The 288,358-nt window shown below is 41.0% G+C and overlaps 2 protein-coding genes and 1 non-coding gene across 4 annotated transcripts; 1 reads left to right on the forward strand and 2 right to left on the reverse strand.

Annotated features, from left to right (window-relative positions):
* Positions 1-741: 741 nt before the first annotated feature.
* LOC124544677 (proton-coupled folate transporter-like) lies at positions 742-166,227 on the reverse strand. 2 transcript variants are annotated; one of them, XM_047123301.1, is made up of 11 exons: positions 166,073-166,227; positions 165,084-165,261; positions 119,926-120,234; positions 110,028-110,202; positions 92,157-92,331; positions 72,465-72,633; positions 46,760-46,861; positions 46,539-46,676; positions 46,136-46,219; positions 40,752-40,908; positions 742-913 (listed from the first exon to the last, which is right to left on the reverse strand). In XM_047123301.1, exons 2-11 carry the CDS (start codon positions 165,259-165,261, stop codon positions 856-858), a joined length of 1,545 nt encoding a protein of 514 aa, XP_046979257.1. In that variant the 5' UTR covers positions 166,073-166,227; the 3' UTR covers positions 742-855. The 2 variants fall into 2 exon arrangements, with proteins under 2 accessions (XP_046979257.1, XP_046979258.1); XM_047123302.1 differs by lacking the exon at positions 119,926-120,234.
* Positions 41,323-41,397, forward strand: Trnat-cgu. Its single transcript has one exon. It is a non-coding gene; the product is annotated as a tRNA-Thr (tRNA).
* Positions 166,228-207,076: 40,849 nt separating the features above from the next.
* On the reverse strand, positions 207,077-221,969 carry LOC124545297 (cuticle protein 19-like). The gene is made up of 3 exons (XM_047124193.1): positions 221,911-221,969; positions 213,440-213,538; positions 207,077-207,383 (listed from the first exon to the last, which is right to left on the reverse strand). The coding sequence occupies exons 1-3, from the start codon at positions 221,926-221,928 to the stop codon at positions 207,141-207,143; spliced, it is 360 nt and encodes a 119-aa protein (XP_046980149.1). The 5' UTR covers positions 221,929-221,969; the 3' UTR covers positions 207,077-207,140.
* Between the last annotated feature and the right edge of the window lie 66,389 nt (positions 221,970-288,358).

Consider the following 288,358-nt stretch of genomic DNA (forward strand, 5'->3'; position numbering starts at 1 on the left):
AGTGGATGATGAAGAGCTTATAAATTGTACAATAAACAGAAAATGATGAAGCTGAAGAAAGTAATTAAGAAATTCACTAATAATGTAGTATATGGAGGAAGCTCTGCTGATGGTTACTAGAGGTATCACATGGAAAATTTGATTCTTACCAGTGAATGGCTTCCAAGTCTACATTTATAGTAACCTAATACAGTTACTGGTTTTTTGTGAACAGAGGATATCAATAAGATAGGTCTTTCAATAATTTCTGATAGTTTTTTTCTGTAGATTTTTTTTGAAGTGCACTTTGTGTAAAATGGTAGGTTTCCTAATTATATGTTAGTTGTGAAAACAATACAGGAAGCAACTCCTTAGGCGAACAGAGTTCAAGTGGGGCATGCACTGGAGTCTTATTTTTGTACTTCAGTAATAGTTTACTATTAGCACTGCATTACTAACAGGAATTTTCAATATTAGAATTAAAAATATTGTGCAATTTACAGAAAGTGTTACTTTAAGGGATATTCTTAATCTAGTTATGAATATACCAAACTCCAAATTTCCTACTTCCTTCCTCCTAGGAAACATAACTAAAGATGTATTGTTGAATAAAGATTTGTATTAAATGATTTACAACAGTAATAAAGTGTTTTAAAACATAATATGTCTGGAATAATACCACCCATATTGTTTGAGAAGATGTAAATAACCAAGTAACTGTAGTAATTCAGTATGTTTGTTTGAAGTAATCCCAAACAAATGTTTAAAAAATATTATTTTGTTTTTATTAGAAGATAAGTAGCATAAAGGCTACATAACATGCAAAGCATGTAATACACAAAAAGTTCATTCAGAAAACTCATTTTGTACCAATCATCAGGTTGGAATGGGTCCATAATCACTGCTGGGATGATTCTGGAAATGCAGAACTACCCTGGAAAAGGAGATAATCATTTTTTTAGTAAATGTATGAAACCTTTTATAAGATCCGTTAATGATAAATTTTGTTCTCACTTTGTCTGTGTAAAAGTTATGCCCAGAAAATTGAAAGCAAAAAAAATCTATAAGAATATTCTGTACAAGTCACCATGTACCAGGAAAACGGAATATTATTAATTCAAATTACATATAAAAACAAAGATGAGGTGACTTACCGAACAAAAACGCTGGCAGGTCGATAGACACACAAACAAACACAAACATACACACAAAATTCAAGCTTTCACAACAAATTGTTGCCTCATCAGGAAAGAGGGAAGGAGAGGGGAAGACAAAAGGAAGTGGGTTTTAAAGGAGAGGGTAAGGAGTCATTCCAATCCCGGGAGCGGAAAGACTTACCTTAGGGGGAAAAAAGGACAGGTATACACTCGCACACACGCACATATCCATCCACACATACAGACACAAGCAGAAATATGTCTGCTTGTGTCTGTATGTGTGGATGGATATGTGCGTGTGTGCGAGTGTATACCTGTCCTTTTTTCCCCCTAAGGTAAGTCTTTCCGCTCCCGGGATTGGAATGACTCCTTACCCTCTCCTTTAAAACCCACTTCCTTTTGTCTTCCCCTCTCCTTCCCTCTTTCCTGATGAGGCAACAATTTGTTGCGAAAGCTTGAATTTTGTGTGTATGTTTGTGTTTGTTTGTGTGTCTATCGACCTGCCAGCGTTTTTGTTCGGTAAGTCACCTCATCTTTGTTTTTATATATAATTTTTCCCACGTGGAATGTTTCCTTCCATTATATTAATTCAAATTACAGTTATATAATGCAGTAAGCATAGGACATAGGCATGGTACGATGGGTAAAAGAGATTTCATCTGTTACTGACACAGAAACTTCTTGTCAATGTGAACTACTTGCTATAATTGAGAAATACCAATTAGTGTCTAAAAACAATCAGTCGCATAACTGAAACTTTGTGGCAGATGGAGACTGTATGCAAGACCAGTACTTGAATCCTACGGGCTTCAAGCCTCAGTCTGGCACACAATTTTAATGTGCCAGGAAGTTTCATATCAGCACACTCTTCTGCTGAGTGACAATTCATTCTGGTATCATCTAATTTTCTGTAATAATTGTGGTTGTTAATGGGGTCCTGTCATTATCCAATATGCTTCCTATGTTTACAGAGTTACAGAATGAAACATGAATGAGGTCAAATATTTCATGTACAGAACCACACATTGAGCAATAATCACAGTACTCTTCCTCTGTTTCTATATTACAATGTGGAATTAAAAGTTAGAGCGCATAATATTGAGAAATGTGAAAGGAGCTTTGAACATTATTGTCCACCTGCAGCAGCCAGGATGAAAGAGCTATAAATCTGCACCACAGGTCAACATTTTACTAACTATACTGTCCATTATGGCACTTATCATAGGGGAAGGAATCTGGGAAGCAACTGCTTTAACGTGCTTGCATTTCATTTTATTTATTTTTGTGTCAGCTCATTTTAAATAACAGGTAAAAAGAATCGGAATATCAAATACAAATAGCAGTTAATGCCTAAGTTAAATAACAAGAATTTGAAAACCAAATACAAGTTATAAATACAAGAAACTCTTTAAATGTGTTGAAACTTAATAAAGTGCAGTTATTCCACCTGCAGTAGTTCTACTCCTGTTAAATAACTAACTTTTCCCCTATTAACTTCAGGCTGTGTCCTATTTATACATGTAATGTATACAGCTTGTGTTCCTAAAACTGCTGAAATAATGCTTGTACAATATTTCACAGAATTTCATTATGTATGTCATAGTTTGCAGTCTCCTGACATATTTGGTTTTGCCTAAAAGCTTGTTAATTGGGTAAAATTGAAATTGTTACAACATTAAGTAATCAGCAAATTAATGTGAGCTAATCAGTAGCTATGAGAGGATTGATACTGCTCATTAGAAAGCCATGATTTTGATTTTTCCAGTAACTAGTTTCATTTTTCAAAAAATTACTAACTTAAATAATATTTGTAATTAAAGTTTTGCCACACTGCAAGATCCTTTTCAGATGAACCCTTAAACTAGTTTGATTCCATGATTTGACTTTATATTTTTGCTGCCCTAATTTTTTAATTCAAAAGTCTATCTGGTTATCTAATTAAGTCACTAATTAAGAATTTAAATAAACTGGAAAAAATTATAAACAAGGAAATTTTACATGTAAGTTGATAGCAGACTGTGTAGGTAAATGCCTTAAACTTTAGTACTTTTCTTATCTTCTAATACATGGTTAATTATTAGGGGAATCAGTAGGATGATTGTTGTTGTTGTGGTCTTCAGTCCTGAGACTGCTTTGATGCAGCTCTCCATGCTACTCTATCCTGTGCAAGCTCCTTTGTCTCCCAGTACCTACTGCAACCTACATCCTTCTGAATCTGCTTGGTGTATTAATCTCTTGGTCTCCCTCTACGTATTTATCTTCCACGCTGCCTTCCAATACTAAATTGGTGATCCCTTCATGCCTCAGAACATGTCCTACCAACTGATCCCTTCTTCTAGTCAAGTTGTGCCACAAACTTCTCTTCTTCCCAATCCTATTCAGTATCTCCTCATTAGTTATGTGATCTACTCATCTAATTTTCAGCATTCTTCTGTAGCATCACATTTCGAAAGCTTCTATTCTCTTCTTGTCTAAACTATTTATCATCCATGCTCGACTCTTATAATTGCCATCTGGTTTCTGTACAAATTGTAAATAGTCTTTTGCTCCCTGTATTTTACCCCTGCCACCTTCAGAATTTGAAAGAGAGTATTCCAATCAACATTGTCAAAAGCTTTCTCTAAGTCTACAAATGCTAGAAATGTAGGTTTGCCTTTCCTTAATCTAGCTTCTAAGATAAGTCATAGGGTCAGTATTGTCTCACGTGTTCCAATATTTTTACGGAATCCAAACTGATCTTCCCCGAGGTCGGCTTCTACTAGTTTTTACATTCGTCTGTAAAGAATTCACGTTAGTATTTTGCAGCTGTGACTTATTAAACTGATAGTTCGGTAATTTTCACATCTGTCAACACCTGCTTTCTTTGGGATTGGAATTATTACATTCTTCTTGAAGTCTGAGGGTATTTCACCTGTCTCATACACCTTGCTCACCAGATGGTAGAGTTTTGTCAGGACTGGCTCTCCCAAGGCTGTCAGTAGTTCTAAGGGAATGTTGTCTACTCCTGGGGCCTTGTTTCGACTCAGGTCTTTTAGTGCTCTGTCAAACTCTTCACGCAGAATTGTATCTCCCATTTCATCTTCATCTACATCCTCTTCCATTTCCATAATATTGTCCTCAAGTACATCGCCCTTGTATAGACCCTCTATATACTCCTTCCACCTTTCTGCTTTCCCTTCTTTGATTAGAACTGGGTTTCCATCTGAGCTCTTGATACTCATACAAGTGGTTGTCTTTTCTCCAAAGGTCTCTTTAATTTTCCTGTAGGCAGTATCTATCTTACCCCCAGTGATATCAGCCTCTACATCCTTACATTTGTCCTCTAGCCATCCCTGCACTTCCTGTTGATCTCATTTTTGAGACGTTTGTATTCCTTTTTTCCTGCTTCATTTACTGCATTTTTATATTTTCTCCTTTCATCAATTAAATTCAATATTTCTTCTGTTACCCAAGGATTTCTACTAGTCCTCATCTTTTTACCTACTTGATCCTCTGCTGCCTTCACTACTTCATCCCTCAAAGCTACCCATTCTTCTTCTACTGTATTTCTTCCCCCATTCCTGTCAATTGTTCCCTTATGCTCTCCCTGAAACTCTGTACAACCTCTGGTTTAGTCAGTTTATCCAGGTCCCATCTCCTTAAATTCCCACCTTTTTGCAGTTTCTTCAGTTTTAATCTACAGTTCATAACTAATAGATTGTGGTCAGAGTCCACATCTGCCCCTGGAAATGTCTTACAATTTAAAACCTGGTTCCTAAATCTCTGTCTTATCATTATATAATCTATCTGAAACCCGTTAGTATCTCCAGGCTTCTTCCATGTACACAACCTTCTTTTATGATTCTTGAACCAAGTGTTAGCTATGAATAAGTTGTGCTCTGTGCAAAATTCTACCAGGCGGCTTCCTCTTTCATTTCTTACCCCCAATCCATAGTCACTTACTACGTTTCCTTCTCTCCCTTTGCCTACTACCGAATTCCAGTCACCTGTGACTATTAAATTTTCGTCTCCCTTCACTATCTTTTTTTTCATCATACATTTCTTCAATTTCTTCGTCATCGGCAGAGCTAGTTGGCATATAAACTTGTACTTCTGTAATAGGCATGGGCTTCATGTCTATCTTGGCCACAATAATGCGTTCACTGTGCTGTTTGTAGTAGCTTACCTGCACTCCTATTTTTTTAATCATTACTAAACCAACTCCTGCATTACCCCTATTTGATTTTGTATTTATAACCCTGTATTCACCTGACCAAAGGTCTTTTTCCTCCTGCCACCGAACTTCACTAATTCCCACTATATCTAACTTTAACCTATCCATTTCCCTTTTTAAATTTTCTAACCTACCTGCCTGATTAAGGGATCTGACATTCCACACTCCGACCCGTAGAATGCCAGTTTTCTTTCTCCTGATAACGACGTCCTCTTGATTAGTCTCCGCCCGGAGATCCGAATGGGGGACTATTTTACCTCCAGAATATTTTACCCAAGAGGACGCCATCATCATTTAACCATACAGTAAAGCTGCATGCCTTTGGGAAAAATTACGGCTGTAGTTTCCCCTTGCTTTCAACCGTTTGCAGTACCAGCACAGCAAGGCCGTTTTGGTTAGTGTTACAAGGCCAGATCAGTCAATCATCCTGACTGTTGCCCCTGCAACTACTGAAAAGGCTGCTGCCCCTCTTCAGGAACCACACGTTTGTCTGGCTTCTCAACAGATATCCCTCCGTTGTGGTTGCACCTACGGTACGGCTATATGTATCACTGAGGCACGCAAGCCTCCCCACCAACGGCAAGGTCCATGGTTCATGGGGGGGGGGGAGTAAACATCCACTTTTTACAGTACACAGTTCATAAAACTATAGTCACTTATGTGTAGTTCTTAGAGTGAATCATGAACACTTTGAATGTAGGCTCGACTGTTACGCACACTTTGACAAAGAGATATTAATTCAGTGCTAGCTTTGCTACATATTGTTATCGAGAGGAGTGACACAAAGATGTTACTGGCGGCAGGCTTTAATATGGAGATGCTGACTGGACGATAGCTGAGTGTGCATTGACTTTAAGGAAATAAGTTTACAAAGGTGTAACATAAACTGTGTCTATGTGGAATACTAGTTAAACTCGGCTATTACATTTATTTTTTAATGAGAACAAGGTCAAATTTTGAAGCAGTAGGATGATATTGCTTCAAAATTTGACCTTGTTCTCATTACAAAATAAATGTAATAGCCGAGTTTAACTATTATTCCTACACATGTCTATAAATAGTTGTGCAAACCCTTGATGCAGTCAGCCTGAGAACAGCATTCAATGTAATAAAAGCACATAGACACAGATTAGTTACACCTTTGTAAACTTATTTCATTAAAGTCAATGCACATTCAGCTATCCTCCAGTCAGCCTCCCCATATTAAAGCCTGCCACCAGTAACATCTTTGTGTCACTCTTCTTCATAACAATATGTAGCAAAGCTAACACTGAATTAATATCTCTTTGTCAAAGTGTGTGTAACAGTCAAGCCTACATTTAATGTGTTCATGATTCACTCTAAGAACTACACATAAGTGACTATAGTTTTACGAAGTGTGTACTGTAAAAAGTGGATGTTTACAAAATAAGTTGCCACTGATAGTTATCCCTAAGTGTACATGCTAACCTGGTTTATATCAAATATTAATACTTTTAAACTGGTCATCACCCAAATGTGGTTTAACAGAAATAGTTGGGCCAGTAAGTCAAATTTAAATCTAAGATGCGGCTGCAGTTACTGAACTGTGAGATCACAATCTAGTTTTTCAGGTATGAGACTTCAATTCTATGAGTGTCACCAAGAAACTTTAATCTGCACTACATTAGTACACTTACAGTGTCTCATAAGTATTCTTCAAAATAATGACCATGGTGTATGTGATAAATTTCTTGGGTATGTCCCTTCCCGTAATGTCATTGGTATTTTGTTTTCTCCACTGAAGGTGGGTCTCAGAAGTATTTTCTTTATAAATTATTAATTCCGATGGACCCATAAAAAGAAATCAAATGAATGAAGATCTGGCAGTCTAGTCGACCAATCTACCTGGCCAATTCATTGTTCAAGAAAGTAATTGGCGAGGTGGCGTTGCAGTGTGTTGCAGTAATACACTGATCAGTGAGAACATTATGACCACCTACCTAGCAGCTGGTATGTGCACCTTTGGCACAGTTAACAGTGGTGACACATCGTAGCATGGAAGCAGTGCGGCCTTGGAGGGAGTTGGCAACACATCTGCACACACAAGTCACCTAATTCCCGTAAATTATGGGGAGAAGCATTGATGAGCTCTGACACCACATTCACTCACATCCCAAATGTGTTTGATTGGGTTCAGATCTGGTGAGTTGGGGGGGCCAGCACATCAATTGGATCCCACCACTGTGTTTCTCGAACCATTCCATCACACTCCTTTTTCTTGTGACACAGGGCATTATCTTGTTAAAAAATGCCACTGCTGTCGGAAAACATGATCATCAAGAATGGGTGTACATGGTCTGCAACCATTGTATGATACTTCTTGACAATCATGGTGCCTTGCACAAGCTCCACTGGACCCATGCAGGCCCTTGTGTATGTTCCCTAGACATAATGGAAGTGCCATCAGCTTGCCTTCATCCTGCAGTACAGGTGCCAAGGTGCTGTTCCCTTGAAGATGACAGCTTTGCACCCTCCCATTGGCATGATGAAGAAGGTATCGGAATTCATAGACCATGCAATGTTCTGTCACTGTGCTGATGTTCAATACCGATGGTCATGTGCCCATTTCAGTCATAGTTGCCAATGCCATGCTGTTAACAATGGCATATGGCTGGGTTGCCAGCTGCGGAGGCCAATCATTAGGAGTGTTGGGCACACTGCATGTTCAGACACACTTGTATTCTGCTCAGCAGTAAAATCTGTTTTAGTTCTGCCACAGTTCCTATTTTACCAGTCTGACCAGCCTATGACATCTGTCATCCGTAATGATGGGTGACTGGCTAACTTTATGATGTCTGGACATGGTTTTACCTTGGATTTGCCACTGTTGAAGACACACACCACAGCACTTCTTGAACACCCAACAAGTTCTGCAGTTTCCGAAATGCTGGTGCTCAGTGTCCGGTACAATATGCCTCAGTCAAACTCAGATAGATCATCTGCCTTCCCCATTCTACAAACAGACTGCACACTCACTAATACTATATGCAATGTGTGTATGTCTGACTAGCAATGATTGATAATCAGATGACACTGCTATCGTCTCGATGGGTTTATATTGATAGTAGGTCAGTGGTCATAATGTTCTGGCTGGTCAGTGTATGCTAGAACTCCATCTTGTGTGTGCAGTCTCTGACAAAAAAAGTCCTGGTTGTTACAGTTGTTAAGTTCAAGTGATTGATAATGTGACAATAAACTTGACCTTATTCATAGCTGTAAATTTGAAAATATGGCTAGCAACAGAGTAGCTTGTGGCACATTATAAAGAGAAAGTTCTCTTCTGCTCAAGCTGTACGTTGCTGTATTTGTTAGTGATCTAAAGAGCTAAAGACACATAGTATAAATATAGAGTAGATGTTTGAGGGCACTCATTGCATAATTTATTTATACCACATTTTGTCTGTATGCTAAAAACATGTGTCTAGTGGAGCAATCTTATGATTTATTTTGGTTTCTGATCCTAGAGGAGTATCACATGGATCAATCAATGCACAGCCACTGAGGATGAATTGAGCAGCCCCACAGACCTCTAACAGATGCCTGTGTGTACTTAAATGGAATTCATATCTGTTGCATCCAAAAGATTCAGAGAAATGACTCTTCTTGTGGTCTTTGACTTGACTGGTTATCATGATCTGGCAGGTATTATGACAAACTGGCAAATTTTTACTGTATGAACTGCTATTGGTACTTGTCTTATTAGAAATAAATCCTTTTATTGTTAAACACAGGGTGTATACACGGACAAGAAAAGAAAAATTCCTGGATTTTTCCCGGTTAAAATTACATTTTCACCCCAGGTGAAAATACACTTTTTTTGTGTTAAGTGACAGTATACTTTTCCTTGGAACTGTAAAACTTATCAATCCTTTTAACAGTTATGGTTTTATACATCAGCATAGGACTTCCCTGCCCTTTGTTTTTAAACCAAACTCAGTTAAAAAATTTTTTTGGAAAGATCTTTGATGTGCAGCAACATGTACGCTGCATACAGCCAGTCAGAGATCATGTCACGTGCTCTCGCCAGCCAATCGCAGTGGATATTCAGAGCATAGGGCACATGATGTAGTCAGCCAATAGCAATATCACTGTTAAGTAGTGCGTACACGCAAATAGGAAAAGTTAATGGTTTAAATTAATATACATAGTGTTGCTACAAGTAAAGCAAAGCTTTCACATATAATATTGGTCTCAAAGATTAATAAGGGGCAAGAGAAGCTAAGCTTTCACATACAATGTTGACCTTTTTTTTGTATGAGTCACACTTTAAGGTACATCACACAAATGTGCTAGTAACATTTTTAATAAAGACATAAATGTCTGATCTTCTGGGTTCGAAATTTTTCTAAATGGCCATCCTCAAAGAGTTGATTTTTAAATGAGAGTCAAAAGCTCTGTGATTTAAGAAATTCATTGCACATTCTCACACATAGTTCATCTTGCATAAAAGGATGTTTACTTTGAAAGTAATGCTTTTCAAACAACCATTCGCAATATTTTCCTGCGACCTGTTAGAAATGGGTTCATTTCAGTAGTTTCCAGAAGAAATGGGTTCATTTCAGTAGTTGCCAGAGAGTGCCAGATAATGGGCATCACCGCACTTGTGCAGCTATGATGATGCAGGAAGCCCTTATGTTCGTAGGTGTAAAACATTAAAAGATCTTACATTATGCCATAAAAGAAGCAAGACATCAGAGGATACCCCAAGAACATGGGAATTTTGTGAACCATACTAAAATGCATACTTCGGCTTTAAGTGCACATTCATATGTCCATATTCGGTTGTAAATTTTCTTGGAGTACCAGTACTGTATTATCTCATGTTTGGTTCTTTGTTGTGGCATAATGCCATATGTGCTAGAAGATGAAAACATGCACTTTTGAAATACAGTGAACAGTTGAAACTAGCCAATAGTGTGGAATTAAGCACTTCGTTTCAAATAAATTGATTGCCTCAGTGGAAAGGATTAATAAACATGAAATTTCTTTAACAAACTGACAAAAAAAAAAAACTTCATTGTTCTGCAAGGTGGAAATAAAATAAAATCTAAAACTAATAACATATTTTAGTCTTCTGTGCTCATGTCAATGTATTTTAATTCAGTTGGTAGCTCCTGGGCACAGAAATCCATTTTGTTTTCATTTGACGTGAGAGCAATAAACGAAGAGGAAACAGCAAACTCATTAAACGTAAATGCGGGTCATGTTGAGATTATCCACCTCCCCATGATAACTCAGACTGTTTTGTGCATCTATAAATGTAGCAGGTTTCTCCAGTGTGGGAACCACTAGCCTTGCCTGAGCCAGGCAGTTCTGGCATGTAGAGCCATAGCAATAGCATGTAATATCAATGTGGCAACTATCACCAGACCATAATGGAGAGGTTTTCCATTATAGTGGGCTCTGATGGATTCAGAGACATACAAGCTGAGCTTCAGTTCATCAACAGCCTTCTTGCCAACATTCAGTGGATGTCCAGATTGTCCCTTTATCTTCAGAACCAGCTCTTGAAGGGTATCAGCGGCTACCAAGACACTACTTGCACAAAGTGGGTCAGTACTACCCAATTCTGTGGGCTGAAAATTGCAGGCCTGTTTATTCTGGACTAATGTTGATTCCTTTCCCTGCCATCCATTCACATAAAAAAAGGGATATTTAGTACAGGCACTTTGCTGGCAATGAAGCATACATGACACTTGATTTACAAATGGCTTGTGTTGTTACATATCACTCCACAGTAGCGAAATGTATCCCTACAACTTCTTACCAATGAATGATGTGAGTAAAAACCATACAGTAAGTTACTGTAGAGGAGGACACAGATATAGTGTGAATCTATCACTTTGTTTGCATTTGGAGAATAATGCTGAGGTATGATGTCTGTCTTCAAAATGGGACAGCAATCACAGTAACTTTGTGAAAGGAAGTACCTGCTAGGATGTGAATATAGAACTTTCTAGTATTGCTGACCTACTATGAAAAAGCTACAAGATCTCAAATAATATATGTTTGACAATAGTTGTGGTGTTGATTCAGACAAATGAAATGTTTGTGAAATGTCGTTTGTTCTATGTAAAGACTTTACATTCAATGATGTATATGGTTATTGTCAATACTGCATAGGTTTCAGTAATGTGAAATGAGTGAGCATGTCATCCAAAAGTAATTATAATGTGGTGTTAAGTTTTTCTAACAGCAATTATGAAGCTGTCAGTGAAGAAGTTGATCATAGATTTTCAAGAGGGCAGGGTCTGAAAATTATTTAATTGGATATGATTCTTCAATTTCTCCAGGTGTATTTTACGACGAAATAAATCTTGAGTGAACAGCCTGGTATGAGTGTGCACAGGTCACAATATTTAGGCAATCGACCACGTTGCCTTCATCAGGTCATCAGCGCATCTGACGATGGCAAAGTGGTCGATTGCCAAAATATTGTGTCCTATGCACACATACCAGGCTGTTCACCCGAGATTTATTTCATCATTTAATTGGACAGATAAAAAATCTACTCACCAAGTGGTGGCAAAACACACACATAAAAGACGGCTGTAATTGGTAAGCTTTTGGAGCCAATGGCTCATTCTTCAGGCAGAAGGGTTGAAGGGGAAGGAAGAGGGCTCAAGGAAAACGACTGGAGAGGTCTATGAAAAGGGATAGATTTCAGGAAAGTTACCCGGAACTATGGGTCAGGGGAGACTTAGCATGTGGGACGAGAAGGCAAGACTGAAGTTCTGGGTGATTTCCTAAAATGTACCCCTTTTTGTAAACCTTTCCAGTCATTTTCCTTCACCCTTCTTCCTTCCCCTTCAACCCTTCTGCCTGAAGAAGGGGCCACTGGCTCCAAAAGCTTGCCAATTCCAACGGTTTTTTATGTGTGTGTTCTGCCACCACTTAGTAAGTAGATTTTTTATCTATCTAATAAAATAAGATTCACAAATTTGCTGCACAAGAATTTGCAGAGGTACTTAAACAAATTTCATACTCTACAGTAAGACTTAATACTTTAGAACAAAGTAAAGATGGAGAGATGAAAGAGCACTCTGAAGTTCTGCTTTCACAATAAAGAAATGTCTAAGTGATTTAACTGAGAGAGGGAGAGAGTGATAGAGAGAGAGAATTCTGGTCCAACCTGCTGGAGATGGTGGTCTTGTGTGCGTGAGTTGTGCTTGCTTGTGTGATTGAATGTGTGTGTATTTCTCTTTCTTTCTTTTTATGAAGGCTATGGCCAAAAGTTAACATGAAAGTGCCTTTTAATTGTGCCTGTCTGCAACTTAATGTGCCCTCTTTGTGGTTCTTAGCAACCTATCCTTTCCTTACATTGTAGATACTCCAACCTGGAGTTTCCATTGTTTGATTTAAACAAACCAGGACTTCATTCAAAAGCAATTAAAGCCCTAGTGCTGAGTTTTCCTAATAGCAATTATGAAGCAGTCAGTAAACAAGTCTATCACACCATTCAAGAGGGTTCAGTCCAAAAATATGAACACTGTAATAAAGCATCTCTATGGATTAACGCATCCAGTGAAGTGAAACCCCACGTGTTTCACAGCTTTTGTTCATATGTACAGAATGGACGAAAGGTGCTGATACACAGGTGTTACTGTGTATCACACAGCCTTTAATCTTGTTTCAGGAGAATCTCCACTCCTCCTTTTTATATTCAATCAAAAATTCATTCATCAAGTCGGCATTTAACTACTAAATGAAACTGAAAAATCTGCCTATTATTCCTAATTAAAAGAGAGTCCCAGGAGCAGTACAATAGCTTCTTAATTGTCCTTCTGAGAAAAAAAGAACCGTCTGTCACAATTTATAATTTACAAATTAACTCCGCCTCTTCTGTGGTTCCACCAAAAGGAACAATTCTGTGGATTTGGGTCCCACTAACTCCCTGGAGTCAGAATTAAACACAGAAATAACTAACATCTGAAGAGTTGTTTCCCAATGCAGAAGCCTACTTCTCAGAATTATGTTGCTGTCACAAGTGGCACATCGAAGAGAGCTTAACCAAGGGGCTGAAAGCAGTTGGCACATGAATTGGCCATCTCTTGTCAATGGGAATTACCCGCAAAGGTCCCCAAGTTTCCTTAAATGTCTGTTCTCCAGGAAGTGATGTGGCACCGCCTTGTAACTAGTGACCGGATGTAGATGTAGCCTTGCAATGCATCCAGTGAACTACTGCTGCTGCCTGGCAAGAAACTTGTTGGTCCATAGCTCTCATGCGCATCCTGGTGGTCTGGGAACATCCTCAAAAATCCAGCATGGCTGCTATGGACTGCACGAGCATTGCTTTCTGTAACTCACATGTCGTAGCCAATGATGCATGTTGCAAAAATCACATTTATTTTGATAGACTGAGAAAATATATGTTCTCTTCATCTGTATACATGCATGATTGTTCCACTTTCTAACAAGTTCATTTCTATAAGTCTGGGATCAAGTAATTTAGATTTTACTATCATTATGCACAAATCCCTAATCCAATCATTTAGCAGAGTATGTTTGAGCAGTTTAGTAAAAACTGTTCAAAGTGATATGAAATGTGTCATGAGCTTGTTCATCTGCATAATACTTTGCAATACTATAGACACCCAGGATAATATCATCAAAAAATTATTGTAGTTTGTGGACAGGATAATCCGTACCGAAAACCAGGTTTTTATACATTTTTTAAACAAGTAACACCAGTGTTACAAAAGAAACAATCATCTGGACGGTGACATAGAACACATTTTCTTCATATCATCTGCGGCATCTGGCATCTCTGGCTTACATAGATCAGCCAGTTTATTTCCCAAGAATGCGAAGCATATTTTCTTTAGCAAATCTTGATGCTTCTCAGTTATTTGCCCAAATAGCTGTGAACATTTCACACGGCTTCCATGTTAGGGGAAGTGTGATGGCCTCTTACTGAATCTGACTAGTGGATTAACATTGAGGCACAGGCACGAAGTGCTGGCCAGCCTGGATGTGGGTTTTAGGTGGTTTCGTACATTCGTCTAGCCGAATATTGGGCTGATCCCTGGGTACTGCCTCATTTACATGATTTGCAAAAATTTCAAAACCATTCGCACACTTTCGCATGTGATAACAGTAGATGTACACAGACAAGGATACACAAATTCCAACTAAAGTGAATTGGGGTGGTGGCGACAAGAATGACATCTGGCCTTCCTCTACCACTAATGTCACCAAATCCAGATTAACATGCTGACTCTGTGGAGAGTGAACATATGGGCTAGGGCCAGGAGAAAATAGAAAAATCATTATGTTTCTTAATTACAAACTCATCACAAATGTAGCAAAAACTGTCAGGGCAATTCTTACTGCTGTAATCAGTCACTGTGCTAAACACATGCACTACAAGGTAGTAAAGTGAGGCTATATTGTTACAAAGCAAATAGCTACAACTAAAGAAGAAGACCCAAAGAGCTTGTCATAATAGTTAAAACATACACTAATGAGCCAAAACATTATGGTAGGTTTCAGGAGGCATGTGGCACAATACGTCTACTAACAGGTCATGATTTCTCCTACATCACAGGCCAATGGCTCATCGGTGCAGAGCTGGCGCCCAAGAAAATCCCAGATGTGTTCCACTGGGCTCAATTCATGTGAATTTGGTGGTCAAGACATCAATGTGAGTTCATTATAATGCTCCTCAAACCACTGTTTATACCTAAAAAAATAAAGGGTTGTATCCGTTCTATAAAAATTTAAAAATCTGGGCCCCAGTAACAGATGATGTTGATGTATCAACATGGGAACATGTAGAGATCATCTACTGCAGATCCCCCTGTCCAACAAAGTGGACAAGATAGTGTGCTCCAAAGCACTTGTGCTGCACCAACATTAAACTCTACTGCAGGCTGTTGCCTAACCTGCTTTGTGGAGCAGGCAAATCTCCAAGCCCCATGTTCTATGATGAGGTGTGGAGTCCTACATCTTGTTATGTATTCATGGTTTCACCATCCTTCAAGCATTTTCCATAGATGGTCAGAACAACTGCACATGAATAGCCAACCAGCTTCACCACTTCTGAGATGTCTGATCCAAGCTGCTGGGTCATAACAATCCATCCTTTCTCAATTTGAGGAAACTTTAAGTGGCAGATAGACACATTGTGAAAAGATTGCTAGTTACTTTTTAGGTATCCTTAATTACTGCAGAAACTTAAAGAAGAAAAGGGAAATATAAATCAAATGCACAATACAGCTGCTACAAAAAGACAAATATATTTTAGAATAGCAACAAAAGACAGAGATATGCTACACAGCATACAGATTAATATAAAAATTCCACTTCAACACTTACCCTAAATGTTTATATTGCTGAGTACTTTACTTAACACATTTCAATTATGATTTAAAATATTCAATCCAGACACATGGCACTGGTTTGGTGAGAATATCTGCAGCTTCCTGCTGCCCAGAGCATGCTTGATGGTTAGCTGACCTTCATGAATTTTCTCATGAATGTAGTGAAGGTGAACATCAATAATCTTTGACCTCTTGTGAAATTCAGGATTTTTCCCGGATCAATGGCATTTTCAATATCAACAAGAAGAACAGGAACACTCTGCAGGGGTGAAATTTCTTCATAGAGCTTGGATGGCCATTTTCCTTCACTTGCATCTTCACTGGCATTCACATATTCTGACTCAGGTGTTGAATGTGATAAGCACTGTTGCATTTACTGACCTAGGTAATCATTCCTCCACAAAATCTCACACTCGCTCTGCTATCATGCATCACATTTCTGGATCACTGGCACAGTCAGCATCAATACATACAGTGTAATTCAGGAAGAATGCCACATAATTTGTGAGGTGTACTAAATGTGAAAATAAACCAAAGAAGTTCTTTGAACATGTGTCTGATCTTCAATCATTATGGAATTGGAGTAGACTGAAGACTACACACATCCAAGAATGGATATGAAAACAAGTGTGAAAATTATTTACCAAATTGCCTTGCAGGCACTGTGATGGACAGAATAATGGTGGGACAGATGGCTGATCCACCTTACAAGTGTGTGTGGGTTCTCCAATGGATGGCAGCACTGTGATGTTACATCAAGGCAACAGCTGCAAACATACCTAGAGTAAAATTGTAGGTTGGACCAGTGAGTAGCTGTGTGGCCATGTGAGTGTCATGTCTGTGTGTTGTTTAATTGAGAAAGTCCGTAGTATACATGAATACCAACATGCAGCATATGTTCACCCATGCACAATATACAGACACGTTTTTTGTGTATGGATACTGTAAGGGCAGTGTCTGTGCAGCTGTGACAGAATACCAGAGATGTTTCCCTGAGTGATGAACTCCTGGGCTGGGGTATTTTCCGGGGTTTTCCAAACATTACATGAATCCAGAACACTACCCTTTTCTCAACTGACTGGACAACCTCACATTCTGATGTTATGTGTATACTGGATAGTATTCCAGATTCATGTAATGTTTGAAAAATTTTGGGAAATGCTCTGGCAGATGGGGTCCATCAATCAGGGAGACATCTCTGGTATTCTGTCACAGCCACAAGGGTGCTGCCATTACAGTACTGTACACAAACAACATGTCTGCATATTGTGCGAACTTGCAAAATTACATAACATTCATGTACAACAAACAAATGCCCTCATGGCTGCTCACTGATCCATCCCACAACTGCACACTGGGTATGCTTGCAGCTATTGCCTCAGTGCGACATCACAGTGCTGCCATCTATTTTAGAACCCCCAAACTTCTTGTAGGATGGATCAGCCATCTGTCCCGCCATTATTCTGTCCATCACAGTGTCTATGCAGTATTTTCCCACCATTATTCTGTCCACCACAGCGTCTACACAACATTTCAGTAAGTAATATTCACACTTGTCTTCATAATCTTTCATGGATATGTGTAGTCTTCAACCCACTCCAGTTCCATAACAATAAAAAATCAGATACTGTTTGATTGAAGTTGACACTGGACTTGTCTCTGTCCATAAACCATTGAAGAATGTCTATAGAATAACTTTTTTGATTAACCTCTGCTCAAACGCACCTCGACCAGTTCACTACCTGGTGCAACCAGTGGCTGCTTTGCATCAACCCTTCCAAGACCCAGGCAGGTTGTACCATCTGCTACTTCTGGCTCCACGATTTTTACCTACCTTTATGTTCGTCCTACCCAACTCACTCCTGCCCTGAAATACCTTGGCCTCACCCTCGACTGCCACATCACCTGGACTCCCCATATCCTTACGATCCAACACAAAGCCCACAATAGACCATGCCTCCTGAAACTCCTGCCCAGCCAGACATGGGGACTGCATCCTTCCACCATCCTTCACACCAACAAATGCTTGATCAGCCCCATCCTTTGTTATGACAGCATTGCCTGAATTTCCACCTGATTCTATAAAGCCCTCGTATGCCATGCACTCTGTCTCGCCTTCCGTACCTCCCCCGTCCCCCCACCCACACCCCCAACATTTGAGGCTTTAATGAAACAAATTGGTCACATGTGTATCATTTAAAGTATTTTCCATCGCTGGCCACTACTTTCTCCCATCTTTTGGGCAGTGTATAAATCACATGTTCAAAAATTGTTCATCTTTTGAAGTGATCCATGAATTGATCCAATTTGTGACTTCTTCATGAGATCGGAAGTGTTCATCAGCCAGGCCATGCGCCATTCATCTAAACAGGTGATAGTCAGAGGGAGCAATGTCTGGAGAATTCAGCGGGTGGGATAGGACTTCACATTTTAATGTTTCCAAGTACGTTTTGAACTCTTTTGCAATGTGGGGTAAGTGTTGTCGTGCTGCAAAATCACTATATCGTGCCTCTCGCTGTATTACGGACAATTGTCTTTTAATGCTCTGCTCAAATGCATTAATTGTGTTTGATAACAAGCACCTATGATTGTTTCACTTGGTTGTAACACCTCATGGTACACAATGCCGAGCTGGTCCCACCAAATGCAGAGCGTGATCTTGGAGCCGTGAATATTTGGTTTGGCCATCGACGTGGAAGCATGACCAGGATATCCCCATGATTTTTTGCATTTTGGGTTATTGTAATGAACCCATTTTTCGTCCCCGGTCACAATGCAGTGCAGAAATCCCTTCCGTTTTTGCCTCTGAAGCAATTGTTTAGAAACACACAAACACCTTTATCAGTAAACTCTTCCGGGCTAAGTTGCCATGGTCGATCTGTAGAACTTCTTCTCCCTGACGTTTCGTTCTCAACTACGGAGAACATCTTCTGAGGTGAGTCGACGACTGGCTGCTAGGAGCTGGGGCCGCCGCTTATATAGAGATCGTAGGGGGCGCCACCACACGTCACGTGGCGTCGATGTGCAGCTATCTCTGGCTATCGTCTGTTCTCTCGATTGCAGGCAATCGATTGTCACGTGATTGATGCAACGTCGACCGCCATATCTTATCCAATTTTAATCCTTCTTCTTTACGATTAAAATTGTATTGATGTTTGTGGATTTCAATTGCCTCTCTATACATACGTGTATAATAGTGCGACTTCCTCGCTAGCACGCTTGTTTCACCAAATTTTATTTCATGATCTCCATCCTTAAAAACATGTTCCGCTACTGCCGATTTGTCGATATGTCCCAAGCGACAGTTTCTTTTGTGCTCCGTCAACCGTGTATTGATGCTTCTTTTTGTAGTTCCTATGTAAACTCTGCCACAACTACACGGAATTTTATATACCCCGGGGGTGGCTAGGGGGTGATGAGCATCTTTTGTTGATCTTAGGCATTCACTAATTTTCTTAGTAGATCTAAAAATGGTCTCTACCTGAAACTTGGCTAGTACTTTTCCAATGCGATCCATGATATTATGGATGAACGGAAGAAATACTTTTCCAGCTGATGGTTGTTGCTGTCGCCTATTTTTAGGCATTTTTCTATTTGGGTGAAGTGCTCGGTTAATCTCGTTTTTCGAATAACCATTTTTCGCAAAGGCCATTCGTAAATGATTTAGTTCTTCTTGTAAGTAGCCTGGTTCACAAATATTATTGGCCCTATCCACTAGTGTTTTTATGACCCCCCTTTTTTGGCTAGGGTGGTGGTTTGAGTTCTTATGGAGGTAGCGATCAGTATGTGTACCTTTCCTGTAGACCTTATGGCCTAAGGTCCCATCCGTCCGTTTGATAACTGATACATCCAAGAAGTTAAGTTGTCCATTCTTCTCCTTCTCCATAGTAAATTTAATCTTTGGGTTGATGCTATTTAAGTGTACCAGAAAATCATTCAAGTCTTCTTCCTCATGATTCCATATTACAAAGGTATCATCCACATACCGGTATCGGTATCCACATACCGGTATCCACATACCGGTATCCACATACCGGTCACTTGGGACATATCGACAAATTGGCAGTAGTGGAACATGTTTTTAAGGATGGAGATCATGAAATAAAATTTGGTGAAACAAGCGTGCTAGCGAGGAAGTCGCACTATTATACACGTATGTATAGAGAGGCAATTGAAATTCACAAACATCAATACAATTTTAATCGTAAAGAAGAAGGATTAAAATTGGATAAGATATGGTGGTCGACGTTGCATCAATCACGTGACAATCGATTGCCTGCAATCGAGAGAACAGATGATAGCCAGAGATAGCTGCACATCGATGCCACGTGACGTGTGGTGGCGCCCCCTACGATCTCTATATAAGCGGCGGCCCCAGCTCCTAGCAGCCAGTCATCGACTCACCTCAGAAGATGTTCTCCGTAGTTGAGAACGAAATGTCAGGGAGAAGAAGTTCTACAGATCGACCACGGCAACTTAGCCCGGAAGAGTTTACTGATAAAGACGCCGGCCGTGAAAGCCTACATGGAATGACACACAAACACCGTTCAATGTCTCTTGGTTTCAGCTCACAAGGGACCCAAGTTCCTTCTTTCTGAATCATGCCCATAGCCTTGAGATGTTTTGAAATGGCTTTCTGTGTCACTCCCACTAATCATGCCAATTCTTCTTGAGTTTGACGTGAGTCTTCACTCAGCAATGTCTCCAATTCTGCATCTTTGAAAACATTCTCTCTTCCACCACTATGTCGGTCTATGATGTTAAAATCACCATTCTTGAAGCATTGAAACCACTCATGACACATTCTTTCACTAATAGCATCCTTACCATAAGTACTTGAGAGCATTTTATGAGACTCTGCCACTGTTTTCTTCATATTGAACAAAACGGTAACACATCCAGCAAATGACGAGAATTAGGCTTGTAAACTGACATTTTCAATCAAGAACAACTTTATGATGCAGACACAAATCGACTAATGTTTGAATGAGGTTATGTTGACCAAGGTCCAAGCTAACTGTTTGACATCTGCTATCTGTTTCTTTCGACCGATACTTACCACTGTTGTCACCTATCGGCAAACATTGGAAGCAAAGTTGTACACCTTGTATCTACATCTACATCTACATCCATACTCCGCAAGCCACCTGACGGTGTGTGGCGGAGGGTACCTTTAGTACCTCTATCAGTTCTCCCTTCTATTCCAGTCTCGTATTGTTAGTGGAAAGAAGGATTGTTGGTATGCTTCTGTGTGGGCTCTAATCTCTCTGATTTTATCCTCATGGTCTTTTCGTGAGATATACGTAGGAGGGAGCAATATACTGCTTTACTCCTCAGTGAAGATATGTTCTCAAAACTTTAACAAAAGCCCGTACCGAGATACTGAGCGTCTCTCCTGCAGAGTCTTCCACTGGAGTTTATCTATCATCTCCGTAACGCTTTCGCAATCACTAAATGACCCTGTAATGAAGCACGCTGCTCTCCGTTGGATCTTCTCTATCTCTTCTATCAACCCTATCTGGTATGGATCCCACACTGCTGAGCAGTATTCAAGCAGTGGGCGAACAAGCATACTGTAACCTACTTCCTTTGTTTTCGGATTGCATTTCCTTAGGATTCTTCCAATGAATCTCAGTCTGGCATCTGCTTTACCAACGATCAACGTTATATGATCATTCCATTTTAAATCACTCCTAATGCATACTCCCAGATAATTTACGGAATTAACTGCTTCCAGTTGCTGAGCTGCTATTTTGTAGCTAAATGATAAGGGATCTATCTTTCTATGTATTCGCAGCACATTCCACTTGTCTACATCGACATTCAATTGCCATTCCCTGCACCACGCGTCAATTCACTGCAGATCCTCCTGCATTTCAGTACAATTTTCCATTGTTACAACCTCTCGATACACCACAGCATCATCTGCAAAAAGCCTCAGTGAACTTCCGATGTCATCCACGAGGTCATTTATGTATATTGTGAATAGCAATGGTCCTATGACACTCCCCTGCGGCACACCTGAAATCACTCTTACTTCGGAAGACTTCTCTCCATTGAGAATGACATGCTGCATTCTGTTATCAAGAAACTCCTCAATCCAATCACACAATTGGTCTGATAGTCCATATGCTCTTACTTTGTTCATTAAACGACTCTGGGGAACTGTATCGAATGCCTTGCGGAAGTCAAGAAACACGGCATCTTCCTGTGAACCCGTGTCTATGGCCCTCTGAGTCTCGTGGGTGAATTGCGCGAGCTGGGTTTCACACAACTGTCTTTTTTGAAATCCATGCTGATTCCTACAGAGTAGATTTCTAGTCACCAGAAAAGTCATTATACTCGAACACAATACGTGTTCCAATATTCTACAAGTGATCGACGTTAGAGATATAGGTCTATAGTTCTGCACATCTGTTCGACGGCCCTTCTTGAAAACGGGGATGACCTGTGCCCTTTTCCAATCCTTTGGAATGCTACGCTCTTCTAGAGACCTACGGTACACTGCTGCAAGAAGGGGGGCAAGTTCTTTCGCGTACTCTGTGTAAAATCGAACTGGTATCCCATCAGGTCCAGCGGCCTTTCCTCTTTTGAGTGATTTTAATTGTTTCTCTATCCCTCTTTCATCTATTTCAATATCTACCATTTTGTCATCTGTGTGACAATCTAGAGAAGGAACTACAGTGCAGTCGACCTCTGTGAAACAGCTCTGGAAAAAGACATTTAGTATTCCGGCCTTTAGTCTGTCATCCTCTGTTTCAGTACCATTTTGGTCAAAGAGTGTCTGGACATTTTGTTTTGATCCACCTACCGCTTTGACATAAGACAAAAATTTCTTAGGATTTTCTGCCAAGTCAGTACATAGAACTTTACATTCGAATTCATTGAACGCCTCTCGCATAGCCCTCCTCACACTACATTTCGCTTCGTGTAATTTTTGTTTGTCTGCAAGGCTTTGGCTATGTTTATGTTTGCTGTGTAGTTCCCTTTGCTTCCGCAGCAGTTTTCTAACTTGGTTGTTGTACCACAGTGGCTCTTTTCCACCTCTTATGATCTTGCTTGGCACATACTCATCTAACGCATATTGTACAATGGTTTTAATCTTTGTCCACTGATCCTCAACACTATCTGTACTTGAGACAAAACTTTTGTGTTGAGCCGTCAGGTACTCTGTAATCTGCTTTTTGTCACTTTTGCTAAACAGAAAAATCTTCCTACCTTTTTTAATATTTCTATTTACGGCTGAAATCATCGATGCAAAAACTGCTTTATGATCGCTGATTCCCTGTTCTGCATTAACTGTTTCAAATAGTTCAGGTCTGTTTGTCACCAGAAGGTCTAATATGTTATCGCCACGAGTCGGTTCTCTGTTTAACTGCTCAAGGTAGTTTTCAGATAAAGCACTTAAAAAAATTTCACTGGATTCTGTGCCCCTGCCACCCGTTATGAACGTTTGAGTCTCCCAGTCTATATCCGGCAAATTAAAATCTCCACCCAGAACTATAACATGGTGGGGAAATCTACTCGAAATATTTTCCAAATTATCCTTCAGGTGCTCAGCCACAACAGCTGCTGAGCCAGGGGGCCTATAGAGACATCCAATTACCATGTCTGATCCTGCTTTAACCATGAACTTCACGCAAATTATTTCACATTTCGGTTCTCCGTCAATTTCCTTCGATACTATTGCACTTCTTATCACTATAAACAGCCTCCCCCTTCACTGTCCAGCCTGTCTCTGCAGTATACATTCCAATCTGTGTTTAGGATTTCATTACTGTTTACGTCTGGTTTCAGCCAACGTTCTGTTCCTAGTACTATATGGGCATTGTGACCGTTTATTAATGAGAGCAGTTCTGGGACCTTTCTATAGACGCTCCTGTAGTTTACTATTAGCACATTAATATTGTTATTCCCTGTTGCATTTTGCCTACTCCTACCTTTCCGCATCTCACGAGGCGTCTTGCCGGGCCTAGGGAGGGAATTCTCTAACCTAAAAAACCCACATGTGCACTCCACACCTACTCCGCTACCCTTGTAGCCGCTTCCGGCATGTAGTGCACGCCTGACCTATTAAGGGGGACCCTACATTTCTCCACCCAATAGCAGAGGTCGAGAAATTTGCACCCCTGATCCCCGCAGAATCGTCTGAGCCTCTGGTTTAAGCCTTCTACTCGGCTCCAAACCAGAGGACCGTGATCAGTTCTGGGAACAATACTACAAATAGTTAGCTCAGATTCCACCCCGTGAGTGAGGCTTTCTGCCTTCACCAATTCCGCCAACCGCCCGTACGAACTGAGGATGACCGCTGAACCCAGATGGCAGGAGTCATTGGTGCTGACATGAGCAACAATTTGCACTCGGGTGCACCCAGTGCTCTCTATCGCCGCCGGCAGGGCCTCCTCCACATCTCGGATGAGCCCCCCGGCAAGCAGACAGAGTGAACACTGGCCTTCTTCCCCAACCTTTCCGCTATTTCCCTAAGGGGCTCCATCACCTGCCTAACGTTGGAACTCCCAATAACTAATAAACCCCTCCCCCCCGTATGCCTGCTCGGACCTTGCTGAAGGGCTGAAGGAGCGGCCACATGTCCACTCACAGGCAGAGCGGGCGATGCCACACGGCCAGCCTCCACATTGACCCTCTGCCTCGAGCGCCGCGAACGCTGCTGAACCCACCACTCCCCTTGGGGAGAGGGTGGCCCAACCGCACCCGGTACCCGCGAAGATGTCTCGACAGCAGGGACAGTGGGTGAGGCATGTATGTAGCAGATGACATAGAAAAGAGACTCCGTTACCCTTTCAGAGTACACGGAACACTATCCATATGGCATAGCTTCCATTGTCCATTGGCCAAAGCTTCAAAATAGATAGCCCCTTTTCCTACTGCTTTCATAGTAAAGTCATTGCCCCAGCATATGTGCAATGGTTTTGCAAACTTAGTACATGATGTATACCACTCGCTTTTCTTAGCCAAGTGATTCATCACTCCAAAATCAGCAATCCATGAGTCCTCATCCAATTCTGCGCTCATTACTTCAGCAATTGAAGTATGATTGGGTAGTCCACTTTTATTTATTTATTTTTGAGTCATCAGTCTTCTGACTGGTTTGATGGAGCCCACTTCGAATTCCTCACCTGTGCCAACTTCTTCATATCACAGTAGCACTTGCAACCTATGTGCTCAATTATTTACTGTATGTAACCCAATCTCTGTCTTCCTCTACAGTTTTTGTCCTCTACAGCTCCCTCTAGTACCATGGAAGTCTTAACAGACGCTGTATCACTCTGTCCCTTCTCCTTGTCAGTGTTTTCCACATATTTCTTTCCTCTCCAGTTCTGTGCAGAACCTCCTCATTCTTTCCTCTATCAGTCCACCTAATTTCCAACATTCATCTGTAGCACCACATCTCAAATGCTTCAGTTCATTCATCATTGGTTATTTTGCTGCCTAGGTAGCAGAATTTCGTAACTTCCTCTACTTCATGAGTGTCAACCCCAAAGTTAAGTTTCTCGCTGTCCTCATTTCTGCTACTTCTCATTACTTTCATTTTTCTCAGTCCATATTCTGTACTCATTAGACTGTTCATTCCATTTAGCAGATCATTTTCACTCAGGACAGCAGTAGCATAAGCGAATCGTATCATTGATATCTTTTCATCTTGAACTTTAATTCCACTCCTGAAAACTTTCCTTTACTTCCATCATTGCTTCTTTAATATACAGATTGAACCCTTTTTAAACCCAGCATTTCGTTCCTGGCCATTCACTCTTATTATTACCTCTTAGCTCTTGTACATATTGTATATTACCCATCTCTCCCTATAGCTTATCCCTATTGTTCTCAGAATTTCGAACATGTTGCACCATTTTACACTGCTGAATGCTTTTTTCCAGGTTGACAAATCCTATGACTGTGTTTTGATTTTCTTTAGTCTTGCTTCCATTATCAACCACAATGCCAGAATTGCCTCTCTGGTGCCTTTACCTTTCCTAAACCCAAACTGATCGATATCAACACATCCTCAATTTCCTTTTCCATTCTTCCATATATTATTTTTGTCAGCAACTTGGATGCATGAGCTGTTAAGCTGATCGTGAAATAATTCTTGCACTTTTCAGCTCTTTCAGTCTTCATGATTGTGAGGATTATACTTTTCTGAAAGTCAGATGGTATGCCATCAGACTCATACACTCTACACACCAATGTGAATAGTCACTCTGTTGCCATTTCCACCAACGATTTTAGAAATTCTGATGGAATGTTGTCTATTCCTTCTGTCTTAATTGATATAAGTCCTCCAAAACTTTCTTAAATTTTGATTCTAATACTGTATCCCATATCTCTTCTAAATCAACTCCTGTTTCTTCTTCTATCACATCAGACAAATTTTCCCCTCATAGAGGCCTTCGATATACTCTTTCCAACTAACCACTGTTTCCTCAGCATATAACAGTGGAAGTCCCGTTGTGCTCTTAATGTTATCACCTTTGCTTTTAATTTTACTGAAGGTTGTTTTGACTTCCCTATATGCTGAATCACATTTTTCATGCAGCCATTTCATCTTAGCTTCCTTGCACTTCCTGTTTATTTCATTCCTCAGTGACTTGTATTTCTGTATTCTTAAATTTTGCTGAACATTTTTACTTCCTTCTTTCATTGATCATCTGAAATATTTCTACTGTTACACATGGTTTCTTCATAGTTATCTTCTTTGTACCTATGTTTTTCTATTCAACTTCTGTGATCACCATTTTTAGAGATGTTCACTGCTCTTCAACTGTTCTGCTTACTGAAGTTTTCATTACTCTTATATCTGTAGCTGTAGAGAACTCCAAGCATATCTCATCATTCATTAGTACATCCGTATCCCACTTCTTTGTGTATTGATTCTTCCTGACTAATCTCTTAAACTTCAGCCTACTCTTCATCACTACCACATTCTGATCTGAGTCTGTATCTGCTCCTGGGTATGCCTTACAATCCAGTATCTGATTTCGGAATCTCTGTCTGACCACAATGTAATCTAACTGGAATTTTCGCATATCACCTGGCCTTTTCCAAGTATTCTTCCTCCTCTTGTGATTCTTGAATAGAGTATTTGTTATTACTAGCTGCAATTTATTACTGAACTAAGTTAATCTTTTTCCTCTCTCATTCCTTGTCCCAAGCCCTTATTCTCCTGTAACCTTTTCTTCTACTCCTTCTCCTACAATTGCATTCCAGTCCCCCATGACTACTAGATTTTCATCTCCCCTTATGTACTGTATTAGCTTTTCAGTGTCCTCGTATACTTTCTCTATCTTTTCATCTTCAGCTTGCAATGTTGGCATGTATATCTGAACTATCATTGTCGGAGTTGGTTTTCTCTAGATTCTGATAGCAACAACCCTACCATTGAACTGTTCACAGAAACACACTCTCTGCCCCACCTTCCTATTCGTAAAAAATCCTACTACCGTTATACCATTTCCTGCTGCTATTGATATTACCCTAAACTCATCTGACCAGAAATCATTGTCTTCTTTCCATCTCACTTCACTGACACCCACCATATTAGGACTGAGCCTTTATGTTTCCCTTCTCAGATTTTCTAGCTTCCTTAACATGTTCAAGCTTCTGACATTCCATGCCTCCAATTGTAGAATGTTATCCTTCCATTGGTTTTTCAATCTTTTTCTCATGGTCACCTCCCCCTTGGCAGTCCTCTCCCAGAGATCCAAAGGGGGGCTATTCCGGAATCTTTTGCCAATGGACAGATCATCATGACTCTTCTTTTCAATTACAGGCCAGATGTCCTCTGGATACATATCATGTGTCTTTAATGCAGCTGTTTCCATTGCCTTCTGCATACTCATGCCATTGATAATTGATGATTCAGTTACAGACAGTTTTTGTTTGTGTTTGACATGTTGACATATTATTTTTAATATGGCCAAAATCCAATGCAACTGAACATTTCAGCTTCTTTTTGCTAGTCAACTTCTTGCATTTATTGGATGAAGTAACATTCGTGCCAGTGGTGCCATCTGCATTCTTTGTTTCTTTCATGTTTGCCTTCGTAACAACTGTGCAACTAACTTGTCTCATTTCCGCCTCTGAAAAGCACGACAACTTTCATAAGATGTTAACATGTCCATTAAATGTTTTAGTAGCTGTTGTTCTTCAAGTCTTGCCCATTGTGTTTGTCAAAGATTTTCGTGACTGACAGGCAGTGTGTCAACTAGCCACACCATTAATGATGATTAAGAACCAAGTTTTCAAAATGAGTGAGATGTGTCACCATGTCATTGCCTGAACTCGCATGAAAATTGAAGAATGTACAGTGTGCTTTGTTCTCTCAGGTCAGACACATCATGTAGGTTATTCCACATCTCGTGCACACTCTCACATGCAACCAACAATGTCATGACTGTTGCTGTGACAGTTCTGATAACGATCTGACTCACTGTGTGATCGATTTTGTCCCATGTTTTTAGCACACCATTGAATGCATCTATTTGTGCAGATGTTGCATCCACTGACAAAGCCAGTGGTTTTCCTATGTTGGTAACACACACTTCATGTTCACTGTCTGATGCAAATAATAAATTTTGTACTGCAAACTTCCATATGGTCCAATTTTCAGACCCACACAGTTTCTCAATACCACAGAAATCCATTCCTACTCAGTTCACATATATAGCTGCAAAAATTCCATATGGATACACGAAGCAATTGTTCATTGTATGCGATATGAACCAAGTGTATTGCACAACACATGCTAAAGCCATTCTCATAAAAATAATGATCCAGGAATAACAAACACATTCTTCAGCCATAAATAGATCCACAAATACACCTGGTCAGCTAGAGGCCCTGCCACAATTATCAACTACATAATTGCCAATAAGGAAACTTGTTCATTAGTGCAAGATTTGGGGGTCTTCAGAGGTCCTGATGTCTCTTCAGATCATTTCTTGCTAGTTTCAAAAATAAAGTTATTTAAAAGATGACAGTATTATGAAAAGGATAGTTGCTATTCAACATATAACTGGGACACATATAGACACAACAAAAAGGCTGTCAAGCAATGCTTTCAGCCAGACATGCCTTCATCAGAAGTGGACAACACGCATGCACGCATGCATGCGCACACACACACACACACACACACACACACACACACACACACACAAAACCACAGTTTGGTCTTGGCAGCCAGAGACTGTGGTCATGTGTGTGTGAGTTGCGTATGAAGTGTGTGTGTGTGTGTGTGTGTGTGTGTGTGTGTGTGTGCGCACGCATGTGAGTTGTCTAATTCTGATGAAGGCTGACTGGCCAAAAGCTTTGTTTGACAGTCTGTTTTTGTGCCTATCTGCAACTCAGCATCTCCACTATATGGTGAGCAGCAACTATCCTTTTCATAATACTGTCATTATTCTGTTGTGGATTTTCCATTGTTTGACTGCTTAAAAGACCGGAGATATCTTCCAAACGAAAACAAAACAATGCTGAACCAACATTTAAAGTATATTTACTTCAAGAAGAGAGTATCCAATTACTATATCATAAAAGGTTTGAAAAATATATTAGTTTAAATATAAAAGCAGATAACATCAAGCAGAAACAGAATAAGGTAAAGGAGGTTCTCACCACAAGGAAGAAAAACTTTTTCAAAAGGAACCAGTGATACTGGAACAATGAAACAAGTAGCCTAATTGAAGATAAGAAACATGCCTACTTAAACATGCTGAATTCTGTGGACAATTGAGATCAGAGACTAGATTATAAAAGGAATTCAGTTTTAGTGAAAAGGAAAGTCAGGCAAGTTAAAAACCTTAGTTGGGAAAATATTTCGCAGATACTGAACATGATGTAACAGGAAGACATGACAAAGCATATAAAGTAATGAAACATTTAAACAAAGAAGATAAGGACAATCTGCAGATAAACACTGTACCTGAATATATTTGGTTACAATGCCATAAAACACTCTGGATGGATATGCAAGATATACAGGTGGTTCTGTCTGAACCAGATAGAAACACAGACTTAATAATGTTGGAGGTACTACAGGATGCAATAACATCTACCAGGAACAGGAAGACTACAGGGCATGACAAAATCAATATAGAAATGATAAAATACCCACCAAATATCGCAAAAATAAGAACACTCAATTTTATGAATAACTACTGGCAAAGTGGTTATATACCTGAAGAGTGAAACGTAATCCAGATATGCACAATTTATAACAAAGGAAGTGGGTATGAATGTCAGAACTACAGTGGTATTAACCTTCTGAATTAATGTTGTAAATTGTATGCTACAATAAAAAACGACTATCATGAATCACTGAAATTGTATTATCTGAAGCCCAACATGGGTTTTCGAAATATCAGATCATGCTCGGACTGTATCTTCTCCATGGCACAACTAATAGAAAAACATCAAGATTCAGATTACTAACTTTGCTTGCCTTTATTGACTATGAAAAGGCATTTGATATACAAACCAAAACAAACTCTAGGAAGTTAAAGAAACAGAGAGATTCCATCTCATTTTATGATGCTGTACAAGATTTATATATGAATAACAAAGTACAAATAAAAATAACAGGCCGCAGACATAATATGACTGAAATAAACAAAAAGGTTAGACATTCGTGTCCCCTCTCATCCACTCTTTTTAATACGTGTGTTGATGATGTAACCAGAACTTGGTTACAGACAATACAACATTTTAAAATTAATGATATGGATGTTTCCTCAGAGTCTTTCATGGTGGCATGTCTGGGTAAAATCTTCTTGGTTTTCAAACCACGTCTTTTTTTTTTTTTACTCCTGATGACAATGGTGGAGATAGCCATCAAAAGCTCAAGAATTTTATTCAAATTGATGCGGCTTGAAAACTGAGAATATTTTATTCAGATGTGGATTTTAATACACCTTTTTCTGATAATACTTGGAATGAAAATGACTTAAAAGAAGCTGTATTTAATTGAAGTACAGTAGCCAGATAATAAAATCTGAATGTCTCAATCACAAAGACTACATCTGTAGCATTTTAGGCTTTACATATAATATTGGTCACTAAAAATTTTTGCTGTTTTTTCTGAGAGTGGTGTTAGCAGGACCCTAAGAGCACCAGCTTAAATTGCAACAGCTGAATATTTCTGACAAGCACGATTACAAATTTCACAGTTGTACCCTGAACATTTTGTGGGTTAGCTGATAGAATACATGTTTCGCCGAGAACTTCGATTTTTCCATAGTAAAGCCAATTATATGTGAAACTGCTCAAGATCCCACTTGGCACTTTTTTAAAGGATAATTATACTTTTTCCCATTATTACTGAATAATTTGGAATCTATGAAAGAACTGCAACAAATATGAAAAACTAACCCTGAAACTTGGTCTTTCATAATGCTTGTTACCTTTTTAAGACATAACATAGCACAAATGTACCAGTAAAATTTTAAATAATGGCATAAATGGCTGATCTTCTGAGCCTGAAATTTTTCTAAGTAGCTGGTCCTCAGTGTTGAGTTTTGAATGAGAGTAACACTTCTCAATTTAAGAAATACATCACACATTCTCAATTGTAACATAATTCATCTTGCACAAAAGGAAACTTTGAAAGCAAATGCTTCTCAAACTACCATTCAAAATATTTTTCCATGATTTGTTAAAAGTGTAAACAGTTGTGACGTCACTTTCACTGAAACAAGGCCCACAAGAAAGGCACATCAGAAGGAATTTGTTGTTACCAAGTGTTGCATAGTCTTTAACAAATTCCGCTGTCAGCAAATGCTTGGGTGTGCACTGTGTTTTGTTATTGTAAGTAGTGCATTTTCTTTTTAACTAAATTTTACTTTGATGTTATTCTCTCATTTAGGGCCGCACAGGGTAGCTACACAGTCTCAGGTGTCTTGCCACGGTTCATGCGGCTTCCCCCCTCGGAGGTTCGAGTCCTCCCTTGCACATGGGTGTGTGTGTTGTCCTTAGTGTAAGTTAGTTTAAATTAGATTAAGCAGTGTGAAAGCCTAGGGACTGATGACCTAAGCAGTTTGATCTGAAAGGAACTTACCACAAATTTCCAAAATTTCTCATTTAGGTTTTACTGCTGCAGTATTGTTCTGCAGCTGAGGACTAAAGTGAAGTTCTTTGTTAGAGTATCAATTCTTACCACTCAAAATTACAAAAATTTAACTGAAAACTAAAACAATCAAAAATTCCTGAAATTCTAAAAAATTCCCGTGTTTTTCCTGGATTTCTCTCAGATGAAAAATTCCGGTTTTTTTCTCACATTTCCTGGTTGTCCAGGGGTGTATACACCCTGTTAAAACAATTAAATATATAGGTTGTGGTATTAAATCAGGGCAAACAATGAAATACAAAATAAGTTAGACCTATTTAACTATTTCTGTGGAACTTTACGCAGAAATTGGGAAAGAAAGTCCACAGAGATACTATACTAAAGTTTTACATGGTTATTTCTGTACCAGCACTGTTTTATGGATGCAGTAACAGTACTCCTACGAACACACAGAAGAAAAGAGAATAGAAGCAAGTGAAATGAATTTCCTTAGAGATGTGGCTGGATACACTTCGGTGGATAAAAAGTGAAATAATGACATCTGAGCTGGCTAGAATATGCTAAACATAACTTATATAACAAAAAATGGCAGTTAAGATGGAAAGAACATGTAGCCATAAGCCAGATGCAAGAATTAGATTAGATTATATTATATTAGATTTACTTTCATTCAAATTGATCCGTAGTGAGGAGGTCCTCCAGGATGTAGAACATGTCAGAAAAACAATACATGACAAATATTTACAACTCAAACAAATAAGCTAATGTACCATTCCACAGGTCCCAAGTGGCATGGTCGTCATTTTATAACGAACGCTATATGAAAGTATTTCACAAATACTAATGCACTGAATTTAAAATAAAATAGTTTTTATTTATTTATAAGGTAATAAACGTGTAATACATCTACTAAATACTTATTTACAATGAACACATTACTCCACTGAACTGGTGCAGAAGTTAGATTTTACTTTTACACACACACACACACACACACACACACACACACACACACACACACACACACACACACACACTTATTTTCAATGAACACATTACTGCACTGAAATTGTGCATAAGTTATATATGATGTGACTTACCAAACAAAAGCACTGGCAGGTCGAAAGACACACAAACAAACACAAACATACACACAAAAGTCAAGCTTTCGCAACAAACTGTTGCCTCATTAGGAAAGAGGGAAGGAGAGGGAAAGACAAAAGGATGTGGGTTTTAAGGGAGAGGGTAAGGAGTCATTCCAATCCTGGGAGTGGAAAGACTTACCTTAGGGGGAAAAAAGGACAGGTATACACTCGCACACATGCACATATCCATCCACACGTACAGACACAAGCAGACATATTTAAAGACAAAGAGTTTGGGCAGAGATGTCAGTCGAGGCAGAAGTGCAGGGGCAAAGATGTTGTTGAATGACAGGTGAGGTATGAGTGGCGGCAACTTGAAATTAGCGGAGATTGAGGCCTGGTGGAAACGGGAAGAGAGGATATATTGAAGAGCAAGTTCCCATCTCCGGAGTTCGGATAGGTTGGTGTTAGTGGGAAGTATCCAGATAACCCAGATGGTGTAACACTGTGCCAAGATGTGCTGGCCGTGCACCAAGGCATGTTTAGCCACAGGGTGATCCTCATTACCAACAAACACTGTCTGCCTGAGTCCATTCATGCGAATGGACAGTTTGTTGCTGGTCATTCCCACATAGAATGCGTCACAGTGTGGGCAGGTCAGTTGGTAGATCACGTGGGTGCTTTCACACGTGGCTCTGCCTTTGATCGTGTACACCTTCCGGGTTACAGGACTGGAGTAGGTGGTGGTGGGAGGGTGCATGGGACAGGTTTTACACCGGGGGAGGTTACAAGGATAGGAGCCAGAGGGTAGGGTAGGTGGTTTGGGGATTTCATAGGGATGAACTAAGAGGTTACGAAGGTTAGGTGGATGGCGGAAAGACACTCTTGGTGGAGTGGGGAGGATTTCATGAAGGATGGATCTCATTTCAGGGCAGGATTTGAGGAAGTCGTATCCCTGCTGGAGAGCCACATTCAGAATCTGATCCAGTCCCGGAAAGTATCCTGTCACAAGTGGGGCACTTTTGTGGTTCTTCTGTGGGAGGTTCTGGGTTTGAGAGGATGAGGAAGTGGCTCTGGTTATTTGCTTCTGTACCAGGTCGGAAGGGTAGTTGCGGGATGCGAAAGCTGTTGTCAGGTTGTTGGTGTAATGCTTCATGGATTCCGGACTGGAGCAGATTCGTTTGCCACGAAGACCTAGGCTGTAGGGAAGGGACCGTTTGATGTGGAATGGGTGGCAGCTGTCGTAATGGAGGTACTGTTGCTTGTTGGTGGGTTTGATGTGGACGGACGTGTGAAGCTGGCCATTGGACAGGTGGAGGTCAACATCAAGGAAAGTGGCATGGGATTTGGAGTAGGACCAGGTGAATCTGATGGAACCAAAGGAGTTGAGGTTGGAGAGGAAATTCTGGAGTTCTTCTTCACTGTGAGTCCAGATCATGAAGATGTCATCAATAAATCTGTACCAAACTTTGGGTTGGCAGGCCTGGGTAACCAAGAAGGCTTCCTCTAAGCAACCCATGAATAGGTTGACGTACGAAGGGGCCATCCTGGTACCAATGGCTGTTCCCTTTAATTGTTGGTATGTCTGGCCTTCAAAAGTGAAGAAGTTGTGGGTCAGGATGAAGCTGGCTAAGGTAATGAGGATAGAGGTTTTAGGTAGGGTGGCAGGTGATCGGCGTGAAGGGAAGTGTTCCATCGCAGCGAGGCCCTGGATGTGCAGGATATTTGTGTATAAGGAAGTGGCATCAATGGTTACAAGGATGGTTTCTGGGGGTAATGGATTGGGCAAGGATTCCAGGCGTTTGAGAAAGTGGTTGGTGTCTTTGATGAAGGATGGGAGACTGCATGTAATGGGTTGAAGGTGTTGATCTACGTAGGCAGAGATACGTTCCGTGGGGGCTTGGTAACCAGCTACAATGGGGCGGCCGGGATGATTGGGTTTGTGAATTTTAGGAAGAAGGTAGAAGGTAGGGGTGCGGGGTGTCAGTGGCATCAGGAGGTTGATGGAGTCAGGTGAAAGGTTTTGTAGGGGGCCTAAGGTTCTGAGGATTCCTTGAAGCTCTGCCTGGACATCAGGAATGGGATTACCTTGGCAAACTTTGTATGTGGTGTTGTCTGAAAGCTGACGCAGTCCCTCAGCCACATACTCCCGACGATCAAGTACCACGGTCATGGAACCCTTGTCCGCCAGAAGAATGACGATGTACCAGTCAGCTTTCAGATCACGGATAGCCTGGGCTTCAGCAGTGGTGTTGTTGGGAGTAGGATTAAGGTTTTTTAAGAAGGATTGAGAGGCAAGGCTGGAAGTCAGAAATTCCTGGAAGGATTGGAGAGGGTGGTTTTGAGGAAGAGGAGGTGGGTCCCGCTGTGACGGAGGACGGAACTGTTCCAGGTAGGGTTCAATTTGGATAGTGTCTTGGGGAGTTGGATCATTAGGGGTAGGATTAGGATCATTTTTCCCTGTCTACCAACCCAAGTTCACCACAGGATCAACTTAACCAACACTTTTTCGCCTTTTTTCATACCAGATCTCCAGTTACTTTCTAGTTCACCCTTATCTCTCCCCATATATTTTTATCTTTCATTTTCATTTCAACCTCATGTTACACTTTCCACCTTCTAATACCATGTCACCCTCACAACACCCCCACAATGACCCCATTAAGTTTTATTTACATTCCCTCCGCAAACATGCCTTCACCCTCGCCAGATTACGCTCGCATATTTTATTTTCTCAGGCTTGTCTGACATTTGGCATAACCCCCAAAGGCCTCATACTTAAAGTTCCCATCTCTGGCTGCAACCCTTCTTTCCATCAGTCCCTATACCAGTTCCAAACTGAACAATCCATTGCCCTCACCCACCAAATCCTTCACCTACACATCAACTCAGCCAGTGAACACACCCGTCAACTCCTATCCTTAATAAAAGTCCTCAATCTTTCCTCTCCCACATCCACACTGGCTATTCAGAGCATCGTCCTACAGGCCAACCGCAAATTAGAACAGCATGCCACCCTTCACCTCAAAAAACTATCCAATGTCCTGGTTTCCCACCTCCGGAAAGGCAACTCACTCACCCTTCACAACCTTTCCAGCAAACCTCAACCACCTCTCATTGCACACAAACCCAGTCTCTCCCATCTACTCAGTCTCCCACTTCCAGCTCCACTACCTCCAAAACCTCAAAATTCCAATCAACACAATCTGGCACCACAACACCCTAATTCAGTAGTTAACCTTTCCTCCAAACCTCACTCCCAATTCGAAAACTCTGTCCTATCCAAAGGCCTCACCTTCAGCCCCACTCCCAGATTCAACCAAACAGCCCTCGTCAAAGATTTACTGTCCTACACTCGTACTCTCTGCTGGAAGTATCACTTTGCCATGAGGAAAAATGATCCTAATCCTACCCCTAATGATCCAACTCCCCAAGACACTATCCAAATTGAACCCTACCTGGAACAGTTCCATCCTCCGTCACAGCGGGACCCACCTCCTCTTCCTCAAAACCACCCTCTCCAATCCTTCCAGGAATTTCTGACTTCCAGCCTTGCCTCTCAATCCTTCTTAAAAAACCTTAATCCTACTCCCAACATCACCACTGCTGAAGCCCAGGCTATCCGTGATCTGAAGGCTGACCGGTCCATCGTCATTCTTCTGGCGGACAAGGGTTCCACGACCGTGGTACTTGATCGTCGGGAGTATGTGGCTGAGGGACTGCGTCAGCTTTCAGACAACACCACATACAAAGTTTGCCAAGGTAATCCCATTCCTGATGTCCAGGTGGAGCTTCAAGGAATCCTCAGAACCTTAGGCCCCCTACAAAACCTTTCACCTGACTCCATCAACCTCCTGACGCCACTGACACCCCGCACCCCTACCTTCTACCTTCTTCCTAAAATTCACAAACCCAATCATCCCGGCCTCCCCATTGTAGCTGGTTACCAAGCCCCCACGGAACGTATCTCTGCCTACGTAGATCAACACCTTCAACCCATTACATGCAGTCTCCCATCCTTCATCAAAGACACCAACCACTTTCTCAAACGCCTGGAATCCTTACCCAATCCGTTACCCCCAGAAACCATCCTTGTAACCATTGATGCCACTTCCTTATACACAAATATCCCGCACATCCAGAGCCTCGCTGCGATGGAACACTTCCTTTCACACCGGTATCACCTGCCACCCTACCTAAAACCTCTTTCCTCATTACCTTAGCCAGCTTCATCCTGACCCACAACTTCTACCTCCAAAACCTCAAAATTCCAATCAACACAATCTGGCACCACAACACCCTAATTCAGTAGTTAACCTTTCCTCCAAACCTCACTCCCAATTCGAAACCTCTGTCCTATCCAAAGGCCTCACCTTCAGCCCCACTCCCAGATTCAACCAAACAGCCCTCGTCAAAGATTTTCTGTCCTACACTCGTACTCTCTGCTGGAAGTATCACTTTGCCATGAGGAAAAATGATCCTAATCCTACCCCTAATGATCCAACTCCCCAAGACACTATCCAAATTGAACCCTACCTGGAACAGTTCCGTCCTCCGTCACAGCGGGACCCACCTCCTCTTCCTCAAAACCACCCTCTCCAAACCTTCCAGGAATTTCTGACTTCCAGCCTTGCCTCTCAATCCTTCTTAAAAAACCTTAATCCTACTCCCAACATCACCACTGCTGAAGCCCAGGCTATCCGTGATCTGAAGGCTGACCGGTCCATCGTCATTCTTCTGGCGGACAAGGGTTCCACGACCGTGGTACTTGATCGTCGGGAGTATGTGGCTGAGGGACTGCGTCAGCTTTCAGACAACACCACATACAAAGTTTGCCAAGGTAATCCCATTCCTGATGTCCAGGTGGAGCTTCAAGGAATCCTCAGAACCTTAGGCCCCCTACAAAACCTTTCACCTGACTCCATCAACCTCCTGACGCCACTGACACCCCGCACCCCTACCTTCTACCTTCTTCCTAAAATTCACAAACCCAATCATCCCGGCCGCCCCATTGTAGCTGGTTACCAAGCCCCCACGGAACGTATCTCTGCCTACGTAGATCAACACCTTCAACCCATTACATGCAGTCTCCCATCCTTCATCAAAGACACCAACCACTTTCTCAAACGCCTGGAATCCTTACCCAATCCGTTACCCCCAGAAACCATCCTTGTAACCATTGATGCCACTTCCTTATACACAAATATCCCGCACATCCAGAGCCTCGCTGCGATGGAACACTTCCTTTCACACCGATATCACCTGCCACCCTACCTAAAACCTCTTTCCTCATTACCTTAGCCAGCTTCATCCTGACCCACAACTTCTTCACTTTTGAAGGCCAGACATACCAACAATTAAAGGGAACAGCCATTGGTACCAGGATGGCCCCTTCGTACGTCAACCTATTCATGGGTCGCTTAGAGGAAGCCTTCTTGGTTACCCGGGCCTGCCAACCCAAAGTTTGGTACAGATTTATTGATGACATCTTCATGATCTGGACTCACAGTGAAGAAGAACTCCAGAATTTCCTCTCCAACCTCAACTCCTTTGGTTCCATCAGATTCACCTGGTCCTACTCCAAATCCCATGCCACTTTCCTTGATGTTGACCTCCACCTGTCCAATGGCCAGCTTCACACGTCCATCCACATCAAACCCACCAACAAGCAACAGTACCTCCATTACGACAGCTGCCACCCATTCCACATCAAACGGTCCCTTCCCTACAGCCTAGGTCTTCGTGGCAAACGAATCTGCTCCAGTCCAGAATCCCTGAAGCATTACACCAACAACCTGACAACAGCTTTCGCATCCCGCAACTACCCTTCCGACCTGGTACAGAAGCAAATAACCAGAGCCACTTCCTCATCCTCTCAAACCCAGAACCTCCCACAGAAGAACCACAAAAGTGCCCCACTTGTGACAGGATACTTTCCGGGACTGGATCAGATTCTGAATGTGGCTCTCCAGCAGGGATACGACTTCCTCAAATCCTGCCCTGAAATGAGATCCATCCTTCATGAAATCCTCCCCACTCCACCAAGAGTGTCTTTCCGCCATCCACCTAACCTTCGTAACCTCTTAGTTCATCCCTATGAAATCCCCAAACCACCTTCCCTACCCTCTGGCTCCCACCCTTGTAACCTCCCCCGGTGTAAAACCTGTCCCATGCACCCTCCCACCACCACCTACTCCAGTCCTGTAACCCGGAAGGTGTACACGATCAAAGGCAGAGCCATGTGTGAAAGCACCCACGTGATCTACCAACTGACCTGCCTACACTGTGACGCATTCTATGTGGGAACGACCAGCAACAAACTGTCCATTCGCATGAGTGGACACAGGCAGACAGTGTTTGTTGGTAATGAGGATCACCCTGTGGCTAAACATGCCTTGGTGCACAGCCAGCACATCTTGGCACAGTGTTACACCGGCCGGGTTATCTGGATACTTCCCACTAACACCAACCTATCCGAACTCCGGAGATGGGAACTTGCTCTTCAATATATCCTCTCTTCCCGTTATCCACCAGGCCTCAATCTCCGCTAATTTCAAGTTGCCGCCACTCATACCTCACCTGTCATTCAACAACATCTTTGCCTCTGCACTTCCGCCTCGACTGACATCTCTGCCCAAACTCTTTGTCTTTAAAAATGTCTGCTTGTGTCTGTATATGTGTGGATGGATATGTGTGTGTGTGCGAGTGTATACCCGTCCTTTTTTCCCCCTAAGGTAAGTCTTTCCGCTCCCGGGATTGGAATGACTCCTTACCCTCTCCCTTCAAACCCACATCCTTTTGTCTTTCCCTCTCCTTCCTTCTTTCCTGATGAGGCAACAGTTTGTTGTGAAAGCTTGAATTTTGTGTGTATGTTTGTGTGTCTGTCGACCTGCCAGCACTTTCATTTGGTAAGTCACATCATCTTTGTTTTTAGACACACACACACACAAATCAGTTGGTCCTACAGAAATTCATCAATGGAATAGAAGAAGTTGGCCACTAATAAATCCTTTAGGCTTCTCTTAAACTGAATTTCATTGGTTGTTAAGCTTTTTATGGCTGCTGCCAAGTTATTGAAAATGTGTGTTCCTGAATAATGCACACCTTTTTGTACAAGACTAAGTGACTTTAAATCCTTGTGAAGATTATTCTTATTTCTAGTATTTATTCCATGAAATGAGCTGTTGGTTTGAAAAAGTGATATATTTTTAATGACAAATTTCACTAAGGAACAAATATATTGGAAAGCAGTAGTTAGTATCCCTAGTTCTCTAAACAGGCTTCTGCAGGATGTTCTCGAGTTCACACCACATATAACACTTACTGCACGTTTTTGTGCCCGGAAAACAATGTAAACCAAGAGGCAAAAGACCTTTCGGAAGACCAATGATGAGAGGGCTTGACCAGTTTTGAAGGAGACAGAACAGACCAAAATTACCAATTCTTGATGTAGATGATGATATACTTTCCTTAGCACGCCACATGCCCAAAACATGACCAGGTTGCAGTGAATCTCACAGTAGGCAGAGCTCTTAATATTTTGGCTTATTAGTGAATACCAATATGTGGAGTAACTGCCATTAAAATTTCAGTTTCATATTATTAATTCAAAATGTATATGAAATACATGTAATCAGAATCACTAAAAAGAATTTTAAATTCTAAGTGTTAATTGTAAACAAAATTAATTTCAATCTGCCACAGTCAAAAACTTTTCCCTTTATTGTTTTTCCTTAATCAAAATGAACTTGTATCACTGGTGTCCTAAAAAATGTCATTGTTCTTGTTCTTATTTGATGAGTCATTATGGCTTTTTATATTAATTATTGAATACCTACTGAAGTCAATACATGTTGTCAATATAGGTTGGCCTATATGTGGTCATATACATACCTCATAAGGACAGTAGACACCGAATAAATCACAGCTGAGATAAGGAAGAAGGCACTTGGGAAGGTGGCAATGGTCCCACTGTAAATTTGACTATATATGGTAGCTGCTAATAAAGGTGTTAATGCCTCTGCAGCTGCTGTCATTGAGAAAATTTTCCCTGTAAAAAAGAAAAGAAGAAAAATCATAGAAGTGTTAAAGGACATTTCAAACATAAAGAGTAGTGAAACTTCCTGGCAGATTAAAACTGTGTGCCCGACCGAGACTCGAACTCGGGACCTTTGCCTTTCGCGGGCAAGTGCTCTACCAACTGAGCTACCGAAGCACGACTCACGCCCGGTACTCACAGCTTTACTTCTGCCAGTACCTCGTCTCCTACCTTCCAAACTTTACAGAAGCTCTCCTGCGAACCTTGCAGAACTAGCACTCCTGAAAGAAAGGATATTGTGGAGACATGGCTTAGCCACAGCCTGGGGGATGTTTCCAGAATGAGATTTTCACTCTGCAGCAGAGTGTGGAAGGTAGGAGATGAGGTACTGGCAGAAGTATAGCTGTGAGTACCGGGCGTGAGTCGTGCTTCGGTAGCTCAGTTGGTAGAGCACTTGCCCGCGTAAGGCAAAGGTCCCGAGTTCGAGTCTCGGTCGGGCACACAGTTTTAATCTGCCAGGAAGTTTCATATCAGCGCACACTCCGCTGCAGAGTGAAAATCTCATTCTGGATAAAGAGTAGTATTTCCATTTAATATTAGGTGGAGTAAACTAAAGGTAAAGTTAACATAGAATTTCTTTGTTAAGAAGAAATTTCTGTCTGTAACTATGTGAGATATATGAGACAAGCAAAATTCCATCAGACGTTATGAATAATGTAATACCTCCTATTCCAAAAAAACTCATAGAAGCTGAGCATGGAGAAGTTTGGTTTGGGTTATGGAGAGATGTAGGGTTCTTCACGGCTGTATTGACTCTATGACTTATCTTAAAAAATGAGTTGGCGAAAGGCAAACTTACGTTTATAGAAATTTTGAATCTGAAGAAAGGTTTTTGACTGTGTTGACTGGAATACACTCTTTGCAATTCTGAAGGTAACAGGGCTTACACTCTTTGAAATTTGGAAGGTACCATGGCTGAAACATGAGGAGTGAAATGTTATCTACAACTTATTCAAAAACCAGCACACTGTAATTTTAGTCAAAGGACATGAAAGGGAGGCAGTGGTTGAGAAAGGAGTGAGACAGGTTTGTAGCCTGTTCCCAATATTATTCACTCTGTTTACTGATCAAGCAGTCAAGAAATTTGGAAATGTAGTTCAGGGAGAAAAACTAAAAAATTTTAGGTTTGTCTAAGACACACTGAGAGATGAAAAAGAACTCAGAAGATAAGCTGAACATAAGCTGAACAGAATGGATAATGTCTTGAAAAGAAGTTATAAGTTTAACAACAACATTAGTAAAACAATAGCAAGGGAATGTTCTCAAATTAAATCAGATGATATTAATAGAAATAGATTACTGAATTAATTAAAAGCAATCGACGAGTTTTATTATTTGTGCAGAAAAATAGTGGACACTGTCCAGAGTAGAGAGGTATAAAAAATCAACAGAAAGAAAATTGTTTCCACGAAAGAGAAATTTGTTAACACAGAATATAATTTTAGGTGTCAATATGTTTATTCTGATAATGTACCGAGAGTGTAGTCTTGTCTGCAGGTGAAACAAGGATGATAAACAGTTCAGACAAGAGAACAGTAGCTTATGGAATGTGATGTTATAGAAGGGAGTAGATTGGGTAACTAATGAAGAGTTATTATACCACATTAAGTCAAACTGGAGAGAAAATCAATGTATGGCACAACTTGACTGAAAGAAGAAATAAGTTTATAGAAAACATGGTAGATCAAGAAATTTTCTGTTTGGTAATAGAGGGAAGAGTGAGGGTTAAGAATCATAGAGGAGACCTAGGCTTGACTACAGTAAGTAGGTTCAAATAGATGTAGGCTGAAGTCATTATGCAGAGATGAAGAGGGAGGGTTGCACAGGGCAGACTAGATTGGAGAGCTGCATTAAAGCAGTTTGGGCTGTAGACCACCACCACCACCAACAACAACAACAACAACAACAACAGAACAACAACATATTGACCTACAGATCTGATATAATTAAATTTTTCTTGAGACTCATGATCTTGTGGTTAATGTTGCTGATCACGTCATGGGGCCCCAGCTTTAATTTACAGCCAGCTTGAGGATTTTTCCAGCTCGATATGTGTATGTTGTCCTCATCATTATCAACATGCAAGTTGTCAAAGTTGTGTCTTGCTCAGTCTGTATAAGTTTGGTGTCATTCTGCTTTTGATTGGATTTGGGTTAACAATCTAAGAAAGCTCTTTGAAAGTGTACATAGACAAAGAAAAGAGCTTGAAACTGTATATTCTGATTTTTATCTATGATGTTGTTAAAATATGTATTAAATAAATTGTAGAAGGTCAAATAAACAATGATTTATGACTGAAGAATGTACTCCAACCTGTGTCATTCAAGATCACCGGACTTATAAATGATATTACACAAAAATACCAAATGTAGACAATGTTGCTGCTTTACAAAGTAAAGTGAACTTTTTAACTATTGTCTGATGCTACTTCTCTTGCACCTACAAATGCATTGCTGTGAAACAGTTGTAGTGCTGAAGTAATGTTTATTAAATTTAAGTTTTAGAAGACATATTAATGAGAGAATTGTGTCGTATGGTCTAGATGTAAAGTGTGTGCGTCAAAACTAGGTCATGGACTGAGTACCAATTGGAGCACAAAGTTTTTAGCCTGTCTTTTAACTTAGCATGTACCTCTCAATGACATGGAGATTTCTCAGAAATAAGATGCAATTCCGACTCCTCTTTAAAGTTTACTTTCTCTTTGTCAGTTGGATAACTTAAGTAAATGAGACATGCAACTTGCTGATGTGATGTCCAATTGGAAGATCCGCAACAGCCTATTGAACTACATGAAATCATTATTACCAGAATCAATTCATATTACATTCTTCTATACATATTGTAAATTAAAACCCACACTGCATTTTTCTGTCTGTATGTGTAGGCTAATATCAGAAACTACCCATGAGAAGCCAGTGTGGGTCATTAGTGTGTGTGTGTGTGTGTGTGTGTGTGTGTGAGAGAGAGAGAGAGAGAGAGAGAGAGAGAGAGAGAGAGAGAGAGAGAGAGAGAGATCCACATGTAGGGTGTTAGGGGTATAAGTGCATATATTTCTACTGATGACTGTGGACAATGTACTGAACAACATTACGACAGTATTTACATCATTTGCAGACTAATACTTACGGCTATTATGAGTAGTATGTTTTTAGGCTGGTTAGTATCTCCAAGTTTGTGTGGTACAAGCAGGCCATTAATGTGGATGCATGGATGCTAAACAGATAGTCTGTAGTCACAGGCATAGTTGATTTCACAGTGGAGTTACGATGGTGCAGAAAGCATCAGGTAGTAAATTATGTGACATGTTTTTGCAAAGACTGTCGTACAGAAATTTGATGAATACTTTTCATTGATGCCTATTGTCAGCATGAACTGGTATTAACTGCAAAACCCTGCACCCTTAAAACAAATGTCAAAGTAAATAGACTAGCTTCACGAGCCCCAATACTGTGTAGATAATGCTGTAAAATTTCTTAGGTTTCGGTACTCATGCCCCAAGGAAAGAACTTGAGATCTCATGAGGTTTACCTTCTTGTGAATAAATACAGCATACTGCAAGTCTGAAAACAAAACAATATGAAGGCACATAAACCTGATCTAAGCATCAATCAATAACAAAACAGTGCAAAACCAGGTCACAGTATATATGTAATTTTGATGGAGAATTGTATGGTAGCATGTTTAGTCATTGATATCAAATTTCCCAACAATTTATCACATTAAAAGATACCAGAAATGACACATTTGAAGAGAATTGTAATGTGATTTATTCCAAGAAGTCCCTTCCGTACAGCCTAGCCACCCGTGGTCGTCAATCCGCAGTGGTGAGCAGTCCCTCTCTAAATATACCAAGGATCTCACTGAAGCCTTCACTGACCGTAATTATCCTCCCATCCTTGTACAAAAACAAATCTCCCGTGCCTTATCTTACCAGTCTCCCACCACCTCCCAAAGTCCCACAGTCCGGCCACAATGGAGCATTCCCCTCATAACTCAGTACCATCTGGGACTAGAGCAACTGAATTACATTCTCCGCCAGGGTTTCGATTACCTCTCGTCATGCCCCAGAATGAGAAATGTCGTACCCACTATACTTCCCACCCTTCCTACCATGGTATTCCGCCATCCACTAAACCTACACAATATACTTGTCCATCCTTACACAACCCCTGCTTTCAATCCCTTACCTCATGGCTCATACCTCTGTAATAGACCTAGAAGCAAGACCTGTCTCATAGATCCTCCTACCACCACCTACTCCAGTCCGGTCACTAACATCACCTATCCCATCAAAGGCAGGGCTACCTGTGAAACCAGTCACGTGATTTACAAGCTACGCTGCAACCACTGTGCTGCATTCTATGTAGGCAAGACAACCAACAAGCTGACTGTCTGCATGAACGGCCACTGACAAACTGTGGCTAAAAAACAAGTGGACCACCCTGTAGCTGAACACACTGCTAAACATGATACCCCTCATCTCAGTGACTGCTTCACAGCCTGTGCCATATGGATCCTTCCCACCAACACCAGCTTTTCTGAATTGCGCAGGTGGGAACTTTCCCTGCAGATACATCCTATGTTCCCGTAACCCTCCTGGCCTCAATCTTCGTTAGCCACTGTCCACACCCATCCAGCCCCCTCCCTGATCCCATTCCAGCACTAATCAGCCGTCATTTCACCACCACATCCAGTATTTTAATTTCTTTTTATTTTTATTTCTCTCCTTTCCTCTACTTACCCCATCCCCCCCTCCGCACCTACTCTCCTACCCTCCATCTAAACTGCAACACTACACTGTCTGCCACTCCCACCATACTATCCCTCCCCCTCCCCACCCCAGCCTCCTCCTCACCCCCACCCAGTCGCCCCTCCCATCATGCACTGGTGCTGCTGCTCGCAGTGTAGGTTCAGCCCTCTGAGACTGCAGATGTGTGTGCAAGTTGCACTTGCGTGAATGTGTGTGTGAGTGCGTGTGTGTATGTGTGTCTACTGCTGACAAAGGCCTTAATGGCCGAAAGCTATGATTATGTGAATCTTTTTATTGTGCCTATCGTGACTCAGCATCTCCGCTATATGGTGAGTAGCACCTTTCCTTCTCTCATATTGTTACATTCCGTCCTGGATTTTCCATTGTTTGATTTAATGAACAACATGTGTTTGACAGTCTCTCACTTACCAATATCTTTCCCAGGGACCACCTTAGCAATAATTGTGCGGTTAAGAGGTCCTGAGACTCCAGAAAACAATCCTACAGCACAGCCTGAAACAAAATATTTCCTTCTTATATAGAAATTTAAATTGCTGCAGTTGAGGTATTTGTATAGGCATTGTGATTGGGAGACCATAAATAACATAACTTTGCATAAAGATGTTGGGAAATAGTTTTACACAATGAAATAATTAACCAAAGTACATACAAAATTAATGCAACAGAAAAATTCCACCCTTCCAAGCCTTGGTAGTGAACTAATATTTTCTACTCTAAGGCAGTACATCTGTTATTTTTATGGAAACTATTACTTCTCCTTGTTAGGCTAATACAACTTTTCAGCTAAGTACAATTAAACAAAAATACTCACCTAAGTACAGGATTCCAACATTTGGTGCTGCAGCAGATATTAATGACCCTAAAATTTTTGTTATGTAGCAAATTGCAGACACAGCTGTATCTGATAAGCCTACAATTTTACTAGATATATGCAGTCCACTAATCATTGCTGAAAGTAAGTTTGAAATTTATTAGGTAACTACAAGAAATGTAATTGACCACTTCATTTTCTTCTTAAATTTGAATACTTACCAATAACTCTTGCAAGTATTACAACACTGGTAAACAGTGAGAATTCCTGAATATCCCATCCAAATTTCTTGTTTGTGAAGAGGAAGTAGACAATATTTTCCCCTGCAACATATTTTCATGACCAATACATTATCTGTTATAACTTCAAGTTGAACAAATATATTTCAAGGAAGATGCAATACATGAAAGTCACAGATCAAATAAACAGAGTAAGACGTGTGTACACTTTAACAGTCAAATCATAACTGAGTCCAAGTCTAGCGGGTGCTGGCTGGCTGGCTGCTTAGGTGATGCTGCTGCTGCATGGCTGGCAGACAGCGCCGCATGTAGAGGATGCGCATAACTGTGCGGCGGCACTTTGAAAGACTGGCGAGTCACAACATTATCTACTTTTCCTATGAAGACTTAGTAATTGTTATGGTAGGGAAGCAGTAATAAGCAGTATATTCTTTTGTTTTTTATGCATAGTAAGTCATGCGCACTCAACACCAATTAAAGGACAAAAACAGCTTACATGCTCTAACAGCAGAAGAAATTTATTCCAATCCAAGAAATAACTATTAAACCATCCACAATCCTAGGTTAAACTATTAATTAGCAAAACCAATCTCAAAGAAATGAAAAGAGCAGAACAGGTAAGAACCAAGTTTTGTACAATCATTGATTTTTTTTCACATGAAACTTATTACCATTTTTTTTGCTGTAGTAAATGTATTCCTCTTCTTGTTGCAAGCTGTGCTCATAATAGATCCAGTTTTAAAGTAAATTAGCTTGTACTGGATCCTTTCAGTAAAAACCAATGCTGATCTTTGTTTTGAATTTATGTTAATGAATATAAACAATATATGCAGCTGTTGCTCCAGAATGAAAATAGTCATGTTTATAATTACACTGTTTGTAAAGTGACACATTCTGTGCTAACCAAACAGTTGGGGGATTCCACTTGCTGAAGCTGTAAGTGGGCTGAAAAATTTGTTATTTCTTTACTAACAGGTTGTTATCAATATTGCGACACCAACCTTGGATCTGCGATATTTGCGAACTGGGGGAAAAACTTGATAATGGCATCTCCCCCTTCAAGTGTTAGAGAGAGAAAGTCAAAAATTTAAAAAAAAATCAATTTTTCAATAATATGTTCATTTTGTAGCGCACATCTTTCTAAAGAGTTTGATTAGGTTAGATTAGATTTACTTTCATTCCAATTGATCCGTAGTGAGGAGGTCTTACAGGATGTGGAACATCCATAAAACATATGTTTTACATAAAACATATGTTTGAAGAAATGTAAGACATGTTATTCGGTCTTACGTGTGCCAAACAGCAGTGTCACACCCTTTCACACAGTGTTCTTCTATCACACGTCACTGTATTTCACTCTGCAGGATTCAAATGTGTATATTTGGTAATGGAAGCCATCAAACCTGTATTCAGGACAGTGAAAAGTAAAATGACTGTGGTACCTCTCCTGCTCCCGGGCACCCAGTTTGAAATCCTATGATTATTTGTAACTGTGAGAATAAGAACTCTTCAGAAAATTAGCACTATTTATTGCCTATTAGCTAATAACTTTCTGTTTTGTGTGACGTAAAATTAAATATAGCAAACATAAAACCAGTAAAGACAAGAGACAAATCTTGGGTAGCAGAATTTTTTTCTATCTAATCTTGCTACAGCTTTACACAGCATGCTTTCCTTTTTGGAAAAGAATCTATCACCTCCTCAAAGTTCATAAACGTTTTGCTACATGACAAATCAAAATGTCATTGTCTAATACTGAAAAAACTGTTAATATGAATAATACCCAAGACTGATGTGGTTTCTTGATTTGATTATGTCTATTTTGTCACTGCCCACTGGAAAAAGTGAAATAGGCCTTTCTAATATTGCAGCAATTGTAACACATATAAAATAAGTGATACTGTTTTGGTACTAATGGTCATTTTTATAACAACGGGATATAAGTCACAAGGTACCAATATCAAATGCATATGAGGCCTACTACAAGCAAAAAGTTTTATGTTAGGAAATAGTTTCATATTTGATTCATACACTCTAGTTTCTCAAGCAAGAGATCGAAAAGTAGTAATACAAAATTTTTATTAGAAATCATCATATTCCTCCATATAATTTTGTGATGCCTCTGTTTCTTCTCCTTCCTCATTCCAGAATCACTGCTTTAGTTATCCCACATTTGTTCTCCAGTTAGATGTTATTACGTGTTCATACAACACATTTTCCAGGCTATTCCAAGAATAGAACTTAAGTGGCTGGTAGCCAGGGACTGTACAACTGGCCTTTACCAGTGTAGCAATCTGGTAAAAATTTCTGTCAAAATTTCATTTTCTTGGATACAACGAGAAGATAATATGTAATCTTTCTTACCTGTTATTCCTGTTAGTCATTTATTTCCACCCTGGTAGTCTAAACCTATGGATTTCACTAATAATTATGGCAATACTAATCATTCATACACCCATTCAATCACATAAACAAACAGTGATTGGCATTCACTCATTCGGGTTTTTCTGCTCAGCTTGTATAGCCCCATCCCCTTCTGTCTGCAGGAAAGTTTATTTCTAGACGCAATTGGGATTCCCATGGCAGAGACATCATGTACACTACACACGCATTCAAAAATCAACTTATGTTTTGTTCAGAAATCAACTAAGAGTGTATTCAAAAATGTTCAAAAACCAACAGGCATGCATTTCAAAATAATATGAATAATCTCAATATAATGGAAGGAAACATTCCACGTGGGAAAAATTATATATAAAAACAAAGATGAGGTGACTTACCAAACAAAAGCGCTGGCAGGTCGATAGACACACAAATAAACACAAACATACACACAAAATTCAAGCTTTCGCAACAAACTGATGAGGCAACAGTTTGTTGCGAAAGCTTGAATTTTGTGTGTATGTTTGTGTTTATTTGTGTGTCTATCGACCTGCCAGCACTTTTGTTCGGTAAGTCACCTCATCTTTGTTTTTATATATAATATGAATAATCGATAGACCAATGTGTGCTGGACACTAGGCACTTTGTGAAACAAGGTTTTTTGCTTTGGTGCCCCCTGAAATTGCCGACCGGCGCAGATACCCCAGTTTGCCCCCCCCCCCCCCCACCCCCACCCCCACCCCATTAGATCTGCACCTGTATGACACAAATCTCGTCATGGCCATGGGAGTGTGCATATAAGTGGGTGTGACCTATTTCTGAAAAAGAGCAGTGCTCAAAAGCTAGTGTGAATGTTGTTTTCTGCTATGAGTTATTGTGCTCCATGTATTGATCCACTATAGGGGAATGGTTGCCTTTGTTTTATTTTACATACTGTGACACATCTGACATTCTTCTGGTAACATTTTGTGGCTACTGATATCATATTCCCATTTCTCATTGCTGTCTCTCCTACAACCCAATAATTGGTTTACACTAAAGTCCAGGTCAAACAATAGCTGGATACCCAAGCTAGACTTCTCTTTCTTGTAGTGGGTAGCTGGAGGCCATGATTTCCCACAGAGACAACAGCAGTCAAGTGTCGGAAATGTCAGAAGAAACTTAAAAACAAATTATCTGATGAAAGAATAAATACTTTTGTGGGATACACACCACACAGAATATAAAAATGTGCTGAGAAAAGTGGCAAAGTAGAAGGAAATACGTCTAAATCAAACAAGTATTAATTTATTCCATACTAGCTGTTCCCAGCCATGTGCTGCTGTGGCTCAGTCTGGTTAAATGGAAAAGAAATAAATGAGAAAGCACATGTTTCTAATCTGCATGGGATTGTATCTACATGGTAATCTCCTACTCCTCCATATCTCTGTCCTTCTCTCTCTCTCTCTCTCTCTTTGTCCCCGTGCTCCTCCTTTCTCCTCCCTCTGTCCATCACCTTTTCCCCTCTTTCTCCGTTTGTCTTCTCCTCTCTCTCCCTCTCTTCCTGTCCCCTGTCCCTCTTTCTCTGCCCCTCATGTCCTTGCCCCTTTCTATGCCCAACCTCCCCCCCCCCTTCTCCATATCCTCCTGCTCCTCTCTCTATTGATCCCCTCCCTTCCACTTTCTATGTCAATTTCTTCCCACCTGTCTGTCCATCTCCTCTTCCCACCTTTCTCTGACCTCTGAGATTGTGGCTTATATATTGTTATTGCAAATTCAGATTATGTAGTAGTAGTCTAATCATATGCCAATAAGCAATAAATACAGCTTTCTCGTTTGCTAACAACACTTCACTACTACACATTTTATACACTTCCTTATATATTAAAAATATATAGGTTTTAGTTGTCCAAAAGTTTAGCATATGGTAGACACATATTATTGGTGCTATTTAAATGCAATAAAATGTCAAAATTTTGAAGCAACTATTGAAGAACTTTTGAAGACAAAAGATTTTGAACAAACAAACATTTACATTTTCATTTATACAGGTATTCATGAATAAAGACATACTTGAGTATAGTATACCTGTGCATACTATCATATGCATATTGCATAAATATGACAAAATTGCTATGATAATGTGACTGCACAAACTCAGAGTTAACACTGTACATCATGTTGTTTTTACCCTCCACGCTGCCCTCCAATACTAAATTGGTGAACCCTCGATGTCTCAGAACATGTCCTACCAACCGATCCCTTCTTCTAGTCAAGTTGTGCCACAAGCTCCTCTTCTCACCAATTCTATTCAATACCTCCTCATTAGTTATGTGATATACCCATCTAATCTTCAACATTCTTCTGTAGCACCACATTTTGAAAGCTTCTATTCTCTTCTTGTCTAAACTATTTATTGTCCACGTTTCACTTCCATACATGGCTACACTCCATACAAATATTTTCAGAAACGGCTTCCTGACATTTAAATCTATAGTCGATGTTAACAAATTTTTCTTCTTCAGAAACGCTTTCCTTCCCATTACCAGTTTACATTTTATACCCTCTCTACTTCGACCATCATCAATTATTTTGCTCCCCAAATAGCAAAACTCATTTACTACTTTAAGTGTCTCATTACCTAATCTAATTCCCTCAGCATCACCCGACTTAATTCGACTACATTCCATTATCCTCGTTTTGCTTTTGTTGATGTTCATCTGATATCCTCCTTTCAAGACACTTTCCATTCCGTTCAACAGCTCTTCCAAGTCCTTTGCTGTCTCTGACAGAATTACAATGTCATCAGCGAACCTCAACGTTTGTATTTCTTCTCCGTGGACTTTAATACCTACTCCGAATTTTTCTTTTGTTTCCTTTCCTGCTTGCTCAATATACAGATTGAATAACATCGGGGACAGGCTACAACCCTGTCTCACTCCCTTCCCAACCACTGCTTCCCTTTCATACCCCTCGACTCTTATAACTGCCATCTGGTTTCTGTACAAATTGTAAATAGCCTTTCGCTCCCTGTATTTTACCCATGCCACCTTCCGAATTTGAAAGAGAGTATTCCAATCAACATTGTCAAATGCTTTCTCTAAGTCTAGAAATGCTAGAAATGTAGGTTTGTTTTTCCTTAATCTTTCTTCTAAGATAAGTCGTAGGGTCAGTATTGCCTCACGTGTTCCAACATTTCTATGGAATCCAAACTGATCTTCTCTGAGGTCGGCTTCTACAAGTTTTTCCATTTGTCTGTAAGGAATACAGCCGTGGCTTATTAAACTGATAGTTCGGTAATTTTCACATCTGTCAACACCTGCTTTCTGAGGGTATTTCGCCTGTCTCATACATCTTGCTCACCAGATGGTAGAGTTTTGTTAGGACTGGCTCTCCCAAAGCTGTCAGTAGTTCTAATGGAATGTTGTCTACTCCAGGGACCTGGTTTCGACTCAGGTCTTTCAGTGCTCTGTGAAACTCTTCACGCAGTATTGTATCTCCCATTTCATCTTCATCTACATCCTCTTCCATTTCCATAATATTGTACTCAAGTACATCGCCCTTGTATAGACCCTCTATATACTCCTTCCACCTTTCTGCTTTCGCTTCTTTGCTTAGAACTGGGTTTCCATCAAAGCTCTTGATATTCATGCAAGTGGTTCTCCTTTCTCCAAAGGTCTCTTTAATTTTCCTGTAGGCATAGTTACTCACATTCAGAGGCTAGATCTGTAAATAGTAATATAACAATATCGTTCTGGAGCATCATTTAGTAACAGAACAGCAGAAAATGTGACACCCCTAGAACAGTGGGAAGGTTATTTGATCCCTAGTAGTATTTGCATTAAAAATCCATTTGTTGTTGTGATCTTGAGTCCTGAGACTGGTTTGATGCAGCTCTCCATGCTACTCTATCCTGTGCAGGCTCGTTCATCTCCCAGTACCTACTGCAACCTACATCCTTCTGAATCTGCTTAGTGTATCTATCTCTTGGTCTCCCTCTATGATTTTTACCCTCCACACTGCCCTCCAATGCTAAATTTGTGATTCTTGACGCCTCAGAACATGTCCTACCAACCGATACCTTCTTCTAGTCAAGTTGTGCCACAAACTTCTCTTCTCCCCAATCCTATTCAATACCTCCTCATTAGTTTCGTGATCTACCCACCTAATCTTCAACATTCTTCTGTAGCACCACATTTCAAAAGCTTCTATTCTCTTCTTGTCCAAACTATTTATCGTCCACGTTTCACTTCCATACATGGCTACACTCCATACAAATACTTTCAGAAATGACTTCCTGACATTTAAATCTATACTCGATGTTAACAAATTTTTCTTCTTCAGAAACGCTTTCCTTGCCATTGCCAGTCTACATTTTATATCCTCTCTACTTCGACCATCATCATTTATTTTACTCCCCAAATAGCAAAACTCCTTTACTACTTTAAGTGTCTCATTTCTTAATCTAATTCCCTCAGCATCACCCGACTTAATTCGACTACATTCCATTATCCATACTATGGTTAAAGTAAGACCTTTATTTCTTCCATTAATTTCAGTGTCGTGTGACCATTGCAATTAAAACCTTAACACAAAGTTCTAACAGTTTGAGACTAATGTTTTGGACACAATATTTTGCTTTGCTGCCCAGAAATATGACATATTTCTGAAGTCCCTAACATTTCTTCATTTCTGTCATTCATATGTTTCTAAATACTGAAATCACACTTTGAGCAGATTATTGGTATTTTTCATACGCACTTTCAACATGGCTTTTTTGCATTCCTCACAGATATAAGTGGTCTCATTAACCTTGCTCATTCCAATTTAGCACATCTTTTGCTTTTTTATTTGTCTGGTCCTACAGCCACTTCTTCATTCAATTAGTTTGCTTGCCCCTGTCCCATTCTTTGTTCTAGATATACTATATGAAATTTCCATGAAACAGAGGAAATTCACAAACTGTGGTACACTACTGTCAAAAGTAGAAATGAAGAAAAGTTATTACGTTTCATGGAAAATGTTAAAAACAAAATTTTTTATTGCTGAAATAAAAGTTGACAGGCATCCTTCAACTGCTTTTATTGTTCTAGTACTAATAAAATTCTTTAATGTCTAATTATTTTCACATTACATCTTTTGACTACTGAAAAATGAATGCTTTCCTCTTCTGATTATTTGATTGTAGATGAACCAAGTGTTTACTGATGCCACATTTAGAATATTGGAAAAGACACAGACCAACCATTTATTGCAAACACCTTTCATTGAATATTTATGAATCATTTGATGAATGATATCACACTTTGTCATGTTATAGATGGTAACAGCTTTTGGTTTCTTTTTTCCTTCTGCACTCACTGCTGCTTTGAAACATGTGCTGGAAATAACGAAATTCTTATTCTTTTTGCCTTCGTACACTATCAGAGAGCATTCTGTCTTATCAGTCCCTTTCAAGATAATGGTAGAACGTAAGCTAATACTGTTCTTCTTCATGCAGTTGGGGATTTCTCAATGAATCTCGTTCATCAGCCCCTCTAAAACAATGTTTCCTTCTGTCTGAGTTTCTCTGCAAGCTGAAAGGATGTGAAGAAGTTGTCTGTTGTCATTTTTTCCCCCTTATTAAGAAATGGCTCCAAATGCTGGTTGTCTTGATGGCCTTCCTCCTTACCAAGGAAGGCACTGCAAATGTACTTCCATTCCATGTCTGCAGCTCTCCAAAACTTGAGCCTAGATTTGTCAGGTTTGTTTGACATAAACTGGGTAAACCAGCACCTCACTTTACTTTAAAATTAGCTGCTCATCAAGTGTAATATTTTCGCCAGGTTGGTAACAGTTGAAGCAGTTTTGCACAAATTTGTTCCATATTTCAAAAACAATAGTGATATTGTCAGCAGGGTTGCACTGAGCTCGAGATGATTGTCATCGAATCTGAGAAGTTCACAGAATTTGTTTCTTGTTGTTTCATCTCTATTAATCTTAGGCTCCCAAGAAAGTGACCAAAGGCCATCCAAGAAAACCCCTTCAGAACAAAAAGCACCTCTGGCTTACATGATATCAGTCACTGTCTCCAGTTCCTTCAACAATATGCTCCAACACTGTTTTTTATTTTGGCCCGGCATTTGATTCTGTGTATGTGTGTGTGTGTGTGTGTGTGTGTGTGTGTGTGTGTGTGTGTATGTGTGTGTGTGTTTTATGATAGACAGCATCAGTTCTTCAAAAATAAGTTGGACAGCACTGATGATGGAGTCATATGCTGTAGATTCCCCTCTCTCCTTCAGGAAGTTCAAAGCAGCCTTCTTCCAGGCAACAATTTGCTAGCTGCCTTCCATTCTGTTCCATCTCTGGTTGCCATCTTCACTGTTTTAGTAGTTGTATCCTGAGACTGTTGTGGAAAGAGTGGTGATGGGACATCACCTACTGATATTAACTCCTCAGTTTTGCTACTTTCATCACCTGTTAACTATGGCACGAAATCAGCATCTGAATCTGGGTCACCTTCTCATTAAGTATCCAAGTTCTCCAGAATATTCAAAATCTCTTTGTTAGTAAGATCATAAACTCCATCTGAACATACCTTCAAAGGCCCAATGATACCAACTGACCACTGTGTTATCCATGGCCCAAAGGCACTATAGGATGTGGATACGGAGGGGCATGGAGTCAGCACACTATTCTCCAGGCTGTTGTCAGTTTTCATGGCCTGGAGCTCCTACTTCTCAATCAAGTAGCTCCTCAATTGGCTTCACAGGGACTGAGTGAACTCCACTTGTCAACAATGCATGGCAAACACAAACTGTAACCCATACAATTGCTTAGCCACACCTGATGGTGCTTCATTTTGGTGATCTGACAGGAACTGGTGTATCCACCATGGCAAGGCGACTGGCAGTAAGACCATGCTGATGCAAAATACTTGGAAACACCTACTACAGGGCAAAAAACACTGTTTAAATGATGAGATGAGTAACAACAGCAGTATATGGAACATTACTGAAATGTTACTTTACAATGTCAAGGACAATATATCAAGAAACGTTTGATGCAGCAGTTTGTTGAGCAAAGCAAAATGTAACACAAGTACTTTTGTAATTATAATAACAGAAATATACCAAAAAGGAATTATACCAAGTGTCAACTGACTGCTGCCTTTGCTCTACAGATACTTCATGAAATCAAGAAAATTAAGCACATTCCAGTACATTATTGTCAAAAGTGACAAAATTTTAGTAAAAAAAAAATGTTAAAAACTGAATGTATTATTACAAAAATATAAGTTATAAGGTGTCTTCTGACCTGTGTCACTGTTCAGCTGTCTATTCAGAAAGTAGGGAATGTTTTGGTCTGACACTGCTAGGTGCGCGCCGAACGCATATGTTTTGGTATGTCTGTGCTCGGCAGCCCAGTCGGCATCCATCCATGACAGTGAGAACATCTCTGTGCATCTGGTTTTTTTGATATTCGAATTTGAAATGCACGCTGCAATCGAAAATCCTGCCAATTGTGAGGTGCGGTCTGTGATACGGTTTTTGTTGGTGAAAAACCTAAAACCCACAGAAATTTGTCATGAACTGTGTAAAGTGTACAGAAACAACGTAATGAGTGAATATTCCATCTGGAAATTCGGTTTAAAAATGGCTGAACCAATGTTCACGATGAAGAGAAGAGTGGGCACTCGAGCTCTGTGACTGACAATCTTGTCGCTGAAGTGATATTTTCCCTCATCCGCCCTACAGCCCCGATCTTGCAACAAGCGACTTCCACTTGTTTCCCAAAATGAAGAACTGGCTTGCAATGCAGCACTTTGATGATGACGTGGAACTCCAGGCGGGCATGACTCACTGGCTGAAGTCTAAGGCAGCAGAATTTTATGATGAAGGCCTTTCAAAGCTTGTCCACTGCTATGATTAGTGCCTCAGTGTGTTTGGTGCCTATGTGGAAAAGTGGTATATCAGTCGCTCTTTCAGATGTATATAATAAAATATATTTCTTGTACTCAGTTTTTTTCTAATGGCAAAACGTTCCCTACTTTCTGAATAGCCCTTGTAATATTGAGACATCTAATATTTTCTCTTTACATATTTTGACTACATGATTAATGAAATACAACTCAACTAAGTCAAGATTTTGGTTCAATAAGCATGTGTAATGTTTCAAATTATTCATGAGGCAGACAAAAATAACTGAAAAAACTGTCTTCACAAGACTTCAAAAATTCTTCACAGATTCATTTGGAAATACAATACAATGTTGCAATCAAATACACGTGTTTCTATGTACATACTAGAGTGCCATATAGTATATAAATTTTGCGTACATTATACACAAAATAAATAAAAATGTAATAAATATAACATGTATTTACATATCATATGGTGCTCCAGTAGGTATACAAAAACATGCTTATTAGAATGAAGTGTAGTGCCACAATTTCAAAGGAATCAGTCGAGAACAATCAGAGATTTCAGATTTTGAACAAATAAACATGAGACTTTTGCTAAAGATGTATCCCCTTTGTCTAAATAAATAAAAATCTATATAATGGAAGGAAACATTCCACGTGGGAAAAATTATATATAAAAACAAAGATGAGGTGACTTACCGAACAAAAGCGCTGGCAGGTCGATAGACACACAAACAAACACAAACATACACACAAAATTCAAGCTTTCGCAACAAACTGTTGCCTCATTAGGAAAGAGGGAAGGAGAGGGGAAGACGAAAGGAAGTGGGTTTTAAGGGAGAGGGTAAGGAGTCATTCCAATCCCGGGAGCGGAAAGACTTACCTTAGGGGGAAAAAAGGACAGGTATACACTCGCACACACGCACATATCCATCCACACATACAGACACAAGCAGACATATTTAAAGACTTACCTTAGGGGGAAAAAAGGACAGGTATACACTCGCACACACGCACATATCCATCCACACATACAGACACAAGCAGACATATTTAAAGACCCTAAGGTAAGTCTTTCCGCTCCCGGGATTGGAATGACTCCTTACCCTCTCCCTTAAAACCCACTTCCTTTCGTCTTCCCCTCTCCTTCCCTCTTTCCTGATGAGGCAACAGTTTGTTGCGAAAGCTTGAATTTTGTGTGTATGTTTGTGTTTGTTTGTGTGTCTATCGACCTGCCAGCGCTTTTGTTCGGTAAGTCACCTCATCTTTGTTTTTATATATAAATAAAAATCTAAATATTTGTCTGCACAAAATCATAAATCTCTGAAAGTTCTTCACCGATTTCTTAAATGTCCAAAAGGTCTTCACCTATTCCTTTCAAATTTTGACACAACATTGCATTTGAATACACATGTTTCTTATATACCTACAGGTGTGCTGTATGGTATATGAATATATACACAATATACATAAAATCATAGTTTTAACTGTCTGCATCAGAGAGAACAAAATTGCACATTTTTACAGCAGAGCATTTTCTTATTCACAGTCAGTTTTCACAGAAAAACTGTACACTGTTGTTGACAAACGTATATAGTCTATGTCTGTCTGAATGTTCAATAGAGTATCATGACACTGAAACATTTCCAGCAAAAATATCTAAAAAAGTTCATGACTGATCTACGTCAAATTTTAAATTATATGTATACCGTAATTTAGAGTAAATCAGTAAAGAACTTTTAGAGATTTTTGCTAACAATGTTCACTATTATGATACACTACTGAACACTCACACAGGCCCAGACTATATATTTTTTTAAACAACAGTATACAGGTTTTCTGTGAGAACCAAATGTGAGAAAGAAAATGCTCTGATGTAAAAGTGTGTGGATTTGTTGCTTTTGTTGCAGCCAGTGTTAACTATGATAGCCATGCATTTAAACCATTAGACAAATTATTTCTCCCATATATATCCTTTCTCATTATACACATTCTTCAACATAAATTGTATACACAAAAATGTGCTGTTTCGTTTTCTACCCCATAGATAGTTACTACAGAAAACAAGAAAGTTGTATTTCCAGATTATCAGCTTATGATTAGGCAGTAGTACAGCATCTGAATTTTCAATAGCAACAAACAAGTCTTAAGGTGTGAAGACTGGGTGGGAGGCGAGGAAACGGATACAGGGGTGGGAGGATTGGACATAGAGAGTAGGAAGGAGATGGACAGATAGAGGGCGCAGGAGGAGATGGAGAGAAAAAGTGAGGAGAAGATGGACAGAGAGATGGGGGAGGAGGTGATGGAGAAAGAGAGGGGGAGGAGTAGATGGACAGAGACAGAGGGCACAAGAAGATTAGAACATACATCCCACTTCCATACATATTAGAAATGCGTGGTTTCTCGTTTCTTTCTTTGTCATTTAATCAGACTAAACTACAGCAATGTATGGTAGCGTACAGCTAGTAATAATAATAATTGATTACGTAATGATGTAATAAGTTGTAGTTATATTAAACAATGGAAACTACAGGTTGGAATGTCAACAATATATGGAAAATGATGGATTGCTACACACCATAAAGATGACTTGTTGAGGCGCAGACAGGTACCATGAAAAGACTGTTACATATTTAGCTTCTGGCCAGAGCCTCCTTCGGAAAAGAAAACACACACACATTCCTTCACAAAAGCACACACACCTCACACACCCTACCATATCCATCAGCTTTGTCATGTGTGCATGAAGTGTGCTTGCTTGTATGACTGAATGTGTGCGTGTGTTTTCTTTTGCAAAGAAGGCTTTGAGCTAAAACTAAATGTGTAACAGTCTGCAACTCAATGTGATATCTTTACAGTGAGCAGCAATATATAATTTTCATTCACTATTTGTAATTATATTAAGATTCACAAAATTTTGGGGGGACAGACATTCTGGTGTGCAATATTGAGCATATGCCTGTCTTGATGTATCTGAGTAATAAAAGATTGCGGCAGAACACTGCTCTATGGAATTTGTGTCCAACAGATACTCACACTCCAAATCCTACCTACTGCAATACCATTACTAGTAAGATCTACTTTAGCCCACCTGGTTAGCTGAGCAGTCTAACGCACGGTTTTTCGGATTGGAAATGAGCGTCTGGTCCCCGGCACGAATCCGCCCATTGGACTTGTGTCGAGGTCCGGTGAGCCAGCCAGTCTATGGATGGTTTTTAGGTGGTTTTCCATCTGCCTTGGAAAATGCGGTCTGTTTCCCCTTATTCTGCCTCAGCTACACTATGTTGGCAATTGCTGCATAAACAAGTTCTCCACATATGCGTACACCACCATAACTCTACCACGCAAACATAGGGGTTAGGCCAGTATTACACCATCAAATTTCTTTGTCCAATACCTTTGTCAAAGAAATTTGATGGTGTAATAGGGAACTTTGTCAAATGTTGTCAAATATTTGATCAAATCTAGGGCCTCGCTGTAGATTTGATAAAAGAAGTTGCTTGTCTTCTGTTCAGTGCAATGTGACATGTTACCACGTGGAGCGCTAGCATCGCTGCTGCGTTCTGTCATCTGTAGTGTTTTTATAAGCATTGCCGGTAAATACAACTGGTGTGTACCAACAACTACAAAATTAATAGAGATGTATGAAGCTGATGAGGTGCTTTACATCATGAGTCACCCTGAATACAAAAATATATTAAAAAGATTGGAGACCTGACCTGACCTAACCTAACTCTCTCCTGTAGCATGGAATTGGAGTGTTACAGTGAGCCTGTCTTCTGCAGACATAGCAGTTATTAAGTGAGTATTATGCTTTGTGATATGAGGATACACTTCACTGAGCAAATACAGAAATGTATGCTCATCCATTCTTAAGTAATTGATGTCCTCCACAATAAGCTCACGTAACAAGTTTTGTTGAATGCTTTTATCGTGTCGTTGAGAAACCCACGGCTTCCCCCAGGTATGTTTCCTTTATTCCCCCTGCTTCTCTTCCGCACGTGCACACAGTGCAGTTGTGGTACTTGCAACTCCTGCGGTTCATAACAAGTTGTTGTCACCCACCTTGAACTATGATGAAAAATATGATGACAGTGTAATACCCCTTCTAATGCTACGTCAAAGATCTTTGTCAAATATATTTTACAGAATATTGGATCACATCTTTGATCAAATCTTTGACAAAGAAATTTGATAGTGTAATACCGGCCTTACACTTGTCTAGTGTGCCACACAATAATCCTGAAAGAGTGGTTTCAGTGTAGGGCAGTGGAGGGGTGCAGTGGAATGCGTTAGTTGTCGTGGGGTTGTGGACCACTGTGGCTGCGGCAGGCCTCTCTGGTGTTTCTACGCCCCCGGTTAATATACAATGCAATACAAGATCTACTTTAAGAGGGATAACGACACCTATGAGGTAATCCACATTATACCACAGTTGACATGTTAACCACTGACTACTAATCTGGCAGTGAACACAGAATATGTGTCTCGGTAATATACAATACCTTATGGCAGAAGAAGCTCTGTTTCACAAATTTGCAATAGATTCTTCATTCCATCACCAATACCTGAGAACTTTGAAGGCCAGAGCTTGGTTTCTGCCACTCACATTGGCCTCAATTCAGATAAATTACTCTTGTCAGTATTGTCCTCTGTTTCATTTATCTGCCTCCACCCTATTATGTCAGTTATCAATTCCCATATATTAATTTTTATTTTATACCAGTTACTTGTTTTACAGCTTACCATTTGGATATACTTGCTCCTGCAATACATTCTTCTTTCATTTTTATCTACTGTATGCTACCCTCACTTGTCTCACTAAGGTTTTACTTTTGGTTTATGTCTATCTTACCTTGGATGTGTTGACTGTCTTATGTGTCTGTTATAAAATTTTAAAGTTTTGAAACTTATCAGTTATGTGCAGTTCATTGTTGAATTTTCTCTTGTATTACTCTGTTTCACTTCTCTCAATGTGAATTCATGATTGATCTCCTATGAAACTCTTTTCATGAATAACACGCAACATCTTTCTTCAAGTTTCTGAACTAGTAATGTTTGGCCTAGTTCAGATGTAACTTTGCACAGAATCATTTCCTTTCACCCTTACCTCCCTTTTGGCAGATGAATGACTCTTTATGTCATCTTCTGTTTGTGCTGATTGCAATGTTGCTATCCATACTGTTGACATGTATTTTTAGCCACAGAGGTTACTATCTGTTTCGTTTTAAGGTAAAGAACACACACCATTCCTGTTGTTAGAGATGCATTTAGGTAGCAAAAGGGGCTTGTTCTCCAAACCATCAGGTTAGGGGTCATAATTGCTGACACTTTCACTTAAGAACTGGGGACTGAATTCCATATGAACATCATCCAGAGGCAGAACATCTCAGTATTTGGGCTACGAAGGAAAGAGTGAGTATTGCACATGAAATTAGTATACATTAAATAAATTCGTAATTGTGAATAAGGCCTACCATCAGCTGTAGAATGGAATGACGACAACAGAAACCTGTGCCAGAAGGACTCAAACCCAGATTTCCCACTTATCATGAGCCATTGCATTACCATTTATCTATCCGTGTACAACTCACAGCCAGACCCAAACTTCTGTATGTCGTCAAATTCCCGTACAGGTAAGACATCGTACTTGAAAGTCACTTGCCCAGTATCGGCGAAGAAATACAATATTGTAGTGCCTGTGTTATTCTGGTTATGATGCAAAGTTCCTTTGGACGTGCATCATTTAATGTATTTCATAACATGCATGCATGTACAAAGGAACTTTGCATAATAATCAGAATAACACTGGTACTGAAGTATTGCATTTCTCTGCTGATACCGGGCAAGTGATTTTCAAGTACAATGTATGACCTGTAGGGGAATACACACAATAGATGTATGAGTACAGGTCATAGATGCATGGTTGATGACATATGGAAGTTTGAGTCTGGCCGTGAGTTGTGCACAGATAGCCAAGTGGTATGGCAACCGCTCATAATAAGCAGGAAATCTGGGTATGAGTCCCTGTCATTTAGATAACACATTCTGCTGTAATAAAAGTATTGAAGGGTATCCCTGATTTTTTTTGTGAATGAAGCCTGACACAACCCACATCAACACCATATCCCCTGGCCACTTGTTACTGTGAAGTAACAAGTGGCCAAGAATGAGTCTAGACTGAGACCAGGAACCAACAGTGTCATTTAAAGAGTAAACTAACTTTCAGATATTTTTTTTGAAGTCTACAATTTTACATTTCTGAACATTTAAAGCAAGTCTCCAATCTTTGGACCACTTTGGAATCTCATCAAGATCTGACTGAATATTTATGCAGCACCTTTCAGACAGTACTTCAATATAGATAACTGCACCCTCTGCAAAAAGTCTGAGCCCACTATTAATATTGCCTGCAAGGTCAATAATATACAACATGAACAGTGAGTGTTCCAACACGCTAATATGGGGCACACCCAAAGTTACTTCTACATCTGACAATGACTCTCCATCCAATGTAACATATTGCATCCTCCCTATCAAAAAATCCTCAGTCTATTCAGAAATTTTGCTTGATACCCCATATGATCATACTTTTGACAGTAAGTGTTGATGTGATAATGAGTCAAATGCTTTTTGAAGTCAAGAAATACGGCATGTGGCTAACACCTTAATATAAAGCTTTCGGTATGTTATGTGAGGAAAGTGCAAGTAGGGTTTCGCACAAACAATGTTTTCAGAATCCATGCTAGTATACATGGAGCTCATTCAGATGAGATACCTCATTATTATGAAATTCTACAACAAATCAATGTCAGGGATACTGGATGGTAATTTTGTGGATCACTTCTACACTCCTGGAAATTGAAATAAGAACACCATAAATTCATTGTCCCAGGAAGGGGAAACTTTATTGACACATTCCTGGGATCAGATACATCACATGATCACACTGACAGAACCATAGGCACATAGACACAGGCAACAGAGCATGCACAATGTCGGCACTAGTACAGTGTATATCCACATTTCGCAGCAGTGCAGGCTGCTATTCTCCCATGGAGACGATCGTAGAGATGCTGGATGTAGTCCTGTGGAACGGCTTGCCATGCCATTTCCACCTGGCGCCTCAGTTGGACCAGCGTTCGTGCTGGACGTGCAGACCGCGTGAGACGACGCTTCATCCAGTCCCAAACATGCTCAATGGGGGACAGATCCGGAGATCTTGCTGGCCAGGGTAGTTGACTTACACCTTCTAGAGCACGTTGGGTGGCACGGGATACATGCGGACGTGCATTGTCCTGTTGGAACAGCAAGTTCCCTTGCCGGTCTAGGAATGGTAGAACGATGGGTTCGATGACGGTTTGGATGTACCGTGCAGTATTCAGTGTCCCCTCGACGATCACCAATGGTGTACGGCCAGTGTAGGAGATCGCTGCCCACACCATGATGCCGGGTGTTGGCCCTGTGTGCCTCGGTCGTATGCAGTCCTGATTGTGGCGCTCACCTGCACGGCGCCAAACACGCATACGACCATCATTGGCACCAAGGCAGAAGCGACTCTCATCGCTGAAGACGACACGTCTCCATTCGTCCCTCCATTCACGCCTGGCGCGACACCACTGGAGGCGGGCTGCACGATGTTGGGGCGTGAGCGGAAGACGGCCTAACGGTGTGCGGGACCGTAGCCCAGCTTCATGGAGACGGTTGCGAATGGTCCTCGCCGATACCCCAGGAGCAACCGTGTCCCTAATTTGCTGGGAAGTGGCGGTGGGGTCCCCTACGGCACTGCGTAGGATCCTACGGTCTTGGCGTGCGTCCGTGCGTCGCTGCAGTCCGGTCCCAGGTCGACGGGCACGTGCACCTTCCGCCGACCACTGGCGACAACATCGATGTACTGTGGAGACCTCACGCCCCACGTGTTGAGCAATTCGGCGGTACGTCCACCCGGCCTCCCGCATGCCCACTATACGCCCTCGCTCAAAGTCCGTCAACTGCACATAGGGTTCACGTTCACGCTGTCGCGGCATGCTACCAGTGTTAAAGACTGCGATGGAGCTCCGTATGCCACAGCAAACTGGCTGACACTGACGGCGGCGGTGCACAAATGCTGCGCAGCTAGCGCCATTCGACGGCCAACACCACGGTTCCTGGTGTGTCCGCTGTGCCGTGCGTGTGATCATTGCTTGTACAGCCCTCTCGCAGTGTCCGGAGCAAGTATGGTGGGTCTGACAGACCGGTGTCAATGTGTTCTTTTTTCCATTTCCATGAGTGTACTACCCTTCTTATGAACAGGTACCTGTTCTTTCTTTCAACTGCAGGGAACAGTTTTTTGTTTAAGGGATCTATGATAGTTTATAGTTAGAAGATGGACTATATCAGCCACAAATTCAGTATAGATTCTGACAAGCATTCCATCAGGCCAAGGAACTTTGTTCAATTTTAATGATTTCAGCTGTTTCTTAACGCCACTGACACTAACACTTCTTTCACTCATCTTTTCAGTGGTATGAGGATTAAATTGGGGCAATTTCCTGGGTTTTCTTTTGTAAAAGAACATCTAAAAATGGAATTAAATATTTCAGGTTTTGCTTTGCTGCTCTCAGTTTCAGTTCTTGTCTCATTCATGTGTGAATTGACTGTAACCTCAGTGGTGCCTCTAACAGCTTCTATGTACGACCAAAATGTCTTTGTCTTTGTGAAAGACCATTTGACTCTTTTCTTATATGGTATTCATTGAAAGCTTCAAGCATTGCTCTCTTGACAGCCAAACATGTTTCATTTGGCACCCTATATCTGTAATCCTATTTTTTTGCACCTATTATGCAATAGTCTCTGTTTGTTTAGAAGTTTCTTCACAGTGACTATACACAATGGAGGGTCCCATTGGAGTAGTGTGGTAAGGAGGAGCTGGTACAGAAGAAAAAAGAGTAAAAATAAAACCATAATGGGTACAAAAAAAAGACAAAGAAATGCAAGAAGCAGAAACAACAGCGGGCTATATATCGGTAACTTAAAGAGAACCACCACAACTGCTACAGTAGTGAAATACCTTAACAAGAAAGGAATACTGGGACAACTAGAGTGTGAAGAACTGCACACACTGGGTGACAAAAAAGCTTTCAAAGTAGGCATCTCATTTGAAAATCTACAAATCACATAAGAACCAAAATTCTGGCCTCAAAACATAAAAGTACATCGATTTCGTTTCCCAAGACAATCAATGGAAGAGGGAGCAGAGCTCAACTAAAACTAGGAAGAAAACCAGAGGAGCAAGAAGTAAAAGCAGTCTTGTGGAATACAGAAGGAATAAAAAGTGCTCTTAACCTAACACCAACAGACATTCTGCAAAACTCAGATCTTGCAATTCTAGCAGAAACCTTCCTGATAGACAACTGGCAATATAAAGATTTCTACAATTATCACTTAATGACAAAGAAGGGAGAAAGAGGATGACCCATGCCCACCAAAAAAATCATAAAACAAGAAAATAGTATGCTAGTAGAAGTATAAATATAATTGCAGCCTATTTTAAACTGCACACAAATGCTGTAGAAATAATTGACAAAATAGTCACACTCATGAAACAATGTGACAGCAAACCACCATTATTGCAGGTGATCTCAACTGCAGAACAGACACAGAGAACTATACAACAAGACTAGTCATTGAAACCCTAGAAGAAGATGGTTTCACCCTACTGAATGATAGACAGATACCTACATATATATGCCACAATGGGAAAAGCACCAATGATATCACATTAACAAGAGGAGAAATAAAAGGAAGTATTCAACCAATATGGCATGACTCCATCACTCCTATAAGAAAGCACATTCCAATGAAGGTAAAAATAAATAATGTCATGTCACCGCCAGCAAGAAAGACCCACCAAAGTACACAAAGAAAAATACACTCCTGGAAATGGAAAAAAGAACACATTGACACCGGTGTGTCAGACCCACCATACTTGCTCCGGACACTGCGAGAGGGCTGTACAAGCAATGATCACACGCACGGCACAGCGGACACACCAGGAACCGCGGTGTTGGCCGTCGAATGGCGCTAGCTGTGCAGCATTTGTGCACCGCCGCCGTCAGTGTCAGCCAGTTTGCCGTGGCATACGGAGCTCCATCGCAGTCTTTAACACTGGTAGCATGCCGCGACAGCGTGAACGTGAACCGTATGTGCAGTTGACGGACTTTGAGCGAGGGCGTATAGTGGGCATGCGGGAGGCGGGGTGGACATACCGCCGAATTGCTCAACACGTGGGGCGTGAGGTCTCCACAGTACATCGATGTTGTCGCCAGTGGTCGGCGGAAGGTGCACGTGCCCGTCGACCTGGGACCGGACCGCAGCGACGCACGGATGCACGCCAAGACCGTAGGATCCTACACAGTGCCGTAGGGGACCGCACCGCCACTTCCCAGCAAATTAGGGACACTGTTGCTCCTGGGGTATCGGCGAGGAACATTCGCAACCGTCTCCATGAAGCTGGGCTACGGTCCCGCACACCATTAGGCCGTCTTCCGCTCACGCCCCAACATCGTGCAGCCCGCCTCCAGTGGTGTCGCGACAGGCGTGAATGGAGGGACGAATGGAGACGTGTCGTCTTCAGTGATGAGAGTCGCTTCTGCCTTGGTGCCAATGATGGTCGTATGCGTGTTTGGTGCCGTGCAGGTGAGCGCCACAATCAGGACTGCATACGACCAAGGCACACAGGGCCAACACCCGGCATCATGGTGTGGGGAGCGATCTCCTACACTGGCCGTACACCACTGGTGATCGTCGAGGGGACACTGAATACTGCACGGTACATCCAAACCCTCATCGAACCCATCGTTCTACCATTCCTAGACCGGCAAGGGAACTTGCTGTTCCAACAGGACAATGCACGTCCGCATGTATCCCGTGCCACCCAACGTGCTCTAGAAGGTGTAAGTCAACTACCCTGGCCAGCAAGATCTCCGGATCTGTCCCCCATTGAGCATGTATGGGACTGGATGAAGCGTCATCTCACGCGGTCTGCACGTCCAGCACGAACGCTGGTCCAACTGAGGCGCCAGGTGGAAATGGCATGGCAAGCCGTTCCACAGGACTACATCCAGCATCTCTACGATCGTCTCCATGGGAGAATAGCAGCCTGCATTGCTGCGAAAGGTGGATATACACTGTACTAGTGCCGACATTGTGCATGCTCTGTTGCCTGTGTCTATGTGCCTGTGGTTCTGTCAGTGTGATCATGTGATGTATCTGACCCCAGGAATGTGTCAATAAAGTTTCCCCTTCCTGGGACAATGAATTCACGGTGTTCTTATTTCAATTTCCAGGAGTGTAGATAAAGAAAAATTAACAAACCAGCAAGAACAAATAACACAAATATAAACTTTAATAGAGGAAGGAGACCTTGAAAAAGCAACAGAAAAAATAGAAGATCTCCTAAAAAATTCTGTGATACAAACAAACCCAAAAATAAGGATGGCAAAAAGATGGTTCGATGCTGAATGCTACAGTAAAAGGAGCACTGTTCTAAGAATGCTCCACAGATAAAGAAACCAGCAAAATGAGGAAACATACAAACTGTATGCAGAAGAGAGGAGAATCTACAAAAAACTAATAGAAGAGAAGAAAAAAGAATACATAGAAAGAGAGGCAAAAAGAGAAGTGGATGAAGCAGAGAAAGACCCATACACAGCAGCAAGACCAAGACAACTGGCTTATACACCAAATATAGACATGAAGGAATGGGAAGACCACTTCAATAAGATACTGAAAAAATGAGGAATCAAAACACCCCCAAAGAAAGAGAAACAACATAAAACTAAGGAAAAAGACAATGTATGGGAACCTCTAAATGAGGAAGATGTAAAAGAAGTAATAAAAGCACTGAAGAACAAGAAAGCGGCAGGACCCAATAATATATATAATGAAGATGCAAAAGAGGCCCTCCAACACATATGGATCAAACTATTCAACAAATGCTGGGAACTTAGAAGAATTCTGACCTAATGGAGACACTCGACAATAAAAGTTCTCTACAAACATAGAGGAGACCCAATGGACCCAAACAAGTACAGAGGCATAGCTCTGGAAAATACTCAATTCAAGATGTTTTCAAAGATAATTACACAAAAAATCAAAGCTGTGTGGACAGTCATCTCCCAGAACAACAAATGGGCTTCAGATCTGAAAGATCAACACTTACGGCAGTCAGGCTTCTTCTAAACAACATTGATGAAGTGCTACAAAAGAAACAAATGTTCTACACAGTGTTCATAGACTTTACCAAAGCCTTTGACCTACTGGAAAGAGATCTCATAGTCCGAAAACTGGAAAACACAACAGGAGAAGATAGCGTATGGGCAAGAATAATTAAGTCAATACTCAAATACAACTTAATTACAATATCAGACAACCTCTCTTTTTCAGACCTCATTCTGCAATCAAACAGAGTCTTACAGGGTGACCCAGTGCCCCTTTGCTGTACATTCTTGCCACTGAAGAAGTACTGGGAATTGGAGGAAATGAATAAGGTGTACACGCATATGCATATGCTGACGACATAGCCGTAGGTTCAACAGATATATGGAAGCTGCAGAAAATCATTGAGAAAATAGACAAATGGCACAGTGAACACAAACTACACATAAACATAACAAAGACAGAAATGATGATTTTCAGAAAACGAGGTAAAACACCCAAGAATGAGGAAATCAACATCAGAGGACAAAAAATAAAAATCTCATCAGAATTTAAATACCTAGGGGTGACATTGCAACCAACAGCCAAATGCTTCACAAAACATACAACAGAATGTGCAGCCCAAGCAATAATAGCAATACAGGACATCAAAAACATCCGCCTACTCAGTCTAGAAATGACCATGAAATTATTCAACACAAAAATCTTGCCAATCCTGGCCTATAGGATGGAGGTTATATGGGACCACATGACAGAAAAAAATCTAGAAACACTAGAAAAGGTTAAATTGACTTATCTAAAAAGAGCACTAGGTCTCTCAAAGACAACAAGATCTAGACTAGTGTACCTGCTAGCAAGAGAGACATTCCTAATTGAAGACATCAAATTTTGATATATGTTGCCACACACCAGAGCTTCCAGAAATCAACTGAAGATCATGGAGGACAAACGAGAAAAAAATGGCTGGAGTTCTATGGCACTGAAGCAATGACAAACCACTCATGGACAGCACCAAACTTCAAACTGCAACATGTTGTACCTAGATTTTCTATTCACGGCTTTCATCATCTAATTTGCAAAAACAAAACTTATCACAACCCAACCACAACATGTGTATGTGAACTGTGTAATCACATAGAACTGTGCAGTAAAAGAGTGAAATCGATAAATGAATATGCAAAAATGTAAAATGTAAATATAAATGCAAAATGTTAAGCAAAGTAACCATAAATGGCTATTTGGCTGCAATTTTATTAAATATGAAAAATTATGAACTGTTCCACTGGGTACATATGTATCCAGTGCATTGTCAACTATTCTTCTGAACTTGAGCCATAGTACCTCTACATGCTCCTGCCTTCTGCTGAAAATTTAAAGTTCCTCATTGAGATGTGTCACTACTGCATTTTTATCCAGTTTACCGAACGTATATATCTTCCTACTTGTTATGACTGTCCTTTGGACTTTGGTAATCATTGTTGCCACAAACATTCATGATCACTGACATGAGTTTCGACTCTGACATCTTCAGAGAAGTCAAGTCTATTCGTTTCCATTATGTCCAATACATTTCCATTGTCAGAGGGGTTCCAAACTAGCTGTTCTAGATAGTTTTCAGAGAAGGCATGATTCTTAGGGTATCTTGCACATTAAAAAGCTATAATTTTTCCAGTTAATTGTTGGATGATTAAAGTCTCCACCAATGATTACAGATAATTTTGCAATCAGAACACTGAACGCAATATCTTTCAGATAGCCCCACAGCCAGAAGTCACATGGATTAAGATCAGGTGATCGGGATGGCCAGGCTGTAGGGAAATGCCACTTCAGTAGCTGCTCAACTGGGTTTGCAATGTGTGGAGGTGCACCATCTTGCATAAAAATGATCCCATCCACATATCTACGCTATTGGAGAGCTGAAATAACGTGGTTGCGCAAAATTCATTCTTAGCACTTACTAGTGACGGTAAAGGTAACAGGACTGGGAGCACATGTTTCTTCGAAAAAATATGGCTCTATGATAAATGATGCCATAAACCCGCAGCACACAGTGACCTTTTCAGGATGAAGTGGTACTGGTTGATTTTATGTTGCCCATATTTGGCAATTCTGTGTATATCCAGTCACGTGGAAGTGGGCTGCATCTGTCCATAAAATCTTCCACAGGCAATCGTTGTCCACTTTCATGCAAGCAAGAAATTCTGAAGGAAAGGTCTCTCCTGCTGGCAGGTCAACAGGAAGCAACTCGTGCACATGGATAATTTTGAATGGAAAGAAAGAAGAATGTTTTGTAGGATTTTGTGCATGGTGCTCACAGGTATGTCCAATGTTCCGGGAATTCTCCATGCACTATACGTTTGCACACCACCACTCATCTCCTCCTGCATAGCTGTGACCACTGCTTCCACTGACGTTGAATCAATTCGTTTCCTCCCTCTACCAGGTTGCACACCAAAAGAATCCATCTTTTTGAATCTCCAAATGATTTTCTTCAGATCCACGGCAGTCATCGGACCAACGCCTTTTTTCAAACCCTCCAGCGTCCAGAAAGTCTGCAGAGTGACATGTGCACAGTCATCATTCTTGTAATACAGCTTTACAAGCAGAGCACAATCCTGGATTAAGACAGTCATGGCAAACGTTGCAGAGGTGAAAGGAGGAAAGGACATGTGTCTGGCATATTCATACCAACTTCAATGGGTCGTACACATGACAGGTGTTTTCATTTACGCATTCTGACACATACAACACCATCTATTGATCAATTTTCACACTATTTTTTTTCTTCTGTCATATGTTTTCCCCCTTCTCCATTGCAATTTGACACCATTGTGACCAACAGTGTTTTGAAAGTTTAACTTTAATTATAATTATAATTAAGTTTAACTTTAATTATAATCTCCCTGTACTTTGAATATTGGTTGTTTTGTTTGGAACATACAATTCTCAAACATGGTCCTCCATCATTAAACCTTGAGAACAATTTGTGATATGCTAAACTCAAAAGTATGTCTGTTTAGTAAAACTACAACATTAAGTAAAACTGTATTGAAAGAAAAACTATAATGGCTAATAATACTATAACAAGATCTTCTAAAACCACAAGTAATGAATGGGTACAATGTACTTCCCAGTAAGGTATTAATTTCCGTAATGTACTTAACTGCCCATTGCAAATATGATTAAATAGGCATGATGCTTTTATAGACATAAAAAGTAACACACCTTCTATAGAAACATCAGTTACAACAAGTGCAGCAATTATCAAAAAAATTATAATACGTCCATTGTTTGGCCTCCATCTGAAGCAAGTATACATCATGTCTTTCACCATTCCACACTGAAAGAGTTCCCCAAAACAGCAGAAATGTGGACAGCTTTGTGTATTCCTGGCCTGTAAAATCACAGAGAAGGTATTATTTTTTTCAAATTTTCCATATCTTAATGTCTCACAAGCAGAACAACAGGAAACAAGAAGACAACACTAGATGAATTTAGTGTCACAATTAAGAGCCAAGGAAAATGAGAGTTAAAATAGTCATGTCACATGTTCAATAAATAAGTTGCTAATGGATACACATATTAAACAAATAAAAGTATACATTTGAAAAATCACTTTCTGTCTCTTCATGGCCTCCTTGTACATTAAATCATTTGTCTCTTCATTTCATATGCCCTTGAAACACACAGAGATCTCCTCTTGTACAGTTTCACTGTCTTGCAATAACATGCATTCAAAATATTAGATGGATTTTGATTTTACTCATGATGGATACGAGATTGTTGTTGTTAAACTCAATGTTAAAATGTAGGCTCAACCACCATTCTGTGAGATACATTCCAATATTAGTGGCGTTATCTCACTGGCACTTATTGGCAATCATTTCAGAATTTAACTGATTTATGAACTTCTCTTTGGAGGCACCTGTGGCATAAGTCCTCACAGTTCACCAATACATCTAAGAGCTACAAGTTAACTGACTCTAGTCAAGACAACCATTTCTCATAGTAGCTGAACGTCCACTGTGACAGAATTTCATCCCTAAACTTTTTCAGGAGGAGCTTGCTCTCCTCCTTACTTCCAGCTAATGACAAATAGCACTTTACTACTCCATGCTTTGATTTACCACAAAGGATGTGATCTCAGCTAAACAGTATAGGAACCATGTGAGAGAGATGAGCAAAAATGTTGCACAAAGAGGGAGGGGAGAATGAGAGGGATGGGGGGGAGGGGGGGCAAATGACCTCATAAAAGTATGACTGTGGTGTGGAGAAACAGATCCTGAAACAAATCCAACAGTGTCCAGTAAGAGCATATCTTGCTGCTCATGCAGACTTCCTGATGATGAATGAAAATTGTGTTGTTTTTATGTTAAATTTAGATTTAAATTTCCTATTTAATATTTTTACCTGTGTTCTGCTTTCTCTCTTTCTGAAAAAGTATAGCTGTAATAGCTACATGATAAATAAATAATTATTTGGATTGTTAGGAAGTTGTTCACATGAGATATGTTGTATAATTGGATCATACAAATGGAAGTTGCTGTATTATTAGCAGTACAAGGAAAAGCATGGTCATTCAAGATCAATATCCCTGTAGTGAAAGGGTCTGATCATTTCCAACAAACAATCTTAAAGAGTTTCCTGGTAATGTTAAAGTACAAGATGGTATTAGAACATGTTCTAAAGGCTGGAACGCTGTGAGCTGGATGCCTTTTTTGAGTCTCATATGACTGAACATCATATTCATCAGAACGGTCTTTAATTCCGCAGGATGCGCAAATGTATTGGTATGTTTAACATCACTCATGTCCAGTGAGCACACATGCCGTGGAAGAATTGTTGATGTAGCTAGCTACTCAAGTGAATTTCTTTAACAGGTGAATATAAGGCTATCCAGTGATAATCATATCCTCTGTCTCTGTTAACTTACTCATCTGTACCAGTAGACTCCAACTGCCTTGACTGTTTACTGTTTGCATTGTGACACAAATTACGAATGAGTAGCTTCCACTACTCTCAGGAATAATGGAACTTTGTTTAATACTGGGCTAACTAAGCATGTACATAATGTACTAGAAGTGCTTGGACTTTATCAGGAACTATCTCATGTTAATTTCTGTTTTGGCCCATATAAAGTTCCACCAAGAGATATTACTGTTTGGTTTCACAGATTAACAGACAATTTAAATGTTTTGTTACAGAAGTTTATTTATCTTCAGTAAATGCTGTTGGACTTTAGAAAGGGTTTCACTCTGGCAATGAGATGGTTGTGGTTTTGATTTACCAAGTCCTGCTTTGGATGCTAAATTGAGCTGTGGCAGTAGCAGCTAGACAAGCATCAGGAACTCACACATTTAACTACACAATAGTTCAATGCGGATTCAGTCACAGGCACTTTCAGCCATCCCAGAACATCAGTCATTTAACAAGGCTCAAGAAGACTTGAGAAAAATATAAAAGATACCTTGCATTGCATGACCGGCTGTGTCCTGATCACCAAAAATGCCTTTTTTGCTATCTGCAAATCCACAGTTATATTACTTGGTTCATAATTAACTCCACTGTCTGGCCCATCTGTATTACTGTTGTCTGAATTATACTCTTTATCAAATATTCTCTTTATCACCAGATTATATTGTCAACAGAATGCATGTGGTAGTGGCAAGGCTTGAATTGTTATTGCCTTGGATTGTGGAGTATCAGAGGCTGAGATGAAAATGTAAAACCCCATGTGAGTGGAGTAAATTACACATGGATAGCCTATGTGATGTAGTCATTCATTTATCCCCTGATAAGGACGTCTGCATACAAACCTTCAGACTGTCTGACCCCTCTCTGCCAGAAGGGCAGTAAATTGCAAGTTAATTTGTAGTACCGCAAACAGCTTATCAAACTTTCTCAGCAGACTTTGATATTTTACATGTCGTCCAGAGCCGTAATGGTACAGCACAGTGAGTTGCTGTTAAAGAGTCTCTAATGGTAAATAAATTCCATACAGCAGCAGTTACCTGGTCACGTTCTCTGGAATCCTGGGCTACTACCAGGCATCAACTGGAGTGATACACTTTATTTCCAAGTTGCCCAGATTGTTTTTCCTTGCATCACAGACACAAATGTACAAATTATGAGGATGAGTGTCATAAGTGTTTGCACAGATGTGACATTGCAGAAGTATGCCACAGCATGGCAGCATCAATCCCAGACAGTTCAAATTAATAACATTTCAGACAGTGATCAGGTGCTAGTATTGCATAAAATTTTGTTACATGCAGCAGAGCTAGACATTCCAGTGACTTTTTTGTTGAATACTGGTGCATCAGCTTCAATCATAAACCTGTATATGTACTTTAGTAATGATGTTCCCTCGCTCAGTGAAGTGCAATCAAAGCTGTGGACATACAGCCATATTACTTAGGTTATGTGCAACTGATGCCCATTACAATAAGGCGTTTCTGGCAGATCTTTCAATCAAGAACATTTGACTTTGATGCATATTTCGCCACTGGATTTGCATTACACCATGAAGTGCACTCAGCTGGTCATTGATACCCTGTGTTGTCATTGATATACTTTGTACAAAATTTGCACCACTATTTGAAACATTTATGGTGAAAGCAATTGAATTTCAGGTCCACATTGTCTTAAGGCAAATATGAGACTTTTTAAAGCTTACCTGATTCTGTTGGCCATTAAAGGTAAGTTGAGACTGAACTAGATAGACTAGAATGACAAGAAGTTCTCTCCCCATTTTCTATAGTCATTGGCATTCACTGTTAATGGTGGCTAGGAGACCTTGAGGGCTCTCTATGTTACTGTGGACACTTTAAGGAAACTATTAATACTCATGCAGACACTGATCTTATCCTTTGCCTCATCCAAATGAGCTTTCTTCTAAGATTTCATGAAGAATATTTTTGTCTTTTCAGAATCTGATCTAGTAAAGGTTTAGTGCCAGCTGCCTGTTGATGAGGGCTTATGGAAGATTTCAATCTTGAACATATCATTCAGCCTGTATCAATACAGGGCTGTTCAAAAAGAAGGAATAGATTTCAAACATTTATTGCTTCCAAACTAAAAAAGATAGAAACACAATTCCATCATTCTTGAAAAGAGAAAAGTTCAAATTTGTATGCATTCAGTGTGAGTACCATGTGTTACACAACAAACATCAAAATGGTGGCTCATTTCCTCCCACAAATGAAGCAGCTGGTCTCTCATTATTGAGTTCATTGTTTCAACAATGTGATATCACAGACTTTCCAGACTGTCAAGCATAGAGGGGTTAAAAATGCAATCTTTTATGTAATCCCAAAGATGAAAGTCACAATGTGTGAGGTCTGGAAACCTGGGAGGCCACTGGTGATGAAGTTCTTCTTCTCATCCTCCTCTTCCAATCCAACGTCCTGGAATGGTGTCATCCAGGTAACACCAGAATGCTTAGAGAAATGACGTGGGGCACAATCTGGAATGAAGATGAAGTCATCTGAATCATCCTCAAGTTGAGGAAATAACCAGTTTGAAGCATGACTAGATAGGTTAGTCCTGTCACAGTTTCCTCCATGAAGAAGAACACAACAGTATCAATGTGGCTGTGATTGGAACATCTTCCCAGACTGCTCAAATTTTAAACTGTTGTCTATCCAGGAATATTGGAATTATGGTGCTACCTTTTATAATTTGGAAGATATAAATGTTTGAAATCTGTTCCTTATTTTTGAATATCCCTGTATAACAGCTTGCCTTTTTGGGTGATTAGGTTCTCACTACATTCCCTTTCTTTTTTTTTTTTTTTTTTTGAACAAATTATTGCAGAGATGTATAAATTGTCTCAACAATGTCTTGATCACTGGTCACACAACAGAAGAACATTTGCGCAATCCACATCTTGTTCCTGTGGCCCTTGCACAGAGAAGCTTTACGTGCAACTTTTTCAAATGTGCCTTCTTTCAACTGTGGCCACTTATGTAGATTGTAGCCCAAGTGAAGAGGGCCTATGGAACACAAATGAACATGTAGAGGCTATTCCAGTGTGCTTGTGCCTAAATCTGTTAAGGATCTTAAGCATTTATAGAATAAGTGGAATACAATGTGTGATTTATTCACCAGCCGGACTTCACAGCCCAATTGAAAAATTGTCTCAATAAAAAATGGAGTCTCTTTTCAATGATCCAAAAAGCCCAATAGTGAAATACTACATGATTTATTCACCAGCTGGACTTTGCAGCCCAACTAACAAACTGTCTCAGTAAAAATGGAGTCCAGTTTCAATGGTCCAAAGAGTGTCACTGTGATTTGCAGAAGTTAAAATTGGCCCTCCAATCAGCACCTTGCCTTATGGCTTGACAGCCCTCCCTGCCATTGATGTAGGCACAGATGAATACCCACATGGTTTTGGCTCTCTCCCATGTTAATGGACAGTACACTTACTCTAGCTCATGACATTATTAATCAGATCATAAACGAAGTGTTGGCTATCATTTTTGGTATCCTCAAATTTGTCATTTTTTAATAATATTTCACTTTTTCTATAAATACTTCTTGTAGATTCTTAGTGGATTTAGGCACAAGAACATTCTGAATAGCCTCTACATTTTTTTGGTGTCACTCAGTTTACAACCTAAACAAGTGGCCACAGTTGAAAGAATTCATATCCAACCATAAACTTCTGTTGTCATTATCTGGCCCTAAGGCAAAATTGCCAGAGCTTGTGGAACATTGCCTTTATCAATTGGCTCTCTATTTCACAAATTTTCAATGTTTCATTCACTATCATCATTCTAATGGCATGTTCTTTCTTAGCTTCAAGCAGGCCATGATCCAAAATTTGACCCCAAGGAGACAGCTTAATTTCAGTTAGATAAGTACCCTCCCAATTCCTGTGACAGCCTGGAGGTGCAACCCGCTGCTCCAACGGGTCTTGGGTCTTGAAATATGTCCAGTAACATGGCCTAACAAGTTCTCAGATAACCTCCAGGCATTCATCACCCCCCCCCCTCTCCCCTCCAAGAGCACCAGGTTTTGCAATGTGTGGTGCTGCTAGTGATAGTGCTGTACGGTGACACCATGTACTCAGCGATGTTATGTGCTGCAGTTCATGCATTGACCCCAGTGAGGGATTGCAACAATGAGGCAACTGGAAAGCCACTGTATCTACCGGCCTTATATGGGCAACAATGTTGTATGGGTAGTGCAACAGTATACTGTCTGCCAGACATATCAACTGGCCTTACCAAATTCATGCTGATTTCATGGGATGTTTAATGGGATCCTAGTGTTTAACTGTTGTGAACTCCTTTCACTTCCCATATTTCAGCTGTCTCCACCAGACAACATGGTGGGAGCCTTCTAGTGGATATTTGCAATAGGAGGGGCGCTCTCCTGCAGGTGACCTACAATGGTTCCCAATTCACGTTGGCTCATTTGCACCCACAATGGAATTAAACATCTTACCCCATACTCTTTCCATTCAGCCTCAAACAGACGGGCAGAATGGCTTGTATACAATTTCAAAGTAATTATGTTTGAAACTGTTGCCTATGGCTAGCATCCTTGACTAGTTATCAAACAGTCCTGTGTCCTGGGTTTGAAGCTCACCACTGCTTAAATTTTGAATAAAAATCATCAGCAGTGGCAGCCAAAGATTTCCTGCATAAGAAGTCACTGTTGTTCTGCCAATGGCTCTGTCAAAGAGGGCAGAGGAGTGGACAGAGGTTCAGGGCAGTCCCTTACCCTTGGGGTGGAAAACTGCCCCTAAAAGGTGGAAGAATCTGAAATGATCAATGGCATGAGGATGCAGAAGGCTATGAAAACCATTGCATTAGAGCCACATAATGTGCATCCACAGGACATGTGGCCTCTAATTGAAAAAGTATCTTGATGATCTCTCCACTGGCAAAAGATTCCAGACTTGTCCCCCATTCAGATCTGCTGGAGAGGCTGTCAAGGGGGAAATGACCATCAGAAAAAGACTGAATAACCAATGAAAGGGTATCATTCTATGAATCAGAGCATGGAATGCTTTAAGCATGGTAGGGAAGCTAGAAAATCTGAAGAGGGAAATGCTAAGGGTCACTCTAGATATAGTGGGGGTCAGTGAAGTGAAATAGAATGAAGACCAGGATGATTGATCAAATAAGTATAGGGTAACAGCAGCAGAAAATGTTGTAATGGGACTAGGATATGTTACGAATAGGAAGGTACAGTATATAGTGAGTTACTGTGAACATTTCAGTAATACAGTTGGTGTTATCAGAATCGACAACAAATCAAAACCAACAACAATAGTTCAGGCATACATGCTGACATCAGAGGGAGAGGATGAAGAGATAAGGAAAGTGTATGAGGATTCTGAATGGATAATTCAATATGTAAAGGGAGATCAAAATCTAATAGTCCTGGGGGACTGGATTGCAGTTGTAGGGGAAAGAATAGAAGAAAGGATTATTATAGAACATGGGGAAGGCAGTAGAAATGAGAGAAAGACTAATTTCTGCAATAAATTTAAGCTAGTAATGGCAAATACTCTGGTTAAGAATAACAAGAGGAGGTGGTACACTTCAAAAAGCCAGGAGATACGAGGAGATTTGAGTTATATTACACTAGGGTTAGGCAGAGATTCCGAAATCAGATATTGGGTTGTAAGGCATACTCATGAGCAAATATAAACTCAGATCACAATTTAGTAATGATGAAGAGTGGACTGAAGTTTAAAGAGACAAGTCAGCAAGAATCAATGTGCAAAGGACTGGGATACATAAGTTTAAGGAATGAAGAGATATGCTGGAAGTTCTCTGAGTCTGTTGATACTGTGATAGTGAGTAGCTCAGCAGGCAGTTCCAGTTGAATATCTCCAAAAAGAACAATCACAAAAGTTGGTAACAGAAGAAATACTTCAGCTGCTCGATGAAAGAAAGAAGTACAAAAAAGTTTAGGAAAACTGAAGAATACAGAAATACAAGTCACTTAGGAAATAAATAAAAGTATGTGCATGGAAGCTAAGATAAAATGCCTGCATAAAAATGTGAAGAAATCAAAAAAGAAATGATAGTTGAAAGGACTGACTCAGCATACAGAAAAGTTAAAACAACATATGGTGAAATTAAAAGCAAGGGCAGTAACATTAAAAGTGCAATGGGAATTCCACTGATATATGCAGAGGAGAGGGTGGATAAGTGGAAAAAGAGCACTGAAGACCTCTATGAAGGGGGGACTTGCCTGATGATTTGATAGAAGAAGAAACAGGAGTAAAAAGGGAAGAGATAGCACATACAGTATTAGAACCAGAACTTGAAAGAGATTTGGATGACTTAAAATCAAATAAGGCAGAATGGGTAGATAACATTCCAGCAGACTTTATGAAGTCATTGGGGAAAGTGGCTACAAAAGGACTATTCACATTGATGTGTAGAATGTGTGAGACAGGTGATATACCATCAGACTTTTGGAACAACATGATGCACATAATTCCAAAGACAGAAAGATCTGACAAGTGCAAGAATTACTGCACAGTCAGCTTAACAGCTCATGCATCCAAGTTGCTGACAAGAATAATATACAGCAGAATTGGAAAAAAACAGAATCTGTTAGATGAGCATCAGTTTGGCTTCAGAAAAGGTAAAGGTGCCAGAAAGGCAGTTCTGATACTGTGGCTGATAATTGAGGCAAGCCTGAAGAAAAATGTTCCATGTGTAATGGATTAAGAACAGAACATAGGCAGCAAAGATTAAACAAGTGAGAAAGTCATAATATTGGATTTATTATTACCCACCACTTACACAATTTGTTTGATATGAGCACCGAAGATGCCAACAAGATGTTGCATCCATAAAATCACATGATCAATAGTTGCTCTGAGTAACTAGTTCTTGTTTACTGGTCTTCAGATCAGGTAGGGGAGTGAATGTGTCCCTGATAAATGCATTCTTTTAGATATTCCCATAGCCAAAAGTCACACGGATTCAAATCAGGTGATCTTGCAGGCCATGCATCTGGGAAACCTCTGGAGGTAACATGTTTGTGGAAGGTTGCATTAAGCAGATCTTTCACTGGGTGACCCTCATGAGATGTTGCTCCATCTTGCATGAAAGCAGTAGTTTCCACACAGCTGTGCTCCTCCAAAGCAGGAATCATGTGTTGCACAAGGAGGTCTCAATAACATGCAGACATTACAGAACATCTGACGGGCCTTCTGGGTATATTCTCTTCAAAGAAGGATGGACTGAGAATAAAGGTGCATGTAATCCACACCACACAGACACAAATGGTGAGTGCAATGGCTGTTTGTGCACAAAATGTGGTTTAATAGTACCCCAGATGCAGCAGTTCTGTGTACTCATTACATCCTTCAGAGTAAAATGTGCCTCGTCTCTCCATAAAATATTGCCTAGCCACACGTCATCTTTGATCCATCCCAGAAGCCGAAGAGCACTTTCTAAACATTGCTGTGAATAATGTGGTTTTAGTTGCTACACTGTCTGGAACTTGTACAAGTACCAGCATAAAATAGACTGCAAAGCTTTCCATAATGCACATCATCATGAAACTCCACTACATGGGTCATGGGATGCATGGTCATTTACAGCAACAGCAACTTTGTTAATAACTTCGACTGGTATAGGATGCCTTCCTCTTCCAGGTGCCATACTAAGCTAGCACATTTTCAAATTTCATCATCATCATCTTCCATAAACCATTTAATATCACTGGGCATCTTCTCAGACCATTAAGTCAGCAGTAATCTCTTAATGCAGTATCGTAACTGTTGCTGTTCACATAACACAGTTTTGCTAACAATGAATGATCTCTCTCTCCATAGCCATACTGTTCACTCACATTATGGCTGATCAAATGTCCATCAGGCAAACAGTAAACAGAGCCAGATTTGCACCTAGCTGTCACAACTGGAACTAATTTGTTTTCCAGCATAAACTGGTCCCAAAAAAATGTACAGGCATATCCATGAAGTTTCACTGCTGTACGATAATTACAACCCGCAATAGATCTCTGTGAGTAGTTGCAGTTTAATTATAACTGGTCAGTACTGTCTGTGTGCAATATGGCAAATTACATTCATCTTGAGGGACAGAAGAAGTAAAGTATTACTTGAGGCAGAACTCCGAGTCTGTGTGCACTGTTTGATTTTATTGAGTTATATGTTATACTGATTAGTCAGTTGGTGATCATAATAAGAGGTGAGATGTTGATTAGTCAATTGGTGATCACAATACATAGTGTGTTTTCAAATACTCTCCATAATTCACAATGGGGATATTGACTGATCAGCCAGAACATTATGATCACTGACGCACTATCGATACGATAGCAGTGTTACCTGGTGAGGAACGACTACTAGTCAGACACATGCATGGTGCACATATTATCAGTGAGTGTGTGCCTGTGTGTAGACTGTGGAAGGCCTGTGATTTATCTGAGTTTGACCAAGAGCAGATTGTGATGGCCCAGAAACTTGGCATGAGCATTTTGGAAAAAGCTCGACTTGTTGGGTGTTCAAAGAGTGCTATGGCGAGTGTCTTCAACACAAGTCGAAGCCAAGGTGAAACCACATCCACATATCATGGGATTGGGCAGCCACACCTCATTACAGATATTGGAGATCTTAGGCTGGCAGACTGGTAAAACATGACATGTGGTGAACTGTGGCAAAGCTAACATCAGACTTTAATGCTGGGCAGAGTACAAGTGTGTCTGAACACACAGTGCACTGAACACTTGTATTGATGGGCCTCAACAGCCAATGAACCAGGCATGCATCTTCCAGGGGGGACAGCTACCAACATATGCACTATGGGATGGAGACAAGTTGGCAGCATCTCCATTACGCTCCGGGCAACATTCACATGGCCCTCCATGGGTCAAGAGGAGCTTGTGCAAGGAACCATGCATGTGCCAATGTTAATATCATGACACTGACAACTATAACTGAAATGGGTGCGTGACCATCTGCACTGGATACTGGCACAGTGGCAAAGCATTGCAAGGTCTGATGAATCCTGATACCTTCTTCATCATGCTGATGGGAGAGAGCAAATCCGACGTCTTCCAGGGGAATAGCTCCTGATACCTCTACTGTGGGACAGAGACAAACTGGCAGCCACTCCATTATGCTCTGGGGAACATTTACATGCACACCCATGGGTCCAGTGGAGCTCATACAAGGTACCATGATGGCCAAGGCATATCATATATTGGTTGTAGATCACATACACCCCTTCACGATGATCATGTTTCCTGATGGCAGCGGCTTTTTTCAACAAGATAATGTGCTGTCTTACAAGCCCAGGTGTGTGATGGAATGTTTTGAGGAACACAGTGACAACTTCCAATTGATATGCTGGGCCCCCAACTCACCAGATCTGAACCCACTCGAACAAATCTGGTATGTGATCGAACATGGTGTCAGAGCTCATCACCACCCCCTCCCCAGAATTTTCGGGAATTAGGTGACTTGTGTGTGCATATGCAGTGCCGTATCTCCAGCAATCTACCGAGGTCTCATTGGTTCCATGTTATGAGGCAGTGGTGCTGTTATCCGTGCTGAAGGTGGACATTAGGTAGGTGGTCATAATGTTCTGGGTGATCAGAGCATATCATGTACTAGCATGTGGCAATAGCCTGTCTGATAATAGTATAAATGTCAAAATTGTCCAATAATACATTATTTAATGAAGAGGCAGCCTTACTGCAAGTGACTACATTTTAAAATGCAGGAATTAACTAAAATTTGGGCCAACAGAGGTGAGCATTGCAAATATTTCCAACATATTTAACTATATACATGTGGGTATAGTCTGACAGATCTATTGCAGTGCTTTCCATCTGAACAATTACAGCACTCCAGCATGGCAGCAGTACCACGATGTATCACAGTGTAGGGTGCACGGTACAGTTACTTGGAGTTGTCATAAGCACAGCTGAGGTGTTCTGCAAGGGCCAGGTGAGAGGCAGACACATGTCAATACCAGATTTTGGTGCAACTGGCCCTTCCAACATACTCGTTATGTGAGTACATGTGATGCCAGTATTTGATGTGTGTTACTTATCTTATGATATCATTTAAGATATAAAGAAGAATTAATGATACATTATTTTAAAGAATATGGTACGCTACACTTTTTGAAACCAAATATTTATTAGTACCATGTAAATATACAGTGTTTCTATTAGGGTCAAGAATAAGGTAGCAGAAAAATCTTGGAAATCAACCTAGGCTAATACATACAGGTAGGGGTGTCAGATAAAAAAGATTGCTGAGACATATCTTCTGATGCTCCTACCTTTGTCAGCAACATCATATGGTAATGAGAAAATAAATTTTATTACAATTTTATGAACAATCTCTTTCATTAATGAAAGATGTCAGCTACATGTTACAACATTGTGGCACCTGCTAGGTTACTATCATACACACTACACATTATTTACAGAATATACATTTTATATAATTTGTTAGGTTACTTTCAACCTACTAATGTTTTCATATTTAAAATTGTTCTTAGAATGACATGCCACTTTATCTGTCAGTAATAACTTTTCATCATTGCTAATAATTTAGGCAAATCATGTAATAACACGAATTATATTTTTATTAGTTATTATAAACCAACAAGTAGTTGCAGGAAATTCAGCCTGTGAGTAAATAAGGACCAGCTTGAACCAGACAAGGGACTCAGTTTTCAGCTATGCCAGAAGTGGGAGCTGCATTATTCTGCATGGCATTTTGGATACACATTTCTGTTGTGACTCAGAGTTATTCACAATCATGCTCTCAGTGTTTATGAAAATGTCACAGTTGTGTCACTCTACATGATGATTTCAAGAATTGTGGATGCTGGTTGCATGTTAAGTCCCTTTACATAATCAAACTTATTTGTCAAATTCACATTTATCTATCCATGTACTTGTCAAACAAGTTTGTTCCCAATCCAACAAGTTTGTCAATTTAACCTCATTTCTGAAGTGGACACTGTTCATGTACACTGTATTTTGACACTAGTAATATGGCACCAAATGCAGATAAAGCATTTCAAGCATTCTCTCTGGCACTGTGTTTAAAGAAGGAGCAAACAAGACACTGATCCAGTGAATGGCTTCAAATGAGAGACAAATAGAGCTGTGAAACACTGTCACAGGAAATAATTATGCCAGCTTTCCCTGAATGGAAAGTAAAACTTTTAATAACTTCTTTAGAGTTACTTTGCTCTCAAGTTGAGAAAGAAGTTACAAATATACAAAAATGTATTCTTTTTGCTCGGTCCTCTAATGACAGGTTATTGAAATATGACAGTGTGGGTGTATATGGCCTAAACCATCCATGGAAGAACCTGAGGGCTTCAATTTCGTAAAAATTTTATTGAAGCATCACTTGTACATTGTGCATACAATACTGATTTTCTTCCTAACCTTTTCCTGCATAATATATGGCTGGGAAAGATGTGACAAATCTACCATTTTGGTAACTGCTAGTGCTATTTTGTTTTTATTGTTCATCATAATTTCTGTTGATGCACAGAAACTCATGATACAGTGAGATAAATTGTAATAAAACTTTTCACTAAACATATATGATGAAACATCAATACAAGCAATGTCGCCATTTTGTCAAATTTCCTGTCACTCAAAATGTTTCTCAAACATGGTCCATATTTGATAAACGTGTCAAACAGCACCATAAACATCCAGATCTTTGAGAAACTTATCAAAGTTTGACAACTTGTTTGATCATGTATGGGCATCTTTAGAAGTTTTCATGAGTTAGCCGCAGCAAACTCTACAATGAATCAATATCTAATCCCGAAGTTGTGGTGAACTCATTCAACAATTTCTTTACAAGCATAGCTGAAAAACTGGTCCAAAATAATCCTAACACAAATTACCAACCAGCAAACCAAAAATATCACACATGTGCAGAGTCAATTTTCATTACCAAAGTCACTGAAAATGATGTTGCAAAAGCCCTCAGAGAGTTAAAAAATTCATATTCAGCTGGAATTGATGGTATCCCAGCAGCTGTAATCAAAAATTGTGAACACACAATTGCTGAACCATTAACTCACCTCTGTGACTGTTCTTTACAGGCAGGTATCTTCCCTGAAGCTCTGAAACTTTCTAAAGTAATTCATGTCTTCAAAAAAGGTGATAATAAAGATATGAATAACTACAGGCCTATCTCAATCTCATCCTGCTTTTCTAAAGTTTTTGAAAAAATAATGTCCAAAAAAATGATGGACTTCATTGAAAAAAAAAGATTTACTAAGTTTAGCTCAACATGGGTTCAGAAGCAACAAATCTACTGAAACTACAGTATATGATTGCATAAATATGCTTTTAGAACTGTTAGATAGAAAACAACCCATAACAGCCATATTTCTGGATCTGTCAAAGGCTTTTGACACTGTTGACCACAAAATATTACTGGAAAAATTAGAACGCTACGGTATCAGAGGAACTGAAAACAACTGGATTGCTACATTCCTTGCCCGCATCTCGTGGTCGTGCGGTAGTGTTCTCGCTTCCCACGCCTGGGTTCCCGGGTTCGATTCCCGGCGGGGTCAGGGATTTTCTCTGCCTCGTGATGGCTGGGTGTTGTGTGATGTCCGTAGGTTAGTTAGGTTTAAGAAGTTCTAAGTTCTAGGGGACTGATGACCATAGATGTTAAGTCCCATAGTGCTCAGAGCCATTTGAACCATTTTTTGCTACATTCCTAACCAATCGGATGCAGAGAGTCAGCATGAAATATACTAATAGACAAAGCAACTCAATAACCGAAATACTATCTAGTAATAAAACTGTAAAGCAGGGTGTTCCACAGGGCTCTGTATTGGGACCCCTACTTTTCCTCCTGTATATTAATGACTTGAGCCTGAATGTTGATGCACACAAAACAATAATATTTGCTGATGACACAACTGTACTCCTCAAAGGGGAGAATACAGAGGCTGTGCAAAAAGCTGTGAACTTGGCTATGGATCAACTCAGCAACTGGGCAAAAATCAACAGATTAACTATCAACACCAGAAAGACAGCTTCCATGAACTTCCACACAACACAAAATGCAAATTCCTCTCAGCCATCTGTCACTATAAATAACCAGTCAATAGATACCAACACTGTTTTCAAATTCCTAGGTCTGTGGGTTCAAGATAACCTGAAATGGAATACACATACAGGAAAGGTAAATACCAGGATCTGTACTGGCTGTTATGCATTGAGTGTACTGAAAACATGTGCTAGCCTGAAAACATTAACCAGTGCCTACTACGCTTATATACAAGCCCACCTAAAATATGGTGTAATATTCTGGGGAAATGCTCCAACTGCTCTGAGCACATTCAGAATCCAGAAGAGAGCAATGAGGATTATTACTGGGAGCAAACCCAGAGACTCCTGCAAACCCATCTTCAGAAAGTTGGAAATCCTTACACTGCCTTGCCTCTACATTCTTGAGACTCTAAAATTCTTCAGAAAACACATAGTGCCAACTGATCCCAGAGTCGTAAAAAATAATGAAATACATGAACACAACACCAGGAAAAACACAAACCTGCATGTTATACGTACAAACACTCAACAGTGTAAAAAGGGAGTTTTCCACATGGACCTGCAACTGTTCAACAATCTTCCCACTGGTATTAAGTCCATCGAAGACAACATAAAATTTAGCAAAGCCGTGAAGTCATATTTGTTGTGTCACTGTTTTTACTCTGTAAATGAATACTTAGAACAGTAACCTTACTGTTTGTGTTAAATTGAAAACATTGAGCAATATAATACATTAGGATACTATAGGCTTATGTTAATATATGTTAACAATGTTAAATGATATTTTCTGACATCTGCAACACACTGTGTACCATCAGATCACACGGAATAAATAAATTAATAAATAAATTTGCATTTATTTGTGACTTGACAAACAGTTACGTTTTGTATTTATTTGTGGCTAGTGCTTCACTCTGGACTTGTAATTCTTTGAGTGTGCTACAATTGGGATCTGTGTTTATTTCATGGTGCAACAAACAGTTAGGAAATATATTTATTCTTTGGGTCCAGAACATTGATTTATTTGGGCCATCAGTGCTCAAAACTTAGAAATTTCACAGCATTATCTACACTGTATGGAGGCTCATGAAGCTTTAACATTTGTTTTAAGCTCAATTGGTGCACCATTTTGCTGTTAACACCAGTTCCTGCACACAGTAGGCATCGGTGAAGAGCGTTAATGAAACCTCATTAAATAAGCTTTTAGTTTAAGTACAGACAATAGCATAAACTGTAGTTTGGTTGCAATTCATTTCAGGTATATATTAGAGGAATATTTTGTTGTTATCAACTAGGCACATTCAGCAGTATAAACTAAACTAAACTCTGTCTGAACAGGCCTTGGAAGGCCCAATGGCACCAACCGACTGCTGTGTCACCCTCAGCCATAGGCGTCACTGGATGTGGATATAGAGGGGCATGTGGTCAGCACACCACTCTCCCAGCCATTATGTCAGTTTACGAGACCAGAGCCCCTACTTTTCAATCAAGTAGATCCTCAGTTTGTCTCACAAGGGCTCAGTGCACCCCGCTTGCCAACAACGCTTGTCAGACTGGATGGTCACCCATCCAAGTGCTAGCCTAGCCCAACAGTGCTCAACTTTGCTGATCTGATGGGAACCGGTGTTACCACTGTGGCAAGGCTGCTGGCCGTTCAGCAGTATACTCTTATTAAAATTACTCTGTGACTGATATATTGTGGTTGTCAGGAGCAGTGTTGCCAAGGTGCAGGCATCCATGCTTCACAAGCTGCTGCATGTACCTACAAAACAGGCAATACAGTGAGCATATGATGCACAAGAAAGAACAATGATTAGCTGGTGGCTGGACCCTACCACTTGACTTGCTGAAATGTCAGTTACAAAGTAATTTTAATTGGAATATAGTACTAGTACTGTATTGCCACAGTGATAACACAGTTATTGTGGTTGTAAAATTAGTATCACCAAATCGTTGTTTTTATTCAGTGCACATAATATGAGGTATTACCCTGAACTGATGTGGCAAAAGGTCTGAGAATGTTTTATGCTTCACTGCAAAGATTTATGTCTACTGAAAGGGTGACTGTTATTCGACAATCAACCTTATTTCTATGAATTACCCATAAACCAGCAGTGACACACAAACAAATAGTTTGAAGTGGAAATAAATATAATGCAAATAGGCCAGAAATGCTGTAGGCTACAGCATTCTTCCTCAGGTTTGACTACTCTCTGTTTCCATTAACAACTGCTTTTGAGATCTCTCAAATGCAAAACTTGGATGAGAAATTTTATTTCATCGTATATATCTTTTTTTAACACTTTCAGTGTAGATTTTCATTAGGAAAGGCAAGGATTAATTTCAACAAAAGTGACTACCGAGATCAAAATGTGATGTGCCTGTGAGATAGTTACATTTAACACAAATAAACACTTGTCAAAAACTGAAACTACACAACATGCAAGACTGTAGAAACCTCTACTCTATTACAAAAGTTCCAAAACTATGTGCATGACTCATTCATTCATCACACTTTGAAGATCCCATAACGAAGGAATACTCTCTAGGATGTGGAATGAGTCAAGATAAGTGAACCATATTAAAAAGTTTTATTAATTATCATTGAACTACCACGGGACTACACCGTTTGTGATTGCTCAAGCAAAATCTACCACTAAAATTAAGAGAAAATCTGTTAGATTGAAAAATGTTGCCACTTCATCAGTTGAATTAAACAACTTTTGTTTCTCCCCTAGGGCTAGTTTAATCTCTACATCACTAAACAGTTATTTGATACAGAACATAAGTCAAGGTTGTGCCATTAGAAGAGAAGCCCGTTAACATAAAAATGCGAGACATGGATCTAAAAAGAATCTTCAGTCCCTGAATATACACGGCCCAGTCATATTAATATGACAACCATCTATGTTTGAGGTCAAATTGTGATAACCACTAACAGACAGCAGGGGGCAATGTAAGCAGTGGAGGGTGTATAAAGTGTGTTGGGGGTACATGGGAAACAGTCAGCCATTGTAATAATCCAGAAATGGAATGATTTATATGACATCCAAAAGTACATGACTGCTGGCTTTCAGGCCAAGCATGGAAGCATTTCCAAAATGATTAAGTTTATAAAGTCTTTGCATGGTGTCATAATAAAAGTATACTGTGCATAGCAAGATGGCACTATCCAAAACTGGCAAAGAGGCAACTATGGTGCACCACAGTCAATAGATGACAACAGCAAATGATGGCTATGGAGCTGTATACAGGTATGTAGACATGCAACTTTTGAGCAACTGACAGCCCAGATGAACCACAATGCTACTATAAGTGTCTCCTCAATGACTCTTCAGCGAATTTTGTTGCATATAGGTCTCCACAGCAGGTATCTGGCTCATGCACCCATGCTGACTGCTGTTTATCAGTGACAAAAGCTGAAATTTGCATGCCAGTACCACAACTAGATGTTCACTGAGTGGTGAGCCAGTGTTATCATCTGGGGAGTGTTATGGTGGCACAATGGATCAACACAAGTATGCATCTATGCTTGGGGACCATCTCCATCCCTACGTGCAGTTTGTTTTTCCTCAGCACAATGGCCATCTACCAACAGTGCAGTGCAATGTGTCACACAGCCCTCAGTGCATATGTGTGGTTCAAAGAGCACCAGGATGAGTTTAGCAAAGTCCCCTGGCCACCAAACTCTGCTGCAGATTTAAGCCCCATCAAGAATCTGTGTGACCACCTTGATTGGGCTGCTTGTGCCATGGATCCACAGTGAGAAACCTAGTGCAGCTGGCCACAGCACTAGAGTTGACATGGCTCCACATCAGTGTTGGTACCTTCCAGAATCTCATTACCTCTCTTCCTGCACATCTCATAGCTGTCCACACTGAAAAATGTGATTGTTCAGACTTTTTGACAGGTAGTCACCAGTGTGACTGGGCAGTGTAAATAATCATACAATTTGTGTAGGAGTGGAGAATATATTTTAATTTTGTTTTGAATTCATACAGAATCTAAATGTATCACTTTACATCAGATGAAATGTTTTTAACACCTTCCAATCAGAAAATAGAACCTTGCTATGAGCTCTAGACAAGGAAGCTAAACAGACACTGAAATTATTTTGATGTGTTGTATTGAAAGTGTGTAAACCATAGTTCACATGAAATGGATTCTTGTGTAAATCATAGTTCAGAAGAAATGGATTCTTGCTGTTAGCAACAAACACAATTAAGGAATAAATATTGTATAAAGTAAGTGTTATAGTTCCAAGACTATTTAAGAAACCTCTGCAGGATCTGCTGACATCTACTTTTACACAACTCTTACTTCTTGGTTTTGATGAAGAAATACTTTGCTTACTTTTGATATAATTCCATAAAAGACAATTTCATAAAGAAACAGAGAGTGAACATTGAGCTGTAAAATATATGCCAGCTCTGACTTTCTCATTGATAAAAGAAGAGACACTTCTAAGGGCAAAATATGCTAAGATAAACTTATTAATCAGTTTATTTATGTATGGACTCTACATTGTCATCCAGTTCTACCTGAATTAATTATACACATACTGTTCTTACTGAAGATTTTCTGGCATTGAGCACTATTCAGCTGTAGAATGAGTTATTATTTAAATTCTGATATCACTATTTTCACTGAATTACATATTGTTTTAGGTTATAATGTGGAGGAATAATAAATTATGGCAAAGAATACTACAGATCTCTCTCCCCCCCTCTCTCAATATAAACAGCCTTCTTTAAGTAATTCATTAAGTAAGTTTAAAATAGTATTAACAGCTTGTATGTGTTAACAAATGTGATTTAACTGATTAAACTACATATGAAGTACTTCGTTTTGACTCACCATTGGTTTGAGAATAGATTCTTGAACAAAACATAGTACATATAAGAAGGATGTAATGCAGATCACAGCTGAAGTCATGTAAACACCAATGTACCCTGATGCATCAAAAAGTGGTGTGACCCCAGCATTACCAAAGAGTAGGCTCATATATATACAAGCATCAAGCATACCAAGCCTGTAAACAGAAAAGCTGTTCATATTCACAATACATCTGAGAACTAATGTATTATTAACTTGCACAAAGCCTTTCCATTTCTGTACTGATTTGTAAAACAAATTTGCAATATTTTGTTGTAAACTTAGATTTGTCATTGTCTGTGTTCAGGACTTTAGAATGGATGCCCTGATGTAAGAAATGTCATACTATGAAAGATTCTATTGAAGTGCTTTGCCAGTGCCTTCCTATTATCATTTATTCAGAATAAATGTATTGAAGGTGAATATCTAGGCATTGACTGTTTTAGGTATAGAGATATTACCCGTTAGTGACATAAAATTTTTGCCAGTCCGGGACTCAAACCCAGATTTCTTGCCTATCATGACTAATCATCTTAATCATCATTGCACACCTCCCAGACTGACCCAAACTTCCACATGTCATCTACATCACTACATCTCTCTACCATAGTTTGGGACTGCTCATGACAGGCAGGAAGTCTGGCTTCAAGTACCAATCTGGTACAAATTTTCATAAGCTACTAATAGGTAGAGTATCTGTGCTTAACACAGCTGATGCCTAGACATCTGCAAATTTATTTTGAATTAATTTAGGATAGCTATGAATTATCATTACTGTCTGTTTGTCCAGACATACAAATAAATGTTATCAGCATTATGAAAGGGATAGTTGCTTCTCACTATGGTGGTAAATATTGTCATTCAGTTTTTTCACTCCAAATTAGTGACTCTGTATCCAGTACATTTAATTGTAGTTGTAGAAGACTGCAAAGTATTAGTCTAAGACAAGATGGAATGTCCCCACAGATGAGAAAATCAAAATTGTAGTGGTCAACCACTGAAGCAGTCACAACAAAGTCCCAAAGCTTGAAACTTTCCTAAAAAGCAATGAGACTCATATAACATTAAGTACAGAAAGCTGGTTAAAATCCAGATGGCAGATCAGTGAATTTTTTGAGCAAATCTAAGTAGATGGGTAGATCACATAACTAATGAGGAGGCATTGAAAAGAATCAGGGAGAAGAGGAGTTTGTGGCACAACTTGACAAGAAGAAGGGACAGGTTGGTAGGACATGTTCTGAGGCATCAAGGGATCACAAATTTAGCATTGGAGGGCAGTGTGGAGGGTAAAACTCATAGTGGGAGACCAAAAGATGAATACACTAAGCAGATTCAGAAGGATGTAGGTTGCAGTAAGTACTGGGAGATGAAGAAGCTTGCACAGGATAGAGTAGCATGGAGAGCTGCATCAAACCAGTCTCAGGACTGAAGACAACAACAACTAAGTTTGTATTGAAATAATAAGCCAACAGAAAATGGAGCTTATATATTTGTCAAAGTAGACAGGAAACTCAAATCCAAAAAGACAGAAATTGAAGCTGCATCTACATCTACATCTACATCCATACTCCGCAAGCCACCTGACGGTGTGTGGCAGAGGGTACCTTGAGTACCTCTATCGGTTCTCCCTTCTATTCCAGTCTCGTATTGCTCATGGAAAGAAGGATTGTCAGTATGCCTCTGTGTGGGCTCTAATCTCTCTGATTTTATCCTCATGGTCTCTTCGCGAGATATACGTAGGAGGGAGCAATATACTGCTTGACTCTTCGGTGAAGGTATGTTCTCGAAACTTTGACAAAAGCGCGCACCAAGCTACTGAGCGTCTCTCCTGCAGAGTCTTCCACTGGAGTTTATCTGTCATCTCCGTAACGCTTTCGCGATTACTAAATGATCCTGTAACAAAGCGCGCTGCTCTCCGTTGGATCTTCTCTATCTCTTCTATCAACCCTATCTGGTACGGATCCCACACTGCTGAGCAGTATTCAAGCAGTGGGCGAAACAAGCGTACTGTAACCTACTTCCTTTGTTTACGGATTGCATTTCCTTAGGATTATTCCAATGAATCTCAGTCTGGCATCTGCTTTACCGACGATCAACATTATATGATCATTCCATTTTAAATCACTCCTAATGCGTACTCCCAGATAATTTATGGTATTAACTGCTTCCAGTTGCTGACCTGCTATTTTGTAGCTAAATGATAAAGGATCTATCTTTCTGTGTATTTGCAGCACATTACACTTGTCTACATTGAGATTCAATTGCCATTCCCTGCACCATGCGTCAATTCGCTGCAGATCCTCCTGCATTTCAATACAATTTTTCCATTGTTACAACCTCTCGATACACCACAGCATCATCTGCAAAGAGCCTCAGTGAACTTCCGATGTCATCCACAAGGTCATTTATGTATATTGTGAATAGCAACGGTCCTATGACACTCCCCTGCGGCACACCTGAAATCACTCTTACTTCGGAAGGCTTCTCTCCATTGAGAATGACATGCTGCGTCCTGTTATCTAGGAACTCCTCAATCCAATCACATAATTGGTCTGATAGTCCATATGCTCTTACTTTGTTCATTAAACGACTGTGGGGAACTGTATCGAACGCCTTGCGGAAGTCAAGAAACACGGCATCTACCTGTGAACCCGTGTCTATGGCCCTCTGAGTCTCGTGGATGAATAGCGCGAGCTGGGTTTCACATGACCGTCTTTTTCGAAACCCATGCTGATTCCTACAGAGTAGATTTCTAGTCTCCAGAAAAGTCATTATACTCGAACACAATACGTGTTCCAAAATTCTACAACTGATCGACGTTAGAGATATAGGTCTATAGTTCTGCACATCTGCTCGACGTCCCTTCTTGAAAACGGGGATGACCTGTGCCCTTTTCCAATCCTTTGGAACGCTACGCTCTTCTAGAGACCTACGGTACACCGCTGCAAGAAGGGGGGCAAGTTCCTTCGCGTACTCTGTGTAAAATTGAACTGGTATCCCATCAGGTCCAGAGGCCTTTCCTCTTTTGAGCGATTTTAATTGTTTCTCTATCCCTCTGTGGTCTATTTTGATATCTACCATTTTGTCATCTGTGTGACAATCTAGAGAAGGAACTACAGTGCAGTCTTCCTCTGTGAAACAACTTTGGAAAAAGACATTTAGTATTTCGGCCTTTAGTCTGTCATCCTCTGTTTCAATACCATTTTGGTCACAGAGTGTCTGGACATTTTGTTTTGATCCACCTACCACTTTGACATAAGACCAAAATTTCTTAGGATTTTCTGACAAGTCAGTACATAGAACTTTACTTTCGAATTCATTGAACACCTCTCGCATAGCCCCCTCACACTACATTTCGCTTCGCGTAATTTTTGTTCGTCTGCAAGGCTTTGGCTATGTTTATGTTTGCTGTGAAGTCCCTTTGCTTCTGCAGCAGTTTTCTAACTCGGTTGTTGTACCACGGTGGCTCTTTTCCATCTCTTACAATTTTGCTTGGCACATACTCATCTAACGCATTATGTACGATAGTTTTGAACTTTGTCCACTGATCCTCAACACTATCTGTACTTGAGACAAAACTTTTGTGTTGAGCCAACAGGTACTCTGAAATCTGCTTTTTGTCACTTTTTCTAAACAGAAAAATCTTCCTACTCTTTTTAATATTCCTACTTACGGCTGAAATCATCGATGCTTTATGATCGCTGATTCCCTGTTCTGCGTTAACTTTTTCAAATAGTTCAGGTCTGTTTGTCACCAGAAGGTCTAATATGTTATCGCCATGAGTCGGTTCTCTGTTTAACTGCTCAAGGTAGTTTTCAGATAAAGCACTTTAAAAAAATGCATGTGAGGTTTCTGAGCAAAACACACTATCAAGGGTGTATATAAGCTTATAACTTGGTCCTTCCAATGATCAACAGACTCATCCCAAGATGTAACTGGAAACTTTAGAGAAACCACCAGCTTACTAATCATAATTCCATCACTGAAGGAAAGATTTAGATAGTTTATTAAGTGCTCGGCAAGACAAAGCAACCTCTGAAACAATATTAAATGCTTCCTCTGAAATCTACTTAAAGAAAGCAATTCAGATACCCACTCATGACAGGAATACATTTGATCTAATAGCAATAAATAGACCTAATTACTTTGAGGATTCTCATACTGAAATGATAACAAAAGTAAAAAGGATAAGTTAACTAAAACATGTTGAAGGTGGATCAAGTCACAGAGTGTCATATCTCAGAGAGGTAGTAGTAGCCTTTTTCCCTGGCTAGGAGCACTACAGGGACTGTGGCTCACGTTTAGAATAATAGTTGATTAAGTACACAGGAGGTACCCTCCATGGCATACAGACAGTACAAAGAAACTTTTAAGAAAACAGTGACTAATGCATATTAAATGTAAACCAAAGCACAGGGCTGTAGATAGAGTAATTCTGAGGCAAACATATTTGGCTACCAAATGAGCAATAAATGAAGCTTTCAATGACTACTTTAGCAGAATCTTACTGAAAGATCTCTCACAAAACCCAAAACAATTCTGGTGATACATAAAGGCTGTCATGGTCCTGATGTTCAGTGTGCAGACACTAATTGATGTCACAAAAACCAAACTGCACGTAATAAAGCAGCAATATACATACTAAACACTCCTTTCTAAGCTACAAGAGTTGTTGTTGTTGTGGTATTCAGTCCAAAGACTGGTTCCACGCAGCTCCCCATGCTACTCTATCCTGTACAAGCCTCTTCATCTTGAAGTGACTACCTACTGCAACCTATGTCCCAGTGAATATGCTTACTGTATTCATCTCTTGGTCTCCCTCTATGATTTTTACTCCCCACGCTTCCTTCAGTAAAAAATTGGTGATCCCTTGATGCCTCAGAATGTGTCCTACCAATCAATCCCTTGTTTTAGTCAGGTTGTACTACAAATTTCTCTTATCCCCAATTCTATTCAGTACCTCTTCATTAGTTATGTGACCTACCCATCTAATCTTCAGCATTCTTCTGTAGCACCACATTTCAAAAGCTTCTATTCTCTTCTTGTCTAAACTGTTTGTCATACATATTTCACTTCCACACTTAGCTACACTCCATACAAATACTTTCAGAAAACACTTACTGACACTTAAATCTATACTTGATATTAACAAATTTCTCTTCTTCAGAAATGCTTTTCCTGCCATTGCCAGTATACTTTTTACATTCTCCTTACTTCGACCATCATAAGTTATTTTGCTTCCCAAATAGCAAAACTCGTTTACTACTTTAAGTGCCTCATGTCCTAATCTAATCCCATCAGCATCACATGATTTAATTCAACTACATTCCATTATCCTCATTTTGCTTTTGTTGATTTTCATCTCATATCCTCCTTTCAAGATACTGTTCATTCCATTCAACTGCTCTCCAAGTCCTTTACTGTCTCTGACAGAATTACAATGTCATCAGAAAACCTCTAAGTTTTTACTTCTTCTCTCTGGCCTTTAATTCCTACTCCAAATTTTTCTTTTGTTTCCTTTAGTGCCTGCTCAATATACATATTCAATAACATTGGGGATAAGCTCTCACTCCCTTCTCAACCACTGGTTCCTTCTCGTGCCTCTTGACTCTTACAGCTGCTATCTGGTTTCAGTATGAATTGTAATAGCCTTTCACTCCCTGTATTTTAGCCCTACCACCTTTAGAATTTAAAAGAGATTATTACAGTCAACATAATCAAAAACTTTCTGTAAGTATACAAATACTACAAACATTTGTTTGCCTTTCCTTAACCTATTTCTATGAGAAAATGTAGGGTCAGTATTGCCCCGCATCTTCCTAAATTTCTGTGGAATCGAAACTGATCTTCCTCAAGGTTCCCAAGGATTTTTAGTAGCCCAGGTCTTTTTACCTACTTGATGCTTTGTATCTGCTTGATGCGGCCTTCGCTATTTAATCTCTCAAAGCTACCCATCATTCTTCTATTGTATTCCTTTCCCTTGTAATGAATCGTCCTCCTCTAACATTACCTCTTTTTTTTTTTTTAAAAAAAAAAATAAAATAGGGATAACTGATACCATGCAAACTATTGATTATTGCATAGGTTAAAATTATTTCAGCTGTTTCACTAAAAGAATTCATATGTTTTGGATATGCTGTATTACATTTCAGGCTAAAATTTATAAAAAAGAAATTAGTGTGTTACAATCGATACATACAATCAGTTGAAATTGCTCTTATTTTAAAAATAATTGAAATTACAAAATTTGTGACATACTTAAAATTCATATTATTAATTGTACAATCTAATACTAATTATAATAATTTGTTTCTGGATTTATTTAATAAGTAATGATATAATTTGGTAAAGGCTCTTCTCCTGCCAAGAAAGTTTGTAAGCTCTTTTACTTTGTAAACTCTTTGGAAATTGTGAGTACTGCAAAATGTAAGTAGTGGTGGGCATGCCTCTGATGGAAACGCACATATTTTGCTAAACTTCTCAACAACAATGTAATTACTGATTTTTTGAATGTGGAAATTGTAAAGTCAGTGTGATTTACAAGAATAGGATAAAATAATAATATATTCATAGCAACAAGCAACTCTTCAACAGTTATTTGTCATCAAGAACATAAGAAATCAAAATTTTCAACTATAAGGATATACTCCTAGACAAGACTTTGAGCCATTGACAACAATGAGATAATCAAGATAAGTAAAAAGTTCTACTTTTGTACATCTTTCCCCTCTCAAAATATTTTTAAACTTTTGTAAATAACAGAGAAATATAATGGTGATGTGTGGGAGGGTAAGATTACACCCTGTTCTTGCCAATAGATCCTTAATGCTCCCTCTGAAACCCTCTGCAACAGTTTATTCAGGTCCCATCTCCTTAAATTCCTACCTTTTTGCAGTTTCTTTAGTTTTAATTTACAGTTCACAACCAATAAATTGTGGTTTTAATCTGCAGCTCATAACCAGTAAAGTGTGGTCAGAGTCCACATCTGCTACTGGAAATGTCTTCCAATTTAAAATCTGGCTCCTAAATCTCTGTCTAACCATTATGTAATCAATCTGAAACCTTCCGGTGTCTCCAAGCCTCTTCGACGTATACAAACTTCTCTCGTGATTCTTAAACCAAGTGTCAGCTATGATTAAATTATGCTCTGTGCAAGATTCTACCAGGCGGCTTCCTCTTTCATTCCGTTCTCTCAGTCCCATTCCCTACTGCTTTTCCTTCTCTTTCTTTCTGTATTATTGAATTCCAGTCTCCCACGACTATTAAATTTCCAGCTCCCTTAACCAACTGATTAATTTTTTTTATCTCATCGCATTTTCCTCAATCTCCTCCTCATCTACGGAACTAGTTGGCATATAAACTTGTACCACTGTGGTGGGTGTAGGCTTCATTTATATCTTGGCTACAATAATGCATTCACTATGCTGTCCATAATAGCCTATCCATTCCTGCATTACCCCTATTTGATTTTGTACTTATAATCATGTATTCACGTCATCATAAATACTCTTACTCCTGCCACCGAATTTCACTAATTCCCACTGTACCTATCTTTAATCTATCCAGTTCCTTTTTTAAATTTTCTAACCTACCTGCCTGATTAAGGGATCTGACATTCCACACTCCAATCTGTAGAATGCGTTTTCTGTTTCTCCTGATAACAACATCCTCCTCAGTAGTCACCACCCATAAATCCAAATGGGGGACTGTTATACCTCCAGAATATTTTAACCAAGAGGATGCCATCATCATTTAACCATACAGAAGAGCTGCATGCTCTAGGGGAGAATTAAGGCTGTAGTACCCCTTGCTTTTAGGTGTTTGCAGAACCAGCACAGCAAATCTGTTTTGGTTGATGATCCAAGTCCATATCAGTCAATCATCCAGACTGTTGCCCCTGAAACTGCTGAAAAGGCTGCTGCCCCTCTTCAGGAACCACACGTTTGTCTGGCCTCTGAACAGATACAGATACCCCTCCATTGTTGTTGCACCTACGGTAAGGCTCTCTGTATCGCTGAGGCATGCAACCATCCCCACCAATGGCAAGGTCCATGGTTCATTATTTTGATATAATTTTCTGAGAATTCAAAATGGCAGCCTTTTCATGGAAAAAAAGGTTTACAAATGTTTGGGAGATTGTTGAACTTGAAAATACATTGTATTCCATACTACATTGAATACGGCGGATGAAAAAAATTGAGGAATTTAGAGTTAAAATATTTGTTCATTCTAGAAAAATAAGTTCATAAAGGATTTTAAGGTTAATTTTTTTAAGGTTTTGTTCACTATTTTTAGAATTTTTTTGAAAAGAAATAATTATTTATTGTACAATAAATCATCAACTATTTACAATCACTAAAATAAGTACATATAGATTAAATAGATGAGTAGAAAAAGTACAGCACTTCTGGCTCCAGTTTGCAATGTTAAACCATTCTGTATTTCATTTTTGTGGCTTCAGTGTTGCTTGCTGATTCTCATAAAGTTACATATGGGGATACACACTATTCTCAATGGAGCCCAGTGTGACTACACTACTGATGCCATTAAACAAAACCTAAGTTGAAGCAAGGCCCCGGGAGTAGACAACATTCCATTAGAGCTAGTAATAGCCTTGGGAGAGCCAGCCCTGACCAAACACTACCATCTGGTGTGCAATACGTATGAGTTAGGCAAAATACCTTCAGATTTCAAGAGAAATATAATAAGTCCAACCCCAAAAAAAGCAGGTGTTGACAGGTGTGAAAATTATCGAACTATGAGTTTAATAAGTTAAGGCAGCAAAATACTGAAACAAATTCTTTACAGATGAATGGAAAAACGGGTACAAGGCAATGTTGGGGAAGATCAGTTTGGAACACGTGAGGCAATACTGACTCTATGATTTATTTTAGAAGATAAATTAAGGAAAGCCAAATATACATTTCTAGCATTTGTAGGCTTAGAGAAAGCTTTTGATAATGCTGACTGGAATACCCTCTTTCAAATTCTGAAAGTGGCATGGTAAAATACAGAGAGCAAAAGACTAGTTACAATTTGTACAGAAACCAGATAGCTGTTATAAGAGTCGAGGGGCATGAAAGGGAAGCAGAAGTTGGGATATAAAGGGTGTTCATAAATTTCCATAACAAAGTTCTAGAACTTGTAGAAGGGACTGAGTAGACAATATTTTGAACTGTAACCTAAAGCCAGATGGGCTGATGTCATTTGATGTTCATCTTACCTCTCTGACCTGTCTGAGCCTCATTCATGTGTCTGTGACTGTTTAATGACATCAATAGTGTAAGTCACACTGGGCTCCATTGAGAATAGTGTGTATCCCCATATGCAACTTTATGAGAATCAGCAAGCAACACTGAAGCCACAATAATGAAGTACCGAATGGTTTAGCATTGCAAACTGGAGCCAGAAGTGCTGTACTTTTTCTACTCATCTATTTAATCTACACTCCTGGAAATGGAAAAAAGAACACATTGACACCAGTGTGTCAGACCCACCATACTTGCTCCGGTCACTGCGAGAGGGCTGTACAAGCAATGATCACACGCACGGCACAGCGGACACACCAGGAACCGCGGTGTTGGCCGTCGAATGGCGCTAGCTGCGCAGCATTTGTGCACCGCCGCCGTCAGTGTCAGCCAGTTTGCCGTGGCATACAGAGCTCCATCGCAGTCTTTAACACTGGTAGCATGCCGCGACAGCGTGGACGTGAACCGTATGTGCAGTTGACGGACTTTGAGCGAGGGCGTATAGTGGGCATGCGGGAGGCCGGGTGGACGTACCGCCGAATTGCTCAACACGTGCGGCGTGAGGTCTCCACAGTACATCGATGTTGTCGCCAGTGGTCGGCGGAAGGTGCACGTGCCCGTCGACCTGGGACCGGACCGCAGCGACGCACGAATGCACGCCAAGACCGTAGGATCCTACGCAGTGCCGTAGGGGACCACACCGCCACTTCCCAGCAAATTAGGGACACTGTTGCTCCTGGGGTATCGGCGAGGACCATTCGCAACCGTCTCCATGAAGCTGGGCTACGGTCCCGCACACCGTTAGGCCGTCTTCCGCTCACGCCCCAACATCGTGCAGCCCGCCTCCAGTGGTGTCGCGACAGGCGTGAATGGAGGGACGAATGGAGACGTGTCGTCTTCAGCGATGAGAGTCGCTTCTGCCTTGGTGCCAATGATGGTCGTATGCGTGTTTGGCGCCATGCAGGTGAGCGCCACAATCAGGACTGCATACGACCGAGGCACACAGGGCCAACATCCGGCATCATGGTGTGGGGAGCGATCTCCTACACTGGCCGTACACCACTGGTGATCGTCGAGGGGACACTGAATACTGCACGGTACATCCAAACCCTCATCGAACCCATCGTTCTACCATTCCTAGACCGGCAAGGGAACTTGCTGTTCCAACAGGACAATGCACGTCCGCATGTATCTCGTGCCACCCAACGTGCTCTAGAAGGTGTAAGTCAACTACCCTGGCCAGCAAGATCTTCGGATCTGTCCCCCATTGAGCATGTTTGGGAGTGGATGAAGCATCGTCTCACGCGGTCTGCATGTCCAGCACGAACGCTGCTCCAACTGAGGCGCCAGGTGGAAATGGCATGGCAAGCCGTTCCACAGGACTACATCCAGCATCTCTACGATCGTCTCCATGGGAGAATAGCAGCCTGCATTGCTGCGAAAGGTGGATATACACTGTACTAGTGCCGACATTGTGCATGCTCTGTTGCCTGTGTCTATGTGCCTGTGGTTCTGTCAGTGTGATCATGTGATGTATCTGACCCCAGGAATGTGTCAATAAAGTTTCCCCTTCCTGGGACAATGAATTCACGGTGTTCTTATTTCAATTTCCAGGAGTGTATATGTACTTATTTGTACTTATTTTAGTGAGTTTAAATTGTTGATGATTTATTGTACAATAAATAATTATTTCTTTTCAAAAAAATTCTAAAAATAGTGAACAAAACTTTTAAAAAATTGTTAGAGCAACATTGTTGATTATACACTTGCAGTATACACTGACATGATCCTTCTGTAGGATGAAGCACACAGTAACAGAAGAGCTGCTTGTTGCCTTTATCAAGATCATTATCTACAACATGTGACTACATTTGATACTCTTTTCACCTCAATTACACAATGGGTTTGAGGAAGGGGTACCTTCACTGTCAGCAGGCATGACTGTGGAACTCAAAGGAGGCACCAAATGCTCGAAGTGGAAGAGTCTATGCTGCATCACATTGAAGGGAACCCATCATGGAGTACACAAGCAGTTTCTTTGTTTATTAATGAGTGGAAATGTAAAACAAGTGATGTATTGGACCACACCTAACATAACAGGCATTCAAATGAAACCCAGTCACTAGTGTAAAGTAACGGTAACAATTTTATTAACTCAAAACTGTAGTTATACACAGTAAACATACTCAAAAATAGTCACCAAAACTGTTTGCACATTTTTCCCAGTGTGACACTAGCCGGTCGATTCCATCCTTGAAGAAGCTAGTAGGCTGCTGGGATCCAGACCTGAACCCAGTCACAAACTTCGTTGTCTGTTGTGAATTGATGTCCGTGAATAGCTTGTTTTAGAGGTCCAAACAAATAAAAGTCACACGGTGAAAGGTCAGGACTGAACGGTGGATGTTCCAACATTTCCCACCAAAACTGCTGCAATGTTGTCTGCACCACATTGGCCGTTTGTGGGTGGGCCTTATCATGCAGGAGGATAATGTCATTGGACAACATGCCTCGGCGTTTCGACCTGATGGCTCATCCATGGCTCTGTAAAGTGGCTTGGTAATGCTGGGCATTGATGGTGGTTCCCCATTCTAGGAACTTGACAGCAGTGGGCCCTTTTGGTCAAAAGAGGACATCATGACCTTACCAGAACTGGTGTGCATGGCCTTTGATTTATTTGGAGGTGGTGCAGGAGCATGTTTCCACTGCTTGCTCTGATGCTTGCTTTCCGGTTCAAAATGGTGACACCATGTTTCATCACCTGTGACAATACGTGACAGAAAACCATATTCCTCCTCACAATAACATTACAGATGACTCAACGACAGTGCCACTATTAGAGTATAGCGCTGTTCAGCAGTCAGTTGGTGGGGAACCCACTGCGCATAGATTTTTCAAAAGTTCAAGTGTTGATGCATTATGGTGCGGGCGGAGCTCACGCTAATACCTAGTAACCAATGTATCTCATCCACGGTGATTCTGCAATTGTCCAAGACTAAAGCATTCACTTCTGCAACCATTTTCGGTGTTATGAAACGATGAGCCTGTCCAAAATAAGCATCTTCTTCCAATGACTTGTGGCCTTCACGGAATCACTTGCACCATTCCACAACATTCAAATGACTCAGACTGTACTCACCATACACATCCTTCATCCATCGGTACATTTCATGGCCTCCAACTCCCTTTGCCACCAAAAATCGAATCACTCCTCATTCTTCCTGCTTACTCACTTGCATGTTCGGTAGTGGACAATAACTTGTGTGACCACCTTCTCTTCGGCATAAAATGACATTGGCACTATGCAACATCAAACGGTGCATACACGTCAGTCTCTCTACCAGTAGATGGTGCCATGATACCCACAGATACATGGTGCCACCTTAGGTGTAAGCCAAAGGTAGACGCACTGACCAGGTTTCATTTGAATGAACCTCATATATTACTCACTACCAACAGGTTTTCAGGTGGTTGTAGCACGGAAACAGTATGTTTTTGGACATGGGTTCCTATTCAAAATATTATTCACTCATTCCTCTCAATAAGACCTAGAAGCTTGTAACAGGAATTTCCGAGCACCCTGTAGAAATTAGAGTCAGTGGCATTGAGAAACAGCTAATACCGCTAAAATGAAACAAGGCTCTGAGGCCTAGTGAAATCCCTGTCAGATTCTTCAATGAGATAGTCACCATTTTAACTACACTACTGGCCATTAAAATTGCTACACCACAAAGATGATGTGCTACAGATGCGAAATTTAACTGACAGGAAGAAGATGCTGTGATATGCAAATGATTAGCTTTTCAGAGCATTCACACAAGGTTGGCGCCGGTGGCAACACCTTCAATGTGCTGACATGAGGAAAGTTTCCAACTGATTTCTCATACACAAACAGCAGTTGACTGGTGTTGCCTGGTGAAACCTTGTTGTGATGCCTCATGTAGGAGGAGAAATGAGTACCATCACATTTCCAACTTTGATAAAGATCGGATTGTAGCCTATCACAATTGTGGTTTATCATATCGCGACATTGCTGCTCGCAGTGGTCGAGATCCAATGACTGTTAGCAGGATATGGAATCGGTGGGTTCAGGAGGGTAATATGGAATGCCGTGCTTGATCCCAACGGCCTCGTATCACTAGCAGTCGAGATGACAGGCATCTTATCCGCATGGCTGTAACGGATCGTGCAGCCACGTCTCGATCCCTGAGTCAACAGATGGGGACGTTTTCAAGACAACAACCATCTGCACCAACAGGTCGACGACGTTTGCAGCAGCATGGACTATCAGCTCGGAGACCATGGCTGCGGTTACCCTTGACGCTGCATCACAGACAGGAGAGCCTGCGATGGTGTACTCAACGACGAACCTGGGTGCACGAATGGCAAAACGTCATTTTTTCGGATGAATCCAAGTTCTGTTTACAGCATCATGATGGTTGCATCCGTGTTTGGCGACATAACGGCAAAGACACACTGGAAGCGTGTATTCGTCATCGCCATACTGTCGTATCACCGGGTGTGATGGTATGGGGTGCCATTGGTTACACGTCTCAGTCACCTCTTGTTCGCATTGACGGCACTTTAAACAGTGGACATTACATTTCAGATGTGTTACGACCCGTGGCTCTACCCTTCATTCGATCCCTGTGAAACCCTACATTTCAGCAGGATAATGCACGACCGCATGTTGCAGGTCCTGTACGGGCCTTTCTAGATACAGAAAATATTCGACTGCTACCCTGGCCAGCTCATTCTCCAGATCTCTCACCAGTTGAAAACGTCTGGTCAATGGTGGCCGAGCAACTGGCTCGTCACAATACGCCAGTCACTACTCTTGATGAACTGTGGTGTTGTGTTGAAGCTGCATGGACAGCTGTACCTGTACACGCTATCCAAGCTCTGCCTGACTCAATGCCCAGGTGTATCAAGGCCGTTATTACGGCCAGAGGTGGTTGTTCTGGGTACTGATTTCTCAGGATCTATGCACCAAAATTGCGTGAAAATGTAATCACATGTCAGTTCTAGTATAATATATTTGTCCAATGAATACCTGTTTATCATCTGCATTTCTTCCTGGTGTAGCAATTTTAATGGCCAGTAGTGTATAATATGTCCCTTGAACAAAAAACTGTGTCCAATGGTTGTAAGAATGCCCAAGTTGAAGGTGTCTACAAGAAGGGTAGGAGAAGTTATCCACAAAACTGCTGCCTAATATCATTAACATCTATCTAACTGTTGTGAAATCTTACAAGGGAACCTCCCCATCGCACCCCCCTCAGATTTAGTTATAAGTTGGCACAGTGGATAGACCTTGAAAAACTGAACACAGATCAATCGAGAAAACAAGAAGAAGTTGTGTGGAACTATGAAAAAAATAAGCAAAATATAGAAACTGAGTAGTCCATGTGCAGGATAGGCAACATAAAGGGTAGTGTCAGTACAGGAGCGCCGTGGTCCCGTGGTTAGCGTGAGCAGCTGCGGAACGAGAGGTCTTGGTTCAAGTCTTACCTCTATTGAAAAATTTTCTTTCTTTATTATCGCAAAGTTTATGATCTGTCCGTTCATTCATTGACGTCTCTGTTCACTGTAATAAGTTTAGTGTCTGTGTTTTGCGACCGCACCTCAAAACCGTGCGATGTTTAGGTGTAGGGTCCGCATACTACGGCGCAGTTACCTCGCATCGAATGGACGGACGGACAGATAATAACTGTCTGAAAGTAAAAAATTAAACTTTTCACTTGAGGGAAGACTTGAACTAAGGACCTCTAGTTCCACAGGTGCTCATGCTAGCCACGGGACCACGGCGCTCCTGTGCTGACACTACCCTTCATGTTGCCTATCTTGCACATGGACTACCCAGTTTGTAAATTTTGCTTATTTTTTTCATAGTTCCATACAACTTCTTCTTGTTTTCTCGATTGATCTGTGTTCAGTTTTTCAAGGCCTATCCACTGTGCCAACTTATAACTAAATTTGAAGGGGATGCAATGGGGAGGTTTCCTTGTTAGAACATATTCTGAGTTGAAGCACAATGAGGCAAGCCCAAACAGAACAACATTATCTATGGCAACCAGCATGGATTCCAAAACCATCAGTCATACAAAACCACACTCAGGCGTTTCTCACATGGCATCCTGAAAGCCATTAATCAATGCAATTAGGAGGATTCTGTATTTCTTGACATCCAAACAGCAGCTGACATAGTACCAGACCAAGGTTTATTATTGAGAGTACAATTACATGAAGTATCAAATGAAAGTAGTGACTGTACTGGATTTTATGGTAGAGAGGACACAACATGTTATCTTGGATGAAGTATCACTGCTAAAAATAGAAGGAACTTCAGTCATTTACCAGGGAAATTCATTGAGACCCTGTTGTTCATATTGTATATTAATGACTTGGAAGAAAATATTAATAATAACTTCCCACAAAATTGTACTTATAAAGTTTCAGGGACCAGTAGTACTTAAAGAATCTAGGAACATGTTGTTCTGCATGTATCAATCCCATGGAGACCACAAAGAGAAGACTGAACTAATTACAGCAATAATAAGGCATTTAAACATTCAAATATGAATGGAATGAGGTGAAACTCTAATAATTGATACAATGGAAATTACCTTCTCCTGTGCACTTCAAAGTGATTTGCAGAATATGTATCTAGATGTAGGTTAAGTTTGAGATCAATTCAGTCACTTGAATATATTACTGTTAAATGTAAGCGACTATTGAATTTGCATTTGAGAAAAGAAGAAGAAATGAAAGGAACTCTTTCCAGAAATATACTTTTGAGCAATTAATTTACAAATATATTCTACTAATCTACAGTACTAACAAAGTAATGGTGACAGTGTGGGATGGGACAGAATTCATAAAATACTGGATAGGTTGAGAAAATGTGGCCATGAAACTGCAGCTTACAGTTCACAGAGTTTTGTTAGAGGACAGTCCATTCCTGTCCATATTGAGAGAGCATCCCAGATGCATCCAGTAATGTTGAAGTCAAGAGGCCTTATGGACTGTGCATGTAATCTCACATCTGCACATTACTTAAACCTTTCTTGATACAATTTTGAAGTGATAGGATGTGGTTAAGTACACAGTTTCCCAATGGAGAACTGTTCAAAATCAAGAACATGGACATGATATTCCTACAGGCCCCTGTATTATTCACTTGAAAGAAACAAAGGTAGTCATACAGTGTACCTATTCAATGTCTGCAATAATTTGCCAAATGAATACATCATCACAGGGCAGAACTGTAGTCTGTCGGTAAGAGTGACATGCTCAACAAAAATGTTCCCACAGATTACAAGAAGGGAAGCCTCATAGCATTACTTTTAAATTACCATATTTATTTTTACTGTCTACTGTTTTGCTACACCACCTTAAACCTATAAATTTCCTAATTGCCCTCATTCATTTAGATTTTGTTTTAACTATTGTTGAAATGTTCCTGTTCTTATTGTGATCTCGAAGGAAGTATTCATGGCCACAGTCCACATGCTTCAGGTGGACTGCAAAGTTTGCTATACAATGTAATTAGATCATCATAGGTGAAAGCAACATTGTTTGGCAGACACCATGTGCTTTTCACAATCCTGTAGTTTGCTAATAGCTGCGAAATGATGCTTACCAGACTTTCTTAGTCTCCTGGGTAACATTAAGTAATTACAACTCCTACTCCACAGATATGAGCACTGTTGCACTCTCATTATTACTCCAGAAACATCTACAGCCATTGGACCAAAATATACTGTAGCTATGGTTCAATTGACTTTTGCCTCTATAGTGAGTGTTCTCATTGATTTTTCTGCCTATTATACAACTATTAATCACTAATGTTCAGAAAAGTTCCAACAATATTATATGAAAATAAAGCTAATCAGCCTAAATAGGCAACAAAGAGAGTATTTCAGTTAGATGTCGTCTGGCCATGTCTTCCATAAATCCATTAGATGCCATTGTTCATCTCGTTAACACAGAAATTACATGCCACTATGATTCTGTCTTTTGTGTTGTCCTTAAACGAAACTTTCTCCTACCAGGGTTACAAATGGCAAGCTATTTCTTCTCTAATCTGCTTTGGAATTTCTGTGCATATACCTCCTACACTTCTTTTATTGCTTCTTCTGAGTATGATAAAGCTATGTACCGGATCAAACCTAGAATCTGTATATGTGGAATCTTCTCTCTCAGTCTGTTTGCCAACTTTATAATCATTTCTCACGTTTTGCAACCTTGACTTGCCATTATGTTATCTGCTCAGATTTTCTCTGTTCTGTACTTTCTTCAAAGCTTCTGCTTCTGAAGAAAGTGTAAAGGTTTAAAATTTAGAAATATAATTTTTACCTCTGAAATTATGATAGCTTTGGTATCACCTCAAAGTGCTTAACCTTAAGAGACCAAGCCTCTGGATTCAATACAAGGCCATTCTACTTCCTTATTTCTATCTTTTTACATTGTTAACCATCCATGAAATGTACTAGGATACGTGAAAACTGTATATAAATATTTAATATTCAGAAATTGTCTCTGGGTTTATTATACTAGATATATAAACACTGTTAAACGTATCACATTATAAAGAAAGACTATTTACCTAACACTCCTTTTGTCCTCTGGAAATATATCAGCGATGTAACTGTTGGAACCTGCCAGTACTGAAATAAAGCCGCCACTCAAACCAAGAGGAATGGATGCAGGAAGGAAGTACTCTGGTGCCAAGTCTTTCTTCATTGACAATGCACCATAAATGATGTATGTAATACTATAGCCTGAAAAACAGTAATTAAGTTGCAGCATGCTTCTGTGAATATGCATACAGATAGCAAAGAATGGCATAGATCTCTTACAAAACAGTTATTATCACACTTAAAAGTTTCAATGTTTGTATTATGTTTTCAAAAATTATTCTTTCATATCTTTACAGTCACGTATTTAACCTGCAGTGTGTAAAATAGCAATTACTGCAGACAGACTCCTTTAAAAGTAGGGAATGAAAAGCTGTGCCTGGTTTTTGGATTGGGATAATTTGGCAGAGAGAGTAAGTTGCAAGTTTGTTAGTTGCCAGAATAAGTGCCACTGAAATATTAAAAAGAGCTTAATGTGTAACAAATTTGATGTATATCATGATCAAGTGTGTACTGCGTGTTTTATTATAAAAAAAAGTTTCTGAAAGAAAAAACACTGTGGTGCAAAATTGAAATTGTATATGGAACAAGCACATCATTGTACAAACCGTGAGAGCAGAGATCTCAACTTTGCTACTGCAGGACATGTGCTGTAAAGGGTATAATGTGGATATTCTGTAAAACTATGTATCATTTTACATGAGTAAATGTACATCTGAGATGGAAACAACGGTGTTGCAAGAGTTGTAATGTATATGGCCCTGGGCAAAACAATAATGAAAGACTGCAAAGACGAAATCATTTCCATGCTGTTAGAAGATATTAATGCTTTAAAATATAAATATGACAATCTCAAGTAACAAAACAGTGAATATGATAATAAAAGAAACAGTGAATTGTTATTAGCTACTAATACTATGCCTTGGAGCAACAAATGTTATGGCACATGTAAAAAATGCAGGAAAACCATTAAAAGTGGTATTGTATGTGTGAAGTGTGAGTCAAAATTTCACTTTCAATGTGCAAAGATAGACTCCTTGATGAAAGGAAATGAGAACTTTACAAAAACATCAAAGTGCAATATATGTACTGATATAATAAATAGGCCAGCAAATATTCCTATAACAAACAAATTTGAAGTGCTTAGTGTCAATAATGACAATGATTCTTTTGCAGGACACACTGAACATTACCAAATACCAAGTGTTTCAATAACTATTCTCAGGAAGACTACCATTTCCAAACATCAACATGAAGATATAAAAATTTCACGTCGTGCTGTTCCTGTTCCTGAAAACATCTGCAAACATGGTTCAGATTGTAACTGCCTGAGAAAGCTTGTAATTTTTGCTGACAGCCACGGATGAGGGATTGCCTCTTGAGCAAATGAAGTAGTGGAAACTGTGAAGGCAACAGGCTTTGTCAAGCCTGGGGCATTGCTGTCTCAAGTATCAAAGTACGTTCATTCGGAGCATTATGTTGTAATGTTTGGTGGCTCAAACGATGTATACCAGAATGAAACTTCAATAGCCTACCAAGAACTAAAGAAGTACTTTAGTTATCTGGCCAGACAAATGTTATATATGTCAACATTATACACTGATATGATTTACTGCCCTGGTCATGTGTGAACAAAGAGATCAGCACTGCAAATGAACAGCTCTCAAACACATACAGTCAGTTTGCAAATGTGAATGTTCTAGACATCAGCAGCATTGGTCAAAGATCACATGTGGCCTTCATTTGAACGGCCTTGTGTAAAAGTTCGTAACTCAATAAACAGTCGAAACAATCACATGTAATTCTCTCATGTCAGATGCAAGAAAAGTTACACACACACACACACACACACACACACACACACACACACACACACACAAATCTTGTATCTCCCACTACAAAAAGAGGAATAGTGATTGTTTGCCACTGTAGTCTGTTTCTATAGTAGTTAACACTTAAAGAAAGCCATTTTTAGATTAGAGGATAGGGAGGTTACAGAGTAAATGCTGTACCCTTTAATAATAGTTTAGCTCATGTCGAATCTAACATTATGAAATCTGTAAGAAGTACAACAGAATACCTGAATAGCCTAAAGATATTTCATCAAAATACAAGAGACCTTTTAAATAAAGAAGAGGAACTACTGCTTTCTCTTCAAGAAACAGCTGACACTGATGAAGCTATTGCTGATGTGTTCTGCCTAATTGAACAAGAACTGGAAGATATAGAAATCAGTCAAATACAATTAAGTAGTTGTAGAATTGTTTCTCACTACTGCTAGACCAACTTAAGGAAAGGTGGCATGGCAATTTATATGCACCATACTCTTAGATCACAAACCACAGATGTAGCTCAGTAACATATCGAACATTTTGAATGCTGCGCTGTCAAATTAGAACTGGAAACTCAGTTCCTCATAATAATTTCAATTTACGGGGCATATGTGGGAAACATTAAAATGTTCCTCTTGCAGCTAGAATTAGTTCTCACAAAACTTTATAGGAATAACAGTCAGATTATAGTACATGGCAATTTTAACATTCATTTTCTTTCAAATAACAACAGCCATAAACAACTGAAATCATTCTCAACTCTCAACCTACTCCTGATGGTTTCATTCCCAACAAAATTACACGGCTACAGCAAGAGCTTGATAGATAATCTGTTACTAGATCCCACAAATTACAATGATGTAAAAACAAGAGCCATATCTGATCACAATGCTCAATTAACAACCTTAAAACTGGCCAGTAGGAAAACAAAAAATGATCACACCCAGGTTAAACATATTAGAACAATAAATATGGAATCTACTAGCTTGTTTAGAAACAGTTTACATCATCAACAGTGGGAGGAAGTGTACCAGGCAGTTACAATAAATGAGAAATTCAGTTAATTCCTGGACTTACTTCTCCAACATTTTGATACCTGCTTTCAGCAAAGACAGGTTAAAATGAAATCAATCTGTCGTGGGAGGAAAGAGTGAAAATAGCTGGCGTCAAAATATCAAAAAGAGAGACTGGTATATAGAACAAAGGGGTAGTACAAACCTAGCAGTGAAACTACATTACAAAAAATACTGTAAAATTCTAACATGTGTATTCAGAAAGGCCAAACAAGTGCATTAAGCAGAAAAAAATCAGCAAGTCAAACAATAAAGTAAAAACTATATGGAACACCATAAAAAGTGAGTCAAACAGGAACATAAGTCTGAAGAAGCAGGGTCTCCACACGGATAATCAAAAAGTTGCAGAATATGACATTAAAAACTTTTTTCTCACTGTAGTTGAAAGAACAAGGACCCTCACAGAAGTCACAGAGCTAATAAATCACATGCAAATCACACCAAATACAGCACTTTATTTCAAAAGCAAAACTACTAAACAAATTGAAAAAATTGTAAAATTACTTAAAAGTCTGGATCTTTTGGATATGATGGAATATCAAATAGGATTCTAAAATCATGTGCAGGCTTAATCAGTCACATATTTTGCTATTTGTGTAACCAGTCAATGAAAACTGGGACACTTCCAGACAAACTGAAACATGCAATAGTGATGTCCATCCACAAAAGTGGCCAATTAATGGCCTATCTCATTGCTGCCAGCGTTGTCAAAGATGTCTGAGAGAGCAGTTTATGATATGATTTATGACCATATGACACAAAATGGCTTACTGGCATCTACACAGTTTGGCTTTTGTTAGGGATTCTCCAGAGAGAGAGAGAGAGAGAGAGAGAGAGAGAGAGAGAGAGAGAGAGAGAGAGCTATATTTAGTCTATCAGATGAATCTCTAGGTGACTTAAATCTCTTAAATCTCAGAAGATATCCAGTGGGGATATTCTGTGACTTTGCTAAAGCTTTTGACTGTGTAGATCATAATACATTGTTAAATAAGCTTCCACACTATGGCATCAAAGGCAAACCTTTAACATGGCTAGAGTGTTAACTACACAAAAGGAAGCAAAGACTTATCTTAATAGAGACAGGTTTAATAGTTAACTCAGACTGTGGAAATGTAAAATACAGGGTCCCCCAGGGCTCGATCCTTGGGCCACCAATTTTCCTGATCAACATTAGTGATCTACCAGTTACAATTAATGACAGAGAAAAAATAGTCACATTTGCAGATGATACGAGTATTCTGATCAAGAGTCCCTACTCCACAATGCAGAATACCACCTTGACAGTCACTAACCAAGTACACAAATGGTTCACAGCAAATAGCCTAAGCGTAAATTTTTCAAAAACTAATATTATACAGTTTCAGACACTAAATAAAAAACTCCAAGTTCCTGAAATGGAGATCAACAGCCAAAAAATCTATAAAACCTTACATACAAAATTCCTAGACATCCAAACAGACAGCCAGCTAAGATGAACAGAGAAAATTGATTGGCTGGTCAAAAAACCTAACACAGCATGTTTTGCCCCTGAGAGCTGTTTCTGACCTTGTTAACACAGAAATATTGCTTTTCTCATATTTTACATATTTTCATTCTATACTCTCCTATGGCATTATCTTCTGGGGAAATGCTACAGGCGTTGAAAGAGTCTTCAAATCTCAAAAACAAGCAGTGAGGTTGATGTGTAGGGTCTCTAACAGAACATTCTGCAGAGATCTCTTTAAGACTCTCAAGCTATTTACTGTTACAAATCTGCATATACATTTTAAAAAAAGGTCTCTGTCTTCAGGTCATGAGTGGCCTACGCGGACCATCCGACCACCGTGGCATCCTCAGAGGAGGGTGTGGATAGGAGGAGCGTGAGGGTCAGCACACAACTCTCCCGGTCGTTATGATGGTATTCTTGACCGAAGCCACTACTATTCAGTCGAGTAGCTCCTCAATTGGCATCACGAGGCTGAGTGCACCCCAAGAAATGGAAAAATATATCTAAAAACAAAGATGATGTAACTTACCAAACGAAAGCATTTTAAGAGAGAGGGTAAGGAGTCATTCCAATCCCGGGAGTGGAAAGACTTACCTTAGGGGGAAAGGACAGGTAAACACTCACGCACACACACTCATATCCATCCGCACATATACAGACACAGGCAGACAAATGTAAATGCAAAGAGGTTGGGCAGAGATGTCAGTCAAGGCGGAAGTACAGAGGCAAAGATGTTGTAGAATGACAGGTGAGGTACGAGCAGCAGCAACTTGAAATTAGTGGGGGTTGAGGCCTGGTGGGTAACGGCAAGAGAGAATATATTGAAGGGCAAGTTCCCATCTCCAGAGTTCTGATAGGTTGGTGTCAGTGGAAAGTATTCAGATGACCCAGACGGTGTAACACTGTGCCAAGATGTGCTGGCCGTGCACCAAGGCATGTTTAGCCACAGGGTGATCCTCATTACCAACAAACACTGTCTGCCTGTGTCTGTTCATGCAAATGGATAGTTTGTTGCTGGTCATTCCCACATAGAAGGCTTCACTTCCTCATCCCCTCATACCCAGAACTTCCCACAGAAGAACCCCAAAAGTGCCCCACTTGTGACAGGATACTTTCCAGGACTGGATCAGACTCTGAATGTGGCTCTCCAGCAGGGACATGACTTCTTCAAATCCTGCCCTGAAATGAGATCCATCCTTCATGAAATCCTCCCCACTCCACCAAGAGTGTCTTTCCGCCATCCACCTAACCTTCGTAACCTCTTGGTTCATCCCTATGAAATCCCCAAACCACCTTCCCGACCCTCTGGCTCCTACCCTTGTAACTGCCCCCGGTGTAAGACCTGTCCCATGCACCCTCCCACCACCACCTACTCCAGTCCTGTAGGTGTACAGGATCAAAGGCACAGCCACGTGTGAAAGCACCCACATGATTTACCAACTGACATGCCTACACTGTGAAGGCTTCTATGTGGGAATGATCAGCAACAAACTGTCCATTCGCATGAGCGGACACAGGCAGACAGTGTTTGTTGGTAATGAGGATCACCCTGTGGCTAAACATGCCTTGGTGCACGGCCAGCACATCTTGGCACAGTGTTACACCGTCTGGGTCATCTGAATACTTTCCACTGACACCAACATGTGTACTACCATTTATTATACTCTATTAACTATTCACCTGAACTTACTTGTGTGATGAAGATAAAAATTTTTTGTTTTAGTTTAAATCATAATGACAAAATGTAAATTTCATTATTTATATGTGACACTGGAATAAAAATGTGTACTTCCATTCATTCTGCTATTTTAAACATTAATTTGGACTTATACGAGTAAAATGCAGGTTTTAATATTGTCCACAGTCAATTGTTCATAGAAAATAAGTATTTGCATGATATATAAAATGCTCACATAATTTTGTATTATTTCACTTAACATGTCTATGTTACTACTACACCCTTTGTCCAATATGTAACCAACAGGACCAAATAAAAAATCAAATCAAATAAATTGGAGCAGTAAGTTCCTTCCTTAGGGAGAAAACAATGATAGATTGAAGTAGGGTGGAAAGGATGGGTAATCACTCAGACCCCGGGATGGGAGAGATCCACCTGTTGCAAAAGTGAGGAAAGACAGAGTTCACTTGGATTTGAGCTCACTGAACAATATTTTTATGTAAACATTCCTGATCACTTTTTAAAACTACATTATTGCCATTTTATCTAAGGAAGGGTACCCAACTGTTGTTGCACACATTTTGAATCTATATAGTGTGTTGAATAACCAATATTGAAATATCAAACAATGGAAACTCCAGTTTAGAATACCGATGATTATGAAAAGAATAGATCACCACTCACTGAAAAGATGACACACTGAGTTGCAGACATGTACAACAAAAAGTTTGTTACATGCTATCAGCCAAAGCCTTCTTCAAAAATGAAAGGAACACATACACATGTTCACACAAACAGGCACACCTAACACACACACATGACTGCCATTTTTGGTCACTCAGCAGTTGGGCTAGAGTAGCCAGAGATGGTGGTCATGTGTGCCTGAAGTGTGCCTGCTTGTGTGAATGTGTGTGTGTTTTCCTTTCTTTTTTGAAGAAGACTTTGCCTGAAAGCTTAGTGAGTAACAGTCTTTTTGTTGTGCCTTTTTGCAACTAAAAGTGTCATCTTTACAGTGAGTAGCAATCTATCCTTTTCATAACTTCAGTATCGAAATGTGAATATGATGCAAATTAGAGCTGCTATGGGCAAGAAATGTAGGAGCTGTCAAATGTAGACTATGAGTACACTTAGAGACAGGAAGCCTCATGCAGATTGGTCCAGATGTGGCTGAATACTGTAGGTGGATGAGCAATTGCATTCAGTAATGGAAATTTGTACTTTAAAAGATATTGTTCAGATTTGTAGCATTCATGTACAATTCCATGTTGTTTTTGCATTCCAGTGAACTGATCACATACCTCATTACTTATTCTTTCTTGTAGCACCTTCCTGTTGCTGTCATGTTATTTCAGCATCTTTTTGACATTTTGCAAAACTGTCTTGCTTTTTATTTGTCTTTCTTTTGACATTACAGTAGCGAATTTGACACAAGGGGACATGTCTAGGGCTACTCCAGAAAAGCATCACTGTGGAGGATCATTACCTCTTGGCTGCTTCGTCCAGATTCTGTAGGTATTCGCCGTATAACCTTCAGCAGATTCTTTTGTATTCTTCTTTGGTGGTGATGGACAATATGAGGAACCACAGCTATTGTCACTGACATGTTATGTTGAACCATTTTCTGATGTCAGCCCATTTTCTAGCTATATCTCTGGATCATCCTCAAAATCACTCTTAGTATCATCTTCATTGGTGACTTTTTTTACCTTCCATAAGGGTTCTATGTTCTTCAACAACAATATCTTCATCAAATAGCCTTTTTTCAAATATACAAAGGGCATTCAAAAAGTTTTGCACAATCACGTCTAATTTTTTGCAGGAGGAGAATGAAACTTTTTGTGGACATACTTGGAACATTTAGCTATAAGTTGGTGTATAAAAGTATTTTCTTTTATTTACAAGTGAGCCATAATGGACCATGAAGTAGATGTCAGGTTGCAACCACGTTGGTGATGGAATTCCTCTTCAAGATCGGTGATGACTCTGCCACATTAATTCACAGGAAATTTCTCCCTGTTTATGGGGAGGACACAGTGGATTGCAGCAGTATCCAGTGATGGTTGCAGAGGTTTAAAGAAGGTGATTTATCTCTAGTGGACAATCCACCATGCGGTAGACCATCGACGGCAGTGAGTGATGTGAATAAGGAGACCATTGATCAAATCATCCAAAATGACAGATGTGTGATGACATGACAGCTTGCTGGAATGACTCGTTTGTCATTGGGTAGTGTGGTATCACTGGTACAGTCACTAGGATAAAGAAAAATCTGTGCATGTTGGGTGCCTAGTTTATTGACAAGAGAAATGAAAACAATGAGGAAGAATGTGTGCGAGGTTCTCATGAAGACCTTTACTGAAGAGTGGAAACAGTGCTTTAACAGAGTCATTACCCAGCATGAAACATGGCTGTTTTTGTCTGAACCTGAGAACAAAACCCAATCCATGGAGTGGAGTCATCTAGGTTCCCCTCAGAAAAAGAAACCAAGACTGTCATGAACAGCAGGCTGGAAGGTGATGGCCTCCTTCTTCTGGGGTCAGTGTGGTGTCATTTTCATTGAGTTTTTGGAACCTGGCTCCACAATTAACCAGGATTGTTACTGTTTGTGAATGCACAAGCTGTGATGTGCCATCAAGGCCCACAGACCACAGCTTCAGACTACACAATGACAATGCCAAACCCCATACAGCCCTTATGATGCAGGAAAAAATCAGGAAAATGGCTTGGAAAATTATTCCTTATCCTCCCTACAGTCTGGACTTGGCTCCATTTGATTTTTACCTCTATGGTCATCTAAAGGCTCACCTGCACAGTAAAACATTTGATAGTGAGAAGGACTTTATTTCCTGTGTCAAGCGATGGTGTAAAAGTCAATCCCCAGAATTTTACCAAAGTGCGTTTACGTCATGGAAAGAACGTTGGGCCTGTGGGAGTGACAAGTCGATAGTCGACAAGACACTGAGAGATTCTCTTTATAAGCGGGGTTCTTTGGAGGACACGACGAGTGTTCATTTTCCCGCGTTAACGTATGTATGAAGTGTGTTTGTGCGGTACAATAAAGGTGGTCGTTCACAGTATAAATTCCACACAAGTGTTTTCCTTTATGTAGTGAAATTACCCGTACAGGCCAGATGTGTCACAGCTGATGGAGGCTACATTGAGTAGGCTTAATGTTTAGCTAAATGTTCCAAGTATGTTCACAAAACATTTCATTCTCCTCCTGCAAAAAATAAAAAAAAATAGAGACAAACGTGCAAAACTTTTTGAATGCCCTTTGTATATTTGAAAACTATGCAATCTGCCCTAGCTGGCCTTTACCCAAAATACCGAAGAGATCCACCAACAACTTAACGACCACAGCCTATGCATCTAACACATAGTATTCACTCTAATATGTAACTAACAGATCAGTTCTGCATCTACTCCCATCCTTGTGCTCCCTACTTCCCTCTCCCTTTTTCCATTTCCAACGGTCCATAGATGTCAAATTGCACCAAATGTCTTTTTTTTTTATATGCTGAAAAATAAATAAATTGGTCTCATTCAAAAGTTAGTGACAACTATGGGTACCTTTCCTTAAAATTAATTTTTCAAAAGTAAATTAATTTTATTCTTGATCTTTGACTATTGTTCCAGCTTTTAATTTACATTTCAAGATAAATCAGTTATGATGAATATATGCATAGCAGTTAAAAAAACTGAAATCTTTGTGTAGAGTACTGGTAATATGAATATAACTACCAAACTTAATGGATATGAAATAACAATAAAAGTAAAAATCAATAACACACATATTACCAATCATGGGACACATCAGAAGTGGTAGCCGTCCACCCCTATCACTCCATGGCCCAATGAATACAGTCATTATGGCAGGCACTAGGTTTTCAAGTAGGGCCTTTGCTGTAAGCAAATTGGCAACTTGTGGTTGAATCATGTTCTTTTCAGTATCATTTAGTGACATACAGTGATCCTGTGAAAGACCTAGTTCTTTCTGGCAAACACGGTCTAACAATAGTTTCTGTGTCACAGTACTGGTTAGTGCACTTGCCAAAAAGGTCATGAAAACAGCAGGTTCCACTGCCAGTAATGGTATGCTGCTTCTCCCTGTCAATATATGAACAGAAATTAAATGTCAGTGCTATACTAATGAATTAGAAAAGTGGACATATCAGTGGATACTCAGAGTAGTTGCAAGAAAACATTTAAACATCATGTTTCCACAGTTTTTCACAGCAGCATGCCTGAATAAACTCTTCTCGGTTTACAGGCTGTATCATTGAATAAAACACTCAAGCTTCTGAAGGCCTTAAGTTTCTACAGCCCCACAACATCTGCCAGTATTGAATATTGTTAGTGGAACACAGCAATGCATTAGGAATCTCTCTCACAACACAGCTGACGAGGTCAGGTTAATTACCAGCCAAATTATGTCAAAAGCTAAGTCACCAAAATCTGATATTAGCCAGAAGGAATGACATGGTTTACACTTGTTATGTGAGTGTGAGGTCTTGGTTGTTTTGCTAGGTGATAAAGGAAATGCCATATTGGTTCTCATCACTGAAGACCTGACCTTAAGGTGCTACATTTATTAGAAGATAATACATACTAGAAGCTGATTCGTGATCTGACACAGGCCATTATCAGAAAGACAGGGGCATTATTAAAAGACTCTGGCATAACACATGAAGTGCTGAAGAAATTAGTGCCTTGTGCCACCAACCTACGAGGATTTATAGATTGTTGAAGATACACAAAGAAAATGTCCCTCTTAGGCCCACTGTTATTGCACCCACAATGGGACATTGTGGACACGATGTATGAAATTCACAGACATTTGTTGAGCCACTCAAGAAAATGAAGACAAGTCAAAATGACATAATGGGTGGTCTGGACATAGTGCCATTTTTGATGAGGGTGCCAACAGTACAAGACAAGCTGGATCTTTTGGCCCATCGGTTTCCAACTGGGATTGTCACGATGTTTGACATGACACAATTTCAGAGGCTTTTATATACCGGGTGATTAAAAAGTCAGTATAAATTTGAAAACTTAATAAACCACGGAATAATGTAGATAGAGAGGTAAAAGTTGACACACATGCTTGGAATGACATGGGGTTTTATTAGGGGGGGGGGGAAAAAAGTTCACAAAATGTCTGACAGATGGCGCTGGACAGCAAAACGTCAGTGACTGCGCATGACAATCATGTATAAAAGGAGCTGTAATGAGAGAGAGAATCAGATGGGCCAGCAGTCGCAGCATGTTGACGTTACCTGAAAAGGCGCTTTTACTGAAGCTGTATTATCGGAATGGGGAATGTGCTAGTTCAGCGTTATGTTCCTATCGCCATAGGAAGGGGATTCAAATGGGTAAAGGTCCGTTGACAAATGCAGCTGTGGTGAGAATGATTTCGAAGTTCGAAGCCATGGGTTGTTTAGACGATAGACACTGTAGTGGCCAACTGAGCACAAGACGTAATGCTGCTGAGACAGTTCAGGAAAAAATGGAGACTGTAGTGGGTTCGTCTATGCACAGGGAAGTCAGCGCTCGTGCAGTCGCCTGTCGCACCGGCATTCCATACACTAGTGTTTGGTTGGCACTTAGGCGTACCCTCCGATGCTGTCTGTACAAAATCCATCGGCATCATGAACTGTTACCTGGCGATTTAGTGAAGTGGAGGGCATTTGCGGTGTGCTCGTTTCAAAAGATGGCTGAAGATGACGATTGGTTGAGTAACATGTTGTGGACCGACAAAGCTCATTTCACGCTCAGAGGGTCTGTCAACGCCCACAACTGCAGAATTTTGGCTACCGAAAATCCTAGAACTGTTGTGGAAACTCCATTGCATGACGAGAAAGTCATGGTATGGGTTGGATTTATCACATCTACTGTTATTGGGCATTTTTTCTTCGAGGAAATGCGTGATTCTGGTTTTGTAACTTCTACCGTGACGGGTGAGAGGTACGCCGATATGTTACAGAATCGCATCATCCCCAGCCCAGGTGATAAACACCTGCTGGAACATACGATGTTTATGCAGGATAGTGCTCCATCTCATAATGCTAGATGCGTGAAAGGTCTCTTGCGCGCGTCGTTTGGTGATGATCGTGTGCTCAGCCACCACTTTCGTCATGCTTGGCCTCCCAGGTCCCCAGACCTCAGACCATGCGATTATTGGCTTTGGGGTTACCTGAAGTCGCAAGTGTATCGTGATTTTTTGAACTTTTGTATATTTTTGGTTCTAATAAAACCCCATGTCATTCCAAGCATGTGTGTCAATTTGTATCTCTCTATCTACATTATTCCATGATTTTTTCAGTTTTCAAATTTATAATGACTTTTTGATCACCCGGTATATGGGCTCACTTTGGCTCAAGTTTTAACCTGCCACTTCAGTCTATGTACATAAAATCATACCTGTATGAGACCCAGTAAAGTCTCCAAAATTGTGTCATTTCACTGAACTTGGGTTTTCAGATTGCATCAACCATTTACATCCAACGCTGAGGTGCTATTCAAGAACATGGAGAGCCTTGACAATTCAGTTCATGTGTAAGGGAGATTATAAAGTAGTGAGAATTTGGACTGAGAAGGGAGACATGCCAGGGTAGTCCACACAGTTGTGCAAACCACTGTGCCAAGGTGGCTTAGTGGCTAATGCACTTGTCTAGTAAGCAAGAGACCTGGGTTTGATTCACAGCCTTGGTGGTACAAATTTTCACTTGTCTCTTCAGTCTATGTACATAATGTCAAGTTATTTTGACATATTCGAACAACAATGACCTCATGTACTGTGATGAATATTGTGAGATGACTGATTGCACAGTGATCAGATCCCAATTTCTTTGGCAGTTGCAAATTTCATTATGGATCACTTTGAGGAGAAGGCCCTGAACTCTGTGACATTGGGTTCATCTTGCTTCCTACAGTATGCTGATTACACTTTTGTGATATGGTCACATAGTGAAAATGCACTACAGCAGATCATTGATCACACAAGCCATGTCCATCCCAACAATATATTTATTATCGAGGTAAAGAAGGATGGAAAGCTATCATTCTTTGATGTGTTAGTTGAGCGGAAGGCAGGAGGTAAGCTTGGTCATTCAGTGTACTGGAAACCAATGCACACTGTTTGGTACTTGTGTGCTAATAGTTTTTGCCGCTCTATACACAAAAAGCAGTTCTGAACATGTTAGTACACACAGATAAAATTATTTCTAACAAAGATTACTTAAAGTCTATATTACAGCAATTGAGAAGCATGTTCTGGAAGAATGGTTACAACAAGGGAGACACTGCAAACACTTTCAGATGCCACCAACAAATAATGCCTTGTGAATTGGCAAAGAGGTCAAGCCAGCTGCATTCCTGCCATAGTGTTGGACAATGTGCAACAATTTAGGGCACATATTGCAGAAACATGGACTGGGATCTGTGTTCCAGCCTGCCCCCAGAATATGAGATACATTACACCCTGTTTAAGACAAAATACCTCTTCCAGTGCCCGATGTCTGTGACATCCCTTGTGAATGTGGCATCATCCATGAAGTTCAAACAGTTCACACAGTTGTGGAGCTTTGTACTGAGTGCAAGTGACATATTAAAGAGAGGGTACTTGAGAAGCCGGCCATAGGTAAGCATTGTCTGGAAAAGGACATAAAATACAACTTCAAAAGATGAGAATCTTGTCTCATGGAACATCATATTGGGAATCCATTACATAGGAGGAGGCTGAGATTAGAATAAACAGCAAAAACTTTAACAGAGACCAGGGGTACACACTTAGTAGAGCATGAGGGTGGGCTTTGGATATAAAGTGAAAGCAAATATGGATGCCTGATGCTTCTAGGAAGATGGGAGTGGCAGTTTCAAGTGTGGTGCTATTATTGTGTCACCTGACGTCATTGGCCCTATGGCGAACAGGAGCTACTGTGATCTGCACAACTTGTCTTCTGCACATGCACCACTTCTGTCCTCTCTGACTGGTTACAGATGCTGCAATCATGCCCATATAAGCAAAAAACCATGTCAGCCCCAGCAGTCAATTTAATTTTTACTCCTGATGATGATGGAAGAGATAGCCATTGAAGGCTCAAGTGTTTTACTCAATATGACGTGGCTTATATGTGAGTGCAGGCTTTCTCGGTGAATTTCGTATATGAAGTCCTCACGGGTTGTCAGCCAAGTAGAGTCGTCACCTCGTGGAAGTGTTTCGATGGAATGCGTCTCCATCATCTTCGCCTGAAGATGATGGAGACGCATTCCATCAAAATGTTGCTACGAGACGACAATGCTACTTGGCTGACCCAACCCATGAAGAATTCGTATATGACATGGCTTGTAAACTTTATTCATTAAATACATTTTAGGGATATGGAAACATTAAAGCAAAGTGAAATAAAATAAAGAATTTGTAGAAATGATAGTGTCCTTCCAACAAAATTTCTTTAAGCATTGTACTAAAAAGAATTACGTCGTTAGCATAAAGTACACTACTAAATAGTTGTCACAGGGGGTCTCACATTGTATTTTATTTAATTATTCAATTGGTTACACTGACCAGATTGTACACAACATAAAACATCATGAAATGATTTATTAGTTGTTATGTGGTGCACATGATAGCTGTTCCACTTTCGTTGCTCACTTATTTGTGTTTTTGTGTTTGCTCTCTCTCTCTCTCTCTCTCTCTCTATTAATTATGTATATTCAGATTTCAGTCAAGTCTGAAATTTCATGGCAGATAAAAACTGAGTGTTCTCTCCCTCCCTCTGTTAATTATGCATATTTAAATTTCAGTTAGGTTTGTAATTCTGTGGTAGATTAAAATTGTGTGTTTGACTGGGATTCCTAGCAGGAACCTTGCTTTTCACATGCAATGCTGTTAATGACCGAATTACCCAGGCATTACACATCATCAGCTGTAGACTGGAAGACTCCCTAGACACAGTATGCTTCTTTTCAGGAGTGCTAGTCTAGCAAGGTATGCTGGAGAACTTCTGTGAATTTTGGAAGGTAGGAGATGAGGTTCTGGCAGAAGTAGAGGTGTGTATGTGGATTGTGGGTTGTCTGGATAGAACAGTCAGTAAGAGTATTACTGACGAAAATTGAGGTTCACTGTAAGAGTCCTGTTCCAGCACACAGTTTTTGTAAATTTGTAGTAAGATCTTATGGGAACAAACTGCTTAGGTCATTGGTCCCTAAGCTTCCACACTACTTAATCTAACTGAAACTAACTTATGCTATGGACAACACACATACCCATGCCCAAGGGAGGACTCAAACCTCTGGAGGGGGGAGCCGCGCGCACAGTTTTAATCTGCTGTGAAGATTAAAAACAGCAAAAGGGGTAGGCAATTATCTGACTGGCTGCACAGATGATAATGAGATTGGAAAAATATGTGATGAGATAGAAGAAATAATTCAATACATTACGGGAGATGAAAATTTAATTATGATGAAGGCTGAAATTTGGTAGTAGGAAAAGGAAGAGTTAGAAGAGGGGAGACAAATGAGAGGGGAACATGATTAGTAAACACTGTTTAATCATCACTAACAATTGATTTAAGAATCATGCAAGAAGTTTGTATACATGGCAAAGACATAGTGATAGTGGAATGCTTCAGCTAGGTTATACAATGGTAAGATAGAGATTTAGGAACCATATTAGAAACTACAAAACATTTCAAGATACGAAAACAGCAAGTAGAAAATCTGTTTCTGATGTTCTACCACGAGAATGTGTTAAAGAAATTTAGTATTCCACAGACTAATTTGAAAATGAGAGTAAAATAAAAGACTAGTACTAAAGAAGCTTCACAGAAACATATGTCTGATATTTTGGGTCTAAAATTTGCGATATGATTTCCATTATTTTGACTTAAATAATTAATTGCTTATTATTTAAATCAGGAAACATAATTAAATGTAAATGATAAAACTGAAATTATTGAAATGGCTAACTACATTTTACAGGGACAGGGGCCATAAGCCTTTTTTCAGCAAACAATAGGAGAAGAAACTTGCTGAATATATGCTGCTAATGGAAAACTCACAATTTGGTTTAATTCTGACCGAGCTTCAGATGCTGGCTTCTGATTTAGCAGAGAACAGTATACTTCAGCAAAGCTTCAATAAAAAAAAGAAGATGATGAGTAAATACTGGTTGTATCAATTCTTTAGTATAAATCTGGGCCTTAAGTTATTGTACTGGCATAACAATACATAAAATAAGGAAATGGCAACCAATCACCTATAACAGACTGATGTATGGCATACAGACAAATGTAACAGAAAATAGATTTCACAAACTTTCGAGCTATGGCTCTTTTTCTAGTAGAAAGTACATGCATTCATACAAACAACTACACAGGCACACAAACACACATTACTGCTGCCGTGGTGACAGTGATTATAGATTAATGATTATTGAGAGGAACTGGCTGGGCTGATGGACATGAGGATGGAGTAGGGAAGGATGCATGAGGCAGGGATGTTGTAGTGAGGTACTGCATGGCAAGAGGGGAGAGACAGATGACTAAATGACTGCCCAGCAAGCTGAAAGGAATTCTGTTGGGGCAGAGTGTATAAGAGATACCAAAGAGAAGGGAAAGGGAGAGGTAAAAAGAGAGGAGAGTGGAGATGGAGGGGGAGATAAGGAGGGAAGAGAGAAAGGGAGAGGGGAAGGGGGGAGGGGATGAGAGAAAAGGCCCATATGGGTGGTGGTGGTGGTGGGGGGGGGGGGGGGATAGTAAGAGAAGGCAGTACACAGTCTGTACAGGGAAGGAGTGGTGTGAACAACAGAAGGCAAAAGGGAGAAGGTAAAGGGAGCCAGTGGGAACGGGGTAGGGATTAGGCCAAGGAGATTGTGAGAATGCAGGATATGCTGGAGAGACACATTCACCTGAATAGTTCAGAGAAACCTGAGTTGGAAAGGGGTATCCAAATACCACACATTGTTAAACAGCTGTTAAAGTGTCGTGGTGTGCAGCATGTTTGGCAACTAGATGGTCAAGTTTGCAGTTGGTCACAGATTGGTGTTGACCATTCATGTGAGGAGAGAATTGGTTATCTGTCATAACTATATACAATGCTGTACAGTGACTGAAGCACAGCTGATATGTAATGGGGCTGCTTTCACACATGACCCTGCCTTTTACCTTTTATGGAAGGAAATGCCTGTGACTGGACTGCAGTACAAGATGGTGTGTGTGTGTGTGTGTGTGTGTGTGTGTGTGTGTGTGTGTGTCTGGTACACATCTTACACATCTCATCCACAAGGGAATGACCCATGTGGAGCAGGATTGGGAGCAGGATTGGAACAGGGATGGATGAGGATATTCTGTAGATTTGTTGGGTGATAGAACACCACTTTTGGAGATGTGGGTAGGATTTTGGGTAGGACATCCCTCATCTCAGAGTATGATGAGAGGTAGTAGAAGCCCTGGTGTAGGATGCCACTGAGATGATCAGAGCAGGGTTTGTTTATCGATTTGACCTTCAAATCTGAAATAACTGTGTGTCAGGATGTGACTGGCCAGGAGGATTAGGCAAGAGGTGGTGGGTCTGAGAGAACACTGGGAAAGGTAGTGTAGGGCATGGGCATGGGCATGGGATGTGTTTGTGTACAAGTATATCACATCCACAGCCAAGCTGCCAACCTTGAGCAAAAGCTCTCAGTAATCAAGTGGCAAGTATGGAGACACGCCAAGAGGCCTTCACCTGGGAAATTTTGCAAATTAAGAGGTCTGATTTAGGCCTTTAAATGCTATATTTCAGACCCTTTCTCACCGTCTTATCCATTTCATAATGATTGACCACTGATTTGAGCTCATATTCTGGTCACATCACATGACAATCGTCGATGTGTTGTACATTTCCAGAATCGTGGAAATGTCAACTTTTATTTGGGGTGTGACTATTACATTTTAGTTGAAAAGGGTGCTTTATAAGTGGTAATACTTAGGAGAAGGCGTGATTTTTCGACCATTTTTTGCGAGTGTCGAATTTGTCAAGTTGTAAACGTCAGACTGCATTCGGCAGAAAAATTTGCTTTGCACAGTTTAAAAATACAAATCATACTAAACTTCCAACTGTCGTTGCTTTCCAGTTACTCATTTTGTCCCAATAATGTTGGATGTAGATTGCTGCAATTCGCCTAGTGGAGATACGTATTAACAAGAGGATGTCCACACTGAAAGTGGTACCAGTGACGAAGACACAACTGTGGCAGCAATAATTACCAAAGTACAAAGGACAACTAAACCAAGCAGAAAGACAAATACGTGTTCAGTAAACTAGACAAAAAATCGGTAGTGTCACATCACAATTAGGAACTTGAAACTTTCAGCATAGGGCAGAAGCATGTAGAGGAAGTATTACTCATGTTTAAAAGAATAGTTGACCACGCACTAGATAGATATGTACCCAGTAAAACAATTCATTCTGGTATGGAACCTCCATGGTATACAGTCAGTGTAAAGAAACTTCTAAAGAAACAGACATTACAGCATAATAGGTGAAAACAAAGCGTAGGGCTATAGATAGAGAAATGCTGAATGCAATGCATTTGGTTGTCAAGGGAGCAATGCATGATGGCGTCAATGACTACTGTATCAAAATACTGTCAAATGACATTTCACAAAATCCAAAGAAATTATGGTCAGATGTAAAGGCTATTAGAAGCACCAAAGTTAGTGTCCAGTCCCTAGCGAACGAGACAGGAACTGAAAATAAGGATAGCAAAGTAAAAGCTCCTTTTTCAAATGTTCCTTTAGCAAGGACCCAGAAGAATTGCCATAATTTAGTCCTTGTACCACTGAAAAGATGAATGAAATAAGTATTACAGTCACTGGTGTTGATAAACAGTTGAAATCGATAAAACTGAACAAAGTTCCAGGCCCCACTGGAATCGCTGTCGGATTCTATACTGAATTTGCGGCTGAGTTAGCCCCTCTTCTAACTATAATCTACCTTAGATCCCTCAAACAAAAAACAGGTAGGAGAAGTGATCCAAAAACTACCGTCTAATATCCCTGACATCGATTAGTTGTAGAATCTTAGAACATATTCTGAGCTCAAACATAATGAGGTATCTTGAACAGGATGACTTCCTCAATGCCAACCAGCAGGGATTTCGAAAACATCGATCATGCGAAATCCAGCTCGCATTTTTCTTACGTGACATACTGGAAACTCTAGATTGAGTCAACCAGGTAGATGAGTGTTTCTTGATTTCTGAAAAGCTACGGTGGTGGACTTCGATTTACTGGTAGAACACTGCTTACAAATCACTTATGCGACCCATCCTAGAATATTGCTCAAGTGTGTGGGACCTGAACTAGATAGGACTAACAGGAGATATTAAACATAAACAGAGAATGGCAGCATGGATGGTCACAGGTTTGTTTAATCTGTGGGAGAGTGTTACAGAGATACTGAAGGAACTGAACTGCCAGACACTTTGAAGACGACGTAAACTATCCCGAACATGTCTGTTAACAAAGATTCAAGAACCGACTTTAAACGATTACTTTAGAGATATACTACAACCCCCTAAGTATCGCTCACATGGGGTTCGTGAGGATAAGATTAAAATAATTATTGCACGCACAGGCATTCAAACAATCATTCTCGCGCCGTACGTGAAAGGAACAGGAAGAAACCTAATAACTGGTACAGTGGGAAGTACCCTCTGCCATGCACCTCGCGGTGGTTGAGAATTATAGATGCAGATGTAGATGTAGAAGACGAAAGTGTAAATGCAAGCTCTGTTATTGCCTTTCACGGCTGTTATGTTTTTATGCGCGTAAATCTACATAAACCGCTAATATCACATCTTTAATTTATTTGCTTTTGCATTTCCATGAGCTGCATACTCCTGTGTTCTACATTGCCGTACCTCTGAACAATATTTCCACTTCATTGTTGATTGTTCAGAGTTTACGTAGCGGCTTTCCGTCAGATAGGAAACAATCGCGGCCCCATTTTTTATTGTGTATTCGTGTAAGACAGTTCTCGTAACACAATTAGTTGCCTAGCACTTGTGTGAAAAGTCTATGGCGAACAGTGCGCTTGCTTACTTTGAGACCGAAAGAGAGCAGGGCGCGAGCAGTTTTGTGCCACAGTCAGTAAAGAGAACTTACGAAAGTCTCGGTATTAGTGAAAGTACTGGAAGCGAATTTCGTGAGAATATAGAGAAATTTCATATCTTGTATCACCAGAAAAGAGTATGGCAAACAGCAGTAGTTTGTATTGGACGACTTTACACAAGGAATCATAAGAAGAAAAATCCATGGCTTCTATGTGGTAAAGGAGTTTCCAACAGTGGCAGCCGTGTCGGGAAAACTGAAGACTAAAGTGGAAGATTTTCCTGATATGAGTGTAACAGCCTTTACGTGTTATACGAAAATTGGGCTTCAGATACAAAAAGTTAAACAAAAAACCTGTGCTGATGGAAAATAACTAAGTAGAAAGAACAAGAGACAAGTTCATATGGGAAATAGGACACTTGCGCAACACTGGATGGACTATTCATGACACTGATGAGAGTTGATGTGGAGCAAATCATTCCAAAAAGTTTGGTTGGCAGGAACAAAAACGCCTTATGTATCAGAAATTATCACAGAGGACGTGTTCATGAGTGGAATGCCTGGAAAGGAGAAAGTCAAACACCGTCCGGTTCTGAAAAAAGGAACGGAGATGGCACAAAATTGTTAAGGCTTTCGTGGTCACTTGTTGACACACTGCCTATTTGCTTCTGTCTCGGGTTCTTCGGCCGACGTTCATCTGATGATTTTACTGACAGGTTGAAAGAGGAGAACCGCACCGGAAATGAGCGCGGAGAAGCCCTCAGACGTTGGCGCGCCAGGTACTTACAGTCTGCGGCCGCGAGTTCGGCTTCAGTTCACCACCGGCAATGGAGGATGAAGCTTTGACAATGCCAGCCACTCGTGCTGGCGAAACGTCAATAATATCATCAGACGAACGTCGGCCGAAGAACCCGAGACAGAAGCAAATAGGCAGTTGGTGAACGAAGATGGGTCTGTGAAAAATGCTGGCTTATGTTTTATTGGTCAAAAAGGGGGTGTAGCATACCATTCTGAAATGAGTGCTAGACGCGTTCTCGAAAAATTACCGAACAAATCTGCGACTGCTTTACATCAGGATACATATCACAGGATAAATCCAGAATCATGAAATTCATCTGCGAAGTCATTCTATTATTGAATGGATGGAAAGCAATAATGTAGAGCTTCCATCTACTACCACGTCATATGAGCTGGCGTACTGGAACACGTGCGAGCGCACTTCAGGGCGGAGGAATACCTTTTCGAAAGTATACTGCGATCAGTGGACAATAAAATTAAACTCGAGTGGTTGCCTGTAACGCACTGCGAATTGAACGCCATTGACCTTATGTGAAAATCTGTCAAGGACAGAAAATAAGAATTTTGAAATAAATGACACTTTATAGTTGTGTCGCTCCGCTCAAGCAAGTGCTCTGTAAGTGTCTGGAGGAATTCGGTTAGTGATGCGCAGAGCCCACAGTCTTTACACGGCAATAGAATCGTTGCTGATCCAAGGAGACTACAGCAATAACAGCACCGTGACCCCAGCCAGCAGCGAAAGGAATTAAGGTAGATTTTATTGTAGTCATCGTTCTCTACTGTAAAATTTATTCGAGCTAATCGACTTTTCCATTTACTGTTGAAATGCGCTATACAAATGTTCATTTATTGTGAGCTGCTTACGTATTTTGTTTGCAATTTCCCATATCATTTCCCCCTGCTCGCAATAAAAATTGGACCCTGCAGTGCTGTTCTGCAATGCTACTGCGCAGTTGGCGTTCTCCGCTGACGAACAGGCGCTTACGTCGTTTTAACAGCTATGCTCCACCACAGCCTCGCATATATTGCAACTACTAACACAACTGCTTTACAAACTGTTAACTAATAAACACTAGGAGTATTCATTAGTAAAGACATATGATGTAACCAACAAAAGTTCCAGCTTAACACCAGTGCCTTCTCCACCGTAATGACTACAACGGTAAGCTTAATCGCAGCATATTGAGTCTGACAATACAGCGATGAAACGAGTTATCAGAAAATAACGAAAATCAGCATGTAAATACAACATTGTTGTATCTTTAAACTGTACAAAGGAAATTTTTCTTATAATTGCCGTCTGATTTTTATGCGTGCTTGAAGTTGACAATCACTGAAAAAAGCTAGAAAAAGCACGGTTTCTCATAAATATTTCCGCGTATGTCGCCCCCATTTCAACCAAGATGTAATATTCAAACACTAAACAAAAGTAGACATTTCCACGATTCTGGCAAGGTACTGGTGTAACGTATCGATGTTTGCAATGCAGTGTGGCCAGAATATGAGCTTAAAGTCAGCGGTCAGTCTTTATGGAATGTTTAATAAATAAAAGTTTTCTAGGCAAAATAAACAGATTACGTGGAAAGTCATCCAAATGGTGCCTTCAAAACTCCAGTTCTATTATGTATACTTTCATATCACTCAGAGCATCAGGAAGGTCAACAAAAGCAGAGAACTGTAACCAGCCACAATGGGACAACCAGCAGAGAGACATGTGGAATTGAGTTTGCGTTGTTTAGAGAGAAGGGAAGGGTAAGAGTTTGGAGGGTTGATGGTGCAAGGATTTTTTCAGTCACACAGTTTGCCTCCTGATCATCCAAACATCAATCTCTGCCTATTTCGCATTCGCCAATACTGAAAACTCTTATTTGCCCTATGAAAACTCCAGGCACACACCCTCTTTTTGAAATCTTGCCTAGCACATGATGTAGTGTTGACAGATTGCCAACACTACGCACATTATTTAAGGGAGGCGGCCATTAAGCAAGCAGGCGGACTTGATGGTCTGAAACAGGATACTTCATAAATGCGATAAAGAAAAGTACGTTGCTTTGGGAATACTTAACTTTAATTCATCCTTGTTGTATACATCGTTCTTGATGAGACATTTCATACGATAACTATCAAACTATGTAAGGCTAATGGCGCCTTGCTAGGTCGTAGCCATGGACTTAGCTGAAGGCTATTCTAACTATCTGCTCGGCTAATGAGCGATGCTTTGTTGTGTAGTCGCTAGCAATGTCGTCCGTACAACTGGGGCGAGTGGTCGTCCGTATCTCGAGACCTGCCTTGTGGTGGCGCTCGGTCTGCGATCACACAGTGGCGACACGCGGGTCCGACATGTACTAAATGGACCGCGGCCGATTTAAAGCTACCACCTAGCAAGTGTGGTGTCTGGCGGTGACACCACACATGATATGCCACCTAATGGGCTTACCATTCAAATTGGAGTCTCAGGCTGTCACCCATCTTATCACAAGAACCATCACCCTTTCCATTTCCATCAGTTCATCTCACTCATCGGTCTCGTCCTTCATTATCATATAATCGAAGTTAAAACCACAGTTGACAGCCTCTGCTCATTGTATAAAATGCTTTCTTTGTGTAACAACAACATCTAGAATACTGTCACTGCACTGGAAACTATTGTCCTTCACCTGTTTGAACAACATTCCCTGCACCGTCTGAGGAAACTGTCGCAGCGACTCCTGCCTTATGCCTGCGTGGGATTATCTCTAGCCAATAAAGAGCTACATCTTTAATACAACCCTCCCATCAGCCCCTCATAGCTCTCTGACCATGGCTTGCTGACTTACTCCACCTTCCACATCCCCAGAAACTTCCTCCACCCTCTATAAAGCCTAGTCCACACTCAATGTTGTCTGTATGTGTTGCACAGCTATACTGAGTCTGAAACAGCATTGCTGCAATTGAGACCTACAAAATTTTCCCACGTGCCTGGGCTTTACTGTGAGTCAAAAGTGACACAAGATTTGAGTCCCAATGAAAAAGGATTCTCTGAAACAATGTTGCGCAACATTGGAATTGTGGACAAGTTCAGGTGAAGTTTGTCTTAGTCCAGTGTAATACCACAACCCCTTGAGACCCCATATTCTACTCCAATCTCATCTTCACTCTCCTGAAGAGGGCATATGGTGGCAGATGGTGGCTCATGTCAGTACCAATGATGTGTATCACTTTGGATCAGAAGAGATTCTCTTTGGTTTTGAACGGCTAACAGAAGTGGTAACGGCTCCCAGTCTTGCTTGAGAGATGGAAGCAGAGGAGACCATTTGCAGCATAGTCGACAAGACTGATCGCAGAACTCTGGTACAGATTCGAGTGGAGTGCCTGAATCTGAGACTCAGACAGTTCTGCGACTGTAGGCTGCAGATTCTTCGACTCGCACCAAAGGGTGGTTGGGTTTCGGGTTCCACTGAATAGGTCAGGAGTCCACTACACGCAGGAGGCGGCTACACGGATAGCAGGGGCTGTGTGGCATGGACTGGGCATTTTTTTAGGTTATAGGATATGGGGAAAACACAAAAAGGGCTTCAGTCACAAAGGGTGCAGGTCGAACACAGGAAGAACGTAGATACAAGAACCATCGGTATAACAGTTGAAAAATGTTGTAGCTGTGTAGGGAAAGTACCAGGGCTCCAAGCGCTAATAGAAAGCACTTATTCTCAAATCGTTATAGGCACCCAAGCTGGCTAAAGCCGGAAATAAGCTCAGCCGAAATTTTTGTGAAGAACCTAACGGTGTTCCGAAAAGATAGGCTAAACATGGTTAGGGATCACGTATTTGTTACTGTTAGAAGTGATTATCTTGTCGCGAAATTGAAGTAGATAGTTCCTGTGAATTAGTATTGGCAGAGGTCACTGTTGGCCACCGAAATAAAATAATAATTGGATCATTTTACTGATCTCTCAATTCAGATGATACAGTTGCTGAAAGGTTCAAAGAAAACTTGAGTTTGGGTTCAAACACGTACTCAACTTATACGGTTATAGTTGGTGGTGAGTTTAATTTACCCTTGATGTGATGGCGAAAATACATGTTTAATTCCGAAGGTACGCATAAAACATCATCTGAAATTGTGCTAAACGCATTCTCTGAAAATCATTTCGAGTAATTAGTTCATGAGCCCACACGAATAGTAAACAACTGTGAAAACGCACTTAACCTCTTAGCAACAAATAATCATGCGTTAATAGCGAGCAACAAAACGGATACGGGATTTCGTGAACATAGTGCTGTTGTAGCGAGACTGAATATTGTAACCCCCAAATCCTCCAAAAATAAACGAAAAATATACCCATTCAAAAAAGCAGATAAAAATTCACTTGACACCTTCCTGAGAGACAATCTCCACTCCTTCCAAATTAAGAACATAAGTGTAGACCAGATGTGTCTTGAATTCAAAGAAATAGAAACGACAACAATGGAGATTTAGACCAAATAAATTAACAAACGACAGAGCTGATCCTCCTTGGTACACAAAACGGGTTAGAACACTGTTGCAGAAACAACGAAACAAACATGCCAAATTGAAACAGACGCACAAATCTCCAAGATTGGCGATCTTTTACGGAAGCTCGAAAGTTCGCGCGGACTTCAATGCGAGATACTTATAATTGTATCCACAACGAAACTTTGTCTCTAAACCTGGTAGAAAATCCAAAGAGTATGTGAAGTATTCTAGCGGCAAGACACAATCAATGCCTTCTCTGCGCGATAGCAATGGAGATACTAGCGAAGAGAGTGCTACCAAAGCAGAGTTACTAATCGCAGCCTTCCGACATACCTTCGCAAAAGAAAACGAAGTAAATATTCCAGAATTCGAATCAAGAACAGCTGCCAACATGAGCAACGTAGAAGTAAATATCCTCAGAGCAACTTAAGTCACTTCATAAAATCAAGTCTTGTGGTCAAGACCGTATACCAATCAGGTTCCTTTCAGAGAATGCTGATGCAATAGCGCCATATTTAACAATCAAATATAACCATTCGCTCGACAAAAGGTCTGTACACAGAGACTGGAAAGCTGCACAGGCCACACCAATATATAAGGAAGGTAGTAGGACTAATTACAGGCCAATATTACACTAATGGCCATTAAAATTGCTACACCAAGAAGAAATGCAGATGATAAACGGGTATTCATTGGACAAATATATTTTACTAGAACTGACATGTGATTACATTTTCACGCAATTTGGGTGCATAGATCCTGAGAAATCAGTACCCAGAACAACCACCTCTGGCCGTAATTGAGTCAAGCAGAGCTTGGATGGCGTGTACAGGTACAGCTGCCCATGTAGCTTCATCACAATACCACAGTTCATCAAGAGTAGTGACTGGCGTATTGTGATGAGCCAGTTGCTCGGCTACCATTGACCAGACGTTTTCAATTGGTGAGAGATCTGGAGAATGAGCTGCCCAGGGCAGCAGTCGAACATTTTCTGTATCCAGAAAGGGCCGTACTGGACCTGCAACATGCGGTCGTGCATTATCCTGCTGAAATATAGGGTTCAAAAATGGTTCAAATAGCTCTGAGCACTATGGGACTTAACTTCTGTTGTCATCAGACCCCTAGAACATAGAACTACTTAAACCTAACTAACCTAAGGACATCACACACACCCATGCCCGAGGCAGGATTCGAACCTGTGACCGTAGCAGTCGCGCGGTTGCGGACTGAGCGCCTAGAACCGCTAGACCACCACGGCCGGGGAAATATAGAGTTTCGCAGGGATCAAATGAAGGATAGAGCAACGGGTCGTAACACATCTGAAATGTAACGTCCACTGTTCAAAATGCCGTCAATGTGATCTAGAGGTGACCGAGACGTGTAACCAGTGGCACCCCATACCATCACGGCTGGTGATACGCCAGTATTGCAATGACGAATACACGCTTCCAAGGTGTGTTCACCGCGACGTCGCCAACACGGATGCGACCATCATGCTGTAAACAGAACCTGGATTCATCCAAAAAAATGACGTTTTGCCATTCATGCACCGAGGTTCGTCGTTGAGTACATCATCGCAGGCGCTCCTATCTGTGATGCAGCGTCAAGGGTAACCGCAGCCATGGCTCCGAGCTGACAGTCCATGCTGCTACAAATGTCATCAAACTGTTTGTGCAGATGGTTGTTGTCTTGCAAACGTCCCCATCTGTTGACTCAGGGATCGAGATGTGGCTGTACGATCCGTTACAGCCATGCAGGTAAGAAGCCTGTCATCTCGACTGCTAGTGATATGAGTCCGTTCAGTATTACCCTCCTGAACCCACTGATTCCATATTCTGCTAACAGTCATTGGATCTCGACAAACGCGAGCAGCAATGCCGCGATACGATAAACCGCAATCGCGATAGGCCACAATCCGACCTTTATCAAAGTCGGAAACGTGATGGTACGGATTTATCCTTCTTACACGAGCCATCACAACAACGTTTCACCAGGTACCGCCGGTCAATTGCTGTTTGTATATGAGAAATCGGTTGGAAACTTTCCTCATGTCAGCACGTTGTAGGTGTCGCCACCGGCGCCAACCTTGTGGTGAATGCTCTGAAAAGCTAATCATTTGCGTATCACAGCATCTTCTTCTTGTCGGTTAAATTTCACGTCTGTAGAACGTCATCTTCGTGGTGTACCAATTTTAATGGCCAGTAGTGTATTAACGTTGATATGCAGCAGGATTTTGGAACATATATTGATTAGAACAATATTAATTATCTAGTGATAAAAAACGGTCTCTTGACATTCAGTCAACATAGATATAGAAAACATCGTTCTTGTGAAACACAACTAAATCTTTACTCGCATGAAGTGTTGAGTGCTTTCAAATTGATGGCATATTTCTGAATTTCCGGAAGGCTTCTGATAATGTACCACAAAAGCGGCTTGTAGTGAAATAGCGTGCTTATGGAATATTGTCTCAGCTGTGTGACTGGATTCGTGCTTTCCTGTCAGAGAGGTCACAGTTCGTAGTAATTTATGGAAAGTCAGTTAGCTCAGAACTCGTAAGAGGTGTCCACGAGTATATGCCTAATATACGATGAAAAGCAGACAGAAGAAGTAGACAGTGTCAAATTCTTGGGATTACAGCTTGATAATAAATTCAACTGGGAGGAGCACACCACAGAACGGTTGAAGCGTCTTAACAAATCTCTAATTACAATGCGTATTGTGTCAGACATAGGGGATATAAAAATGAAAAAGCTAGCATACTATGCTTACTTTAATCGAGTAAAACAGAAGTCATTTCTAGCGTTCCCCAAGGTAATGCTATAGGCCCTTTGCTGTTCCTTATCTGTATAAACGATTTGGGAGACAATGTGAACAGCTGTCTTAGGTTGTTTGCGGATGGTGCTGTCGTTTACCGACTAATAAAGTCATCAGAAGATAAAAAATGCAAAAGATTTAGAAAAGACATCTGTATGGTACGAAAATTGGCAATTGACCCTAATTAACGAAAAGTGTGAGGTCATCCACACGAGTGCTAAAAGGAATCCGTTAACCTTAGGTTACATGATAAATCAGTCAAATCTAAAGGCTGTAAATTCAACTAAATACCTAGGAATTACTTAAATTGGAAGCAAAACATAGAAAGTGTTTTTTTTGGGAGGGTGGGGGGGGAGGGGGGTGGGGGGTGGGGGGGGGGTGGGGGGAGGTTAACCAAAGACTGCGTTTTATTGGCAGGACACCTAGAAAATGTAAAAGATTACTAAGGAGATGGTCTACACTACGCTTGTCCGTCCTCTTTTAGGATACTGCTGTGCCTTGTGGAATCCTTACCAGATAGGATTGACGGACTACATCGAAAAAGTACAAAGAAGGGCAGTACGTTTTGTATTATCACGAAATAGGCGACAGAGTGTCACTGAAATGATGTAGGATTTGGGGAGGACATCATTAAAACAAAGTTGTTTTACGCTGTGGCAGAATATTCTCACAAAATACCAATCACCAACTTTCTCCTCCGAATGCGAAAATATTTTGTTGACATCGACCTACATAGGCAAAAAAGGTCACCATGATAAAATAAAGGAACTCAGAGCTTGTACGGAGAGATGTAGATTTTTGTTCTTTCCGCGCACTATAGGAGATTGGAACAATAGCGAATTGTGCAGGTGGTTCGATGAACCCTCTGCCAGGCACTTAAATGTGATTTGCAGAGTATCCATGTAGATGTAGAGTTTAAACTGTTGTTTTGACATTGTTTACATTGGGCCTCACCATTACATAAAATGAAGGAAACATGTTGTATTAGGAACTAATGTACCATCATAATTTACACACAATACAAATTTCAGGAGCATGGTACGAATGATTTTGCTATTGTAATTACACAGTAATTAATGATTAAGTTCTGATATTTCCAAGTCATTAGAGAGTCAGCTATTTTTATGTTTTGAAACCAGAAATTGTTTGAATCCCCAATAAAAAAATATGACACGATGATTTTTCAGTTAGAATCAAGCATTGGTGTTAGTTGATAGAACTGTAATTACGACCATATAGAAATGCAAAATTTTACTCATACAAAAATTAATTAGATGCATCTATGCCTTTCATTAAATATAACAAATCACTCTGATCACCTGAAAATGATTTTTCTTTAAATCAGATAAACTCTATGCAAATTAACAAAATATATTGTTGCAATTATAAAACATGTAATTTATAGTCTTAATAGAAACAGATTCTTTCCTGTCTTTGTATGAAATTATTCACTTTTATTCTTTGTAAATTTCTATGTAATTTGGGAAGACATATGTGAAAACTCCAACTATAAAAAGGCAAAATTCAGAATGTAACAATGACAGTAATTGTTTAAAACCAAATAAATAGAGGTGATCTGTACGTCGCTGTACTGCAGTCTTAGACCGAATTTTGTATCAACAGCATGTAGTCAGGCTTTGTAAGTTTTACAATGTATGTTTGCCGCCAAACATCTAGTGTGCTAAATAAAACCCGTTATAAACAAGAAGCGCTGAAACTTATTTAAACTATTGAATGATTTCCATGTGATGATGCAGTATCATCAAAATACCTGTGGCAGCATCAAGAAGCAGCACCCTGGATTACACAAGTTATGTATACAAATGGGTGTAGAATGTGTGTGGTAAAATGTGGTATACAGAACATTGTTTCTCTTGCGTTACACAACAATACACATCCCAAACTTCACATAAACATTTTCGCCATGTTTTATTACAACATGGGTGTAGAATGTGTGTGGTAAAATGTGGTATACTGAACATTGTTTCTCTTGCGTTACACAACAGTACACAGTCCCATTACTGGGATGTGAACAGAAATAAGGACCTGTACGGACAGGGGGACATTTGAATCAATGGACTAACACCAACAGCCAGCAGCAAGGATTGTCAGATGAGAACCAAATATATTATTTACATACAGAGAGTAGGAAAAAGTTAACTGATTGGAAGTGAAATTGCATGCTAACATCAATTACGTGTCACATACGTTGCAAATATTATAGGAAAGATAATTTTCGTAAGTATTTTTTTTACCATCTTATCAAGTTGTGCAAAATTAGTTAATATGAGTAGAAGAAATATATTTTCTGTACGTGACCAAGACAGAATCACAACAAGATAGGGTCGGCAGCTGCATGCATCGACGCCGAATCTAAACATTCAAAGTCACAAGAGTTCATCAAGTAGAATATTTTCACCTTTCCATGGATTTCAACTGGAAAACCTACTGAAACAATTTTCTAACTTACCAGATAGTAACCTGTCGGAGAGACATAAAAAAAATTGAGACAATGCTGAAAATAATTTTAGGAAAATAGACAATATTGTAGAAAAAATGGACAAGAAACTAGTAGCAATTAGGGAAGATGTTAATAAGGCAAATAGAGAAATAAACAGAGTAAATGAAAGAGTAGACATTTAGAATCTGAAGTAGATTGTTTGAAGAGTTTGCTATTACTGCATTACAGCTAGTTAATAATCGTATTGACGTAGTCTATGAATGAGTAAAAAGAACAGAAAACATTGTCATTGATGAACTTGACAGACGAAAGTCAGAACTGCATAACATATAAACTTATACTGAAACTGAAAATAATTTCACTGAGGTGAAACTAAAATTAAATTCTATACTTGTTTCAGAACAAATTTTTTCTGTTAACAGCAAAGTTAATGAAGTAACAAATAATCTTTGAACAGTCAACTCCAAAGTTGTAAATCTAGAGACTAACATGGTTAGTAGTATATACAGTGGTAATACCATGCTTCAAAACAACTGCAACAATGGTGTTTATTTATTTATTTATTTTATTTATCCATCGGTTGACAATAAATATTGTATGGATGTTGTCAAGCCATTTCAAAGAAATGGACACAAACAATATATACGTAAAAAAGTACAAAACAAAATAATACAATGAGGTTAATAATAATACAATGAAAGTAATATAGCCTATATACATCCCTGCTTGTTATTTTAAATGCATAATCTGTTTTTCATAAGGCTTTAGTTTTGTCCTCCCTAAACGGCAAGTCCTTATATACATCACACTGCTTAAGTATATGTTTACGTCACACAACAGCTGTCCTTTAAGTATGTAAATGTAATGAATGATTAGGTAATGAATGATTAGGTACATATTGAGTATTTTCCATTTTGCCTTTATAAATCTCATCAGAAAAAATTTATTGACCTACATAGTCATTTACACAATAAAAACATTGTTCTACTAGAAATTTTTTAAATTCTGTTTTAAATTTAGTATCTCTTCTAACTGCCTGATGTTGACTGGCAGTGCGTTGTACAGTTTTGCACTGATATGGCTCACATGCCTTTGTGTATTCATTCTGTTTGTTCACTGAGTATGGAGTGCTGTGCTATTACGGGTATTGTAGTTATGAAAGTCAGCATTTGTCTGAAAATCTGCAATGTGGGTCCTGACACACAATACACGTTTGTATATGTATAATGATGGTATAGTAAGTATTCTAAGCTTTTTCAATATGGGTTTACAGTGTGTCTGTGGATGACTGTGAGTTATTATTCGGATGGCCCTCTTCTGCAACAAAAAAATTTGATTTAGGCGCCCTGTTGTGGAACCCCAAAATATTATTCCATATGTGGCAAGAGATGAAAATAGCCGAAATATGCAATTCTGGCACCCTCTGAGGTACAAACATGTGCAATAATTCTGAGAGCAAAACAGGCTGAATTAAGTTTCTGTGCAAGTTTTATTATGTGGTCATTAAAATCTAAGTTTTCATCCACATGAATCCCCAGCAATTTTGTGGATGTCACTCTGTCTAAGGCTTTGTCACCCCACACCAGATCGAGATTTACATTTTGTCATCTTTTCCCAAACTGCATATAATTTGTTTTATTTACATTCAATGTCAACCAGTTTGCATTGAGCCAAGAGTGGATGTAATTTAGTACTTTATCAGCAGTTGTTGGTAGCAATTGCTTTGGTGCACTTATTATCACACTAGTATCATCTGCAAATATTGCTTTGGCTGCATCATCTGAGGTGTGAAAATCATTTATATAGACAAGAAACAATATGGGCCCTAGGATGCTGCCTTGTGGTACTCCTATTTCTACATTTTTTGCCTCTGATACTGAATTTCTTTTGTCTTTGGCGTAAGTTGATGTCAGTCCTACAATCTGTGTTCTGTTTTTTAGGTATGATTCAAACCATTTTTTTCCTATCCCATGTATACCCAATGATTCCAATTTTCCTAAGAGAATGTCCTGGTTCACAATGTCAAAAGCTTTGGAGAGGTCTAAATTTACTCCTACTACACTATAATCTTCTTCTAGATTTTTGATGATTTGTTCAGTGTAGCACATTACTGCTGTTCCGGTATTTTTACGTGCTTGGAAGCCATGCTGATTTCTGATAAGTAAATTATGGTCATTTAGATATGTGTTGATTCAGTGCTTCATCAGTTTTTCTAATATTTTTGAAAATGCTGGGAGGAGAGATATTGGGCGATAGTTTTCTACCTTATACTTGTCGCCGTTTTTAAATAATGGCTTCACTTTTGAAATTTTCAGCCTTTCTGGAAAAGCTCCTTCACTGAATGATAAATTGGCTATGTGTGCAAAGGGCTTTGTGATATGTGGTGCTGTCCTTGTTATGATTGACACAGGCACCTCATCTATGCCAGCCAACATTTTGGGTTTCAAGCTTTGTATCACTTTCAACACTTCACCCTCATTTGTTGGCTCTACCCTCAACCTACAAACTGTTTTTGGATATTCAGGTTTTTCTTCATTTGCAAATTTTAAGCTTTATGAAATAATTGTTAATGTAATTTGGCAAAGCTTGTTAATTAATATTGCCTTTTTTTAAATGTTTGAGGCTAATGTCCTGGTTTTCACAACTCTTCCCTGTTTCAGTCTTCACAATACCCCATATGGCTTTTGATTTGTTTTCAGACTGACTTATAAAACTATCATTACTCATGAATTTTGCTTTAGCAATTACTTTTCTATATACCCTCTTGTAATTCCTGACATATTCTATGAATTGTGGGTCTGTAGATGTTTTCATTTTAGAAATTAGTCTCTTTAGAGTTCCACAAGAAGTTTTGGTGCCAGCTGTGATCCAAGAACTTGGCTTTGTATTGCCATGTGACCTGATTTTTGACAGCTTTTTTGGAAAACACATTTCAAAATATCCCATGAAAATGGAAGAAAATGTGTTATATGCATCATTTGTATTTGTTAGGGATAGTACTTCTGCCCAAGCCTCATTAATTAGCATATTTATGAATTCTACACAGTGCTCTGTAGCAAAATTTCTTTTATACATGAAGTGTGTTTTCTTCTCTTTCAGTGGCCTTGAAGGGATTTTGAGGACAAGAGCATTGTGGTCTGATAATCCCAAATCAGTATTTGTCACTTCAACTTCCGTGCATCCTACATTTAAAAATATATTATCAATAAGACTGACAGTATTATTTGTTATTCTTGTGGGTGGGTGTATGTGTGGAAGCAGGTCGAAACTACATAACAGATTTAGGAACTGATCTTTTAGCCTACTTTCACTCATAAGATTAATATTGAAGTCCTCACACACAACTACATTGGCTATATCGGTGAACAGAGTGTTAAGCAATATTTCTAATTGGTTAAAGAATATTTCTGCTTCACCAGTAGGTGGTCAGTACATTGCTATGACTATAACTTTTCCCTGTATTTCATTCAACTGCACAGCTGCAGCTTCAAAATGATTTTCCACACTCAATGTTTCAGCTTCACACCTTTTTTTATAGCTGATACTTGGTTTGGTAAATATACATACACCTCCATTTTTGGTATTTTTTCTACAATATTGGCTTGCCAACATAAACGGATGAATATTAATGCTACTTAGTTCAAAACTTCTGCACCAATGCTCCACAATGCACATGCAGTCAATATTTGCACTGTTCATAGCTACCTCAAGTTCTAATGATTTATTTCTAAGACACGGAATGTTTAAGCTTAGAATCTGCAGGTGATCAGGATGAGAACTGGTTGCATTTGTATTTACATTTTGTGGTGTCATACTCCGTTCCTTGCCCTGGCGAGGTACCAAAAATTCTCCAGGGCAGGTTTTCTGCACCTTGTAGGTAGTTCACTGGGATATGGTGATTTGCTTGCTGCTGCTGCTGCTGGTGTAGCTCCCGGTGTCATTGATGCTGTCATTTCTGTTGTTGTTGTTGTTGATGATGATGATGGTGTAGCTGTTTCTGATACTTCAGGTGTTGGTTCTGTTGTTATTGATATGCTTCCTTGTGAACTGCTAGGACTTGGGGTGTTTTCTTGCAATGTCAGAACACCACACTTGTCTTGTAGTGGTGATGCTTCATTTTCAGATTCACCAAGTAGTTTGTGGGTCTTGTCCTTGAGGGGAATTACGTTTGAAGTGTCGCAACTTACTTTCGTTTTGGCATTTACTATTTCTATTATTTTTGCAATTACGAAATTTTTTCCTAATCTATTTAAGTGGAAACCATGTCTAGTACGGAATCTCCTTCCTAGTTTGCTTATATCAATGAAAGTCACATTTTCGAATGGTTTGCATATCTGTTTCATCTCACTATTTGCACTTTCCACTTCTTTGTTAACGAAGGACCATTCCACTAGGTCATGACGATGATGTACTGAAAATACAATGACGTTAGTACATCTTAGTTCATACAGTCGCCTTTTTAGTGAAAGCAAGAGATCTTGATTTTCGTTTCTTGCGACGTCGTTTGTTCCCGCCAGGAAAACGGCAAAGTCTTTGTTGCTTAATTTTTTCGTGGCTTATTGCAGTTGCTGTGCAGAATTTCGCACCTGGTTTCACCATGGAAGTTAAGTTCACATGCTTTTATTACGAAAGTCAGTAGCTATGTTTCGCCCTTGGCTGTCTGAATATATTTCGATTTTTGTAATTGTTTTGGAGCTACAAAATGTAGGCCTAACTGAGCTGTTTATTTCCTCTTTCTTTTTCACACAAGCCGATAATCCATCGAAAGTACATAAGGCCTGCAGAGTTTTTTTTTTTTTTAACTAAATTTACGTCGGATTTCTTATTATCTGCGTCAACGAATTCTTTTGTTCTGGCTTATTTACAAGATCCTTTTGCTTTTCACATGGTTCATGATTCATAAGCACTATCACCAAACACTGCACTTCCACAATCTGTTGTGGAAAGTACTTGAAATAAGTTGTCGTGCACGAAGCTTACATTTATTTCACAATTATCTTGATTTTGTACTTTTTGTTTGCGGCCGCTGCACTTCACCTTTGTCCACTTTTCGGAAACTGTCAAACTATCTTGCAGAAAACGTGGCGTGTTCACTTCGGTTTTTCTTTCTTGAATTTTAGTAATATCCATTTTCAGGGCATTGATTACGAACTGTAGGCTACTAAGTCGTTCATTTAGTGTCGTAATTTCGCCCTTGCAGTTTTCACATGATTTCTTTTTTATCGCAAAATTTACGTTTTTGTGGAGAGACACATTTCGAACTTTTACCTTCGACGCCATCTTGAAATTATGAAGATTTTTCTGGATGATTTTAAACTACACCCTGCCGATTACGGTACTTGTACCAGTGCGAGGATAGCTTTGCACCGGGTATGGCAGACAAATGGAAGTGAAATTTGCTAAAGTATTGTTGAATGAAGCAGCTTTATCCTGGACTAACCAGCATGTTAACCCAGAAAAGACATTTGCAGAGTTTGAAAAATTGATTTTAAACAAATTTTTGTTAGAAAGTAAGCAGGCATGAATAAAATCAGAACTTTTGAATGGAAATAGATTTTGAGAAGGAGATATAAAACTGCGACAATTTTGTGAGAAGCAGTTTAGAACTTTAGCACTGTGTGCAGTGGAGTCTCGTTTATGAACCAGATGGCACTATTGAGGAATTACTGAAATATGTACACAAATTAGATCGTGCCTGGGACTACAATTTTCAGAATGAGGGAGGGGGGGTGTCGTCACAACACCGCCAGAATTCAACAGGAACAATAATAACAGATATGATGATAATAGAAGTAATAATAATTTTGGTAATAACTATCACAACGAGAGTAATAATAATAATAGGAACAAGCAGGGCGGAGGTAATCAAAGCGAAATGGTAACAGATTCTATGAAAATAACAATCAGGAAAAAAGGTAAACACCTCATTGCAAACATGTCAGTTTGAGGTGCAGAACAGTTGCAGAAATCAGGCTAGAGGCGGAGAGGAAGGCGGAATTCAGGTCACAGACACCACAGTACACACAATAATTAGCAGATAAACAGATCTGATTATGAGAATGCATTTTGAGACTTTATGCTGACTGAAGTGAGTGAGGATACTAGTAAAGTAGAAAATAAATTTAATCTTAGTACAGATGATTTGACTAACTTTTTTAATGAGAGTCATGTGTTCAGTAATAGTAACATTTATGACGATGCTGATGAGTACAATTCAGTTAGGTTATTTCTTGATGATGAATTTCCAATATTGTCTGAAAAATATGTGGAGGAAAGTAAGAATCATACACCTAAGTTAAATTATATTTATGTGCCTGCTGGCACAAGTTCTAGTACTTTTGATAGCGATTGTGATGTGGAGACATGTGTAGTTGAAGTGAGGTTCATGTAGGTGCATATGATGTTGTTAACGAGTATTTTGGTAGTATTGATGCTGATGTTTTATTTTATGATTAATTAGATGGTATGGTTTATGAGGAAGTACTAGGCAATAATATGAGTAATAAAATGGTATGATATGATGATTTAGAACTGAAGAAATAGGTACATGAAAATCAGCTGATATCCATTGAGGTCAGTGAGATATTTCATAGTTGTTACAGTAAGCAGTGATAAGATACTGAAAGTCCTGGAAGAGAATGAGGTGTCTGTAGGAAAAGGTGATTACTGTGATAGTATTAAACACACACTCTCTAGTTGTAAGCTACCTTCAAGTACTTTACAGCCTAAGTTAGAGAACGAGGCTCAAGCAAGTGCAGATATTGAAGATGATTTATTGGCTGAAGAAGATGGAAGTAATAAGCATGAAATACTTGGTAGTCCACATATTGAAATATCTACAGGCTACTGGAAGGGAGTTTGTCTATTGGACACTGGTAGCCCGGTAAATGGCGCATCTGGTAAATTAAGAGATAGATTAAAGAATAGTGAACAGTATACTGAATTTCCAATTACTGGTGTTAAAATAAAAGGAGCCAAAGGAAAACTTGGTAAATTAATCAGTAGGCAAGCATTAATTTTATTTACTGTCAGTAATGTTGTATTTGAGCAAGGATGTCTGGTAATAACTGACCTGAATGAGTACATGTTGTTAGGGCTGAATTGGATACTGAAAGTTAGTGCTAGGTTTGATTGGTTAAATATGAAGCTACATTTTATTGATCCAAAATCTGGTGTTCATGGAGAAACTAAATTATTCATGATTTTGATGAGAACTGAAGAAATAATTTAAGAGAAGTAGAAGTAATTGACGACAGAATTTGTTTAGATGAAGATAATGAGTATTTTGATAACCAGGTGGTTAGTGAAGATTTTTCTCAGTTAGTACTGGATAAAGTTAACTCAGCAGACAATTTAAGTAGCAATGGAAAGACTGACTAGGAGGGATTCCTTTGGGAATAAACTAGCATTTTCAATGGTAAACCAGGTAGAATAAAAGATTACATGTGTAAGTTAAAATTGAGACCACATGAATCAGTTTTCATTAAGCTGTGTGGTGTACCTCTTTGTAAAAGGAAGGTTGTTTGATAAGGAATTGGAGAAATTGCAGAGCTGGGGGATAATACAAAGGAATAGCATCAGTACAACAATCCTATGGTTGTAGTAGCTAAGAAAGATGGTGGGGTTAGAATAGTACTTGCTCACCATCCAGAATCAATGGAGAGTTGTTGAATAAATTTCATGGAGCAAATTATTTTACTTGGATTTGACATCAAGATTACTTTAGAACCCAATTTGAGGCAATATACTGCAATTTTGTGTAATGAGAAAAGTTTTGGATTAAACTTATGAGTTGCTGAATTTATTAGGGCTTTGAATTTTGTTTTGGGAAGTGAGTTACTTTGAAAGTTAGTCATTTATGTGTATGACATTCTGGTAGTCACTAAACTATTAATAAGGAAGTAATTCTGCCTGATAAAGACAAATTGTTAATTATTGCAGATTTCCCCCAACCTAGATCAAAGAAGGAACTTAGATCATTTTATGGTTCATGCAATTTCTATAGGAAATATATAAGAACACAAGCTTTAAATGCTCCATGTCTTCTTGTGCCTTTGAAACAGAACAGCATTTGGGAATGGACTGACGAATGTCAAGCAGCTTTTGATGAGATGAAAAGACAGCTTGTCAATAGTGAAATCTTACATAGACCAGAATTATCTTTGCCATTTTGTATGATGACAGAAGGGTGAGATTATGGGTTAGGAGTTTGTTTATTTCAACAGAAGGAAGTTGAGGGAGAGACTGTGCGCTGTGCTATTAGTTTTGTCAGTAGAAGTTTACAAAAGCATGAAAAAATTATGCAGTCACCAAGAAGGAACTTTTATCCATTGTTTGGGGGTTTAAAAAATTTCAAAATTATTTAGTTGGACAAGAAGTCATTGTATAAACAGACCATAAAGCTTTGTGCTACATTCAGGAGTGCAAGCTATATCACTATAGGATTACCAGATGGGCAATTTTCTTACAGAAATCTGGCTATTCAATCCAGTACATTAGATGTGATCAGAATGTAGTTGCTGACACTTTGTCTGGATTACCAGTAGGAGGTAACCTGGATAGTGAGGATATTCAAGAGAATAAGAATTTTAGGATTATGTACATTCAAATTAAAAGAATTTCTGAATTACAACTCCTTCTACTCCATAGAGAAATTTTTAGATATAAATTAAGAAAAAAGGAAAAAAAACAAAAAAATATAAAAAAATAAAAAAAACATAAAAAATAAAAACGTTTTTACATTAACTTAAGTATGTTGTTAAATTAACTTAATTATGCCATGTATTGGAAAATTTGACTCATTCCACATCATTACGAAATATCGTATTCATGATCCATGGAACTAGTATTAATCTAATCTAATCAAGGTATTAAGAAAGAGAAAGGTTAGGAAGTGTTTGAATTCCTGTGATTGATGTCAGAGTGTAAAAGCTACCAACCAGAAGCATAACGGTTTCATGCAGAGTAGAATTCCACCAAGGTAAGTTAACTTCCCTGCACTAAAGAAGGCTACAAATATTTGTTTGTTACTGTTGACCTGGTTTCAAAACTGGTAAAGCTGTACCCTTTGAAAAAGGTACAAGTAAAGAAAATTATTCAGTGTTTTATTGATGATTATTTTAGGAATGTTGGCAAATCACATGCTTTACTGTCAGATAATGGAAGTCAGTTCACATCTCATTCATGGAAGGAATTGATTAAAAATGAGAACATTAAGCACATTTTAATATCTGTTTATTCTCCAACATGCAATCCTACAGGAGGTATTTGAGGGAAATTGGTAGGTTGTGCAGAAGATATTATTCCAAGGATCTTATGAATTGGTACACTTATAAGTCATTCTAAATAGTTTGCAGCATACTACAACTGGATTCACACTATATGAAGTTCATTTTAACCAGAAACCTGCTAACTTACTCGGTGAATTGATTGAGTTTCCAACCTGTACAGAGTTAACTGCTGATGAGAGGGAAGAGGTGGTGAAGAGAAATATGGAGGCATATCATAGGAAGAGGAAGAAGCAGCATGACAAAAATCTTAAAGTTACACAGTTTAAAGTAGGAGATCTCAAGTTGACTAAAATTAATGAAAAGTCAAGAGCAATTAACAAAGGAACAAAAATGTTCTTCAATACATACATTGGACCATCTGAGATCTTAGAGATATCTCATCCAAATACATTTAGGTTAATTTATCCATAGTCACATAAGCTATTTAGTTTAAGAAATATCACACAGATGAAGCCATATGTTCAATTTGATCAATGTCCACACCATTATACATTGGTACTACATTCACACACACATGTATATTTATTTCTATTTCTTTGGATTTATGCTGACTTTGTTTATCTATTTTGATTCATGATATTGGTGCCTGATGATATGAGGTACAATAATTTGCTTGATACTCTCTGCTTTGGATATTTTCTGAGGTTCAATGTTCAATTTGATCCACCCTTGGGGGGGGGGGGGGGGGGGGGGCGGTGCACTCTCTTTGTGTACCAAGTGTCTGGCAAGCACAAGGGCCCCAGCTAATGTAGTATCTGCTTCATTATCTTTAACTTTGGTACTGCTTCCATTATTTACACTATTTACACTTAGTTTCTAGCCACATGCCTAAATTACTTCTTGGTACATGAAATACTTCACTGATTTGATAATAGTATCTTATCTTATCTTTACTGACAGGAACTGACAACAATATGAATTTTGAAGAGAAATATAGTCAACTGGGTCACATACATGCATTTGTTTACTTAATTATGGCATAATCTTGGTCACTTGTATAACATTTGGTATTATATCACATCTTTAAGATTTCTACGATTATTGAACTTGATGTGAATCTGAAATACTTTGTACATACATGGTTGAATATTCAGAATGATTATTATGGAGATTTTTAGCAACATTTGAGATGAAGTTTATACATGACACATATTCAATGGATTTAAATTATTTACATTATCTTGACTATAATGAATCCCATTGCTCTACGGTGAATCTGGTGTTGTCTTTGAAAGCTTTTGATTAATATGATTTAGGAGTATTTTGCTTGCTATTGTCGTAGGGTGACAATAGCCTTATTAGTGGATTTTGGCTACATGGTTATAGATGACCACAGTCTTGATGAAATATATGGGTTGGCTGATTAGCCTGAGAAAGACATCAGCCAGACAAGATAGATTTTGGTTGGATGTTCCAGCTGTACATCAGCCATTTCTTTGACACACCAATCACACTTGGAATTTAAGCTACATTTCCGTATGTTAAATGTATTACACTGCTTTTCACTATGATTATACCTTTATCTATATTTGATTCTGTATACACTTTGTGTCATGTTTCCTGTATTGGTTGTTAGCATTCATTGTATATGTTTTTTAGTGCTCTGATGCTCAACATTGTTACCGGTATGTGGTATTTTTGTTCTTATCTTAAACATTTATATTTTCTGTGTATTGATCAACATATTTGCTGTTACATAAAATTTCTTTCATATAACTTATGTGTATTCTCTCCCAATTTAGTCTCCATGTTGGAGTTTGCCATAGATTCTTTCACATCACTCACGTTGAACCACTTTTGTCTGGATAAGTTCTCACATCAATGTCATGATGTCAGCGGTATACAGGTTTTTGTCATTGTTTTTCTTCGATTGCCTGTTCAGGATATTATTGAATACTTACATTGCTTTCCCTATTAAATCATTTAAATGCCAACATATGTACTTATCTTCAAACAACCATTTGTATGAACGTGAATAACATTACCTACCTGGAAGATTTACCCATATTTGACATGAGCTGTAATCGTTGTTGATGGTGTACTGTATCATACCGCCTTTGTGCTCCAAATACTAACTTTTGTTTTTCTTATGGTAGTGGGTGACATTTGTCTGGAACTTGAAGTTCCACATCGTATTAACTGGCACATTTGCATACTTGTTTCTTATGGACTTTGATGTTGTACTAATCGATGATGAACTTTCTTACTGGTTACTACAGAGCAGTTTGCATTTTTCAGGTTGGTCTGACTGTCACAAACTTAGGCCTTGAACATTTTCAATTTGGTTGGGGTGTCTCATGCCAAGTTCTCGGTTCATGTAGTTTTGCTTACTATATTCACTTGAACTGTTTTTCTGTTGTGACATCATGACTTTGGACTTCAATACAAACAGTAGATCTCACAGGTGCATTACAGGTTAATTCTTGTACTTGACTGTATGTTAAGAAGTTAAGGAATTTCTTTAAAAATAACTTGTTTTGTGGCTTTACAATTATTTGCTGTAATTGCATTTCCTATGAGTGGGTTATTTCTGCATGGTTCTATGCACTACTTTGGTCACAATTAACATATCGCAGGGAATTTTCATTTGCATTTTCTTGTATATACTTTAAATTAGTGTTTTTCTATTCATGGACAAAAATATACATTTTGTCTGGTATATGAGGATGATTTGAAAAGTGCTCAGAACAGAATAGAAAGAAAGTACTTTCATCACTGAAACTTTTTTTATTTTTCAATGTAGGCTCCTTGTAGATTAATGCAAGTGCTCCAACGATGTTCCAGTGCCTTGGTCCCATCTCAAAAATGAGTTTTCTCAAGGCCTGCAAAATAGTTGAACTCTGGCTATCAATTATTTGTTTGAAGTGAATCTTAGTCCACCAAGATTTTCAGTTTTGGGAAGAGATGGAAGTCTGATGGAGCTATATCAGGTGAATAAGGGAAGACTGGCAACAATTCATACCTTAGTTCATGTAATTTTGCCATGGCGGTGGCACATGTGTGCGGGTGTGCATTGTCTTGATGGAAGATGACTTTCTTCCCTGCTAAACCCGGCCTTTTTTTGCGTGTCTTTTGTTTCAATTTGTCTAAGAGGTCAGCATAGTATTCTGCAGTAATTGTTTTCCCAGTGAGCAGATCTACAAACAGAATCCCCTTCGCATCACAGAATAGTGATTCCATGACCTTTTCCACCGAAGGAATTGTCCCTACTTTCTTTGGTGGCAGAGAATCAGCATGTTTCAACTGCTTTGAAATTTATTTTGTGTCTGGGGTATAGCAATGCACCTAAGTTTGATCTGTGGTCACAAACTGGTGCAAAAAACCTTGTTCATTGCTCATAAAATGGGTCAAATATTGTTCCGATATGTCCATTCTCATGCGTTTTTGATCCAGCGTCAAGAATAGCAGCACCCATGTTGCAGATAATTTTTTCATTTCTAATTCTTCTGTTAAAATGTGACATAACTTTCCAGGTGACATATGGCAAGCATGAGCAATTTCATGCACTTTCAGTCGGTGAACCTCCATGACCATTTTGAGCAGTTTTGCAATGATTTCCGGGGTAGTGAAACATCTAGGCCAACCATTGCGCAGATCATCATCTAAGCCCTCCCGACCAAATTTAAATTCATTTGTCCACTTGGCAACAGCTGGATATGAAGGAGCTGAGTCCCCCAGCATAGTCTGTAAATCGGCATGAATGTCTTTTGATTTCATACCTTTCTTTACGAAGTACTTAATCACTGCTCGAATCTCAATTTTTTCCATCTTTGCAAATCACTACGTGGAAACAACAGCAGAGCCATGTTACCACCACAGCTCTCTTCCAAAAGCACTGATGTGGGACTTGTTTACAGGCAACAGTCCAATGAATATCATGTGAACAACTTGTTGTGCTAGCACTGACCTCTCATGGTGATTCTGAGAACTTTTCAAACTACCCTCGTAGTAGGTTAGATTTTTTGCTATCATCTTGAATTTTGTTGTCACACTGTATCATATACACAAAATAACTCGTGATGAAGCAAGCTGGGATATTTTTACAAATAATTCAGCCTAAATTTTGAAGTAGAAGAAACTGTTAAAAAGATGCAATTTTTTGATGCATTCAGTTACTTTAATGAGTTAAGTTTTAATTGCAATTTTTGTAAATTAAACATTGAACATGTATAGTTTCAGTGCCTATTATTGTGAGGATATATAACAGCCCGCGTTTCAGTCCCAAGACAGTCAGTCTATGGTTGAGTTTCAGATGAGGAACCCGTATTGATTAGATCAACAACAGTGCATCCACTTAGCTGTGAAATAAATGTAATAGGGCGTGTGCTAAAACAATGACAGTGTCTGTTCAATACATACCGTATTATGTGGCACGAACTGTGTGATTAGGTTTCTACTGCTTGTGGATGTTCAACAGTAAATTATTGTAGCAGTATGTTGATGTTTGCCTGCAAACTATTAATGAGGCTTATCAAAAGTTAAGCAATAGTGCACTGGCCATATAATTGTGTGGGGGTTGTGCACATTGAAAGTAAAGAACTGTGAAACGCAAATGTGCAACTGTTGGGCCGGCCGCGGTCGTCTAGCGGTTCTGGCGCTGCAGTCCGGAACCGCGGGACTGCTACGGTCGCAGGTTCGAATCCTGCCTCGGGCATGGGTGTGTGTGTGATGCCCTTACGTTAGTTAGGTTTAAGTAGTTCTAAGTTCTAGGGGACTTATGACCTACGTTGTTGAGTCCCATAGTGCTCAGAGCCATTTGAACCATTTTTGCAACTGTTGGCTACATCATTTAAAGTAGTCAGTGTTGAACTTCCACCCTCCATTTTTCAGCCAGTATAGCAATGCAGTACATTGACACCGAGGACAATCAACAAAGAAATAAAGCAGGTGAACGTCACAAACTCTTTATATTGTACAGTTCACCATACTTCTGAATTTGGAAGTTACATGTGATTAGATTAATTAAACGTTATGTTTACATTTCATACTTTATTTCTTATTGGATATATGTATATATGAGTAAACTAATGATGATTTTGTGCTGATACAAGTTTGAAATGAATCAAGGAAAGAGTTGGAATAAAATGATGTGAAATGGAGTATGATAAAAACACAACACTTTATACTGAATATTGTTTGCAGCATTTAAAAAACTCATAAGGTAAGACGTCAAGTACTTATGATGACACAGGGGTTACTCTGAGAAACAATTAATTTTGTTTACTGATCTACATGCACATTTATTTGAAGACACTGATCTATGTGTGATCATTCTGACCATCACTGTTCCACTATTTATTTTTTCATGAAGCATTGCATATTTAAAGATTCTGTCATCCTTAACACCCCACACACAAGCATACAAAATTTTAGTTGGCATCAACTACAGCAAGCACAACAATGCTGAGGAGCTACTTATAATTAAAATATTTGCTTCTTCTGTGTTCTGGAGCCAAAATTTGTATTTTTTAAACCTTTAGCAAAAGGAAGATAAATAAATTTGCACAGTCTAACACACAAGAGATTTCAAGTAAAACTGTCCCTAGTAGTGTGGACAAGCCTTTTTGTTGCGAGGCTGTCCTGAACAGATGGGAGACATCGAACTGGGGCAACCCTGCAATGAATATCTGCAACATTGTTCTGGAGTGGACTAGGCCTCAAACAGACTTAATGCCCATCCCGTAACACCTTGTCAACCTTTCTGCCACAAATCCATCCCCAGCAGATGTCTCAGTACTTTCTAAGCACATCACCTTGGACTTGTAAAGAACTTTCTTTCCTTTACTCATTCTCCACATTGGAAACACTTCTTCACCATGCACCCCTCTGGCAACAGCAATAAAACCCCACACAGAGCCTTGTTTAAAACAGTTCCAACCTCCCTCTAATTGTGATGCTATTCTCCTTCCACTCAGTCAACCACTGGTAATAACCTTTGAAAAATGTCTCACTTCTAACCTGGTCTCACATTCACATTCCTTCCTGGTGAGACTAACATTCATTCCTTTGGCACACACAGCTGTTACCTGGAAACAAATACAGATCTTATCACCCTTCCTATGCACACAGGCTCAACCACAGTGATCATGAATAATAATGACATTTGGCTGAGGTTCACTGCCAAATTTCCAATATCTGTGCACAGGAACCTTACAACCATGATCCCATCCCAGAAGTCCACCATGACCTACAGCAACTCCTCAGGGTCTTAGTACCATCCCAAAACCTGACACTGAATCCATCTCCCTTTTGACCCAGAAACACCCTGCATTCTTACTTTTTATTTTCTCCCTGAACTCCACAAGCCCAACCCCACAGGTCTCCCTATTGATTGCCCCAGTGTGGGTGTTTAAGAAGCTCCCACCAAATGGATCTCTGCTTCTGTTAACAAACAACTCCAAACTAGTGCCCCTAAGCTCCAATTCAACAACCAAACAGTACTCTTTTTCTTTACAGCCTTTCCACAGTTTCCACTGCCTAATCACCAGATGCAATATCCTTGTGCAGCAACAACCCCCATGGGCATGCCCTACACACCCTTCCAAGCATCTTCTCGATACCAAACCCACCACGTATTTTCTTATCCTCCTGGCCAACATCGTCACAATTTCATGTTCGAAGGCCTAATCTGTAAACAAATCCAGGGTACTGCCAATGGTAAATACATGGCATCATCCTCTGCCAACTCATTTACGGACCTTCTGCATGAATTCCTTCTATCTAGCTATCCGGTCACACGTAAACGCCTTTGTCTGGTTCAGATTCATTGATGCTCATAGCAAGTAAAGCCATTGTTCTTTCCTGCACAACCTCAAAATCTACTCCCAAGTCAACTCAATGACCCATCTTCTTAGATGTTGATCTCCATGTCTTGGATGGCTTTATTATTATGTCTATTCATATGAAGCACACCAACCACCAGCAATATCTCCACTTTCACCGCTGTCATCCATCTCTTCCCAATAGCCTCACCACCTGCATTATAAAACAGATGTTCCTGTCCCATACACTTATCCACTCACTCTTGCCACAGTGTAGTCACAGGCATTTCATGCCATATAAAGTGCGGTATCACATGTGAAAGTAGCCATGTTATATATCTGCTGCTGTTCAGTTGCCATGCAACACTCTAAGTGTACATGACAGCTAACCAACTCTCAGCTCACATGAATGGTTGCTACCAAATTATGGCCAACTGCAAACTTGATCATCCAGTTGATGAACATGCTGCATAGCACAATGCAAATGACTTTAACAGCTGTTTCGCTGTGTGTGGTATTTGGATATTCTCTTCCATTACAAGTTTCTCTGATCTATTCATGCAGGGTTTGTCTTTTCAGCATATTCTGCATTCTCACAGTATCCATGGCCTTAACTTCCACTATCCTGTTTCCATTACCTCACCTTACTTTTTTCCTTTTGTCTTCTCTTACAGTTAACGTTCTCCATAAAGACTGTGCCCTGCCTTCTCCTATCACTCCCCTCCCCCTCCCCAAATCCCTCCTCCCTTCCCACACTGACCCCTTTCCTCTCCCCTCCTTGTCTTCCTCTCCATCTCCACCTTCCTCCCCCCCCACCCCCATCTTTCTATATATCTTACATGCTCTATCTCCTCAGAACTCCTTTCATATTATCATGCTTTCAATGAGTCATCTATCTTTCTCACTCCTGCCTTGCACTAAATGCTCCTTGCCTCATATGCCCTTTCCTGTCCCTCCTCACATCCATCAGCCCAGCAAACTACTCTCAATAATTTGTACTCTTTAATCTGCAGGAGTGGTAGTGTGAATATGGGTGTGTGGTTGTGTGTTGGAATGTGTGTACTTTCTATTCGAAAAAGACCGAAAGCTCAAAAGCTAGTGAAGATAGTTTTCTGTTAGATGTGTCTAATCGCCACACATCAGTCTGCTAAATGTGATTGGTTTCGTTTCTCTTATTTTACATACTGAGCCTTAAGTTCCACAAGAATGAACATTACAAGCCAGGGCAACAGGATCCAACAGGATATATGTTAAGAAGTCCCCTTACGAAGGTGTGTGACAAGCACATGTTCATTCCACAGAGAATCTACAGCACAGATGAAACTGGAATAAGGGCTATAGCAAACTGACAGACCAACATCTTAGTTCTGCAGGGAAAACAATAAGTTGGTGGTCTGATATCTGCTGAGAGGAGCACACTGGTAGCAGTTGAGAGTTGTACGAGTGCAACAGGGATCTACATGCCTCCAATGTTAGTGTTTCTTCCTTTCATGAAAGCAAATTAAATAGAAACAGTGGTAAACAGGTTTATAAAGAACAGGTACCTGTCCTCTTGATTCAGATGTGTTCATTGACTGGATATTTCAACCTAACTTATTGACATGAGGATTCAGCCAGTGAAAGTTCATTAGGGAAGGATCCTGAAATTTCTAGAAGTATTTCTGGGTCTAAGCCCATATCACTGCTTCTGCCTTCAGTATCTCACCTAAATATATTAAAGGCATCCGCATGGCTACTAAAATAAGAGAGAAAAACTCACAATAAACAAAACAGAGAAAACTGCTCTTCTGGCATGTTAACGTTACAAAAAAGAGTTTGCTGCTTCATTGGTACAAAGATAAAATTAAGGCTTGGTGCTAACAAAATGACTGGAAATAAAAAGAGGAAATATTAGAAAAATCCCAGTCCTGTGGAAGTGATGGTGGTAATGACATAGTCTGCATTTTTTGCAATGAACTTTTCTTCAATGCTTAATCAGAAGAAAGTTTGGTGAAATTTTCAAAGAGCAATGATTGGATTCATGAAGAATGTTCTGAACTCATTGCTGAAGATGATGAAATTTTTTTATGTCTGTGGTTTTTGCAGACAGGGTAAGTAACAATATTTTCAAACAGTTTAATTACCTATAAATTAGTTTACTGTTATGTACTGATTACATTTACCAAACATTTATTAAATAAAGCATATTGTGTGCTTAGCCTCTATTTACAAAGGCTTGCCAAAAAGTAATTCCAACAAATCTAATATGTGAACACTCTTAAAACTTTTTAAATAAAACAAATGTTATTAACATTCTACCTCTTTATTCTTGATGTCTACATTTTCAGTTCTCTACTGCTAGAGGGCTCCGAACTGTAGCATATAACGTGGCGGTATGTAACATAACTATGTCGCTGCATGAGAAATAGCTTGCTATAATCGAGTTTCAAATTCAAAGAGTTCATCCGGAACACCCTCTCTTTCAGCATAACAGTGCCAGATCACATACAAGTGAAGTGACATCTGTAATGATCTGATGCCTTCAGTTCACTGTCATCGACCATTCTCCATACAGTCCCAGTTTGGTCCCATATGATTTACATCAGTTGAGAACTTCACTTTGATAGTGATGAAATTGTGCAAACAGAAGTGAGTTTGTGGTTCCATTAAGAAAGTCAAACATTCTATAGATGAATAAACTGGTCTCTCGATGGGAGAAGTATCTTCATTGTCAGGGTGACTATTTTGAAAAATAAATGTGTAGGCATGAAGAATAAAGATCGAGAACATCAATAACGGTTTGTTTTATTTAGAAAGCTTTAAGAGTTTCTGTAGTGGACTGGGAGTGTCCACTTAGATGAAAATCTTGCTGCCGCTGAAAAAGACTAATACAGGTGTCCTGGTAGGACGGATGCATGGGTTCTAGGGCAGAACACACACAATGGAAGAAACACATAATAGTGAATAGGAAAATATGTTATTCAACTTTCATAACACTGGTTGCAGCAGTCATAGAATCTAGGTTTCACCTATCTGTCCTATATTGACTGGAGTTCCATGAATACAAACTAAATAATGTTCTCTGAAATAAAGCCAGAAGAAAACTACTCTTCTGTCTTGATCTACTATATGAACCCTGAAACTAAAGGCATACACTTAAATCTCCATGCAGGCTGTCTCTGTCCATACACAATAATTCTATTCACTGTTCTGTTTCTACTGAAGAATAACTACTGGCTGTCAACCACTGTTTCTATCTCACTTAACAATTTGAAGACATGATGAACATTTTGCAAGAACTCCCTAGCAAGATCGGATTGACTTACAACTTGCATCTGATGACTTCTGCTCATGCACGTTTATTAAGTGCATCTGTCTTCCTGGTGGCGTTGCTGCTTCAGGGGTGTGATTCTCTCAGGTAGCACGATGGCTTGCTTGCAGTAATGTTCCTGCTGTGGACAGACATCCCTGGTACTTCTGGTACCAACTGTTGCAAACTCTTCTTGTGGGGTATCTCAGTACATCACAGTTCCCACAAAAAATATGAAGGCATTACTTTTCCACAAGGCCTCACATTTTATGAGTAGTAATAGCGAAGCGCTTGTTTTTACCTAATTGTCATGATAAAACAGATTACTTTAAAAATTTTCAAGTTAACTGATTTATTCCTTTTATTACCGAATGAGCAGAAATTCTGAAAGTAAGATATGAAGGAGATTTTTTACTGCAACAAAGTACAAAAATTTGGTAATAATAGGCAAACAAGTTCATGAATGAGTTAGAAGCAACAATTGATTAAGTATTCTGTGTTACCCAACTGTTTGCTACTTTCTGGTGCTTTTGTGTAACTAATAACTTCGAAGAAAATAGGATGTTATGCACTGTAATATAATAATAAACTGCTTCATGTTGTTTAAGTATAAAATATGTTTCTTGCCATCTTATCGAGCACTGTGGGCAAGGTTCCACAACTGTCGTATTGATTGCCTATTGAATAAATGCACGAGAAGCACTTTTATTTTGCTTTAAAATGTCATGAACAGTTCTAGTCCCAAAGGAAAATTTTCCAGTGGCTGCGTATCTTGTGCCCTGAAGGTACCCAGATAGCCTCAAATAAAATATGTACCCACAATATGATCAAGAAATATTTCACAACTGACTCCTATATCTTATAGTACCTTGATAGTAATAATAGTTTAATTCATTTGTGGACCACTTTTACATAGATATTGGACATATGCTATTGTAGTTTAAGAAGAAGAAACATAATTCTTATATACAGAGTTTTACATACTTGCAGGTCTAGTTGCTGAATATACAACAGGTAGTCAACTTTGACTTTATAATATGTGCTATCCTGACATCTGCCTGTAGTACTTTAGGGAAACTACAGTAAACCTAAATCAGGATGATCAAATGTGAGTTAGAGCTTCCATCCTCCAAAATACAAGTTTTTATAGTGACAAAGGTTAGAGGAAAACAGATTGGATTTAGAAGTGAGGATGAGGCAACAATGGGTAGCACAGGAAAATGATGAGCCACAGGTAGCAAAAACATTTATTTAACATATCTTAAATGTGGTAGAAAGTATAGGGACCAACAGTTCAACAGATAACCAAGCATATTGAGAAAGTAACTTTCATAAAATTCAATCATATGAATGTATCATCAACTTCGCCTTCTGAAATTAAGAAAATTACACATTCTCTCAAAAATGAAAGCTCGTCTGGTTTTGATGGTCTTCCCAATAGAGTACTAAAGACTTGTTCCCATATAATAATCCTGGTATTGTCTGAAATATGTAAGGCATCACTAACTCAAGGTGTTTTTCAAGAGAGACTGAAATATGCCACTATTTAAGACAGGTGATACGAGAGATGTTGGTAACTACCAACCTGTTTCATTGTTGACATCATTTTCCAAAATATTTGAGAAGGTTATGTATTCTAAGAGTAGTAGGTATCCCATATGAGAAACAATAACATCCTCAGAAAATCACAGTTTGGATTTCAGAAGAGTTGCCCTACTGAGAATGCCATTTACATGTTCATTCACTGAATCTTACAAGCATGAAATAATAAAATTGTGCTGTCTGGTATTTTCTACAACCGATTTAAGGTATATGACTCTGTGAATTACAATGTTCTCCAAGATAAACTGAAGTTTTATAGGACTTTTGGTTTAACCAAACAATGGATAATGTGATATCTAACCAAAAGAATGCGGAGAATTGTACTTAGTAATTCAGCTAATATAGTCTGGGGACGGTATTCTGACTGGGAAGTAATCACATATGGAGCTACCCAATACTCAATCTTAGGTCCACTATTGTTCCTCATATATATGAACAACCTTCAGCCTAATGTACAATAAGCAGAATTGGATCTCTTTGCAGATGGCACAGGTATTGTAATCAGCCCAAGCATATATACGGAAACAGAAGATATGCTAAATGATGTTCCTAAAAATACCTCTGACTGGTTTTCTGAAGATTGTCTCGCCCTCTATTTTAAAAAGACATAGTATATTCAATTCTGCACATCTAGGGATACTACACCAATTGTAAGTGTAACATAGGGTTAGGAAATTATAAATGGGGTGGCAACTTCAAAGTTCTTAGTGCCCATCTCGGTGAGAAAAAGCATGTTGTGGAGCATCTAAAACAATCTTGTTCAGCCACATTTGCACTTAGAATCATTCCAGGTCTTGGGGAGTGACAACTCAGTAACTTGAAATATTTTCATTCAGTAATGTCATATGGAATAATGTTCTCGGGTAACTCGTCTTTAAGAAAGAAAGTCGTCATTGCTCAAAAATTTTTTCGGTAAGAATAGTTTGTGGTGCTCACTCACAGTCATTTTGTAGAGATCCGTTTAAGGAGTTGGACATTCTGACTAATGCTTCCCAGTATATTTATCAGTATATTTATTTCCTCACGAAGTTTGTTGTAAATAATCCACTGCAATTCAAAAGGAACAATGATGTACATATTACCATACCTGAAGGAAAGATTATATATGGTACATTCTTTTGCACAAAATGGGGGTGCGCAATGCTGCAACTTAAGATTTTTGATAACTTACACAATGATATAAAATGTGTAATAGACAGCAGAATACATTCAAAAATAAAATTAAAAAGTTTCTCCTTGATAGCTCATTCAGGTCTGTAAAACTATTTTTGCTATCATAATGTGCTAAAGGTGGTGGATAGGAATTACTAACTCATATCTGCATATTAAAAACAAAAATACAATAAAAATCTTATGAATGTTAAGCATGTAGCGATTTCTACAAATTAATTTGCAGTTTGAGTGTATAATGATTCGTTCCACATCATTATGATTTATCAGAAAAATGATCCAGGCAACATGAAACTATATAAGTAACTAACAATGAAGAAGAGGTAAAAAAATAAAGATTGCAACAAAACAAACATTAAAACATAAATCAGAAATTAAAGTGAGTATACAGGAATGTTGTAACAATGATGACACTAATTGAGTGGGTGAGTGAAAACGGGCTAACAACTACAATGGGTTGCCATTTGAGGACAGATTGATTGGGCCTATAGGTACAACACATGTCGCAGAGCAAGTTCCATTCTACAAAGTTCTGAGATATTTGTCATTTGAGGAAGACCTCATGTCATCTTTGTGGAGTAGAAGGTAGTATGATCATGGTTGCTGTGTTACAGACCACACTGTGTGACAGGGTGTTATATACATGTTACCATAACAGCTACTAATCGTGTCCATTCAGCAATGCTGCCAGCTAAGAAGTTGTCAGGTCAGTGAAAAAAAAAATTAATCAGTTAGTGATATGTGGGATTATGAAAAAGAGCAAGATGAGAGAGAATATTATCCGTCATGATAAATAGGCTGGTATCGGGAAACTGACCAGGACAGGCAGTTCCAACCACACATGTAATGTTCGGAAGACCCAGATCAGCTTTTTGGTGAAGCAGGTTGAAAGATCATGGTTCACTGCTACATACCATGCTGAGTGTGGTAGATATTACCAATAATTGTGAAACTGGTGCAGAGACCTAACCCATGATGGCACACCAGTACCTGTATGACTTGGATCATCTTACTGCTGGTTCCTCCTTTGACACACACACACACACCCACACACACACACACACACACACACACGCACACAGGCATGATGATGCCATAAACCTCTTATTTTAGTGTTTTTTTTTCTAGTCAACTTTCTGTAGCCTATGTATGTAGAGACTTATTTCATAAATGAGTAGATGTGGATCACATGTTCCCATGGAACAAAGGAAAATATATACATATAAATAAACAAGTACACAAATAAAATACATCATGCTCAGATGAATACTGCCAAAAAACACTCCTTATTTGGGTTTTACACCGCCCCCCCCCCCCCCCCCCCATCTTCTTACTCAATGGCTCTTACCTATATGAGTGTTAAATCTGAAAGCTTTTTATATCAGGATGATCAGACTCAGCCAGAGCACATGGCAGTCAAAATGCAGGAAGCAAAGTGTTTTGTTGCCTCATCACAGCAATACAGTAGTTTTATACAAGTTTCACATATTCCAACTATTCAGAGACACTGAAGTGGCTTTTATTACAGATGGCAGAATTTTAACAAGAAAGTTTACAAGAAATGCATAAGCAAGTGTTAGATAGAGAAGAAATAAACTGACCTTGTAAAAACTAATTCTTCTCAATACAATTGGTACTGGTATCTTATTTCTATCCTATTCTACTCCTGAAGCAACATTATATACTAAATAACCCTCTAAGAATTTCATTCAGTGTATCATATTAGTTTCAAAACTTATCTGGCAATGAGGTTCATTATTATCTGAGGCTCTGAACAAGAGAGTAATGGCAACTATTTCTGAATTTGTAAATATGCTAATTTAACAATTTAATAACTGGCATTCCAACTGACAACAAAAATCTAACATATGCGAAGAGAAAGAATGGATCAGATTTTTCATGACAGGAGCTTTTAACACTACTAGTTCCTGAGTTGTGTCCTACTGGAAAACTCAATACATAAACATTTGCTTTTGGAATGTATTTTTTATTGCATACAAGAAACGTAATATGCAGAGAAATGAAAGAGTTCTCCTTATGAGAGTTTTTAACAAATAATATTAAACATATCAACTTGGATACCATTCATGCAAACAATAATATTATAAAACAAAGAAGAATCAAATAAGCAATGTGACACAAGATCCTATTAAGTAAATCTCCTTTTTACGATACTAATGAGTGGTTTTTGCACTGACCTGGAATTAGTGGCATGTCTTCACTCTGCTTCATGAAAGGCTTCCAATTGTGTGGTTTGTAAACAAGTCTGGAGGAATGTTCTTCAGTAGAACTACTGATTGTGTCAGAATCATGTTTATCGGTGTTAACTTCTGCTGTAGTTGCATCAGAGTCACAGAATGTTTCCACTGAGGGCATCTGTCCGAGAAGTGGCAACTAGTAGTCTTATACCATAATAACATGCTACTAAACAGTTACATCAAAGAAAACAAAATCCAGTGAAATGCTGTGTTTCCCTGTGATTATTTTGTGATGTAAATAGTGTGGCAGTGGTATAAGTTAGGAACTAGCAGTAAGTCTCTGTAGGAAATTTGAGACTATACTACAAGGTAAGTTAATATAATACTGAAAAATTATCTACACTAAGTAAAGTAATAAAGGTTTGTTGACATGCATGGTGTCGGCCTTGGCGTAAAAGTAAGTAAATACACACAGAGGGAAGATTAAAGTACCGGTTATAAACAAGTTGCCTGCTACTTACAGATTTTATCAGTAAAAATGACATGATAAAACAAATTACCGGTAATCACTCAAGGTATCTGGGCTCGGTTACAGATTTCTGAACATTGGCACTGGGAAAAAAAAAAAAAAAAAAAACGTGCTTGAAATTTAGGAAAAGACTCGGCAGAAAAAGCCGCACACGCGCGGAACATTTCCGCAAACCGGAAACTATTTTCAAGACATTTCTTTACAGTCGATGCCCAGCCTGCGCTATATGCGTTAAAAAGAAGCAGAATTACTGGGTAGACAGGCAACAAAATTTTAGTTCTGAAGGAAAAAAGTTCGCACAGCATAAAATTTTAACATAAACACTGCACTGTGGTCCTTTGCACTAAAATATGTAGTACGAGAATGGTTTTGTGAAATAATAACTATTGTCAAGACAGACGCAGAGCACGGTGTAACAATGTTATGTATAAAGCGCTCATCCAGAAATTCGTGTACGTACCTCAGCGGTTTCCGCGGTTAACTGTGCACCTGACGGACGCTCAAGGTTTTTCGAGTGAGAACCGGCTTGTCTGCTGATTTGGAAGCGATCCAAATTTGTGCGGTCTGTTGTGCGTAAACGACGACGTTACCCAAAGGGTTGCGCCAAGCGTTAAACAACAATCACTACACCACACACACGACTTCGTCGTTGCCCACAACCACACAGCCTGGTACTTAACCGCTATTGGATGCGCGCAGATGACAAAAAATATCGCGAACTGGGCAAACTAGCATATAAATTTACAAATTTGCAAATCTTTTATTTCATCTGTGAGCATAGTTACATCAAATCGGTGTCGTTAAAGTGAACACACTAGTAACAGGAGTACTAATAATATAAACTTGGTCGTGTGTCATTAACTATACTAAAATAATCCAGGATAGATACACAACGTATTTAAATAAATGTTAAAAACAACAAAAAGTTTCCTAACAGTACAAGACATATTTAAATAAATGTCAATAACAACAAAATGTTTCCTGACAATTATAAGGTAAATGAACAACATATTTATGTGATTGACAAAGAAACTGAATAATCAAACAGATAATTAGCAATAAGTATATGAAACACTAATAAAATAATTACCCAGTGTGACATATTTGAAGTATGTAGTTAATTTAGTGTTCAGTTCGCATAAGAAAAGTGGGTCATTTGACACACATTCATGGAACTCTTTAGCAGAGTAAATTACTTTTCATCCATCTCGGAAGACTAGTTTTAAGTTTATTTACTGGCACTGTGTAGGCATTTTCAGGTCAAGCCTAGCGTATGGCACATTAATTGTATGTCCAGTTCTTGTGTTGTGGTCATGAACTGTTCTCCTTAGGTCAAAAAGACAAGGTAGTTGTAAATATACAGGCTAGACACTGTCATTATATTTACTTTCTTAAAATAATCTCGATATGATTCACATGGACCGAGTCCTGAAATGCACATAACAGCTTTCTTTTGCCCTTTAAGCACTAACTTTGAGCCTACAGAATTGCCCCACAATAGTATCCCATAACTCAGGTGGAACTACAAATACAAATGTTTTATTCCACCGTTGAGCATATTTACATGTAATTGGTGTTATCAGTGTTTACATAATAATATAAACTTTGACATGACAAATGTTATTAACTACATTATAATAATCCAGGATGGATGCAATACATATTTGGGCAAATGTAAATAACAACAAGAAGTTTCCTAAAAGACCATTTACAAGATAAATGAACTACACAGTTCAGTGAATAAGAAATAAATAATCAAACAGATAATTAACGATAAGTACATGAAACAGTAATAAAATAGTTGCACAGTATGGCATATGTATAGTTTGCAGTTAATTTATAGTTCATTCTCATAAGGAAAGTGGGTCATTTGTCACATACTCAAGGAACTCTTGAGCAGAGTAAATTACTTTACTTTTGATCCGCTTTGAAAGACTGGTTTTAAATTTATTTACTGGCACTGTGTAGGCATTATCAGGTAATTTGTTGAAGTAGATGGGACCAAGATGTTTGTAGCTGTTATGTGTCTTTGCAAGCCTAGCATACGGCATATTACTTCTATGACCACTTCTTATGTTATGGTCATGAACTGTTCTCCTTAAGTTAAATTTACTCAGATTCTCTTTAACAAAGACTTTAATGAAAAATACACATATAACAGAAGTTCTTTACTGACACTGGTCCTTACCTTGTACAGCAGGTAGATGACATGTGCTAGTCTGCCACACAATTTCACTGTTGTAGTGTCACAGCTGATCTATGTGAAATCCTAATAGTTTGACTGTATTGTTACCATGACTGGGAGCATTTAGACTGAATAGAATGTCTTCAGTTTTACTATCATTCTTCCACAGTACATTTGCCTAAAACGAATTAGTACAACTCTCCATTGCCACTGCCATGCTGTATTACACATTTTCAAGGCTGGTACCACATGTGATGAGTGTTGTGTCATCTGCATGTAACACTGCATCACATGGTACAACTGTGGATAAATCAGTTATGTAAATAATGAAAAAGAAAGGTCCAGGAACAGATCCTTGAGGCACACCCTTTACAACTGGAAGAGATTCTGACGTTTTATTATTTACCTTAACTAACTGCGTCCAGGTAAGCCTGCATTAGGCATAGAACATTCTGTCTCACTCAGTGCTGTTGCAGTTTCTTTTATGAGAATATTGTGGAAGACCATATCAAAAGCTCTCCTGAGGTACAACAGTGTTGCATAGATAAAAGTTTTAGTTTCAAAACAATGGTATGTTTTTGCTACCATGCTCTAAGCTGCTTTGACTGTAGATAGGCTGGATCTGAAACCAAACTGTGAGGAGGTGTATACATCATTATGTTCAAAATATTGACCCATCTATTTATGCATGCAGTATTCTATTATGCATAATGATTTCCGAAAAGGCGAGACAAATGATACTCTTCACATACGACTGCTACGTTTAAAAATATTTAAGAACAGTCCAGAATTCAGATATCACATAGCTTTTGAGTATACATCAAATGTTCATTTACTCGCTAATTACATAAATTAGTGAAATATCAGTAAACCCCTGACAGCTACAAACGTCTGATAACTTTACAAATGAGTTACTGTGTCAAATATTTGATGTTAAAGGTTTAAAGTCTTTATGGCTCAAGACTCAAACTCTAGTTTTTCCTGCATTTCAATGTTTATGACGTCATATCTCCTGAAGTATCGGTATGTGTTGTACAAAGATGTAATTTTGTAGGTACCTCCAGTGGTATATGAAAATACTGCCGGCAAAACGTGATGCGAATGGTGTTAGTAGTAAAGAGTAATAAATTAGAAAGTCATGACAGATGATAAAGTCTTGCTGCATGAACAGCGAAAATGTCGTAAGTTATAAACTTTTTCTTTTTACTATGGAAGATGTTAGCGAGAAAAAATTTCAAAAAGACTTGAAATTATGAGTAAAGTTTGTTGGAAGTCTCTAAGTCCTTTTATTTTCAAGCACAGAATGAACAGAGTGTGGGTAATTTGCGGGCCGTGATTAACGCTGCCTGGAGGCATACACACAGTTTCTGCCTTCAGTGCTTTACCTAATGAGTTAAACCTTTAACGTAAGATTATACATCTTAATGAGTATCTTATGGCAGCATTTTAAAATTTTAAATTCGGTCAATGTATGAAATATTGAAAAATCAATTTTTGTTGCCCTGGAAGCCATTAGATGCCCAAACTGCAACTGGGATCGTGTGACATTCCATTAATACTTGTTCCATAGATCATGAATATGACATTTCGTGATGATGTGGAACGCGACTGTGCACCGACTTAGTAACCGCTATCACCGTCTTCAATTATTAGTCTTTAGCTTGTCCCGCCTCACGTCAGTATTGTTCACACTATCTCTTTAACTCTCTGAGCCCCCCAACAGTTTGAAAAAAATATACCTTTAAAAATTTTCACATAGTTAACCTTCATTATCATAGCAAGCAAAGAATATCTCGAACAGAAGGACCTCCTCCATGACAACCAGCATGGATTCTGAAAACATGGATCATGGAAATCCAACTCGCACTTTTCTCACATGGCATACTGAAATCTTTGGATCAAGGCAGTCAGGTAAATGCAGTACTTCTTGAGCTCTGAAAAGCATTTGACTCAGTATCACACATACGCTTATTGTCGAAAGTACGATCATTTGCGGTATCAAGCGAAATTTGTGACTGGTTTGAGTTTGTTTTTGGTAAGGAGGACGCAGCGTGTTATCTTGGATGGAGAATCATTCTCAGATGTAGAGGGAACTTCGGGTGCCCCCCAGGAAAGTGTGTTGGGACCCTTGCAAATCATATCGTATATTAAAGACATTGCCGACAATATTAATAGTAATAGCAGACTTTTTGCAGCTGATGCAGTTATCTGTAATGAAGTACTATCTGAAAGAAGTAGGATAAATATTCAGTCAGAACTTGATAAGATTTCAAAGTTGTGCAAAGATTAGTAACTTTCTTTAAATATTATGAAATGCAAAATTGTGCACTTCATCATGCACAAAACAGCTAAGACTGTGGATGATAAAGTCCTCAGATCAATGTATTATGGACTTGTCTTCCCACATTTGTCTTATTCAGTTTATATATGGGGAAGTGCACAAGCTGGCTACTTAAAAAGAATATTCACAATTCAGAAAAGGGCAGTGAGACTCATTGCAAAAATACCGCCAGGGCAGACCTGTAGGATAGCTTTTGTACACTATAATATTATGACAGTATATTCACTGTACATATACCAAAGCATAATGGCGGTAAGGTCAAGCGATAAACGCCTCCTAAATAAAGATGTACACAAACACGGTACAAGAGGAAATGAAAATTACTACATGATAAACAGAAATCTAAAACTGTCTATGACTGCCCCTGAAGAAGCAGGCAAAAGGTTTTTTTAATGACCTCCCCGAAATCATTAAAAAAGAAACAGACCTAAAATGCTTTAAAATCATTTGAAACTACATCTCGCAGAGAAATGTTTATACAGTTTGAGTGAGTACTAAGATGGTGTTTAGATATGTTATATCATTACTGCAATTTACCTTTAAAAATTATCATCTCTGTATGTTGTTTGGATTTGTGTGTATATATAATGTGAAACATGTAATACCTTTGTATGCTTTTAGACTATTTCTGCTTAATTATTTGTTTCATTTATATAATGAAATCAAGTTTGATGTTAATAGCCCATTGTATGACACACCCAATACTCTCAGCTGGATTTTCAGCTGGAGTCCAAGGGCAAAGAATAAATAAATAAATAAGGTATTAGCCTATGATTATAACAGCAGTGGGTCACAGGTGAAATTGGTTAACTCCGTCAATTACTTGGGAGTAACACTATGTAGGGCTGTAAAGTGGAATGATCACATAGACTCAGTCGTGGACAAGGCAGGTGGCACACTTCAGTTTATTGGTAAAATACTGGCGAAATGCCACCAGTCTACAAAGCAGGTTGCTTACAAATCAATTGTCTGCCCCATTGTAGAATATTTCCCAATTCTGTGGGACCTGACCCAACACGACCAACAAGGAGAGAAGGGCAGCACAAATGGTCACAAATTTGTTTGACCTGTGGGAGAGTGTCACAGGGATGCTGAAGAAACTGGACTAGCACACTCATGGAGATAGACGTAAACTATCCCGAGAAAGCCTCCTTACAAAGTTTGTAGAACTGCTTAAAATGATGACTCATGGAATGTACTACACATCATCTATGTATTGCTAACAAAGGGATCGTAAGGACAAGATTAGATTAATTACAGTGCACTACAGGCATTTAAAGATTCTTCCCGCGATCGATACGTCACTGGAACAGAAAGAAACCCTAATAACTGTACAATGGGACGTACCCTCTGCTAAGCACTTCGTAGTGTTTTGTGGAATATAGATGCAGATGTAAAATACGAGAAGAAATTGGCAAAAGTAAACAATCAACTGTTTGAGGGCGGTGGTAACATTTTGGAAATTTGGAAATTTGTGGTAAGGTCTTATGGGACCAAACTGCTGAGGTCATCGGTCCCTAAGCCTACACACTACTTAATCTAACTTAAACTGACTTACTCTATGGACAGCACACACACCCATGCCCGAGGGAGGACTCGGACCTCCGAAGGTGGGAGCCGCACGGACCGTGACAAGGCGGTCTATACCGCGCGGCTGCCCCGCGCGGCGTAGCACTTTAGAATTTAATGTAAAATTTTTCACAAAATGAATCTTTAGGCCTATTATCACAGTAAGCAACCAATATGAGATGACAATCGCAAAGGTAAACAATCAGTTGTTTTAAGGATGTTGTTTCATTTTGGAGCCAACAGTTTAAAAAAAAAAAAATGGTTCAAATGGCTCTGAGCACTATGGGACTCATCTGCTGTGGTCATAAGTCCCCTAGAACTTAGAACTACTTAAACCTAACTAACCTAAGGACATCACACACATCCATGCCCGAGGCAGGATTCGAACCTGCGACCGTAGCGGTCGCGCGGTCCAGACTGAAGCGCCTTTAACCGCGCGGCTACTCCGGCCGGCCCAACAGTTTTCAACCACCTGTCACTTCATGTGACATATTTGAAAGCAAATTCGCATTTTTTCCTAGACAAAATCCCACATCTCAAAACTTCCACGGACTCCTAACTTCTAAAACTAATTATAGTACGTAGTAGCACGCAAAAGTGGGCCTAAAATTTAATAAGTTTTGTATTAGAATTAAATGTTGTCTCAGTCGTTTCATTTCAGTAACACTCACACTTACGTTACAGTAACTTAGGTGTACTTGGTTCACTGTCGATGGTCTCCTTAGTACGGCCACTATAAAAAGAGCCACATGTTGTCAGAAGCTCCTACACTCATGTAGCGCAGTCTAAGCGCTGACGTTGCTTTGAGAGCTATAAGTAGAGTTACCATCCGTCCTGACATATCGTGAGCGTCACCGTTATGGACCTTCTTGTTCGCCCGGGTTCCCGGGTTCGATTCCCGGCGGGGTCAGGGATTTTCTCTGCCCCGAGATGACTGGGTGTTGTGTGCTGTCCTTAGGTTAGTTAGGTTTAAGTAGTTCTAAGTTCTAGGGGACTGATGACCATAGATGTTAAGTCCCATAGTGCTCAGAGCCTTCTTGTTCCGACATCCCAGCAAGACTTAATTTTGTACTGATTTTTCCAAATACTGTAACGAGCTTGGCTCGAGCACTGTAGTAACGCCATCTGTTAGCGCAACATGTAAATGCAGCCTCAGTTAGTTTTGTTTATGTCAACATCCCGTATCGACGACGCAAGCACCTTATAGATATATCGTCATAATTCGAAAAGAAAAAAGGCTTTGAGCGCTATGGGACTTAACATCTGAGGTCATCTGGCCCCTAGAACTTAGAACTACGTAAACGTTACTAAACTAAGAACACCACACACACCCATGCCCGAGGCAGGATTAGAACCTGCGTCCGCAGCGGTCGCGCGGTTCCAGACTGAAGCGCATAGAACCGCTCGGGCACACCGGCTGGCTCGAGAAAATACCAGAGTTCTCCAGTAGTATAGGGCTAGGGCCGTTTAAGCAATTTCCAATTGAATAGTTATCTGATAAGATAATTCTCTCTAAAGGTAATACGAAAAAGGGTGATGACTGAAAACACTATACCTAACCAAAAACGGCGTGAAGATTTCAGGCTTGCTTTCAGGGAGATACGTATCTGAAGAGCTTTTTAGGAAACTAAGCGTGACTCTGAAGAATGTAAGTCTAAACGTTCCGTGGAGGAAATGTGGATTTACTTTCTTGAGGAAACCGAAAATCGCGAAAGCAAATGCCAACTCTAAAATTACACGAATAATTGTTTTCCATTCCAGCACACGACGTCACTGTGGATAGAAGGTTTTGGCTGATGTCGGCCCAGTGGACTGATGAAAGAAATCGACTGCTGCCAGGGACTGTGGATCAGTCTTACAGTGCCAGTTTAACTACAAGCTGACTTGCAAGGAGTTTTGTAAGTACTTAAAAGGGAAAAAAGACTCGATGAAAAAGATGGAACCATCTGAAAAATACGGTGTATCAACTACTTCCGCCGCAACAAGTTCCATGTAATTGTTGTGCATCCTCATATTTCGCGTGGCGCAATGATTATTCCTCCAAATTTCGGGCGCGCAGCCGCATGAATTTCGCTTCCGCCCCTGATGTTTCGGCTGTGTACCGTCCAGCCACCTTCAGAGAGAGCCGAGGCTGAATGCTATACAGTTGAAATATCAGAAGCAAAAGTGAAATTTTTGGGGATGAACGCCCGAAATTTTATGGAACATCCATGTAATTGTGTTCTAAATAAAAAGTAGTTATATAAAATAAATTTTTTACTTAATTTCTACATCTCCCCGTTTCAGAGCGTCCCGACGATGTCTTAGCTAGATATGGCAACCCTAGCTGCAAGTGACTACTGAAATGGTCTACATTCGTAGAAGTACCTCAGCATAACACTGAAAGTCTCACTCTTGAAATAGAAGCGGTTGTTTCACGAGGAAGTCAGCTGTACTTTCAAAAAAAAAGTACCAGAATGGTGGTTTCAGGCAGAAACCACTTCAGAGTAAAACATACAAAAGACACTAATTTTTAACATAGGCACCACGTCTCTGGAAACATTGGCAGGAACTTTCTACCAATCAGTCACTTTCTCAACGGTAGAAATCCGCTCCTCGTCGACGGAGCCATTCGAGAACTGCTGTGTGGGCGTCCTCATCGTTGAAAAATTTGTTTCCCCTCATATTCTTTCAGTGTGCGTAAAAGATGGAAATCGCATGGTACAAGGTCTGGATTTCTCAATGAGTATCATCTACTTCTGTGACCAGCCGCTGTGGCCGAGCGGTTCTAGGCGCTTCAGTCCGGAACCGCGCTGCTGCTACGGTCGCAGGTTCGAATCCTGCCGCGGGCATGGGTGTCTGTGATGTCCTTAGGTTAGTTAGGTTTAAGTAGTTCTAAGTTCTAGGGGACTGATGATCTCAGATGTTAAGTCCCATAGTGCTTAGAGCCATTTGAACCCTTTTCTTTTTAACCATCTATTTCTGTGCTTCCTTGGTCAAATCATTGGCACCATTTAACTACGGTTGGACGTGATATTCCATTTGGCCCATATACTGGCAGAATTTCACAGTGGATCTGTGTGCAATTTAGACGTTTTGTCCACAAGAAGCGTAACGTCCCGCGAACTTCAGCTTTGGAGTCCTTTGCCAGTTGTAGCGCCATTTCACTCGCACGGTGTGATGCACCTTTTATCTGTGCCGCACCGGAACAGTTTCTGCAGAACACCCTTTTGTCTTCTGACAATGCGCCACTCTTACTGCTGGATGTTCTTAGCGTAGAGCGACAAGTGCTACTTATTTTTTGAAGTCCCTACGCATACGCTACATACCAGATTGGGAGCTAGCTATACTCAGTTCTTTAAGAACAAGTAATCTCCCACTGATCTCTACTTTGTGCATGAGATAAAATGTAAACGATTACGAAACATTGACACACGAACCTACAGAACTCGGTCAATTGATAGGAAAGTCTGAAATTACTGCATTCGTTTCTAATTAACATATAATGAAATGGTGTAATGCAGTGGTACTCATTGTCGCCTGTTAGCCAAAGTACCTGAAACAAAGTTTGGAATAACATGTGAACTGAAGTTAAAATCTTCTGGGTTATTAGGCCGCGTCATATTTCCTCTAATTCTATGAACAGGCTAACGGCCTTGTTATGGACTCACCCATTTCGCCAGTTGCAGCGGATGTTTTTATCGAACATTTTGAGCTACGGGCATTAAGTAGTGTTCCTTTGAAGCCTTCTTGTTGGCTCCGCTATGTGGACGATACATTTGATATAGGGCCACACAGCGAAGAAGAACTTCATGCCTTCCACAATTTCTTAAATGGAATTCACTCCAAAATCAAATTTTCCTTGGAGGTTGAGAGTGAGCTCGATCTCCCGTTCCTAGATGTACTGGTATGCAGAAGATCTGATAACAATCTTGATCACGGAGTGTATAGAAAGCCGACAAACGCAAACAGGTGTTTAGATGCCACTTCGCACCACCACCCAGCCCAGGAGCAAGCAGTGCTCAACACTGTCTCCACGTGCCTTCCGCATCAGCGATGACGACAACTTGGATCCAGAGTTGAATTTCTTAAAGAGGGCATTGAAGGCAAATGGCTATGCTAGTTGTTTAATCGACGGAGCTTTTAAGCAGAATATTAATCACACTAATAAGAATGACGAGGAACCGCCTTCCCACTCCGTTAGGTTACCGTTCGTTTCTGAGGTCACTGACCGCATAAGCAGAATTCTAAAGAAAAATGGTATTCAGACATGTTTCTTTAGTCAAAAGAAAATAAAAGGTTTTTTTCCGGATGCACCTGATTGCCTCCATAATGCAGGTGTCTGTCAAGTAACATGTGGCTGCGGCAAAGTGTATATAGGCGAAATGGGACGAACTATTAAAGAACGCATTAAGGAGCACTATCGGCACACGTGGCTAAAATAAAGTTTAAAATCGGCAGTAGCGGAACATCGTGAGAACTGTAGCTCTGACATCGATGTTAATAACGTACACTCTTTGACATAAAACTTGACCGGCGGCCGGCCGCTTCAGAGGCTAAGTCCGCGCCGATCGCGACATGGGACAAAAAAACTGGCCAACTCGCTAATTCTCTAAGTCCGGTTATCTGCACAATCTGGCAACACTGTAGACTGCGGCACTTCCTGGAGGAAAACTTGTCCCATGATAGAGAAACTCTAGGCTGATTACGCCTGTGGTCTAGCGGTAGCGTGCGTTGTTTCTGTTCATAATGTCAGTGGGTCGAGAGCAGCTGGCATAAAATATTTTTATAGCCTCTTCTGTCTGAATGCAGAAGACGTGAATGTAATGATAGCGCAGATTCAATCTATTTCGCTTTGTGACACACCGATATCAAAATTTTATCCAGTAACAATTTTGCGGCAGATTTCCTGCAGACTGTCCTCCTCTGGACGCCGTATGCGGCAAAGCTCCGGGATCCATTTGCTGGCTACTGGCAGCGGCCGTGGCGGCAGCAGCGGCGCTGCACTCCCCCGTTCTTTATCGAAAGCGCCTGCTACCGCTCATCGCTTTTGATGATTTAAAACGCTTTATTATTAAATGTTGCTCCACAGAAAATTTCTACAATTTCCATTCACGCTCAAAAGCAACGGAGACAGACGCCCTGATTAGTAGGCGGGTATTATATTACATTAATCGGCAAGAGCTGAGTATGGCCCGAAATTAATTTTATAGACTGGGACGAAATTAAACCACCTCACTACATTCGATGAATTTATAAATGCTTCATACCTCGTTTCTTTTCCTTTCAAACTCAATTATTTGTGCAACTTTTGGTCAATGTTTGGATGTTTTCGTCAAGCCAGAGTGAGCGTCTGTGGTGTAAAGTGTATTACAGTTCTTGTTTCATTCCTTATGGTAAGTCTATGCGATAAACTGTGTGAATACCTTGCAATGCATGCTCTGTAGCAGTGCAGGAACACTGCACATTTGGAGTTCCATGTATGGGTTCATGAAGTATTTATTGTTGATCGTAAGTGATAGTTAAGGTCATCAGATTTAAACCAGAAAAATTTGTCGTTTTGAAGGTTTCAGAGAACGGAAAGGAATTGCTAACGCCGGTGTTAGAAAACGTCTACAGTTAAATGCTATTGCAAATATTTAGAAGAAGGGAACTACATTAATGAACATGTGCACTTCATAAACAACCTTCTGACATGTTAGACCTATATGACGAACAAAGCTCAAATTTATATCGTTGACAGTTGGTTTGAATCTTTTCAGGGTCTATTTTACAGTGAAGCACCTTGGAATTTGCAAAGCAGAAATCCATGATATTAACTTAATTTACTAAGTCGAAATCGGACGAAGATTGATGTTTAAAGGCATTCTTCAGATTTCGCATAAGAAATTTTTACTAGCAGTTTGCAACTCCATTAATTAAAATGGAAAATAAAAAGTTGTACTCAGGGGCTTCTACCGTGATTCGAACTGCTATGTCTTATAGTACAAGCACTGCAACGCACAAGGGAACCTCTGAGCTAACGACACACTGGCGGCCAGAGGCGGAATATAGTCACTGCAATGTTGCCTGAGCCTCAAAACGCAACCTTAAACACACGAACAGAGGAGGTGGAGATTACTGTTTTAACGTCCCGTCGACAACGATGTCATTAGAGACGGAGCACAAGCTCGGATTAGGGAAGGATGGGGAAGGAAATCAGCCGTGCCCTTCCTAAGGAACCATCCCGGCATTTGCCTGAAGCGATTTAGGGAAATCATTGAAAACCTAAATCAGGATGGCCGGGCGCGGGATTGCACCGTCGTCCTCCCGAATGCACACACAAACAGGTGTTACTTATGTGAAGAACGCCGTTCTTGGAGTCCAGAAATTAAATATACTTTCTAATTGTGTCATCTTGCAGCGGATTATATCGTACGAGTCTTCGATGTGGAAAACGAATCTCAAGTGAATTTAGCGAGGTAACGCCGACCTACACCCGGACGTAAATGCACTATCAGAGTGTTGACAAATACTTGCTACGACGCTGCCATTTCTAGGCTCTCTGACGAAGCAGATCTTCAGTGAAATGCTTGCCGTGATTCTCCGATACGGTTCTTCAGAGTGGAGACGCGCGCGCACGTTTGGTTTTTATGCGGCGTTCTCCCCTGATGGTTTCTGACGTCGCCTTCTGGGCTATGTATACATATGAGACATTCAATTATCATTAATCCAGAATGATACAAGTTTCAGCTTCCGGCGTGGAAGAAGGCTGTTGACGCCGACATTATATCATTTCAACGTAGGGAAAGCAAAACGGATCATTCAATGTTTCTCATTCAACATAAAGCATGTGAGATAATTTTCCGTAACGTTCATAATCATCTAAAAATACAACGATGTAAAAATACACCGGAAGCTTATTCGAATTGAATATAACGCTTTGCACCTCGATGTCGAATTTGTCCACTTGCAATCTTTTGCAGCATACACATAGAATGTCATGATTACCACGAGAATGAAGAAATATGTTGGTAAGGATGGAAGCAAGAAGAGACGCAGTCAACAAATATTCTATTCCTCATGGCATTCATTTCATTTGACACGTAAGAAGAGGTAAAGCGGGAATTTACTTTCGTTAACACGAAAGATATGCCGCACATATTGATAACGAGGAAGTCTGCGTCTTCATACGTTTCCTCCTTGAAATCTGTATGCTCTATTATATACTAAGTAGCCCGATCATTGTTTCAGTAATGTTACCCTCTTGTTTGACCCCGTAACGATGAACAGATTCCAAATGCATGTCTCCCTTCCTGGGTTGTTTTTTGTGTTTTATTGCTTGGAATTCCTGAAGCAGACCACTGTGCCTTCCCCCCTCGTGGGTTAGGTCTCAAAACTAAACCGCTTTGTATCCAATGGCATAATTTATTCAGACAGCATCAGCATAAGACTATCAAACAAAGCCTTCCATTTACAGTTGCAGCACTCTAACCAGCACTGACCAAAGTGTAATCCACGGTCATGGTCCTAAATTACCAGCTGTCTGCTACTGTGGCAAAGTCCGTACTACACTGTCGATTCCGCAGCACCATTTTATCTGGTAACACTGTGCAGTTGCACAGTTGTGCTACCAGGTCTGTCCTCACACTGTCAACTTTACGTATCCCACTTCTCCTGTAGCGTAGATCACGAGGAGCCGAAGTAAATGAGTGTATTCTGCATGACGTAACATTCAGTATTCCCTTCTTTCATAGCCACTCTTCATGTGCATCGATACCAAATAGGAATGCGAAAACTCTTGCGAGTGAGAGAATGACAATAACAATCGTAACAAGAACAAGCAAATAATGAATGATGTTTATTCCAACGCAGAACGAGAATGGCTTTAAATATAAAAATCTGTATCTATATCTATATCCATATCTACTGATCTTTGAGTTGGCACAATGCAAATATATTCTTAGCATTTAGTTACTGAATTTAGTTCTGGATGTTTGCAGAGAAAAGGAAAAGTCGGTACTTCTCGCTAGTGTAATATAATGTGAACCAGCAACTACCCTTTCCTTAGAACACGACTCAAGCAGGTCCTCAAGTAGGTAGCAAGGCACTGCTGCATTCTGTTCCCTGACATTGCTCTGATGACGGTTAATGCAGATAGTTCCGATTATGAAATACAAAACGTATTGCAGGTTAGTTCCTAGGATAGTAACATTAAATTTGCGTTGTAGACGGCACATGAACGTGACGACTATCCATATTACTCATCAATATAAAAAGACAATATTTAGGGAATTTAGCAGGATTACTCAAAATGAATTCTGAAATTGGGTGACTGACTGCACAGGTGCTAAACGTCGTCAAGAGTATACGATGTCCTAATCACATAAGGAATATGAAGATCGTCTTCGACAGCTCGCAACTTTCACATTGCTATCTCCACCCTACTCCAGACAGCCCTCGGTGGAGTTGCACTACGTTGCCGATGTTATGGAAGGCCTTCAAACCGACAACAGACCACATACTGAAAAATACAAGCGAATTCTCTTGCAGCGTAAGCTTATTGTAACTAATCTAAAAATTATTGGAGAGGAACATTGTCCTATTCAAAAAAAGTAAAATGTTACACACTGTTGACGTCAAACGGACATTATCTATGTCCTGTCTTGTGTCCTACTCATCTATAATATCAAGTGTACTATGAAACTGATTATATATAATGGATGATAGGGTAATGCATTGATACCAGCTGGTGGGGGCCGGCTGGTGTGGCCGTGCGGTTCTAGGCGCTTCAGTCTGGAACCGCGTGACCGCTACGGTCGCAGGTTCGAATCCTGCCTCGGGCATGGATGTGAGTGATGTCCTTAGGTTAGTTAGGTTTAAGTAGTTCTAAGTTCTAGGGGACTGATGACCTTAGAAGTTAAGTCCCATAGTGCTCAGAGCCATTTGAACCATTTGAACTATTTAACACAAAATGACATTAAAAATTAAAGTTATTCACGAGCAGCTAGTTGAGAATATGTATGAACATTAAATGACACGACGAACTGAAATAATATGACGAAGAGTTCAGCGCTCACTGGGAATAGAGCCCCACACATATCGTTGTTGACTACACACAAAGAGACGTCAGCTACCGAATTTTTCTCCACCAGCTGCTCAGAATAGCATCTTCAACTTACAGTCATCTCGCAAATAGTTCTGTGTCTCACTGGGAGTTAAAAACGTCAGATATCGTTAGTGTTGACAACGAATGAAAATACATTAAAACTCAAAATTATTATCCACCAGCAGATAGGTGTTCTCATGACAGAGCTTGATAATACATAATTAAATCTTTAGTGCCGGGCCAGGATTCGATCCCATTCACGCGTAATATGTGAAGGTGTTGAGGAATCTGCAGTTTTGAACAAACAACAAATTGTAGCCGAGCTGTATTGCCACGAAGGGATCAAATTCCGCGTTAAGGGCGGTCTGAGTTGCATTCCCAGTTTAGAACCAATTTTATCGACATACAGAAGCTCAAATAAAAGATGGAATAAGTGTCCTGTGACCATACATAGCGTTTGTGTCGTCACTTGAAATAAATAACTAGTATAAGAAAGGTAACTGGTGATAGAGTTTCCACATGTCGCCACTCCAGACTTTATTGTGGTTCAACCTACCGCCTACTTGGTAAAGAAGGAATATCATCTTTAATGTGAATTTTCAGACCACGCAGCCATTATATCTCCTCACTTGGTGTAGCCAGGAGAGAATGGAATCTGTCTCTCCCTATCTAAAATCATTGACGGAAGTGGGAATCGAACCCAGACCATAGGTATAACAACCTACCATCCGTCCAACAGACCACGAAATCCTCTTCTCTGCGAGTCATTTTTCTATCGTAACGCAGTTGCGCCACACTGGATGAGAATTCTGACACACAGGCTCCCTGTAGTAATTTGCAGCATGTTCAGTAAATTCATTTACTTGGTTGACCGAATCACCATGAACTAGCTGCCTCGGCTACCCAGTGCATACATTCGACTATTTTGTAATCACAGAAATAAAATCACGTAACTGCCACCTACACACAACTGCCAACAGTGTAGGATGCAGAAGTTTAAATAGGAAGTGTTCCTTTCCACTTGAGCTATTCTATTGCGCTATCTGTTACTAGAAAACGTCGTTCAGTCCAAAAGAAAAGCTGTAACTGTTTGTCTCTCAGAAGTCAAGACCTGGCCATATGCATAATCTCACAGTGCTGTGGAATCCAAAAGTTCTGGAGGAATAGTTGCCGAGCTCTGGAGCTGCTGTAGCCACGTGCCAGCTTGTAGCATAGATGAGATGTCGCGAGTTCGAATACATTCAGTGCTACATTTTTTAAAACGCAATTCTGCTCTCTGCTGAAGGTATCAATCTAATGGAACTTTGAACATAATTCCCTTCACTTCTCAACCCAAAGTAGTCGCATGTGGAAAAAGGGCTAACTACTGTGACATTTTGTTCTATTCAGGTTTAATAGACAGCAGGCAGCAGATGCATCTCGAAGATGTGCAGGGAGAGCGCATCGTGCCATAATATGTCAGAAAAGTATTTTCTATATTAGCCGTCGTGTGGTAGTGATATTTTATTCTTCTTCAAACTTTGTTTGACAGCTTTAACTCAGAACAAGTTTTCTACATGTATGTAATCAATAAACTGCATGTGCATTGTCAGACTGTCATAGGTAACATCTGAGAATTCGCATATATCGTTGATGATTAATTTCTCTCTCATGTTTACTATTGTTTTAACAACACTAAAGGAAACCTTACGAAAATTGTGCACTGTATTATAAGAAATGAAATAAAACTAACCATGGTAACCTTACGACGAAAGTATCTGTACACAAGCATGCCTCTATCGACACGAATTAGTAAAATACTACTCACTTAGATTTTGATTGGGTCTGTGTTTAATTGGTATGCTGTGTCATACTCAAGAGGTATGCAAATGTGGCATTTCATAAATATAGTTACGTATTCCTAGAAACCCAAAATTCGGTTGTCTGCAGCGGAAAGAGGCCTTACCTGTTGTGCAGCATTGTAAGTTTTTCAACATTGCACTATGAGCTGAAAGCATTTTCTTGCGATTTCCTTATTGATGTTTGATCTGACTGCTTGTAGCTCTTTCACAGAAGGGATAAAAACGTTACAGTCAGTGAGACTGGAACAGCGAACCGTAACAGACGCTTTTTCACAGCTCAGCACGTTACCACAGAGCTGGCGAGGAGGTATGGGTCTTAGCTTCCTATTACGACGGCAATAGTAACTAGAACTCGTAAACCGCTATTTGAATGTCGAGATTAGTTGCGGTTTCCACCTGCAACGACTTTCCTGGGCTGGAAACCGTAAATCTTCAATCTTTTGTTACCCTGCAAGCGATAATAACTCAGATTATTCAATGGAAATGACAGGTAAAATCAAGTGATCTTTGAGGCTTAATTCCGTGCACACCAGGAAGTAACTCGTCGATCACAGAGTTGCCAAACATACGTTGCCTTGTTGCCAAATCTCAGTTACAGTACCAGCAGGAAGAAGACGAACCGATGTGATCCTACAGCGGTCTGGGAAGTGACCATAGCTGGTGTCTCCAAGTCACGGCTGCTACGGCCTGGAATACGTAATGCGTCTGATTCGCTTTCTGTAACTAGGTTTAGGGACTGGAGCGTAGTTACTAATAATACTCAGAACTGACTGCAAACTGAGCATCATAAATCAGTAACTCTCATTGTTGTTTTTATATTTCTTTCGTAAGTGTACTCAAAACTAAGAAAGTCATTCACAGGCGTTTTCGTGCCTCGCCGATAGTCGAGCACAACATACAAATAAAAATAAAAAAGAATGTGTGTGTGTGTGTGTGTTTGTGTGTGTGTGTTTGTGAGAGAGAGAGAAAGATAAATAAAAAGCAATGAGAGAGAGTGTAAAAAATTGTTGTAAAGAAATTGAATCATGGTATTTAAAGAAATCTTTCATTAAAATGACACGTTCCACATCATTACGAAATGTCGTATTCATGATCTATGGAACAAGAGTTAATCTAATGTAATCTAATCTAATCTAATCACATCATATTGATGATTAGCCATGAAGAGTCATGAATTACCGAAATTTTGGCCAATACCAGTAACCAAATCTAAACTTGAAAATAAAAGACGACAATTTTTGTAATAAACCGTGACTCCTATCAAGACCCTTTCGTCCCTGTTATCGAACCACGAAAGATGTCTGATATACCTCCATTCTGAAGTAACAAAGTGTGCATGCATTTAAAGATGAAGTGCATGATGTGAAGTTCTGTGACGGAGATACGAACCCAACACGTAATCCGATCGTTAACTAAGAAAAATCAAATGTTACGTATCGGTTTTTCTTACGAGCCGCTAGGTGTCTGAATCTAAAATAAGGATACAAACTTTTGTGCCTAAGCGACAATCGAACTGCACACCTACCGTGCATCCACGAATATAGCTTAAGTTTCAGTTGCTTACTCATGAACAGTAAGATGTGTGCGTGTTTGACCAGAAATAACGACACCTGTTGCGATTTTTGGAAACACATGAACAGACATTGAAATTGCGCGTTAATTTTCACTAGCAGGTGGGTGTGCACTTGATAAAGCTAGAAATGAAATTATGAATATTTTTGTACTGGATCAGGTTTCAGACCCACATACTTACCTTTGGAGGAGACCTAGAGAAGATTGCAGTCTTGGGAAAAGGAACGAAATGACTGAACTATACTGTTCCGAGAGATTCAGATCCTCGAAAGAGGAGATACGAATTCGAATCACAGTCCAGCACCAAATTTTTAAACGTCTCTAGTTCAATCAAGTACAAGGAAAATAAGAGCCCTGTCCCTTTAAATGGCTATCGGTTCATCAAATAAAATAAAATTTTCTAATGTAAGTAAGCTTACTGGCGACTGTATTTCTGTTTACCATGACTTCCGCTGTGTCATTTCCCAACGTAAACCGGCTCTGCCCAGTTGGTAATGAAGGAACGTGATGTTCAATGCGGATTCTGGATTATAACGTCTTTCTCTTGAGGTTACCACAGGTAAAATAAATCTGTTTGTGCCTCTTAAAAGTAAATGCCTGAACCCACGCATTGCACCTGTGATAGCTCGTTCCACCATACCATTGTGGCCACATTACCCAGCCCCAAGAGTGTGCTGTAACGGATGATGTGCTTAGCTTACAAAATTAGTCACGGTGGAAAAAATGCGAGTCTATTAAATGGTCGAGTAGAAGCAAGCTTCTGACGCAGAGATTATGCTGTTCTCATGTCAGCAGGATGTAAAGACTCTTCTAGGCATCATAGGCTGGATGTGAAGCCATTTTGATTTTTCACAAATTCAGCAAATTTCTTAGTTCGAGAAAATCCACTGTGAAGTGTGAAGTTGCCGGATAATTCGATTATTAATGTTATTATTAATATCATTTTATTCATACCGCTGCTGTAACACAAGTGCTTGAACATCATTTAATGCCTTTTGGTCACTATAGATGTAGTTTCCCATGAACAGGTTCTTTCCCTGTCTACGGAATCCTTTTCATGTTAATATCAAACACCAGCAATTACTCGTAGATTACTTTAAAACTGAAGTAATTGACGAAGACGTTACTTGGTAACAAAAACGCACTGCCTTTCTTCATTTACTTTCGCCTAGAAATGGCTATCGAGTACTGAAAAACCAAAAGGCAAGAGATCTTACTGCCTTCCGATATAAGTTGCTGTTAGTTCTTCCACATGATTTGGTCGACATGACCTGTTTCAAGTTGTGTATGACAGACAGTGTTTTAGAAAATCTATTGTTTCCCTTTGAAATAAACAGAAGTATTTTCATTCTAAGCTGTCCAAGTACAAAATTTTCGCAATATTAGTTCAAATTTAATATTCGCTTCTATAATGTAGGAAAGTATTTCACAGCCGCAAAACTTGCATCCGAAACGTTGACCTTACACTTAGTCGCTGACCATAAATTCTAGCTCAGAGTGACACCAGTTTAAATAACTTAATGTAATGAAGACTGTTTGCCAGTGCTCTTTCTCACCGGAAAATACGCAATTCACTCATTTGGCTCCATAAGTACACTGTAACAGTAATTTCTGTGTGAAATTTGTCAGTAAGCTTTTGCCTTCCAACCGGCAAAATACGGCAGAGTACGGCCGGTAAACAATTCACAAACCACGATTTAGTGCCAATAAAACGATTTCTTTAAACATTGTCGAAGCTGATGGAATTTAGTTTCTGCTTAAATCGTCTTAAGCAGCAACAATCACAGATATCTCAAATAGGAAAAAGCTGAATATCCAGGTACGAAGGTTGTAAAACAAACTTCCCACAGTTTGTGTCAGGTTGATCTTTTCGTCTGATAACACTGCTTAAGTATTTTGTCTAAGAGGTATCACAAGTAGTATCCCTGTAGCTGTGGGAATCATTGGTAGAAAACGAGTTTAACACCAATGGGTACAGTGCTGCTAAATTTTCACAATTATTATCAACCTAAGTCTGAGTTCATCCACAAACTGAGGCGTATTTATAATATTGGAGCTAGACTGTGTATCCTTGTCTTTCTTGAGTGGTCATTGGAAGGCGTTTACACACACGTATACCATACTATGAATACTTCGAACGCTATGGTTAACGTTGCTCTCATGAACTACTTGTTTTTTAAATTCTTCTGGGTCTTCAGCGTGCAATATGTGTTGTAGATACAGTCTGAGACCAAAAAATTGACCGCCGAGTCGTTCACGTAAGGTGGACAATACAGTCGTGCTCCTCTCAGAATTCTATGTCTGGCAATATGCTCGATCTAGCAACATGTAGACTGCGGCACTTCCCAGAGGAAGTCTTGACTCCAGTCTTAGTACTTTACTCTTGACTACGACCGTAGTCTTGAGGTAAAACGCGAGACCAGCTAATATGATATTGTAGATTCGCTTGAATTACACTCATAGCTTCAGGGGCGATAAATATTTTGTCGATATGTGCTTTCGGTCGCCAGACGTCATATTAGCTGGTCTCGCGTTTTACCTGAAGACTACGGTCGTGTTCCAGCAGCGGTATGAATAAAATGATAGTAATAATAACAGTAATAATCGAATTATCCGGCAACTTCACACTTCACAGTGGATTTTCTCGAACTAAGAAATTTGCTGTATTTGTGAAAAATCAAAATGGCTTCACATCCAGCCTATGATGCCTAGAAGAGTCTTTACATCCTGCTGACATGAGACTAGCATAATCTCTGCGTCAGAAGCTTGCTTCTACTTAACCATTCAATAGACTCGCATTTTTTCCACCGTGATTAATTTTGTAAGCTAAGCACATCATCCGTTACAGCACACTCCAGGGGCTGGGAAATGTGGCCACATTGGTCTGGTGGAACGAACTATCACAGGTGCAATGCGTGGGTTCAGGCATTTGCTTTTAAGAGGCACAAACAGATTTATTTTACCTGTGGTAACCTCAAGAGAAAGACGTTATAATCCAGAATCCGCATTGAACATCACGTTCCTTCATTACCAACTGGGCAGAGCCGGTTTACGTTGGGAAATGACACAGCGGAAGTCATGGTAAACAGAAATACAGTCGCCAGTAAGCTTACTTACATTAGAAAATTTTATTTTATTTGGTGAACCGATAGCCATTTAAAGGGACAGGGCTCTTATTTTCCTTGTACTTGATTGAACTAGAGACGTTTAAAAATTTGGTGCTGGACTGTGATTCGAATTCGTATCTCCTCTTTCGAGGATCTGAATCTCTCGGAACAGTATAGTTCAGTCATTTCGTTCCTTTTCCCAAGACTGCAATCTTCTCTAGGTCTCCTCCAAAGGTAAGTATGTGGGTCTGAAACCTGATCCAGTACAAAAATATTCATAATTTCATTTCTAGCTTTATCAAGTGCACACCCACCTGCTAGTGAAAATTAACGCGCAATTTCAATGTCTGTTCATGTGTTTCCAAAAATCGCAACAGGTGTCGTTATTTCTGGTCAAACACGCACACATCTTACTGTTCATGAGTAAGCAACTGAAACTTAAGCTATATTCGTGGATGCACGGTAGGTGTGCAGTTCGATTGTCGCTTAGGCACAAAAGTTTGTATCCTTATTTTAGATTCAGACACCTAGCGGCTCGTAAGAAAAACCGATACGTAACATTTGATTTTTCTTAGTTAACAATCGGATTACGTGTTGGGTTCGTATCTCCGTCACAGAACTTCACATCATGCACTTCATCTTTAAATGCATGCACACTTTGTTACTTCAGAATGGAGGTATATCAGACATCTTTCGTGGTTCGATAACAGGGACGAAAGGGTCTTGATAGGAGTCACGGTTTATTACAAAAATTGTCGTCTTTTATTTTCAAGTTTAGATTTGGTTGCTGGTATTGGCCAAAATTTCGGTAATTCATGACTCTTCATGGCTAATCATCAATATGATGTGATTAGATTAGATTAGATTACATTAGATTAACTCTTGTTCCATAGATCATGAATACGACATTTCGTAATGATGTGGAACGTGTCATTTTAATGAAAGATTTCTTTAAATACCATGATTCAATTTCTTTACAACAATTTTTTACACTCTCTCTCATTGCTTTTTATTTATCTCTCTCTCTCTCTCACAAACACACACACACAAACACACACACACACACACACATTCTTTTTTATTTTTATTTGTATGTTGTGCTCGACTATCGGCGAGGCACGAAAACGCCTGTGAATGACTTTCTTAGTTTTGAGTACACTTACGAAAGAAATATAAAAACAACAATGAGAGTTACTGATTTATGATGCTCAGTTTGCAGTCAGTTCTGAGTATTATTAGTAACTACGCTCCAGTCCCTAAACCTAGTTACAGAAAGCGAATCAGACGCATTACGTATTCCAGGCCGTAGCAGCCGTGACTTGGAGACACCAGCTATGGTCACTTCCCAGACCGCTGTAGGATCACATCGGTTCGTCTTCTTCCTGCTGGTACTGTAACTGAGATTTGGCAACAAGGCAACGTATGTTTGGCAACTCTGTGATCGACGAGTTACTTCCTGGTGTGCACGGAATTAAGCCTCAAAAAAATGGTTCAAATGGCTCTGAGCACTATGGGACTTAACATCTATGGTCATCAGTCCCCTAGAACTTAGAAATACTTAAACCTAACTAACCTAAGGACAGCACACAACACCCAGCCATCACGAGGCAGAGAAAATCCCTGACCCCGCCGGGAATCGAACCCGGGAACCCGGGCGTGGGAAGCGAGAACGCTACCGCACGACCACGAGATGCGGGCAATTAAGCCTCAAAGATCACTTGATTTTACCTGTCATTTCCATTGAATAATCTGAGTTATTATCGCTTGCAGGGTAACAAAAGATTGAAGATTTACGGTTTCCAGCCCAGGAAAGTCGTTGCAGGTGGAAACCGCAACTAATCTCGACATTCAAATAGCGGTTTACGAGTTCTAGTTACTATTGCCGTCGTAATAGGAAGCTAAGACCCGTACCTCCTCGCCAGCTCTGTGGTAACGTGCTGAGCTGTGAAAAAGCGTCTGTTACGGTTCGCTGTTCCAGTCTCACTGACTGTAACGTTTTTATCCCTTCTGTGAAAGAGCTACAAGCAGTCAGATCAAACATCAATAAGGAAATCGCAAGAAAATGCTTTCAGCTCATAGTGCAATGTTGAAAAACTTACAATGCTGCACAACAGGTAAGGCCTCTTTCCGCTGCTGACAACCAAATTTTGGGTTTCTAGGAATACGTAACTATATTTATGAAATGCCACATTTGCATACCTCTTGAGTATGACACAGCATACCAATTAAACACAGACCCAATCAAAATCTAAGTGAGTAGTATTTTACTAATTCGTGTCGATAGAGGCATGCTTGTGTACAGATACTTTCGTCGTAAGGTTACCATGGTTAGTTTTATTTCATTTCTTATAATACAGTGCACAATTTTCGTAAGGTTTCCTTTAGTGTTGTTAAAACAATAGTAAACATGAGAGAGAAATTAATCATCAACGATATATGCGAATTCTCAGATGTTACCTATGACAGTCTGACAATGCACATGCAGTTTATTGATTACATGCATGTAGAAAACATGTTCTGAGTTAAAGCTGTCAAACAAAGTTTGAAGAAGAATAAAATATCACTACCACACGACGGCTAATATAGAAAATACTTTTCTGACATATTATGGCACGATGCGCTCTCCCTGCACATCTTCGAGATGCATCTGCTGCCTGCTGTCTATTAAACCTGAATAGAACAAAATGTCACAGTAGTTAGCCCTTTTTCCACATGCGACTACTTTGGGTTGAGAAGTGAAGGGAATTATGTTCAAAGTTCCATTAGATTGATACCTTCAGCAGAGAGCAGAATTGCGTTTTAAAAAATGTAGCACTGAATGTATTCGAACTCGCGACATCTCATCTATGCTACAAGCTGACACGTGGCTACAGCAGCTCCAGAGCTCGGCAACTATTCCTCCAGAACTTTTGGATTCCACAGCACTGTGAGATTATGCATATGGCCAGGTCTTGACTTCTGAGAGACAAACAGTTACAGCTTTTCTTTTGGACTGAACGACGTTTTCTAGTAACAGATAGCGCAATAGAATAGCTCAAGTGGAAAGGAACACTTCCTATTTAAACTTCTGCATCCTACACTGTTGGCAGTTGTGTGTAGGTGGCAGTTACGTGATTTTATTTCTGTGATTACAAAATAGTCGAATGTGTGCACTGGGTAGCCGAGGCAGCTAGTTCATGGCGATTTGGTCAACCAAGTAAATGAATTTACTGAACATGCTGCAAATTACTACAGGGAGCCTGTGTGTCAGAATTCTCATCCAGTGTGGCGCAACTGCGTTACGATAGAAAAATGACTCGCAGAGAAGAGGATTTCGTGGTCTGTTGGACGGATGGTAGGTTGTTATACCTATGGTCTGGGTTCGATTCCCACTTCCGTCAATGATTTTAGATAGGGAGAGACAGATTCCATTCTCTCCTGGCTACACCAAGTGAGGAGATATAATGGCTGCGTGGTCTGAAAATTCACATTAAAGATGATATTCCTTCTTTACCAAGTAGGCGGTAGGTTGAACCACAATAAAGTCTGGAGTGGCGGCATGTGGAAACTGTATCACCAGTTACCTTTCTTATACTAGTTATTTATTTCAAGTGACGACACAAACGCTATGTATGGTCACAGGACACTTATTCCATCTTTTATTTGAGCTTCTGTATGTCGATAAAATTGGTTCTAAACTGGGAATGCAACTCAGACCGCCCTTAACGCGGAATTTGATCCCTTCGTGGCAATACAGCTCGGCTACAATTTGTTGTTTGTTCAAAACTGCAGATTCCTCAACACCTTCACATATTACGCGTGAGTGGGATCGAATCCTGGCCCGGCACTAAAGATTTAATTATGTATTATCAAGCTCTATCATGAGAACACCTATCTGCTGGTGGATAATAATTTTGAGTTTTAATGTATTTTCATTCGTTGTCAACACTAACGATATCTGACGTTTTTAACTCCCAGTGAGACACAGAACTATTTGCGAGATGACTGTAAGTTGAAGATGCTATTCTGAGCAGCTGGTGGAGAAAAATTCGGTAGCTGACGTCTCTTTGTGTGTAGTCAACAACGATATGTGTGGGGCTCTATTCCCAGTGAGCGCTGAACTCTTCGTCATATTATTTCAGTTCGTCGTGTCATTTAATGTTCATACATATTCTCAACTAGCTGCTCGTGAATAACTTTAATTTTTAATGTCATTTTGTGTTAAATAGTTCAAATGGTTCAAATGGCTCTGAGCACTATGGGACTTAACTTCTAAGGTCATCAGTCCCCTAGAACTTAGAACTACTTAAACCTAACTAACCTAAGGACATCACTCACATCCATGCCCGAGGCAGGATTCGAACCTGCGACCGTAGCGGTCACGCGGTTCCAGACTGAAGCGCCTAGAACCGCACGGCCACACCAGCCGGCCCCCACCAGCTGGTATCAATGCATTACCCTATCATCCATTATATATAATCAGTTTCATAGTACACTTGATATTATAGATGAGTAGGACACAAGACAGGACATAGATAATGTCCGTTTGACGTCAACAGTGTGTAACATTTTACTTTTTTTGAATAGGACAATGTTCCTCTCCAATAATTTTTAGATTAGTTACAATAAGCTTACGCTGCAAGAGAATTCGCTTGTATTTTTCAGTATGTGGTCTGTTGTCGGTTTGAAGGCCTTCCATAACATCGGCAACGTAGTGCAACTCCACCGAGGGCTGTCTGGAGTAGGGTGGAGATAGCAATGTGAAAGTTGCGAGCTGTCGAAGACGATCTTCATATTCCTTATGTGATTAGGACATCGTATACTCTTGACGACGTTTAGCACCTGTGCAGTCAGTCACCCAATTTCAGAATTCATTTTGAGTAATCCTGCTAAATTCCCTAAATATTGTCTTTTTATATTGATGAGTAATATGGATAGTCGTCACGTTCATGTGCCGTCTACAACGCAAATTTAATGTTACTATCCTAGGAACTAACCTGCAATACGTTTTGTATTTCATAATCGGAACTATCTGCATTAACCGTCATCAGAGCAATGTCAGGGAACAGAATGCAGCAGTGCCTTGCTACCTACTTGAGGACCTGCTTGAGTCGTGTTCTAAGGAAAGGGTAGTTGCTGGTTCACATTATATTACACTAGCGAGAAGTACCGACTTTTCCTTTTCTCTGCAAACATCCAGAACTAAATTCAGTAACTAAATGCTAAGAATATATTTGCATTGTGCCAACTCAAAGATCAGTAGATATGGATATAGATATAGATACAGATTTTTATATTTAAAGCCATTCTCGTTCTGCGTTGGAATAAACATCATTCATTATTTGCTTGTTCTTGTTACGATTGTTATTGTCATTCTCTCACTCGCAAGAGTTTTCGCATTCCTATTTGGTATCGATGCACATGAAGAGTGGCTATGAAAGAAGGGAATACTGAATGTTACGTCATGCAGAATACACTCATTTACTTCGGCTCCTCGTGATCTACGCTACAGGAGAAGTGGGATACGTAAAGTTGACAGTGTGAGGACAGACCTGGTAGCACAACTGTGCAACTGCACAGTGTTACCAGATAAAATGGTGCTGCGGAATCGACAGTGTAGTACGGACTTTGCCACAGTAGCAGACAGCTGGTAATTTAGGACCATGACCGTGGATTACACTTTGGTCAGTGCTGGTTAGAGTGCTGCAACTGTAAATGGAAGGCTTTGTTTGATAGTCTTATGCTGATGCTGTCTGAATAAATTATGCCATTGGATACAAAGCGGTTTAGTTTTGAGACCTAACCCACGAGGGGGGAAGGCACAGTGGTCTGCTTCAGGAATTCCAAGCAATAAAACACAAAAAACAACCCAGGAAGGGAGACATGCATTTGGAATCTGTTCATCGTTACGGGGTCAAACAAGAGGGTAACATTACTGAAACAATGATCGGGCTACTTAGTATATAATAGAGCATACAGATTTCAAGGAGGAAACGTATGAAGACGCAGACTTCCTCGTTATCAATATGTGCGGCATATCTTTCGTGTTAACGAAAGTAAATTCCCGCTTTACCTCTTCTTACGTGTCAAATGAAATGAATGCCATGAGGAATAGAATATTTGTTGACTGCGTCTCTTCTTGCTTCCATCCTTACCAACATATTTCTTCATTCTCGTGGTAATCATGACATTCTATGTGTATGCTGCAAAAGATTGCAAGTGGACAAATTCGACATCGAGGTGCAAAGCGTTATATTCAATTCGAATAAGCTTCCGGTGTATTTTTACATCGTTTGTATTTTTAGATGATTATGAACGTTACGGAAAATTATCTCACATGCTTTATGTTGAATGAGAAACATTGAATGATACGTTTTGCTTTCCCTACGTTGAAATGATATAATGTCGGCGTCAACAGCCTTCTTCCACGCCGGAAGCTGAAACTTGTATCATTCTGGATTAATGATAATTGAATGTCTCATATGTATACATAGCCCAGAAGGCGACGTCAGAAACCATCAGGGGAGAACGCCGCATAAAAACCAAACGTGCGCGCGCGTCTCCACTCTGAAGAACCGTATCGGAGAATCACGGCAAGCATTTCGCTGAAGAGCTGCCTCGTCAGAGAGCCTAGAAATGGCAGCGTCGTAGCAAGTATTTGTCAACACTCTGATAGTGCATTTACTTCCGGGTGTAGGTCGGCGTTACCTCGCTAAATTCACTTGAGATTCGTTTTCCACATCGAAGACTCGTACGATATAATCCACTGCAAGATGACACAATTAGAAAGTATATTTAATTTCTGGACTCCAAGAACGGCGTTCTTCACATAAGTAACACCTGTTTGTGTGTGCATTCGGGAGGACGACGGTGCAATCCCGCGCCCGGCAATCCTGATTTAGGTTTCCAATGATTTCCCTAAATCGCTTCAGGCAAATGCCGGGATGGTTCCTTAGGAAGGGCACGGCCGATTTCCTTCCCCATCCTTCCCTAATCCGAGCTTGTGCTCCGTCTCTAATGACATCGTTGTCGACGGGACGTTAAAACAGTAATCTCCACCTCCTCAGTTCGTGTGTTTAAGGTTGCGTTTTGAGGCTCAGGCAACATCGCAGTGACTATATTCCGCCTCTGGCCGCCAGTGTGTCGTTAGCTCAGAGGTTCCCTTGTGCGTTGCAGTGCTTGTACTATAAGACATAGCAGTTCGAATCACGCTGAGTACAACCTTTTATTTTCCATTTTAATTAATGGAGTTGCAAACTGCTAGTAAAAATTTCTTATGCGAAATCTGAAGAATGCCTTTAAACATCAATCTTCGTCCGATTTCGACTTAGTAAATTAAGTTAATATCATGGATTTCTGCTTTGCAAATTCCAAGGTGCTTCACTGTAAAATAGACTCTGAAAAGATTCAAACCGACTGTCAATGATATAAATTTGAGCTTTGTTCGTCATATAGGTCTAACATGTCAGAAGGTTGTTTATGAAGTGCACATGTTCATTAATGTAGTTCCCTTCTTCTAAATTTTTGCAATAGCATTTAACTGTAGACGTTTTCTAACACCGGCGTTAGCAGCTCCTTTCCGTTCTCTGAAACCTTCAAAACGACAAATTTTTCTGGTTTAAATCTGATGACCTTAACTATCACTTACGATCAACAATAAATACTTCATGAACCCATACATGGAACTCCAAATGTGCAGTGTTCCTGCACTGCTACAGAGCATGCATTGCAAGGTATTCACACAGTTTATCGCATAGACTTACCATAAGGAATGAAACAAGAACTGTAATACACTTTACACCACAGACGCTCACTCTGGCTTGACGAAAACATCCAAACATTGACCAAAAGTTGCACAAATAATTGAGTTTGAAAGGAAAAGAAACGAGGTATGAAGCATTTATAAATTCATCGAATGTAGTGAGGTGGTTTAATTTCGTCCCAGTCTATAAAATTAATTTCGGGCCATACTCAGCTCTTGCCGATTAATGTAATATAATACCCGCCTACTAATCAGGGCGTCTGTCTCCGTTGCTTTTGAGCGTGAATGGAAATTGTAGAAATTTTCTGTGGAGCAACATTTAATAATAAAGCGTTTTAAATCATCAAAAGCGATGAGCGGTAGCAGGCGCTTTCGATAAAGAACGGGGGAGTGCAGCGCCGCTGCTGTCGCCACGGCCGCTGCCAGTAGCCAGCAAATGGATTCCGGAGCTTTGCCGCATACGGCGTCCAGAGGAGGACAGTCTGCAGGAAATCTGCCGCAAAATCGTTACTGGATAAAATTTTGATATCGGTGTGTCACAAAGCGAAATAGATTGAATCTGCGCTACCATTACATTCACGTCTTCAGCATTCAGACAGAAGAGGCTATAAAAATATTTTATGCCAGCTGCTCTCGACCCACTGACATTATGAACAGAAACAACGCACGCTACCGCTAGACCACAGGCGTAATCAGCCTAGAGTTTCTCTATCATGGGACAAGTTTTCCTCCAGGAAGTGCCGCAGTCTACAGTGTTGCCAGATTGTGCAGATAACCGGACTTTGAGAATTAGCGAGTTGGCCAGTTTTTTTGTCCCATGTCGCGATCGGCGCGGACTTAGCCTCTGAAGCGGCCGGCCGCCGGTCAAGTTTTATGTCAAAGAGTGTACGTATGCTGGCTAAGGAAACAAACATTTGTAGAAGGAAGGTCCGAGAAGCGGTTGAAATTTCCAAGAATTCAGTAGAGAGTACGGCTATAGGCTTCCGGCATCGTGGCTCCCAGCCATCAAGCGAGCAACATGAACAACGCGCTGCAGGTCACCTCGGCGGACAATAATATTTTGGATAAGCATTCCCCCTTCTCTTGCTCTGTCCGTTTCGCATCTAGCCAATGATGACGGCCAACCAATAGCAGTAGGAGGAATTTCAACCAATAACCCTTCTCCAGCGTAAGTGTGGGATAGTGTCTTTCTATCCAATGACGATAGGCCACCAACAGTATCCACAAGAGTTTAGCCAACACCCTTCCATCTGCATCAGTACGGGAATATGACCCTATGGCGATGGCCCACCAATGGAATCCGTAAAAATTTTGACCAATACTACCACTTCTCCAGCACGAACGCGGGAAAATTCCCCTTTATAAGAGAACGCGACACTGGACTGTGACAGTGTTCTAGCAATAGTGGACACCGGAAGCTCCTGAGGAAGATCCCAGCAGAGGGGTCGAAACGCCGATTAATTTAGGGGAAGTATGACGCGGCCTACTTACCCAGAAGATTTTAACTTCAATGACAACGGTCACGAAAGTCTGCAGACTTTCATAACGTGTAAACTGCTATTATTCATCTGTATAACGAATGCATGTGACGAAAGTCACTAATTTACGAAGTAATTAAGACTATTTACGGAATTACGCAACCAAAAACACGCCAACAGGACGTCAAAAGGTACTTTCTGTGTAAAAGTCCTATCCAAAATGCTTTCATGTAGATCATCACAAATAGGAGAATACTTAAGATTTTTTAGTAGGCTGATGTAAAAGGCGCGAAAGTATTATCGTATTAAATCAAACAACGCACGGGTATGTCAGCAATACGACCGTATACATCAGGAAAACTATCGAAAAAATACAGACCAATAAAATCTGCAAAATTCGAGAAAAACCTGGTATAATTACGAAAAATTGATGGGAAATACGTAAAATTGAGGGAAATACGATGAGGTGTGTAAAGTTGCGAAAACAGCAAAATTGCGTAAATTGGCTGAGAATACATAAAATTAGGGAAAAAATATCATGAAATACGGGGAAATGAGATGGGCTGAGGCTACCGAGACACTTATGACCGAGAAATGCTTAAAGACTATGCTCTGTATGCATTCGGTTTTAATTCCCCACTTGTAAACTATGTGCAAGTCCGTAACACATACGAGGGTTGGAACTGAAATAGTGGCTACTATTTATTCACAGCCGATACAAAAGAGTTACATGTTTGCATCTGCTACTGTCCTTCATTGTAGTCACCAGCCTTGTGTAGAACCCGTTGCCAGCGATGTGGAAGGCGTAGTATACCGTTAGCAGAGCCTGTTCCGTTGATGGTGCGGATGGAGCGGTCTACTACCTGTCGAATCTCTGGAACAGTTCTGAAGCGAATGTCACTAACTGGTTCCTTCATCTTCGGAATCAAATGTACAGTATTACTATTCGTTTTTGGAGCATCACCAGCGACCAGCTTTGCGAAAAAAGCAGCGACACTTTCTGCGCAACCCACCCATCGTTTTGCACGACAATGCAGGGGCGCATACAGCGCAAGCTGTGGCTGTTCTGTTCGGTCGATGGAACTAAGAAGTGCTGTACCATCCACCATAGTCCCCGGACTTCAGTCCTTGTAACTTTGATTTGATTCCGAAGATGAAGGAACCACTTCGTGGCATTCGTTCAGAACTGTTCCAGAGATTCGACAGGCAGCTCCATTCATTCCATCAACAGAACAGGCTCTGTTAACGGTATACTACACCTTCCACATTGCTGGCAAAGGGTTTTACACGACGCTGGTGACTACTTTGAAGGACAATAACAGGAGCAAACGTGTTACTCTTTTGGTGTTGTTGTTGTGGTCTTCAGTCCTGAGACTGGTTTGATGCAGCTCTCCATGCTACTCTATCCTGTGCAAGGCTCTTCATCTCCCAGTACCTACTGCAACCTATATCTATCTGAATCTGCTTAGTGTATTCACCTCTTGGTTTCCCTGTACAATTTTGACCCTCCTCTCTGCCCTCCAATACTAAATTGGTGATCCCTTGATCCCTCAGAATATGCCCTACCAACCGATCCCTTCTGCTAGTCAAGTTGTGCCACAAATTTCTCTTCTCTCCAATTCTATTCAATACCTCCTCATTAGTTATGTGATCTACCCATCTAATCTTCAGCATTCTTCTGTAGCATCACATTTCAAAAGCTTCTACTCTCTTCTTGTCTGAACTATTTATCGTCCATGTTTCACTTCCATACATGGCTACACTCCATACAAATACTTTCCGAAACGACTTCCTGACACTTAAATCTACACTCGATGTTAACAAATTCCTCTTCTTCAGAAACGCTTTCCTTTTTCATTGCTAGTCTACATTTTATATCCACTCTACTTCGACCATCATCAGTTATTTTGCTCCCCAAATAGCAAAAATCCTTTACTGCTTTAAGTGTCTCATTTCCTAATCTAATTCCCTCAGCATCACCCAAGTTAACTCGACTGCATTCCATTATCCTCGTTTTGCTTTTGTTGATGTTCATCTTATATCCTCCTTTCAAGACACTGTCCATTCCGTTCAACTACTCTTGCAAGTCCTTTGTTGTCTCTGACAGAATTACAACGTCATCGGCGAACCTCAAAGTTTTTATTTCTTCTCCATGGATTTTAATTCCTACTGCAAATTTTTCTTTTGTTTCCTTTACTGCTTGCTCAATATACAGATTGAATAACGTCGGGGATAGGCTACAACCCTGTCTCACTCCCTTCTCAACCACTTCTTCCCTTTCATGCCCATCGACTCTTATAACTGCCACCTGGTTTCTGTACAAATTGTAAATAGCCTTTCGCTCCCTGTATTTTACCCCTACCACCTTCAGAATTTGAAAGAGAGTATTCCAGTCAACATTGTCAAAAGCTTTCTCTAAGTCTACAAATGCTAGAAACGTAGGTATGCCTTTCCTTAATCTATTTTCTAAGATAAGTCGTAGGGTCAGTTTTGCCTCACGTGTTCAAACATTTCTACGGAATCCAAACTGATCTTTCCCGATGTCGGCTTCTACCAGTCTTTCCATTCGTCTGTAAAGAATTTGTGTTAGTATTTTGCAGCAGTGGCTTATTAAACTGATAGTTCGGTAATTTTCACATCTGTCAATACCTGGTTTCTTTGGGATTGGAATTATTATAGTCTTCTTGAAGTCTGAGGGTATTTCGCCTGTCTCATACATCTTGCTCACCAGATGGTAGAGTTTTGTCAGGACTGGCTCTCCCAAGGCTGTCAGTAGTTCTAAAGGAATGTTGTCTACTCCCGGAGCCTTGTTTCGACTTAGGTCTTTCAGTGCTCTGTCAAACTCTTCACGCCGTATCATATCTCCCATTTCATCTTCATCTACATTCTCTCCCATTTCCATAATATTGTCCTTAAGAACATCGCCCTTGTATAGACCCTCTATATACTCCTTCCACCTTTCTGCTTTCCCTTCTTTGCTTAGACCTGGGTTTCCATCTCAGCTCTTGATATTCATGCAAGTGGTTCTCTTTTCTCCAAAGGTCTCTTTAATTTTTCTGTAGGCAGTAGTCCCCGCCCAGAGGTCCGAATGGGGGACTATTTTACCTCCGGAATAACCATACAATAAAGCTGCATGCCCTCGGGAAAAATAACGGCTGTAGTTTCCTCTTGCTTTCAGCCGTTCGCAGTACCAGCACAGCAAGGGCGTTTTGGTTAGTTGTTCAAGGCCAGATCAGTCAATCATCCAGATTGTTGCCCCTGCAACTACTGCAAAGGCTGCTGCCCCTCTTCAGGAACCACACGTTTTTCTGGCCCCTCAACAGATATTCCTATGTTGTGGTTGCACCTACGGTACGGTTATCTGTATCACTGAGGCACGCAAGCCTCCCCACCAGCGGCAAGCAAGGTCCATGATTCATGGGGGGGGGGGGGGGGGGGGGGGCTCTTTTGTATCGTCTGTAAATAAATAGTTACTACTATCTGAGTTCCAACCCTCATACTTCAACAAAGAAGATATTACATAGAAGCTCTGTATCAGGAACGGCGTCCTCACACATGCACTCGCATATAGATATTAGCAAATTAGGGTTGGTTCTCACAAACAATATTATTCCACAAGTATTAAGGAAAAGAATCAACATGTTAAAAAGACTTATGCCATTCCCTAGCATGTACTGTAGATGAGTAGACTGATGTCACATACATTTACCTCAATAGAGTGAAGAGGGGGCACTCTAGAGGTGTAGTGACTGCTATATTATCCTACACATGAGCAAAACTACCTAACATCAGTCCATGACTTCTGTGTCTGAGAGGAAGGCTACCAGGGCAGTGGTGGTGATGCTACTGTAAACTGCAATAAGACTATTGCGTCTCCTTAGGCTACTGATCGAGTTGTTTCGTCGTATGCATTTTCACGCAGCAGGGCATGAGTGGCAACTCCATGTATTAGCTAACGAAAGTATTCATGTCGTTTTTTCTCGCTGTATTTGCTAGTGAGGCATTGCTGCATACTTCAAAATCAGTACTGCTACTAATAAGCACGACTGACATGGGAAACGTGGTTGAGGGTACGTACTTTTCCGATTTAAAAGACGTGTAATATCCGTCAGTTTCCCAAGAGAGAGAGAAACAGCTATCCGACTATACCTTCGTTGTGAGAAACAGCTCAGTCCCTTCCTAAGACACCAAATCGTCTCCACAACAACAAAACTTCACAATGGAGGTAAAAAGGACCGACCAGACGTTCTGGTTACGACAAATGGGGGGAACATAGCATACAGCGATCAACATATACGTGGGCTATACATGCATAAGCCGTCAAATCATCAAAAAGAAGAAATATCAATACACTCGAGACGAATATGTGAGATGCAACACCTAGAGAATTTTCTGATGAGCAATGGGTGCTCCACCCATTGTGTAAGAAGCGTCACATCAGTGGAGGAAAATGCTGGGTACAGCTTTTCTACGATATACAGGGTGGTCCACTGATAGTGATCGGGCCAAATATCTCACGAAATAAGCATCAAACGAAAAACCTACAAAGAACGAAAAGCGTCTAGCTTGAAGGGCGAAACCAGATGGCGCTGTGGTTGGCCCGCTAGTTGGCGCTGCCATAGGTCAAACGGATATCAACTGCGTTTTTTTAAAAATAGGAACCCCAATTTTTATTACATATTCGTGTAGTATGTAAAGAAATGTGTATGTTTTAGTTGGACCACTTTCTTCGCTTTGTGTTAGATGGCGCTGTAATAGTCAGAAACGTATAAGTACGTGGTATCACGTAACATTCCGCCAGTGCGGACGATATTTGTTTCGTTATACATTACACGTGATAAAATGGACCGTTTACCAATTGCGGAAAAGGTCGATATCGTGTTGATGTATGGCTATTGTGATCAAAATGCCCAACGGGCGTGGGCTATGTATACTGCTCGGTATCCTGGACGACTTCATCCAAGTGTCCGGACCATTCACCGGATAGTTACGTTAATTAAGGAAACAGGAAATGTTCAGCCACACGTGAAACGTCAGCCTCGACCTGCAACAAATGATGATGCCCAAGTAGTAGCTACATCAGTAGCAGACAAACTGCGCGAGAATCGGGAATCTCAAAAACGTCGGTGCTGAGAATGCTACATCAACATGGATTGCACCCGTACCATGTTTCTATGCACCAGGAATTGCATGGCGGCGACTTTGAACGTCGTGTACAGTTCTGCCACTGGGCACAAGAGAAATTACTGGATGATGGCAGATTTCTTGCACGTGTTCTCTTTAGCGACGAAGCGTCATTCACCAACAGCGGTAACGTAAACCCGCGTAATATGCATTATTGGGCAACGGAAAATCCACGATGGCTGCGACAAGTGGAACATCAGCGACCTTGGCGGGTTAATGTATGGTGCGGAATTATGGGAGGAAGGATAATTGGCCCCCATTTTATCGATGGCAGTCTAAATGGTGCAATGTATGCTGATTTCCTAGGTAATGTTTTATCGATGTTACTACAAGATGTTTCACTGCATGACAGAATGGTGATGTACTTCCAACATGATGGATGTCCGGCACATAGCTCGCGTGCGGTTGAAGCGGTATTGAATAGCATATTTCGTGACAGGTGGATTGGTCGTCACACGTTCACCGGATCTGACGTCCCCGGATTTCTTTCTGTAGGAAAAGTTGAAGGATATTTGCTGTCGTGGTCCACCGACAACGCCTGACAACATGCGTCATCGCATTGTCAATGCATATGCGAACATTACGGAAGGCGAACTACTCGCTGTCGAGAGGAATGTCGTTACACGTATTGCCAAATGCATTGAGGTTGACGGACATCATTTTGAACATTTATTGCATTAACGTGGTATTTACAGGTAATCACGCTGTAATTGCATGCGTTCTCAGAAATGATAAGTTCCCAAAGGTACATGTATCACATTGGAACAACCGAAATAAAACGTTCAAACGTACCTACGTTCTGTATTTTAATTTAAAAAACCTACCCGTTACCAACTGTTCGTTTAAAGTTGTGAGCCATATGTTTGTGACTTTTACAGCACCATGTATCACAAAGCGAAAAAAGTGGTCCAACTAAAACATTCATATTTCTTTACGTACTACACGAATATGTAATAAGAAATACGGGATCCTCTTTAAAAAAAACGCTGTTGATATGCGTTTGACCTATGGCAGCGCCATGCAGCGGGCCAACCATAGCGCCATCTGGTTTCCCCCTTCAAGCTAGACTAGTTTCGTTCTTTGTAGTTTTTTCGTTTGACGCTTATTTCGTGAGATATTTGGCCCGGTCACGATCAATGGACCACCCTGTATACCTATTGAGACTGCCAGTGATCGTGTATAGTGGGAGGTAGCTTATAGTCAGTCCCATTTCTGTTCTGCCCACAGCTGTGTGTTACTCGTAAGTGTCCTCCGCCTGCAGGGTGGGAAATCTCTCTCGGTTATGTAGTCTCTGAGTAACATTTTTTAAAATGTCTTCATGCGTGTAGGGTGTATTTTGAATGGTTGTAGGAGTGACGATTTGAGTTTACTGCATCCATGTTATTAGTCGTGATAGCATTGTCACGTCCAAACTGAGAGGGGAAAATTAGGACCTTCTGTGTGTCTGTCAGCAAAAGAAATTGATGGAAGACTTAGATTTTTCAGACAAGTATTTAACGACAATTTGTAGTAAAGTATTTGACATATCAGAGTGCAAGATAGAACTTATGGAAATGGATTGGCTCATGCTTGCAACCATAGAAATTCCGTACTATGATCAATGTGCTGGAATATGTAGATAGCTTAACTGCACAGATGCAGGTGGCCGTTTTAAAGGCAAATTTTCATGCTTAGCTTTTATTAGCAGAAAACGTAATTATAAGTAATGAAATAAAGAAATAATTTTAGCCATAGATATACTCCACGGTTGTATAAATACTATATGCAGCCGCTGAAAACATTTGAAAATTTTTGATCGTCATATCATTAGACTAAGAGGCACCTTTTGTTTTCTAGCTCTGGTCCTAATAATACACATTATGGCACACCGCCATTAATACTACATTATTCTATTAATACTTGACGAGTTGCAACCAAATGTCACTCTAATTGCATAATGTAAGTGTCGTACTTTAAATTGTTTTTATTTCAGAATATATTGTTATTACTAACCTATGTATGTTTTATTTTGTACCTTTAGTCATTGTAAAATTGTTGGGTGACTTGGCATGGCAAAAGGTTTCGTACTTTTAAGCAAAAAGCCGTCCAGCTCGATCCACCGTCGTCTTCGGGTACTGTCTTTTCACTGAGTCCGATTTGCCACAGGGAGAAGAACCACGGTTAAAATACATGAACGGACCTTTAACAAAAAAATTTGTAAGATCTGTGTGTTAAGTCTACAATAGTTGTATGTGTAAACATACATCAGAAATGTGTAGTGTGAGGCTCGAATGTACTAACACAAACACAACTGACGAGCTTCAACCTGGCTGTCGAAATATAAGATGCCACTGTGTTGATTGGTTCTGAAACAATACTGTTGTTGTTGTTGTTGTTGTTGTTGTTGTTGTCTTCAGTCCTGAGACTGGTTTGATGCAGCTCTCCATGCTACTCTATCTTGTGCAAGCTTCTTCATCTCCCAGTACTTACTGCAACCTACATCCTTATGAATCTGCTTAGTGTATTCATCTCTTGGTCTCCCTCTACGATTTTTACCCTCCACGCTGTCCTCCAATGCTAAATTTGTGATCCCTTTATGCCTCAGAATATGTCCTACCAACCGGTCCCTTCTTCTTGTCAAGTTGTGCCACAAACTCCTCTTCTCCCCAGTTCTATTCAATACCTCCTCATTAGTTATGTCATCTACCCATCTAATCTTCAGCATTCTTCTGTAGCACCACATTTCGAAAGCTTCTATTCTCTTCTTGTCCAAACTATTTATCGTCCATGTTTCACTTCCATACATGACTACACTCCATACAAATACTTTCAGAAACGACTTCCTGATACTTAAATCTATACTCGATGTTAACAAATTTCTCTTCTTCAGAAACGCTTTCCCTGCCATTGCCAGTCTACATTTTATATCCTCTCTACTTCGACCATCATCAGTTATTTTGCTCCCCAAATAGCAAAACTCCTTTACTAATTTAAGTGTCTCATTTCTTAATCTAATTCCCTGAGCATCACCCGACTTAATTAGACTACATTCCATTATCCTCGTTGTGCTTTTGTTGATCTTCATCTTATATGCTTTTTTCAAGACACGAAAAAATACGGCTCCTCCCAGTCGTTAAGGGTGACAGATTTGTTAAATAGCAGTCTGTCATAGATTATGACTGAGTAACATGCATATTAAATCATTTTGTGGAAGTGGCGGAGTAGAGAAACCTCGTTAGGGTGATGCATCTGGGGGTGAGGTGACGTTTTCATAGAAATTAGCGAAACCCTCCGAAGTTACTCTTTCTACAATAAGTATGTCAGTTCTCCCTGTTCTGCCATTTGCTGACTATCGTACAAGACCATACGTAACATAAATACGATGGGGGATTTTAACTGTAGTTACATTCTTTATTCCTCGACTAATATGTGATAATTACCATGTGGCGGGAGGGTTTTGCTCTGATACTCAGCTGTTGTGAATATGGAAGTACCGTAATTTTTCGGACCCTGTATCCTATAAACGATAATCAGAAATGATATGGTGCTGGAACATAAAGTTACTGTGGTTAGTGTTCCGACATCTGTAAAGAAAATGATATGGGTGGGACTGCGATCAGTCGTAAGGGGTGCGATTGTTTTTTTTTTTTTTTTTTTTTTTTAATAGAAGGTCGCTTATAAGAGGTACGTTGACTTTAAATACAACTGCTCCAATGAATTTTCTATCACGGAACAGTGAACACATGTGGAGGTGTCTGTGGTGTGCAGGGGACACAGTGCTTACAGGTGCACATTTTAGGAAAAAACAAAACGTGTGTCTCTTCTTTGTTTTGTAGAGTGACAATGTGGTCCACTGGCCTGCCACACGCTCTTGATGAGAGATCGGGGCCTTCTGCTGCTGGGTGGCTCAGACATCCGCTTGCAACATCTACAGCAGTGGCTGGTTCATCTAACGTTTTGTTAACACTGCACGATATATCATTGCATTGGTAAAATGGGACCTGCCATGGTGTAAAAACAATGTCCTATTGAATTATAGCTGGTTGTGGAATCAAAAAATTTCCATGGGTGATGTCATAGGAGAGGTGGGTAACATTGTAGGGTTGGGGGTGTGGGGGAGTTAAGTTGGTGGAGATAGCCCAGTTGTCCTATTTCCCACCGTTTCCGGAGGTAGATCGGGGTGCGATGTCATAGGGGTGTGAAATGCAGCAGCCATTTTGATTAAATTATCTGCACCAGAAGCGCCACGACTAGGAAATGTCTTAACTTATCTCAGTCTGAAAAATGTGCAGCATATTTGGTGCCCAATGTAGCAATCATATTAACAAAGCGAAGGAAGTCAACAAAGTAGCTGTTTGCGTGTTCCAGGTGAAAAGGCCGATGAAAAAGCACGAGAATGCAGTTTTAGCAAATTTAAAAATGACAGAAAACTATTAAGGCTAGAGCATGAATGAAAGAAAGTTGTCAAATTTAGCTGGTCCTCGCCGATACCCCAGGAGCAACAGTGTCCCTAATTTGCTGGGAAGTGGCGGTGCGGTCCCCTACGGCACTGCGTAGGATCCTACGGTCTTGGCGTGCATCCGTGCGTCGGTCCCAGGTCGACGGGCACGTGCACCTTCCACCGACCACTGGCGACAACATCGATGTACTGTGGAGACCTCACGCCCCACGTGTTGAGCAATTCGGCGGTACGTCCACCCGGCCTCCCGCATGCCCACTATACGCCCTCGCTCAAAGTCCGTCAACTGCACATACGGTTCACGTCCACGCTGTCGCGGCATGCTACCAGTGTTAAAGACTGCGATGGAGCTCCGTATGCCACGGCAAACTGGCTGACACTGACGGCGGCGGTGCACAAATGCTGCGCAGCTAGCGCCATTCGACGGCCAACACCGCGGTTCCTGGTGTGTCCGCTGTGCCGTGCGTGTGATCATTGCTTATACAGCCCTCTCGCAGTGTCCGGAGCAAGTATGGTGGGTCTGACACACCGGTGTCAATGTGTTCTTTTTTCCATTTCCAGGAGTGTATATGTGCAGTGAATACCCGTTTATTATCTGCATTTCTTCTGGGTGTAGCAATTTTAATGGCCAGTAGTGTGTTATTTACAGAGAACTTTCAACGTTGACAGTGTTTTCAACTTTTGAACAAGTAAGTGACTCCTAGAAGCAATTGTCAGAGACTTCAGAATGCTCTCCTTCACTGCTAGACAGGAAAGAAAAAAAAATAACATGCTTGTATCCTTTTATTTGATAAGCTGCTTATCCCAGAAAGAGCCACAGGCTTCCCTCCCAATAAGTGTTATTCCGTACTCTAATGAGGTTCAGTGATTTCAGGAGCAGCGGACGAGTTTTGTCTGTCAGTGGGATGCAGTGGCGGAAGGGAACAGAAATGAGAGAATCGTTTTGCAGTGCAAAGTGCGAGTTTATTTGCGGAGGTTTCTACAAAAGCGGCGAGCGGTGCGGCGTCAGTGGTGGCCGTGCCCGTGGTAGGTGACCTCGGGGTGTCCGTGCGGGCCCGGCCGCGACACCACGGCGCGGAAGCCCGAGTGCGGGTCGGCCGAGTAGTGGACGGTGCGCAGCGCGCCGCCCGGCTCCACCAGCGAGTAGTGACCCTGCACCACGTCGCCGTGCCGAGACTCCGACTGCTGCTTCACGTCGCCCGTGTGCGGGTCGTGCACCGCGTACTCGAAGTCGTACTTGGCCGGCGCCTGGGCAGACAGGACAGAACAACGAGCAAGTTACGCAGGCCAGTGGCTGCACGGCAGAGGCAATCAACAGCAAGGAAACATCACCAACTCGACCTCATATTTTGAAGAGAAAGAAGCACACGCGCAAGACACCAGCACCGAAAATTTCTGCCATTGTTCTAATAGTACGCGGTTATCATCTGAAAGTACACCACCAGCTACAGGTTACAAACCGTACGCACCAGTTGTTTGGAGATCGCAGTCGCCCAATTCCTGAGAGTGAAGAACACTGCCTAACAATTCTTAAGGAACAACCGAACAACTACGCCGACCAGTGATAGCGAAAGGAAATGTAGAGAGCGGGACATGTCAACGCAGCGAAGCCTGTGCACGCTCTGTACGCCTTCGACAGTTCATATAGCACGATGTTTGATGAAGGTTATTGTGGAGCCGATTAGTGGGACATTCCGTGTGGTACGACAAGTGTCTGCAAGGCATCATTCTACGATCGTGTACGAGCAATTGGACGGCTCGAAGCAGGTCAGTGGCACCACTACTTTGGCCACAATAATGGGTGTGTCCAGCAGTGTCATCTAGCGACTAAAAAACGCCGCTGAAGTTGGAAATGGTAAACGAAAGCAGCACCGCAAGACAACCGTGACGTAGCCCTAGTGGATGATAGGGGCAGACGTTTCAGTCCTAGGCAGAACGCTGCAGACCTTGTAACCACTACCGAGACACAAACATCAAACGGGACGATTTTGTGACTGTCAAATCAGGCTGGTTTGTATGCTCGGAAACATGTTAAATGCTTCCCACTTCAACTACGCCATAGTCGAGAAAGAGTTGGTGTAGGGAGCATTTTGTTTGGGGTCAGAAACAGTGATCCAGAGTGATGTTCTCCGACGAATCCCGCTTCACTGTGGCAAGCGATTCTGGCCACCAGTTAGTGTGCAGAGAGATGCGAACTCGTCACATACTAAAAAGTGTTCGTGACCGTCAACGGTATGGCGTAGGCGTTATGGTGTGGGCAGACGTTCAGGACTCGCACAAAAGAATTTAAGTGCTCGTTTTTCCCGCGGGCCGTTCGAGAGTGGAGCCATTGAACTCTCTACCAGGCACTTTATTGTGAATAGCAGAGAAATCACATAGATGTAGATGTATGCACAATGGCCGAACACCATTGTATATGTTTGCGCGAGGTACCGTTACATCACGGCTATATTGCAGGGAGATTGTTCTGCATCATGTCCGTATGTTCGTGTGTTTAGGACTGCAGTAAGTATCGAATTTCTTTTTACGGACGACAGTGGCCAACCACAGAGGACCGCTGAGGTCTCGAACACACGGGAAAGTGAAGATATTGAACGTATGGAATGGCCTGCTTACTCCACGGGCCTACCTACACCCTTACAATTCCAGTGATGCTAATGGCAGACGTGTTTCGCAACATAGACATCCTCCCTGAACTGTGCAAGAATTGTAAACCGTCTTGAGAGAGGAGAGGGACAATATCCCCCAAAGACTCCTTAATAGTTTGGCAGCCAGCATCAATAATGCGTGCAAAATGTGTTTTGTTGCTCGAGGACGGCATCTTCCTTATTGAGAGTCCGATATCGATCTTTATGATGGTACTAACCTGTGTCAAAGATGAAATTTATGTCCGTTAGCCTGCTTTCCCATGTGGTGAAATCTGTACCATTGTTCACTATAAATAAACCACTTCATCTCTATTACGTACGTACTGTGTTTCATGTCGTCATTGCCTGTGATTGTTCCTGTCCAACGATATCTCTGTTTCTTAGCAATTTTCAAGCAGTGCACTGTACAACGAAGTAATAACTCGAGCCCTTGTATTCACCAGAAGTTGCAAGCGAGAGAAGAGGGGTGGGAGAATGAGAATGGCGAGGGGCGGGGGGGAGGTGGTCGCCTCTGCCCGGCGTGTTTCAGATCTTGTTCAAGAACACATCATATTCTACGCAAAAAGTAGTGAGTAACATGGGTACGTAACATGTCAGACATACGCTCAGACACATTCCCTATTCTTTGAACGATATTCTTGTACTATCACATATATAAAAATGAATACACATAAGCAACTGAAGCATTGTTATGAAACAAAATTAATGATTTTTGATTTACAATTTAATCACGCCAACCTCGTTCAAGAATTGCGGGTTTCCTGCAAATTAACTTTGCTTTAACAGTGCCAGATTCAAAATCCAAAGGAAATAACCCACGTCAGTAATAATAATAACCAAACATTGCTTCGCTACTTGTTAATGACAAACTAATTTCTTTCATTCGTTTGAGAATTTGCAACATAGAGATGTTAAAAGCAAAGAGCTCTCTGGCACCAGCTGCAGGTTAGAAATCGCGCACTTTAACATAGTGAACAGAGCATATCATCAGTCACAAAACAATATTTGACAAAGCTCTAACTCACTTCGACGAGGGCCGGGCCGCACTCGGGCATTAGGCAGGTTGTAGGGAGATGGAACAAGTGACAAACAATAGGTGTGCGCGAAAGCTTAAAAACTGTGGTTTCAGAAAGTCATAACCGCGTTCTATCAGAACTAATTTTTGCCCGGTATAAATTTCTGGGGCTGATATCTCGCTGTGTGCTTTTTTCTCCTTAAAATATGAGGTCAAGTTGCTGATGTTTCCTTGTTAGAACATATTCCGATATCAAATGTAACGAGGTACCTCGAACACAACGACTTCCTCCGTTTCAACCAGCGTGGATTACGAAAAAGAAATAGATGGGGGAAACTGTACTGATCCCTTCTTGCTCTTCAGGCTGTAATAAAACGGAAGATAACCGATGACCAACTTGACGGGCTATGTAAACTTAGGATAATTCTCCCCCCCTACTACAACAATCATTGCAGATGTGTACCTACACCCGAATAGGGTTGAGCCACGTAATGGCACCATTTGAACGGCTGACTGCCGTCTTAATGAAAATAATGGAATCACAAAGCGAAATTAATATCACTGAAGCCATTGCATGTAACAGTAGACCAGTAGATAAGGAACAATATTAATAATTTACAAATGATAGAGCACGGCAATCGGTCGTCCTTTTTTGCAGGGCTTATTTGGCAAATCCAGATTTCGGCTAGTGCCTAGCCGTTATCAGTGCACTATTTTATAGTATCAGTGCATGTCAGAACCCCGTTGTTGGGGCGTCTGTCACAGTTCTTTCAACACTGAATAAATCTAGATTTGCCAAATACAACCTGCAAAAAAGGACGAGTGATTGCTGTGCTCTGTCATTTGTAAATCATATCACAGTCGCTGAGTGCACCCACGTTCCTAATGGAAGGTTATCTGATGAATAATAATAATGGTTACATTTACCGAATGGACAACACTAGTATAACAACAAATTTATTTAATATAATAATTAAAAAGGTAAAAATTAATTACTTGGTTAGAAGTCAAGCAGTACTTACGAGAAATGAAGATATAGTCAGAGAACGCAAAGATTACTGTAAATTATTAATCGGTGTGGATTCACTCAGCACCAGTAACGTAATTTAAGTGAAGTAATTCATTTCTTGATTGTTTTCAGACACACGACCGCAACCTGGTACTCAATGAAATGTTCACAATTAGTCGTTGTCAGCTTTTGTAGCTGTCTGGAGTGTGGTGTTATACACTGAAGAGCCTAAGAAACTGGTGCACCTGCCTAACATCGTGTAGGGCCCCCGCGAGCACTCAGAAGCGCCACAACACGGCGTGGCATGGACTCGACTAATGTCTGAAGTAGTGCTGGAGGGAACTGACACCATGCATCCTGCAGGGCTGTCCATAAATCCTTGAGATTACAAGGGGGTGGAGATCTCTTCTGAACAGCACGTTGCAAGGCGTCCCAGATATGCTCAATAATGTTCATCTCTGGAGAGTTTGGTGGCCAGTGGAAGTGTTTAAACTCAGAAGAGTGTTCCTGGAGCCATTCTGCAGCAATTCTGGACGTGTGGGGTGTCGCATTGTCCTGCTGGAATTGTCCTCGTCCTTCAGAATGTACAATGGGCATGAACGGATGGAGGTGATCAGACAGGATCTTTACGTACTTGTCACCTGTCAGAGACGTGTCTAGACGTATCAGGGGTCCCATATCACTCCAACGGTACACGCCCCATACTTTTACAGAGCCTCCATCAGATTGAACAGTCCTCTGCTGACATGCAGGGTCCGTGGTTGTCTCTATACCCATCCGTTCGATACAATTTGAAACGATACTCGTCTGACCAGCAAGATGTTTTCAGTCGTCAACAGCCCAATGTCGGTGTTCATGGGCCCAGGCTAGGCGTGAAGATTTCTGTCGTGCAGTTGTCAAGGGTACACGAGTGGGCCTTCGACACTTCTGTCGCGTTGAACGATTCTCTTCAATCTTCGTTGGTCCCGTTCTTGCAGGATCTTTTTCCGGCCCCAGCGATGTCGGAAATTGATGTTTTACTAGATTCCTGATGTTCACGGTATTCGTGAAGGGGTCGTGCGACAAAATCCGCACTTCATCGCGAACCCGTACGTGCTCTGCCCCAACGCTCTTGCGCCGACTGTGACACCACATTCAACTTCACCTAAATCTTGATAACCTGCAATTCTAGCAGCAGTAACCTATCTAACAACTGCGACAGACACTTGTCGTCTTATATAGGCGTTGTCGACCGCAGCACCGTATTTTGCCTGTTTACATATTTCTGTATTTGAATATGATTGACTATATCGATTTCTTTGGCGCTTCAGTATATATACCGAGTGATCAAAAAGTCAGTATAAATTTGAAAACTGAATAAATCATGGAATAATGCAGATAGAGAGGTACAAATTGACATACATGCTTGGAATGACATGGGGTTTTATTAGAACCAAAAAAATACAAACGTTCGAAAGATGTCCGACTGGTGGCGCTTCATCTGATCAGAATAGCAATAATTAGCATAACAAAGTAAGACAAAGCAAAGATGATGTTCTTTACAGGAAATGCTCAATATGACCACCGTCATTCCTCAACAATAGCTGTAGTTGAGGAATAATGTTGTGAATAGCACTGTAAAGCATGTCCGGAGTTATGGTGAGGCATTGGTGTCGGATGTTGTCTTTCAGCATCCCTAGAGATGTCGGTCGATCACGATACACTTGCGACTTCAGGTAACCCCAAAGCCAATAATCACACGGACTGAGGTCTGGGGATCTGGGAGGCCAAGCATGACGAAAGTGGAGGCTGAGCACACGATCATCACCAAACGACGCGCCCAAGAGATCTTTCACTCGTCTAGCAATATGGTTTTTTTTTGGTTCTAATAAAACGCCATGTCATTCCAAGCATGTGTGTCAATTTTTACCTCTCTATCTACATTATTCCGTGGATTATTAAGTTTTCAAATTTATACTGACTTCTTGATCACCCGGTACTTCAGAGTGAGCATTTTTCTGAATCAGCACAGCGTCATGGAAGGTAACGTTTCATTTCGTTAAGCATTTGTGCGTTCTAATTTCCCGAAACATTCATTAACATGCAAGTTATTTGACCCTGTAATATTTACTTGCTTTGTGGACTACTGCAGAACGCCAACTCGAACTAAACACATCAAAATGTAACGTGCCCTTAGGGGCATAGTTAAGTGAGAGACGCTTGCAACAGTTACTAATCCCAACCGTTACATACTGTGTCACCTTCGTTTAAAAATTCGCAATTCTTCGCTGCAAAGGAGATGAAAATTATAGTGATCAGAGACTAGAACGCTAGGCGTAAAATGAGAGGTCTACGGAAGACGGCAGTTATACAACACGCACCTAACAGGGGGGTTTTAAAGCTCGCATGTGGGGCAGCAATCAGTGCACGTAGCGTCTCGCTTCTCGCCTGACTCGCTTGCTACCTGCTTTGAGTATTCCGGTACGTCGAGCTCTAAGCCACTTGGTCCACAGGTATTATGTCACTAGAGAGCGATACGTAAAGCAGGTGGGTGTGACTGGTGCTAGACAGACGGCGTGGCGCGGCGGAGCGGCAACGCGAGACTGCGCACCGCCAGTACTTTCCTTCCGCGGCTGTAGGCACGGGTACTCACATGGTAGTCGAGCTGCACGTTGTGCCCGTAGCCGCCCTCTGCGTAGCCGGGGTAGCCGCTCGTCGCCGTCGCCAGGAGTGCAACTGCTGCTGCCACGACCTGTCAACACGTCACGTGTCACCTCGCTGTCAGCTCTTCTCACCACCCTGTCTACTGGGGCGGGGGAAGTACAACACGGCTAGAGCGTAGAGTCCTTTCAAGCATCCTTGAAAGGCTTTAACTACAATGAAGGGCAGCCAATGAGACATATGGGAAAAAAGTAAGTAAACTGTCACTCACACTACTGGCCATTAAAATTGATACACCAAAAAGAAATGCAGATGATAAACGGGTATTCATTGGACATATATATTATACTACAACTGACGTGTGATTACATTTTCACGCAATTTGGGTGCATAGATCCTGAGAAATCAGTACCCAGAACAACGACCTCTGGCCGTAAAAACGGCCTTGATACGCCTGGGCATTGAGTCAAACAGAGCTTGGATGGCGTGTACAGGTACAGCTGCCCATGCAGCTTCAACACGATACCACAGTTCATCAAGAGTAGTCACTGGCGTATTGTGACGAGCCAGTTGCTCGGCCACCACTGACCAGACGTTTTCAGTTGGTGAGAGATCTGGAGGATGTGCTGGCCAGGGAAGAAATGCAGCTGATAAAGGGGTATTTATTGGACATATATATTATACTACAACTGACATATGATTACATTTTCACGCAATTTGGGTGCATAGATCCTGAGAAATCAGTACCCAGAACCATCACCTCTGGCCGTAATAACGGCCTTGATACGCCTGGGCATTGAGTCAAATAGAGCTTGGATGGCGTGCATAGGTACAGCTGCCCATACAGCTTCAACACGATACCACAGTTCATCAAGAGTAGTGACTGGCGTATTGTGACGAGCCAGTTGCTCGGCCACCATTGACCAGACGTTTTCGATTGGTGAGAGATCTGGATAATGTGCTGACCAGGGCAGCAGTCGAACATTTTCTGTATCCAGAAAGGCCCGTACAGGACCTACAACATGCGGTCGTGCATTATCCTGCTGAAATGTAGGGTTTCGCAGGGATCGAATGAAGGGTCGTAACACATCTGAAATGCAACGTCCACTGTTCAAAGTGCCGTCAATGCGAACAAGAGGTGACCGAGACGTGTAACCAATGGCACCATCACTTCGGGTGATACGCCAGTATGGCGATGACGAATACACGATTCCAATGTGCGTTCACCGCGATGTCACCAAACACGGATGCGAACGTCATGATGCGTTAAACAGAATCTGAATTCATCCGAAAAAATGACGTTTTGCCATTCGTGCACCCAGGTTAGTCGTTGAGTACACCATCGCAGGCGCTCTTCTCTGTGATGCAGCGTCAAGGGTAACCGCAGCCATGGTCTCCGAGCTGATAGTCCATTCTGTCGTCGAACTGTTCGTGCAGATGGTTGTTGTCCAGCAAACGTCCCCATCTGTTGGCTCAGGGATCGAGACGTGGCTGCACGATCCGTTACAGCCATGCGGATACGATGCCTGTCACATCGACTGCTAGTGATACGAGGCCGTTGGGATCCTGCATGGCGTTCCGTATTACCCTCCTGATCACACTGATTCCATATTCTGGTAACAGTCATTGGATCTCGACCAACACGAGCAGCAATGTCGCGATACGATAAACCGCAATCGCGATAGGCTACAATGCGACCTTTATCAAAGTCGGAAACGTGATGGTACGCATTTCTCCTGCTTACACGAGGCATCACAACAACGTTTCACTAGGCAATGCCGGCCAACTGCTGTTTGCGTATGAGAATTCGGTTGGAAACTTTCCTCACGTCAGCACGTTGTAGGTGTCGCCACCGGCGCCAACCTTGTGTGAATGCTCTGAAAAGCTAATCATTTGCATATCACAGCATCTTCTTCCTGTCGGTTAAATTTAGCGTGTGTATCACTTTTAATGACCAGTAGTGTATTTCAAAAGTAATCGCCGTAACTGTTAAGATTTTACTGTGAGACAAGACTTTCAATGCCTTCACGGAAAACATTTTGTGGTTGTCTACGGAACCACGATTGTGCCCAGAGAGCACCTCTTCGTCCCAAGCAATTCGACGGCCATGAAATTCTTTCCTCCGGGCTCCAAAGGTATGGAAATAGCCGGAAGAGATCGGTTTATATGGAGAACGTGTATGGGCTTCCCAGCCACACTTCTGCAGCGTGGTCGAAACAACCCTGGCAACATTTGTGCAGGCACTATCCTGCAACAGAATGACGCCGTCTATCAACATTGTGGAGCGATCGGAGCTTACGGCGCGCTGCAATTTTTACAGAGTGGTCACGTGGCTGTCGACTTGCTTCGGACGAACAAGTGCACGCCCGGGTGCAATCATGGACGTATTGTGTAACATTTATGGCGATAACTTAATCCGATCTGTGTAGTTTTCATTTGCTTACCCATTTTGCAAACCTACCAACGGGATTTTTTAACGCGTCAGGGCGTATATCCTGTGTATTTACGTAGAGTTAACAAGATGAGGTCACAGACAGGGAACTGTTAATTGGTAGGTACAACTGAAGACACTTGGCTTGGATCTGATTAATGTACTGAATTCAAACAGAGAATGCTCATAAGAATGTACATGGCATAGTCTGTGATGTGGAAAAGTGGTAGTTGCTTAATACGTGGTGTCCCAAAAAGAAGGACCCGATTTTGACTTGTAATGATATTGAGACAAATGTCACTGGTAACAGCGCTAGATACAATCGGCATGGTCTAGAGTTTCAGAAAAATCCGCGAGATGTCGTTACGAGCGCTGACTTGGAGCGTGCAGTAACGCGCATTGTGGCCCCAACGTTGGATAGGGCGCACAGGACCGCGAGACCGGGTTTTGCACTCTTGGCCTCCTAGGTCCCCTGACTTAAGACCATGTGATATCTTCCTGTGGGGATATGTTAAACAATGTGTTTACGTTCCTCCCTTACCTCGTGACATTGATGAACTAAAAACCAGAATATCAGCTGCTGTAGTTTCAGTGACAGAAGACACCTCACGCTCAGTTTGGGATGAATTCGGCTATGGGCTAGATGTCGTCCGTGTAGCCAATGGAGGACATATTGAACATTTATGATGGATTTTTATAAACTTTTGTCTTTTCCGAGTAATGTAGTATGTAAATTGTTGGTGTTAAGCCCTTCTTCCTAATAAATAGTTCTATTTAAAATCGGGACATTCTTTTTTGGGACACCCTGTACTTTAGCGAATAAGACATCCGAGGTGGAACGACGTGAATATCAAAATACGAGACGTTTCAAGTAAAAAAAGTGAAGTCAGTAGCAGTCAAAACAATTCGTTAAGAATTACAAGCCAGTAATTCCTCCGCAGACAGAGAACCATCGCTATGAGTTATGACATGGTCAAGGTCGAGACGTGGCCCTTCCAACGACACGGGCAGTCTGGAATCCCCGGAAAATCAGCGACAGAATAACTGCTAATAGAAGACAATTTTCGTGAGTATAACTGAGGGGTCGTGGTCGCGCGTCTCTACAGAGACATTGCTGGAGAAATGGTTCCTCGTTAGTTCGATTTGGATGCACTGTTGGATGCGGACACAGTGCTACTCTGAAAATGTAGAGCCATAGATGTGATACCAGTAATTTTTTCCTGGTAACACGGTGGTCATTTTACGCTCAGATAAAGAAAACAATTTCACGCCAGAAACACTTCCAGTGGACTCGAAAATGTAACACTGGATAGAGTAAATCGATCGATTGAATGTGTAGTTTGGAATCTGAAAACATTCTAATAACAGAATAAGACTGTAATGACTTTTTGCCTGATTGTATTAAAAAAGCGTTATTAAAAATATAAATACTGCAAAAAGGGGGGGGGGGGAGGGAAGCATGAAATAAAATTTATTGAAACACAGCTGCTGAAAATCGAGAAAATTCAGCCTAGCATTAAGAACGTTTAGAAACAGCAGCTTATAACAGAGTAACTTTGCAAAGACATTTCGCCATGTATGTAGTAAGTAGTTTTATTAATAGTAATAAATACTGTAAAGAAGGGAGTTAGAGAAGACCACGAACTAAAATTTCTTAAAAGCTAATTGCTAAAAATGGAAAAAATTCCGCTTAGCATTAGAGACGTTTACCAACAACAGATGAAGCAGAACAACCAAAAAATTCCAAAATTCAGATTAGGCCCAAAACATTACTGGAATATGGCGTAAAGGCTGATAGTAACGCTATGTACGTGTAAAAATTGTCATACAAATGAGACCGGTAAACATTCTATGTGGCCGTGAGCAGCAGCTTCAGGCTGTCGAGGAAATTCTTTCTTGCAAGCTGCAGCTGGTTATTCAAGATGTTATCATCTCTTTGAGCTAAATGCCTGAATATTTCATGTTCTTATAACAAATCTAATCTCAGCCTAGTACCTATTTAATTAGAATTACTGTTTCTTTCTCGGAAACAAATACTTTGCAAAGGAGGAGTTATATACATTGCCATCTTTCTTTTGCAGCAGATGCTTCTTATAACTGACTTTAATAGCCCTTCCAGTCTGTCTTACACCATTTTGTAGACGCCTGGGGTTGTAAAAGGATCTTCTCAGATTTTAGCACGTGAACTACATTTTTCTTCACATTGTTGTTGGTGGAAAGAGAAACTTATCAGCCGTGTCTTTTGATCGTTTATAAGTCTTATTAAGGTTCCGTGAAAACGGAATCCTTGTAAGATCGTTTTGTTGTCTGTCTGTCCGACTGTTAAGAATCCTTTTTCTCAGGAACGAGTAGACGAACCAAACTGAAATTTATGTCACAGTATTAAGGTCTATGGTCCTTTGGCGGTGTAAGAATTTTATACTTCTAAGTCAATTCAGTCAAAAGATACGGCCATTAATGTCACATACTTGAATACTTGAAACTTATACATAAGGTACTTCCCGTTGACCTAGAATCATGAAATTTGGCAAGAAGCAAGGTTTCACGATACAAGTAAAGGGAAAACTCCGAAATCGTTATTTTGTAATTATATCATATGAAAAAATATCTCTTTTGACATTTATTATCAAACTTCAGACTTGAAACTAAAATATTCTTGAAAGTCTTTGAATCCCTGGGACCGATATTTTGCCAATATGAATGTAGGTAACAGGCAAAAATTATCAATATCCTCGATTCCCAGAATGGATGAACTGTCTACGTATGTGATTACGTTTGCTCAGATGTTCAAGGAAAATCCCGGGATGGATCCTCTGAAAAGTATATGGCCGCTTTTAGTCTCCATCCTTTACATTCACACCTACATATACGTCTACGTAATTACTACGCAATTCACGATTTAGTGTCTGGCAGAGAGTTCATCGAACCACTTATAAGCTATTTATCTACCGTTCCATCCTCGAACAGCGCGCGGTGAAAAACGAATACTTAACAAATCTTTTTTCCGTACGAGTTCTGATTTATTTTATGATGACGGTAATTTCTCCTTACGTACGTGGGGGCCAACAAAATACTTTTACACTCCAAGGAGAAAACTGTTGGCGCGGGTATTAGCCGAGCGGTCTGAGTCACTGCAGTCATTGACTGTGGGGCTGGTCCCGGCGGAGGTTCGAGTCCTCCTTCGGGCATGGGTGTGTGTGTTTGTCCTTAGGATAATTTAGGTTAAGTAGTGTGTAAGCTTACTGACTGATGACCTTAGCAGTTAAGTCCCATAAGATTTCACACACATTTGAACATTTTTAGAAAACTGTTGATTGAAATTTCTTGAGAAGGTCTTGCCGCAACGAAAACCAGCTTTGTTTTAATGACTGCCACCCCAGTTCACGTATCATATCGTTGGCACTCTCTCCCCTATTTGGCTGTAAAACAAAACGAGCTGCTCTTCTTTTTCGATGTCCTCCATCATACCTAACTGGTTTAGATCCCACATCGCACAGCAATACTTCAGAAGAGGGGAACAAGCGTAGTGTAAGAAGTCTCCTTAATAGACCTGTTGCGATTTCTGAGACTTCTGCCAATAAATTACAGTCCTTGGTGTGCTTTCTCCACAACACTATCTATGTGATCGTTCCAGTTTGCTGAAACACTCGTGTTTTCCGTCTTCTTTTATTGTTGCTAAACATGGATCATTAAGGCTAGAGACAAGCAGCGTATTGATACATTTGAGCTATGGTGCTGCCGTAGGATGCTGCGCATAAAATGGACTGAATGAAGAACACATTTGTCCATTATTGAGCAACCCAATATCTCCATTCTTCTCGTGTCAACCCAAAAAATTGTCCAGTGCTTTGGCCACCGTATGAGAAGAGATGGAGGAGAGCCAGGAAAAATATTCATGAAAGGGAAAATGGAGAGCAAGAGACCGAGACGGAGAACAGCGAGCAGGTAGATAGGTCAAATCAAGAAGATTTCAGGTCTACCTCTTCACCAGGCTCTGAGAGAAACTGGTAACAGATGGAGACGTTTTGTTCATGCGGTCACGACGCTCAGCAGTGAGCACAACGACTTGTGATGGTGATGTATCTGTCAAGATGATCTCAGGCGGTATTTATGTATGACTTCTTAAGAATTGTTTGAGGTCCTTCCTTGGTAGAATTAGTTAAGGATGTCGAAGGAATACTGAGACGTGCTGCTAGATTTGTTTCCGTTTCCTGTCAGCAGTAGACTGCTATAGAGATCCTGAGCAATCTAGCATAGTATTCTGTGGAAAAAGACCCTGAAATAACTCGTTTTCTTTTTTTAGTGGCGTATTCGCTGCGCAGAAAATTTATGAGAAATTTTTGCCCGACCGGGACTCAAAATCTTGCCTTTCTTCGACAGTGCGCTGTAAGCTGTGCAATCCGAGCCTGCATGATGGACTCGCCTCCCGTTGGTTGCTCTCTCTATCTTGTATTGAGCTCCATGAGTTGGGGTGTTCACCTACCACTGATAGAGAACATCCAAAGAAGAGCGGCGCGATTCGCACAGGATCGTTTAGTCCGCTAGAGCTTTGCGGAGATCCTCAACAAACTACTGGCGGACGTTACGAGAGAGGCTTTGTGGATCACAGAGAGGCTTACTATTAAAATTTCGGGAAAACACTTTCCGGGAAGACCCAGACAACATACTACTTCCCCAAAACACATCTTTCGGAAAGACCACAAGGAGAAATTTCGAGAAATTAGGGCTATTACAGAGGCTTACCGACAATCATTCTTCCCACACGCTATATGCGAGTGGAACAGGGACGTGGGGGTCAGTTGGTGCTAACAGAAGTACTGTCCGCCACGTACCTTAGCAGGCTCTCCGAGTATGATGTAGATGTAGATGAAAAGTGTTGGGTTGGCAGAAGAGCCAACACCGTGTTACTAGAGGAGGCCGAAATGCACACGTTTTAGCTCACGCAGGCTGGCGTGAAGAGGAAAGAACTATACTGACGTGATGTCTGGAACATGACAAGGTTCAAATGGTTCAAATGGCTCTGAGCACTATGGGACTCAACTGCTGTGGTCATAAGTCCCCTAGAACTTAGAACTACTTAAACCTAACTAACCTAAGGACAGCACACAACACCCAGCCATCACGAGGCAGAGAAAATCCCTGACCCCACCGGGAATCGAACCCGGGAACCCGGGCGTGGGAAGCGAGAACGTTACCGCACGACCAAACATGACAAGGAATGAGAATTCAGAAAGCGGACGTAATTAGTTTCATACTCAACTTTAATCCATTAATGATGAACGTCGCTCTTGTCGGTACATGATTCACAATATTATCTGTTAGTAACTGAATATGGCGCCTTGCTAGGTCGTAGAAAACTAGGTAGCTGAAGGCTATGCTAAACTGTCGTCTCGGCAAATGAGATCGTATGTAGATAGTGAACCATCGCTAGCAAAGTCGGCTGTACAACTGGGGCGAGTGCTAGGGAGTCTCTAGACTAGACCTGCCGTGTGGCGGCGCTCGGTCTGCAGTCGCTGATAGCGGCGACATGTGGATCCGACGTATACTAACGGACCGCGGCCGATTTAAAGGCTACCACCTAGCAAGTGTGGTATCTGGCGGTGACACCACAAAAAGTAAGAAGAGAAACCAATGGCAGGTTGAAGTTTTGAGTTGGGCAGTGAGACGTGCAGCACAAATGGTTGCCACAGCTCGCAGCAGACAGGGATACTACTTCGAATCCTTCTTGACGCAGCATACAATTTTAAATAATAGTGAATGAAGCAAAAATAAACTATTCTTTCACGAAACGTATTTGGAAAAATTCAAAGAACTATTGTTTCAGGCGGACACTAAATAATTCTACTGCGTCTGTCGTTCACCTCAGTTAAATACCATAACGACAAGATAGGAGAGATGAAAGTACGTACACAGCCACACATACAGCAATGTCCTCCCTCGTTCCGTTCACGGGAGTGGGGAGGACCAAACAGCGGTCCGAAGTACCCACCGCCGCACGCTACGCTGCGCCTCGTTTGTTCTCAGGTACTCACCAAAGCCTTGCACGCCATGCTGAGTGGTTGACGTCGCGTCGAGCGGCTGTGAGGTAGATGTGGGGGCACTGACGACGTACGCGGCCGCTCGCTGTATATATAGGGCGGGCCGCGGCTGGTACGCTCCGGTACCCGTGCTCCTCCTCCCACACCACCCACACCCCCCACCCCCTCCCACCCGGCGCCGTTTCACCTCGCATGCTGCCGCATTTTTGGTAATGGCCGCCCGCACTGTTCCGCACAGTGGCACCAGGAGCTCAATTTCGCCCTAATTACATAAAATCTAATTGCTCTCTTAGCTGCTCTTAGCAATGTTCGTAAAGGAGCACAATTGTGTTCGTAGTACTCTTTCTGCTGCCAGTGACGACAATCACTTCTATATATGTATATATTGGCGACACCGGGTTTCTGGATGTTAGGCCCTAGCCTGAGGCATAAATTGCTTCTCTTCTAACTTACGATTCATCTCTTGCTGCGAAAGACAACCTCAGAGGCAATAGTGAAGGTTACAAAATATGCAGCAACCAGTCGCAAAATCATGTTTTATTTATTCACCTTTGCAAATCGATTTCAACTGATTACATAAATCTGTGTATTACTATTCAGGGCACATATTGGTTGAAAGCACCGATGATGGCTGTTAATCAGTTGAAATCGATTTGCAAAAGTGAATAAATAAAATATGATTTTGCTACTGGTTGCTGCCTATTTGGTAATTTTGTGGTTTACGGTCGCTGCACGACTTGGGAACCACATGGATCCCACCATTCACAAATAGTGAAGGTGTTAAAATTAACCGACCTTTATTTACTCAAAAAATACGGTCTGTAGTCATGAAAAATTAATTATCAACTACAAACAAACGAAGTTACCTAATTACTTTCTTCCATAATCTTCTCCATTATCTTCGATAGAGAAGTCTATTTGCGCGCCCTTAGGGGTTTTGGAAACAGTAACTTTACAACTAAACTTTTTTTCTCGTCTTATTTAACTTTATTTCATTTTCTTCGCAACAAGTTTCAGAGTCGCAGATTCATTCTCAAGCGCTCCTATATGAAAATGTGCGGATAGCGGACGAGGGAAGTCACGGCAGATCGCTTTATTGAACGGGAGCAAACACCTACAACTTCCTGGAAGCACAAGCATAATCCTCAGTCTGCCGGGCGCGGTAGCTGAGCGGTTCTAGGCGCTTCAGTCCGGAACCGCGGTGCTGCTACGGTCGCAGGTTCGAATCCTGCCTCGGGCATGGATGTGTGTGATGCCCTTAGGTAAGTTAGGTTTAAGTAGTTCTACGTTTAGGGGACTGATGGCCTCAGATGGTAAGTGCCATAGTGCTTAGAGCCAATACTCAGTCTAGTCACATTAATTTGACCACCGTGCATGATCAACGTCAAAGCCGCAGCACTAGCAGTAGAGGGAATAAAAGCGTGTCGGGGAGACACGGAACACAATGCAGTTGTTGTGATGCGGGAACGGAGCGGTTTATCTGACGTCCAAAAGGGCATGATTATTTGCTTTCGCGCCAAGGGTGGATGCATTCCAGAAGCGGCTACGTTTGTAAAGTCTTCGCTTGCCCCCATGGTTAAAGCGTTCGGTGCATGCCAAATAGCGCTATCGAAATCCAGTGCCGAGGCAACAGTGGTGCACCGTTGGCCAGAGACGACAGGGGTACGACATTTGTGGAGATCTGTATGGCGAACAACTGGTCGTCCAGATGAACCAAGGGTTACCGACAGAGTCTCCTCAACGGTCGTTCCGAGAACGTTGCTACGCAGGCGTCTGGGTCACGCATCCATGCTGAACGCTGTTCATCAGCGACCAAGGCTGGAATTTGCGCACCAGTACCGCAACTGGACGTCCACTGAGAGGCGACAGGCGACCTTTTCAGTTGAGTTAAGTTTTATGCTCCATCGGACAGAAAAGAAACACCGAACAGCAATATTTAAAAAGAGAAAGCATTATGGTTTTCGTGGCATGTGCTGGGTGACCTCGTCATTCTAGAGGGTACAATGGATCAACATAAATGTGCACCTATCTTTGGGGACCATGTCAACCCCTACATGCAGTTTGTTTTTCTTCAACACAATGATATCTACCAGCAGCACAATGCAACGTCAGACACAGCTCGCAGTGTACGGGCGTGATTCACCGAGCACCAGGATAAAAAAAAAGTAAATGTCGTGTGACTAGGGTCTCCCGTCGGATAGACCGTGCGCCGGGTGCAAGTCTTTCGATTCGATGCCACGTCGGCGACTTGCGCGTCGTTGGGGATGAGATGATGATGATTAGGACAACACAACACCCAGTCCCTGAGTGGAGAAAATCTCCGACCCAGCCGGGAATCGAACCCAGGCCCGTAGGGTTGACATTCTGTCGCGTTGACCACTCAGCTACCGGGGCCGGACAGCACCAGGATCAGTTTACAGTACTCACCTGGCCAACAGACTCCCCGCATTTAAACCCAACCAAGAATGGGTGCGACCACTTCGATCGGGCTGTTCGGGTAATGGATCATCACCCGAGAAACCTAGCGCAGCTGGCGACGGCACTTGAGTTGGCATGGCTCCACATCCCTGTCCAGAACCTCATTGGCTCTTTTCCTCTACGTATCCCAGCGGTCCAAGCTACAAAAGATGGTTATTCATGCTTTTGATAGGTGGTCGCATTAATGTAATTAAGACAGTATACCATGCACAAACTTAGTATGACAGAGTAAGTGATGAAACGTCGGTTGGAGGGAATACGAAGAACTATTATATTTCCATATCTTTGTATCCTTTCCTGCCAAAGTTTCGTCACTTGTTCCATTATAATATGTTTGTGCTACTAAACTTTAAGGACAGTGTAGCTGATAACGTGATTTGCTGTGACTTTTCTCGACCGCTGATCAAATGTTTCCAGACACTGTAAACCGAAATTGCCTGCTAGGTGCCACGAGAGGCAGCAGCAGTATACGAGGGTTGTCCAGAAAGTAAGTTCCGATCGGTCGCGAAATGGAAACAACAGTGAAAATCAGAAACGTTTTATTTGCAACAGTTAGGTACACCTTCCACCTACTTCTCTACATAGTCGCCCCTCCAAACTCGAGTTTTATCGTAGTGTTGTATCAACTTTCCAATATCCTCGTCATACTGTAGAAAGCACCTGCCTGTGCATTTCGCCAGTTATCTGCACTGGTCTGCAGCTCGTTGTCTGTGGAAACGTTTTCTCTTCATAGCCAGCGGTTTTTGTGAGCAGGGATGAGACTCAGGGGGAGCCAATTAGGGACTGTATTGTGGGTGATCAAACACTTATCGGAAACGCTACAGGAGCGTCTTCATTGCCCCTGCAGTGTTGGCTGAGAATTGGCATGAAGAAGGAACTGCTCGACAGTTGTGTTACGTGGGCTGCATGACGCAGGTGAAATCTCTAACCAGGACCTCATAGTTGGCGGAAGACGCTATTCCCTACACATCTTTACGTTCTCACTTTTCACTCAAAACTGAAAAGAGCAACGTGACACGATCGATGGGCATACTAGAGACACTGCCCAACACATCTGTGCAAAGCTTTACCGGATTTTCCCAGTGGTTTCCATTTAGCGATCGATGGGAACTCACTTTCTGGACAACCCTCGTAAAAGGAGGCGGGGCGTATTGTGTCGCAGTAGTGAAGCAGTAACAGCAGATTGGGTCGGTCAGGAGGCCTTCGAAGGTGGACAAACCATTGGATGTCACTTGATTAAGAAATGCATCAGGGATATTACAACCCTTCCAAAGTTGCCCAAGTCGACTGTTGGTGATGTGGAATGGAAACACCAAGGGACGACCACATCTAAACCAAGAGATGGCAGACCACACTAACTGACCGATAGTGTGTTTTGAGCGTTGCGGGGATATGGTTGTAAAAAATTCGCGTGACCCAAGGGACGACCACATCTAAACCAAGAGTTGGCAGACCACACTAACTGACCGATAGTGTGTTTTGAGCGTTGCGGTGATATGGTTGTAAAAAATTCGCGTGAGTAGAAGGAATCACTCGTGACCCTGAAGTGCCACCAGTAGTACAGCTAGCACAATGACTGGTCGAGCATTTCTGTAGTCATTATTAAGAGACGTTTGAGGTGACGCCACTTGGACAGTGGATGACTGGAAACGCGTGATCTGAAATGATGAATCAAGCTGTACTCTATGGCAATCAGATGAAAGAGTTGGATTTGGCAAATGCCTGGAGCACGTTATCTGTCCTCAGGTGCAATGTCAACAGTAAAGTGCACAGGAGGTGGCGTCACGGTTCTGGAATGTTTTTCGTTGTTACGGCGTGGTCGTCTTTTGCTCTTAAGTAAACGCTAAATGTTGAAGGATATGAACACATTTTGGAGCTGTGCTGCGTGCAGTAGAGGGTCAGCTCGGAGACCATTACTGGAACACCATGACACTGTATCCTGTTATAAAGCAACATCTGTGGGTGGTTTGTCGACAGTAACATTCCTGTAACGAATTGGCTCTCCAAACGGAACCCAATGGAATAAGTTTGGAATGAGTTAGAACGTCGACTTTGCTTAAGACCCCAGAAGAATGGGTTGTCATTCCCCCACAGAAATTCAGACACCGCATTGGTAGCGTCCCCAGCAGAGTTCAAGTCATCACAAAGACGAAAGGTGGACACACCCAATATTAATTTCGATTAATAGGCGTCCGGATACTTTTGATAATGTAGGAGCCCTTGAGAATGGGGCTGCGAAACAAATCGCGAAAAAAGAGCGTTGTTGTGGAACTTCTCTTTCCAAAACAAAAAGTTTATATTTTGTTTGTTTGTTTGCAGGTACATGTCGTCAGACCTGGTACACAGTGAGATCTACGTGGCACAGTACTGTAGCATGCTGACAAAGCACACGAAACAAATAATGGCGGACACTTCTGCCACAAGACAGTACCAGCAAAGAGTGATGAATTCAAATTCAAAGTGACTGGGATCATTGAATAATGAAGATCGTTCTCAGCGCCGGGAGCTCAGTGAGGTTGACGATTCCTTTATTGTGTAAGTTTTTCGGCTATTCACTTAGTCATCTTCGTCATGTGATGCAGACTATGGTATAATCTTTCTCCCTGAATGGCCTCCAACCGTACTATGCTTAAAAATGGAATCCTGTACGTGCATGGCCACCAACTGTACTATGGTTAAAAGTGGAATCCTAAACTCGGCTGGTCAACTCCTTAGGATCAAGGCAGAATTCGTCAGAAATATCGCCTTATAGTTTTCGTTGTTCAACTGAGGCGATTATTGTTAAGCCCCCTTACTGGAGACCACCACTTACTTGTCCGTGTTGAGAAAGTAATGCGCCACCAAATGCAACACGAAAATGAAAATTAAAGCACCTGCATCCGCCTCCTTTGAATTTAGTTCATTAACACAATCAGTTTCAGTGTTTTCAGGCTCCTATGCCAACGTCGATTGGGAGGAATCCAAGTCATCCGTTGATGAACGAGGTAGTAGTGTCGTGTAAACCAGAGATCTGCAGACACCGGTTATTTAATATTGGCTCCTGTTGTGACTGCTCACGAGATTGGATTCCACCCAATTTACATTGGTAAACGAGCCTGAAGATTTTGTAATGAAATACCGAAACTGGTTGCATATATAAATTAAATGCGAAAAGGACAGCTGCAGGTGTTTTAATTTTCATTTCATACTGAACAGTCGAAGTTCCTCTAACCGCCTACTACAAGGAAAGACATACAACAAAATCACTCTCCCATATTAACTTCAGCAGGAAGAACTCTTGTTTTACTCTAATTGGTGTTAGGTTGAGCATATTCTAACTATCAGGCCAACAGCTGTTGTAAGGGACAATCTCGCTGTCACATGGTTGCAGGAAGCCTTCCATGAAATTCTGCAGGCTACGTTGAGAAATGAAGTGGGAAGTAAAGGACAGAAAACGAAAGAAAAGCAGGAGGAGATAGAGGAGTCCATTGATAAATTCAGGTGTTGTGCGGTAGGCCTGATTCTGTTTCTGCAGCAGCAGAGATGTTGCAGCTGTGTCAGAACAACCCAGACTACATCTACAGCAGCATGGAGCGTTCTGACACAAGTGCAGCAGTTCCTCTACTGCCGAACACGAATTTCCGCATGATACTCCACTTTTATCAATAGGCTGCGGCTCAACGGCTCCTCTAGCGGAGTGGTATGGCACTATGGCGCAGGATTTCAATGTGCACCCCTCGTATAAAAAGAAAAAAAAAGTCAAACAGGATATACTAGAAATCGACAGCGGCATTAACGTGGACAGTCGAGTACGTAGTTTATCGTACCGCTTTACTGCTGCTGTCGTTGCTCGGGCTCACGCGACTGTCATTCGAATATGGAATCGAAGGTTTCAGGACGATCCTGAACAATGCCATGCAGGGTCTCAACGGCCCCACGTGACTAGTACCTGAGAGGTAAATACGAGGGTTGGAACTTAAATAGCGGCGAATATTTATTTACAGCTCGTACAAAATAGATACGTTCAAAAATGGTTCAAATGGCTCTGAGCACTATGGGACTTGACATCGGAAGTCATCAGTCATCTAGAACTTAGAACTACTTAAAGCTAACTAACCTAGGGACATCACACACATCCATGCCCGAGGCAGGAGTCAAACCTGCGACCGTAGCAGTCTGGCGGTTCCGCACTGAAGCTCCTAGAGCCGCTCGGTCACCGCGGCCGGCAATAGATACGTGTTTCAAAGTTTCACTGACCTTCAAAGTAGTCACCAGCATTGTGTATAACCCGTTGCCAGCGATGTGGAAGCCATGGGATACTCTTAGCAGTGCCAGTTGTGCTGACAGTTCGAGCGGAGCGGTCTATTGCCCGACGAATTTGTAGCAGTTCTCAAGCGAATGCCGTGAAGTGTTCCCTTCAGTTTAGAAATCGAGTGGAGTTCACCAGGGCTTAAAAGTCAGGGGAGTGGAGTAGGTGGTATAGCACTTAGCAGCTCCATCAGTCAAACAAATCAATAACAGCTTGCACTGTACGTGCTTGAGCATTGTCCAGCAAATTGATGGTCAGGTCCTGCAGAAAGTGTCATCACATCTGTCTCTAAGCTGGTCGTAGATTGTGTACCAAAAATCAACAGCATAGAGACAGATGTGATGACACTTTCTGCAGGACCTGACCATCATTTTGCTGGACAATACTCAAGCACGTACAGAGCAAGCTGTTACTGATTTGTTTGACTGATGGAGCTGCTAAGTGCTATACCACCTACTGCACTCCCCTGACTTAAGCCCTCATGAGTTCAACTCGATTTCTAAACTGAAGGAAACACTTCACGGCATTCGCTTCAGAACTGTTACAAATTCGTCGGGAAATAGACCGCGCCGCTCGAACTGTCAACACAGCTGGCACTGCTAAGATTATCCTACGACTTCCACATCGCTGGCAAGGGGTTATACATAATAATGGTGAATGCTTTGAAAGTCAGTGAAACTTTGAAACACGTGTCTATTTTGTAAGAGCTATAAATAAATAGTTGCCGCTGTTAAAATTCCAACCCTCGTATGTTGACCACGTTGCCTTTAGGATCGTGCAGCTACATCACATACCTTGGCTCTGGAAATAGGATCATTTGCAGCAAGACAGTATCCATACGGACAGAGGAACGAATTCTGGACCACCACAGACTGCCAACACGGAAACCTATGTTGTGGCATCTTTGGCATGTAGCAGATGGAGATGACAGTGGTGCACACAAAGTAGTGACATGGTATTGACATAACGTCGTCTTTTCAGACGAGATCCAGCTACGCATACAATATCATGACTGACATATTGATGAGTGGTGGTTCCAAGGAGAACAAACGTTGGCTAGATTGCTTTCGTCATCGAAATATGGGTAGTACTTAATGTGATGCTCCGATGTGTTACCGGGCTCTCGTAGACGGTAATTTTGACAGCAGCACCACCTTTCTAACGTACACCCTATCTTTCAACAATATAACACAAGACCGCATGTTGTCACCTCGACAAAGGTGATATTTGACTGTTGTCCTAATCATCACGTTCTATAGATTTCTCATTAGCTGAAAAAATCTGTACTTGGGTCATCGAGTACCATACATGGCATGGACAGTCACTAAGCTTGAAAAACCTTGCCACCTAGATGAAGCAGTATGGAATGACGTCAATTTGACTCGAAGATCAACAGTATTAGATTGTTGCCGCCAGAGTTAGTAGCTCTTTGTACTGAATTTGGTATTCTTCCTGCTATTCTTCACTCATATGACTGCTGGTTAGGAAGATGTATACATTGGGAAGTGTACTCTCAGAAATACCACCAAATTCAGTCACACGCCTCCTCAACCATAGTCACTAAGCAACGCTGATGCAGTGCTGCTCGACTTGTTCGCAACCACTTCGAATCCTGGTGGTTGAGGAAATTCTCAAGGCCAAGAGGGTAGTCGCGAAAACTTCCGTCCGTCGGTCGGACGAGACGGCCTCATTTATGCAAGAACAGTATGCTGTGATCTGGCACAGAGTTAAACCTCATCCTTCTCTTTCTTCATTGTTTCAACACAAACACGACATTCCACTTCTGAAGATACTACTATAGTAATTATGTTACTGTTTTCTTTTTATTCTTTTCTTTTCACTTGGGAGAGTGTTGCACTGGTTTACGTATTGTATTTTTGTTTATATAAACGTTCTGTAGCTACCGTTTACGAAATTGTTATTTTCAATGTTTTCTGATGTTACCTACTGCACATCTATTAGTTAAGTGGCTATAACATTTCTGCGCGCATAGTAGTACTAAAATTGTAATTTCACTTAAGAGTCCGGAAATTGTAATCTATGCTATGTGATGCGAGAAAGATCGAGCTCGAATTAGTGTATCGACAGGTCGCTAGGGGAAAACGGCAACAAAGGTGACTGGAGAGAAGTGGAGAGAAGGGATTGTCGTCTCGAGCACAAGAGAGGGAACGTGCGTCCGTAGAAGCAGCTAAAGGTGCCTACAAAGGTAACTGCATATTGACAAGCACCCATTCGCTAGCGTGCTTGTGCAAGCTTGCTTGAGCCTGTGGAGGACAAGTTTGCGCAAAGATCAGGACTTTATAAGGAGCTTGAAGCTTCATCGAGTTTCGATTATTCAGACTTATGCAAGCATTCAAGCGTGTGCGTGCCTGAGTGTATGTACCAAGAATAGGAAAGCTCGTACAAACATGCATCAGTGATTTGTTTGGATTTAATTTGGTCCTGTTAAATTACATGCTTTAGAAAAGTTGTACTGTAATGCAGGACAAGTCAAAGAATGCAATAGTACACGGAGAAAAACCAGAATGAACACAGCAGTACTGTGACACAGCTTCCGTAGTGTGTCTGCAGTGAATAGTTAATACGGGAATAGTATTTTCTTTTTTTTAACCACTCTTTACTCTGTGCTCCACATGTCTTGTTTTTCTTTTTTATTTGCAGCGTAAACGAATAGTTTGTCAAAGCCAGCGCATCGTAGGCTCAGTTCGAAATTTTCTCAAACTGATCTTGTACGAGCATGTCTGTGTCGTGTACGTGTGGGAGGTGTGTGCACACTTGCGCGAGCAATTTGTGTATATCTACGTTTAACATGTAAATTTTTTCGGTACGTGGCTGGATGATAAAATTAAAATGTGAATATATTGAACTGTTTCACATTTTTTCTGGACCGGCATTTCGCAAGGTGGATTTGAACATGCGACGCGCAGACCATGGAGTCATGTGCCTTCATAGTGGACTGTTTTCGCCATGCCGATGGGACTGTGAAATTAGTGATTGCATAATTTAATGTTACTCCCCCTGTGAATTGTCGTACAAGAACTTAATAAGGTGAAAGCTATTAATCGGAACAGTGGAAAGACAGTTGTACCAAGTGGAATTGATTAAAAAAATTGAATTAATAAATTTAACTTCCTGTTGCGAACTAATAGTCGACGAAATAACAGTCGGAAAACTATTGTGCTATGACTGTGGTTCGTATTCAATACTCTTTCCCGAACGCGCTGGTTGCCCCCCTTTGAACTAAATCACGATTCGCTAGAGATAAAATGAGGGCTCCACTGGGTTTTCAACTATTCACGATGTTCCCCCTATCATTTTCATACAGAGCAATAATGGGTTGATACTGGTAGACACCCATGGATCTGTTGCATAGAGACCTGAGTTGATATTCTGATTCTTGGTGTGTACAAAACTCGATACAGTAGAGTTGCTCTCAGTTGCGGTTTCAAGGACGCTGTGAGCAGTAGGTAATGATCGTCTCTGGCTACTATTTCTTAAAGCTGATTACACAGTCATACACGATTTTTCTTTTTCTTTTGCCTTTAACTCGTTCCTTCACAGCGTTGGCATGTAAATCGTAGGATGTGGCTTTTTTAAAGTTATAAGGTGCCTGGCTGGATGCTCTTCCTGTCCCCACCCCCTGTATCCACCGGGACGGCATGCGTGTACCCCAGCTGGCTGCGCCTAGTGTTATCCATGTGAAAATGTGCGAATGTTATTTAAAGGTTTGCGATTCGTGTAACTGAGGCTGGACGTGGGTACCAGCCTGATATTCACCTACACGCATGTGAGGAAGCGCCGAAAACCACATCCATACTGGGAGGCACGGTTGCCCTCCTCGGTAATCCACCGGGCAGGTTCGTTCCGGGGTTGACACTCCTGCCCGAGAAGTGACGTGCTTAGCACGCACGGCTATCCGGGCGCATTGTTGATATTTGTTTGTTTAGCCACCGAGAACACATGTTGACATAGACTACATATTTGTGCATAGAAAATACACGAATGTACATTTAGATAATTGAGAGCTACAATCAAATATTTTCCATTACAGATGTTTAACAAATACAGTGAAGCGCCAAAGAAATTGGTATAGGCATGCGTATTCAAATACAGAGATATGTAAACAGCCAGAATACGGCGCTGCTAACGGCAACGGCTATATAACACATCAAATATCTGGCGCAGTTGTTAGATCGGTTACTGCTGCTACAATGACAGGTTATCCAGATGTGAGTGGCTTTGAACGTGCTGTTATAGTCGGCGCACGAGCGATGGGACACAGCATCCCCGAGATAGAGACTGTATTTCCCGTACGACCATTTCACGAGTGTACCGTGAATATCAGGAATCTGGTTAAACATCACATCTCCCACATCGCTGCGAACGGAAAAAAAAAATCCTGCAAGTACGGGACTAACGATGACAGAAGAGAATCATTCAGCGTGACAGAAGTGCAACCCTTCCTCGAATTGCTGCAGATTTCAATGCTGGGCCATCAACAAGTGTCAGCGTGCGAACCATTCAACGAAACATCATGGAAAGGAGCTTTCAGAGCCGAAGGCCCACTCGTGTACCCTTGATGATTGCACGACACAAAACTTTACAAATCGCCTGTGCCCGTGAACACCGACATTAGACCTGTGATGACTGTAAACATGCTGCCTGGTCGGACGAGTCCCGTTTCAAATTGTATCGATGGCTCTGAGCACTATGGGACTCAACATCTTAGGTCATAAGTCCCCTAGAACTTAGAACAACTTAAACCTAACTAACCTAAGGACATCACACACACCCATGCCCGAGGCAGGATTCGAACCTGCGACCGTAGCAGTCCCGCGGTTCCGGACTGCAGCGCCAGAACCGCTAGACCACTGCGGCCGGCAAATTGTATCGAGCGGATGGACGTGTACGGCTATGGAGACAATCTCATGAATGAATGGACCCTGCATATCGGTATGGGACTGTTCAAGCTAGTGGAGGCTCCATAATAGTGTGGAGCATGTGTATTTGGAGTGATATGGCACCCCTAATACGTCTAGATAGACTTTGACGGGTAACACGTTTATTGTGCATTCCGACAAATCTGGGCAATTCCAGCAGGACAATGCGGCACACAACACGTCCAGAATTGCTACAGAGTGGCTCCAGGAAACATCTTCTGAGTTTAAACACTTCCGCTGGCCACCAAACTCCCGAAACATGAACATTCTTGAGTATATCAGGGATGCCTTGCAACGTGCTATTCAGAAAAGCTCTCCACCCACTCGTACCCTTACGGATTTATGAACAGCCCTGCAGTGTTCATGGTGTCAGGTCCTTCCAGCACTACTTATACATTAGTCGAGTCCATGCCACGTCGTGTTGCAGCACTTCTGCATGCTCGCGGGGGCTCTACTCGATATTAGGCAGGTGTACCAGTTTCTTTGGCTCTTCAGTATAGAATGATAAATGAACCAGAAATATTTATGTTATTGACTCATACTATTTCTTAAATTGGATAATAAGTGATACAGATAAGTGAAAATATCACTTTCAGAAGTTTATAGTCCTAAGAGAACGAACTGGCACTTCATACAGGCGAATGCCTTCAGAAATCAGAAGACGCTGATTCTGAACGTTCATTATCAAGTCTGGAACACTAAAGCGAGATGTGGTTTACATGAGCTTATGATTCGAATCACACGAGGAATCGTAAATGTTGATTCTATACAGAAGTACAGGAAACGAGGGATGGTTAAAATGCAATTGAACGAAGGTGGAAATCATAGATCGGTCCAAATGCGTCCTTGTAAACCCACTCGTACCCTTACGGATTTATGGACAGCCCTGCAGTGTTCATGGTGTCAGGTCCTTCCAGCACTACTACATACATTAGTCGAGTCCATGCCACGTCGTGTTGCGGCACTTCTGCATGCTCGCGGGGGCTCTACTCGATATTAGGCAGGTGTACCAGTTTCTTTGGCTCTTCAGTATAGAATGATAAATGAACCAGACATATTTATGTTATTGACTCATACTCTTTCTTAAATTGGATAATAAGTGATACAGATAAGTGAAAATATCACTTTCAGAAGTTTATAGTCCTAAGGGAACGAACTGGCACTTCATACAGGCGAATGCCTTCAGAAATCAGAAGACGCTGATTCTGATCGTTCATTATCAAGTCTGGAACACTAAAGCGAGATGTGGTTTACATGAGCTTATGATTCGGATCACACGAGGAATCGTAAATGTTGATTCTATACAGAAGTACAGGAAACGAGGGATGGTTAAAATGCAATGGAACGAAGGTGGAAATCATAGATCGGTCCAAATGCGTCCTTGTAAACCACGAACTTGTAGGATTTTGAGGTTTTAGTAACGCATAATATGCGCCTTTCGTTTGTTGGAACACGTTCCACATCTCTTTGCCATTGCTGTTTTCTGTGTCTCTTGACTTCAGGTAAATAGTCTGTATAGGGTAAGTTCAAATGGAGAACACTTCCTGTAGATGCAGTTCGCTTCGCTAAGACATCAACTTCCTCATCCATAGGATGCCAGCGCTGGAATGCACTCGTAGCAGAATGATTGTGTGCTCTCGCCGTTGTCTACGAATATATTCCAGTACCACAGTCAAAATACAGGGTGTTTCAAAAAGAATATACGTATTTCGAATGCATATGTTTATCAAACTTTAAGACATACGAATATGAAACTTTACGTACATATTTACGAACCTTTCAAGTTCAGATTACAGATGTTCAAATGTCCCCCATCAGCGACACGAACAACAGCACATCGATATTCAAATTCCTTCCATACTCGAGCTAGCATGTTCTTCGTCACGGATATTATGGCAGAACGAATCTGGTTCTTCAACTCTCCACGTTCTGTGGGAGTAGTGGTACATAAACGTTGTCTTTAACGAAAGCCTACAGAAAGAAGTCAGAGGGTGTCTAATTCGGTGTGACCGTGGAGCCCAGCTGAGACATGCTAAGTCGCCAGCTCCTTGATGACCAATCCAATGGTTCGGTAGAGTTTCATTCAGATATTCACGCACTTGGCGACTCCAGCGAGAGGGTGCTCCGTCTTGTTGAAAAATTAAATTGTCTTCGTGCAGCCTCGGAAACAACCAGTTTTGTAACTTATCGAGATACTGCTGACCGTTAACTGTGTTTCCATCAAAGAAGAATGGGCCGTAAACAGATGATCGGGAGACTTCCTTACATACACATTCTGTATCTAGCAACTGTCGATACCATCTGCGAACGTTTCCACGATTTCGGAGGATCATTTTGGTACCTCAACCTGAAACGTCTGTGCACTGTAATCACGGAACTGCACTTCGCAAACTCGAGAACACAAAATGATTTCTGCAGCGGAGCAGCCATTTTGAACATATGACGGTTACCAAGAAAACAGAAGACAACTGACATCTAGTGGCTATTGATATAAACTAGACTATGTATTCGTTTCTCCAGTAGCTGAGCCGAGGCGCAGCGATCGATAGTTTCGACAAAATAATACTTTGTAATACGTATATTCTTTTTGAAACACCCTGTTTAACGGTTGTTTGTTCCATTCCATCTTCGGTGTTGAATACTTTTAAGAACATTCTGGGAGTCGACGTAATTGATATCTTTAAGAAGGAAGTTGAAGATACTAAAGTAATTGTTTCAAAAAATAGCGGTAGGCAGTGCCGTAAAAATCGATTCATTTTTAGGGAGTTTGTAGGCTTTACTAATTTGGATTTGAGGGTATAGAAAAGCACATCCAATTTACTCCTCTTGTGGAATTCTGGATCTATCAGTCAGTATGCATACAGATATAAGCAGGTGACTGAGCCTCACTGAGGCAATTAAATCTGCAATTTACAATATGGTACCTTGAACACCACTAATGTTTCGGTTTTCCTTTGAGGCCGGGAATAATATTGCTGAGACATTACGTACGTTCAGGAGCGGTTTATAGTCGCGTGTGGCTAGCTTCAATGGTGACCTGTCAGACCCCTGTTCAACAAAATGTATTTTTTTAAAGCCTTATTTTACTTCCATATAGAATGGAAAAAGCGTTCGACAATATAAAATGGTGCAAGCTGTTCGAGATTCTGAAAAAAGTAGGGGTAAGCTATAGGGAGAGACGGGTCATATACACAATATGTACAACAACCAAGAGGGAATAATAAGAGTGGACGATCAAGAACGAAGTGCTCGTATTAAGAAGGGTGTAAGACAAGGCTGTAGCCTTTTGCCCCTACTCTTCAATCTGTACATCGAGGAAGCAATGATGGAAATAAAAGAAAGGTTCAGGAGTGGAATTAAAATACAAGGTGAAAGGATATCAATGATACGATTCGCTGATGACATTGCTATCCTGAGTGAAAGTGAAGAAGAATTGAATGATCTGCTGAACGGAATGGACAGTCTAATGAGTACACAGTATGGTTTGAGAGTAAATCGGAGAAAGACGAAGGTAATGAGAAGTAGTAGAAATGAGAACAGCGAGAAACTTAACATCAGGATTGATGGTCACGAAGTCAATGAAGTTAAGGAATTCTGCTACCTAGGCAGTAAAATAACCAATGACGGACGGAGCAAGGAGGACATCAAAAGCAGACTCGCTATGGCAAAAAAGGCATTTCTGGCCAAGAGAAGTCTACTAATATCAAATACCGGCCTTAATTTGAGGAAGAAATTTCTGAGGATGTACGTCTGGAGTACAGCATTGTATGGTAGCGAAACATGGACTGTGGGAAAACCGGAACAGCAGAGAATCGAAGCATTTGAGATGTGGTGCTATAGACAAATGTTGAAAATCAGGTGGACTGATAAGGTAAGGAATGAGGAGGTTCTACGCAGAATCGGAGAGGAAAGGAATATGTGGAAAACACTGATAAGGAGAAGGGACAGGATGATAGGTCATCTGCTAAGACATGAGGGAATGACTTCCATGGTACTAGAGGGAGCTGTAGAGGGCAAAAACTGTAGAGGAAGACAGAGATTGGAATACGTCAAGCAAATAATTGAGGACGTAGGTTGCAAGTGCTACTCTGAGATGAAGAGGTTAGCACAGGAAAGGAAAAAAAAATAGAATATAAGGTAAAGTACGAACGTATGGCATCGTTGGCCGGGAGTCCCCATCCGGGGAAGTTCGGCCGCCAAGTGTAAGTCTCCTTTCATTCGACGCCACATTGGGCGACTTGCGCGCCGGTGATGAGGGTGAAATGATGATGAGGACAACACAACACCCAGTCAAAAAATGTTCAAATGTGTATGAAATCTTATGGGACTTAATTGCTAAGGTCATCAGTCCCTAAGCTCACACACTACTTAACCTAAACTATCATAAGGACAACCCATGCCCGAGGGAACACCCAGTCCACGAGCGCAGAAAATCTCTAACCCGGCCGGGAACCGAACCTCGGCCAGTTTGCATGGGAGGCAAGCACGTTCCCACCCAACTAAGCAAGTTGACAGAATATAAAGTAACATATATTACAAATTTATTTCATTAATTTAAGCACTAGCTTCTCTTTTAAGAATAATAAAGCTCTCCATCATAAAACTGAAATAAAGTTTTGTAACCACTACTTACTTAGGATGTGTACACACTGCAGTTGATCAAGTGACGAGCACGTTTTCATGGAGTGGGAAGAGTAAGGTAACCTCTGCAACATTTTTTCAGTTACTGGCAAGCATAACTGGCAGTTTCCACATTTGAAGTGCTGACTTGTACAGTCTCGTGATTTTTTTTTTTTTTTTTTTTTTTTTGACCGAGGGCTGTTCTCTTTCAAATGAGGCTCGTGATTAATTACAGCTGACGTTTAAAATTCGTCGTATTATAGGTTCATAAGAGTGGAAAGAACAAAATTTAGCGACAGAATCCTTAGCATGATACTACACAGTAAAACATCGTGAACCACCTATTGGCAGGGCCATGTATCTACAAGGTCATGAACAAATCTACTGTAAAGACACACTGGCTGGATATAAAATTATTAAAAGGAACATAAAATATCATCGCAAAAACAACACTAAGTGAACTACGTTATCACTGATCTTAATTCAATTCAATTCTGACGACTTTTTCGGTTAGCGGCTTACGTTGTTTGATGCGAAGATATACCAAGTGATTTTAGACGAGTTTTGTTAACAATGTAGAGCAAAGAGTTTTTATTGAAAATACTGTGGTCCAACTTACTGCGCCAGTTACACGTAAAACGTGGTTAATACGGGTAAGTTACTCATTATTATGTCAGACCAAATATCTCCTACTGAAGGCTGCACTACACTTCAAAGTGACAGATACATGACACTGTTGCCGGCCAGTGTGGCCACGCGGTTAAAGGCGCTTCAGTCTGGAACCGCGCGACCGCTACGGTCGCAGGTTCGAATCCTGCCTCGGGCATGGATGTGTGTGATGTCCTTAGGTTAGTTAGGTTTAAGTAGTTCTAAGTTCTAGGGGACTGATGACCTCAGATGTTAAGTCCCATAGTGCTCAGAGCCATTTGAACATGACACTGTTTTCCAATATAGTAACCAATTCTCTGAACAACGGTCGGAACATTCTACCAGTCGTTCATTCCCTCGACACTAGAAATCCCTTTCTTGGTCAGGGAGCCATTCGAGAAACGCTGTGTGCTAGTCATAATCGTCAGAAGACTTGCGACTGCTGCGAATCAGTTCCTCGAATGCCTCGACATTGTTGTCCGTGGTCGATGTTGACGGCCTCCCTTTCCGACCGCATACCCAATCACCAACGCCTGTGCAGCCTTGGTCAAATCATAGGCACCACTTCAGTACAGTTGGATGAGGCACTGCATTTGGTCCATATACCGACAGAATTTCACGGTGGATCTGGTACTGCCTCGCGAATTTCAGCTTTGGAGTACGTTTGCACTTGCCGCGCCATTTGACTCACACACTGTTATGCACGTGCTATCCATACCGCAGCAGAACGGCGTCTGCAGGAATCTCGAAGCATGTACTCTCTGGCGACGACTTGTTCCTACTGCGCAATGGTCTCAGCGTGAGAGGAAATGTGTCTTACTTTCTAAAGGTGCTACATATTCTTCAAAGGTTCAAAATAAACACTATGTCTGTTGTCTATTTTTTCCACGATATTACGATATCCAGTAAAAAACTGGTAATGGTTAATTTTCTTCCTGAACAGTGAGGGAGTGGGGCACTAACAGCGCTTTGCCAGTAGCAGGTGCTACGAATGCAGTATGGATCAATGTGCATTCGCATCGACGTGCAATTATCCACTCTCTATAGTGATTCTGTATGGTTTTACTCCAAACTGTACCAGGCCGAATATTCCTCTCGCTGTATTACTGGGGACCTTGACTGATACCCTAAATGTAATGACCAGCGTGCAGACCTATCAGAGGAAGCACAATAACGTGTTATACGATAATGTGCTACAGTGTTTGTGCAGAGAAGAAGTGAACAAGTACCTAGAAAGCGGAGCTGCAAATTGCTGCTTTTAATAGAAATTATAGAATTCCTACACGCTTTGTTGGCCACGTGAGACTTCTCTGGAACGGAAAACCTCATCCTCAACCGCTTCAGTACCACTGCCAGAACTAAATACCACCTCGTTAACTCAACACCGTAGTTCTTAACGTTTGCAAGTAATTTTCAACGATTGCTTGTCTTACTACTAATTTCATAAACCTTGCTACAACCGGGAACAATTAGTGAAACTGTTCTCATATGTCTATCCACGCATTAACAAAGCCGAGACCGAATATATGTCAATTCATTCTTTAACTTATTAGTGGTCAGTCCCTAATAACTACTATGTTGATGACACGCTATAGAAAAAACAAAAGGCTCCTTTTTGAGACTTAATTCGCTCCATCAGTGATGATTTTTTTATGGTACTTTCGTCACATATGTACTGCAATAGGACTATATATTTAGTTCTCTGTGCAGCGCAACATGTCCTAAATGCCCCTGAAAAGAATATATTTTCATATGCAAGAATTCGGAAGGAAATATAACGAAGCATCCGTTTATTACTTAAGCACATTTGTTCGCATTAACATTTAATCATTACGTGTTTACATTATTTCAAAACACGAAAGAACCCAGCGTATTGCACGTACAGAACAGTACTGACACGTTACAATGGCGGCTCTTTGTGGCCACCATCAACGTTTTACAGACATTGTACCTACGAAGCACATTGTGGTACATACCCTCAATCCAGCATGGTGTCTCTTCAGTTCTAGCGCAGCGGCAAAAATCAGCAGATCTACCTCTGTCTCTACAGGAGTCTCATAAATTAAACTTTGCATACGACTCCACAAGATGTACTCTGACATACATTGTGTGATCAAAAGCATACGGACACCTGGCTGAAAATGACATAAGTTCGTGGCGCCCTCCATCGGTAATGCTGGAATTCAGCAAGGTGTTGGCCCACCCTTAGCCTTGATGACAGCTTCCACTCTCAATCAGGTGCTGGAAGGTTTCGTGGGAATTGGCAGCCCATTCTTCACGGAGTGCTGCACTGAGGCGACGTATCGATGTCGGTCGGCGTGGACTGGCACGAAATCGGCGTTTCAAAACATCCCACAGGTGTTCTATAGGATTCAGGTCAGGACTCTATGCAGTTCATTACATTACAGGGATGTTATTGTCGTGTAACCACTCCGCCTCAGGCCGTGCATTATGAACAGGTGCTCGACCGTGTTGAAAGATGCAATCGCCATCCCCGAATTGCTCTTTAACAGTGGGAATCAAGAGGGTGCTTAAAACATCAATTCAGGACTGTGCTGTGACAGTGCCACGCAAAACAACAATGGGTGCAAGCCCCCTCCGTGATAACACGATCACACCATAACATCATCGCCTCCGAATTTTACTGTTGGCACTACACACACTGGTACATGATGTTCGTCGGGTATTCGCCATACCCACACTCTGCCATCGGATCGCCACATTGTGTACCGTGATTCGTCACTCCACATAGCGTTTTTCCACTGTTCAATCGTCCAATGTTTACGCTTCTTACACAGAGTGAGGCGTCGTTTGGCATTTACCGGCGAGATGGGTGGCTTATGAGCAGCCGTTCGACCATGAATCCAAGTTTTCTCACTTCCCGCCTAACTGTCATAGTACTTGTAGTGGATCCTGATGCAGTTTGGAATTCATGTGCGATGGTCTGGATAAATGTCTGCCTATTACACATTACGACCCCTCTTCAACTGTCGGCGGTCTCCGTTAGTCATCAAACGAGGTCGGCCTGTACCCTTTTCTGCTGTGCGTGTCCCTTCACGTTACCACTTCACTATCACATCGGAAACAGTGGACCTAGGGATGTTTAGGAGTGTGGAAATCTCGCGTACAGATGTATGACACAAGTGACCCAGTCCCTTGACCACGTTCGAACTCCGTGAGTTCCGCGGAGCGCCCCATTCTGCTTTCTCACGATGTCTAATAACTACTGAGGTCGCTGATATGGAGCACCTGGCATTAGGTGGTAGCACAACACACCTAATATGAAAAACGTATGTTTTGGGGTGTCCGGACACTTTTGATTACATAGTGTACCATACGTCATCCAGTCAGCCTTACTGCATACCAGGACAGGCAACGCTGAGACTTTTATCTTTCCCACAGCAGATGTGGACGCATTACACATGTGAATTGAAACAGTTTTCATACATGAGTTTCTATTCAAGTCCTAGAAATTTGTAACGGGACTTTTCGAACACCCTGTATATCTTAAATGGCAAGAGAATGACGTGCAGTGCCAAATTTGTTTCACAGTTTCAAATTTTAAGTGGAAAGTAGTTATCTTTTAATGTTACCAATATTGCCTGCATTTTGTAAAAGCAATTCAATCAAATAATTATAAATTCCATTCCAAAACAATTGCCATCCTGGGAAAAACACCATTTACAATGACTATTTTTTTGCACTACTGACCATTAAAACTGCAACGCCATGAAAGAGGTAAGGAGCAAATTTGCATGGTATTCGACATGCCTGGATATGCAAATGATTAAGATTTCAGCATAACTGCACAAAATGGTTAGGAGTTACGTTATCTCTGTTATTTATATGAAGAAATATTACATAGCGAGCTTCTGATTCAGAAATCGCATTTGAAAGTTGGTTATTTGTGAGAAGATGGTGTTAACGCCTTGTAGAAGAAGCAGAAACGCCTTCTAGCACGTATCGGTATTCTACTTTGGCAGGACCATGTCCTATGGAGAATACCATTTACTGTTGTACACAGTACTTGCTCGGGATCCCACGACCGTTATGCGAATATGGAATTGTTGGATTCAGAACGGCTATACTGAGTGCTATGCAAGATCTCAACGGCCCCATGAGGCTAGCGCCAGAGAGGACAGGCAGTTATTGTTTGATCTGCTGTGCTGGATCGAACAACCAATTGATGCACTTTTAGTCAGGAAGTGGGTTTGCCCGCAGAAAGATTGTAACAGTCTTTCCAATTTGGAGCCTCTTTCACTGTGCCGTGCTCTCAGCCTGCTGTGACATTTTGCTGAAAAGGACGAAGTCTGTAGTACAGCAGCCCGCCCGGCTGTCAAGTGTGGGGAATAGATAAAAAGAAAGAACTTGATAGTACTATTTCATATTAAGTACGCTAAGAAAGTTGAAGAAGAAACGTTTTAAATGATATTTGCGAAAATTTATTCAGACTCTACCAATGGGCTGTCATTCTGGTGATGTTTACGTGAGACCTCGTCTGAAAGTCACAGTCGTGGTTAGCGAGTTATTTTGTAGCAGGCTGATAACTTCTTCTTTGACCTCCCAGTGAACAATAAATATTCTTGCATTTGAAGACAATGTATCCTGCTGGTATTTCAGTGTACTGCCACAGCTTTACTGGGACATGCTGAGCTACTGAACGCGATAATTAGAAGTAAATTATCTTCTCTGCTATTTCTTCCATTATTATAGTATGAATTACAGTTAAATTAAAACTTAATCTGATGCGTAATCAATTGGGAATACAGTTTCTGTAGTTTGCGTTGGCTTATTCCATAGGAGACAATTGTTACAGGAAAGAGAGGTACCCTTTGTACTGCTGTTCAACGCGTCAACGTGGACGAGGCAGCTCAATTAGATCTGTTGGCGAACTGTTTAAGACCTTCGAAGAAGTATGCGAGCTTACCTTTGGTAAAAGAACATCTATAGTCGAACAACTTACATTTACTGAGATGATGCTTCAACTGATGCAGCCCTGCAGGATATTTGCAGCATGGAAGCAGCAGCTATAGTCAGACTTCGACATTACATTGGGTAGCGAGCTCATAGGAACAATGGTAAGGAAACCAGAAGAATCTAAATGTTGTAATTGTGGCTTGCAGCATGGCAGTTTTGCCGGCGTAAGCTGTCACCAGCACACTGGTCTGCAAAGATGTGGGAAGATTGTGGTGTCACCGCCAGACACCACACTTGCTAGGTGGTAGCCTTTTAAATCGGCTGCGGTCCGCTAGTATACGACGGACCCGCGTGTCGCCACTGTCAGTAATTGCAGACCGAGCGCCGCCACACGACAGGTCTAGAGAGACTTACTGGCACTCGCCCCAGTTGTACAGCCGACTTTGCTAGGAAAGGTTCACTGAGAATTACGCTCTCATTTGCCGAGACGATAGTTAGCATAGCCTTCAGCTAAGTCAATTGCTACGACCTAGCAAGGCGCCATTTATCCTTTGCTATGTATCTAATGAAGCATATACAGTAACAAGACCAATGTTCACCAATTGTGGATTAAAGTTAAGTATTCCAGCAGCTACGTACTTTTCTTTATAACATTCATTACGTATCCTGTTTCAGACCTCACGCCAGCCTGCGTGAGTTTAAGTGCGTGCCTTTCGGTTACCTGTCACTGTGGATTGGCTGTCTTGCCAGTTCACAACAAAGATAGTAGGCGCTCTATCAAGCGCACCTATCAAGAGAGGCCAGAGACAGACTCGCAAGCAACTCGCCGCCAACGCCCTCTCGGCCGCAGCTATTTAGGCTTCAGCAGCTGACTGGAGGCCCTCAGCCACTAGCTCAGTCGCCGGCCGCTGTGGGCGAGCGGTTGTAGGCGCTTCAGTCCCGAACCGCGCTGCTGCTATGGTCGCCAGTTCGAATCCTGTCTTGGGCATGGATGTGTGCGATGCTCTTAGGTTAGTTAGGGTTAAGTAGTTCTAGGTCTAGGGGACTGATGACCTCAGATGTTAAGTCCTATAGTGCTTAGAGCCATTTGAACCATTTTTGAACTATCTCAGACACTGTCTCACGAACTAACTACTCCAGTTGGCGTCTGTCATTCATTCGCGGAGCGGCGTAGTTCAACACAGGCTACACCAGTACATAGCGTCCAGAAAAGGGTAATAGCAAGATTACCGGTATTATCTGCAAAAGGACTATTACAGAAGAGCTTGTACCACAACACATCGACTCTATTGAAGATAGGTAGTTTCCTTTTCATGTAAATAAAGTATCGTGTTCATCCACTTGTGCATTTGTGTTGTAGAAAAGTGATGCCGGCCACCCACAACCACGTCATCTCCCTTTCTTTCATGGTACAAGACTTTACAGTGCCGACGAGGATACTACAGCAGTGAAAAACTTGAAAGTGTGGAAGGAACTTAGGCTAACAGAAAATATTTCTCAAATTGTACGGATCGTGACGGAATAGTATGCGTGTCCTGTAATGTACCCATTGCTGCAACTGCATAGAAACCACCGACTAGACAAAGGGCTTATTTTGCTAAATGGCATGACCAAGATAAAGAAGTTAATGTAAAATCTACTGGGTCTTAGGAAGAGCAGTCTTTCAAATGCGTACCATATTTCAAAGGCGCACCTAATATTACTGGGCGTGCACGCCAAAGTGTGTGGATAGCCGACAGAAACTTTTATGTCGCTCTGTGCAAGCTGTGAAGTATCTTCTGAAGAAAACGTGAAAGTAATATTACTTGACTAGTAAACGAAACGTATTAAATTCGAGGTACCGCATAGACGCAGATGCAGATGTAGGTGAGTGCATTTTATCGGAGATGAGTGAAATAGAAAGCCAGTTATTGGTGCTCGTGTAGTGGGTGCTTCCGCAGCTAAGATAGGCGAAGTGCATAAGTGTTTCACGAGACGTCGTGTCGAAGATTTATACCGCATGCAGAAAAAGCGTAAGCGTCATCGGCTAAGGCACAAAGCAGATGAAAGTGTGCATTGAGTGATCGTATCAGACGGTCATTGAAGGGACTGTGACGAAAAATAAGAGATGACAACTGAAAAACTTACTGTAAAACTTAATGCCGTACTCGTGAACCCTGTCAGCACCAAATCAACACGAAGGGAGCTCCATAAGGAAGGAGATGTAGGCCATAAAACCTAGACCTTGGAGCAATGGAAGAATGTCATATGGTCGGATGAGTCTTGTGTCAGACTGTTTTCACCTTCTGGCTGAATATACGTCCCAAGAGTGAAAGATAGTGGGTTTCGGTTACTCTGGAAGGTCGCTTTACTGCCAATGATTATGTGACGGTTTTGACTGATCAGTATCATCCTATTATACAATGTATATTCCCCAGTAGTGATGCTGTGTTCCAAGGTGCCAGGGCCCCTGTTTACACAGCTCGCGTTGTCCACGACAGGTTTTATCTGTGCGAGGGTGAACTGTCGCATCTACCCTGTTCAGCACAGCCACCAGATCTCGGTATTATTGAGTCTTTGTGGTCTACTTTGGAGAGAAGGGTGGGTGATTGGTATCTACCTCCATCGTCATTACTTGAATGTGCCACTATTTTGCAGGAATGCTGTTTTGAATGCTAACGGTTTTTGCAACACTGTATTAAGCATAGTGATGTGTTATTTATTTGATGATTACATATTTTTCTTCACAGTCTGTAAGTAACATGGGAGCGTCTTACATAATGACTACTACTCTGAAAACAGAGAAGCAGGATGCTCCATACAACACTCACCAGGAATGCGAACGCTTTTCCTTAGTCTGTTGGTGCTATAATTGCCGAGGATAGAATTCAGCCAGTTGCCTCTACTTCCATTGAATTTTTAACAAAGGCAGAAGATTGTGGTTTAGATAACACGCTTCCCCTTCCTGCATAAACATTCAATGTGTCCTGGTGTGAAACGCTGTGACAAAACAGCTTTTACGTCGTTACTAACTGTGTAATGTTTCATTTCATAATTCTGTAAGTCATGACTCGGCCATTAATTTTAACTACAATGTTAATAGTAATTTCCCCAGGTCCTCATTTTACTTGTTTGCTACTAATGCGCTGTATGAGGAATAGATTGTGGGCCGTCTTGTTGAGCGATACTACAATTATGCTTGCTCAAATAAATTCACAAGGTATTCAGTTCTCACTAAAAGTGATAACGACAGCCTAAACAACACCACTACTCACATTCTATAAACAACAAATACTTGGCGCCGAAAATGTCCGGCCTCCTCAATAACGTCACGGCAGGCGGCCATGACTGACCTAGATCTGCGCGGTAACTCGAAACCACGACCTTGGTGTGCCCACTGACAACGTTAGACACAACAGTGGCCCAATGCCATCTTTTCGGACGAGTGCCGGTTTCGGGTACGGTACCACGATGGACGTATCTATGGGGAAGAGGCTCGTAAGAGAAAAAAGTTGCCAGATGGAATGAGTCATCTCCCCTTGGACCCAGCGCCCGGCATGCTGGTATGTGGTGCCATTGGGTACATAAAGCGGTCACTTCTGCTCGGTAATTTAGATAGCAGAGATTACATTTTTGACTAGCTAAGGCCTTCGAAGTCTCCATGACGTTACCTTTCAACTCGTTAACGTAAGACCGTGCTGCTCTGAGCTACCTTGATACACGGGCTGTTCAACTACCGATCTGGCCAGTACATTGCCCAGTTTTCTAATCCACTGTGCACACCTGGTGACGAGTTGTCGAGATATTGATACAGCATCACTTTCCAGCTGCTACGAATGATGAAATCTGGCATAAAAGTCAAGGAACGTGGAATCACGTATATATATTTGTCATAAAAGCTCAGTTCGATTCGATGCCCACGCATGTTAAGCCATTTTTGTTGCCAGAGCTCCCAGCTCTATACCTACATCTACATTTACCGTGCATCTACACTCCGCAAGCCACCTTTTAGTGTGTAGCAGAAGGTACCTCTGGTACGACTAACTGATTGCCCTTCCCTGTTCCATTCGTGAATGGGCACTTCGGAAGACTAGTTGTCAGTAAGCCCCTGTCTTAACTCTAATTCTTTGAATTTTTCATCGTGGTTAATTTCACGAAATGTATATGGGAGGAAGTGCTCTCCGGAAATTTCAATAGTAAACCTCTCCGAGTTGCACAACGCCTTGCCTATAACGTCTGTCACTGGAGTTTGTTTAGCGCCTCTAAAGTTCTCGCGCCGACTAAACGATCCGTTGACGAAACGTACTGCTCTCCGTTGAATATTCTCTCCTCTTCAATCAGTCCTACCTGGTAAGGATCCCAGGCTGACGAACAATGCTCAAGAATCGGCGCAACAACGGCATTGTAAGCCACTCATTTCGTGGATAAGTTACATTTCCTTAAGATTCTTCCTAACTACTTTTCCTACCATACGTTTTATATGGTCATTCGACTTAAGGTTGCTCTGGACAGTTACTCCTAGATATTTTACGGGAGATACTCTTTCCAGCAATAGTTTAGTTACATAGTAGTGGATTTCTATGTATGGGCAGTATGTTACATTTTCTTAGGTTCAGAATCAAGGAATGCGGCATCAACGCGAGCGCCGCTGTCTTCAACGCTATGGATCTTTACACCCCAAACACACTCAAACTTAATCTTGTATGCAGCAGATTTCTGTTTTACATCTCACATATCTGTGTTGTTTGATTGTGAGAAGATAGTTTTATGCCTTGTGAAAGAAGGAGCAACGTCTACTAGCACAGTATACTCACTACAAGTAAAATTTTATTTGCTGTCCTTACTGGTATTGTAGTTTTAGTGTACGTGCTTATATTTTCATTTGCCCTTCAGCAAAGAATAACGTAGCTTAAAAGTGTCTTTTGACCTACGACTTAATGCTGCATATGATTAGTATTGTTTACAAATAGTAGGAGATTTGCCGCGCGGGATTAGCCGAGAGGTCTTGGCGCTGTAGTCATGGACTGTGCGGCTGGTCCCGGCGGAGGTTCGAGTCCTCCCTCGGGCATGGGTGTGTGTGTTTGTCCTTAGGATAACTTAGGTTAAGTAGTGTGTAAGCTTAGGGACTGATGACCTTAGCAGTTAAGTCCCATAAGATTTCACACACATTTGAACATTTTTTTTTGTAGGAGATTTGGTAGCAGAGCACTGTAAAGAGCCAGACGTCTGTGTGTAGTACTAACGTCTTTTATTAAAATTAATCACCAGTAATTTTGGAATAGTGAGCCTGAGGATTTAGACTTCACAGTCGAACAAAAAGATAAATATTTACATCTATTTTGTTGATGGATATTTTTATAACTGCGGTGTTTACCAGATGTATGTATCATCTGGCACCTAAAAAAAGCTTTGAGCTTGTGGAGAACATCAGACGTTCCGAACCATGGAACTCCTCTCCGTTGACGCATTCAGACAGAAGACACGTTTATGGTGTTGAAGCGTTCTTTCTGCTTACACACACTTCGAAAGGGTAGTGTGTTGCCCGAAGGAGCACATTCTGATGGATTGTCCACAGTAGTATCCTCTGAGGATATTTCAAGGATATATTTTCAGGGCGTACGATATTGTTCCATATAAATCATTGATTGAGAATAAATATTCAATTGACATATCACAACACGTTATACTTATGTGTAGCTCGATGATTCACGTTTCGCACTCAGTAATGCGATGTCTGGAGTGGACGTGACAAAAAAATCAACTATAATTTTTGTTGTTCAAATAACTTACAGGTTTGCTCCCGGGTGACATCATCGACCACCGCCGATATTTTGACAGAAGCACACCCAATCATTCTCAAGCCACAACTGCAAGGAGGAAGCAATGTGCAAGGGAATTTAATACCTCGGTTCACAGAGGAGAAACAAGGAAGATACCACACACAGAACAAGTAACCGCAGAGTCAACACACAAACAAAAATAACCATCAGAAATATCGATAGCGACTATTAATCAACAGGTGAGGTAGCACTAATTCTGTCCCTCTGTTTCCTGATGAGAGACAGAGCCGGACTCCAAGCAGCATTTAAACAAAATCCACCATCTCTGTTTATAAGCTTGCTTGATAGTTTGATTTCAACAGCTTCTTTAATAACACTACCCCAATAGTTGGACGTGCAAGCTAGAATCTCAGTGTTGTTGTATTCCATAGGATGACCGGTGTCAAGGCAATATTCTGCAATAGCGGATTTGCTCGGCTGTTGTAAGCGTGTGTGACGCTTATGTTCAATACACCGGTCTTCCACAGTCCTGATTGTCTGACCAATATATGACGTGTCACAACTGCAAGGAATACGATAGACACCAGCCCTACGCAAACCAAGATCATCTTTTACGGACGCCAACATGACCTCAATCTTAGACGGTAGTCTGATTCGGCGTATCGCAGAATCGGTGCTGACCCTACTAAGAGTGTCGAGAGAAAGACTAATAACCTCCTGAAGAAAAGTTCTTTGTCACAGGAGACTATCAAGAGTCTTAATTCTTACTGTGCTGTACCACCTAGAATATATGGCCTCCCTAAGGTCCATAAAGAGGCTGTCCCGTTGAGGCCTATTGTTTCTAATATTGGTGCTCCGACATATCGTGTAGCTAAACATTTTGCTAGTTTGTTGAGCCCACTAGTAGGTGGGTGTGAACATCACATTAAGAACTCTGCAGATTTCTTACGTCGATTGCAGGGATTGCGTTTGAATTACTCTGATATTTTAGTCAGTTTTGATGTGGTTTCTCTTTTCACTCGCGTTCCTCTCTCTGATTCGTTGTAGCTAATTGAGGCTATGTTTGGTGTCGAGATAAAAAATTTGTTTCGACATGTGCTGACTTCCACTTACTTTTTATTCAATAGTTATTTGAACATTCAATTCGCCGGGAAAAGTTGAGGTCTCATATAATTTTTGTTATTAAAGATTTACTTATCCTGACAAGATTTAGGCCATCAGTCTCTTCTCCTACACTTAATCAGGCTTCCTACATAGTCGTATTTTACATCGTATTCACGTAACGATACGTCTTAAGGAGACATAGATTTAATGTAGGATACAACACTTGGAAATAACTATAACAAAACGCACCAAGCAGTACTAGCTATAGTATAAAAAAGCAGATTCTGTATTAGTTCATGGAAAGTAGGGGCTACAGTCTGGTTGACTGACTGATCTCGCCTTGTAACATTAACTAAAACGGCCTTGCTGCGCTGGTACTGCGAACGGCTGAAAGCAAGGGGAAACTACAGCCGTAATTTTTCCCCAGGGGAAGCAGCTTTACTATGCGCTTTAATGACTATGGCATCCTCTCGGGTAAAATATTCCGGAGGTAAAATAGTCCCCCATTCTGATCTCCGGGCGGGGACTACTCAGGAGGACATCGTTATCAGGAGACATAGAATTGGTGTTCTACGTATCGGAGCGTGGAATGTCAGATCCCTTAATCGGGCAGGTAGGTTAGAAAATTTAAAAAGGGAAATGGATAGGTTAAAGCTAGATATAGTGTGAATTAGTGAAGTTCGGTGGCATGAGGAACAAGGCTTCTGCTCAGGTGAATACAGGGTTACAAATACAAAATCAAACAGGGGTAATGCAGGAATAGGTTTAATAATGAATAAAAAAACAGGAGCACGGATAAGCTACTACGAACAGCATAGTGAACGCATTACTGTAGCCAAGACAGACACGAAGCTCACGCCTACCACTGTAGTAAAAGTTTATATGACGACTACCTCCGCAGATGATGAAGAGATTGAAGAAATGTATGATGCGATTAAAAAAATTATTTAGAAAGTTAACGGAGATGAAAGTTTAATAGTCGTGGGGGACTGGAATTCGATAGTAGGGAAAGGAAGAGAAGGAAAAGTAGTAGGTGAAAGTGGGCTGGGGGTAAGGAATGAAAGACGAAGCCACCTGGCAGAAATTTGCGCAGAGCACAACTTAATCATAGTTAACGTTTGGTTTAAGAATCATGAAGGAAGGATGTATATATGGAAGAGGTCTGGAGACACTAGAAGATTTCAGATAGAATATATAATGATTTAGGAACTAGGTTTTAAACTGTAAGACATTTCCAGTGGCAGATGTGGACTCTGACCACAATTTATTGGTTATGATATGTAGATTAAAACTGAAGAAGCTGCAAAAAGGTAGGAATTTAAAGAAATGGGACCTGGATATCGTCAAAGAACCAGAGGTTGTAGAGAGTTTTTTGTAACAGAAGAGATATTGAATTTAACAGATGAAAGGAGAAAATATAAAAATGCAGTAAATGAAGCAGGCGAAAAGGAATACAAACATCTTAAAAATGAGATCGACAGGAAGTGCAAAATGACTAAGCAAGGATGGCTAGAGGACAAATGTAAGGAGGTAGAGGCATATGTCAGTAGGAAAATTAAAGAGTCCGTTGGAGAAAAGAGAACCACCAGTACGAATATCAGGAGCTCAGATGGAAAAACAGTGCTAAGCAAAGACGGGAAATCAGAAAGATGGTTTGAATATATAGAGGGTCTATACAACGAGGGCAATATTGTGAAAATGGAAGAGGACGTAGATGAAGATGAAATGGGAGATATGATACTGCGAGAAGAATTTGACAGAGCGCTGAAAGACCTAAGTCAAAAAAAGTCCCCGGGAATAGACAATATTCCATTAGAGCTACTGATAACCTTGGGAGAAAAATGGTTGAAATGGCTCTGAGCACTGTGGGACTTAACATCGGAGGTCATCAGTCCCCTATAACTTAGAACTACTTAAACCTAACTAACCTAAGTACATCACACACATCCATGCCCGAGGCAGGATTCGAACCTGCGACCGTAGCAGCCGCGCGGTTCCCGACTGAAGCGCCTAGAACCGCACGGCCACATCGGCCGGCGTCTTGGGAGAGCCAGCCATGGCAAAACTCTGTAACAGTATATCTAGTAGAAAACGTCAGCTGCTCTCTAAGGCTGCTCGCAGATGATGCGATTGTCTATAACAAAGTAGCAACGCCAGAAGATAGTAACGATTTGCAGAATGATCTCCAGAGAGTTGATGAATGGTGCATGCTCTGGTAGTTGACCATGAACGTAAATAAATGTGACATATTGCTCATACATAGCAAAAGAAATCCACTACTGTATAGCTACACGCTGATGAAAAACAGCTGGAAACATTATCTGCCGTAAAATCTGGCGCTATCATACAAAACAAATAGTGAGAAAAGCAGATGCCAGACTCAGATTCATAAGAAGAATCATACGGAAATGTAACTCATCCACGAAGAAAGTGTCTTGCGCGACCCATTCTTAAGCACTGTTCATCTGTCTGGGATCCCCACCAGATAGCACTGATATAAGAGGTAGAGAAGATCCAAAGAAGAGCGGCGTGTTTCGTCACGGCATCGTTTAGTCGGCACGAGAGCGTTATGGACACGCTCAAGAAACTCCGTTGGCGAACGTTACAAGAGAGGCGTTGTGCATCACAGAGAGATTTACCACAGAAATTTCGAGAGAGCAATTTCAGGGAAGAGACGGACAACGTATTACTTCCACCTACATACGTCTCGCGTAAAAACCATGAAGAGAAATTTCGAGAAATTAGACCCAATACTGAGGCTTACCGGCAATCATTCTTCCCAAGCGCTATTCGAGTGAAACAGGGTTGGAAGGTTTCAGTTAGTGATACAAAAAGTACCTTCCACCACACCATGAGGCGGCTTGCGGAGTACGGTATAGATGTAGATGAAGTGGGCATAGCGTATGGCAGTTTACAGCAGCACAGGTAAACGAGAACCAACTTGTTTGAATACATTTTTATACGTGTGGTTTTTCAGATAATATTTACTACAATTACTAATTATTACTCGTATTCTGTGCAGATCGTCTTAACAAAGAGGTAGCCGCGCGGAGTGGCCGCGAGGTTAGAGGCGCCATGTCACTGACTGCGCGGCCCCTCCCGCCGGAGGTTCGACTCCTCCATTGGGCACTGGTGTGTGTTGTTCTTAGCATAAGTTAGTTTAAGTAGTGTGTAAGTCTAGGGACCGATGACCTAAGCGGTTCGGTCCCTTAGACATTCACACACATCTGAACATTTGATGAAGAGGTTACTGCTTTCTTATGGTACCTACGATGACCTGCTCAGCTTCTTTAATTCGCTGCAACCCTGAAGATTCTGCCGCTGCATTAAAATGTCGTCTGCCTCGACGAGCTGGAATCGAACGATCATAATTTCGTTAATAATCTTCTTTTTCTACTGCCCTTGTGGTTTAAGGACTGCCAATTCCTTTTTGAAATAAATTGAGTGCGTAAGAGATGTATCTCCAGTACAGTGACCTGAAAATATTTTAGTTTTTATGCAAGATTTTGACCCTGGAATAATTATTAATGCTAACTGACATTGGTTTAACTATAATATTCAGTAGTAGGAATTGCTTTCGTTCCGCAGTGGGGAAGAAAGGGGGATCGAACGAATATTTTAATGAAATCAAGATTACGATTACACCCTCTAACTCCCTGGTACGATGTACGTGATTGTGTCCTATTTTACAGGTTAACTCGTATATATAAAAGGAACATGGAATACAACTGTTACACCGAACATCGTTTGGAACAGCATGAAGTCCGGAAAAATCGCCAACATTGGCTTATATTATTGGCTATAATGTCCGCCCCAGTAGCTGAGTGGTCAGCGTGACGGGTTGGCGTCCTCTGGGCCCGGGTTCGATTCCCGGCTGGGTCGGAGATTTTCTCCGCTCAGGGACTGGGTGTTGTGTTGTGTTCATCATCATTTCATCCCCATCCGGCGTGCAGGTCGCCCAATGTGGCGCCGAATGTACTAAGACCTGCGATATGGCGGCCGGACCTGCCCCGCGAGGGGCCTCCCGGCCAATGACGCCAAACGCTCATTTCCATTTCCATTGGCTATAATATGCGCGCAAAGAATTCAAAATATTTCTGCTGACGGCAGCTCTTTATTGAGTAATAATTTCGTTGAAAGTAGAAAGTACGTGATAACTTGTTATCAGATCAAATACTGTCCCACGTAAAAGTGTAAGAGCACATAGAAAAAGCTTTGAACTCGAATGAGTTTTATGAAAGACTAGCGGATGTGAATAATTCTGAAGCACTTTGGGATAATTCCTTATTACTAATCATTAGCTCAATAAAAGTGACAGGCACGAAGTTACATTTGTCGTATGATGGACCATGTGGGTACAGTTCCACGAAACCCAAGAAAGAGATCGAAAAGAAAGTCCATACGCTCTAGATTGCTGACAACAATATCAAATTAGTGGGAAAGTAATGAGTGCTGTACTTTAATCTCACGGATGGACAACACCGATATTGTTCCGTGAACATGTAGGAAAAATATCTCTCTCTCTCTCTCTCTCTCTCTCTGAACAATGGATATTAAGTCTGGACACAACTGAAGGATCATCTATGACCCTGAAAGTGTTGCCGATCTCACCACAAGTCTTACAGGTTACTCGGTGGGAACGACTATCGGAACGTAACGTCAACTCAATGCACCCAGCGTCCTCTGGTCACTCTCGAAAAGTGTGAAGTTCCAACTCGACCAGAAATAGCAAACAGAACAGAACAGAGTGCCTTTGTCTCACGTTCACCGACGCATGCTTCAACCGAACTATGCCAAGCTAAAGGAAGTAGTACGCTTAGCAGTCGAGATTGCGGGAGTATTGGCTCTACTTTTTCGATTCACAACTCGCGTAAAAGTAAATGATTTGGAAGGCAACTTTTAATGAACTGCTTTCAAAGTATAAAGCCTTTTCGTGTTACGGTACCCATCTCTTCTTTAGCCTTGCGTGATTTTGAAATTTCTGACTCTGTAAGGAAATAAGACAGCTTACGGCCTCCATTACAAATATTCCTTAATCTCCGTTTTCAGCTGTTGTTACTCAGGCGGGAAAGATTGCGGTTTAAGGCACAAGAGTTTATGAGATCACAGAACCTGTAGATCAGTCAGGATATCTACGTACCGAACTCAAGCTAGATAAACACTGTTGCCAAGCAGTAATTGCATCGGTGTGGAGGACTATTAAACTGGTGCCAGCGGATATTAACCGCACCCAGAGACAGGTGCTGTGTGTATCCTTCGTTAATAAATTCCGAATACCGTTAGGGCAGTCTTGTTTGCTGCCTAGCTAGAGCACGTACTGTTTCTCCTAGGTGGACTTGGGTTTAAAAAAAATGTAAACTAAATATCACGATAAATTTTATAAATAATCGACAAGTACGCCAAAGAAGAAGAGAGAGAACTACAATGGACATTTTATTCCATGTACTCTTGCGCTTATATGCGTGAACTGTCTTTCCTTTGTCTTTCACTTATATTATCTGCTTGGATTCGGACCTGAGAGGATGTTCTTGTGAAAAGCTCATCTTGCTGTACCAGCTGATAATGTAAGTTGTACTTAAAACCCGAAAAATATAATGGTTATTTTGTCAGAAGATATTGTTTATGTGGTCAATCAGTTGGTAGTCCGATACCTGGATTGTCTTAAGCAGATATAGGCCTTAACAAAGAATTTTCATTGTTAGGCGCCATCTTAGAAAAATCCTTAACATTTTTCTTTTAGCTCATCTACGAGACGTGCCGTCGGTTAGGACAGTGAACCTTATTTCAGATCGCACGAGACCGGGTTGCAGCTACTAATAATTTAACAATTTTACTTACAGATTTTCTTTATATAACGAGATAACATCCCAGGCAGAAAAGGTCTGGTCGCAGGATTCCAGTTCTATTATAGGATTTCATTTGTAGATGCTACTCTTGTTCTCTTATATCGGGGAATCGAGACGAAACCACGATGTTAAGTTACGTATTGCAATAGTGTACATCAAACAGACTTGGCAAATATTCTCTGGTGCAACAAGCATACGACTTCTCACGAGCCTGGAATAATATCTGTAGTGTTGGGTAAATAAGAAAAGGACAATTTATTATCGACGATTACGTAACTACCCTGAGAACTGAGCTAGTTTACTGAGTGCTTGTACACGTCGGGCTAAATTAAACAGCATATTACACTGTTAATAACATTCCTACATTAGTTATATCTCTTTTATGCTGAGCCATTTCATTAATGTGAGTTTCTTTTTTATATACACTCCTGGAAATTGAAATAAGAACACCGTGAATTCATTGTCCCAGGAAGGGGAAACTTTATTGACACATTCCTGGGGTCAGATACATCACATGATCACACTGACAGAACCACAGGCACATAGACACAGGCAACAGAGCATGCACAATGTCGGCACTAGTACAGCGTATATCCTCCTTTCGCAGCAATGCAGGCTGCTATTCTCCCATGGAGACGATCGTAGAGATGCTGGATGTAGTCCTGTGGAACGGCTTGCCATGCCATTTCCACCTGGCGCCTCAGTTGGACCAGCGTTCGTGCTGGACGTGCAGACCGCGTGAGACGACGCTTCATCCAGTCCCAAACATGCTCAATGGGGGACAGATCCGGAGATCTTGCTGGCCAGGGTAGTTGACTTACACCTTCTAGAGCACGTTGGGTGGCACGGGATACATGCGGACGTGCATTGTCCTGTTGGAACAGCAAGTTCCCTTGCCGGTCTAGGAATGGTAGAACGATGGGTCCGATGACTGTTTGGATGTACCGTGCACTATTCAGTGTCCCCTCGACGATCACCAGTGGTGTACGGCCAGTGTAGGAGATCGCTCCCCACACCATGATGCCGGGTGTTGGTCCTGTGTGCCTCGGTCGTATGCAATCCTGATTGTGGCGCTCACCTGCACGGCGCCAAACACGCAGACGACCATCATTGGCACCAAGGCAGAAGCGACTCTCATCGCTGAAGACGACACGTCTCCATTCGTCCCTCCATTCACGCCTGTCGCGACACCACTGGAGGCGGGCTGCACGATGTTGGGGTGTGAGCGGAAGACGGCCTAACGGTGTGCGGGACCGTAGCCCAGCTTCATGGAGACGGTTGCGAATGGTCCTCGCCGATACCCCAGGAGCAACAGTGTCCCTAATTTGCTGGGAAGTGGCGGTGCGGTCCCCTACGGCACTGGGTAGGATCCTACGGTCCTGGCGTGCATCCGTGCGTCGCTGCGGTCCGGTCCCAGGTCGATGACCACGTGCACCTTCCGCCGACCACTGGCGACAACATCGATGTACTGTGGAGACCTCACGCCCCACGTGTTGAGCAATTCGGCGGTACGTCCACCCGGCCTCCCGCATGCCCACTATACGCCCTCGCTCAAAGTCCGTCTACTGCACATACGGTTCACGTTCACGCTGTCGCGGCATGCTACCAGTGTTAAAGACTGCGATGGAGCTCCGTATGCCACGGCAAACTGGTTGACACTGACGGCGGCGGTGCAAAATGCTGCGCAGCTAGCACCGTTCGACGGCCAACACCGCGGTTCCTGGTGTGTACGCTGTGCCGTGCGTGTGATCATTGCTTGTACAGCCCTCTCGCAGTGTCCGGAGCAAGTATGGTGGGTCTGACACACCGGTGTCAATGTGTTCTTTTTTCCATTTCCAGGAGTGTAAGTCACGGCTCATATTCATTTTGTTACATTACACTTATAGCAAAGAAAAAGAGTCACAAATAATTTTTATTTTATTACATTACAAGCACTTATCCACCAGTACAGGCAGCACATATTGTGTATTGTGTTTTTAAACCGGAACCTAGTAACGAGGGAGTGGCTTCGTTCCGCCTTAGCCCTCAGTGGTTCGGCAGCACATATAGAGCGTCAACAAACATTTCAAATTCTTTCCGGTGTTCTTCGTGAATTTTTTTTAGAAACTCTATACAAGTGGTTTGTGTTTCACATCTGTGAACTATTTGATAGTCTACTGTCGTTGCCACTGTGTACTGAAAGACTTCTTTGCATGCAAGTCTGGTCCACCAACTGTGGAAGAGAAAGGCAGCAGTTCTGCCGGCAGGCACATGCGACAGATGTTGCCTCACCGCCGCTAATGGGCTTTCTAGGTAATGCATTCTAAAGTCAAGGCTGCATAACGATAGTCAGCAAATTATAAAATGGAAGTTACTCTAGTTGCACAAACTAACACGCAGAACATTCCCCGTCTCGAAAATTACACTGGTTCGAACCGTCAGGAAGTCAGTCAAGAAAGCCTGATACATTTTGCGAAATATGATTTTTTTGGAAGAGTTTGGAGGACAACCACTCGGTGCTACCACAAGAAAAGCGGTAATTAATAATGTACTGGAACTCATGCAAGAGTCGTGTTAGGTTCTATTGCACCTCTCTAAAAGACTTAAGATGACGCGGAGGAGTCTCAGCAACATAAATTACGAGAATCTGCGGGGTGAAGAGCTTTTGGTAGGAGGGAACCTTTTCAGTCCCGACCACTACCATGGACTCGATTTTAATTAGCGGATGGCATTCGATCAGGAAACAGGCAAATGTGGCTGCATATGGAGAATGCGTGTAACGGGAAACATCAAAAACAGCTTCAAGTATATAGCAGTACAGGCGCCGATACATGGTTCGATCTAAGGAGAGGGGGACGAGGGGAAGGGTCGTATTTTGTTATATTCCTCCCAACCTCTAACATAAATTGCCCCTTCCCTCAATTTTTATGTGCCACAGATACCTACAATAGCATAAAAGTATATAAAATATTTTAATATCAAAATAATAAATTATTTAATTGCAATAAAATGGATAAATTTTTTAATATATTATAATGGGTGATCAAAAAGTTTCCACTCGAAGTCTAGAACAGCCATGTCAGTCGGACGAAATTGCTATGAGCATTGCGGCTATCATCCCACCGACGCATGAGGTGGAAGATACCTCTCTGGTAAAATATCTTGTCCTGCTGCGTGAAGAAGTCCGTAAAATACTGTTGCACATTCTCATCTGAGAGAAATCGTCGATCTTTCAAGACCATTTTTAAGGGACCGCAGGCAGGTGATAGAGTGTCTCTCATTTCTCTTGGCATAACTTCCGCGTTACGGTATTTGCGACGTGGAGGCGTGCGTCATCATGAAGCAGCAGCACTCCCTTGTCATAGTTATCTTGGACGTTCCGCCGTAGGGTACGACTATGCTGCCGCATCGCTCGCTGCTCCCCCATTTAACGTACAACATCGCAGCTCTCCACGCTACTCGCTACTCGATACGGTCGTCGATGGCGGCGATATGAAGGTAGTCTGTGTTTCGGTCCCGGCGGAGGTTCGAGTCCTTCCTCGGGCATGGGTGTGTGTGTGTTTGTCCTTAGGATAATTTAGGTTAAGTAGTGTGTAAGCTTAGGTTCAAATGGCTCTGAGGACTACGCGACTTAACTTCTGAGGTCATCAGTCGCCTAGAACTTAGAACTAATTAAACCTAACTAACCTAAGGACATCACACACATCCATGCCCGAGGCAGGATCCGAACCTGAGACCGTAGCGGTTGCTCGGTTCCAGATTGTAGCGCCTAGAACCACACGGCCACTCCGGCCGGCTTGTAAGCTTAGGGACTGATGACCTTAGCAGTTAAGTCCCATAAGATTTCACACACATTTGAAGATTTTTGAGTCTGTGGTTCACGCTGCGGCCGACCATCGCTGTACTTCCTGAGACCTAAGCAGTCATTGCCTGCCTCGGGGTCACTCCAGCAGTGTCACACTTGACACTCTACTCCGTATGTGAGCAGCCACACGGTAATTACTCCCGGGGGCAGCGAGCAGCGAGGCTATCAGTGAGGTGCGATGTGCCAGCAGCGAGGATGCAGCATGAACGCGTCCTTAATTGCACGCTTTAATTTCTCCAGGTTTCAGACATTGGTCATAAATCCTCCCTCCCTTTAGTGAACAATTAGATGTTATTTGTTTTATATTAATAGCGACAAGAGAAGATAGGGTTATCTTAATAATGGGAGCGGTATTAAAATCAGCACAATCGGTGATTGTTCGCCGCTACTAACAGAATGATTAGTGACCATGGGAAGAAATATGAGTATTTCAAAACCAATATTTTTTAAAAAATTTATACACGTCTGGAGCAGCAACCGTAGAATGAAATCTTCTTGTAGAAACAATAAACAGCCAATCAGTTGCAAAATGGATGGTTTATTAAATCCTCTTTACCATCGTTTAAACATTTCAAAATATGTGAATGTAGGCTTTCCTGGTGTATACTGCCAGAAGATGATAAGAATGACATTCATCGAAACGTCGCGGATTTTCGACGCAGCTACCCGGATGGGAGCCCGAGAAGATTTCATCACCACATTTAAGAATGCCTTCTTCAGTAGGAAATGTTGAGTACCGGATTATATGTTCTGGCAGAGGTACATTAAAATAAAGTCGGAAGGCTGTTTATAGGTGAGGAAATACCAAATGACAACAACAATGATGAGCATTTTTTAATTATTATGAAGGTGAAATTTTATATTTGACTGACGCCTTCTGGCTATATTTTAACGTATCTCTGCCACAACATGTAATCCTGTTGTCAATATTTCCCTCTCATGAAGACGTTTTGCCGGCCGGTGTGGCCGAGCGGTTCTAGGCGGTACAGTCTGGAACCGTGCGACCGCTACGGTCGCAAGTTCGAATCCTGCCTCGGGCATGGATGTGTGTGATATCAAGGGTCCGAAATATTCATGATCTGAAACCCAAAACAACAAGCCACAGTATAAGCAACACATAGTACATTAACAATTACGTCAGGTTGGCAACAATTTAACAAGAATTTGAGTATGAGAATTTTTAAAGTGCATTAAATGAATTCGCAATTGCGAATGAGGACAACTATTGGCTGCAGAATGGAAAGACGACAGTGAAAATTTGTGTCGGACCGGGACTGGAACCCAGATTGCCCGACTATCGTGAGCTTTCGCCCTACCTTTCTTTTTTTTGTATTTTGTTCGTTGTATTTGGCCGTAGCGGACATCACATGACTTTCGTTGAAGTTCGTTGTTGATCCTTTCACTCAGTTTTTTTTATTACAGAGACCATTCAGCTCTCTGACCAAACACGCTGAGTTACCGTGCCGGAAAACCATTTGGCTATCCCGTCAACCATGCGTCTACGACCTGTACTCATAATCAGAATAACACAGGCACTGCAATATCGTATTTGTCTGCCGATACTGGGCAAGCGACTTTCAAGTACAACGGCTGACCCGTACGGTAATATACATAGTGGATTTACGACTACAGGTCGTAGACCGATGGTTGACGGCTTAAGTCGTGCACGTATAGCCAAAGGATAAGCCGACCCCTCGCCATAAGTGAGAAATCCGGGTTCGAGTCCCGGCCCGGCACAAATGTTCATTGTCGTCTTTCCATTCTGCAGCCGATGCAGATCGCTGTCCTTTTTCGCAAGTGCGAATTCATTCACAACGGCTGAAGTCGCCGTAATGCCTGTCCCTTTGAACATGCATGCATGCGTGTCCAAAGAAACGTTGCATCGTAATCAGAATAACACAGGCACTGCAATATCGTATTTTTTAAAGTAATTATCTGACCAGCACAGGCCTCGAGCTAACAACATTCGTGGTCGAGTTCGCATTCGCCAAGGTGTTTATAAGAAACTGCTCTTGATTATACGCATAAAGCGTCTTTCGAACGGCCGTACAAGCCGGGACTTCAGAAACAAGAGAATGCTCAAAGAATTTATACAGGCGCCAAGACTAATACCGAGCGGTAACACGGCGCATAAAACAACAATCTTACGAAGGCAAACCAAGAACTATACATCGCTACACACACACAGAAAATATTTCAAGGCACATTAACAACATTCTAATAATGGAATTTTACCACGTTTCAAAACAAGAAGTAACAAGCGTCCACACGCTTAACACGGCGTCGTCAAGACGGCGAAAAACATGTACTAGATTAAGGGAAGCACTCCGGCGGCGAACCAACATCTAGGCAGAATGACACAGTAATGTATATGCAGCAAGTCATGTTCGGAAACAGAGTAATCACAAGAGTAACACGAAGTTAACTCACTCGGTAGCTTTCACTCAGCGCCCAATGCTTCACCTTCTTTACTAGCACGTGTTGAAGCCACAACAAGACTTCGACCTTAGCAACATCATAACACATACACCGAAGAAACAAACAAAAACAATATCAACTTACACACTGGTAAATCAAAACCTACAACATAAATTTGGCAAAACCAAATACTTAGTAGAAAAACCCCCCTGTCTCGAGCAGCCAGCTAATTCCCAACAGGATGACCAATATAATTTCAGACAGAAAATACCTAGTCTACTGTGGCCGCCATTTCTCAACACAGTTCCTCAAAATTCCTTAGCCAGTAACGTGCGTCGGTCGCGCCGTTTAAACAGAAGATGTAAATGTCACGCAGTCATGAGCTTTCTGTCAATCGTACCGTAAAACAACAGCGACACGCATGTATAAAGCCAGTTAATTATCCAGAAAAAAAGTTACAGAGCTGCTCGCTGTTCAACTTCGAACACTCAGCAGAATTAAGGAGTTACAACTGCAATGACTAGCCAAACAATTTACTTAAGATATACGACCGTAAACAACTTTAAATAAGACGCTGACACAAGGTACAGTAGAATTGCGTGCAAAACCAATAAAGTATGTGTAAACATGTTCACAGTCCCCCTTGTTTAACTTCGACAACTTAGAGGTAGGAAGTAGTTATCCAAAACGGACTTACGACTTGCCACACAATTTATTAAAGGCGCATGACAGCCAACAAAAATAAACAAGGTACAGCAGAATTACCAATTAAACAGAAAAATGGCACTGACAGGCTAGTTCTAAAAGTATGTACAGCCCACCCAAAGTTAGCAAAAATTCAAGAAATGAAATTCGGAAATTTGTGGTAAGATCTTATGGGAACAAACTGCTGAGGTCATCGGCCGCTAAGCTTACACACACTACTTAATTTAGCTTAAACTATCTTACACTAGGACAACACACACACAACCATGCCTGAAGGAGGACTCGAACCTCCAACGGAGGGAGCCGTGGGACCGTGACAAGGCGCTTCAGACCGCGCGGCTACTCATGACTAAAATATTTAGTACTTCCTAACCACAGGCTAAAAAATACAGTAGAAAAGTTCTCACTGGAAAAGAAGGGGTTAATCCTCTAGCGCAGTAAGAAAACCAACTCTTCCTGCTAACTCTGGTACATGTGGCTGCTTTGATGGCAACAGCTCCTGTTTTAAACGGTTGAGCCAGTGGCAAAATTCAACTCCCATAGTGCTCAGAGCCATTTGAACCATTTGAAAATTCAACCTTCTGGAGCAGAGTGACAGAAAATGGTTCAAATGGCTCTGAGCACTTTGGGACTTAACGTCTATGGTTATCAGTCCCCTAGAACTTAGAACTACTTAAACCTAACGACAGCACACAACACCCAGCCATCACGAGGCAGAGAAAATCCCTGACCCCGCCGGGAATCGAACCCGGGAACCCGGGCGTGGGAAGCGAGAACGCTACCGCACGACCACAAGATGCGGGCAGCAGAGTGACACTTTGCCCCCCCCCCCCCCCCCTCCTCCCAACGATGGGTTCCTGATTGACATTAACACTTTGCTCATATGGGAACAAGAACTTCTCTACCAGAGCACATGCACATCTTAATACACTTTCCCAAGGGCTTTCCTGCCCGCAGCAAGCGCCGCGGTTCTTCCAAACATTAGCTCACGAAGTAGTTATCCAAACCGAAGCGGTGTCGATAATGTGTCGGGCATCAGTGACACTGGCGTGCACGAAACAATGGGCATTCAGAGAATAGTGCGTGCAAAATGCCATGGTCGCAGTCCGCTGGGGAAGCATGAGGAGAGCGGCAGGTGGGGGGTGGGGGGGGGGGGGGGGGTCGCTCAGAGCGCTGTAGGGGAAATGCTGAGCGCTAGAGGGAAAGTGCCGTTCTAAACTGAAGGCTACGCTCACATTTTCTGTAAATCTTAAGTGGGGCCCCTCCACACTCACACTTTCCTGGGGACCTGTTGGTTGGTTGGTTGTTTGGGGATGGAGACCAGACAGTGTGGTCATCGGTCTCATCGGATTAGGGAAGGAAGTCAGCTGTGCCCTTTCAGAGGAACCATCCTGGCATTTGCCTGGAGTGATTTTAGGGAAATCACGGAAAACCTAAATCAGGATGGCCGGACGCGGGATTGAACCGTCGTCCTCCCGAATGCGAGTCCAGTGTCTAACCACTGCGCCACCTCGCTCGGTGGGGACCTGTGCTTTGGTTAGTATCTAAAAAGAATTCCACCGATAATGTAGCGATTTATTTTCGCCTGGCTTGTTAACCCTTTGTAAGGTTTAGAGAAACGTCATGAGTGGCGAATTTTGAGTAAAACCTACACATTTCTCTGGTTGCCAATGTCAAGATTTATTTCTTTTGCCAAAACACAGCGGAGTTTACACAGTCTCACTTCATTAACATGTGCAGACGCAATTGCGAGAGAATTCTGAAAGAGTGGTCTATAAAGTGAGGGACTGAGTAAAGTAAAGCTAGTGGCTTATGAAAAAGCACATCCTCAGTACAAAAAAAAAAAAAAAGTATAATGTTTTTGCATACGTTGTTCCAAAACCCATAGCATATCTCGTTTCACCAGCTTCACCAGCTATTAATGGCCCTTAAAAATACATTCTTTCACAAAAAAGAGTCTGTAGTTATTGGAATAACACCGTAGATAATGAAGTTTTACATAATAACGAAATGGCAAAATACTCCCCTCTTTGTGTGCTATCATTTGCCAAAATCTCATTTCGATATCTGAAACCGTTTATGAAATATGTGGAATGTTGTGGATATTTCACTCTGGCTTTATCCGTGGCGTGGAGCGATCGCAAATGAGTGTGCTACATCAGATCAGTTTTCGCGAGATTGGTGACAGATAGATACTTCTATCCAAGCCTAAAGTAAAACTCAGTATATTAGCTAAATTTCGCGCAGTGGTTAGACACTGGACTCACATTCGGGAGGACGACGGTTCAATCCCGCGTCCGGCCATCCTGATTTAGGTTTTCCGTGATTTCCCTAAATCGCTCCAGGCAAATGCCGGGATGGTTCCCTTCAAAGGGCACGGCCGACTTCCTTCCCCGTCCTTCCCTAATCCGATGAGACCGATGACCTCGCTGTCTGGTCTCCTTCCCCGAAAAACAACCAACAATATTAGCTAAATTTCATACGCAACAACATATTGTGTAATATGCACCAAATACAAAATCATAGCGATCTCTATTTTTCTTTGCACCCTTTTCCGAATTTCGCGCAATGTCTTACTTCCATGTCAGTATTACAGCAACTATGACCATTAATGAAATGATGGGCACGTCATAATGAAACCGACATACAAAGCTGTAAGTAACTAACGAACAGTTTCTGTAAAATCGTTCGGAAAGATCGCAGGACGTGCGCCTCAGTTCTCTCATCGTCGACCGGCCATAAGGTGGAAAATACTTATCCACCTCCCCTTCCAAACAAACGAATGAATTCGCCCAGCACTTTGAATGAAAACAGGTCACTGCGCATTCGCCACTATATCCTGACCGAGCTATACTTAAGTTGCAGTAGGATGTGTGGTGATAGTGTCACGGTCAAGCGTCCTTATCATAATTTGACTTTCTTTCGCTGTGTTGGTGTATTTATCGAATAGAGTTGGCACGACGACAAAGTTTGAGAAGTGTAGTAAATGTTTGTTAATTTTCACAATTTAGAACTGACAGTGTCATTGAGCAAGGAATGTGGCTCTGTATGTAAGCACTGTAATTAGTTTTACTAATGTATTAATATGAAATGATATTCATTGTACTATTTAACGTTATTTGCAGTTTCGGTCTTTTTATACACAAATTGCCAACAGTTCATGCACGCGTGGTCATAAGAGAGATAGAATTATAACGTTGTTATATGAATTCATAATGTAATATTGTTCGCCTTCCAGTAAGAAGGATTTCCTAAAAAAAGAGGCACCCTTCACATAGCAGCAGTTTTTCAGTCAAGAATATGATGCTTTCCTATTCTCTTATTTACAGGGAAAATATGGTTCTTTATATGTGTTGCCAATGTAATGTTACTTTTGCTTAAACCTAAAGAGAAAGTTTAACACTTTTGGCAGAAGATAAAAGTGTTAGCGGCGTCAGTGCAGGAATATACTCGGCAGTGTGCATTCTGGTGTACCTCAAATCTGCTGAAATTCTGGACAACCTTAAGAGAGTACTTGGGAAATAACTCGTCGTGAAATAATGATGCAATTTTTCTCTGAATAAGCTGGCCACTTCAGCCGTCTTTAAACAAATTATTACTCGTACTGAAAAGGATGTAAGACAGCGATGTCGTCTTTCACTCCTACTGTTCAGTCTACACATCAAAGAAACAATGAAAATTCAAGGTGAAAGAATAGAATGATAAGATGAGCTGATGATACTGCTCTCCTCAGAGAAAGTGAAGAACAATTACAGGATCCGCTGAATGGGATGAACAGGCTAATGAGTACAGAATATGGACTGAGAGTAAATAGAAAAAGATAAAAGTAATGAGAAGTAGAAGAAATGACAACAGTGAGAAACTTAACATCAGGATTGATGATCACAAAATTGATGAAGTTTGGGAACTCTATTGCCTAGGCAGAAAAATAACCCATGGCGGAGGGAGCAAGGACGACATCGAAAGAAAACTAGCACAGGCAGAAAGGGCATTCCTATACAAGAGAATCTACTAATATCAAATATCGACCTTAATTTGAGGAAGACATTTCTGAGAACGTACGTTTGGAGCAAAGCATTATATGTTAGTGAAACATGGACTGTGGGAAAATCGGAACAGAAGAGAATCGAAGCATTTGAGATGTGGTGCAACAGACGACTATTGAACATAGGATGAACTGATAAGGTAAGTAATGAGGAGGTTCTGAGCAGAATCAGAGAGGAAACGAAAATATGATAAACACTGACAAGAAGAAGAGACAGAATGATAGGACATCTGTTAAGACACCAGGGAATAACTACTATGTAACTAGAGAGAGCTGTAGTGGGTAAAAACTACAGAGGAAAACAGGGACTGCAATACATCCAGCAAATAACTGAGGAGGTAGGTTGCAAGCGTAACTCAGAGATGAAGAGGCTGGCACTGGAGAGGAGTTCAGGGTGTGCTGCATCAAACCAGCCAGAAGACTGAGGACTCAAAAACAAAATTAAATAGTAATCTAGACAGTAATGGCCACCAACAATGAATATCCCCAACTGAAATTAATTATGCAGAGAAAAGATATTAATTTTTACATAAATAAAATCACATATCTCTGCAACAAACATAACGTATGTTCGCAAGAGAGCTGCTGTGAAGCTTGGAAGGTAGAAGACGAGGTACTGGCGGAAGTAAAGCTGTGAGGACGTGTCGTGAGCGGTTCTTGAATAGCTCATTTGGTAGAGCACTTGCCCGCGAAAGTCAAAGGTCCTGCGTTCGAGTCTCTGTCCGGCACACAGTTTTACTCTGCCAGGAAGTTTCATATCAGCGCACACTCCGCTGCAGAGTGAAAATCTCATTCTGATAACGTATGTTTTCAAGACAACAGATACATAATTTCCAACAGTACAGACGTTTCACCCACAGAGCCAAATAAGAGCATCCAGATATTACAATCAGTGCAGTGATAAGACATAAAACAGAAAAACCACAAAGATAATCGCAATGTTTACATTACAAAAGAAATAATTGTTTTTAAGGTCAGTCATAGAGAAAAATACGTTCTTGTACTTTTAAACATATATGTTCCTAAAAGTACTACAGCTAAAATAGTAAAACGTGAGACAATGATGTACAATATAATGCTTGATACTCTGTGCGGTTTTGTTTGAAAATGCATGTCGACATATATTTTATAAGGATTTGAATTTTAATTATCATTGTTTCTATAATGTACGTTCGCTCGTAAATTAATCAAGCAATAAAACGAATTTTACTGTTTACATCTGCATAAGAGACTAATAAAATGTGTGGAACAGATTTTAGTTCAAGGTCATAGATGCTTTGTAATGAGCTTCTCAATTTTGTGCTACCCAAGACTGTTCTATTTTTCTCAAATTCTAAAGGAGAACTTTTCTCAGAGAAAAACTAATGGAAAAGTGATTCAAAGGATTATTCAGTAAGTAGTTCTTAAGAAATATGACAAATTTCAGGATGTTAGCTTTTATAATTCCTGTGAAAACGTACATTATAGCTCAAAAAAGTCAGTTTAAGGCAATTCGCATTTATAGTTTTTATTTCAATTTTTGACAATATTGCTGTATCTCCAGTGACTAACGCTGTCGATAGCCATAATATTTATTCTCTTCCTCATCTTCCTGGAGTAATCTCTTCCCCTGCCCCCTTTGCGTAGCCACCTTTTGCATTTTTCTTCTGCTGCCTAAGCTTTGTCCAGTCGCCCTTCATCTTTGCTTCTGATTGTATCTTCAGTGTTAATGATCCTGGATCGAAGCCTAGTCTCTGGGGTACTTAAACCTACCTACATTTCTACTACTGATCACTAGACAGGCATCACATGCAGGTGTCTTCAAAACAATTGAGGACAGAAATACTGTTTTTGGACAGTGCATCCATACAAGGTGATTTTAGCTCTCAATTGTATTATGTATTTTCCCATGTACACTTATTTCAGCAATTCAGTATTGACTAGTTACGTGAAAGTTAGTTTTATAAAATCTAAAACAGCAAGTGGCAAACCATTTTTGTTGATGTATGCCTTTTCACTGGTTTCTGCCTGAAGATATTTTCACCACGATATGTCACAAAGAGAATGTTGAGGATTATCATCGGTGCGAAGTTTGTGCAGCCGGCCGAAGTGGCCATGTGGTTAAAGGCGCTGCAGTCTGCAACCGCAAGACCGCTACGGTCGCAGGTTCGAATCCTGCCTCGCGCATGGATGTTTGTATTGTCCTTAGGTTAGTTAGGTTGAACTAGTTCTAAGTTCTAGGGGACGAATGACCTTAGCAGTTGAGTCCCATAGTGCTCAGAGCCATTTGAAGTTTGTGCAAGAATGTTGCCCACACAGCCTACGGCATTGTTTTCACACTATATAAATTATCACTAATAGGTTTTCCATAACATATTCGTAAAGTGTGAATTTCCTTGTCTGTCAGTCTGTTAACACCTCCTAGTGGCATTCCATCTTCTAATTTCTTGCCTTCCATTTCTTTCTTCAGTCTGGGAAGTCTGCCTCCCATTTGCTTTTGAATGTGCCCCACACGTTCAAGATTTTCAATTTTAGAATTGCTCTCAAAAACAGTCTTAAAAGCACTAGAATCTTCGTCGCCTAGATACTTGACACATGGTACCTAACACCATATTGTTCAACTGACGCTTGGTATATTTGTTATATCCCAGCTGCTTCCCTCCCACCACGTGACACTTGGTAATCCTTGCTGCACACTTTCTTACGTCCCTGCTGCCACCTTTCTTCTTCACAGCCGTCGTTGTTCTCTATTCTGTCACACTGAGAGCAATATTTGGTTCAAATGGCTCTGAGCACTATGCGACTTAACTTCTGAGGTCATCAGTCGCCTAGAACTTAGAACTAATTAAACCTAACTAACCTAAGGACATCACACACATCCATGCCCGAGGCAGGATTCGAACCTGCGACCGTAGCAGTCGCTCGGTTCCAGACTGTAGCGCCTAGAACCGCAGGGCCACTCCGGCCGCCAGCAATATTTGCTCATTAGTTGGAAGTCTACCATTTTCCCTGCATCCACACTAATGACATTATACACCGCTAAGTGGTATGGAGGCACACAGATCTATCTTCACTACATGGTCTCCTTCTTCCCCTTCATTGTCAATTTCTACAGCTTCCTCAACAGCTGCTTCCATTTCCTCCTTGCACTCAACTTCAAGAACACTGAGGAGTGTTCTGTTGTAATTACTGATCCTAGTCATTGGTGCAGGCCTGTTCATCGAGCCATAAAACAAATTTGTGCCTTCTGTATCTACACCTAAGCATCTCGTGGCGTTTCACCTCATGCATCTTCCCACAGAGAGCAGAAGTCTTGAACTGAATATAATATTCACAAATCTTACAAAAAATACACTCCTGGAAATGGAAAAAAGAACACATTGACACCGGTGTGTCAGACACACCATACTTGCTCCGGACACTGCGAGAGGGCTGTACAAGCAATGATCACACGCACGGCACAGCGGACACACCAGGAACCGCGGTGTTGGCCGTCGAATGGCGCTAGCTGCGCAGCATTTGTGCACCGCCGCCGTCAGTGTCAGCCAGTTTGCCGTGGCATACGGAGCTCCATCGCAGTCTTTAACACTGGTACCATGCCGCGACAGTGTCGACGTGAACCGTATGTGCAGTTGACGGACTTTGAGCGAGGGCGTATAGTGGGCATGGGTGGACGTACCGCCGAATTGCTCAACACGTGGGGCGTGAGGTCTCCACAGTACATCGATGTTGTCGCCAGTGGTCGGCGGAAGGTGCACGTGCCCGTCGACCTGGGACCGGACCGCAGCGACGCACGGATGCACGCCAAGACCGTAGGATCCTACGCAGTGCCGTAGGGGACCGCACCGCCACTTCCCAGCAAATTAGGGACACTGTTGCTCCTGGGGTATCGGCGAGGACCATTCGCAACCGTCTCCATGAAGCTGGGCTACGGTCCCGCACACCGTTAGGCCGTCTTCCGCTCACGCCCCAACATCGTGCAGCCCGCCTCCAGTGGTGTCGCGACAGGCGTGAATGGAGGGACGAATGGAGACGTGTCGTCTTCAGCGATGAGAGTCGCTTCTGCCTTGGTGCCAATGATGGTCGTATGCGTGTTTGGCGCCGTGCAGGTGAGCGCCACAATCAGGACTGCATACGACCGAGGCACACAGGGCCAACACCCGGCATCATGGTGTGGGGAGCGATCTCCTACACTGGCCGTACACCACTGGTGATCGTCGAGGGGACACTGAATAGTGCACGGTACATCCAAACCGTCATCGAACCCATCGTTCTACCATTCCTAGACCGGCAAGGGAACTTGCTGTTCCAACAGGACAATGCACGTCCGCATGTATCCCGTGCCACCCAACGTGCTCTAGAAGGTGTAAGTCAACTACCCTGGCCAGCAAGATCTCCGGATCTGTCCCTCATTGAGCACGTTTGGGACTGGATGAAGCGGCGTCTCACGCGGTCTGCACGTCCAGCACGAACGCTGGTCCAACTGAGGCGCCAGGTGGAAATGGCATGGCAAGCCGTTCCACAGGACTACATCCAGCATCTCTACGATCGTCTCCATGGGAGAATAGCAGCCTGCATTGCTGCGAAAGGTGGATATACACTGTACTAGTGCCGACATTGTGCATGCTCTGTTGCCTGTGTCTATGTGCCTGTGGTTCTGTCAGTGTGATCATGTGATGTATCTGACCCCAGGAATGTGTCAATAAAGTTTCCCCTTCCTGGGACAATGAATTCACGGTGTTCTTATTTCAATTTCCAGGAGTGTATATACTCGTATATTACTTACAATGCCAGTTCTGTCACTGGCATCATACAGCCCTTTGACCCACAATTACCAAATGCACATGAAACATTAATCATAACGGTATGGGCAAGGATTTATAAGTTAGTTAACCTAAATCCACTGGAAAACTAGTCTTTGGCACTGTAGACAGCATCATCAATCATCAATTTTCTTCTTCGATGAAGTCAGTGACTTAGTAAAAAATTGTTCTCCACACTGTTCTGTAACACTGTTATTTAACTTTCCTGTATCTTTTGCACGTGAAATTCGCCATTTCCTCACTTTTTTGAATACGCGTCCTCTGTTACGACCCATTTCGAGCAAAGCAGTTTGATATACGCAAAACTGAACACTGAAATCACTTTGTAGCACCTACTACTCATAACACCACTTTGTAAACAAAGGCAAATGCAAAGACGATATGTCTCACAGCCTTCTGTACTCATCTGCAGTTCGTTCGATTGTGTGAACGAAAATTAATACACAAAAAATTTCTAACGTGGAGAAGGGGTGGATCACAGCATAGAAAGAGGGTGGCATCGCAGGCGCAGATGGCCAGACGAACTTGTTTAACACACATTTGTAGCTAGAATTAGATTATGAAACTTCGGGATGTTATTCTTAAAGAATCAATCTAATAAATCACGCAATAAAAAAATTCGAATTTTTCACAGTTTTGCCCTACATCTGCCCTCGCGTATTCTTTGGTTTGGTCGCATCAAAGATGCGACTTGTATATCCATCTGCAAGCCGATAAAATTTCTGTGTTCCCTGTCTCTGTTTTGTACGTCGACACAGTTCAGTTATATTTTGCACTAAATTTTTCCAGGAGACGTTACAACATGTAAAGTAGGGACAAGTCTTTGGATAATAGTACGTTTAAGCGTCTTTGTCGCTTGTGTTTGAGTAACTGATAATGGGTAGTCACGCCAGAGCGGATTTTCAACACCATAACGGGCTTCCACGGAGGAGGTGTTAAAAGTTTTAGCAGCCGAAGTAGATTACAAACCATACTGTCGGAGAAACATCTGCAACTGATCGTTATAGTAAAGGTTGAAAATACCGTTTCAGTTGTAAGGTTATTTTTATTTAGAAAACTCTGGATTGTTTTCAGTGAAAAGAACTTTACAACTGAAGCGGTATTTTCAACCTCTGCGAAGTAGATTAGTTACAAGCGAACAATGTAAAGTTGTCTTAAGAAGTGGAAGCAAGCGACCAACGCAAAGTTGTCTTAAGAAATGGAAGCAGTCCGGCCTGAGGAGAAGGAAAGAGCTTCTTACTATTGCCCAGCTTATGCAGAGGAGGTACAAAGAAGACTCGACTACTGATGAATTAAAAATGGGCCTCATGATGTGAGGGATAGGAAGATTTTAGCAAGGGTGGAGAGAAAGGAAAGAGAGGAAGCAAAAAGGAGGAAGAAGAAGAAACCTGAAAGTGAGGCTTGTGTCTAGTTTGCATGTTTCTGCAAGAAATCCAACTACCATTTGTATTGTTAGGACTACCATTTCTGTGAAAAGTGGGATGAAACTTGACAACTGGTGGGATGGTCTTCTGAATGGGAAAATTACGATCGTTAATGAAGAAGATGCTAGCGTTGTGCAAATCCCTGAGAGTTTACGCAATACGCAGAGTAATAATACCGAAGATATTGAAGAGAATATCATGGAACTATTAGCTCCGGTATTACGTGGAATTGTGGAGTCTGAGATAGCTGTAGAATAAGACAGAGCGTAAGCAGTATCAAAGTAAATAAGAACGTGGGTGGCAGCGTGGGTGAGTCAGGTGCAATGGTATCTGGTCCATTGGATGATAGTGGGTGTTGTTTTGGGGTTCTGGAGTCTGGCCCAGATCCATAGGGAAGCGCATGTGCTACTGATTTTTGCATCGCATTGAGTGTTACTGCTGTCGATTATGTTACTGTAGGTAGCCCAGTGAATGCACAGCAAACTGTTGATGTTTATAGCTGTGCTGCAGGTGTTGTAGAAGAAACGGCACAGAGGCATGTATTTGCTCAGAAACAGGGTGTGCACAAGAAAAGGGAGAGGGGATGTGTTCATAAAGCTAATGATCGAAGCCGCTTTTGCGCGCTGCGAGCTGTTTGCAACACAGCCGCAGTCTGATGTGCGTGGTGGGCGTGGTGTAGATAAAGGGCACAACGTAAACCTGAGAGTAAATTTTCTTTTCAAACACCATGCCAAAACTAACCTTCGACAACTCACGGCGGAACTTCGAGCGGCGAAACTCCAGCTACGGGAAACTGCAGCCTGTGGATTGCTGTCACAAGATTCGCCCACCTTCAGCTAAACTGTGAACAAAACCACTAGGGCATAATTCGTATGGTATAATGCCACAAGGCACCAGGAAGTTGCTCTGGGTGAGCAGGCATACCAGAAAGCCGAGTATTTCGAGAGGAATTCAGTCTGCAAGTAGCACTGCTATAAGGGAGATAAGTGGGACTATCTGTCGACGTATTGTGTGTAATAAAACAGAATGAGGATAGATTTGGGAATATATTTTCTAGGAAAGTGTAAGGGGGTCTGTTGTCCCAAAGTTCCGATGGACTAAAGAGATGCATAAGACTTTAATAGAACCAGACTATGCGCTGTTAAAGATTTATAAAGGATAACTTATTAAGAGAGAAAGGGATATTCAGTGTCATTTGTAGTTTATAAGTGAAAAGGGGAAAGTAAGAGATAATTGTTGCCTACGTGGGAATTACGGCTGAAGGCATGTGAAGAAGTATGTTTCCTGGTACGTACGATGTTGTGGAACACTAAAGAGCGGGCCATGGTGCCGTTGAGAGATGTGGGAGATGTTGAGCGACACATGGATAGAATGCATGAAGACATGTTTAGAGTAAGAGCACATTAGTCGTAGTAAGTTGTAAGATTTTTAGGAGTAACGAGATGAGGAGGTAAGCAGTATACAGAAAGTTGTCAAGATGACATGACTAGAAGGACGCTATTAGTTGCACGTTGTGTTGAGAGTTGTCACGATAACTAGTGAACCGTTAATTAGTGTAATAAAGATGAAATATTTCAGCTATAAGTCAGGATCTGATGAGTTAAACATTGTAGGCTTCCGAACCTTGTGGTTCAAGCCGCCTAGTACTAACGAAGAAAAACTTGTAAATATTGTACATTGTATTCATGTATGCCGAGTTCTGTTGCAGACAAGTCAACGGTAGAGACTTGGAGTCTAGACTTTCCCGAGAGGAGACGTACTGTAGCGCTACCGCCATTTTTTGGTCGATGTGTTAGATAACGATAGGTTTGGCTTTAGGAAGAGGTAAGGGGAACAGGGAGGCAATTCTGACTTTGCGGTTGATAGTGGAAGCTAGACTCAAGAAGAAAGACACTTTCATAGGACGTGTCGACCTGGAAAAAGCGCTGGACAAAGTAAATCGGTGCAATTCTGATAAAATAGGGGTAAGCTGTAGGAAGAGAGGGATAATATACAATATGTACAAGAGCCAAGAGGCAATAATAATAGTGAACGATCAAGAACAAAGTGCTCGGATTAAAATGGAGATAAGACAGGGTTGTAGACTTTCACCGCTACTCTTCTATCTGTACATCTAAGAAGCAATGATGGAAATATAAGAAAGGTTCAGGAGTGGAATTAAAATTCAAGGTGAAATGGTATCAATGATACGGTTCGCTGATGACATTGCTATCCTGAGTGAGTGAAGAAGAACTACATGATCTGCTGAATGGAATGAACATTCTAATGAGTAAAGAATGTGGATTGAGAGCAAATCGAAGAAAGCCGAAATTAATGAGAATTAGAAGAAATGAGAACACCGAAATACTTAACATCAGTGTTGATGGACGGAGCAAGGATGAAATTACGGAATTCTACTACCTATACAGCAAAATAACAAATGATGGACGGACCAAGGAGGACATCAAAAGAAGACTAGCACTAGCAGAAAGGGCATCATGGCAAAGATATGTCTACTAGTATCAAACATAGGCCGTAATTTGAGGAAGAAATTTCTGAGAATATGCGTTTGGAGCACAGTACTGTATGGTAGTGAACACGGACTATAGGGAAACCGGAACAGAAGAGAACCGAAGGATTTGAGATGTGGTGCTAAAGGCGAATGTTGCAAATTAGGTGGACTGATAAGGTAAGGAATGAGGATGTACTGCGCAGAATCGGAGAGGAATGGATTATCTGAAAACACTGACAGAAGAAGGGGGGTATGATGGGAACCGTGTTAAGATTTCAGAGATTGATTTCCATGGTACTAGACTAAGCTATAGAGGGCAAAAACTATAGCGGAAGATAGAGACTGGAATACACCCAGCAAGTAATTGAGAACGTAGGTTGCATGTGCTTCTCTGAGATGAAGAGTTCGGCACAGGAGACGAATTCCTGGCGGGCCGCATGAAATCAGTCAGAAGACCGATGACTCAAAAAACCACAGAGCTAGTAACCTAGCAGCAGCGGCTGTAGGCCGCTGCAGGCCATTCAAGTGTCGGCACGTGTGTTGCAGCAACGAGGATGTTCATACAGCATGATGTCGACTACGCCAAGCAGAGCAACAGTGCAACGCGGCCGTAAAATGGAGCACTTGCAGGACGAATTAAGCCGTTTCCACGCCATCAGGCCGTGGATTTGACGTCCCGTGCATAGCGAGAAACAGAATATCGGCACGACTAGTGGGTCGGGAACCAGTATAGGTAACCGTTAATTTTAGCAGAGTGGAGAGGAATCCATGAGCGCCTACTGTGACCACGACAGACGGTTGGGTGATATGGGGCAGCAGGCAGGTGCTACAAATTCGGCCCTCAACTGTCGCAACTTCTGTAAGTGCCAAATCCTCCTTCTTGAAACTTCTCCACCGGCGGACTGCCTCCTGGCCCACTACCACGGTAGTCAGAGTCTTGTACTGGGGACAGCGAAACGAGACTAGGGAGGTAAGTCGCCCAACTTCCCATGCTGAGTTGGGTGCCTAGACGCTATGTTCTGTCACTCGCAGGGGCGACAGCCGATACCGGGAACTGGTTTCCCACTACAGGGCAGCCTTCAGTATAGCTGGTTCCGTCTGCGAGCAGACGTGTCCCGCTGACTGAGGCTGTATAAACTTCTGGAGTCAGCATTCCTGGGCACCAGCATGACGGCTCGGTAGCCTTCAGCTCGCCACCACCAAGCGTCGTTCTCTAAACGTGCTGTGAGAGGGCGTGGCCGCCGCCTCCACCGAGACACTACGACTAGAGTCACGTGGATGGTAATAAAACGTTCTGGATATTGATGCTGTTTACTTTAGCTGCCAGCAGCCTGTTCCTTTGACCCTGCACACCATCATGAACCAATCCCGCAGAGAAGTGCTTTTACACTCCTAGACCGCTTCAACCACTCCCCCGACCGTCACCCACACGCTTCTTTTCATGCTTGGTGTCGTGTCCTAAACACAAAATTATTTCAAATGGTTCAAATGGCTCTGAGCACTATGGGACTCAACTGCTGTGGTCATTAGTCCCCTAGAACTTAGAACTAGTTAAACCTAACTAACCTAAGGACATCACACACATCCATGCCCGAGGCAGGATTCGAACCTGCGACCGTAGCAGTCACACGGTTCCGGACTGCGCGCCTAGAACCGCGAGACCACCGCGGCCGGCACAAAATTATTTATATGGCCCTTACCATCCAACGCTGCTGTGGCCCATACCACCCTACTGACACCACAATTAAAACATACAAATGCAGGACTTAGATGACACAAAATAATAAAAATACAACACAATAAATAAAATATAATACAGTAATAAAAATAATAGCAAAATTCTGCAGGACACTACTAATTTTCCATTAATTCGGCCGTGAGTACCAGAATTCCTCCGTCTTGATGGCCTTACCACTTGCGGCGTACAGGCCTTGGTGCAAGGATTGGGCAGGTTTCTGCAAATCAGGAGATGTTACGAGTAATAATAAAAAACACTCAACACTCAATAACCATTAAAATTATCATAAAAATTACAAAAATTAAAATGTAAACAATGCTGAGAGGTTTCCAAAAACTGCATAGCTGGATGAAGGTGCTTTATTCGTAACTACTGGTTTCACGTCAATACAGACGCATCTTCAGCTTTGTAATGGATGTCTTTGTTGTGGTCTTCAGTCCAGAGACTGGTTTGATGCAGGTCTCCATGCTACTCTATCCTGTGCAAGCTTCTTCATCTCCCTGTACCTACTGCAACCTACATCCTTCTGAATCTCCTTAGTGTATTCATCTCTTAGTCTCGCTCTACGATTTTTATCCTCCACGCTGCGCTCCAATACTAAATTGGCGATCCCTTGATGCCTCAGAACATCTCCTGCCAACCGATCCCTTCTTCTAGTCAAGTTGTGCCGCAAATTTCTCTTCTCCCCAATTCTAGTCAATACGTTCTCATTAGTTATGTGATCTACCCATCTAATCTTCAGCATTCTTCTGTAGCACCACATTTCGAAAGCTTCTATTCTCTTCTTGTCTAAACTATTTATCGTCCATCTTTCACTTCCATAAACGGCTACACTCCATGCAAATACTTTCAGAAACGAGTTCTTGACACTTAAATCTATACTCGATGTTAACAAATTTCTCTTCTTCAGAAACGCTTTCCTTGCCATTGCCAGTCTACATTTTATATCCTCTCTACTTCGACCATCATCAGTTATTTTGCTCCCCAAATAGCAAAACTCCCCCTCAGCATCGCCTTACTTAATTCGACTACATCCCTTTATCCTCGTTTTGCTTTTGTTGATGTTCACCTTATATCCTCCTTTCAAGACACTGTCCATTCCGTTCAACTGATCTTCCAGGTCCTATGCTGTCTCGGACAAAATTACGTCATCGGCGAACCTCAAAGTTTTTATTTCTTCTTCATGGATTTTGATACCTACTCCGAATTTTTCTTTTGTTTCCTTTACTGCTTGCTCAATATACAGATTGAATAACTTCGCGGGTAGGCTAGAACCCTGTCTTACTCCGTTCCCAACCACTGCTTCCCTTTCGTGCCCCTCGACTCTTATAACTGCCGTCTGGTTTCTCTTCTAATTGTAAATAGCCTTTCGCTCCCTGTGTTTTACCCCTGCCACCTGCAGAATTTGAAAGAGAGTATTCGAGTCAACATTGTCAAAAGCTTTCTCTAATACGAATGCTAGAAACTTTGGGTTTTCCTTTCCTTAATCTATTTTCTAATATAAGTCGTAGGGTGAGTATTGCCTCACGCGTTCCAACATTTCTATGGAATCCAAACTGATCTTCACCCAGTATAATGGATATATTCCCATTATAAACATGAAGATACGTCTGTACTGACTTGAAACCGATAGATACGAATAGAGCACCTTCATTCAGCTATGCGGCTTTTGGAAACATATCAGCATTCTTGACTTGTTAATTGTTATGTTTTTTGTGATAATTTGAACGGTTATTCAGTGTTGAGCGTTTTTTTATTGTTACAATGTCTTCGAGCTGTGGTTTCTTTCCCCAGAAAGTTGTTTGATGTTGTGGGTCCTGAAAGTAATCACACTCACAGAACTCGTCTTCACTCCTGAAGCCCCTCTTGCTAAGGCTTGATTTGCATCGTGACACTCCCGTCCTCAGGCAGTTTAATGCCTTCCATGTCACTTACCGGCAGGTGAAATATGACGGCAGGCTCCTCTCTGACGTTGCCCTAACCCTTTCGGTTAATTAATTTCGCCGTAACTCTGTTCGGCGAGTTTCAAGTGCTGGCGGAATTGCTGATTTTGTGCGTATGACGCTCCTACTTGAACTCAGCCTAGCTTTTTGTGATTCATGTCCGAAAAGGGGGTGTCTGGCATCAATTTCCTTCTTCTTTTTCTCCATTTCTGCGGCTGTTCTTCTGCTGACGTCAGGTGGCACTATATCTGTAATTTGATCAATTTTGGTGACAGGAGTAGATCGTAGGTGTCCAGTTCCATTCAACGCTTTATCCACCTGTCTGGTAAGTGTGCAGTTCCGCCAGTTGGTGCTGCGTATTCTGCTGTAGAGAAGTATAATGCCAGAGCAGATGTACAGAGCACTTTTGGCTGCGGTGCCAGTAATTTTACTTAGAATGTTGATCCGGGCAGATACATTTACTTTGTTTCTCGGCTGTGACCTCTGAATGTGAGACTATGGTTCAACTTTACTTGAAGTACCGGAGTGGAGTACTGTTTAACGTCGTCCTTGTTTCCCGGTTTCTGAGATGAAGGACACAGACCGGCGTCTTTCCGGGATTTGGCCAGAGTTGGTTATCATTATAATACTTGCCGAGATCTGCGAGAGCTGCTGTCAGCTTCATCTCAACTTCCTCAAAATTTTGTATTGAACTGTTGTTGTTGTATCATCTGTGTAAATAAATGTTCTTGTCCCAGGATTGATGATGAAAATTACACCGTTCAGTAGCTAACACTCATCTACATCTACATGACCATTCTGCAATTCACAATTAAATGCCTGTCAGAGGGTTAACTATCTTCAAGCAATTTTCTACCGTTCCATTCTCGAACAGCCTGCAGGAAAAACGAAAACTTGAATCTTTCCGTGCGAGCTCCGTTTTCTCTTATTTTCTTACACTGATTATTTCTGCGTATGTATATACAACAAAATTTTTTCACTTTCGGAGAAGAACATTGGAGATTGAAATTTCAAGAGGAGATCCTACCGCAACAAAAAATACCTATATTTTAACGAATGCCATCCCAATCGATGTATCTTGTGTCTTGTACTCTCTCCCCTGTTTCGCGATAATACGTACAAAACCAGCTGTCCTTCTTTGAAATTTTTCGGTGTCTTCTGTCACTCCTATCTGATGCGAATCTCAATCTGTGCAGCAATACTCAAGATGAGGTCGGACAAGCCTGGTGTAGGCAGATCGACTGCAAATCGACGTCAATGATATGAGTCTGTAATTTACCGAATTACTCCTATTTACTTTCTTCAATGCTGGTGTGACCTATGCAACTTTCCAGTCTTTAGGTATGGACCTTTCCACGGGGAGACTTTTATCTACTCAGTGTTCTGCTAATAAAACGCGATCTTTGATTCACTTTCCCCACAACATTATCTATATGAACGTTCCAATATAAGTTATTCTTTATTGTAATGCCTAAGTATTTAGTTGAATTCACAGCCTTTATATACTTGTGATTTATTGTGTAACCAAAATTTAGCGGACTCCTTTTACTATTCTTGTAAATTCCTTGGCATTTTTAATTATTTAGAGTCAATTGCCGCTTTTCGCACCATACTGATATCTAAATCATTTTGCAATTGGTTTTATCATTTGATGACTTTACCAGGCCGTAAGTCACAGCACTATCCTAAATGGTTTATATAGTTCAGGAGCGGCACAGGGCGTGTAACAATTCCTTGGGAATCGCCGTTTATGAGTTCTGCTTCACTCGATGACTTTCCGTCGGTTCCTACGAACTGAGTTTCTTCTGACAGAAAAACACGAATCCAGTAGCACAACTGGCACGATACTTTGTAGATACGCAAGTTGATATTGGGTCCCTTTTGAGAAACGGTGTCAAAAGTCTTCTGGAAATCTAAAAATATGCAATCGAGATCCCATGTCGATAGCACTCACTACTTCATGTGAATAAAGAGCTAATTACGTTTCATCTTCTGAATAATCCGCTCCGATAGCTGAGTGGTCAGCGTGACGGATTGCCGTCCTACGGACCTGAGTTCGATTCTCGGCTGGGTCGGGGATTTTCTCCGCTCAGGGACTGGGTGTCGTGCTGTCTTCATCATTTCATCGCCATCCGGCGCGCAGGTCGCCCAATGTGTCGTCGAATGTAGTTAGACCTGCACCAAGGCGGCCGGAGCTGCCCCGCAAGGGGCCTCCCGGCCAATGACGCCAAACGCTCATTTCCATTTCCATCTTCTGAATACATGTTGGCTATTTGTTAATAAACCGTTTTCTTGGAGGTAATTCATAATGTTCGAACACAGTATATGTTCCAGAATCTGACTGCAAATCGAGGTCAATGATATGAGTCTGTAATTTACCGAATTACTCCTATTTACTTTCTCCAGCACTGGTGTGACCTATGCAATTTTCCAGTCTTTAGGTACGGATCTTTCCACGAGCGAGCGGTTATATATTTTTGCTAAGTATGGAGCTGCAGTATCAGATTACTCTGAAAGCAACCTGACTGCTATACAATCTGGACCGGAGGTCTTGCCTTTGTTAAGTGATTTAAGCTGCTTCGCTTCACCGAGGATATCTACTCCTAAGCTTCTCATATTGACAGGGGTTGTTGATTCGTATTCTGGAATATTGATTTCGTCTTCTTTGCCGAAAGAATTTTGAAAAACTTTGTTTAGTAACTCTTCTATAGTGGCACTGCCATCGGCAACATTACCATTGCCATCGCGCATTGGAGATATTGTGTCTTGCAGCTGGTCTACTTTACGTACAGCCTGGATCTATTTAGATTGTTTGAAGGATTTCGGGAAAGAGTTTCTTTGTGTAAACTATTAAAAGCATGTCTCCCAAATTAAAATAAAATTTACTCTTGACACAAACTCAACAGCTACACCACCCAAGTTCTAGCGAATAGAGGAATGATGTCTGTGCTTTATTCCAAGGACTGCAAGCATACGCTGTTTTGTGGCAAACCTGAGAAGTACTGAGTGGCCCATACTACCCGCCGGCTTACACGAACTGCCATTCCTCTAATGATCACTCCTCTGAATGTGGACTGAATTCGAATCCCGATTAATTCGTCTTTAGTTTAAGATATCATATCGGCCACTTCTTAAAGAACAAACGTGGACTATCGTAAAGCTTTGTCGGCGGTATAAATTGTGGACAGTACGTTATGCGCTCAGCTTGTCGTGTTCCACTGGAGCCAGCATCCAAGTGCGGTCTACCCAATGCATCGCCGAGTAGGAATCCCTCTCTTTCGGATACGGCTTAATTAACTACATTTTTTTGAATCACTGTGTGTAGTACTCTTCGACAAAGTACATATTTCAGTGTAATGTTTGATGAAGTTCCCGATATAAGTCTGCAGACGGAGAGTCACATTTGCGCCCTATTCTCAGAAGCCTTTCTGGTTTCAGCTTTTGATCTCTGGCGAAGCTTGCAACTTCCATTTCGGAGGCATATAGCTGGATTGGTACGCTTAAGTTCTTCCGCTGAAACATCACAGTTTTCTGACTTTCAACTACGAAAAGAAGCTCCATAACATATCTGAAGCAAAGAATCTTGATATGTCAGTGCCAGATGTTGACTTAATGTGTGTAACAGAAAAATTGCATTCTTGTCTGTAAATTTTGGAGCTACGACTCCTGTGTAAACTAACCGCAGTAAGACTTACTTCGGTGACGCCAATGACTGGCTGAGGTCCAACTTATTCTGGTGCTATGGTCGGATGTTATGTAACAACCACCAGCTGTATCAGCTAACCTGAAACGGAAGGCTGTCGAAACCTTCAGATACTGGCAAAGCCTGTTTCTGCAGTCCACCGAATGTGTGCTCGACCTTGGAGAAACACAAAGAAAGAAACTGAGATGCTGAAGGGCCACAATAATTATATAAAACATAGGTAGTATCGTAGAGTCTTAAAACATTGTATGCAAGGTTCGAAGGCTTATAGACCTTTCACATACTGTGTGTTACCTTTCACCAGACCATGAAGACGGAAGTTCATTCAAACTATTTCAGGAAGAAGAGATGAGGGAGATAAAAAGGCCCATCCTCTCTGTGAGAAGTATAAATCCAGCATTTTCAGTGTACCTTTTAATGTTACACACACAACCGGAGAAAGTGCAGGACCATTGCTTAATCATTACCGTATTCAGTCACGATTCAACGTAACTGTACGAAGCAGAGAAACTATGGATGGTAAGATGAGATGATAATTTTATGCAAGAGTCACTAATGGTGTCTGATAGCACTGTAAGGCGCTCTTCTGCATTCGTCAGGCCGGACGTAGTGGCCGAGCGGTTCTAGGCGCTTCAGTCTGAAACCGCCCGACTGCTACGGTCGCAGTTTCGAATTCTGCCTTGGGCATGGATGTGTGTGATGTCCCTAGGTTAGTTAGGTTTAAGTAGTTCTAATTTCTAGGGCACTGATGACCTCAGATGTTAAGTCCCATGGTGCTAAGAGTCATTTGAACCATTTTTTTTTTTTTTTTTTTTTTTTTGCATTCGTCAGAAGTGGGCTGTGTAACACACCAGTGTGTCTCGCCGAAGGACACAGAACTGGAGGAACAGCAAACTCGCGCATTGGAACGTAGCAAAGTGAGAACAAATGTTAGTGTGACACGCGTCATGATATTGATCGTTCCTGAATTTAAAGGTAACGCCTATGCAGATTAATGAATGGAGCATTTCATTCAGTCTTGGATTCTGGTTGTCAACAAGACGCAATATGGATTACTGAGGTCAATGGTTTCTTTGGCTAGACTGGCCGTATTAATAGACCTATACAGAAATACTGACTTGTTTGGTAAAAGAGGCTACTCAGTGAGAACTTTTAAAGCAAAACGCTCAGGTTTTCCGTAATTTCTATAAATCAGATTATTTCTTTAAAAAGGCTAAGGTAACGTTGCTGATGATGTATCGACCGTCGAACTGTGCAGGACACGTGCTTCTTTGGATTTCACCTACCTCGTCTGTAAAAACACGGTAAAATTTTTTCATTGGTTTCGTACCTTAAAAGTGGCTGACATTTATTGAAATTCAGGTCACACACTGTCACCTACTAAGAAAATCTTAATTTCTATTGTGCTTCGATGGCTACTGATGGTCATCAAACACAAGGAAGTTTTCAATTACAGAATCAATGTGAATATGTACATGACGTTCCACCTCAGTCTGCGTAACATCGTAAAAATGAAATGGGCAAACAGAAATCAGTCCGTAACAAGATTTAAAATCTGTTTGTCGAGTTCTGTTTCCACTACGTGTTTCTGGACAATGGCACTAAGTATACAACAAGGTTTAAAGTCTATTTATCGAGCTCTGTTATTCAGTTCCTGTTTCTTACTTTATGGAGAGCAAATAGAACGTCATGTGTACTGGGTCATAAAATGTATTTAGTACTTTGAGGGGTGGTAGTATGGACCGAAACAAGAAACAAATGTCCACCTAAGCATGGGCTTTAAAATACACGCTTTAAGAGCTATGAGCATATGTCCATATTCGCTACTGTGAAATGTATATCTTCTACTCCCGGCTCTTTGCTGTTTGAAACCACCTACAGAATGCAGTAAATAAATGAGAACAGATTATTCTGTTTCTGCAAACAGCAGTTCTTCTAATGTAATCTCCTTGCTACAACATTCGACGTATACTTGGGAGCCATCGCTAACGGAGATGCTCAGTATGGTATCCACTCGTAGTCGTAGGGAATCAAGCACCCTTTGAAAACTCCGAGTTGGTGACTAATGCGATGGAAGGCGTTGAGAACACCACATTCCTGTGTCCTTAATCATTAATTGGACTTGCACACACATTAAGATTTCAAGTGTCCCCACAAAGAAAAATACAAAGGACTGGAGAAACGAGCTGGCCTGCATACTGGATCTCCCCAATCAATCCGCTAGGTGTTTTCGGACATTTCGGAGAAAATAAGCTGGTGATCCATTATGCGTAAACCACATCTCCAGCCGTTGTTGGAACGGTACCTTCTCTAGCAGGACAGGCAGTTGGTTTTATAGGAACTGACGATACCTTGCACCATTCAACCTGTTTGGAGTGTGTAAGGGCCCGTTAGTCGATCGCCAATAATTCCTGCCCTCACGTTAATTGAAACTCGGCGCTCATGCGTTGATTCTTAAATTGCGTGTAAATCTGAAATCAGCTCTCACATGTTGATTATGAAAATTTACAGTTCCATCTCACGTGAAACCAGCCTTGTCTGTAAACAGTATCTTGGTTGTGAAAAGTGTCTCTTCACCAAAGATCGCGTCCTACCATTTCCTGTATGACTTCTGTTATGCTGGTAAATACAAAGATGAAAGTACAATGTAAAAGCATTTTATAAACTTATCAAAACACAAAGTGGTTCCATTAGGACTAATGTATGCGCCGCACTTACACACAACTGTGAATACGGTTTACATGAGCAACTCCAGCAGGTTAGGTGGGTCGACAACATATTACTGTCATGTGACGCACATGCCGTCAACAGTATGGTATAGAATATATCAGACGTGTTTTCCTGTGGAGGAATCGGTTGACCAATGACCTTGCGATGAAATGTTTTCTGTTCCCATTGGAGAGGCACGTCCTTTCGTCTACTAATCGCACGGTTTTGCGGTGCGGTCGCAAAACACAGACACTAAACTTATTGCAGTGAACAGAGACGTCAATGAACGAACGGACAGATCATAACTTTGCGAAAATAAAGAAAGTAAATTTTTTACTCAGGGAAGGACTTGAACCATTGACCTCTCATTCCGCAGCTGCTCACGCTAACCACAGGACCACAGCACCGCTGATTGCGCAATACCCTTGAAGTTACATATGTTGCACGTGGACTACTCAGTTCGTATATTTTGCTAATTTTTTTCATAGTTCCACACAACTTCTTCCTGTTTTCTCGATTGATCTGTGTTAAGTTTTTCAAGGCCTATCCACTGTACCAACTTCTAGCTAAATCTGAGTGGGGTGCGATGGGGAGGTTCCCTTGTTAGAAGTCATAAGTTTCACAGTAGTTAGACGAAGAATGGATAAGTATACTTCGAGAATCATATTTTTGAGGTAGGGAAGCTTCTTAATCCTGAAGCACCTTCATTATATACTTTGTCACCGGTTACATCCCAAATTTAGCTACCGTCAATTCAATTCAATTCAATTTATTAGCGTCCTAGTAGTACATCATCAAAATGACATAGGAGTTGTCAATAAACCTTACAATTTAAAATACATGTACATGAAAATTTATAATTGAATTTACTTGTCACTTAGACATTACAATCTTAATAGTACTATAAGAACATTAACATAAAAATATGCAAGTAGGATAACAACATACAAATAAAAAGCTAGTGATTCTCACATCAAAGATTATTTCCATTCTTACATTAGCACTGTTTCACACTTTCATAGAAACAGCAAGTATTTAAATGTGAGCAATTACACATATTTATTATGCCAGGCAAATATTAACTGCGCTTTTATTGTCAGCCGGCCGGAGTGGCCGAGCGGTTAAAGGCGCTACAGTCTGGAACCGCACGACCGCTACGGTCGCAGGTTCGAATCCTGCCTCGGGCATGGATGTGTGTGATGTCCTTAGGTTAGTTAGGTTTAAGTAGTTCTAAGTTCTAGGGGACTTACGACCACAGCAGTTGAGTCCCATAGTGCTCAGAGCCATTTGAACCATTTTATTGTCGATGATTCATAAACTCTTCAATACTGTAAAAAAATATTGCTCAATAACATGTTTTTTAATTCTCTTTTAAATATGTGCAGTTTTGGTATTATTTTTAGTTCTTTGGGGAGAGCACTGTAGAGGACTTTTGTGATACATAGCTGTTTAATGAATTTCTCTGTGGAAATCATTCCTATTCCTCGTTTCGTAGTTGTGAAATTCTCTAATGTAGAAAATTCCTCGTGGTCTTTTAAGAAACATATGCTTTCATATATGTATAAGGATGGTAGTGTCATGATTTTTAATTCTTTGAAAGCATGCCTACAAGAGTCTCTATATCCCATACCTTTTATTATTCTGACTGCCTTCTTTTGTAGTCTAAATGAATGTTTTGTTAGACTGTTGTTCCCCCAAAACTGTACACCGTATCTTAATAAACTGTGCATGAATGAGAAATAAACACATAACACTGTTTTAATATTACATGAGCTTTTAAGCATTCTAAGTATATAACATGGTTGACTTAACATGTTCGACTTAAGAGCATACAGATTTTTAAATAAAACAAGCGTTATTAACATTCTATATCTTTGTTCTTCATGTCTAAATATTCATTTCTCAACATGGTGATGAACACATTTCTCTCTACGAGAGACCAGACTATTGTTACCGTCGCTGCAGAATGTTAGACTTTGTTCACGGAGCTACAGCCTGGCCGGCTGTTGTGGCCGAGCGG

The sequence above is a fragment of the Schistocerca americana genome, chromosome 8, assembly GCF_021461395.2.
Source record: "Schistocerca americana isolate TAMUIC-IGC-003095 chromosome 8, iqSchAmer2.1, whole genome shotgun sequence".
Classification (NCBI taxonomy): Eukaryota; Metazoa; Arthropoda; class Insecta; order Orthoptera; family Acrididae; genus Schistocerca; species Schistocerca americana.

Bases quoted from the DNA above. Each gene is read 5' to 3' on its own strand.
- LOC124544677 (XM_047123301.1), bottom strand. From the start codon at position 165,261: ATGCCCTCAGTGGAAACATTCTGTGACTCTGATGCAACTACAGCAGAA. The intron at 46,862-72,464 runs GTGTGTTACTTT...AATATGTTGCAG, and splicing joins AACTGATGTTTCTATAGAAG to GGGAAAATATTGTCTACTTC. The intron at 46,677-46,759 runs GTAAGTATTCAA...ACTTACTTTCAG, and splicing joins AATACTTGCAAGAGTTATTG to CAATGATTAGTGGACTGCAT.
- LOC124545297 (XM_047124193.1), bottom strand. The intron at 207,384-213,439 runs GTGAGTACCCGT...CTGTCTGCCCAG, and splicing joins ACGTGCAGCTCGACTACCAT to GCGCCGGCCAAGTACGACTT.